This window comes from Lepisma saccharinum (genome assembly GCF_977018435.1).
Source record: "Lepisma saccharinum chromosome 12 unlocalized genomic scaffold, izLepSacc3.1 SUPER_12_unloc_1, whole genome shotgun sequence".
NCBI classification, from domain to species: Eukaryota; Metazoa; Arthropoda; class Insecta; order Zygentoma; family Lepismatidae; genus Lepisma; species Lepisma saccharinum.
Window position 1 is genome coordinate 15,442,267 of NW_028142891.1, and position 266,808 is coordinate 15,709,074.

The 266,808-nt window shown below is 39.9% G+C and overlaps 1 protein-coding gene across 1 annotated transcript; it reads right to left on the reverse strand.

The window, feature by feature from the left end:
- Positions 1-325: 325 nt before the first annotated feature.
- On the reverse strand, positions 326-122,508 carry egr (TNF superfamily member 12 eiger). Its single transcript, XM_083115785.1, has 4 exons — positions 121,676-122,508; positions 16,432-17,155; positions 5,801-5,937; positions 326-1,027 (listed from the first exon to the last, which is right to left on the reverse strand). The coding sequence occupies exons 1-4, from the start codon at positions 122,003-122,005 to the stop codon at positions 773-775; spliced, it is 1,446 nt and encodes a 481-aa protein (XP_082971911.1). The 5' UTR covers positions 122,006-122,508; the 3' UTR covers positions 326-772.
- Positions 122,509-266,808: the final 144,300 nt, after the last annotated feature.

The following is a 266,808-nucleotide window of genomic DNA, read 5'->3' on the forward strand; positions in this document are numbered from 1 at the left end:
AGTACGCCTTCAATTTTTTAGCATTGTGAGAACAAAAAAGTTTTTTGGTGTTTTCCAAACGACCACTCTCTTAATAATTCTATAAATAAAAAACTTGTGGTGCAATCATGATGGAATTTTAATGTGTAACAAGCAGAAAGATTTTAAACAGAATTCTTAATTTTCAGTTGTTGTTTTTTTAATCGGTCAAAAAGATTATTGTCAATTTTACAAAGCAACTTTTTCTTAGTATTGGATAGTCCTACAAATATGATCTTAGTCTTGTTTTGAATCTCTTCCAAAACCCCTTTTTGTTTTGTTTTCATGCCGATAAGAAATTGAAGGCAAACTAAAAAAAATTGTTACCATAGATGAACACGGAATTGAATAAGCTAAATTTTGATGAAATTTTGTTAATTTTTAATTAAAGTCCAAACTCGAGTAAATTTTTAATCTGACAGTAAGTTGCTGGTCACTTCCAGTGCACATCAGATATACAAATTTCCATAAGTGTAATTGTTTTTCATTCCTTGCATAGTAGTTTTTTCTCGATGTCTCCTTGTAAATGCCAAATACCCAATGTTAAAAGCGCATCTCTTTGGCTCAAAAAAAAAAATTAAAACGATGCAGGGACATAAATATACCAAAACATTGTCCACCCAAAAATATGTACACCCTGTTGAAAAAGTATTTGAAGCAAATCTGTGCCCAATAAAAAAGCCTGCACATATTTTTTTTCCTAAAAAAAACAACTTATTTACAATCCACTTCATTCGGCTGTAGGTTTTGTCCTTCATGGCTTATAGTCATGCAATTTTATGAGACCAAAGAAACTCTTTTCAGGTCGGAAGATGGAATATCTGGAATCTTCTAGGTCCTTCAAATAAACTGTATCACCCTGTTTCAGCAGAAGAGCAGATCCCGTGTAGCAGGAGTTCTCCTTGTCAATAGAATGCGATGTGTGGGTCATCGTTGTGCATTGCAAAACTGGCATGTCGTTCACATTGACAACATAGCCATTGATGTCATGTGCATCAACGTAGAAAATCTGGAGAAGAATGAAAACAGATGTTGTAGTGCCATAACAAATGTTAAAGTAATTTATGTAACTTCACAGTAATATTCATAAAAAAGTACTTTTAACATTAAAAATTAAAATTACTAATTTTGCCTGTAGTATTATATGGATGTGAAACTTGGTCCCTTACATTAAAAAAGGAACATGAGTTAAGAGTATTTGAAAATAAAATCCTTAGGAAAATATTTGGACCTAAAAGGGATGAGGAGACAGGTGAGTGCAGAAGGTTACATAATTTAGAACTGCATAATTTGTATTCATTTCTAGATTATTATTAGAATAATTAAATGAAGAGACTTAGACAATGTGGCACAAATGGGAGAGGAAAGAAGAGTTTACAGAATTCTTGTTGGGAAACCTGATGGTAAGAGACCTGTAGGAAGGCCAAGACAAAGATGAATGAACCTAAAATTATACATATTTCACATATATTATTTCAGTTAAAGTAATTTATGTTAATTATTAAAAGGACTTTGCAGGAACACCATCATTTCAAACTGAATGAGTGTTTCTTAAGAGGGAAACATTATTATGGTAGAAAGCATGCCTCACTTGCCCGTACCTGGAAAAAATACTAGTGGACATCCATTACTACTACTACTACTACTAAGATAAACCACCCAAAGTTCACCAGTGCTCCCAAGTTCACCACCTGTGATTTTCGGAAAGATACCAGATTTAGCCAAAAGATAGCAGCATGAACTTGTGCTTCATATAACGTAGAAGAAGCATCACCAATATTGCTTGGCTCAAGATGTTCACCAATTGTTGATGATACTACAGTTACTCCGTAAGTATCTGTTTCATATAACCGAATCAGTTATGTATGCAGACAGTGTGATATAATAATTTTAAAGTGCATTTTGTGTACTTTCTGAGAATATTATTGATATTAATTTCCTTTAGCCCTGTCCAACTGTTTGATGATGTTGTTAAATGCTGCCCCTGTTCCTGATTTCATCACTACAGCTTGCGCCAAGATGATAACTTAATTGTAATTGAAAAACTAGTATTCATTTTGAACGCCATGGATGAAAGTGCTCCACGAAAAAAGTACTCTAACTGGGTGAAAGAAAATCTGGAGAAGTCTTAGTCTTGATTAAAAGGAAGAAAGATTTTTTCATTGGGTGTTGATTACAGCTATCGTATCTAATATAGTTATTTCTTGTAACAAATTTGCATATTTTAACCAAGTCTTTTTCAGCACAGAAATATATTACATTAATGAACTACTTTTAACGTACATATTTTTTTCAGTAAACAACATGAACATAAGTGGCGAACTTAGGAAACACATGTACCCTAACTTCACCAATTACAGCCCTTCATTTTTTTATTTTTGTACGAGAAAGGGAAGCATGTTTCTTGCAATCTTTTTTTAGATCCTAAGACATTATCATTGTTATGCTATTTTTTTATTCCCATAAGATGTTTATGTGTCTCTTGAAAAGTATTATTTTAGAGTGGTGAACTTTGGGTGACCTACCTTAATTCTTTTAAGGTAGGTCGCCCAAATTTCACCACTCTAAAATAATACTTTTCAAGAGACACTTGATGGCTTTAAACGTGGGAACATTGTCAGTTGATCATAATTGATACGCTGAAAACGACGTTGTACAAGTGTTACAGACTTCAGCTCGGCGAAAGCAAGCACACAGAAAACCTTCTTTTGTCGAGTTCACATTGCTTGCTACTGGCGCTTTTGGGCTCGCCGCAAATAATGCATTGCCGTGCTTTGCGAAACAATGTGGTTATGCGCATGCCTATGTGTGGAGTAACCACACAGAAGAAAACCTTTTGAGTTACTCTATTTGTAGAACTAAACTCTGAAGAAATATCTCAAATACATCTCAAGTTATGAATTTTTCTCTTATTGGACGTTTCAGCGGGACACACTGTATAATGATTCTTAAACATCTTTAGCCCTACATTATGTAGAAGTAAAATAAAATAAGGTGAAAATTAAAACATGTTAGCAAAACCATACTTGCATCTCACAGATACAGGGCGATCGATTGCGTTAATTTTCCAGGTGCTACCACACTGGCTTATGCAGGATTTTTATTTTGGGAGGGGTTGGAAATACAAAATAAAATATTTCATAGTTATTACTGAGTCGATACAATATCATTTTGAGCCAATATCTACACCGTTAGCTGTTTGAAAATTGTTATAACACTGATTAACTGATTAACAAAAAAATAATTTCGGTGGATATCTTGGTATCCAACACGCGTTCTAAGACAATTGAAACATGCTGATTCAAAATATGCAAACCATTTGTCTGTAACACCCACCATTCTTGAGATATACAACATCAACCATTTATATATGTTTAACATTGTATCAACGCAAACAACTCACAGACATAGGTTTCACTAGAGCACTTTTTGTTACATAGAGTACTATTGAACATGGCTTTAGCTAAGAAAATAATGCAAATGCATCACATAACACATATACTATATAGTAACATCTAGTTGAAGGTATAATACACATATAAAATACATACATATAGAAAATACTTCCTTAATTTAAGGTGTTTGGTTTGAATTTCTTGGCTGTAGAGTTGCGTTTGTGCTGAGCATTTGACATCTCACGCTGAAGCGTCCAACAGTAGTCAGCCTACATTGCTCCACTTCAACGACACTGATAGCGTGATTCCATCACCGAAAATGTTCACCATGTTCGTCGCTGACGGAACCTAGGTCCTCGGGGAAGAAGTCAAGATGTGAGTCGAAGAGATGAATTTTGAAGGACATGTTGCAACCCAACTGTCTTCTGTACGCACTAATGCACTTCTGCACAACATTCACATAGTCAGCAGATTTATAATTTCCAAGGAAATTGGCTAGGACTGACTTGAATGCCACCCATGCATCTCTTTCAGTGCCACCCACTAAGTCTTGGAAGTGGCTGTCAGCAATGATCTTCCTTATTTGTGGACCTATGAACACACCTTCTTTCACTTTCGCATAACTCAACTCCGGAAACTTCTTGCACAGGTACCGAAAAGCCTCTGAGTCGTGGTCTAGTGCCTTCACGAAATTCTTCGAGTCCCAGCTTCAAATGAAGCGGTGGCATGGTAAATTTTTCACTCTCAACCAACGGCACACGAAGGACGTTTTTACTTCATGGCTGGATTCTATCTCTGATCAGCCAATTCTTCTTTATGTAGTGGGGTGTAAGGGGTTCTCCTTTCATGTAGTGCACCCAATAGTCAACCTCACTTCCGCGTAGTACACCCTGGACTGCAGACTAACGTGGCTCTGGCAACTGGCCCCATGGCCAGTATCATTTTGTTTGTGTTGTCCTGTGTTTTGTCCTTATTTGTGCTGAGTGCTCCTTTACAGCCTCAGCTTTTAACGAAAGTCATAAGATTTTAATATTTTATATTTTATGCTTTTAGTTATGCAACGTTAGAGTTGTTATTTGTAACGATAAGGGGTTGGACCCCGAATAATGTGACGGGTGCAAAATAGCCTTATTGCTGATGCCCCCAAAATTTTAAATTCAAATTCAAATTCAATTCTTTATGTAGTGGTGCTTCCTATCTCTGCTATCCCACTCGCAGATGAAGCAGCAGTACTTCTTCGCCTTCCTTATTCAACCGTGCAAGTTGCGTGCACATGTCAAACATATGAACTGTGGTGTCCACGACTTACCACTATCTACCTTCGAATCAAAGTATAGTTCATATGCTTTCTTCAGAAACTTTGTAAAAGTCTTCCGATGGGATTTCTGTTAGATAGCCGCACACATAGTAAAACAGATCTGGTGAAATTATGCAACCTCTGGATGCCATAATCTACTGTCACTCAAAATAAAAAAGAAACAAATGAAAGTATAGTAATGGGATCTCGAAAATATTTCGACGTATTACATTAAGTATAACCGTGTACACAAACGACGAAAAAAATTTCGGTGTTGCACGAAAAATTACTAAAAACGACGAAATTTTTTTTGAGGAACGGTATTCCATGAAAAATAAAATTTTGTCGATATCTTCAAAACCTGACGTGATAATGCAAAATGGTTTTTAGATTTGAAATCAGCATGAAAAACTGCATTAGAAAATGTCAACATCATGACAGATATCTACGGCTTGTTTATCAGTGTAATTAAAAGTTTTTCAAAATATTAACTATTGCCAATTATATGCATTAATTCATTAGAGTTTTGTTTTAGAACATGCAAGATTTTACATCAGAATATTAAAATGTCTTATGTAATCAGAAAGTACAGTTTTTCCACACAATAATGGTGCAAAATTAATGCAAACTTGCCTCCTCGATGGCATGGTCTTAACGTCATCACCTTGGCATCAAGGGGTCCGAGATTCGATCCCACTTTAAACTGTAGGTCCAGTCCCAATTAACCTTCTGTGCATAAAGTAGACTTAAAACACAAAATCAAACAAATCAATTAACAGAATTCCTCATAATTTCCAAGAAGAGTATTGGCTGGTATCTGTAAATAAGATCTAACCGATACTTTCCGATACCGATACCACTGGTTAAATTTAAATATGGTGATCGGGGCTTATTTAAAGAGGGTTTTCAGTTAGCACTTTGGTTCTTCCTGAGTTCTTTACTGCGTTCATTTAAAAATTGTGATTTTCTCAAGATTTCGAGAATGGCTGCAGCCCCATCAGCTCCCACCCTGCATATGCCAGTGGCGACCGATGAAGGGCTAAACAAGCAAGGGCATTCTGTGTTGTACAGACAGACTGAAAAATATTACCTGTGCATAGAAGAAATACACTCCACCTTCCCTGATAGTAAGGATGCCACGGTGAAGATGGAATTTGCTTACAGAGCTCCAACTGGTGGGCGACCAGTCCCTGAAGATCATGTCAGGATGCCTCAGCCTTCCGTTTCCTGAAGAGAACAAACATAAGAATTGATGATGGTATCTCCCAGCAACATTAATTTCTGCCTAAAATGAAATACCTATTACACATTTTACCTTAGTGGTTTCCAACAACTTGTCATTCTTCTAGTAAAGCCCTTATCACACGGAACTGGATTTCTAGTTGGAATGCTCTAGTTGACGCTGGACTGGCTACCCATTTGCTAGTTTTCGCCTCACACGGTACTTGTTATACCGTACTTGTCGATAGTCTTTCGTTCCCATAATGGCGGCCGCGCGAGATGTAAGCAACGTATCACTTCACACTTTTAAAATACGATAACTATCCAACCGAGAGGAATATCGCATCGCATTAAATGGTTTTAGGTAGAGTAGAACGGCGCTGATAAAATACGTACTTTACAACGTTTACTATACACGTATGGAAGAATATTTTAGCTTTTTCAATTGTAAACATGCCTTTCGTGTTGTATGCACTCGGAAGCCACAGACAAAAAAAGGCTACTTTACAAACTCTCAGAATATCTTCACATGGCCAAACTTTGCTCTGATTGGCTGTTCCACAGAATCTAGTCGAAGAAGTTAGTAGAAATTAGAACATGTCCTATTCCTCAAAACCAGTCAAGCAGTCAGCCAGGCGGCCATGATTACTACCCAGAAAGTCAGTTCATCGCCAACTAGGGCATTCCAACTAGAAATCCAGTTCCGTGTGATAGGGGCTTTACTGCATCTAACTTGCTTCCTGTCCTTTCTGGAGTTACACTGGCCTGTGTTCTAGAACCTCCCTTATTCATATTATTCATTGGCGACCTTGCTGATCTTGTCACAGCTCCCTCTAGTAATTATCTTCTTTTTGCAGATGACTACCATTTTCAGAGAAATTCTCCACTTCCAAGGATACTCATTTACTATAGAATGATAAAACATTTACTTCCTGGTGCCTGACATGGGAGCTTACATTACATCCTGAAAAATATACAAGTCTCACCATCTCTCTCAAGAAGAACAAGTCATCTTACTCCATCTCTGGTGGTAATAACATCAAATCAGTATCCTCTCACAAAAATCTTGGCATTGTCAAAAGAAGCCCCTAGTATGATAGTTGTACTTACTGGAAAATAGATCATTATTTATTATACGAGCGTAATTCGTTAGATGTTTGCTCTAACTTTGCGGATAGCCGAGGGATGCTTTTCTGGTATAGCTAAATGAGCAACAGATGCTTTACGTAAGTTTCCTGTTGGGAATGCTTCCCTGAAGAAACAGTGGAAATTTTGTCACCTTGTATTCAAAGGGGCCCCAGGTTCGACACCTGGCGGTGACACTAGTGGTTCGGACCATACATACATACGTTTTACAATATTATACGTAAACTAGTGCGTAAACTCGAGTGATCTGAACGTATTGCAATTTTAAAATTTCTGAACGAATATTGTGACGAAAATAATTGTAATTCCAGAAAGTGTATGTGTATCATTCTTGTAACTATAATTTCTTGCTGGTGAGATCCTACAGGTATATACTGACAATGATCAATGCTGAACTACTGATTGCTGGTGGCACTTTTGCTTTGTCATTGTAGTGGAGAATGGATCGCTCGTTTTTGCACTGCAAGATGCATGACATTTACCTCTCTCTTACACCTGGGGTGGCGCAAATGAGGCTTTTTTTTTTTTCAGGGTGGCCTCAAACGACGTATTTTCTCCCCAAAATAGCGATGCAGCTCAATAAACGTAGCTGTTAGCCAGAATATGTTCATATATGTCAGATCAGTTTAGTTATATGGATATTAGATTTATTCTATAGTAATGAAATAAATTACGCAGATATCTATAATCTGTGATAACAAGAGCGTTTTTGCCGATTTTTTTTGACGCTGTGTTCACATTCAAAAATTTCCTCAAAATGAAGAGATGAAATGTAGCTGTAGCGAAGTTACAGCTACAGCTACAATCTTCAAAATGTAGCGCCGCTACAGCTACCGCTATAATTTTTGTAGCTAGCTACAGTAGCGACGCTACATGTAGCGCGCTACTTCCGACCACTGGGTTTACTGTATCGTTTCACCGAAATTAGTGACTCTCAGGCCCCACATTATACTTCAAGTCATTCATTTACCCAATAATAGAATATTTCTCTCCTGTCTGGTCCATGGCGTGTCCCACTCAGCTCTCTAGAATTGATTCAGTCTTGCACTTTTTCCTAGCTATAGTTCGTTACAGGGTTCCCTCATTACGCAATTTTTCAACACCACATCTCCTGTCCCATCTACACTTACAGCCTCCCTATCAGCGCCGTTTGCAGAATGACTTCAATTTTCTACACAAAATTGTCAATGGCAAAATCCGTTACAACACACTCCTCCAGTAATTCCACTTTCAAGTATCTATCCTCACAACACATAAATACAAACCTATTTTACACAAAAAATATAGACTGAACTAACTAACTCTCTAGCCTTCTTAAGAGCCCGTATCAGCGTCACTCGAAAAACGCACCGGACAGATGTCAAATTTTCTTCCTAGTCTTGCCAATATTGATTCCATTTCCCCCTTCGAACGCAAATCCATTGCATGGTAGACTTTACTGGTGGGAGGGTTGCTGTGTCGAAAGAAACAGAAGACAAGGTTCCCTGTCCGCTACTCCCCCCCCCCCCCCCGCGGGGAAGGTCAGGCTCTGACCATAATAGACCTTTCTTTTGAGCCCGAACGTTTATAACTCCGAGCCGAGAGGGTTTCTGTGACAGGACAACACATGTTCCGAGTGTCTGAAAGAAGAAAAACACACATTGACGAACATCGCAATACAACTTACATGTAATAGAGCCAAGGACTATTTAGGGGAGGCGGGGTGTCCAGGGAGTCCGAATCTTCCACGAGAGACTTACTAAAATTAAATTATGTAAATATGCTTGTTTTGTTTAGCATCTGTCGTATAATCGAGATAGGTGTATTTCCGTCAAACTTATTGTAAGGGAAGGATTACATTGGGGTCATACAACTTTGGATGACTGTATCAAAGAAGATTTATACACACCACTACCTAAGTAATATGCTTAAATATTAAATTAAGAGCTTTACTTTTCGTCAAATGGATCTAGCATCCTTTTTCGTTATTCAATAAATATTCAATTCCTTATCTGTTTCACAATCACCTTGCCAGGTCAGTTGTTTTTATACAAATTGAAGCGATCTTAACTATTCATGAGCTAGATAATGAATACGTGCTGTTATATTCCTATTCTTATGCCATCTTTTCCCATTCATGTGATAACAATATTAATTAATATTTTAATATTATTAATTTAATATTACTGTTATTTTAACTTGTTTTTATTATTAGAAGAAGGTACCAACATCATAGGCGTGCGCAGATCCTCTGATAAGGATATATTTTTATTTGTATAAAATTTAAAGTCGAGGGGACAATTGTCCCTCTGTAACCCTCTGCAAGTGATCCTGACCGTCTGGAAGAAATAATGAAGATGGACGTGAAAACTAATTCCGTCTTGAGTATCCTTTTGTCCTGCTACTAGTAGATTCTGCTAGTCTTGCTTTCTTTTAATTCAATGATTTCCGTCCAAGTTTGGAAAAAGGCATAAGCAATGCCCCCTGTCCCATTGTGGTTGCGCCATTTCCTTTTAGAGTATAATATTGTTTAATAACATCGACAATATTGCTCTCCACTAAATTTCTAGGTGAAAGTATAATAATATAGGGGCATGGAACGTCTGGAAGGGGGGCAAGGATGACCACACCTTGAAAACGAAGGTCAACCTAAAAGTATATATTTCACAAGTATAATTAGATTTCAGTCATAGTAATTTACATTAATTATTATGTAATGGGGACGCAGGAATGCGATAATTTCAAATTCAAGTGGTGTTTTTTGAGAGGACAGTACTAGTATCGGGGTAATATGCCCAATGAAAAAATACCTTTCTTGTCCCTTTGTGGAAAAATCTGCGAACGTCCGTGATTAGGGGGCAATCAACCCCCCCCCCCGCCCGTGCGCACGCCTCTGACCAACATATATGGAATAGTTTATAACATCGAGTAGCAGGATATCTCTCCTGTATGGTGCTGTAAACTAGGGAAATAATGACGATGTTTTGTAGTAGTGCATAGCTATTCACCCTGTTGCGACACATGTGCAGAAAAGGCGGAAGACATTCTTTTGTGTTTTCTGCAGTTGGTGGATTATCCTAAGTGAGATGATTTTGATGTTCTTTCTTTTCTTAACGTAATAAAAACGTGTCTTCCAACCTAAGGCGTCATGCTTTGTGCTCCGCCTGAGGATGAATTGTATGATGAAACTGATGAACGGACACTCACAAAGAGCATCCATGCCGGGATTCGAACTCCCGGATGTGCTAACCACTTCACCACGGAGGCCAGTGCTAATGCACATGAATATCAATCCAAGTTAGCCATTTGGGATCATTGGGAAAGTCGTGTAGTTAGTAAAATGTGTACTTTTAGCATTTTTGATACAATTAAAACTACTTACAGCCAATGCATATTACTCATATTGAACCGGAACGACGAATTTGTGAATTTACTACAGGACTTTTTAAACATCCGCAGATAAGGCTAATACAGTTTCTTGTTCATATCTATCATAGTTATCCTGAAATACACGTTTTCACGCAGCTTACTAGTTTCCAGATATGCTTGATTCTGTTAACTGTACACTCCTCTTATTCATAGTTGCGAACTATCTCTCCGGATCCGAGCATGCATGTGAAAAAGAACTGAATCACTCCGCCACGGGGGGCAGCTTTTCTGATTGTAGTTTGTCATTCGAGTATTTGCAATGAACATAATTGTCAGCGATGTTTTCTCAATCCTTTCATCGTTACATCGTTATTGAAAACATCCGAGAGGCAAAAATACGACATTAAGGAATTAAAAGACTAAAGAAACTAACTAACTCTTAAATGTTAATAATTAGAAAGATTATAAGTGAACCTTCCCGCCTCGGTTAGCGGTAATAATGATGCTTTGTAATCGACGGGTCACGAGTTCGATCCACGGTTAGGGACATTTAATTAAGTGGCTCGGATTCCACTATAGGCTGTAGGTTTTGTCCCGATTAGCCTCTGTGCAACTAAACATTGCAATTTAGTGCAAAAATCAGCAAGCTTGGGCAGTTTTATTCCTTGTAAGCCTAGGTCTTCATGTTAATAAATTATTATTTATGACGTTGGAAAATAATTTATGCCGAGTGGCCAATTTCTATTCCATGGAGAAGAATCAGATGTGAAACATATATAAAACTATTGGTAGTTATTTTCACTACTAATCACATCTGCCCAGTGCGAGAGCTGCAACTGTATCCATTGATTTATGTCAATGATATTGATAGTCAATGCTTTTGTCTCCTAGTGTAGGTGAATTTGCACTGAAAATATGTTTGTTCTCTCAGTGTTACCTTCACAATACAATTGGTAACATCCTCCAACTTATAAAAATTAATTTTTAACACTCGCTCCAAAAATAGTGACATGCTTTACATAGGATAATAATTGTTATCTTTTAACTTCGTAGGCATCGTATTATCATCGTTTGACCCTCCAACAACCAAACAGCAATCCCACAGCCTCTGAACACATCCACCTACCAGATAGGCAGCAGAGTATCTGTAAATTTTTTTGGCAAGTTTGGAGACTTGTGATTTAACAATTACTTAGTACGTATTAAATAATCAATGTCCGTTGTTGATCCATGCAGATCTGCAGCTGCCACCTCCAACCACGATTTTACGTACAACACGTTGCAATAATCTTGCGATCTTATAAAAGCAGGAAATGTACTTGAACATAGCAATGGCCTTGCCCTAAGGTAAGTTTTATAATGGAAAATATTACGTAAGATAGCTTCTACTTCTTTAATTTTCGATCGAAAGGCGTCTACCGTACTATAAAAATCTGGGGGCTACAGGGAGCTTAGATATGTTGTTGGGGTTTCATCCCTCCTGACCTCCTTGTAGCTCCGTCCCTGGCTGTATGTATTTCGTCCAATGAGTACAAGCTAGCAAAACTGTGAATTTCAACAAGTTTGTAGGTAATTCTGCAGCTGTTCATAAAAACAGACGTATATTATTAGTTTCTTGCTGTGGTTCACTTTCCCATTTCAGCAAAAAAGTATTCACACTCTTTGCATACGGTGAGTAAATGGGGGGGGGGGGGGGAAGGGAGAAGTTGCCCCTTAATAGCCTCACTTAGAAATTTAGTGCAGAAGAATCTAATAACAGTTCTTAAACAACATTATGCTTTTATAGAAATAAAAGTAAATACTATTTTCAAACCTACGAAAGTTCCAAGTAACTACGTAAGGAAAGGGTAGTGTATTACTTCCTATGTAATTGGACTCTCCCACTAGCAAATTTCTTATTAACACCTCCACATATTTTATTCTTTAGTTGTATTATCTGTATGTGTCTGCAGAATAAATTGCCCATATATTGCACATGAATAAATTATGTGTAGTTCTTTTGAATTTGCGGTACTAAACCACGTTTATACGTACAATAGTCTTTGAACAGCAGAGATGGAAAATAAAGCGCCAGCAGAGAACGATGGTGCCACTGAAGTTGAAATTCATCTAATAAAGTGATTTTAGATGCGTCGGGACACACACGACCCTGTTTTGTTCCCATCAATGTAATAAAAACAGTGAGATGGAATGAAGGCTTTATTTCGTCAGCTGAACTCTTATCAAGGCCCTTGCTCCCCATAATCGGAGGATCTGAGCACGCCTAAAATTCCTTATACAGAAATAGTGTTATTTGTCGTATATCCAGAAAGTTGATTGATTTGCTTTATTTTACTTCGCTTTTTGTGCCACTTTTAGCCAATTTGCGAAGAAGGGAATAAGTGATGATATGATGAAATTGATGAATGGACACTCACAAACATCCGCGGCCAAGCCGGAATTCGAACCCGGGACCCCTTGGCGTCGTAGCGCGATGTGCTAACCACTCCCCCACGGTGGCCGGCCCCAGAAAGTTGAAAGTGAATGAAATTTCTATGGTGTGTTTTGTATGGTCATTATCAATAGTAAGTCTGTCATATTATTCAACTAAATAATGTCTTTGGAAAAGAAAAAACAACATATAATTAATGTATTTTATTTTACATAAGACCTATGCCTAAAAGTATTTTTGTATATGATGACACAGAACTATCTTATGTTGTGACTTCTTTGGGTCTGACTGTAATATATATATATATATATATATATATATATATATATATATATATATATGTAATTGGTGATAAAATAACGCAGTAAAGTATTAAGTAAATATATTTTATCCCCCTACTTACAAATCATGAAAGGAGCCAAATTCGAAATTAAGTTGAACGGACGTTCAAAATGTTTAAAAATAGCACTATTTCCATCAAGTATTTTTTACCATTGACCCTCAGAAATATCTCAAACTGACAATGAACGTTCATTGAACTTATTTATGATCGACAGCTAAAAAGTCATTAATTTGCGTTACTGGTTGATAATCCACCACCAGATAGAATTTACACAATATTTACCTAAAAACTTTGAGTAAAGTCACCTTCCCCCTAAAAAAATCCCTTGGTAATGGACTTTCGTGTTCTCACAAAAAAAAAGTTATAATTTGGCACAATTTTTCTTTTGCAGACAAACCTTTTGTAAAGGTGTACTTGAGTCTGTGTAACCAGCCCTTCCCATTCGTGAACAATATACTGGAGAAATCCCCCGTTCTTCACTGTTGTCATTGCACTACAACCCCATCGTGATTTAGTATTAGGATATAGCGTAGTGAAGAACTGTTTACAAGCATCGCCCAAACCATTGATTCCCCCCAAAAGCTTTCCCTGAATTCTTTTTTCTTTTCCTAGCTCTCAGCATGCGGTTTTCTTGGAAGACCGGCCGATTGTGAAAGAAAAAAGGGCCAAGGAGGGGGGGGGGGCGGGGTTGAGCGCGAGCGGTACAGAGGGGGAAACGGCTAGCGCGACCAGCTTAGAAACGTCAAAGTTAGAATTTACATACATTGCTCTGTACGTCGACGAACTACAGACATTCTAAAGAAAATTATGTAAGATCAGTTTCATTTCTTTGCTGTAGAAGAACAGTAGAAGCTTTCTTGTTCTTTAAAATGTTGATTTAAGTTATTACATATAATTGGCGATCAAGTGAATTTTACGAAATTGAGATAAGGAAAACTACGTAATAAATAATGTATTTAAAAAAGGGCTTAACGACATAACAAATTTCATATTTGATCTTTAACTCAGTAAAATTTAAATGCCACACACTTGACTGTTCGAGCACAGAAGGTCGACGCAAGAACCTATTTTTTAGGTATCGTCACCAGCGGTGATACGGGCTCTTAAACCCGAAGCTTTATGGCTGCAGCAACGCAAGCCTCCCATAAGAGCAAGATCAATCCAATCTTTTCCATCCTTACCGATTTCCTTTAGGTCCATCTCAACGTTATCCCTCCATCTTCATCCTGGCCTTCCTACAGGTCTCTTACTATCAGGTTTCAAAACAAGAATCCTGTAAACTCTTCTCCCATTCGTGCCAGATTGGGACTGGTGTTTTTTTTTAAAAAAAATCTCTCATCCACAGATTTCCCACACACTATAATGACCTCCCATCAAGTGTTGGCATATTTCCCTCGGAGTATGTCCTTCGGTCTCTTATTTTTTGTTAATTTGGTAATCATTTTTGTGTTGTTTTACTCCATTCGTTGTTGACAATTTCAATTTGAAATGGCCATATCTGTGCTGTATCTGGAATTTTCTCAATAAATAAATATCTGATATGCTTGATCTATATTTCAGTAGGGTGTCATTTGGGTAGGAGGGATGAGGATAGCATTTTTTGTTAATTTCTTCAATGAGGGTTTTAAAAATTTGTTTGGATATGAGGAATTCAAGACTGTTATTATTTTTGTACGCTTTTTGAAGGAACATGAGTTCAGATCATAGGCAGCCAGTGCTATTCCACTGTTGCCAAAACTAACTTCTAGCGGAAGGAAAAAACAGAATTCGTTGTGTCCAATATTCAACTTTTTTTTCTTACATAATGCATACACAGTATCTATGTGTACAGTGAAATAATATGGTGAATATTTGAACACAGGATTATAATACGAGCATATCATGAAGGGTCATTGTCAGGGTTGGGATGTTTTTAAACAACTTGTTTTAAACCTTTAGAACACATGGCTTTGATTTTTCACAAATGTATAAAACATTTAAACATTTTTTTTCAGACTTATTTAAAACACATTTTAATACTTGATTTTTGATAGTTGGTGTTTATTTGCGTGTTTTGTAACTATGCCTTTTCATTCAATGCGTGTCATTCTGTTTACTCTGCATAGAAATCTAATCTGTTCTGTGGCTGAAAATGTATGAATTAACAAAGAAACATATCGTGATGTCACGTTTAAAACACCTGGCTATGTTCTTTCTTACAGGTGTTTAAATATTTTAAAAATTTAATACTACATTGATGAAAAGAAAACGTTTTGTTCCTCACTTAATACATTGCAAAATGTACACATTGTTGTTGTTAATGTCAATATTTAGTTGCATTGACGATAAAATGTCGTATTAAAGAAAAAAGACAGAGTAGCTACCACGTGGACTCAGTGGGGCCTGGCAACTGTGGATTAGTTGAAACTTTTTGAACAGCCTACGTACGAAATTTTAACATAAATGTTGTGTATTTGAAGAAGTTAGTCAAGCGTTTACTTTATAACAGAAACACAGTCCATCCTTGGATGATTAACAGATTCCTTATTAATCATTATTCTTAGAAAATAAGTCTTCTTGGCATTATGTTTTAAACGTTTTATTAGTTTGAAATGTGTTTTTCCGTTCTTGTTTAAAACAAAAGAAAACTGTTTGTTTTGTTTCTTTTTTTTTAAAAAAAAATTTTTTTCCAACCCTGGCCATTGTGTATATTGAGACGAATTTAACACCCATTATTTTCGCATGCAAGGGACACAGTGATAGATACCTACATTATCCTTACTTCTACCTGTATGTTATTTGATTATCTCATATTATAATATACTTGAAGTTAAAAACTAATTGCCTCCCCGATGGCGCAGTGGTAGCGTCGTCGCCTTGTAATCAAGGGGTCCCGGGTTCGATACCCGGTGGAGGCACAAGTGGTTCGGATCCCACTTTAAACTGTAGGTCCAGTCCCGATTAGCCTTACTGTGCATAAAGTGGACTTAAAACACCAAATCAACCAATCAATCAAAACTAATTGCTTATCTTCGTTCGTATAATAAAAACTCTCCCCTCGCGGACATTTTTGGTGGGTGGATTTTTTTACTGCAAGACTTCGTGTGGGACGAAATTCCCTCTGCCCCCTCAGGATTTCGCAGTATTATAACTACTGATCTAATGTTCTCTATTACTCAATTGTTTTTACCCTAGTAGCCCTTCACCTAACTTCAGAGTCAGAACTAAGGGTTAAGAGAAGAAAAAGAATTACCTCTGTAGTTGGGATGGTTGATGGTGTAGTTGCTGGAGTCTCCATGGTAGTGGACGGCCGCGAACCTCCTCCTGGCCCCCTGTCGCCTTCTGATCCTTCTTGGGATGCTGGACCTCACCTGGACCACGTTGGACCTCGTCTCCGGCGCCTGGTAGACCCTCACCAACACCTCCTCGCTGCTGGTGGGTGGCGGTGCGGTGGTGGTCCTCGGGTAGGAAGGCCTGGCGTGGTCCTGCCCCTGGGAGGTCTTTGTCTGCTTCACCCTGGATTTCCTCTCGATCATCGGCGCCTCCGACGTGGCTGGGGGCTTCCCCTTGCTCCTCTGGTACACCACCTGGTCGGCGAACTGAGGCCCGGAGCTCTCCCTCCACTTCTTGCGCCTCTGCTTCGAGGACCAGAGGGGGCTCACCCGGTGGTACTCCTTGATGGGGTTCTCCGTGGTCTCCCAGCTGACGTCAGGACTGCGCGGGTCGTCGTTGCCTGACGACACGAGGGACTCGTACAGCCTGAGGCCTTCGCTGGAGCGGTTCTGCAGGACGCCGTAGCTGGCGTCGATGACCGGGACTCCATCCGGGGTCTCTTCGATGTGGCGCCGGGTCCTCTTGCCCTCTTCTCCGATGTAGTCGTCGTACTCTTCGTACTCTGAGTAATCGTCGTCTTCGTCATAGTTGTTATCCGAGTCCTCTTCCTCCACGTCTTCCTTCACGATCTTCTCTTCTCGAACCTGCGGAAGAAAAGAATTCATTTATTTGTTTTATTTACCTAAAGTTTCAGGCACACTAACAGCAGCAAGACTACAAAAAACAAGACAATACAAGATGATTACACGATTCTTAACAATTGTCGGAAACTCTGTTCTGGCAAGAATATATCAACATTTTGAGGCAGATGTTTATTATACGAGCTCAATTTTTTTTTTTTAAAAAAAAGGCCGATTATTTATAAAAAGTAACTGGCAACAGTGATCGGATCGCGCCTGCCCAGTAACATCAACTGCCGCAGAGGCGTCTCGTGAACGCTTGCGGGGCATGCTGCGCATGCGTCTATTGTGGGGAAAAAGGACAGCTTGCTCTGCTGCGACATTAATGAGCATTTCTACATTCTAATTTCTTCATATAGGAGAAGTATTTATTTTATACGAGAGCGCTGAACAAAGCTTATATTACATTTCTTGGATCTGAAGTGACGCATGCGTCAATTCTGGGAAAATAATTATTACTTTCTTTCACTTCAGATCCAATAAATGTAATATAAGCTTACCAGCTTAGTGATCTGTCTACTCGTATAAAATAAATACTTCTCCTATATGAAGAAATTAGAATGTAGAAACGCTCATTAATGTCGTCGCAGAGCAAGCTGTTCTTTTTCCCACAATTGACGCATGCGCAGCAAGCACCGCATGCGTTCACGAGACGCCTCCAACTGGTCCATTGGCGAACCAGCAGTCATATTTTGGTTAGTCAGCTGTTGATTATGCTGTAAGTTATTTATTTACCAAAAGTTCCATATACAGTACTTAATGACCATTTTATTCTGAAACAGTAATAGCAGCAAAACAACAACAAAACAAGATATTACAAAAAGGCACAGAAAAAAATTAAAGTTACATGATTCTTAAAAGCGAGAGGTAGGTGGCAGCACGATAGTCATGTCCTCATTTTTTTGTTCTCACATTTAAAACAATTTGATGCTTTACATGCTGCTATTGACTTAAATTACAAATTGAATCATTTCACGGCGCCCCAGGGAACCACAGGACACACTTTGGTAAGCACTGTTCAATGGTGATCTGCGCGACCAATGACAAGAGCTTTCTTTTTTCCCGCCCGACCACTGCAAGCTCTTGAACGCTGATTTGTCACCAGCGTCTTACTTCTAAATGATGGTCATGGATGGCTACAAGACTACTTCTCTCTCTTATTCTCGTTATCTATTTTACTCCCTCTTATTTTTCCTTTATTTGTCGCCTTCTTTCTTCCTCCATCTCTATTTCTCTCCCTACCTTTCTTTTTAATTTTCTCCCTTCTTTCATAAGTTTTGTCTACTTCTTCCTCTCTCTTCTCCTAATCTTCCTCTCTTTCCCTTTTTCTTTTCTCTTTTCTTCCGCCTCTTTTTCCTTCTCTGTCCCTTTTCCCTCTTTTTTAGTCCTCCCTTTATTTATCTTTTTTTACTTCTTTATATTATTTATTCTCTCTCTCTTCTTTTAGTTCACGTTCTTTTGTTTCCCTCTCCCCTTCTTTTATCTTCTTATTTCTTCCTCTCTTTGTTTTGTCCCTTTCTTTTCTCTCTGTTTTTAGTCCTACTTTTTCTCTCCCCTCTCTTTCTCTCTCTCTTTGTTTTCTGCCTTCCTCTACTCTTTTTATATATCTCTCTTCTTTTTCTTTCTTTTTCTGTCTACTCTTTCATCCTGTGTCTCTTTTCTCTTCCTTTCTCCCTCTCTCGTTCTTTCTTTATCCCTTTACATGTTTCATTCTTGTCCTATAAATCAGCGATTCTCAAAGTAAAAGGTGGCCCACGTAAAAGTAGCCTGGCTGGGTAATACCAGAGACGAGCTAATAATTGTATGTGTAACTCTCTGTTATGTAAGTAGACATAGAAATCTGTGCACAAGCAATACACGTACTCATTCATGTTTTAATTTAATTGTTCATAAACATTGTTAGTTGCTCATGGATCTGTCAAATGGTTAGCTGTTCTGGTAAACAAGTCGCGTCGAGAATTCCGTGCAGCAGCGAATTGTGATAGTGGAAGAATATGTGCTGACGGTATCCAGGAACAAAACCACCTACGAAATAATACTGTTATTATGCTTCCTGCCTACGAATGTGTATAATGTCGTACACAGTCATCTCTATTTTTATAATTAAAGTCTTAGTTGAGTATGATGTACTGGTCTGCTGAGAATTCACATATCCTGCACGCTGAGCACCAAGACGCCCCTTCATGACTAAAAATTGGTGTTTGGTGTGCAGTTTCAGGAACACGTATAGTGGCTCCAGTGTTCTTTCAATCAACAGTGAATAGTGCAGTTTATCGTGGCTTCTTGCAAACGTTTTACGAGGAAATGAAACCAGAAGAAAGACTATACTCCAACAAGATGGAGCCACATGCCACACTTCGAACGAATCCCTGGCACTGGTGCATGAACTGTTTACAGAAGAGTGGGATTGTGGCCCCCTCGTCTCCCGGATTTGTTCTACCGTGATTTTTATCTCTGGGGATGCTTAAAGCAGAAGGTGTATGCAAGTAACCCCCATGCCCTGGCTGAACTGCAGCAAGACGTTACCAACACCATCCGGAGCATCACCCTTGAAGACGTTGTGTCAGCCAATATGCTGCGACGTGCGCAGAAGTGTCTCGACGTTAACGGGGGCCACTTTCAGCATCTCATGTAACATGCAGGTAAGCCAGTGTTCACATTTTCCTACTCTTTCGTGCCTTTCTTTCGGACGGTATCCGGTACAACCACGCCGGTCTACTTTTATGTGGCCACTCTTATTGTACCCTTTAGTCGCGACTAAACGTCTAATGCCCCCCCCCGCCCATAGGATTTCTTCTAGTGGCGGGTTTTGGTTTGGGAAATTTTCTTGGTTGCCTCAGTGGTGCGGCGTGGTGATATGTTGGAGGCGTGTATTTGCAATAGAACAAAATGGTATTCGGGCTGTATGCGGAAAGATGGTAAGCAAATAAACATTGGAATCCTACATTTATTATTTTATTGGGTGTTCCTACGTTTACAGTCTTTATGATTAGATACAAAAATACAAACGTGAAACACACGTATGCTAAGAAGTATACAAACAACTTAATTTCACATATTTTTCCAGAGTTATTTAAAAAAGTAAAGAAGAAGAATTAGTTGCTAAAGCCGCCACGCACAATTTTGGAGTTTTTATAGTAAATCCTCAGTGTTTCTAGTGAGAAGGATCTGCCTAGGGGTACACGTACCACAGTTTGAGAATCACTGCTATAAATGATTGGACTATTTCAACCGCAGGCGCAGTGATTAGCACAGCGCCCAACGATACCACGAGTCTCGGGTTCGAATCCCGGCCTGAGCATGGCTGTTCTTCGTGAGTGTTCCTTTATCAGTTTCATCACACCACCCATCTTCATCTTCGCGATTAACGAAAAGTGGCAGAAATGCGAAGTATAATGATCCAAATGAATGAATGAATCAATGTTTTGATCTCAGCTGTTGATAAGTGCAGAGAAGTAACAGCTGTTTTCGTTACATGTTACATGAGAAACTGAGCCTGGATTACAAAAAGTAACAGTTAGATACTTTTAAGCAATTTCAACACTGTTCACATGTAGCCTGACGAGTGACGATACAGCTCACCGCTCAGGAGAAGATCCCATCCCTGCCGGAATTCAAGTGACGTAGCTTGAGTTGCTGTTTAAAGTCCACTTTATGCACAGTAAGGCTAATCGGGACTGGACCTACAGTTTAAAGTGGGATCCTCAACATCTCACACAAACCACTTACGCATGCGCGCGCACACACGCACACCAACACTACACTGTCTCTTGACAGTACGAGCGATACTATCACCGGCCCTTTGTCATGGCAAAGAAATGTCATTTTGTACCTTCTGATCCAATTATAGTACCAGTTTCAATTTTCCATATGTTTTGTGGTATAGCATGGTGGTGTATCATATATATTTTTGAGATTTTCAAAGTCAAAGGTCAAGATCACGTGACAATATTTTCTTTTTATCCAAGTGTAGGCTTGTTACATATCATTGGAAAGCTTGTTCAATTCTCTGTGCAATAAATAAACTTTATTTTAACTTCCTAGAGCAAATAGATGCATAGCTAAATGTGTCCACTTTCCGTCAAGTTTGACCTCGAATAATTTTACAATTACAAGACACGTGGGACTCATAATTGACTACGGTCGACGAAGTTTCAACTCCTTATTTCATGAAAATTTGAGATGGTCGGGTTGAAAATTCGATATACCTAACTGTGTTGTTGATTTGACAGTTGACTTTGGACATTATAAGTGAAATTGCGAGATTTGGGGATTCATAAAATTTGAGCCCCTAGGTTATCCTTTGTTTGGGCCCCTTTCGACAGTATTATTATTATTATTATTATTATTATTACCAGTTTTGTTATCATGGTATTTCACTTGCACTAATTGCATGCTCTGTACATGCTTTTCTTTTTCATTTTTCACTTTCGTTTATGAACACCACTTGTACTATACATTTCGCCACACATTAATACCCCACACGCAACAAAGGGAAAGAAACCGACACCACATTACGGTAGACACACTGGCCGCTAACTGAGAAAGAAGAGCATTGATTTCAACCGTCAACATCCCTCAACTTGACTTTCAGTTGTTTCTCTTTAAAATGTCTACATTCGTTTATTGGAGGAACAATTGTTTGTATTGTGGCCTCTGAAAATAAGGTTATGATTATGGAAATGATTTTAAGGTGCAAAATTATGGTCGGGAAAGGGAAAATAAGGTTCTGAAAATGTTTTCAAAAAGATGCAAAAAAAAAAAAGTGCTGATAAAATGCCTTTATTCAATTCTCTCTTTCTCTGCGCCTTCTGTGTATATATAATGCGCGGACCGCGTAGAGAACTGTGTTTCTGCCGAATAGGTTTTGTTAAAGTTTGTGTTTTCTCTCGCGGGTTTTGCTATATTATCTTGGGAACTATTGGAGCTGCAATGATTATATTATACCATTATATCTATAGCTCTCGTTCTCATCTACAAAATCAGATTATAGGATTTTATGTATCTGCTCAAGAAGAGTGAAAATCGTTTATTTTTCTGTCCAATTTTTTAACAAAACATGAAAGAAACGAAAGGAAAAAGGTGCTGAAGCATCAAAGAGGGAGTAAAAAGGGGATAAATGTGCTAATCTCACGAAAAGATGCAACAAAGTGTATTCATTTTATTTGATTTCATGCCCTATAATACATATCTCAAACGATCTGAATGAAAACAGTTATATATTTGGAAAGGCGCTGCACCTTAAAATCCTCTCCCTGGTTATGCTGTTATTTAAAGGCTAGAAACTACTTCCTTATTTCATGAAATAATAATTCATTCATTCCTTTATTTGGAACCTAACAGCTTTTATGCCGTTTTTTGTCCATAACCATACACATATAAAATGTACATAATTGTTTCACACTAAAATTATCAGTCCTTCTCCCTATTTTACAGATATTAGATTTTTTTTTAAAAAAAGAACACTTTGCCTTTTGCAATTGTATGTTACACTTCCTTAAAAATGATAACAAACTATAACCAATCCGCGCATCTGGATTAACAACTAAACTTAACAATTTTGTTGGAAACTGAACCTTTAGATTATTTAAAGTTTTATACAAGATATTTCTCTCTCTATTATATTTTGAGCATTCCAGTATTATATGTTGTGCATCTGCACTTTCCCAGCCACATTCACATTTCTTATTGTTCGTTATTCCAATTTTGGATAAATGTTGCCTAGTACACAAATGGCCCGTTCTCAGTCTATTAATTAATACAATTACATTTCTTGTAGCACTTACATGATGAAACCATGGTTTTTGTGTTTTGAATTCAGCAAATGGTCTGTATGATTCTCCAACTGTTGTAAGTTCATTTCAACACCAATCAAACCATTCATTCAGAATTTTCTTCTTTACTCTAGGGAGAATATCCGTATAGTATAATGATAAGTTCGTAATATTTGGAAGACGCACTGCTTTCTTTGCACATACATCCACATGAGAATTACCTGTAATATTGCTATGAGCTTTAACCCAAGAAAACTCAATGGTTCTTCCAGATTCTTGTAATGTTTGAACTAATTGTATCCAATTTATAATATAAGGGGATAATTTGTAAAGACTCTTGTAAGAAGATTTAAGAGCCTGTAATACACATTGCGAGTCAGTAAGTATTAAGAACTTTCGTAAATTTAATTTTTGGACATATATTAAAGCTTGGTAAATTGCGTAAGATTCTGCTGTAAATATTGAACCGTCTTGTGGAAGCCGAAATAATAGGTCTGTTTTATGTTGTGCACATCCAGCTCCTGACTCACTTTTAGATCCATCTGTGTATATGAAATAAAAACTTGGCCATTGAGTAAAATATTCCGATATGTGCGAATAACGAGGGAAATGAATATTATCCAGAGACTGTTGAGGATAATCTAATGAAAAAACAGGCCGTGAACGCATCTGTAGAACATCCTGGTATTCTTGACAAAACGAATTATACAATTCTATCCACATAGCAGCTTTTCTGTTTGTTATTTTTCCTGTTTCATGTGAGTGTATCATATTTGTTAGTACATTGTTGAAATAATAATAAGTAAGTGAAAGGACTTGACATGCCAAGCTATTACCATAGTATTAGAGAATTTTAATTGTCGATTGTATTTGCCAATTCTGCCCGTTCAGCGTCTCATTTTTGTGCGGCCCCTGGACTTGCAGCCTAGGAAAGCCTAGTGGCAAATCCCTCCTGGATGTAACAGAGTGTTATTTCTTCAAAGAGGATACGAGGCGTTACTCACGGATTAATATGAACCATGTCGAACTTTTTATCTTTACTGTTTACACGCAACGAATCCAGTATGTATGAGAACATATCTGACAACAGACCAAAATGACAACAGAAGGAAAACGGATGACAAACTCGCTCACCTCTGCTGCCGCGTGAAGTAAATCACGTGAAAGTTGACACCTCTGCCACCGAAAGTGCCGACGGCAGGGCAGTGTTGTCAAACCGCAAGCTCAGAAAAGAGCTAAGTTGTATGGCTAATACGACTCTCAAGGAGCCACATTTACGATTGATTGATTTGGTGTTTTAAGTCCACTTTATGCACAGTAAGGCTAATCGGGACTGGACCTACAGTTTAAAGTGGGATCCGAACCACTGTGCCATGTGCCTCCACCGGGTATCGAACCTGGGACCCCTTGATTACAAGGCGACGATGCTACCACTGCGCCATCGGGGAGGCACACCCACATTTACGAAGTCGCGTTAAACTTTACATGGTAATATTAGGTATCAAAAGGGAACGGTGCTAGGGGGAGGGGGTTGATATTAAAATTAGCTTTCAAGTCATCACAATTTATCCTTATGCTTGAATCACACGAGACGAGATTTCCTACTGGATTTTCCAGTTGGACTTGGACTTGTTGCCTGGTAATGGCTCAGCTGTTAGTTTTCGCTGCCTCCCACGCAGCGGCGGCGCCAGGATTAATCACCTAGGGGTTCTCAGGGGGTGCGGAATGAAATTTAGGGGATGCGATGTTGAAATTAAAAATGAAACACGCATGTTTCGGCCACTAAATCAAGTACTAATCAATTTTTAGTAGGCAGCTATCATAAAATGCCAATGAAACTGAGGAATACTAGGCACTCGCTTCATTTTTGCTTCATTTTAGCACAACAACGACATTATTTGGATATTTGAAAGGAACCGCTTGTTCAAGGGAGGCCATTGATATACATGGGCGACCGGATGATTTTTCCACACATCACTTCAATACCTAACATTCGGTACTCAATGTGGCGGCGTGACATAATATGACACTGTAACTGTTAGTGAATTCCGTTGAACATAGATTTTGAAGAAGCACCCCTTCAAATTAGCCAAAAAGTGGCACAAAATGCGAAGTAAAATAAAGCAAATCCATCAATTAAAGAAGAAAGGATAAGGAAAGGCATCGGAACTAGTGACTTGAAAGTGAGTCCTCGTTTTTCTGGTGTTAAACAAATATTGTGCACAAATACATTGTAGCAACACTTCTCACTATTATTATTTTCATTATTTTTTATTATCACTGTTATCATCATCATCATCAATATTATTATTATTTAATCTATTTCTAGGAATGTGTTTTAGTCTTCTTGTTTGTTGTTTAGTATTACTGTGCTTCCAAGTGTTTATTGCAATATGTCATAAATTATATCTTTGTATAAAAATTTAAATAAATCCATCTCGCATCAAGTCTGTGGACCCAAAGTGTCAATTTTTCCTTACACTTGCTAATCTTACACATTTGTATTGATTTAGGGATCAAAAAGCGAGCTCCAAATTTTTGCAGTTCTTTTCGGCATACTGGATCACTGTGCATTGTTTCCAAGGGGGAAATTTGATTTACGTTGCAAAATCATGTAGCAATTTAAGCCAAGAGATTACTGTTGTTTTGATATCGTTATATAGATGCACACCTACAATAAACGAATTTTATTTTGAGCCGCACCTGCAGATCTGGTTGCAAAAGAACTGAGTTGGCAACAGTGCGCATGAAGTAAATCACGTGAAAGTTGACAAGAACATGCACCTCTGCCACCAAAAGCACCACCTTGCCATTGGAAGGAAACGAATCGTCCACCACTAGGTCAATGCTAGCAAGATCTCCTCCGCCCGATGACGTGAAGAATGTGGGTCACTGGCATCTCGATGGCTCTCCCGCGCTTTTTACGGTCACTTCTCGCACCGTACGTGACGTAATTGTTATTTACGCCTTTTTGCGGTTTCCATCCATAGTTCTATCTTTGGCGAAGTTGCTCTCGTCACCTTCACCTCTAACCACTCGAAGGAAGGAGGCGCCACGAGTTGGCTCAAGGTCAAGCATGATCTGGTATCACTGAGAAGATTATTAACTCCCTGACAAGGTGGTCCCGTTATTCACTTTGTTTCGCTCTATTCGCGATTAAAATTACCACCTGAGCATAGGCGCCGACTCCATGGGGCTTGGGGGGCTCGAGCCCCCCCTCCCCAATGTTAACGATGTGGGGGCAGAGCCCCCCAAATAATTTTGCTTAAGAGGATCTAATGTATTATTTTGCTTCTCTTGTAAAGTTTACTCTGAATTGTGCCACATGAACTTAACTTTAAATACACATTTGAAATGTTATAGACCATCAACTTTGAAGGGGGAGGGGCTGAGACCGCTAAACCATCAACTTTGGGGAGGGGCTATGACCAGAGACAGCAAAACACATGACTTATTACTACATACTAAGTATATAATTATGAGTATTGTTAACATTTTTACTAAAAAGAGTTTCAAAAGAAGATGGGCATGAACTAGGAGAGTGGATGGGACGTTTGGGTTACAAATGGCTCTCACATGACATTCAGAACGAGATAATTGATATATTAGAGAGATCTGTTTTGCGCTCCGTGGTAGCAGATATTAAAAGTCGGGAATATTTGCTATTATGGTTGACGAAACTTGTGACATATCCATCCGTGAACAATTGACATTTTGCATTCGAACTGCAAATAAAAATTTTAATATTTTTGAGGAATTCATGGGCTTTTACGAGATTCCGAACACTGAGGCCAAAACTTAAAAAAAGGGGAGGGAGTGAGTCATTCATTAATTTTTTTCAGTGATCAGAGCCCCCCCAATAATTCTGACAAGTCGGCGCCCCTGCATCTGAGCGTTAGTACAGTGCCTTGAATCGCCTCCAATATGGCCGCTCTATGTAGGATACATCTTTGTTTACATTCAGTAGTAGTACGTAATAGCAGCGTGATGTCATTGCTGGGATGGAAGAAACGTTTAAATTATGCGATATATTTAAATATTGCGAATGCTATGTGAACTGCAGGAACTATAACAAAGGTGAAGCTGTGCTGAGAGCGAAGTATTTAATTATGATAGGCAAAAATAAGACGGAAAACGCAAACGAAACTAATGCATACGCACTGGTTCTTCAAAGCAGCGCTGTTTCATCTGCACCTCGGTTGTAACGGTCTCTCAGAAATGATTTGAAAATAAAGCAATTCACCTGTATTGCAAAGCTTGGGTAGGAGAAAAATGTAAACATGCCGTTGTAATTCTTTTCCCAAAGAGGCAGGCTGGTTTAATAGCAACACAGGATAATAATAACAACAATTTCATTGAGGCTATCTTCAGTCTTCACTGAAAATTAACTTACTGCATGAAACAGCAACATTAGAATGTCAATTTCCTTTTTCTGACTTACCTTTACGATTACAGACATTAATTAATTCTCAAACTATTTTCATCTTCGCACTTAATCGACTTGCATCTGTTCCAAATTACATACATACTACATCGTTTTTGAAGAAAAATGTATTCATAAAGAACAATTTAAAACTTACTTTAATTGTAATAAAATCATCTTTCGGAAAATAAAGTGGACAGACTCGTGCGTTCCTCGTAATTTCCTTGCCGCGTTTCAGTTATGCCAATCAGTTCTGTTTTCCCTGGTTTATTTACAAATTTCATTTTTTTGATTCTACGGGATGGAAAACACATGTAAGCTTTTCACTTGTCCTGACCACAAAATGATTTAGAGCAAAAATCTGAACAGTAGACGTTACTTTTTCGCATGCTCCCCATGCTTTGAACGGCTTCAACACAGCGAAGCGCAGCGAAGTGTCCTACGTGGAGTGGTTCCCGAAAATCTCACCAGATGGCATATCGGATAATTTTAATCGCGAATACTCTAAGGTTTCGCTGCACTGGCTGGACGTTTCCCTCGCTTTTTGGCCCGCTTGACGAAAGCATTTATCCGTGTAAAGTGAAAGAGGATAGAATCGGTTCCATTTCCGTAGCATAACCAATCAGAAGCTAGCTCCAGGTCACGAGTGCAGATGTAATTGGGGGGGTCTTCCTCTCCGCACAACAGTTTTGCTACCTTGTGTTCTGACGTCAGACGAGGAATGCCTACGAGGTTAGGTTAGGCCTGTTAGGTTAGGTTCCATTAGCATAAATACAATGAAAAATTATTAAGAGAACTAAACATAGCTAGCCTAACCTAACATCGTAGGCATTTAGCCTAAAATTAAAATGCTTTCTCCCGCAACGTCAGAACACAAGGTTGATAAGTGAGACCCATGTAATGCCGGCCAGGTTTGGCAAAATTTGTGTTTTTTTTTAAAAAAAGAAACAAATACTTTTTGTTTTAAACATGCTTTAAATATTTTAAACAAGAACAGAGAAAAACATGCTTTAAACAAATAAAACGTTTAAAACAATGCCATGAAAACTTATTTTCTAAGAATAATGATTAATAAGGAATAGACTGTGTTCCTATTATAAAGTAAATGCTTGACTAACTTCTCAAAATAACTATCTTTTGTTAATGTTAAATCTCGCATGTAGGCTCTTCAAGAAGCTTCAACTAATCCACAGTTGCCAAGCTCCACTGAGTCCACGTTTTTTTAATAAGACACTTTATCGTCAATGCAACTAAATATTGACATTAACAACAATGTGCACATTTTGCAGTGTGTTAAGTGAGGAACAAAACGGTTTCATCCATGTAGTATTCAATTTCAAAAATATTTTAAACACCTGTAAAAAAACATAGGCAGGTGTTTTAAACGTGATCCACGGGTATTTATCATCATATGTTTCTTTGTTAATTCAATACACATTTTCAGCAACTGAACAGATTTCTATGTTTCTCTGCACAGTGACACGCATTGAATGCAAAAGTATAGTTACAAAACAAGTAAATAAACCCAAACTATCAAACATCAAGTATCAAAATGTTTTAAACAAGCCAAAAAAATGTTTAAAATTCTTTGTTTTAAACGTTTTAAAGTTTTGTGAAAAAACAAAGCCATGTGTTTTAAACATGCCAACACTGATGGCGGCCGAGTGAGATGTAAAGAGTGTATCACTTCACATTTTCAAAAGCCTATAACTACTCAACCGAGAGTTGATTGATTTGGTGCTTTAAGTCCACTTTATACACAGTAAGGCTAATCGGGACTGGACCTACAGTTTAAAGTGGGATCCGAGCCATGTGCCTCCACGGGTATCGAACCCGGGACCCCTTGATTACAAGTCGATGACGATACCACTGCGCCATCGGGGAGGCCCCTATTCAACCGAGAGGAATAACGTTTCCTATGAAAATATGTTAGGTACAAATCAATGGCACTGCTTAAATACATACTCTCTAGCGTACACAGTACTCGCATGGAAGAATAAATTAGTTGTTTCAATTGCAAATATCGGGCACTGGACCATGGACAGAAATATCTCAATATGCAGGTGAGATTGATGGTTACTTAACGTCACAAAAAAATGTGTACAACAGTCAGGCGCGGCTCGTGCATTATTTTCCTGGGGGTTCACCGAAGTCATATGACACATATTCAGTTTCCGCAAATAGACTTTCTTCGGGAAACAAAGGGATGGGGCGGGGGGGCTTAAAAGATTGGTACATAATTTTTTCATAGAATGAGGTTTCATAGTGGAGGTGTGCGTATAAATTTAGCACTAAAACTAAGTACAATAAATTGTGCATCTATGAAAGAAATTTGGGGTTTTATGGACATCATGGACGTCCTCAGGATTTGTTCCAGGGATGGGAAGCAAGATCATTTTTTTCTAGGGGGGAAAAACGAGGCACATTTTTCCTTGTAATAGTACTGTTCTCTCAAAAAACACTCCTTCAGTCCCTGCAACGTCTTTATAATAATCATCAAAAATTACTGTGACCGAAATGAAATTATATGTGTGTAATAAATAGTTTTAGGTTGACATTAATTTTCCAGGCGGGTGTGGCCCCTTTTCCCCTTCCGGACGTCCATGCCTGCAATTATAAAACGACTAATCACAATGGTCCTACAATTATTAAAGGGAAATGGCAACCAATGGCATGTGCGTACTAGAAACCTGAGACCCTTTCATTGGAATGCTACAGCTTTTTTTTTCTTTCTTCAAATTTGGAGTTGGTCGACCAGCACACGCTTTATCTCTAATTTTCTTTCAACAGACGAGAACGTATGTTTCCGTTAATTGAATGCATTTTAGCGGTCATTTCTTACCTGCGCAGACAGCAACACCTACACTGCATCAAATGACGTAACATCCTTTGGAGCATCTTCTCATCCTTCTCTGCCACAATTTTGCAATTATGCCAAGAAGTTCGGCACAAAAATGAATCAACAGAGAAGATTGAATATGTAACGAATGCGCTTCAAACTTGAACCTCACAGGGCAACACTGGAAGGGAGGAACCAGCTGGGTCTCACTCGCAGCGAGGACGGTGCCTTCTGGCTTCTGCTGCTGCTTCTGAGAGAGCACGAACTGCGCATGACCGTTGGTTGGAGATCGAGGTTTCTCAGTATCCTTTGCCATATATTTTGTCCATATAGCTACCCCCAGCTTCTGCCTGCCGCCCGAACCTTCCCTATGGCAAGAGCTCTCCTGTGGGGGTTCAGCTGAGGGTCTGCACGAGGGCGGCCGACTCGCGGTTTCTCTTTCTCAGCAAAAGAATTTGCCGTGTTACGGACACAAATACATGACTTCTTGTGTAGAAATTTTAGCGAAAAATTGTCAAAAGGTAAAGACATGTTTATTGTCCATTCTCGAGGTAAATGCCGTATATTACTGGGGGTTCACTGATCCTGTGCGCTATAAGGCCAACCGCGCCTGGTACAACTTTAATTTGATTACACGATAATGAAAACCGCGCAACTCGTATGCCTTTCGTGCTGTATACATTATCCAGCGTTCATTACAAATGTTTACCGCTTTATAGTTAGGGTGACCATAATATTTTGACCCAAAAACGGGACATCCCAAGGAGATGTTTACCCCCTCACCTCCCAAAAGATCGGATAGGCCTAATTATAAAATTAATGTTATTATTAACGTATTGTTATGGATCACATAAATGATAAATGAATATGATCTCTTGTTGTCAAAATGTATTAATTGTTATAATCTAGGGGTGATTTAATAGTGTTTCTGCTCCTTTGTGATTAACCTTTGATGGTAGTCCTACGCAGAAGTTAAGGAATGCCAGAAGTATTTATCAAAAGCTTCATTCTTCACCAATTGTTCATAAAACTCCCCGAAAACCTTACCCCACATATCAGACACACAACTCGAGATTTATCTTTTCGGTTTGTGTCAAGACGTAGGAACTTTAAATTCTTGTTGCAATTCCGTAAAGAAACTGCATGCTTATTCACTGCTCTACAAATAACGGAACACGTATTGTTCTGTGTATACAAAACAATACATCTTTTTTAGCACGACATGCCTCTCAAATTTAGACTTGGTTTTCAAGATAATTCCTAGACTTTTACAAAACGGGACAAATAGTGGCTTTTTAATAATTTTGACGGGACGACCGGGACGCGCCTCTGAAACGGGACTGTCCCGGTCAAAATGGGACGTATGGTCACCCTATTTATGGTGCTTCCGTGTAAAGTACTGTCTCCTATAGAAAAAGCTCTAAGATGTTTGGAAGCATTTATGTTAAAGGAAAGGCTTGCGTCTAAAGAGGGCCTAGCCCCCTACCCCTCCTCTCAACCCGGACACACTGCAATTGTTTTTCCTGCGTACATCGCAAAGGCGTCCTTGACCAGTGTTGCCAATAGCACGAGAGAAAAACGGGCTAAATCGCACCCAAAATGGAGCTAAAATTCACATCCAAGGGGCTAGATTTACAAAGGTGCGGCTGCGTACTGAAAAAAGTCTGGTTCTTAATTATTGGGTGTTTTGGTGCAAAATTTCTGAAACTCAAGAACCACAACTAATCAACTGTCAAGATGAGGGGCATAAGCTCAACTAAATTAAATTTTCTTACCTTAAATAACCTTAAAAAAATTATTTCCCCCGTAAATTGTGGTGCAGTAGATTACACAAAAGCATTACACATTTTCGGCATATTCCTCCTTCATATATATATATATATATATATATATATATATATATATATATATATATATATATATATGCACATGCACACTCACACACACACACGGCCGCACGCACGAACTAGTCTCTGGTCGAGCCTCACTGTTACGAACGATTCGTCGATTCCGCACCGCATTTCTGTGAACTTTCAAGGACCAGATGGAATACAACTGAACAAAGATACGCATTTTCTGGAATCGACGCTATCCGTAATTCGGCTCGGGCTACACAGCATACCAAAACCAGAAACAAGGGGATAAAGTGACAATGTGCACTTGCTACCAGGGTTTCGGAGCGGAGCGGATCAACGCTCCGACTGTTGCCCACGCTCCGGAGCGAGGAGCGAGATTCTAAGAAATGGTTCGCTCCGCTCCGGAGCGGAGCGATGTCTTAGCCTGCTCCGCTCCGGAGCGGAGCAGCGGCAATTGGAAAATTTCTCGCTCCGCTCCGGAGCGAGGAGCGAAATTTTAGAAAATGGTTCACTCCGCTCCGGAGCGGAGCGCTACCTTGACACGCTCCGCTCCGGATCGGAGCAGAGGAAGTTGAAAAGTTTCTCGCTCCGATCCGGAGCGAGGAGCGAAATTTTAGGAAACGGTTCACTCCGCTCCGGAGCGGAGCGATACCTTGTGACGCTCCGCTCCGGAGCGAGGAGCGATATTCTAAGAACTTGTACACTCCGCTCCGGAGCGACTCCGGAGCGCTCCGAGGTTGGATAATACGAGTGTATACAGAAAACTAACGATCAAAGGTTCCGAGTACATTAGTAATTTTGTTTATGGAATTTGTACGGCATTTGAAAATCGCCCGTTATTGTTGTTATAAAACTGATTATTACTAAAGCTAACGCCACGGAAACAGTCAAGAAAAGATTACGTCACTCACCTACAGTGTTGCCAATAAGCAAGGAATAATCCTTACACAATACACCAGGGAAGGCACAATCACCGCATACGTACAGTCATGAATACATTGACTTTCAATGGAATCGTTACAAGCCGGCAGTGTCCGTGACTGTAGAACGCGCAATGTGTCAACTGTGATGCATAGAAGAAGTGTGGCAAACCTGGAGGGCCAGGGGTGTGGAGGAGGCGAGGGGAAGCTTCGATCTTCACTGGACTGTTTTCGTGAAGAGAGCGATATTATTATTATTATTATTATTATTATTATTATTATTATTATTATTATTATTATTATTATTATTATTACATTTTCATTATCACTTTTACTACTCTACTACTACTTCTGGGGACAATATATTTCAATAGCAGGTGTGCCACCTGTGGTTTTATAAGTTGAGAGAATGGAACCACTCTCTCATTTCCTGCCACCAGGGATCGCGACTGAAATTCATTTCGGTTCAACTTCTGGTTCCGGCTAAGCACTTCGGCATATCGGCCCGACGTTACAGTCCACGGCGCGGGAGAAGTGAGTTATTCCGGAATATTGGTTCGAGTAACACTGGCGAAACTACTGCAGAAAATCCATTCGACCTTCTAAAAGGCTAGGAGCATGCAGAGGAAAGGCGAAGCAACTTGTACGGAGGAAGATAAAAGGCAGACACGTGTTCATGCAAACACTCGCTGGTGCATGATTGCCATATCTAACTTTCTTTTACGCTGGTTATGTATGATACTTTGAATGTAGCGAAAGGGAAAAGTTTAAAGTAATTGGAAATTCAGGTTGCTAATTTTAACTTTTCGATTTTTGAATGTATGAAGTTGAAAATCGGAATCATGCTTATTAATGTTACCGTCGGTCAATAAGGAAACGTTTTAATTTGAAATACAGAGTTTTCATATCTAACTTTTTAAAAGTCCTGACACTAGAAAGTTGAAAACCGGCTTAACCAAAAATGTAAGTTGGCACATTTGGTTTACTTTTATGAAGGTATAAAGTCGAAAATCGGAATGCTGTTCGTATACAGCCGAACAGGGGAATTTAAATAGTATGAAATGCAGGGTTGTCATATCGATTCTTTTTCCCAATTTTAAAGGCAGGAAGTTGAAATAGGTATTTAATGGTTACATACGTATACTACTGCAAAAATTACAAAATGTCTGGTTGCCATATCTAACATTTCAAGTTTGTAAGCAGTAACCTGGAAATAGGCATGGTGGTTATAAGAAAATTACAAAAATTTTGGAAAAACGACGAATGGAATGTTGCTATATTTAACTTTCTGAGTCTAGAAAGCCAGAAAACGTATACGTATAAGATTAATATTTTTTGTATTGAGTACGTTGTACACAGCAAACTGAAAGCAAGTTTTCAGTAATGAACAATGTGTAGTCAGCAGATAAGTCGAAACAAGATGTATAAACCTTAATAACCGTGATAAACACAAAATGTAATATTATCTACTTGGATAGGATCATGTCCTGAATTTTATGGTTTCATTTTGAAAAACAGGGCTGCGAGAAATACGTACGTGCCTTCCTCACTGATGGCATTTGATTTGATTTTTGTTACTTAGCTTTGTATTTTAAGCTAATCGCGACGATGATAATGAGAGAATTGATAAATGTGTACTGAAAAAAATGTAGCGCGCTGTACCCCGATAACATAGTGGTAACAACGTCGCCTTGTAATGAAGGGCCACTGGGATCGATACCCGGTGGAGGGACATAGTGGCTCGAATCCCACTTTAGGTAGGATTTAAACTGTAGGTCTATTCTCGATAGCGCATTGTGGAGTCTTAAATCCACCAAAAGTCCATAACAAAAGGCATTGTTTCAACGTATGTTGAATGTATAATTGCAATGTATATTGTGATAAATTAATCCTTAACCAAATATACATTTGTAATTCTGTTTAACAATAAGAGACTTCACTTTCCTTTACATCTATTCACAAGAGCATAAAAATACAGTTTGGAAATTCATTTCCAAATGGACAATCTCTTATGCATATCTTTTACGTATGTGTGTGTGTGTGTGTTTTGTGTGTGTATTGCATTTCTTTTCCATAGTTTCCATAGTTTCGGTGTCCTATTTTTGTGCCGACTTATCTAGGATTTTTTTAAAATTACGGAACATGAGAAATATATGATTAAAGGCAAGGCAAAGGTAATAGTCCGGAAAAGACAAATTGAAACTTATACTTAGTTGAAAGGACAATTGGTCATTGTTGATTACAATTATAGAAATAACTTGATCGAAATACTTGGTTTTCTTTTACATACATTTTTGTAATTCTTTTTGTGCACCTTTCCATTCCTACTTGAACAGGTAAACTATAAATAATAACTCGGCATGGTTTCCTTCAATTCATTATTACAGTATAGATCTTCCATGATTCTCGTGGCTTATGATGCATAGAATTAACAATAACGGATTTTTCTTTGTTGTTCTTGTATATTGATTTAACAAATCTAGTCACCTTATAATTCCATTAACTGAGACTGGTTGGAATGATTTCTCCATTCGCATGGACGTCCGGAAGGGAGGGGGCCACGCCACCCGGAAATGAAAGTCAATCAAAAATTATATATTTCACGCATATAATTTCATTTCAGTCACAGTAATATATGTTAATTATTGCAAGGGCGTTGCAGGAACATGATAACTTCAAAGTGTAGAATTTTTTTAAGGGGAGTAATACTATTTTTGGGAAATTCTGCCTCATTCTGCCCCCCTCCCTTGGAAAAATACCTTGCTCGTCCCTTCCTGGAAAAAATCCTGAAGACGTCCATGTATCAGCGGCGTTAAAAATTTCATTAAATGTCCATACATCACCGTTGACAAGCACAAATAATATGCATGTAATGATACAAGAGAACACAGCTTTTAAAGGCTTATTTTTATGACAGAGAAGAGAATAACAACACGCGCAAGTAATACTTTTAAAAGAGAACAATCTAGCCAGAAGTGGTTTAGCATAATTCTAATACAACTGGCAACACTGGATCTGTCTGGCAAAGGCGATTGTATCGACGGATACGTCGAACGCAACGTACAGCGCAGCGAACGAAGTTCTCAACCCCGACAGCACACACAAACAAGCTATGTACCAGTTTCAACCTCCTTCCCTCTTGAAACGGGCACAAGACCAATGCGCTAGCCGACTGCACTGAGTCACCTGCAAGGAACACGGAATACGGCACAAAACGAAGCTGTCTGTTGTATGGGGGAGGTGGGTCGGACAAATCCGCAAAGCAGAAAAACAGATTGCTTGAAATTATTCGTAACCCATTCAACACATAACATTCAAACTCTTATATCTAAGAGTCACAATACAAAATAGTACATCTCAATACAGAAATACTATTTACGTAATTCATATTTCAACTTACATCAAATGAACAATTTACGTACTATAGCTCTCTCTCTCTCTCTCTCTCTCTCTCTCTCTCTATTCTGCCAAAACAACATTCTTGTATTGTTTTACCAATGTTTAATGTGCATGATTGATTGATTTAGTTCATTTTACTTATCTTTTTTGTTGCTTTTGGCTAATCGCGAAGATGGGGATGATCGATGTTATGATTAATTGATGAACGATACACACAAAGATTGTACACTCGCCTCACTTAGTACTCCGGCAGTTTGTTTCTTTATACAGCATATTTGCAGAAGATACAATTCAACATACAAGTGTATAAAACAAACTTATTACTAACTTCGTTGACCCTGTACAAGCCCATGCCGGGATCTGAACCACCCCACGGATCCCTGACGTCATAGGGTGATGTACTGTAGAGCGACCACAAACAAAAAAGCTTCGGCCAAAAGTCCCCGCGCACCTCCCCCTTCACCCGTTCGACTAGGGCCATAAGGAAGCATGATCCACTCTGTCCCTCCCTTCCAAGCTGGGGCGATCATACAGACAAACAACTAGAGTACGTGGAAATAGGACTGCAGGCTCTTTTCCATGTGGTTCCACTATAACCACTCCGTCACGGAAGTCGGCTTTAATGTGCATATTCCCATTATTCATAGTTGCATTACAGCATTCGTGTAAAAACAAACCCCTAACCGGATCGGAGCGAGCTGTCAAAAGCACCACGCTCCGGAGCGGAGTGCTGTTGTCTCACGCTCCGCTCCGGAGCGGAGTAATGCTGTATCACGCTCCGCTCCGGATCGGAGCGTGTGGCCCAGAAAGCCGAACCACTCCGCTCCGGAGCGGAGTGCTGTTGTATCACGCTCCGCTCCGGATCGGAGCGTGCGACTCAAAAAGTCGAACCACTCCGCTCCGGATCGGAGTGTTGTCGTACCACGCTCCGCTCCGGAGCGAGGAGCGGAGTAGAAATGACGCTTCGAAGTCGCTCCGGAGCGCTCCTTTAGTACGCTCCGCACTCCGCTCCGAAACCCTGCTTGCTACCTGCTCCCCAAGAGGGGTCGCAGGACGCGCTTGCGGTTAAGTGAATTTTTCTTTGCACTTTACTTTACTGAAAATACCAAAAAAACATTTCATTACTGAAAGGGCTAGATTTGTAGCAAGATTTCTCTCTGTAGGGCTAAAAAGCCCCTTGGGGCTTTTGCTGAATTTTGGGGCTGAGTACGGACTCAAAAGGGCCAGTTCTGGCCCCAAAAGGGCCAACTTGGCAACACTGTCCTTGACGTAATAAGATTTCAGTTTATTCCAAGTTTAATTTGAGCCTCATGACAGCGGCGTGATTAATATCCTTCCGCTACGTTTTGTTTATCCTGAGCATCCTTTTGGGCTTCCTGCACCGTCTCGAAGATTGCGGAGTAATCTCTGATTGGAACAAAGAAGTAGAGCGTCCAGCGATCGGCAGATGTTTCCTCGCTGGCCGCTGACGGCATTCAAGATGATTCACTTCCGTCGCGCGCTAAATGGCGCGTCTAAATGCGGCAACAGATTATCTTCTTGATTTAGCCGAGTTCCGCGCAAAGGTCACCGACAAATGCCAGCTGCCAGCGAATCCATTTGACGGAGAAAGGAGAAAGGCCCGGTTAAAAAATGTGACTGCAGAACTCCCTGTTTCATCCGCCAAACATATCCGTCATAGGAAACTCATAAAACAGGACCTCCAATTCTGCTCATCCCGAAACATTCAGGGGTGTGCTCACCTGCCCGGGGCGCGGCCCAACCAGGGCGTCCCCTTGATTAGCGCCAAAAACCTGTTGAAAACATCGGATTGGCTGAACTCAGAGATTTGTTTTATAATTTTTATGCAATAATATATGTCATAAGACCTTCATATGCACTAAAAGCTGCCAAAAGATGGATGCAAATATGACAAGAAAACCTTTAAAATATAAAAATAACAAAAAGTTCTGAAACTTGTAAGCTCGAATAAAAGCATGCATTTGCATACAAATCCTCAATCTACAAATAATTGATTACACGCTTTAACATGTTGAATGATGAATACCACTTTTGTTTTCCTCTTCATCTATTTTCTAATTTCGGTGCATTGCTTTTATCTTCTTTACATTTTCTGTGTTATCTTTACTTTCACTAAATCGATGCTTATTCTCCAACAATTTATTTATATTCTTTCACCTTGTGCTCCCATCTATGTATCTTTTCTGAAACTTCCATCTCTCGCTATTGTTTCTAGTATTATGAAATGTCCGGTTTGTAACAATTATTTTTAAAACAACTATGATTATACCAGTGGCGCAACAACAGGAGGCAGGGGGCATTGCCCCCCCCAACCTCGAACAAAAATGAGTTCTAGGGGGCAAGGGGGGCAAACATTGACGGACAAGTGTACTTGCGGGGGGGAATTACCGCCCACAACTTCAAATTTTATGCAAATAAAAATACTTTTCGTAAAATGTTCTTGCTCGCTTCGCTTGCAATGCCTGCTTTTCTTAGTCTGGGGCGGCGGGAGTCGGCCTTGGGCGCCGAACGAATGAAAAATGGTGTAAAATTCATTGATAGATTTGATTGAATTGTGGTTTAAAGTCCACTTCATGCACAGAAAGGCTAATCGGGACTCGACCTACAGTTTAAAGTGGGATCCGAATCACTGTGTCATGTGCCTCCACCGGGTATCGAGCCCGGGACCCCATCACAAGGCTGCAACGTTACCACTACACCATCGGGGAGGGCCGAAAATTGTAAAAGAGAGAATGCATTGGCGTCCCGTGAAATTATTTGCGCCCTATTAAATCAATATTGATTTTAGTCTTCAAAAAAATCGGGTCTAAAAATTTTCTTGCTCGCTTCGCTCGCAGTTTCTTTCCTGTAATGCATTGTAAATTACCAGAGACAGAAGTAACATGGCCGTAGGCAGGAAAAAATTTCGGGGGGGGTTCATTCATAATTATTCCCATGGGCGTCGCCAGAAATTTGAATAATAGAAATAATAACAATAATTGTACAATAATAATTAAAATTTCATAATAATAAAACAATTTTATTCCATACTAATAATAATTATTATTATATTATTGTTATATCCTTGAGGGGGCTTACTCAATCCAGCAGTTGAGTGAATATCCAGCACAAGTTTATTTATTTTTTTTATTTTTTTTTACGTTTCATATAGTGTGTACTGAAATCCACAGTTATTATACTTCGTCATTAAACTTTAGATACCTTCAAGAGAAAAGCTTTAAAAGTTAGATGGAAATTTTAGTCATAAAGCTTTTGTTGTTTGACTTTAAAATTAAATTTTTGGAATTTTGAAAAGTGTGGAACCAGTTATTCTTTTTAAACACTTAGCCTGGTGCATGGATTGTAACCTCAATCGCGAACGTAATGCGCTAGAAAACTGGAGATCCTAGGTTTGAACTCCTATCAAAGGGGATTTTCGACTTTATCGAACGTGGAATTTAAAAGCTGGAAAGGGAATTTTGGGACAATCTTAAGGGAATCATCAGTCTATATTCCTTGTGACGCGGGAGCAACACTCGAAAGATGACAGCAGAAGTGATAATGGAGGGGTCGCTGGTGGGCTACGATTCTGATAATAAATCCTGTTTCACTCAAGTTTCAGAATTCCAAATGTATGAAAATTCTAGCTCGATCGTTTCAACATTGTCTCCATGTATTTTTGTGATGCTTCGAAAAAAAAATGAAAATTTGTTTCAGATTTTGGTTTCTGAACTTCCATTAATCCAACATGTCAGAAGTTTCGGGGGGGGTTTGAACCCTAGAAACCCCCCCTCTAAATACGGCCATGAGAAGTAACACTTGTATTAATTGATTCTGTTTTAAATGTATGAACAATTGTTTTGAGGAAAGGGAGCGTGCACAATTTATGTAATTTTTGTTGTTGATTTATTGTGAGATGGATGAATTGATTGTGTAATGTATTTAAATAATATATATTGTATATAATATGTATCAAAGAAACTTTGAATACGTACACAATTTAGTGTCCACATCGCTCCATGTTGCATATGTGCGAAACATATATAGTGCATGTAAGTTATACATGTTAATGTAAAAAATAATTATATTTGGAATGCATTTATCAAGCATTTTCTATCTTTCAAAAATAGTTTGTGTGCTTGTTTTCCATTATTAATGTGAAATTGAATGTGTTGAAAAAATAATTCAATAAATCAATAATTACAGAGCATTCCCTGACATTCGCTACGATACTCGGCGGAAAGCGGCCCGGCATCAGCGCTTGTCTTTCCCGGTGAACGGGTCCGCGACAGTCGCTTATGTTAAACCTCGTAAAAAAGTTTAGAGTAACAGGGTCAGTTCTGAATAAAAGTGGAAGGAAAAATGGTGAAATATAGTATACAAAGACAATCCGCACACCATCCGTGATTTAAAATAGAGTATTGTACGAAAAATCGGGAGAATTACAGTAGACGAACTTGCACGTGTAAATGCCAATTTCCTTCGGAGATGCCAGGAATGTGTTGCAGCAGAGGGACATCATTTTCAACACCTTCTGTAGTCAAGGTTAGTACACAATATGAAAACTGTAATTTTAATAGCCGACTCTAGCGACTGTCGCTGACCCGTTCACCGGGAAAGACAAGCGCTGATGCCGGGCAGTGGTGTTGCCCACGGGACGAGACGGGACAGGCTTTTAAAAATTCGAGACGAGACGAGATGTCCCGAGACAAACGAATATTTTCGAGATGAGACAGCATTTCACAGCATTTCCACGAGACGAGACAGGCCAAAGTTTCGTCTCGTGGGCAACACTACCGGGCAGCTTGCCACCGAGTCTCATAGCGAATGTCAGGGAATGCTCTGTATAATAATAATGTTATAATAATAACATTATTATTATTATTATCAAAATTATTATTATTATTATTATTATTATTGGTACGTTTATCCTTCTACTTGCCCCCCAGACAAAAATTCGTGGTTGCGCCTCTGGATTATACAATTAAAATTAAGGTTTTGGCGCTACTCAAGGAGGACGCCCGGGGCAGTCGCTCGGACCCTGGCCCTTAGGGAGTGGGGGATGCAAGATGCAAATAAACGGTATTTGTGTAGTCACTATGTTCCTTTTTACATGAGGGGCAGACTCTGGGAGAAGCATATGATGTACCTGAGGGTTGTTGAATATCCCCCTAGCTTATAGGGGTCCGGAGATCTTCACCCGAAAATTAAAAAAAAAAGAGACAACTTAAAAACACTGAGTTTTAGGCCTTTTAGATGTGAAAATGTTAAATTTCCTCGCTTAAGTTCACAAATATTAATTAGTATATTGGTTGTCAGTTTTAAAAGAAGCAAAACAGTACGATTATTGCATTTTGCATTTCATTAATTTTTTATTGATACAATACTTGTATTACTTTTAAAAAGTTACAGTACAATAGTAAGTTTCAGAAATTTTAGAAAAAATAAATTGAAAAGTTATTTTGATGCCTCAACAGGAACTGTTGGCTAAACACAAACTCATTTTACTTTTCTCTTTCTTCAAACTGTACACATCAATCAAATAGTCGACCCGCTATTGCGGCGCAATTACCGCATATGACATTATGCCAAACGTCAAAATTTGCGATATGGCTTCATAAAAAAATGTAGTAACTGAACTTAATCATGTGTTATTTTTTTAGTCTTTTTTAAGTTGGGGGGCCAGGCCTCCCCGGCCCCTCCAGAATTCCGCCTATGTTTGGAGGAACAGGACGTGTTCTAATTGCTACTAGCTTTCCTCGACTGGATTCTGTGGAACAGCCAATCGGAGCAAAGTTTGACCATGTGAAGGTAATCTGTTAAGATAATCAGTGAGTTTGCAAAGGGGAGTTTTTTGTCTGTGGTTTCCGAGTGTTGGCTGTTTTTGTTAGTTTCTCGATTAAAAAAAGAAGGAAACAGATGACGTGCAGTGTATTCTTGTTCAGACCGTGACAATTAAGATTAGCCGAAAATGAAAACCCTTATTATTACAAGCGTATTAAATTAAATCTTTGATTTTTTTTAAATTTGTGAATTAATCCTGCGAATCTCATGTATGAATATGCATACCTGAGTTAATTAAAAAGCTTGTTCGGTAATCGGTACACATTGATTACTACATTTTTTTCGAGCCAATCTCTAGTCCATACTTTTTTCTATTTTTTTAATAAAAGCACAAAGCAGTAATTCTCTTACAACATTCTTCAAATTGCTCGTTCATCTTTATAGATTGTCTGCTATACGCAATGTCTTATGGGAACGAAGTCTATCAACAAGTGTTCAGGCTTTAGCTATGACAGGTTTTCAAGTTTCATTCCACTTTCAGGTTGTTCTATGCAGTAAAAATATTGGAAAAGGCAGAAAACAACTATGGACGAGACAAAGTCAGCAACAGTGGTGACAAGCGTCAACGTTGAACCCAATGGGATTAGGATAAAACCAGTTCATAAACAGTGAAGTCTCCATAACGGAAACAGCCATTTCCTAACTCTTGAAGATCTTTAGAATTTCGCTACAGATCCAACAGTCGTTGGAAAGAGCGGTGCTAGTTTTTGTCCCTTCGCGACAAGTTCTCGCTGCCAATGTCGTAAGGCAAGTTTCTCGCTCGAGCAGTTAACACGTTCGACGAAAGCTGTGATAATGCGATCACAGGAATACCCTGCTCAACAGGCTGTCAGCGCGTACAGGAAAGTACAAGTCTGGTTCGCCAACCACAGGACCAAAAATGGTGATGAACTAACCTGTGAACATTCATGTTGTTTTCAATAAGGCAAAAACTGTTCGTGAGATTCATGCGGCGTGAAATGCTTCCTGCGGCTTGTCGTCAGGCATTTGTTCAATCCCAATCATGCATCCTTCATTTCAAGTTACAGAGAAGCAGAAAGTTGTTATTTTTTATTGTTAATAAAGGAAATAAAGTTCACTTAGTAAAAAAGCGTTGTAAAAAAATAACATGTGAAACCAGTTTTTTTTTTTCATATCACACCATTTAATCCAAAGAATTACAGTTTACAAAATTCCAAAAATTAGATTTTTTTGCGAGAGGTCACACGTCATCTTACTTTTACTAAAACTTTCCCGAGCTTTTAAAGCTTTTTTTCAGCGGAATGTTCAATTGTTAATAATACCATAATAATTATGCATTTTCATGCAGTAACTGTATGAATTTTTTAAAAAATAATTTTAAAAACTCATCTGGCAGATTTGCTAGAGAAGTCTCTCCAAAGGATATAATAATAAAAACAATAAATTTGGAATAAAATTACTTTATTTTTATTACTTTATAATACTTAATATTGTATAATAACAATCCCCCCCTAGTACTCAAGTTTTATCAATGCCCTAACCCCCTACATGACTAAAGAGGCCCGGATTTATGCGGGAGCTATAGGCAGGGCCTGCCCAAAGTGTCAAAATTAAACAATTTCCTCCCCGGATTGAGAAACACGTCACTGCATGACGTCATGTGACACAGTGGCTTGTCATGTTCTTCTAAGAGACTGAGAAACATTTGAGTCTGCATGTTTCTGCTTTTTCTTAGACATGTACGGATATATCACCTGAAATAGTTGGGCACCACCTGAGTCGAAAAAAACGATTTTAACCAAAAGTGTGGCTTTCATGTTGTTGCAAGAAATCCTTCAATTGTTGGGAGCGGGCCATTAACTTTTTAATAAATAGGGCCGCGGTCTTGCGGAGGTTGAGAACAACTGTTCTAGAGGTCCATATGGGGGGGGGGGCGTGGCCCCCTCCGCTGACACATTGCTAGTACTAGCACATCCATCCATGCGATATATTCACGCGGAAGGACCACTCTTTGCTTTTTAACTTGTGCACGTCAACGAACCTTCCAGATCGCGGCGTAGGTGTTAACTGCAAGGGATATTTACATAACACGTTGCAAGTGCTAAGTACGTAACGTTGCGTTGGAAAATCCCGTTTTTTGCCTCCGTCCGGCCTTTGACATCTCCAGCCGAGACAACAGGATATGGTGGGAGGAGAAATTCCGATGATGTTCGTGACAAAGAATGATTTGGAAGACAAGCAACATCCAACACACTTATATGGACCCATGGGGACAGAGCCCACCCAATGACTTGTATTATTATTATTATTACTATGTAGTGCTTACAAGATTGTTATTGGGAAACCTGATGGTAAGATACCTGTAGGAAGGCCAAGACGAAGATGGAGGGACAACGTCGAGATGGACCTAAAGGAAATCGGTAGGGATGGAAAAGAGTATATAAATCTTGCTCAGGATAGGAACAGATGGAAGGCCTGTCTTGCTGCAGCCATGAACCTTAGGGTTTATGAAGGCTAGAGCGTTAGTTAGTTATAAGGTAAGTGAGGCAAAGGTAGCCATAGTTAAGCTTCTAGGGCAATTTACAAATCTCCAATGAGAGATAAATTTATGAAATTTTAAGAAATAACTCTTATAACTAATTAACAACATGTACCATATAAATATTTTGTAAAATTGGTTGTAACTTTAAAAAAAAAAAGAATTACAAAACTGTTACATCTGTTCCCAAGGTGGCCCACTTCTTATAGTTGCAAAGAAAATGTTGCTTGTGCTCTAGAAAACATATTTATTCATGTTCATATATTTTTTATAATTTATTAGAGAAATGCATTATGTACAGTAACGACGCATAACCGAACTCCGTGGCGGAGTGGTTAGCACAGTTCATGTAATGCCAGTGGTCCCAGGTTCGAATCCTGTATGGGTAATCAATTGCATCATATCACCCATTTTCATCTTCGCGATTACCCAAATTCTCCTCAAAATAAATAAAAGAAACACTTGCGCAAAAAATTTGATCACTGAAGTATTTAACGTAAGTAGTGTAATTGAGGATAATATCAAATCGCGAAATGATGAGGTGTTTTGACTGAACAGAAATACTTAAAACTAAGGCAAAATGTGTATAAAATTTTATTGCTACTGTGTAAAACCTACGATTTTTGTAAAAAAAACTTCCGAGAAAAGATGACCCCCTCAAATTGATGTGGCTAAACCTGAATTTGCTAAAATTGCTGTTTATAAATTTGTTAAAAATAAGCTTTTCTCGATATTATTTTGACTACACTTAAAACTAATCCAAGATGCTCTTAAGAATTTTTTGATTATACAGTAGTACACTGTAATATAATTTTAAATATTTATTCAAAATATTTTTGTACTGTTATGCTAATATGTTAACCTGGAATATTTTAATTCAAGACCAGGCACAACTTGTTTATCTAATACTAAGACAATGTAATATGCAAAACTCATCTAGAATTGCTCTGTGACTCTCTCATTTCTTACATCATAAATATATGATTTTTCACCTATAAGAATAACACTACATATGGTGTCATCAGGGAGTGTTTCATGGAATTCACAGATAATTTTAATGTTTGTCCTGTCATTAACCACAACCTGTTTTCTTTTTGAGGTATTGATAACAAACATGGGTCTCTGTGTTTTGAATTCATCTGGTGAGTAATACATGTCAGTATTCCCAATTGTAACTCTTTTGTATGCTGTAAATGTATGACCCCCCTCAGATTGATGTGGCTACACCTGAATTTGCTAAATTGTTGTTTATAAGTTTGTTAAAAAATATGCCTCTCTTGATATTTCTCATACTGCCGTATTTTGTTAGGTATAAGTTGTATTCATACTTTTACTTATCACCAAGTAAATATTAGAAAACGGTAAACAAAATTTGCCTGTTTTAGAGATATTCCAAATATATTTGATAAGCGACAACAACAGAGCCATCTATGTGCAAATGTCTGAACTCGGTGAATACTTGGGAACAAGTCAACTTTTTTCAATACTACATCATTTTATACTCTTTTTGCTAGCAATAGGGAATGGTAGTAAGCGTTAGACAAAGTACTTTGGAGCCGAATATACCTTTCTTAAGACGTCGTATATTGCTAAAATATCTTGAAATTTGCATATTTCTCATACCGCCGTATCTTGTTCTATTAGACCTCTTCAAGAAAATTGCCAATTAGTGAAAACTAATTGATTGGCTAATAATTTATACCTGATTGGTTTAAGTAAGCAAGATTTCTATTGGATCTATAAATCTATATAAGTCAGAGTACAGTGCTGATTTCTCAGAGGAACATATATTGCGAGAGATATTTATAGGAGACTAGAAACAGAAAAACCCAAGTAAGGTCATAGAATTTTTCATAGGTTGAATTTACATATCAGTTAGTGGGACATGTTGTTGCAGTATTTCTCATACAGGTCTGTAAAGGACATCCAACTTATTTATTGTAATTTATTCATATTTAGAGTTGGTTAGATATCTGTCCTAGCTTGCTATACATAATCGATACCGGCATTAGGTCATTGCTTTTCTATGCACATTACAACATGCCTGAGCAGACATGCAATTGTGGTAGGTCAGTGCTTCTGAAGATCAATATTTATTCTACCTTCGTGTATGTAAGCTATTGGCATTACAATTTGTCATAGTTTTATTAAGTATAGAATTTTGATTTAAACCCCAAGAAATCTGATATTTGTATGAATTTGTATTTGTATTGAATTTTGAATTTTTTCCCGAGAAAATTTATATATAAATACCAGAGCTGAAAAAAAATATTATAATTATAACTATTGTTTTTAAGTTACATTTTATCAATTATTATAAGTTTAAAAGTGTTTTTTTCTTAATAAATAGAATCTTATTAAATTTTGAGTTGATTGTGAGTTTTGTGTTTTTCCCCGAGAAAATTTATATATAAATACCGAGAAACTTTTATTTAAATAACATCTTGTAAAAATGACAACTTGTATAACTAACTTACCACTTGAACTGCTGTACAAGATTTTTGAGTTCACAGGTGAGGATGTTGCGAGGCTAGTTGAGTTAAGCAAAATAGTGCCTGAATTTCGTCCACCGTGCGAGATGATTTTTATGGACAATCTTCGCAAAATAAGTGGTATTAAAAAGTTACAGAATTCTGAGTCTCTTTTTCGGGCTGCAGGCAAAAAATTGGCCGATAGGATGGACGAGCTTTATGAGGCGAGGGAAGGAAGGAGACGATATACGGATGATTGGTATAAGTCAAATGCTGAAACATATAACATTATTACACAACTTATCGCTTTGACTGAGGCACAAACTTTTCTTCTAACCTGACATGATATATAAATAAAATACTATTACTAAAAAGGAGATAAACGGATTAACTTTTGCAGGCAACCAAATCTCATGAAACATCAATAAAGGATGCGCTTTCTATGGAAAATATAATTACTTATAAACGTGCAATGCGTGATATTCTCGAAAAACTCAACCCCCTCCGTCTCTTCAAAAATTCGAATCCAAGCGATATTTTAAACAGATAGAAGAACTACTTAAATGTTCATGTATGAGATAAATCGGAAGTAAATGAAGTACATACAGCAGAACCTAATTTGATTGAAGTTAAAGATGTTATTAAAAGACTAAAAAAAAATAAGAAAGCGCATGCCAGCTGAGTTAATTAAATATGTTGAGAATTCATTAATATGTCAAATTTATAAATTAATTTGTTTAATATGGAATAAAAAAGAAATCCCTTAACAGTGGAAAGAATTCATAATTGTTCTTGTGATAAAATGAACTGTAGTAATTACCGTGGAATTTCTCTACTCTCAACAACATATAAAATATTATATAATATTCTTTTAACAAGACTAACCCTATATACTAATGAAATAATATATGTGATTATTGATGCGGATTTAAACGTATCAGATTAATTTTTTCACATCGAACAGACACTTGAGAAAAGTGGGAATATAATCAAAATATCCCATCAGCTATTCACTTATTTTTTTTAAAAAATGCATATGATTCGATCAAAAGAGATTTAACATACTTATAAATCTTGTTAATATGTCTGACAAAATGTACAATTCATGATATATTATAAAACAAAGATGCATCATATCTACTGCTCTTTAATTTTGCTTTAGAATATGCTATTAGGAAGGTAAAAGAAACTAACGAAGTACTGTGACTTAACTGTTAGTATATGCAGATGATGTAAATACAATTAAGAATAATGCTAAAATATTTTTCAAAGCATCTAAGGAAGTTAGCACAGGCTGAAACCAAGTGATAATTACTCGATTTTTGAACTAGTTTCTAAATTCAAGTACTTAGGAGTAATACTAACAAATGAAAAGTAGGATTAATTCGGAAAAATGCATATTATTTTTCTCTTCATAAATTTTTGTCTTCTTGTTTAATATCTAAGATACTAAATGTTAAAATATACAATAACAATATATTGTGCTTGTGGATGTGAAAACTTGATCTCTTGAAGATAAATTGAGGTGTATTTGAAAATAAGATCTTTAGGAAAAGTGAATGGTGAAGGTTACATAATTTAGAAGTATATAATTTCACCATTCACTTGTTTCTTCATCCTTTTTAAGCTAAAATATTTTCCTAAAGATCTTATTTTCAAATACACCTCAATTTATCTTCAAGAGATCAAGTTTTCACATCCACAAGCACAATTATTGTTATTGTATATTTTAACATTTAGTATCTTAGATATTAAACAAGAAGACAAAAATTTATGAAGAGAAAAATAATATGCATTTTTCCGAATTAATCCTACTTTTCATTTGTTAGTATTACTCCTAAGTACTTGAATTTAGAAACTAGTTCAAAAATCGAGTAATTATCACTTGGTTTCAGCCTGTGCTAACTTCCTTAGATGCTTTGAAAAATATTTTAGCATTATTCTTAATTGTATTTACATCATCTGCATATACTAACAGTTAAGTCACAGTACTTCGTTAGTTTCTTTTACCTTCCTAATAGCATATTCTAAAGCAAAATTAAAGAGCAGTAGATATGATGCATCTTTGTTTTATAATATATCATGAATTGTACATTTTGTCAGACATATTAACAAGATTTATAAGTATGTTAAATCGCTTTTGATCGAATCATATGCATTTTTTTAAAAAAAATAAGTGAATAGCTGATGGGACATTTTGATTATATTCCCACTTTTCTCAAGTGTCTGTTCGATGTGAAAAAAATAATCTGTTACGTTTAAATCCGCATCAATAATCACATATATTATTTCATTAGTGTATAGGGTTAGTCTTGTTAAAAGAATATTATATAATATTTTATATGTTGTTGAGAGTAGAGAAATTCCACGGTAATTACTACAGTTCATTTTATCACAAGAACAATTATGAATTCTTTCCACTGTTAAGGGATTTCTTTTTTATTCCATATTAAACAAATTAATTTATAAATTTGACATATTAATGAATTCTCAACATATTTAATTAACTCAGCTGGCATGCGCTTTCTTATTTTTTTTTAGTCTTTTAATAACATCTTTAACTTCAATCAAATTAGGTTCTGCTGTATGTACTTCATTTACTTCCGATTTATCTCATACATGAACATTTAAGTAGTTCTTCTATCTGTTTAAAATATCGCTTGGATTCGAATTTTTGAAGAGACGGAGGGGGTTGAGTTTTTCGAGAATATCACGCATTGCACGTTTATAAGTAATTATATTTTCCATAGAAAGCGCATCCTTTATTGATGTTTCATGAGATTTGGTTGCCTGCAAAAGTTAATCCGTTTATCTCCTTTTTAGTAATAGTATTTTATTTATATATCATGTCAGGTTAGAAGAAAAGTTTGTGCCTCAGTCAAAGCGATAAGTTGTGTAATAATGTTATATGTTTCAGCATTTGACTTATACCAATCATCCGTATATCGTCTCCTTCCTTCCCTCGCCTCATAAAGCTCGTCCATCCTATCGGCCAATTTTTTGCCTGCAGCCCGAAAAAGAGACTCAGAATTCTGTAACTTTTTAATACCACTTATTTTGCGAAGATTGTCCATAAAAATCATCTCGCACGGTGGACGAAATTCAGGCACTATTTTGCTTAACTCAACTAGCCTCGCAACATCCTCACCTGTGAACTCAAAAATCTTGTACAGCAGTTCAAGTGGTAAGTTAGTTATACAAGTTGTCATTTTTACAAGATGTTATTTAAATAAAAGTTTCTCGGTATTTATATATAAATTTTCTCGGGGAAAAACACAAAACTCACAATCAACTCAAAATTTAATAAGATTCTATTTATTAAGAAAAAAACACTTTTAAACTTATAATAATTGATAAAATGTAACTTAAAAACAATAGTTATAATTATAATATTTTTTTTCAGCTCTGGTATTTATATATAAATTTTCTCGGGAAAAAATTCAAAATTCAATACAAATACAAATTCATACAAATATCAGATTTCTTGGGGTTTAAATCAAAATTCTATACTTAATAAAACTATGACAAATTGTAATGCCAATAGCTTACATACACGAAGGTAGAATAAATATTGATCTTCAGAAGCACTGACCTACCACAATTGCATGTCTGCTCAGGCATGTTGTAATGTGCATAGAAAAGCAATGACCTAATGCCGGTATCGATTATGTATAGCAAGCTAGGACAGATATCTAACCAACTCTAAATATGAATAAATTACAATAAATAAGTTGGATGTCCTTTACAGACCTGTATGAGAAATACTGCAACAACATGTCCCACTAACTGATATGTAAATTCAACCTATGAAAAATTCTATGACCTTACTTGGGTTTTTCTGTTTCTAGTCTCCTATAAATATCTCTCGCAATATATGTTCCTCTGAGAAATCAGCACTGTACTCTGACTTATATAGATTTATAGATCCAATAGAAATCTTGCTTACTTAAACCAATCAGGTATAAATTATTAGCCAATCAATTAGTTTTCACTAATTGGCAATTTTCTTGAAGAGGTCTAATAGAACAAGATACGGCGGTATGAGAAATATGCAAATTTCAAGATATTTTAGCAATATACGACGTCTTAAGAAAGGTATATTCGGCTCCAAAGTACTTTGTCTAACGCTTACTACCATTCCCTATTGCTAGCAAAAAGAGTATAAAATGATGTAGTATTGAAAAAAGTTGACTTGTTCCCAAGTATTCACCGAGTTCAGACATTTGCACATAGATGGCTCTGTTGTTGTCGCTTATCAAATATATTTGGAATATCTCTAAAACAGGCAAATTTTGTTTACCGTTTTCTAATATTTACTTGGTGATAAGTAAAAGTATGAATACAACTTATACCTAACAAAATACGGCAGTATGAGAAATATCAAGAGAGGCATATTTTTTAACAAACTTATAAACAACAATTTAGCAAATTCAGGTGTAGCCACATCAATCTGAGGGGGGTCATACATTTACAGCATACAAAAGAGTTACAATTGGGAATACTGACATGTATTACTCACCAGATGAATTCAAAACACAGAGACCCATGTTTGTTATCAATACCTCAAAAAGAAAACAGGTTGTGGTTAATGACAGGACAAACATTAAAATTATCTGTGAATTCCATGAAACACTCCCTGATGACACCATATGTAGTGTTATTCTTATAGGTGAAAAATCATATATTTATGATGTAAGAAATGAGAGAGTCACAGAGCAATTCTAGATGAGTTTTGCATATTACATTGTCTTAGTATTAGATAAACAAGTTGTGCCTGGTCTTGAATTAAAATATTCCAGGTTAACATATTAGCATAACAGTACAAAAATATTTTGAATAAATATTTAAAATTATATTACAGTGTACTACTGTATAATCAAAAAATTCTTAAGAGCATCTTGGATTAGTTTTAAGTGTAGTCAAAATAATATCGAGAAAAGCTTATTTTTAACAAATTTATAAACAGCAATTTTAGCAAATTCAGGTTTAGCCACATCAATTTGAGGGGGTCATCTTTTCTCGGAAGTTTTTTTTACAAAAATCGTAGGTTTTACACAGTAGCAATAAAATTTTATACACATTTTGCCTTAGTTTTAAGTATTTCTATTCAGTCAAAACACCTCATCATTTCGCGATTTGATATTATCCTCAATTACACTACTAACGTATAAACGCAACATATTAATATTTTAGTGAATCACGAAAGTCTGTGCAAATTTAACATTAGTCGGTATATTGCCCAAAGAAGGTGCTTACATGTGACAGCGACAATCACGATATAGAAGAACAGCAGAATGTGGACTGATTTGATTACAGGTAAGTTTGGCAACAGTGCATCGATCGTAAAATTGCAGGATACGAAAATGGCGTCTTCGATGATGAACGTTTGCCGTTAAAGTGCTACGAAAATAAGATTTTTTATCAGTTCGTAATCACAATTAGCGCAAAACCATTCACGGATAGCCCCGCTGACCATTATCGGTAAGGTTAGGTAAAGTTAGGTTAGGCAAGGCAAACATAGTTAAAATTTGGGGTCAAAAAACCATGCACGGGTAGCCTCACAAACCATTGACGGATAGCCCCACAAACCATTCAGGTAAGGTTAGGTTAGGTTAGGTTAGGATAGACAAACATAGTTAAAATTTGGGGTCGTAGCAATATCAGGAATGTATATTTCGTTCTTTAAGTATTGGAAACACAAAATCTTCCAGTAAATAATGAGCAATCGTCCCGATCGCGGTCCACTCAATTTCACTTATCTTGCAATTTCTACACGTGACCCTCAAATTTTAACTTCAAATTCGTGATTAGGAGGCCTCAATTAGTGAGTATGCGAAATATTACAAAAAACGGGGAGGGGTCCTGTATTGTAAATTCGCTCCTTCATTAATTGTGGAAGCACCGAGCAGAAGGATTTGGTAAGTAAATGTGTATATTTTCTCTCCTGTTTTGTACGCTCATGAGGTGTTGTTTTTTTTAGTCGCTTTGCTTGGCGTAGGGACATTTGGTCAGTTGTAGGGACATTGCCGAAAAATGGTTAACAACACTGTCGGCTACCAGACGTAGTGAGTGTACCGTACCCTCATGCTCACTTCTGTGTGCGTTTATCAGTACGCGTGTTTTTTATACTGTTATTGATTTTCTGTGCTATTCAGTGTTAGTGCTTTATTGTGTGTTAATTGTTATTCACTCATTAGTTATGCCGCTAAACAAATATAGTCTTGAACAAAGAGTTTTTATGTACGATAATTACGTGAAAACGAATTCTTGCAAAAGAAGTGGTCAGGCAATTACGAGAGACAGGATCTCTTGAACCTAAGAAACGTGTTGTATTGCTGTTGAAGGAGGTCATTTTCAACATCTCTTATAACACAGGAGTTTAGTGATCATCATTATTATTACTTTTAAATATCATTTTACGCTTTCGGTTTGCTTTATGCGCCGGGATGATGTCTTCCATTTCTGTCAACTGAGGATAAAGTAGCGATGTCTAATCTAAGATTAGATGTCAGAAATAAGGTGCCAGAAATATTTGTATTTGGGAGGACACCTTTTCCAGCATCCTTGCGGCAAGGTACGTGCTTATTTCAATTGTAATTGTAACTGTAATTGTGAAAAGTGGAAACATTACAAAACAAACGGTTTCTGTTACGGACTTCCTGTAACCCCTTTGCATGAAGGGGCCGCTCGGCGGCCGACACTCTGACGGTAAAGGACTGAAATAACCTCCCTGTATATATACCGCGTGAGGCACCTAAAAGTACCACCTGAAATAGCGAAGAAACCAGAAACAGTAGCGATGTGAGGTTTGCGGGAAACAATAATATCAAATGGGGCTCGTAAATCGGAGGTATGGGGTGGGTCGAAAAATATCGACAAATGGGGCATCTGGAGCAAAGTCATATATTTTTAAATGGAACGATATACAATAACATGCATAATATAAAAGAGCACACGCAGAGAAACACAACGCCGTTGGTCTCATGCATCTACTACACATAGGAACGAAGATATGGCCATGTGAAAATATGTAAACAAACTAACAAGTGGCCCACTTGACCGTCAGTACCACGGCATGTAAGACTTCTCAGGTGCCTGACAGAACTGCCTTTACGCAGAGCAAATTTTGATAGCAGGTCCACGAGATCGTGTTAGTTCATAGCAAGCAGTCGTAGTGGTAAGAGCGAAGATTATGGTGTTCACAAACATAGAAAAAGCGGACATGATCCTGATTTATGGGGAATGCCGAAAGAATGTCTCAGAAGCCTACCGTGTGTACGCAGAGAGATATCCGGACAGACGACAGCCATCTCGACGTCTCTTTGTTAAGTTATTTATTAAATTAAGAGACACCGGAAGTGTAACACCACGAGCACGTGTGCGGACAAGCCAATTACAGGTGAGGCAGGTGCAACAAATGTTCTCGCCGCTGTTGCTGTGAATCCGCACATTAGCTCCCGTGAAATTGCCAGGGATGCTGGGATGAGTCAGCGAAGTGTATTGCGCATTGGTAATGTATTGGTAATGGTTGGTCGGTGACAAATCCATATTGGCTTCGCCAAGTGGAACGCCAGCGCCCATGGAGTGTGAACGTGTGGTGTGGTATAGTGGGTGAACATCTCATTGGCCCATTTTTTTATACAAGGGACACTGAATGCTGACCGATACATACAGTTTTTACAACATGAACTGCCTGTACTATTGGAGGACATACCACTTCAGACAAGGAGGGACATGTGGTACCAACATGACGGGTGCCCAGCTCACAGTGCAAGACGCGCTACAGCATGTGTGGAAAATACATTTCCAAATCGTTGGATTGGACGTGGAGGGCCTGTCAAATTGCCGGCTCGTTCCCCAGATTTGACACCGTTAGACTTTTTCCTGTGGGGAAAGCTGAAGGACATTGTCTACCGGGATGTGCCAACAACTCCAGAGGATATGCAACACCGCATTACTGCGGCCTGTAGGGACATTCCCTACGAGATGCTACATTCTGTGCAACGATCTTTGCGTGGGCGCCTCGTTGCCTGTATCGCAGCTGACGGCCACCACTTTGAACACACACTTTGACAGATTTTCGCTTCTTACGCAGTGGTTCTTCGACATACTGTCATGGTCATTTTCATTTTGCTGTAACACTGTCAAATACATGGTGCTGACGATGTCTACTGTATTTTTTCTTCCTTTAACACGTTCTGTCTTCATCTTGTCCAATGGCTTCCGACATCTCATACTTGTACATGCCGTGGTACTGACGGTCAAGTGGGCCACTTGTTAGTTTGTTTACATATTTTCACATGGCCATATCTTCGTTCCTATGTGCAGTAGATGCATGAGACCAACGGCGTTGTGTTTCTCTGCGTGTGCTCTTTTATATTATGCATGTTATTGTATATCGTTCCATTTAAAAAAAATATGACTTTGCTCCAGATGCCCCATTTGTCGATATTTTTCGACCCACCCCATACCTCCGATTTACGAGCCCCATTTGATATTATTGTTTCCCGCAAACCTCACATCGCTACTGTTTCTGGTTTCTTCGCTATTTCAGGTGGTACTTTTAGGTGCCTCACGCGGTGTGTGTGTGTGTGTGTGTATATATATATATATATATATATATATATATATATATATATATATATAATATTGGTCTATAATTACAAGTAACTTAAATATTACCTACTGGAAATGCATGATTTAGTAATTAAGTCAACTAGATGGGCTGGTTATGTGGTCCGAGGTAATCTAGATTTAACTCGTTCTTCAACAACCATTTACAGGTATACATTTTCTTTTACTTTTGTATTCGTCCTACACATCCAAGAAAACCGATATAACCAATACTTAATCAACAAGAACGAAGTCCTCTGTATATAAACGGATGTAAAGCAAGCATTTATCAATTTCAAGCGTCGTTAAATACTACTACTTAAGATCTTAGGACCAACCTCTCAATAATTGTTCTTTAACTGGTGCTTCCATCTATGGGTAGCGAGAGAGTGGCACATCCCACAATGCTGTGTAAGTGTCGACAATAAAACATGGCCTTAGATAGAGAAGTTAATTCAACCCCCCCTCCTCCCTCATAAGATTGATACGCGGGGTAACAGAAAAAACAGGGGGTGGGACAGCGACACTCGTTAACACGGGGCATTAAATGGAGTATTTCTCGGTGGACAGAACAGGTTGCTCTGGAGTTGAACAACCTCATCCCAGGGTGGAGCTCTCGTTCGAGCGTCTTTTGGAAAATATTCTCAAGCAAGTCAGGGGTCGAGACGCGAAAAACCTGAACTTAAGCCAATAAAAATAAAATGGCTCAAAATGAAGCCATTTCCTCCTCTGCAACATGTCCAGTGTTGCCACATCAAGAAAAAAATTCCCTTTCGAGGGAAATTTGGAGCGAATTTTCAACCAAAAGGAAGATTCGATTAAAAATAACAAAATTTCAGGCAAATTTGACGTCATCAGACTCAATTGTATTGTATTAAAGATTACATTAGTTTCTCTTTCATAACCATAGGCGTAACGTGGGGGAGGCAAGGGGGCACTTTCTCGCCAAAATTGTCCCTTTTAAAAGGTCAACGACGTTAGTAGTAAGGTGTGTTTTATACATTTGTAGATTGAATTGTATCTTCTGCAAATATGCTGTATAAAGAAACAAACTGCCGGAGTACTAATTGAGGTGAGTGTACAAGTTAATGATACTTTTGTGAATGAGTATTTTTTATGATTTCGTAAATGTGACAGTTATTAAGCAAAATAGTCCTGGAGGATACTTTTACGGGATTGAAAACCTTTTTGATTCTGCCCCTCCAAAGATAAGCCCAAGCTTCTACCACTCTACGGCGCCGTGGAGTTATGCAACACACATAACGCCTCGCAGGGAATCGAGCATATCAGGATATAGGTGTGCCATTCTTAATGCTGGTGACTGTACATTTTATGTTCTTTCCCTAGAAATATGTGTTTTCTGTTGCTGAATGTAAAATTACGCATTTTATGTGAACTAAAACTTCGCAGGTTAGCTCAACCATATGGTTCTACGCAGGGTCGTAACTTAGGACCTAACTTTGGGGAGGGGGTGCAAAATCGAACTTGGGGGCAGAATCAAACTTGGGGCTTAACTTTGGGGGGGAATCAAACTTGGGACAACTTGGGGGGGGGGCAAAATCAAACTAGAGACTTGATTTTGAGGTGGGGGCACAATCAAACTTGGCACTTAACTTGGGGAGGGGCAGAATTAATAAGTTCTCCATCGCATAAAAATAGCCTCCAGAACTATTTTTCTGAATAGCTAATATTTGCACAATCATGAACAAAAAATACTTCGCTAAGTAAGTCCCAAGAGTGACACGCACCTTCTGCCTTTAGGGCTTTATGTTAGTCCGGTTACAACCCTTTTATCGGACTTCTCAAAGGCTTCTTAGGGGTTAGTAGGACCAAGCCCTTGCGTGGTCTGTTGTGTAGGATTTATTTTCAAATTATTAACTATGTAGGTTTGAAATGAAAGATCCTTAAGATCTTTTACTCGAAGATTTATTTATACTTTCGATGTTATACAAACACTTTTTCAAACAGACAGTTCACCCGGTATAACTTGTAGGCCTAAACCTATTAGTTGTACCGAAGTTTATAACCCTGGTCTTTTGATGATGCAGGAGAACGCCTTATTCAGAGTTGGGTTTGTGGTATATCTGCCAAATGGAGCACAAGTACACCAGCCAATCCGAAGATTGAAGCAAGATATTCCCCAACGTCCCCTGAACCATCAACCTTTCGGCAACCAGGAGAATGTCCCGTAGACTTACAAAAGTCTAGCTCTTTTATATCATAATTTTGTTTACAATTTACCATGGTTACTACATAGTTGTTTAATATTTCTATAGTTTCAACATTTTTTTCCTGATTTAAGTTAAACAATTCATTACCTATTGTAACATTAACAATAACACATTTTTAAAGAAAAGATTCCAACATAGATTAATATAATACAGATTGAATAGTATTTTGCTTGAAAAAGCATGTGTTGACAGGGGCGACACAAGAGTATCATTAACTTTTAAATTTAGTAGCCTGAAAATTTTGGGAAGGCAGCCCCCTTCCCCTTCCTTGCCCCGCCAAGTTCCTACGGACTATGGACGACTTACGAAGCAACAATTAAATAAGTTTTTACCTAAAAATCCGCTCCCTAGCTAAAATTATTAAATGATTTATTTATATGAAGAATAAAATTGGACGAAAATGGGAAATTTTGCCGATTACAAAGTGAAATTGTGCTGTCAGATTGTGGCAACACTGAACGTGTTCCATAATGGCCCCGCCCAGTTGTTTGCTGTCGCATCCGTAAGAGAAATACCCCTGTCCCGGTTGATGGTCAACTCTCGGCGCGTTGATGGCAGAACGCCTGGTGGTATTTCATTCAGACATGCGTAAGATGCCGTCGCAATGAAATGTCTTCCCTTTTATGACTGTCCGTATCCTCGTCTCACGTAGCGCACCATGCGAAAGGGTACTCAGCCATGACGCTCACTTGCTGTGTATTGCTTCATGAATACTGTCTGCAGCCCCAGAAAAAAAACAAAAAAACAAGGTTTTTCTTCCTTCAAAACAATCTCTAATTAGTGCCTCTTTGAAGGTGCCTTTGAAAACTCATTAGTCATTTCTTGATTAAAAGAAATCCTTTGCTTTCAATGTTTGCGAAAGTTATTTTTCAGTCGATCACCTTCATGCATAATAGTTTTAGTCTTCTGTCAAATACTAAAGTTTTGTGTACCTACTGTGCTCCAAAGCTTTTAATTATATTTTTTAAGCAATGCTTCGCTGATCTGCTTCAACGCTGGTAATGACATCATCAGATACAAAAACATCCTGTACGTAGATATTTAACCGTAAAGTTTGCAACACTACGGTATATACAGCAACTTCATGTCAACCCCTGCCGATTGAGGGGTAAAGGCATCGTCTATAGAATCTGGCTGTTGTAGGATTGTTCAAGGTCACCTAGTCCCATTTTCATGTTCTGCTTCCTCAGAATCCGGGGTATTGGGCGAAATACACAGATGTTTTGTCAAATTGCCACCAGATGGTGCTACGGGTTTCTATCTCGAAAACAAACGGATTGTGAGGACTACAAGTTCATTATTTTGAGATGATGGAAAATGATTTCATAAAAATATCCACGTGTATGCAAAAAAGTATTTTGTAACTGTAATACTGTGAACCAGCAGTGCTGGCCTTGCTGTACTGGTTTGCACGTGCATGAGGACAACCCACCCTCGAGTATATACAGGGTGTTGCAAAATACCTGTTACAACGCTTGGGAGGTGATTCTACAAGTAAAAACAAGGAAAAAATGTCATGTGAAAAAATGTCGAAATCGGCACCGTTTTCGAGTGACAGGCGTGCGAAAATCGCCTAACACCATGTGTAAAGTACAATAACTCAAGAAGGAAGAAATATATCAATGTCGGAATAAAATAATACAAACAAAATCGTACCTGGTGAATACAATGGTGCATCAATTGAGGCCCAGTGTAAATTGCGCAAGGGGACTCTCAAAGAAAGTGGGGAATCCCCTGATGGAAAATACAAGAAATTTACTACTATCTTCTACATAATGTTGAGATCGGAATGTAGCCAGTAAAAAATGGCGACGTATGTCCACATGTCCCACTACTGCTGGGACACCGTCCCACACCCGGGAAATAGGAAAATAACTGCAAATCTCCTGTTGTACACGGTTCACATTGCGGTTCGAAGAAAAGAAACCAATTTGTCGCATGTCTCACTACTGCTGGGACACCATCCCAAATGGAAAAAAATACTGGAAAATCATAAAAAAAAGTTTTCAATCCCTTAATGTTGACACACTACTTTGCAGTACGAAAAACAAAAGTTAAACAATGGCCACATGTCGTTAGGCTGTACATATACTACAAGAGAGCTCCCCAAAGAAAGTGGGTAATCCTCGAAGGAATGAAGACGGAGAATGGCGAGAAAACGCACACAATGGCATGTAACATTTCCAGGCACAGCACATCTGGAAGGGATTCCACTGAGAAGCGCACAACCTCCGCACATGCAGATCGACGGTATGAAGTACAGCGATATCCAGCATCTTCACTCGTACCTTTCACTAAAGGACACTATGTGGTGCTGATAGGGGCTCACACAAACACCGGTATACTCAGAGACGTTGTTGAAAATGTCCGCCATTGACTTCAAGACAAAGATGGCATCGGCGAAGCACTGATTGTCTGGTACGTGCAAATACCTCTGGCATGTCACCAATTGTCCCAGCAGCGGCACTAACACGAGCAACGAGATCCTCAGCACTTTCCACAGGGGTTTCATACACGAGCCTTTTCATTTCTCCCCACACAAAGAAATCCAGTGGTGTGAGGTCGGGGGAACGAGGTGGCCACGGTAAAGGTCCACCCCTGCCAATCCAACGATCGCCGAAAATATCGTTGAGTAAGGCTCTGGCTCCCCGGTCGAAATGTGCGGGGGCGCCGTCGTGTTGAAACCAGATACGTTGTCTACCTGCCAGTGGCACGTTTTCCAAAAGTTCAGGTAATACGTCATGTAGAAACACCCGATAATTCCCACCACACAAAGTAGATGGCAAAATGCACGGGCCTATCAAGTGGTCACCTACTACGCCACACCACACATTCACTGCGAACCTATGTTGATGATGGCGCACAATGATTGCATGCGGATTGTCCATATCCCAGACGTGGCTGTTGTGGCTATTGAACATGCCGTCCCTGGTGAACATTGCCTCATCGGTCCACAAAACTATTGTTGGGAACTCTGGAATGGAAAGAGTTTGTTGCACGTACCATTGGCAGAAATCCATGCGTAGGGGAAAGTCCGTGGGCAGTATGTGGTGCACCTTATGCAATTTGTATGGGTGCAATCCCTCCTCTCGAAGAACGCGGAACACATTGCTATGGTGGGTTTGTTGAGTACGAGCAATGACACGTGTGCTGGTGTCAGGACGGTCTCGTATCGCGTCCAACACGTCCTCTTCAAATTGCACAGTGCGCACAGTGCGGGGTCTTCCACAATCCCACCTACGGGGTAGTAGAGATCCAGTTTCACGCAGTCGAGCATCAAGTCTTTGAAAGAGTGCATGTGCTGGTAATCGCCTATTGGGAAAACGTTCGTGATACAAACGACGTGCTTCACGGCTGTTTCGGTTTGCCTTTCCATAAACGAGATGCATATCAGCAAGCTCGTGGGTAGAGTACTCCACCATTGTCTTGTTCGAGAACTGCCCAGAAACAGGGGCACTTTCCCTCTGAGTGACGGATCACAACTACCGTGATTAGCACCCACGTAATGTCACACAGGTGTCCACGCAGTTGTTGCAAACCGAGAAAGAACACGGGAATACGTACTCTACGTACAGTATTCCTTAGCGCAATTCAACCATACACACACGCCAGACTAAACTCCACGCTGCGAGACGCAGAACAAGACAGGAAAAACAACGGTCGACTACAGTCTCTACGTAGTATCCACCAACACTAATACGTAACAGGTGACCTACACTCACAGCGCCTCTAGTGGAGCTTTCTGTACCAATTAGCTGAAATCAATCTGAGCGTAATTTGACGGCATAGCGTCATTTTCGAGTGAATTTCCTATTTCCCGAGTGTGGGACGGTGTCCCAGCAGTAGTGGGACATGTGGACATACGTCGTCATTTTTTACTGCCTACATTCCGATCTCAACATTATGTAGAAAATAGTAGTAAATTTCCTATATTTTCCATCGGGATTCCCCACTTTCTTTGAGAGTCACCTTGCGCAATTTACACTGGGCCTCAATTGCTGCACCATTGTATTCGTCAGGCACGATTTTGTTTGTATTCTTTTATTCCGACATTGATATCTTTCTTCCTTCTTGAGTTATTGTACTTTACGCATGGTGTGAGGCGATTTTCGCACGCCTGTCACTCGCAAACGGTGCCGATTTCGACATTTTTTCACATGACATTTTTTCCTCGTTTTTACTTGTCGAACCACCTCCCAAGCGTTGTAACAGGTATTTTGCAACACCCTGTATAATGGAATATCATTTTCATATGACAAATCATAGAAACACGTACATTTCCGTCGGTAGTTTCAACCAGTGATGTGCCGTAGACTATAAGTTTACCTCTACATGTAATTTACATAGACTACGTAGAAAATATAAACTACACTATAAATTAATTTCCAAGGCTCTTGTGAAAGGGAAGTGGAATTTATAATCATATTTGTTCCCATCGAGCTGACAAGAATCTTATTTACAACAAAAATTATTTTCATTCTCTATCATCAACTGTAGCGAAAAGCTAAATTGTATTCAAACAACAGATGGCAGTCGTAAGGCAAAATTAAGGTTTTCACCAGAAAACACTATAATACGTATGTTCCATGTTGTCTTTTTTCCTCATCCATAAATTGTTCGTAATTGTAACGAAGAGTACACAAGTTACTTTTCACACTTCAATAATTGGTACGTTGTATAATTGCTATACTGCTATAGCACCCTTGGTTACGCTAGCGCCTTCTGCCATGCTGTTTACATAGATTACGTTATAAAATAGTCTACACGTAGAATGTAGGTTATCGTTGTTTACACGTAGACGCACATCACTGGTTTCAGCCCGCAATCATATATTTCATTTTCATATATCACTGTGTATTGCTAAGATAGACTAAACTGCATTTTAACATGGAGATGATGACTGCTCACTTAAGCAGACTTAAGTTTTCATTTCACTGTTTCTTCCAATTCATGATCTATATTTGGGAACCCACTACCACACACAAATTACGGTTATACACGAACTACTAGGTTTCGAGCGTATTTATACCGATCGGCCTGTTCGAGCGTTATTTGCTTTAGAGAAGAAGCTCTCAATTCCGTACGCTATCTAGCGTCGTCCATGCAAACTATTTGGCGTTTGAGCGAAATCCTCACGCTGCAGAACTCTATTAAAAAAAAAAAAAATCAAATTCAAATTCAAATTCAAATCACCAACCCTGAGACCTTCTGTAAACAAAACCACGTGCATGCAGAAAGCATTGCAAACTCATAAGTAAAATAATCCACACGAAAATCCAGCGTTGTTACAGGATTCATTACGTAAGGTAAACCAACGGCTAATTTGTAGTATGGGATACGCTGCCGCCAATGACGTCTCACTTTAAACCCAATGCTCTTTCTTTTGTACTTATTGCTTCACCTTTATGGTTAACTCTTTGCACCAGTAATCATTTCCCATACATTTGGCTTCTTTCTTGCATGCAAATTGAATATATGGAAGGGCTTAGACACAGAAAGCAGATCTTATACGTAAGTCAATCTGCTAACAGAAAACGTGAAGTAAATCAGAGATTCATTCAACTGTCAACAGACGACAGTTTAAGGTCTAGTGATAAAGGAAACAGCTATTGTGTTGATCAGCAAAGTGCTGTGAGTCAGACTTATTCTTCTTTTTAAGAAAGTGACTTACACCACTGTAAGTTTAACCCTTCCATATTTTACTTGCATTTTTTAGACAAAATGATATAACATGGTAATGTATATTTCTAAGGTTTGATATAGATAGGAGTGTATTTGAAATTTGTTTGTAGATTTTATGTAAATTGTATCTTATGCAAATAAAATATATAATGGGCATAAACAGCCATATGCAATGCTGTAAGTCCAATAAATATATTGATGATGATGATCAAAACAAGACAAAGAAAGTTCGAAAATTTATTGCGGTTGGAAACTTTGACAAGCATCCTAATAACGATTTTTGTTCCGCCAAATATAGTGTACTTCGTAAAATAACTTTGTGACATGGCAAGGCAAGATAGGTGTGAACATTTTGTAGGAATATGCATTGTAACTTTCAATGAGCTTAGAGATTTGTGTACATAATGATATTTTATAACATTGGTTATTTTCTAAAAATAATCATGTGAAAGTAGTGCCACTTTTAACATGGCGAGTTCTATGCGTGCGGGAAGGTCTGGCGCGGAGTGATACACCGAATCGGTGAGGCGGTTTGTTTACAGAAGGTCTCAGGGTTGGTGATTTAGTGTATTCGTAACCTTTTTTTTACCTAAAAGTCGCCATGTACCTTTTGTCTGCACACCAATTACATTGGGTTGAAATGCTGAGCATTACAGATGTTAAACAGTGTAACGCTACTTCAGAAGAAGAATGAAGTGAAGGAATGCATAAGTGTTAAAGTAAATAAAATTCTGTGCAAACTTCATCTATGGAAAAGGAAAAGATAAAAGTACATTATACCATAACAAATTATAAATCTTTTGTTTTGAGAAAGATCTTGATTCTAAATAATTCATACATATGCTTTAGTGAAAAGAAATTCAATTATTTGGTATTGTTACTGTTGATAGCTGAAATAATAGAAGAAACTGTGAACTTTTATCTGTAATATATATCTAATATTGTATTGTCCAGTGGCGTGACCCAGGAGAAGGGGTAGGTGGGGTGTCATAACCCACCCTTTTGGTCCAGTATTTCTTAAGAAAAAGGACGTTAAAGGCACGAAAATATGGCAAGCATTAACATCTATAATGCTTAGCATTTCAACCAAATGTAATTAATGAGGACTGACTACTTAAAAAAGTATATATAACCCCACCCCCTTTCAAAAATTCTGGGCACGCTACTGGTATTGTGAAATACAAAGTAGAAAACAAAGACTATTGTTCAGGATATATTGAAATCATAACACACATAAGTACTGTAGTTTGGTAAAAGTTGAATATTTTTTCCATTGTTTATCAAATATTGAATGTGTAACTGGATAATGTAACATCCAGAGTTTCATTTCTTGTAAATTTGGATTCCAAATAATTAGAGATATTGTCATAAATTGCTAAAACTACTGGCTTTCTTTCTAATTTACAGAACTTCATGTGAAATGCGAAACTTGAAATTGTATTCTAAGAATACAACTTTCAGCTTCAATTTCAGACACCAGTATAATCAATGAAAGAATGTAAACTCGTGTAATTATTGCATAATAATTTATAAAATCTATAAATCGAACCCTTTGCGCACCTTCTCCCATTTCAAACGTGATTTTTGCCAACAGAATAAGGGCCTCCCCGATGGCATAGTGATGGCGTCGCCGCACTGTAATCAACTGCTTCGATACCCGGTCGAGGCACATTGCACATTGGCTCGGATCCCATTTTAAACTGTAGGTCCAGTCCCGGATAGCCCATATGCGCATAAAGTGGACATAAACAAACTTTAAAAAACCTCAAACTGCATAATTGAAAAGGAATGTATTATTTAAGGTCATTAAGATTTAAAATGCAATTTCTTCGTGTAATAAACAAGGATTTTTAAGAAAATGTGTTCCGCACTGTAGCCCTGCGATCCGAGGCATCAGGTTCGAGTCTCCAGGGGGAAGCGTAGCAACTTTTCTCCTGAGATTTCGGCCAGTGTATGGGACAGGTTGCCACCCACCATCGCGAAGAAATAAGGCAGCTGCGAATGTGTAGCATAACCTACAACATCGTGGGGCTTCGTCGTACTGACCACACGTCACCACACTGATCTCCCACCTCGGTAGTAGGTAGACACAAGCCGTCAAGGGCTGTTATTATTAACAAAATAATTGATTGAAAATGTGTTTTGCACGTATGTTACGTTTTCAAATGTCAATATTTCGGAATGGCGCTTACTTCGTTCTTGCACTCAAGTCTTCAAGTATTAAATTGAAAGCGAGATGTCCAGGTAAATGGAACAGTTTCGTGGGATGAAGCAGATCTCTCTTTGCATTGTCTCCTCTTGAGAAGGCAGCGTAGTGGTCGTTTGGAGTCTTCCTCGCATTAATCAAAGTCCTCGTCTCATTTCGCCGCATACTCCAGAATATGATTAATTAATTTCTTGTATGCCATCTCAGATGAATCCCTTTCGCCCGTGTGCAGAAAGTCACCCAAGGTCGCCTGGTGCTCCAGTGCTCTGGCAAACAAACAACTCTCCCCTCCCCCCCCCGAGTGAGTAAACATCTACATGTGGAAAACGGAGCCCGCGCTCTATGCCAGTGTTGCCAAACCCGATCCGCAAAAGAAAGCTAAGTTGCACCTTAAATGGAGCTAAAATTGACTTTCAAGAACCTAGATTTTTGAAGGCGTGATAAAGGCATGGGCGTTGGTAAAGGGGAGGAGGTCCGTCGAACCCCCCCCCCGGGAATTAGCATCGTTCATTTCAAGTTGCAAAAATTGTTAATAATAGAAATAAAATCAGTTAGTTATTGCAACAGAATGACGAAAGTAAAACCTTGATTGATTGATTTGCTTTATTTTACTTCGCTTCTGGATACAAGCACGGTTTTTAAAACAAATTCTGGGAACCAGCACGAGTGCAAGCACGAGTGGCGTCCTGAGGGATATGGGAAAACATAGGCATGTTGCAAATCATAAGGGAGAGATTGGTGGACAGTAGCAGGCAAGACATCATGGCAGAATGTAGGGAGAAGGTAACGCTCGTCGCCGCACAACCGCCAGGGGTGTGGGTGGAATGGGGGAGTAAACGATACATTGATACGTGTACGTACCAGCAAAGACGTGGATTCGCCTGGTTCCTGCTAGGGGGGTGGAAGCAACACAAACTAAAAGGGCCGGACGGTCGTGCCATCTGCACGTTATGCGGCGAAGAGGAGACGAGGGCTCACATCCTACACGAGTGTGTTTGGTCGGCACCCCTCAGACAACGCAAATGGGGGGACAGTGCATGGGACAGCATTGAGCAGACCATCCAGGCTATATGTAGGGAGGAGAGAAGTGGTATAACGAATGTAAATATCAAAGCCCTGGGCTCCTATTTGCATGCAGTTTGGTGGGAGCGCAGGAAACTGCTGCAAGGAGTCAGTGAAAGTGAAGGGTACGGAACAGCAGGGGCTCAAGCATAGGTGAAGAGTGTAATGTAGTGTTGTGAAAATGAACAATCTCAAATGTAAGAAGAGGACCACATTGCTATTTATATATGTACGTAGTATGTAATTATTTTCCAAATGTTTCTGTTTATCAATGTTTCTCAATGTATGATAAATGGGGTGCATGTTTACGGTCGGGGTGTTTATGTAACAATATTGTAAGATACGCACAGCCGAAGGGCTCGTACCAATATCAATAAATAAATATCATATCATATCATACTTCGCTTCTTGTGCCGCTTTTGGCTAATTTGCGAAGATGGGAATTAGCGATGATATGATTAAATTGATGAATGGACACTCACAAACTGAGCTGGCCAGGATTCGAACCCGGGACCCTGGCGTCGTGCTAACCACTCCGAAAGTAAAAACTGCGTTAGATCGAAAAAAAAATAGGTAAACTACGTTTTCATATTCAACCTATTAATTCAAAGAATAAGTGGTTCCACAGTTTAATAATTACAAAATTACAGAAATTTTCCACTGGCTTCTGTGCGTAAAAGTTTGTAATAAAATTGATCAATTATGCATTTGAGTACACTAACTTTATAAAATGCTTAAAAAAATAATGAAAAACATTTGTGATCTAGTGCAAGTTTCCTGAAGGATATAATAATAATAATAATGATGATGATGATGATAACGAGATTCATGAAACTTGGTTTATTTCTTTAGTTTTATACTTATTTATAATAAAAGTAATAACCATGATAATAATAATTATTATTATTATTCTACAATACTATTCAAGTTTTATCAATGGTCTGACTCTCGTACAAAAATTTCAGGAGACGCCCATGCTTCTAGGGTAACTTTACGTAACATCACTTTAAGAATGCTAGTCTCTAGTCAAGTACAGAAGACTGACTGCATTCTCAAGTCCTGCGCGCTGCTGACTGGAATGCTCGTTTAATTGGAAGTTTCGAACTGACGTCACTTCCGACAGGACCATACTTGAAGCCTGCCTGTTTTTTGCATTTTTCGGACAGAACCTCTGGCCTGCTCGTCAGTTAAGTCTGTGAATTGAAACCAAGGCATTGTTGTCCTTTTAATGGTATTGTTCTTTACTCATGTGCGTGTGTGTGTGTGGCGCGTACGCTTATTATTGCTATGGATACAACCTCAGTTTTGCAGCAACGACTCGTGCTTGCCGACCCATTCTGTAGATAAACTGGAGTGATTGTTGTGCGGAGGGGATCGAAAAAAAAACAACTTTTTAATGACAATTTAATACCTAAAGGGCTAGATCTGGAGCTAAAAAGCTCGAAATTTTAGGTGCTAACCAAGTGTACGAAAGAGCCAGATCTGGCTTCAAAAGAGCTCAGTTGGCAACAATGCTCTCTGCGCCTAATAAACAGACTTTCCCTTTCTTTGTTGTTTTGCCGGCGGTGGCCTTCGAGGTCACTGCCAATTAGCCCATCCTTCCCTTTGATTCTGGTGAAGAATTTTAATTAACGAGGAAATCGCCACAAATCCAATGGTCTCCGCGCAAAAGCCTCTCATCAGATGGACCACCAGTGGCGTACCCATGATTTTCGAAGGGAGCAGGGGCTAGGTGAATTTTTAAGTAGTCAGTCCTCATTTTGCCATCTTTTACTGTCTTTGTCGTTTTTTTTAAGGAATATTGGGCCAAAACAGTCCCCAAGAATCACCCCCCCTTAGGCGCGCCACTGTCAATTCTATTAGTGGTGACGTCACCAGCAGACAACTGAGCAAAATTGAGTCCAAACAAACTTGTCACGTGTTTTTCTCCTATTCAAAGCCATTGAATTTTCCATCGGAAGGGGTAGCTGTAAGTGTTGTGACAGCAGTTATGAAACAAAATTATGACGTGTATCGTACATCCATGTAAAGATGAGATTTCGGAGAATACATTGATATATTACGCTTACCTTACCGAGAATAAGTTAAAGAATAACTGGAGTTACGATTTCCAGAAAATTCAGCCATTTCCGTTCCGATGCCGAACTGAAACTATTCTCCCGCGACAGCTCATGGGAGTCCAGCAGACCCACGTGACCGTAGCGGCGCCGCCTATTGGATGAGGTTCTGGATCAGACGCCGGCTAGGAACATTCGCTTTATTTGATTTCTTAAAGGAGCATGACATTTACTATACGTAATGGCATCATCATCATCATATACAATATTGATCGATATAAACTTTGGAACTGTTCTCCTCTCTCCCCTTCTTTCTAAATATTTCTGGATTCGCTATGGATGATATTAGTGGTGACGTCACAGCAGACGACAAACCAGGATTTGAGTCTAAGCAACGGGCAAACGTGTTTTCTTCCTATTCAAATCAATGGGATTTTCCTTCGGAAGGGGTAGCTTTAATTATTGCGACAGCAGTTATGAAACAAAATTATGATGCGTATCGTACATCAGTGTAAAGATAAGATTTCGGAGAATACGACTATATATCACACATACCATACAGAGAATAAGGTAAAGAATTACCGGAGTAAGAAAATTATGCATTTTTATAGAAAAGTTGGACATTCCAGTTCCGAGCACAGCCGAAGCCGACCCGAAGCTCACCCGATCTCAAGTCGGCCAAGCTACCGCTATGGATGATGGGAAACCAGCAGCCTCAGGCGATTGAACCGACGACGGCGCCTATTGACTGAGATTTCTTTTGGAGCATTCGCATTACTTGATTTCCTACTCCATTTATTCGTTAAATTCTCATCTGTAAGATATGTTACATATAGACGTATTCTCCGAGGGGTAGGCTAGAGTGGGCTGAAGTCATTCAAAGTTTTTTTTTTAAAAAAAAAAGAAAAATAGACCAAAATGATCAATTTTGATAAGATAATTGTATATTTCGCTTCATTGAAAGCAAGAAAAATTAAATTCTTACAATGTTCTTTATTTATAATAACGTATAATCAGCGGGGGGGGGGGGGTAGCAAGGCAATTTACTTTCACTTAGTAGACAATGCTTAGAATTAAGAGACCATAGTGCAGGGGAAAATGTGGTGTTTGTGTGTGACGAAGGGGGGGCATATGCCCCCCTAATCGTCATCAACACTGTGTCTAATACATAGTTTATAACGACGTCTTTTTTAAAGAAGATTTCAATTGATTTAAATTACATTTTTTACTAAGAACAAAGTATTATTTATTTTAATGATTATTATTAATTTTTTCTTGTAGGCTTACATTCTCGTAACACAACGCTGGAATTTTCTGTTTCCCAAAGTAATAGTGCGTTTTTTAAACATGTTCTTCAGACACTATGACGTAACTGAAATATACTTAAATATGCAAAACATTCTCTTAATCAGTAATGCAAAGCAGGAATCTTTAAATATAACCTATATTTTCTTATGAGTTTTCTTTGTTTCCCCATTTCAAAATTTGTAGAATGTAAATATCACAAGCCCGGGGCGGCTCAAAATAAAATTTTCGTCCGGGCGAGATGAACTTTTGACGCCCCACCTATTTTCCACTCCCACAAAAACCTTGATCATGTTACATATTTACTGCTTTAAATAAGAAAAATAAGTCTTATTTTTAAATACTTTATGCTTTACTGTTTATTGTAGGCATGCATTTGTTTCATACCAAAATAATGATAAATCTCTCAGCATAAATTGCTATTTGTTTTTGATTAAACTGTGCCTCTGAATACCTAAATTTTAACATCTTTCATTACTTCTTTATGCGTACCTAATAACTAGCTACAGGTACTGAACGTGTTGAATGATGAAAACCACTTTTATTTTGTATTTAATCTATTATGTATTATCCTTTTTACATGTATTTCGTAATTTTTACGTTTTTCTATCATATTTCTACTTTGACCAAATCGATATTTACACTCCAACAATCTATTTGCATTCTTTCACCGTGTGCTGCCATCTATGTTTCTTTTCCGCAACTGCTTTCTCTCCATCTCGTGTTACTGTTTCCAATATGAAATATCTGGTTTGGGACAACTTTTTTCAAAACACAAATATCCACTCTTATGCACTCAAAATTATAGTTTTGGCGTTACTCAAGGAGGACATGCCGCTTTGGCGCCCCAGTGAGAGTATTCAATCCCACGTGTCCGTTGTCTCCTCTGCTTCACCCTCTGTATATCACCATGTTGAGGAAACAGATGACACCCTTTCGTATCGACCAAGCGTAGCTACCGAGGAAAATAACTTTGGACCAGTGCTGCCACATGAAGAGAAATTGGTTGCTGGGGACAACACATTGGGGGCTAAAGGCAGCCGGAGCGTGGTGCTGATCCCACCTTTAAAATGGTGGAGATCGAGAATGTGTGGGACCTTACCCCCACATCCCATAAATGCGCCTTCATGGCACGGTGCTATGTGCACGGGGAACTTTACCTTTACCTATTATTATTAAGTTGTAGTATTTACGTTGGCCCACGTTCGTATGTATGAAAAATGTGAAACACATCTTGTATCATCACTATAGAGCAGGGGTGGCCAACGCGTCGACCGGCAAGCCGCGAGAGGTAGCCCACGGTGCTCTGTCATGTTATACGGATTTTATTATGCATAGTCACAAAACATTGTATTACTTACCTCTCTCTATTTTCAACTGTTGTATCAGGAAAAGAGATTTGTTGTAACAGTTAATTTCTTTCTTTCTTGAATCACATAATAATTAAACATAAAAAAATGTAAATATTCTTTGGATTTGCAACATGATAAACTCATTGGTGGAATGCAGTGTCAAAAGTGTCTGGAAACAAGTGAACTGACTGCTGAAAAGTACAAAATAGTTGTGTGTGTGTAATTTTTTTTACTGATGCCCTGCAACAAGTGAAATACTTTTGTTAAAATGAGTGTTTATGAAAGAATAAAATTGTAGTAATTATGTTTATGTAAAAAAAAATACTTTTTTCTACCTTCTCATTAAAAGGATGAAAAGATGCTAATGGTGAACTGGGAAGATACGGCCAAAAACAAGTGCCAGGACCACAGTACTGAAGCCAAAACTTATTTAATAAATAAATAAGTAAATAAATAAATAAATACATACATAAAATAAAATAATCAATGTCAATTTTATGGTATTGGCCTTTTGTTTCCTCTTTTAGGCTCTCGTTGTTAGGTCTAATAAGATAAGTAGACCGCCAGTGATTCTTGAAATGTAAATTAGCTCTCAAACCAGAAAAGTTTGGCCACCGCTGCTATAGAGCCACAAGATGCAGATTCAAACTCATCGTCAATATTAAGTGAAAATGTAGAATATCGATGTAAATGATTGGTTGATGGAATTAGGTTACTTTACGACGCTTTTCGGCCACTTTTGTCTAATCGTGACGGTGAGGATGAGTGATAAAATTGATAAAGGGAGACACAAAGAACACCCATGCCCGTGCCTGGATTCGAATCCCTGTCGTAGCGCTCTGTGCTAACCACTCTATTACGGTAGTCCACAAAAGAGGCGTAAAATAAACAAAATATCAACTTTCTGGATATGAAACTGGAACCTAAGTTAATAATATCGAGTCTGAAGTCTTCAAATTAACCTTAAATTTTGGTATTTTTCATAAATTTTCCCTTTTTGCTTAATATTTGGTCCGAATTTCCATCAAAGGGATATTTCCCTCCATGTGGCAACACTGGCTGTGCTGTCGGCACTGGGAGAGATAATTAAATGCCATTTCGGATCCAATTCTTACGGTTTCTGTTCCCGCTTGTATCTGTAACGGCGAGAGACAGCATCATTAATCCCGCTCTGTTCAGTGTTGCCACAATCTGAGGGCACAATTTCCCACTTCAGTGGAAGAATTCCCTTTTCAGTGGAAAAAATTCCCTTTTCCGTCCAATTTTTCCCTTCATCTAAACCATATAATAAATAATAATGATAATAATTATTATTATATTAGTAGTATAGTGGTAATAGTAGTAGTAGTGGAAGTATCTTCGTTCACCCATGCGTATATGAAAATCTTAAATGAATTAATCACATTCACAAATATGTTAACTCTAACCTTATTAATACCAAGACAGATGTCCCAGGTTCTAATCCTAGTCAAGCATGAATGTTCAATTATACATTTCGTAAGATCATCATTCATCCTCATCGTCGCTATTAACCGAAGTAGTGGAAAAGCGACGTAAAATATACAGAATAGAAATACAGATACACATGGGTGGGGTGGCAGAATTGAACTTGAAACTTAACTTTGTGGTGGGGGGGGTAAAAATCTATCCCATAAAGTCTCGTTATATTGCTAAATAACTGTTGAAATTGCGAAATCATAAAAATTCCTCATTACTTCGCTTCTCAGCTTCTCGGAGCAGATTGACAATAATACCTTTAACTTGTAAATTTTAATATACCTACAAATTTTTTAGGGGTGATCCCACTGCCCCTTGCCAAGTTATGCTTAAATAACGTACTCAGAGGGGTAACAGTAAGAAGTAACAAGAAAAATGTGAAAGAGAAATATTACCATAAATCTGTACTGATATTTGGCCCGACGTTTTCAAATTCACCTGAATTTTTTGTATTTTTCATACATTAATTCGTGTCGGTATTTCCCTGCAAAGAGGGAAATTTCGCTTCATGTGGCAACACTGGCTCTGTTGTGGGGAAGGGTAATCCCACGAAACCTGTCCTCCTTCCCGTTAGGTCTTTATTAAATCCCGCTAAGATCTGAATCCACTTTTTCTTATTAGGTCCTTCTGCTTTCAAAACAATGAAAGATGTCTTGTTTCTAAGTTGATCCTAACTGACACTTAAGCTCATGTTAGTTTTTTTCAAGATTACCACCTGAATCTGTTCTGTCGTGGTTGTGAGAACCACACAAGAAGTGAAACGAAAAGAAGACATAGAAAGGGGCCGAGTTTTTTTACGAATCCACAATGAAACGTCAACTCACTCTTCTAACGTCTTCATGGTTTGATGGACAAGTTGCGTTAAAATTGTTTGGGTGCTTCCACACGTGTGGTCATTTTGCACCTATCTAAGTGCACGAGGAAAATTTCTATTACATAAAACCATTACCTTAAAATTAAAAAAGAGGTGAAGAGGCCCTTGAGAAAGGTTAAGAGTGCAAGGTTGTGAAAGGACTTGAACAGGACGAACACAGCACATTAAAAAAGGTAGGGATGGTCTAGAAAAACTTCTCAGAAACAGTACTCTTCTCAAAAACCTAAAACATTTGATAAAAACGTTGAAACTCTGTCTGAGGAAATTAAATGAATGAATGAGTTTTAAGTCCACTTTTATGGACTGGACCTACAGTTTAATGTCGGATCCGAACCACTGTCTGCTTACACCGGGTATCTAAACCCCGTACCAGCTAACTGTAGACCAGGCAAACGAGAAGAAGTCTCTGCGCAAGTAGTGACGCGAGACGGCTCCACCAATGAACAGTGAGAGAAACAGGATTGTGTAATGGACGACTGGAGTTACCCGCTTTCCTTCGTTCTGCAAACTTTTGAAAACGATAATACCGTACGCACATGGCAAACGGACCGTATTCTTGTCTCCAGCTCCGTTCGCTTGGTTTAAAGATTTCTTAGGGAAATATTAAAGACAGAGGAGTCTCCTGAACGCATGGGGTGCATGCTGCGCATGCGTCAATTGTGGGAAAATGAACAGCTTGCTCTGCGACAACATTAATGAGCATCTCTACATTCTAATTTCTTCATATAGGAGAAGTATTTATTTTACACGAGAGCGCTCAGCTACGCTTATATCACATTTCTTGGATCTGAAGTGATGCATGCGTCAATTGTGGGAAAATAATTATAACTTTCTTTCACTTCAGATCCAAGAAATGTAATATAAGCTTAGTTGAGCGCTGTCGTGTAAAATAAATACTTCTCCTATATGAAGAAATTAGAATGTAGAAATGCTCATTAATGTCGTAGCAGAGCAAGCTGTCCTTTCTCCCACAATTGACGCATGCGTTGAGGAGACGCCTCTGATTAAAGATAAAACAGCAAGTAGAAATTTTAACAAGTCGTACATTTAACGTATGGACAAAGGTCTGGACCGTACATCCGTACATGTACGATCGGGGCCCTACGGTTGGCAACGCTGCGCTCTCACCACTCGATTTCCTTCCTCCTCCTCTGCCGCTATGCGCGCCCCTGCTCCACAGTTAGCTGGAACAGGGTATAACCTGAAACTCCTTGATTTGATTGATTGATTGATTTGGTGCTCTAAGTCCACTTTATGCACAGTAAGACTAATCTGGACTGGACCTACAGTTTAAAGTGGGATTCGAACCACTTGTGCCTCCACCGGGTAACGAACCCAAGACCCCATGATTACAAGGCGACGACGCAACCAATGCGCCATTGGGGGGGGGGGCAGTTGCTCCTGTATATTTTGCCCTCGCAGAATGGCGTCTTACTGCTGAGCCTTGTCTACCAAGAGAAAATATACTGTCCTTGTCCCCTCCCTTCCTCCAAGATTTGGCACGCTACTGGAGGCCAGTGTAGACTTGCGAACAAGGGGAGGGGTCATTTATTCGAGTAGGAGTTAATACTTCAAGAACATTTCTGATCTGCTGTTCATCTAAGCCCACCATAGGTGCTTGGCGTTCCTCGTCCCGTCCCTCTCGTCGAGAAGAAGTTCTCCTAACCCGACTGCGTATTGGACACAGCCGTCTAACGCATGGTCACTTGCTGCAAGACTGGACCCTGTAACGTGTCGTGTTTGTAATGTTGTTCTAAGTGTTCGGCATATTCTTAATGAATGTCTTGATTTTCCTATCTTGAAGGGGCCGTTTCATGTTCCCAATTGTTTGTCATCCCTGTTGGCAGATGACAATGTTTTAACATTTTCTATTTCTTTAAAAAAATTGAGAAGAGCTGGTCTCTTCCACTGTCTGTGAGGAAGTTCTTAGTAAATTCTTACTTTTTAATGTGTTGCGCTTGCCCTCTGCAAGTGCCTTTACATGCATTAACTTTTAATCTTTCTCAAGAGGCTTCTTAAAACCCGCCGCACCCAAAATTTTTAATTCATTCATTCATGCATTACGTATGGCACCAGGCCTCCCCGGTAGTATGAAAGTTAATAACAAAATAGAATAACTTTTATTAATTTATATTAGTTGTTATTTTATAATAATAATAATAATAATTATTATTATTATTATTATTATAATTATGATAATAATGATAATTATTATTCTTATTATTTCTACTATAAGTTTTAAAACGGTCTCATCCCCCCATACAAAATTTTCTTGCGACGCCTGTCCTCGTATACTGAGAAGGGTGCATCAAAATATTTTAACTCAACCAATCGTAGATTAACTTTGCGAATATTTAATACTATACTCTATCTGGAGTAAGGGAAAGATAACAAGTGTCTGCGCAAAGGACTCAAAAGAGATCGACCAAAGAATGCGTGACAGGGCAAGTGAGTGCATGAAGAGGAAAGTGCGACTGTAGCTACCAGCTCTTAGCAGCAGCGTGTACTGATTTTCTCCACCCACTCCCTTTCCCCCCTTCTCTACCGTTATGCACGGCCTTGGTTCAGAGATGACCGGAACAGAGTATATATGCGTCACAAATTAATATAAAAGTGTGCGAGTAATTTAGGCAGATCAATTTGGGAGTAGGAGGAAAGTTGTTCGGGAAAATGACAGGTCTGCTGTTTAGCTACACGCAGAGCCAGCAGCCCCAGGGAGGGGCAACTGAGGCTTTCGCCCTAGAACCCACGTCAGATACAAAATATGTTTGCGTAAGATTCATTACGAGTTTGTAGGACGCATTAATCTAAATTTTCCTGAATATAGTTAAAGATATCCAAAATTACTGAAATTATATTCTAAACAAACGGCTACATAAAAGTGGTGTTTAAAAATAGTTAATATTGTTTGATTATGGAATGCAATATTGAAGTGAATTTATTATTTTTTTTAGCAATGTAAATTCACTATGGGGTCAAAATTCAATGAAACGTTAACAAAAGAGAATTATGAAAGAGAATGCTATTAGATATGATATAATTAAACAATGTCACTTTGGCACGTATGATAATAGTTCGATATTGATCATATCCAGTTTTGTAATTAAATGCAATCAACGTCACACCGGTGCTAAATCAGATTTGGTTTTTAACTTTCAACATATTCTGCTTTAATACGAAATATATAAAATAATTATTTATTAATTGTAAATATATAGGACACCTGTACTTTAGATTCTGTACTCTGATTCTTTCACACCTCTCAAAAATGTTGGTTGTAGGCCCCGAGTATATGGTATACCCCAGGCTACATGTTGGAATTTAAATAAATATGATAAAGTGTTATATAAATATAACAAAGCATAATGTCATTAATAGAGAATAATTAATTCTTTCCCCATTAATCTATCAGAAATAAAAGAACAACAGAATACTTCTCATAATTTATGAAACTGCTTCTTTCTTCAACAGAGCTCACCTTTATAGAGGTGCGTCCCACTCAGCAATTTTTCACGAATGATGAAGTATGACGTCATACACGAGAGATTTAGGAGCGTCGAGAATTTACCACACGCATTCGGCCGCCACGGAAGCCATTTCTGGAGAATATGGTTAGGTTAAAGGTCGAACAATTGCCCAAGAACACGCAGTTCGAAAGTTTCCAGACCACAGCAGGATATAGGGCGATTACACGCTTCGCCTGAACTCCACACGGCCGTCTCACAGAAATGTACGGCCAACGGCAAAGATATTGGTAGGCAAATTGTCCATGGCTGTTTTCGTTCTTATATGATTCTACTTCTTGTGTTGTTTTAAGGAATAAAATTCGCCGCAACCAAATTGCGCACACTTTAGATCCAGAATTGCGCACAAATCTCACTGACCTGTTTTGCGCACAGATTTTGATCCAACGTTGCCACTTTGACAGCTTTAAAGTCTGTGCGCAAAACTGTTTTTTTCTTTAGACAAGAAGAGAGAGAGAAATTAGAAATAAAATAGTAAATCTCTTAAGGATTAAATAAAAAAATATAATTTGACCAGTAAATGTAGCAAGTCAATATACAATTTTCATACCAAGTTACATAATACAGTAAGTCACTATTGATGTTTTCAAGATACAATATTCATACCAATTTACTCAAACTCAAAAGTTAGGTTAGGTTAGGTTAGGGTAATGACTGCACAACAAACACTTCGGTATAAATACAGAGATACACCGACCATTACATTCTAGTCCACCAATCAGGTTCAACCTCTATTCCTATCTAATGCTACCCTTCCAGCAAAAACACGTGGAAGTCCACACACACACACACACACAAACAAACACAAGAGAAGTGAGAACGGTGAGAATATTTTACATCTGACAACATCGCCTTATTTTTTTGTGCGCAATCCTGTACATTGTGACAGCTTGTCAACGTCTTATCAGATACCACTGATAAAACCTGAAAAGTGTACGCAATCCGGCTGTAGCCATAAAATTGTGTTTATGCAAAGCAAATTTCAATTCTTGATTATCCCGTTGTGAAAAATAAATTGGATGAGAACAGTGAAGGAAAATTTGTCTACTATTACTTTAGCCGTTGTACCAGTGGCGTATTCTCCATGTTATCGCGTTTACAGCTGGTGAACCAACCTTTTTCATACAGTTTTGTACATTGAGGAAAGCAAAATAAAGTGTTTAAAATGTATTTGGGTAGGTTAAGGAGGCACGTTTTTGGTGTTTTGGAATCACGAAATAACGTGAATTACGTCATTTTTCAGAATAACACCGAATTTGCACTTTAACGCGAAGAACGCCGCGAAATATGCACTATAAACTGGGCACAACATTTCTGTTAAAAAAGATCTAGCAGAAGCGCTGAGATTTGTCCATTTCTTCTCGGAGGGGAAGTTTTGTAGGAACGGGAAAGTTTTCAGGGAGAAACACCTGTTGTGTGGGGAGGGGGACAGGGGTGTGGGTGCATGTTTGTACAACAAACGATATTTTGAGGTCTGGGAGGGATTTTTTGGCATTGTTAGGGAAATTTCAGTCAGTCAGAATCACTGAAGCTGCATGGTTTGTGCAGAGTTTTTCATTTCCTTTTCCTTCTGTGGTGTACTTCGCAGCATCCCGAAGCCAGCAGTGAATGCATTAGTTTGCTTATGCTTCAGATAGAACTACATTATTTTGTAATCACTAAATTGCAAAATAACATGGGAGCGGAAGGATTCCTTGATTAAGCTCAATGGAAGTGAGAGACTGTTTCACGACCACTTAATGCACATAAAGGCTAATCGGGACTGGACCTACAGTTTGTTGAATCCGAACCACTGTGGGGCCTCCACCGGGTATCGATCCCGGGATCGCTTGATTACAAGGCGCCGACTTTACCACTACGCCGTCGGGGAGGCCCAAGCGAGTGTAACAAACCGGCAACTTTCTGTCGTCGAAGGGTTCGAGAAGCTTAAGAGAAGGAAAGACAAGGAGTACATCGCACTTCGAACTGTGGAAACCTTTGTTAAAGCAATCATTCCATTAGAGTGAATTAAAAAAAAACTGCTATCTTTCTGTCAAGGGTCCCAGGTTCGAATTCCGCTCGGGCTTGGTTGTTTGTGAATGTCCATTCATCAATTTCATCATGTCATCACTCATCCCCATCTTCGCAAATTAGCCAAGAGGCACAAAACGCGAAGTAAAATAAACTAAATCAAATCAAATCAAATCTATTTAGAAGTAGTTTCCTTTTTATATGTAGGAAGTGTGGTGAGTGAATACTGTGAACATTTAATACACACCATCTGTGCGTGGAAAATCATCAATGTTATTGTAAACTGAAAAGTGAATTTGTGAAAGGTTTGAAACATGATTGTGTTCAACGATTTGATTGATATCCTTCAATAAACATTTCATATTTAGTGACCGATGAGATGAAACAGTTTTCAAAAAGCAAGAAATTTGGTCATTTCTCACAAAGGTCAGCCTTCGATTTATTTATTTTTGTCATTAAAAATAAAATTTGCCTTAATTTTCCATAACTAAAGCAATCTTATGTATAGGAGAAACCGTAAAAAACACATGTAAAAATAACACCGATTTTCAATTAATAACACAGAATTTTGCTTCAAACCGCGAAAAATAACACCAAATTGCAGTAAAAAATAACCCCGAAATTTAGGGAAAAATAAAACGAAAACTTTACGTTCCTAGGCATTACATAATATGCACACTGCTTGCTGAAATAATCTTCTAAACCAGAATTTAAGTAAATTATGTAAAGAACTTAAGACTAGTTTACGTACGCCACTGGTTGTTCTCCCTCGCACTCTTCTGACGACACGGTTTCCTCCCTGATTGTACGAGGGAAGGGCGAGGGAGACGAAGCGAGGGGCTGTTTAAAAACACGCGGCCCAGAGGGGTCATTCCACCACTGCGAACAGCGTTGGCAGGAGAAAACTGCTTGTTCTTTCCTGCTTTCTGTGCTGCGCTTGGCAGAGGCAGTGTTGCTACATGAAGATAAATTTCCCTTCGTGAAGGGAAATACAGGTCCAATTTTCGGTGAAAAGGAACATTTTATGCAAAATATAGAAATGATCGGAAAATTTAAAGTTGCCTGACTTCTGCTCTTGTTTTACCTGCATGCTTACATTGGTGTTATATTTCAATTCCATCCAATTAATCAAGATTGGGTGTATAATAAACATATATAATAAATTCACAATAAATTCGTCTCAAGAAAACCCTGTTAAAGGATGGAAACGTTATGTTTTTAGTGTATATTTTTATACTATAAATTTTGCCTTGCTCAACATTTTAATGTTTTATTATAATATTTTATTTAGTTCATTCAGCGTGATTTAGATGAAAGTTACAGAAAATCGCAGTCTTAGCCATTCATATTGAAAAAGGCACGTAACGTGCCACCACTCGTAACTCCATGGTATGGAGATCCGAATTGGCAACACACCGCTCCTTGCTCCGGCTGGTCAGTTGGAAGCACCAGTTCTCACCCAGGGATCGGGATTAAGACGATCCACCCTACCTTCAGGAAGAAAACCGCCGAATTGCGACACGTGACAGTAAATAAAATTCAAATACTTTGTAATTAAAATGTCCAAAATCTTTAACCACGAATCGCGGGCGTACATATTGATTCGCACAAGTTAAAATTATATTTTGTTGGGTCATGCACGCTCGCAGGCAGTGATAAGCAATTTATTTAACACGAGAGTCCGCGCACCGCCTTCACAGTTAATAGCAAGACCTCAACTCCCTACCTCAAGCGCGAGGCGCAGCATAACAGATTGTTCTATCTTACAATAATACAAACTCATAACATAAAATAACACAAGGGAAACTGATAATTTATATAACCCATCAATGTTAATTAGCGATAGTAAGCTAAAGTTCAGGTTGGCAACAATTAAAAATGCCAACGTGGAAGTTTTTACATCGCCAAAAACATCCCCACTCCTAACATAAACAGCCAATAGGAAAACGAGGGAGAAATACTTTGCTATAATATTACAATATTAAACTATATAGAAATAACTAAACTGATTTTATCAAATAATTCATATTTGCCCTTGCACATAAAAATGATTAAATAAAGATTTAGTTTGTAACGAAGACAAATTACTTCAATCTTGTACATTGTTGAACAAAAATCGATATTTAGAAGAAATGTATTTAACTTGTGCTTAAACAACAAAATCTGCGTGAAAGATAGAAACAATCCTAGTCATTTTGGATTTGAAAAACAATGAAAACGTTGCATATACTATTTGGGATAATTATTAGCCTATAAATTCTGAATAAATGTTGCAAAAATACGTGAATAATATAATAACATAAGATAAAGCGTAAATATATACATGAATTATGAAAACAATTAAGTATAAATAATTTAATCCAAGTTCTTAACTTGAAAGTATACGAATAAGATAAATGCCAATGTACGACTGAAATCTGCCTAACATGGCGGTCGTTACAACGTGCACCCGTACTCCTCCAGCTAATCCGCCAGTCCTAAATAATAAACAATTATTCAAAGATCTCCTCTCTCGACGAAAAACTCTACGGAAATAGATATTTTTCGATGAAAGAATAATTTGCCTACATGTTTACGAGTGTCGTCATTGCAGAGAGACTTGGCTATTTGACTCTAAATTGACACACAATTAGGCCTAATTGGACTCGATTGAATTGTGCCACTGACACAACTTTGAGGCCATATTTTTCTGTTTTTATAGGTTACCTCTTGCGCAATGAAACACACACACCGGGAAGATATATTGACCCCTCGGCTTCATTCGCGTGTCACATGCGTACGCATATGCACACATGTGTTGGAGCGTAGGCAGTTTTATTGAGAATAACAGTTGACTTTTGGCTATATCTTTCATCGCATAACTGCATCAGAACTCCACGCACGAGAAGCAGAAGAACAAATTAATTAATGTGTCCCTAATAGATATTAACAACGCCAAACTTCCAATTTTGAGACATGAACTTTCTGACCAGGTCCTTACACAGGATTTTTTTTTGAGGAGGAGGAAGGGGGGGGGCTAGATCCCAAAATGTTGAACAAAGATTTTTTTTTTACTTTTGGATAATCGCGAAGATAATGAGGAGGATGGGATGATGAAAAAGATGAAGCGACACTCACAAAGGCGGCACCTTTGATGTCGTAACGCGCTGTAATAACTAGACCTCGAGTTTTAGGTTTATTATATTTTTTTTACAATATATTTATTTGGTCTGTTCGGTGACGAAAAAATTCCATGACTAACGTGTTTGAAACATACTCTCTATCGATTACTCCCCACCCCCAAGTCCATGATGCTTTTTCAAAGCTCTAAACAACGCAAAATGTCTCGTGCCACTTTTAGTCTGTTATCTCCACATTCCAAAATACTTCTTGCCTGTGAGGATCATCTTACATGCTGAAAATGATCTTTCAATAGAAAAGAAACATAGTATTGAATGCTGAAACATTACTTCGCAAGGTGTGGTCGCTGTAGTCCTGCTCACTTACTTTTTTGATATGAACAATTAAATTTTGCTAACAACACAAGAAAAACACAATTACACATATTTGTTGTAATTAGTATTCTGCTCGTTCCGCCATCTGAACGCAGCAGCTAGGGCTCAAAGGGCAGTGCAGTTACACCGGAAGAAGGCTCGGAAATGGCAGGCTTCAGAAGTTAACTCATCCAAATTAAATTAAACAGGTATATGCTCTCTAAATTTAAATCATAGTTCACAAATAATTTGATTAAAAGTTTTAAAAGTATATGTTTTATTTGATAGCGTATTAATTGTTGCATTCTTCTCCAGCATAGCAATAGGCAGTGACCACACTACAGGGGATGGGGCAGGAACGCCCCCCTCTTCTCGTTTGACAATTTCTCTCTCTCTCTCTTATCTGCCCTCAGTAAAACAACATAAAAATGAATGAATGCTCTTTTAGCCAAAATATGCATTTTTGTGTCGTATGTAACGGAATAATAAACATGATTGCCCTGGGAAAATATGATTTACCCCTCCATCTTTACTATTGCGCCGTCACTAGCTACAACATATTTTGATTTCTATTGGCCGCGGTGGCTCAGTCGGTAACGCGTCTGACTACCCCGATCCCCGGCCGGTTCAAATCCGGGAACTTTTCTAACGGTGGAAGCGGTCCCGGCGCCCACCCAGCGTCGAATAACATGGGTACCTGGGGGAAACCCTGGGGGGTAAAGTCGGTCAGGGGCGTGATGCTGATCACATCACCCCCACTCATGACCGGATCAAGAAAGTGTAGGGCGTTAACCCCACACCCCCTATACGCCTTCATGGCGTGGTGCTAAGCACAGGGGAGCACTTTACCTTTTTTACCTGTATTGTTCCCACATATTTATTTTAATTTTAGTATTGTGGATCATACACCCCCCACCCAAGCACACACACACACGTACGATTTCAGTTGTAAGTTTTAGACTTAGCTTGTCAAATGTCCACTTATATCTTTGTATTCTTGAGCCATTTTTAAAAAAAAAAACATTTCGCCCCTTCTTCTGGACTACTTCATAGCAATGTTTTCCCACTGGAAGCCCCTTTGCAGATCGAGATCCGGGCTATAGCCTTCCCAAGCCACCGTCCCCTCCAAATACTCTCTTGGCCTCATGGAAGAAAATATATGTATTTATAAGAAACATTAATTTGACTTGGCAGTTTCTTTTTTCGAACAGGAATAAGTTTTAAATTTTAATAGCTTAAAAATTTACACTAGCAATTTTGAGTAAAGGTTTTGCGTAACCCTAAAAGTACATTTAGAGACTGCAAGGTCAACTCTCGATATTTCAGATATATTAATAATTTTCATCACAACGTCTTGTAATTATTATTTGTTACTTCAATAATCTCCTCGCAAATGTTACTCGCATATTAAAACATAGATGCCATTTTCTGTTTATTTCCTTGTAATGCTGACCTCCGTAGCGAAGTGGTTAGCACAACGCTTTACGATGCCAAGGTTCGAATCCCCGCCCGGGCATGGGTCTAATTTCCTTTCTTCAATTTCATCATATCATCACGCATCCTCATCTTTGCGATTAGCCATATGTGACAGATAAGCGAAGTAAAATAAACTAATTCTATTAATCAATTATTTTTTAAGCTCTTTAATTCTTCTTTAGCATGTCACGTTTTTGTTAAAATTATATTACGATTTGTAAAATGACGAAATTCTAAAGGAGAACACGCAACTTTCTTTGTAGCGCATCGGTCAGAAAGTTTCAGGAATATGGATTTTCAAAATACATTTTTTCACATGTACTTTGTCCCCTTTTAAAAGTAGCGCGTTTTCAATTATGTTACTAATCATTAAAAGGATGCCTCAATATCATCTTGGAGGATGACAATTATTATTTTCCTCCTCCTAAAAGTAATAATATACTTTCGCTCTCTGAATCCCCCATATAAATGCTAGGGGCCGTCCGCTTCAGCCGAGCTCACTGCTTCTCCGGTGACGTCACGCGTTCGTGCAAGATCGGCAATCTTCGGATGGCTTTACCTAATCTCTATATATCTTGCTTAGTGCTTATCGTTTACATTCAAATCTCAGAAGTATTCTCAAAGGGAGGTCTTATTCAAGAATTTAATAAAAAAAGGAAAACATCTACCAACATCTTTATCCCCTTTAATATCGTCACCAGATTTAACAATTGAGTTTATCATTTTTTAGATTTTTCATGATATTAATATTGACATATGAAAATTGTAAATATTTAAAATATGTAACTTGATATAGTCACCAGATATAACAATTGTATTTATTATCAATTTTAGATTTTGCATGATATTGATGTAGATATATAATGTATATTATTCAAAATTTGTAATTTGATGTAACAGTATCATGTTACATGCATGACGTATGTTTAGGACACTTGGTGTAGAGCTGGTATACGGCTAAAACCAATAAAGTATGAATGAATGAATGCATCAAATAGTGCTGTATTACACAAATTAACAAGGTTTTCAAATTTCATTTCATATTCTTATACTAACCTTATTGATTATTCTATGTTGAGATGTATTTATAAATTAAATAATACATTTTAGCAGATTCTTGTAAAGAACAAGTCTGAATTTCAGTTAACACATAAAAAGAGGATATTTTCGCATCACGACTGCAGTTTGAAAAATGGGACAGGGATTAAGAAGAACGGATTGTTCCGATTTAATCGGGAGGTCTGGTAGCCTTGGATCAATGGTTCAAAAACTAAAATTACCAAATATTACCGACTTTTTGAGCCTGCCTGTTTCCAGAAACAACTCATTCATTTATGCAAGGACAATATCGAAATTCTTGCAAAATCTATAAAATCGTCCTTGTTATTACCGTAGGTTTTAACCCTTCAGTACTACATCTAAAAAAAATACTTAAATGGTATTTAGGGGTCCTGAAGACCCAAAATATAAAATACTGCTATAATGTATATGGCCACTGCTTTAATGAAAAACATTTCAAATATATATGTTTATAAAACCGAATAAATTTGCAAGAAAATTAATCCTGTTCATTTTCAAGATACTTTGAACAAACATTTTGAGCACAACTTGCACACTGGACACTTCCACAAAAAAGTTACATAAACAGTACTTTGGGTCTACAGGATCCCACTTACTCAACAGTGTGAACACGACTGGCTTCTCTAAACTCCTCATCAGATGTCAGGAAACTACAGAGATGGGCAGTCTGCAGAGCAAAACCATCTGGTGGCAGTCACAGAAAACATATCAGCCGGGGTCCTCAGGCTCCCAATATGTCCCCTTAAAACATTTCATAGTTCGATGGGAGGGTCATGGCTACGGGCCTGAATCTGACGTTTACATTTTGGAACGCTGTTGGGTTGTTTTTCATTTTTACCAATATAGGTGAACTCTAGGTTAACCGCTCAAAATGTGATGGAACAGAGGTAACTAATGCCAGGATTTCTATGATTTAAAGATTGAAAACATAACGTAAAAATGTTTCTTATTAATAATTTTATGAAATCATTATTTTCTCTCGCAGTACAGCTTATGTAAAAAACTTACATATGTTCTCATTATCATGTATTACGTCTTTACAGACGTGTAAAGTTTTGTTGATATTAGTTCAATACTTGATCGAAAAATAATTAACTGAATTATTAACCCCAAAAAATCATGATAAGTGCCGATAAGTCTCAATCTGGTAGCAAGCTGGACGCCGTCAGGATTATTTTCTCAAATGGGCAGTAGTGCTCAAAGCAGGGATGGGGGTGGAATCCCCAGTTAAGAAAATCCTCACAAAAGCTTTCCCCATTAGGATAATTTTCATACATATCCCCCACCCACTACATTCTCTTCATTCCATTCAAGCCTCAAACTCGGCAAAGCAACCCCCTTCCCTTCCCAGCTAGGAATTTCCACTTAGAACACTAGAGGGCGGATTAAGATTTATTTTCTTGTTTTTCAGTCATGAAAACTCACATTTACAAATCATAGAATTGAAAATACTTTGCCTTGGTGTCAAGTTCAGTCTTGAGTGCACTATTTAAATAGAAACTAGATTCGACTTTATTCCTTTCCCTACACATGTAAAATTTGAGTATGAATAGTTCCTTGTCTATTTGTACTTTTTCACGATGCACAGACATCAAACAGACACCACTAAATCTACTATCTTTCATGGCTAAATTACATCATTCGAATTATATGAGTTTTCAACTGATATCTCAAGGGGCAAGTGGTCCCCTTGGCCTCCTCTGCGGACGCTGTGCGAAATTGGAAACCAAACTAGGTGATTGGAGCTTTGAGGTGGCATGACTCGCTATGAAGCTGCTACTGCAGAACAGTTAATGAGTACATATTCAGTGGCTTGAAGATCAATCGTCAATATAGGGCTGGACGTTTCAAAGAGGGCCTTCCTGATTGGATCAGGATATTTTTTTAAAAATAAAAAGTAATGAATTATAGGGTAATTTGTAGATGAATCTCAAACAAAAAAAAATGTAGAAACGTTGTTTCGTTAATTTGATTACGTCATTTTGTTATCTAAAATCTGATTGCAGATTTCGTCCATGAACGAGGGTCACTCTGAAAGTTTTGAGAATGGAAGCCTTAAAATGAAAAAAAAAAAAAAAAATCATTACATCTTCTCAAAGTACTCTCCATCACACTCTATACAACGTGTCATCCGTTCAAACCACTTTTTGAATGCTGAACGCCATGCGTCATGCGGCATGCTACAAAGACACTGTTCATATGCAGCCACCGCAGCTTCAGGTGAGTCAAATCGACGACCACGAATGTTTTCTTTCATTTTAGGAAAAATAAAAAAAAATACATGGGGCCAGATCTGGGTTTTAAGGGGGATGGTGTAATGTTTTGACTCGTGACTCGTTCGGAAAATCTGTTGTCTCCCTTGCGGTGTGAGCAGAGGCATTGTCATGATGCAGCATGATTCCGCGCAGGAATGTCTTTGGACGGTTCCTCCTCACGCATCGAACACTTTGGGCAGACATTTTGTGTAACATCTGGCAGTGACTGTTTTTTGTTCTTCAAGTGGAACTGTCACAATGTGCCCCCTAGCACAGAAAAAAGAACAGATCATCTTTTGTCAAAACTTCTTGATGTCTTTAATTTTGTTGGAGGATCCTCCCCAGGGAAGACCCAGACTGATGACTGCTGCTTCGTTTCAGGATCATATTGGTATATCCAGCTTTTTTCACCTGTTATGATGTTAAAAATGTTTTCTGATCTTCCTCCACTGAATTTGTCCAACATTTCCTGGCACCAATCCACTCGTGTTCTTTTCTGCTCATTTGTTAGGTTGTAGGGGGATCCAGCGAGCATCAATTTATGTACATACTACTGCTACTGTCCTTGCACACTCACCTCAATTAGTACTTCGGCAGTTTGTTTCTTTATACAGCATTGGCAGAAGATGCAATTCAACTTAGATGCATTCTCAATTATGCAATTACTTGGACCATAATAACTTAATTTGCAAATCACAGTTTTGGTTTCAGGAAGGGTAAGTCAACAGTTGATGCCATAGACTCTTTAGTCAAAAATGTACTTAAGACTTTCGAAACTAAGGACTTTGCTCGGGCCTCTTTCTGTGACCTGAGCAGGGCTTTTGATTGTGTAGAACACGCTACACTTTTAAAAAAGATGACATACTATGGCATTGGTTGTACAGATCTTAAACTGTTTCATTCATACCGTAAAAAAAATGTCTGCATAGGAATGGAGAGGTCAAATGCGGTGTACCTCAATGTTCGGTTCTTGGACCTTTATTGTTTGCTCTCATGATGAATGATTTACCAATTTGCATCTCTGCTCACACAATACTGTATGCAGATGATACTACCTTCTTTAATGCCAGCTCTGACTTTAACACTCTTAAAGCCATAACTGATAATTCCCTGTATCAATCTTCTTTATGGTTCAGAGCTAATGGTTTTTTGCTGAATGAAAGTAAAACCCAGCATATGTTGTTCAGTCTTCGAGACATCCCGATCGATAATAGCTCAGACAATGTAAAATTTCTAGATATTGTCATTGATGATAAATTATCATTGGAGCCACATATTAAATACATAACTGCCAAGCTCTCCAGGGTTATATATTTGTTAAGGAATCTAAACAGTTATGTACCTGAAGATTACGTAAGATCAGCTTACTTTGTTTTCTTTCCAAGCATTATTTCATATGGAATTTTACTTTCGGGAACTGCAGTTATGTACAGGAAATTTTAATACTGCAGAAAAACAGTGAGAATAATTACCAACTCACACAAATTAGTTCATTGTAAGTCACTGTTCATTAAGTTAAAATTTGTGACTGTGATAAATCTATATATTTACATCGTGCTGTTGTACGTAAAGAAAAATTTGGCACAACTACAAAGTAGACAAGATGTGCATTCCTATACTACAAGAAACAGCAGGCGTATAAATATACCCTATCATAGACTCTCAAAATCCCTGAATAGTTATGAAGCTCTAGGATAAAGACTATTTAATAAGCTACCTCTTGATGTGACAAATATGCCTATGAATGTATTTAAACATAAACTGGATGCCTGGTTAGTTGCTACACCATTGTACTCAACTCAAGAATTTCTTGAAATTAAAAATATTGTTTCAGTGCAACTTAAACATAAAAGGGGTTATAATTTTATATTATTTTATAATATATTTCACATGTATTTTGTTCTTGGCGTTGTCTATTGCTGTACAAGCTTAATGACAATAAAACATTATTATTATTATCAAGTGTATCAAAATTCGCTGTATAAAACACAACTTACTACTAACTTCGTTGACCCTGTACTGCGGCGATGTTTATTGCGGGGTTCACAGGGGCTATTCAAAAAGGATTTTTTTGGCCCCGTTTCCGGTTTTTGATTAGATGTCTGTGGCTGAAGTATTAGAATTAGAATTAGAATTTCTTTATTCATGGGCGAAGTGCAGCCTGTGGCTGCTCTACCACTTAACCCGCAAAATCTACTACAATAAAACAGACAAAATACAATTACTACTATAACATACGAATTCCATTACATTTTCACTTCTAAATATTTCAGTAATTAACACACTAAAAAGATAAAAAACAATTTTTCTCATTCACACACATCAAAATGTTCATCTTGGGTTCGAATCTGCTCATTTTTTTGTTTTGATTTCAACGTAAGCATGCTGAATCTAGTCATGTGTACTGAGGATTTGTCCTTGCTCACGTAGAAGTACTTTTGTTACTGCCCTTTTAAAGCTGTTGTATGTCGCACACGAGGTAACATCTAGTGGCAGCGCATTCCAACAATATGCAGAAGCAGCTTTGAAGGATGACAGGAATATGGATTTTGAGAATCTGTCCAGATTAAGTTTCTTAGAGTGTCGAGTCGTGTAGTTGTGTATGTCGTGTCTAAATTGTAGTTTGTCGTATAAGTATGTGGGTGTTTTTGTTTGCACAATTTTGAATATTGTGCAGGCCAGATGTAGTTTTCTGCGTCGTGTCATATTCAGCCAATTAACGTCATTTAAGTAAGGCAGTATGTGATCCCTTCGTTTCAAGCTAAATGCAAAACGTATACAAGAATTCTCTACAATTTGTGCAATTTTAGCATTATTTTTTGTTAAATTAACACCGTAAACAACGTCACAGTAATCGAAAATTGGAAGAACTAGAGCTTGCATAAGGCGCAATTTAACATCAGTCGAAAGTAAATGCGATGATTTATAGAGTGATTTAAGTATACCATAAGCTTTTGAACTCTGAGACGTTACGTGGTTTTGCCAGTCAAGTTTCTCATTAAATATCACACCTAAGTTCTTAACAGTTGTGCAGTGAGGGTCCCTCTTATCATTAATATTAATTGATAACCCATTTATTTGAATTTTATTTAAGGCAGCGCTAGAACCAATTAATGTAAAGCAGCATTTAGAGGGGTTGATTACAAGACCATTACGTGTACACCATTTATAAATAGCATGAAGGTCACGGTTCAGGAGACCAATTGCTGGTTTTGCATTTTTGGGGTCTACTGGCATCATCAGCTGCGTGTCATCTCCATAACAATGAGGTACAATGTGTCGTACATTTAGGGGTAGGTCGGCGGTGAAGAGGGAATATAGAAAAGGGCCTAGAATACTTCCTTGCGCAACCCCTGAGTGAATGGATTGGCGCATGCGCAGATCGTTTTGTTGCAAGCTGCTCTCAAATTCCACGCCACGGGCCTTCGTTGTTTTGTCGCAAACCGTCGCAAGGTAAATAGTCAAATGTTTCGACCGCCCATAAGAGACTAATGTTAAACCTTCCCTGGGACGGTTTTGCGACAAAAATGACTCTTCACGTCGTGTCGCGTCGGATCCGGTGTGCATCTGGTCTAACAGTTCATTATCAACAGGTATAGGAACGGGAAATTGTTGTGATTCATGAAACTTTTTTTTTTTTTTTTTTTGCAGAATCCAAAACAGGTTTGAGGAGGAGAAAATAACATTTATAAGCGATTCTCAGCAACTGCCGTCAAATGAATAATGCATTATGCGCCTACACTGAAACTGGAGCATATTAATATTGAGAGAACAGCGTTATACTCTTCCTGGTATCCTCCTGTCATTTTTTTGTGTCCTGACTGCAGCCTACAAGGGCGAGTATGAATGATGAAGGCCGACGTATCCTGAAAATTTCATCTGATTTACCCCAACAATTCTCATTTATTGTATACTTATTATACACTCCTTATGTACAGGGTGTAACAGAAGTGATAGCGGAAACTGAAACTGTGGAAAGTACGCCATTGTAGAAGCAAAAAAGTCACAGTAAACATGGAGTCGCAAACGAACTTTTTGCGAGATATTTGCGAATGTATTGTCACGATCCTCCACTGACTTGATTGTTTGTACACATCGTACGCTTGCGCACTCTGGAGTTTTCGTTTGCAACCCCATGCTTACTGAGACATATTTGCTACTGAGACATTTTTGCCTTTCCTATCGCTTACTTTTCACCGTTTCAGTTTGCGCTATCATTTCTGGTACACCCTGTATATGAAGTAGATATAATATAAACAAAACACCAACGCAGGAATGCAAGTAAAACAAAACTAGAAGTCCAACAACTTCAAATTTCCGGTAATTTCAATATTTTTCATATAATCTCCGTTTTTATCTAAAATTGGACCTGGATTTCCCCTAGCTAAGGGTAATTTCTCTCCGTGTAGCAACACTGACTCTGCGAAGCGTGGCACAGAAACAGAAAGGAACAAGCAATTTTCTCCCGTGGGTGATCTAAGGTAGGAATATTTTCGGCCTTGTCTCCGCATAAAGCGGCTCTAGGGCTCACCCAACCTCAAATCAATGAGTACCTGTGGGCAACCCTGAAGGATAAAGATGGCCGCTGCGTGGTGCTGGTCACATCTCCTCCGAAATGGCCGAGATCGAGAATGTGTGGGGCCCTACCCCGAGATCCCTTCATGGCACGGCGAACTTTCCAACGCTGATTGGAACTGACCACTTCTCCCCCAGAAATGAGCCAGACCCCCTGCAAGGGAGCACGCTTTGGTGTTCACCCTTACCTAAACAAGTTCTTTGAAATTATGCTTTGGAGCTAAGTAATGTAATTCCTCTAGCTTCTATCTCCTGTACCCCTATTGGCCGTCTGCTGCAAAGCTACGGTTGCTTCGGAAGCAGAAAAAACGACTCCTTATATGGAAACGAAATCACAAGCCAAGCACAAGGTAATGGCTCGACCCGTTTATCTCCACAACAGATTACGTTCAAGTCAGTCTCTCTTGGTGTCAATCAAAGTTGCCACAATTCTGGGTCCTTTCCGTGCTCAGCCTCGACAAGGATTTAGACAGCATGGCAGCTTCTCGTTAAAGCAATTTGTAAGACTCACCCAGTAAAAAAGATAAAATAATTTAAATGTTAGACTTCTTATTAGCATTTCAATGTCTTTCATATCAAAAAAATATCCAAACTGGTCGGGAAGTGGAGAATTTTTGTCCCGAACGTCAGAATTATTAATATTTCCTTCCAAATTTTCCGCCCCGCACACCCCTAGTCACGGCAGTCAACATAATTCTAATGTCTCTTGTGAAAACGTTGTCTCGTTATTTGTTGAACATGGCAGTCAACTCCTGTAACTGACAGCCTGTAAATTGCAGAAAACAATATTCTTTGTAATAAAATATGGCTACAATTTCACTATTCGAATTACATGAACTTTTCTCCAGACCCCGGCCTTGCTGCTGCTACTTTTACAACCTAATATATGACACGGTCGTGCTAGATTCAACAATAGGACATTAATAGTCATAAGAATATATTTATCTCAATACAAATTAGAATGAGCAACATGAGACTGTATATTGGTATACACGTGATACCTCCCAGGGCACGGGAAAACATTAAGATTTGCAGTAAATAAAAACAAAAACACAGAACTTACGTTTTAACATATGAATTCAGAATCTATTTATCTTGATTATGCAATTTAAAAAGAACCAAAGTTGTACATCATAACGAAACTCAAAAAAGAAATCACAGTAACAGCACAGTCTTTCTCTCATGAACTTCCATTAATCTCCTAACTTCCAGCTACAAGATTCATATATACCAGGCGGGATGGTGTACTTCAACAGTATGTTCATACGTCCGGGAAGGACATGTCATATATTTATTTCTAATGAGCTGTGAAGCAAACAAAAAATGGAGATGCTTTAATCTGCATCACGACGAGTGGTTAGGCATGTTATTTCAGGTTCGTAAGTTCCCAGTGCGCCGGGGGGAGGGGTCCAATGGCTTGGAATGTGTGAGTTCCGCCCAAAAGCCAGCAGAGCACATGCATGCCTAATGAAGCAGACGCTCGGAAAGTGGATTAGCGGATGGTAACGAGAGTGAGTGCTTGGGTTACGGTACACTCGGCCTTCGTTGGACCCCAGCGGTTGCCTCACCAAGCGGTCGCTCTGGAATACCTCTGCACCGAGTGGTGCCGTTGCTGCCACCACGCCCTCGGCAACCCACTTTATGGGAATGCCTAGGAAATCTCCAAAGACGCAGAGAACCTGTCGGTTAGAAGTCAACCTTCTGTTGTTCTCATGTTGCCAGATTGAATTTCATTGCAGGAAAATTCTTAGTGATTATAGAGAACAGAGGATTTCGCTCGAGTGCCAAATAGTTCGCACGGACGACGCTAGATAGCGTACCGAATTGAGAGCGAAAAGAATAACGCTCGAACAGGTAAAACGAGTGGTATATAATAGTACCTGTATTGTCTGTGGTAGTGGACCCTCAGATATGGATCGTGAAGGCAAAGACTCGATGAAATTGAAGTTTATGTGAGCATAGTCATCATATCCGTGGAGAAATGTAGTTTATCTTACCAATACAGTGATACATGAATATGAAATAAGTGATTATAGGCTGAAACTACCAGGACGGATATTTTGTATATACGAGGTGTGGCTAGAAAAAAACCGGACTGTTGCTACAAAATCTTTTATTGGTTATTTTGTACAATACGAACATCATCCCCTTCAAAGTACTCCCCTGTACTATCGATACACCGCTCCATCGAATCTTCCATTGCTGGAAGCAGTGCTGGAAATCATTTTCTGAAACCATATTTAAGGATTTTTAACTAAAAATGCATATTTCATATGCAGGTGCATATTTGTATGAAAATAAGTTGATGTTGTGCATATTTTTGTACCCACAACGAACACCGAGCATATACTGTATTTATTTTTCATCTCCTCGCTTGTCTTCTCTTTTCTGTCTTTCTTCTTTCCTTTTTCCTGGATTGTATGAAATGTGGCAAGTACGTCATTCTCACCTTAACAATCGACTAAGCTGGCAACGCCGCGTGTAAGTTTCTTATCGCAAATGGACAACGTGTGGATGATCTGGAACTTGATGTGTCTGACTTTGTTGCCCTAAAATACAGTCCACTTGTATCTTGCGAAGTGGAGCTTGTGTTTCTCAATATAAGACTATTCTAGCTGAAAACAGAAGGAGTTTCAAGTTCGAAATTTCAGACATGTTGTTATCAAATCAAATGCAATCATGGCCGTATTTAGAGGGGGGGTTTCTAGGGTTCAAACCCCCCCGAAACTTCTGACATGTTGGATTAATGGATGTTCAGAAACCAAAATCTGTAACAAATTTTCAATTTTTTTTCGAAGCATCACAAGAATACAAGGAGACAATTTTGAAACGATCGAGCTAGAATTTTCATACATTTGGAATTCTGAAACTTGAGTGAAACAGGATTTATTCTCAAAATCGTAGCCCACCCGCGACCCCTCCATTATCACTTCTGCTGTCATCTTTCCAGTGTTGTTCCTCCGTCACAAGGAATATAGACTGAATATTCCCTTATGATTGTCCCAAAATTCCCTTTCCAGCTTTTAAATTCCCTGTCCGATAAAGTCGAAAATAAATCCCCCTTGATAGGAGTTCAAACCTAGTACCTCCAGTTTCGTAGCACATTACGTTCGCGATTGAGGTTACAATCCATTCACCAGGCTAAGCTTTTAAAGAGAATAACTGGTTCTATACTTTTCAAAATTCCAAAAATTTAATTTTAAAGTCAAACAACAAAAACTTTATGACTAAAATTTCCATCTAACTTTTAAAGTTTTTTCTTGAAGGTATCTAAAGTTTAATGACGAAGTAAAATAATTGTGCATTTCAGTACACACTGTATGAAACGTAAAAAAAACAAAAAGGAACTTATGCTGGATATTCACTCATCCGCTGGATTGAGTAAGCCCCTCAAAAATATAACAATAATATAATAATAATTATTATTAGTATTATTATTATGGAATAAAATTGTTTTATTATTATGAAATTTTAATTATTATTATACAATTATTATTATTATTATTTCTATTATTCAAATTTCTGGCGACGGCCTGGGAACAATTATGAATGAACCCCCCCCGAAACTTTTTCCTGCCTACGGCCATGAATGCAATCATGATCTTGATCTGTAGTATATTGTGTTTCATTTAATGCAGAACAAATATTAGTTGAAAAAAATCTGTCTAGCGAATGAGCATTCAGAATAATGCATATTCATTGCCTGGCATGTAATCTTTCATAGTTTTTAATATATAGCATTTATAAATTAAACAGGTTTTGAAAGTTGCTACGTCTCATTCGTGGGTAAGTTAGGGTAAAGCTCCATGTTATGGGCGCCACTATGCTAGGTCCCTGGGGGTACGTACTTAAATGTTATTTATACCACGGCTATAGAAATATCTTAATCTCAGGGGATAGGTTCTTTGTTTGAGAATTCCAAATAAGAAAGCTTTTTATGGCCAAGAGGATATAGTTAAATGCGGATCTATATTCTGAAAAGTGTACACAATACAGAGAAAATATATAGCGAAGCTTGTATATATATTGAAATATATATATATGCTGATTCCAAATATACGTCGGTTATATTCTTCTTATAAATATATGTATAATTGAAAGGAAATCTTCTTCTTCTTTTCTTCTCACAATTTTGGGATAAATGCTTCTTCTTTTCTTCCTTCTATTTTGGTAAAAGGCTTCTTCTTCCTTCCTATCTTTAATTTGGGAAAATGCTTCTTCTTCTTTTCTATCGTTGATTAGTGAAAAGGCTTCTTCTTCTTTTCTTCCTTCTATTTTGGTAAAAGGCTTCCTCTTCTTTTCTTCCTTCTATTTTGGTAAAAGGCTTCTTCTTCTTTCTATTTTTGGAAAAGGCTTATTCTTCTTTTCTTTCTTCTAATTTATTGTCTTTTCTTTTAAAGCGTAATCTTATTTATTACATATATGCGCTCGCTTTCCCCGCTTCTTTGGCATTATACAAACGACACAAGCTTATACTTATAGAAAGATTAGGGGCGTCTAAACTGACAGTAGCGCCGCCACCTCCTATGTAACGACCAAAAGGGAATAGCCCAGGATCGCTAACAGCAAGCGCTGCCTATGGCCCAGTGCGTCTAATAAGGAGCGCAACCGTAAGTGCTTCGGGGCGTCTAATTGAACACAGCGCTACTGAGGGACGAACAAACACAAAAGCTGACGATGTTCTCCTCGTCAGAGGTATTAAATCAAATTTTGATCACTAGGATCAAAAAGGAGATAAATTTCTGAATTAATTTGCTCACTTATTAACTTTCATAATTGTTTCATATACGAGCATATTCTTATTTATCTTAATTGGCTATATACAACATTTTATTCACTCCTCCTATAATTTTTATACTCTTCCTTTATATATTTTGCATTGACTATAATATATATAATCGCTCTTCTCCGCTCCTAGTTTCTACAATGAACTCTGCTCTTCTTTATATGGCGTGCTGCCATCTATCGTCGCTCTCGGGAAACAGTTCTTCCTTGCATTTTTCATTGTGTCGTCGGAACTGGCACGCGACAAAGTGCATATTTAAGTGCATATTTTACACTTTTTTAGTACATATTTTGCGTTTTTTAGTGCATATCTATCCGAGCCCTACTGATCAGGTATCCTATGGAATAAGGAACGTTGTCTTGTATGAGTGAGAGTCTGGGAGTTGCAGTGTGGAAAGTTTCCTTGCTCCGTGTTTTATGTCCAGGCACACTGAGGGAGGGTTCGTGAAGTGGGATGCTACAGAGTGTTTCACTCGCTGTCGGCCCCTGATTTACGCTTTTAAAAATCAAACTATTGGTCATAATGAATGAAATTTGCTACGGACATACCTTGGTGTACGAGAAGCATGGTGACGTCATTGGATATGGCGCCACAGTCTCTCTAGTGGGCATGCATCTGGGCGATTCTGACGTTAAATGTCAATCGTAAGGCCGCGTGCTTTCAGTCTGAGTTCTTGAGCCTGCTCTTGTGACGTAATGGTTATATTCATCAGGATGGCGCCAGTTGCCACACTTTCAACGCCAGCATGCAAGAAATTGTGTCTTTGAAGATCGTATCAAAGGACCACCCAGATCGCCTGACCTTACTCCATCGGATTTTTTCCTATGGGGCACGCTGAAAGGAAAGATCTATCGTAACAAACCACGGACTATCATGGAACTGAAACACAGCATTTGGCGGGAAATTGACGCTGTGGCTTCTGATATGTTTGTGGCTACCTGTGCCATGGAGAGGCATGAGCAGGCATGCATTGATGCTAAATACGACCACTGCTATGACGTCACCGTGCTTCTCATACACCAAGGTATGTCCGCAGTACATTATGACCAATAGTTTGATTTTTATAAGCGAAAATCAGGGGCCGAAAGCGAGTGAAACACTCTGTACATCTCAAGTGTCTAGTTATGACTTTATGTAGAAATTTGGACGACTAGGTGTTCTAGTTACGTCTACGCAAGGCTTTGTGGGTAACATGAACCGTGTGAGGCGAAAGCTAAAAAGATAGAGGAGCGACTTGGGAAAGAATATTGTAGGCCTCTCCGATGGCGTAGTGGTAACGTAATCAAGGAGTCCCGGGTTCGATACTCAGTAGGCACTTGCATAGTAGTTCGGATCCCACTTTAAACTGTAGGGCCGGTCCCGATTAGGCTATCTGCATAAAGTGGACTTAAATCGTCAATTCAATTTTCCATTTTCAGTTTTTCCACGGTTATGTTTACTATTCAAGTTACTAACAGTTTTGGGCCCTAGCTTAGACAATCGCAACAACAAACATTACAGACATAATATACACGTTGGATCATCACTGTCTAGAATATTTACTCATGACCAGTATCATTGGCGTAGCAAGGGGTGGGCGACCGCCCGCGGCCGCGCGCCCCATGTGGTTGGAAAAAAATGTAAAAAATAGAAGCGAGAAAAAGATGGAAAAGGTTAATTTCTGTGGGTAAAAATTAAAACATTTTGTTTTTATCTGGCTTTAAATTCTAGTTAAACGTTATTATTTGAATAAATACGTCAAATCAGGAACGTCTAAAGGGCCCAAGAAAGGTAAAAATTATTGTCGTATTTCTCATGTAAAACATTTACGTAAAAATTAATGATCAATAACGTGCTTGGACATTTTTACTCATTTCTTATTTTCTTCAATAGAAAGAGCACTCCCGATTTTAATTTGTTAACAATAATGTACTTCCAACTGCCACGAAGCAAATGTGTGGGATTTAAATGCTTGGAAATGAGCAATTTTACATATTATTATACTTTCAAAATTGTAAAAATGAAGTAAATTGGAATGTAATAAAAGTAATTTATGACATATTAATACTTAGGGAAAAAACTTGCATGTATATCATGTTTGAATTGTATAGGAAATCTCTGGGGTGATGAATAACCCCCCCCCCCTTATCATCGAAATGTGCCAGATGTATGTTAAGTTATCAAGCGACGGTTGAAGAACGGATGGCCTCGCATTCTAATCTCGCCCAGGGCCTCGCGATATGTTGCTACGTCACTGCCTAATATAAAATAGTACTGATAATATTTTCTTTAATTGATTCATTGAGTTTGTGCCTTTTCCCGACAGCCTAGATATTAAGAATGTCCAATATAGGACTAAGCAATGTCACTTGAAAAGCCAGAAACGCAATTTATAATGTCAAGGCGACGGTCGGTCTCCTAAGTTGCTTCCAGATAATTGTTTTTCCTCATTCTGCGTTCCAAAGGCCAATATTATGAGCCAATTAATTAAAATGTGCCGATTTGTAAACTCTTCATGTAACAGTGTCCAGATAACCTCGTCTCCTTAGCCCTTGCACGCTTGAGCAGCAGTTCGAAAACTCCAAACGGATAACAATGGCCACGCAGCCGGGAACGTGATCCGAATTGCTCGTTTTGTGGAAACCGGTTCTTGTGCTATCGCTGCAGATAGCGCCACATTTTGCCTTAATGTGACAATGAAAGATTTACCCCAACAATGATGTGGTTTTCCTCTCGTTAATTTAATGAACGATATTAGAATTCAGACCAGCATTGGCTGAACTGATTGCTACGAGACATGCGGAAAGTCGAAAAGGTTGGTGGTTCCTGCACGTTTGCTTCATGATGCAGGTTAGCACAGCATGCTACGACGCCAGAGGTGCCGGGTTCGAATCCCCATATGGGAATTGGTATTAACCCCTTCCCTGTGAAATTTTCTGACAAAATGGTTTCCCGTTCTGTGCATTTTCTTTTCTGAGTTTGAGTAGTAATATTTTTAAGTAGCTACTGCTTCAGCACAATTCATCCGAGTATCATGGTTCATACGTCTTTGTCTTCAGAATAGAACAGGCTTTCAAACGGTATCACGCACATGTGTACATCAAGTATGAGGAAAGGGAAAGCGGGGATAATTCGGGAAATATCCCTCCGAAAAATCCCTTTTGGTAACTTTGGGGCCCTACGGACCGGCCCTGGATATAGGTACCCAATTATAATCTACCTTGAAAAATACTATGGTCTATACGTAATGCATCCGCCAAGTTTCATTGCAATATATTCAATAGGGACGAGGGAAAAATATTTCGCAATCCTGTTTGACAATACTATTACATACTATTAGAAACTCACAAACTCAAAAACCAAAAATAAATCACCAACAGTTCAAATAACGCAATACCAAAAAATGTACATAAAGCAACTGACTAAACGCGGCACACAAACGAACTCACATTTGCACTTTGTCAGCATAACACAAAATAGTGGCCGCGGTGGCTCAGTCGGTAACGCGTCTGACTACCATGCTCAAGGTCACGGGTTCGATCCCCGGCCGGTTCAAATCCGGGAACTTTTCTAACGGTGAAAGCGGCCCCGGCGCCCACCCAGCGTCGAATAACATGGGTACCTGGGGGAAACCCTGGGGGGTAAAGGCGGTTAGGGGCGTGATGCTGATCACATCACCCCCCACTCACGACCGGATCAAGAAAGTGTGGGGCGTTACCCCCACACCCCCTATATGCCTTCATGGCGTGGTGCTATGCACAGGGGAACACTTTACCTTTTTTTTTTTTAACACAAAAACAGTTCACTTTCCTCTGAACTTCTTCTTCTTCTTTTTCTTCTTCTTCGTCAGCACTGAAAATCGTGACTTAATAAAAGGTCGTTGTTTCCTCAATAGCAAAACATATGTTTCACCAACAAAAAACGTATTATTCCGTTTAACACAGGCTACTTCAGTCAGAGATGTTCGCGAGCGTAATATTATGCTCAACACAGAATAAGCTATAGTGACCAAGGGCGTAATATTACGCCCAACACAGGGAAGGCCAGCCGTTCGTTTCTTTCAGAGGACGTAGCGGATGTCCTTGGCGCAGTAGTTAGCACAGCGGGCTGCGGCGTTAAGAGTCCCGGGTTCGAATCCGACCTGGGCGTTCTTTGTGAATGTCCCTTCATCAATGCCATCACATCGTCACAAATTCTCATCTTCGCGATTAACCAGAAGTGGCAGAAAACGGAAGTAAAATAAACCAAATCAACCAGTCAATCGCTGCTACACGATGTCCGAAAAGTCGCCAACCGATACTTTGAATGTAGTAACTTTTGTACAAAAAGCGATTGAGACATGAATCTTGCATTGGCTATTAACATTGTCTGTGTGGATATTTTTTAAACATTAAACAAGAAAATCATACTATACGTGAACGTTCAATATGCGGAAAAATTTACTAAGGTGTAAAAAAGTTTTGTATGAAATAAAAACGAACGTGGATAAAGGACAGCTGTGGAATCGCTTGAAAAATTTTTGATGTGTATTTACGTTTATGTAAAGAATCATTTTCTTGTTTAATGTGCACATAGACGAAGTTAATACCCATTGTAAGATTCATGCCTCTATCACTTTTTGTACCAAAGTTACGTACGTTCAAAATATCGGTTGGTGACTTTTCGGACACCCTGTATAACGTCTGTCATGTAATTTTCACCATTCATTTGGAGACGGTGAAAATCGTTTGAATATTTCGTCGCTCTCTACCATACCACGTGCTAGTGAAAAAGTTGAAAATGGTGTATCTCATTGGAGTGGCGAGCGAAAATTGAAAAGCTGCCTGGCCGTGGCCTTTGCCTTGCAAGGTCCTGCATGCAATTAGGCGAGCCGTGGCATTGCACTTGATGCGGAGGCTGCGTGACTGCACATGCCGATGGCTGGTGGTGGGTGGCGCCACCGTCGTCTTCCTCTCTCGCTCTGTCTCTCTCTCTATAGGAGAGAATGGAAGAGTGTGACAGAAAGAAAGAAAGAGAGAGACAATCAAAGAGAAAGAGTGAATGAAATAAAGAGGGCGAGAGAGAGAATGAGAAAGTAAAACAAAGAAGGATGAGAGAAAGAAACAGACAGAGGGAGAAGATTAGAAAAATAGGGAAAGAGTGAAAGAGAGGAGCATATGCAAGAAAGAGAGAGAGGGAAAGAGACAGAGAGAAAGAGAGGAATAGAAAAAGCAAGAGAGAGGGAGAGAGATAAAGAATAAAGACACACAGAGAAGAGAGTGTGAGAGAAGAAGAGAAAGAAAGAGAGTGAAATAAAGATAGAGAGAGAGAAAGAAAAAAGACTGAAAGTAAAAGGAAGAGAAAAAGCGAGTGAGTGAGAGAGAGAGAGAGAGAGAGAGAGGGAGCAGAAGAAAAATACAGAGAGATAGAAAAATAAAAATATACAGCGTGTAACAAAAGTCCGGGAACACTTTAAAAGAATTATTGTAGCCAAACGAGTAGCATTACAAAGTGACAAGGTACATCATTTCAAAGAGTAAAATTGTAAGTTTTTTTCTCATTGCAGGTGTTACGTGTAGTTCCATATATCGTCGCTAGGTGGTGTCATAATCAAGATGGCGCTTTCTGGAGCTGAGAAGGCTTTCTGCGTGCTAGAATTTGACAAAACAAAGAGTGCAACGGATGATTTTTTTATGGGGTTATGTAAAGGACCATGTATATGTCCCTCCTCTTCCACGTGATGTTGTGGAACTCAAAAGGAGACTGGAACAAGTAACAGCCACAGTCTCGGAAGACATGTTGGACCATGTGTGGCAAGAGTTTGATTATCGCGTCGACATTTGTCTGGTCACACATGGTTCCCACATAGAGTGTTTGTAAATTGAATGTTGTTGAAAAAAACTTACAACTTCATGTTACTTTGTAATGCTACTCGCTTGGCTACAATAATTTCTTTAAAGTGTTCCTGAACTTTTGTTACACGCTGTATACAAAGAGAGAAATGATAGAAAAATAGGGAAAAGGTGAGATAGGAAGAGGGAGAAGGAGTGTGGAAGAAAGATAAAAGAGAGAGAGAAAGAGACAGAATCAGAGAAGAAGATAAGGATAAAAGAGAGAGAAAGATTGGGAGACGAAGATGGAGAAGAATAGACAGTAAAACAAAAAAGGGGGAGACATATGAGGGAACAGAGAGGGGAAGACAGAAAAAGAAAAAGAGAGAGAGAGAGAGAGAGAGAGAGAGAGAGAGAGAGAATTAATGGGTGCGCATCATTCCATTCCTTATCCCACAGACATTTTCCAAGTTTGAACCCGATTCCTAAACCGGTCCAAGGGCAACGAATGTGTTTCCAGCTTTTTCGGTGATTGAGATGCGTTCTCCGTGCGTAGGAAGGGACATTAAAACCTCGATGCTTGTAGCGACTTGTGGCTTCTTCTGATGCTCTGAAATTTACAGGTTCTTACCTGGCTACACATTCGGTTGCCATGCCCACATATTTGCTGCAGTAACGTGCCTAAGCCGCTTCGTTTGCCATCTTCACTTATGAAGTTAGTGTAACGGTATAACTGAAGAAAATTAAATACAATTAAATTAAATTAAATCAAACTCAAATTTTTTAAGAAAAAAGTTGAGGGATGTAAGGGGGGTGATCCTTTCTTACGAGGCCAAGTACACCCTGGACTGCATTTTGCAGACTAACGAGGCTCTGGCGTCTGAACCCACAGGCAGTATATTGATTGATTGAATCTGTAATTATGGGTGCGTCAGCACTTAGGATATTTTTCACACGTCACATTATACGGGGTACAGCCCCTTACAATAAGTAAAATACTCTTACTTTGGTTAAATCTGAGGCTGTAAAGAGGCACTCAGCACACATAAGGACAAAAGACAGGCCCCACAGCCACTATAATCCTCTGTCAGCCTCATGTTGTGTGATCCCTATATGTTTGTGATTGTCCTTTAACCTCATCTTCGCGATTACCAAAAGTGCAAAGAAACGACAGAATTAATCAAAGAGAAAAACATTTTTGTGTGCTCCAAATAAAAAGCAAATATTCAAAACTGCAGAGTGCATAGTGATGCATATTTCGCATGCTGTGCCTACATAAAAATCCGATTCAAAAGAAAATGCCACTTATTTAACCGTGCTTCCAAGAAGCAAGCTTTGCGATTCACTTCCATTTATTCCACGCATCGCTCTGCACATTCCGGACGATGCACGTACATGTGCGATTCATGCTTCCCCAACTCAAAGGTTGCCCCTTTCAAAGGCTTGTAGAGCTCGCATCGCACACCTACTATTATGCAAAGGAGCTGGCGTTTTTTTTTTTCCATAATACTTGACCTTGTTCCACCGATTTCGGCGTTTAAGAAGTCGCCAGTCCTCGCTTCCCTCGTCCCAGAGACAGCTCCTTCCGTCTTATCTCGTTTCTTTGCAGAGAGGATGTTGCAGTGTTGCCACGAGACAAAATGTCCCTTTGCACGGGATGTAAATTCCCCATTTTTGGCCTTCATCTACGAAATAGTGTCCTCCTCCGTGGCCGTGCTGTGGTCTAAGGCGCTGGCTTTGGACTCCGACTGCGGGACGGCATGGGTTCGAGTCCGCCTGGGTTCTCGGCCTGTCTATAGGACCGGTGGTAACCCACGAGAAAATTGGGGAGCTACGAGTGAGTAGCGTAACCCAGTCATAAAAATCTCTTACAACGGCTGAGGGATCGACGTGCTGACCCCACGTCACCCCATTACCGGTTGAAGAACTTCACACCTCTAGGTAGGATTGTGCAAGGGAGACTGGCAGTCGGGAGATAGGCCAAGGCCCTTACGGGCTGTAGAGCCACGGATTAAAAAAATCTACGAAATAGTATTACTTTTATTATACGTTTTTAATTAATTAATTATAATTAGTTTAATAATTAGTAGATTTAGATTTATTTTCTTTTTGTGTGAGCCATAGGCTGTGCACACTACATAGTTTTGATTTTTCTACAATATTTTGTTACATGTAGTTTTCTTTTAAGCTGTCTCTTACTTTGTCCCCTATACACACATTCTTCCCCTCCCTCGACAGTTCTTCTTCCAGTCTTTCTTCCTCCTTCCTCGCCCCGCGTCTCTTTTCCTGCACTCTCACCATAACATTTTCCTTTACACACACTTACACTGTAAAGATGGCTCGTCTGGAGCATGGTCACTAATAGCTTTCCCCCGCCGTTCTCTTACTTCTTCCAGGTATTTCCCCACTTGCTGCCCCGCTTCCTTTATCTTTATTCTGTCGTCTACCACTTCTATCACCTCCCTCCGTTTTAAGTTTTTCATCCATTTGTCCCTTAGGTCACGTGTAGAAGGGCAGTTCAGTAGGATATGCTTATCCGTCTCCTCCCCCTCGCACAAAGGACATATCCTTTCCCCTGCTTCGTTTCTCTTTCGTAGTTGTTTCCATCCCCCTATTCTGAACCATGCCAGTGCGCCTCTTTCATTTTTTCCCACCACCTGGATATATTTCGCTTTCCCCCATTCTCTTACTCTTAGCTGTTCCCTGATTGAGGTCTTTGTTTGGCAGTCTGCTATTATTTCTTGGCTGTCTATGTCCAGTAACCTGTCTCTGATTTGATTTTCTGTTGGGATGCCCCCCCTATGCAAAGTGATGAGACGTTCGAGAAAAACATAGTTTGTTGTTTCCAATCATTTTATTAATTTTCAAAAGGTGGTGTTGTGTTCAAGTATTGAGGATTCTACGACTAATTATTGATTCAGCACTATTATTTGGTGAACACATAAGAAATTTGAAAAAAGCTTAAAAGTTACTTGTTTGTATATTTTATAACTTGACTTATATTAATAGATTCGAAACTTTCAAGTTTTATCACATATCAAAAATGTAATAGGCGTACATTACTAGAATACGGTAGTGAATTATGGAGCTAAGCAGCTAAATGACATACAGAAAAATAGAATCAGTTCGTTCATCAGCGAAGTAAAATAAACTAAACCAATCAATGAATAATAGATATTACTCAAACAAGTAGAACGACGGTTAATCTAATTTCCCTTTTCGTTCAAAATTCTGTTCGAATTTCCCTCCAAAAAGGAAAATTTCCCTTCATGTGGCAACACTGCGGTCGGTGGGCGGGCAATTGGCCATTTACACAGAAACTGGTCAAGTACTCGCTAAAAATGCACCCCGTGTGCAGGAAATAAGGTAAGGCCTGACCTTGACAACGAATCTTCCTTTTATGAAAACGGCGATCAAGAATTATACACGAGTCTCTTGTTTTTCGTGCTAACAACAAACCTGATCGAAGATTGTAAAAGACAAGATGACCTAAAAGGAACAACGCCCGAGGAACAAAAAAGGAAGATACTTTGCTTCTATACTCTGTCCCATGAATCTGAGGAGCCAGTGTTTAATTTAGCCGGGGGGCGGGGGTGTAATAGGATCAAATTATAATACTAATAGGAACATTAGAGAATATTGTTTCTATTGGTATTATGTATCTCTAATGTTTCTATTTCTGTAATACTAATAGAAATAGAAACATTAGAGAATGAACGTAATTATATTATTTTTCTGTAACCTATTCATCCCGTAAACATAAGGGAACTAGGGGGGAAATGGCCACATGGCCACAGCATATTCTGTGTGCGATAAAAAAACCAATGGATGATATTCAATGTGACGTCAGCGGCGCAGAGCATCATGGGAAATCATGTGGTCTGGCAAGCCACAGCAAGCTCGAAGCTAAACAAATGCTACGTGCATGAAAATGACCCGATGTTTATTTTTAATTGTATATTTTTAAATGTAGTTTTCTTTTGGTAAATTAATGCGTTGTGTATGTATATGCCATTGTTTATGTATTAATTGTGAGAGAACATCATACCGTCATACAGTTTCCTCGGTGGTTAAGATGGCGTAATTCTTCCAGTCCGGGGTGAAATATGAATCGTATTTGAAAGGCAAGTACCGTGTTTCTGGCTAGCGTTATACACAACTTTTGTGTTACTCTTTGCCGCATGCTTTGCAACGCGTGTGGCTGCTGTAATACGATCTCTAATAATGTTCACAGGAAATTTGAAGTACTGCTTATCAATCAGCGGATGCGTTCGCAGTATGCGTATATTTGTATACACTTTTCAGCATATCTTCTATGCTTGTCTCAATACACATACGAAAAGTGACAATGATATGTTACGGCCTTAAAAAAAATTGTACACAATTTTGTACTTCAGAACATTTCTATAAATTATCATTTTCACGAGACAAAGCTTATTATAATTCACTTTTAAAAATATAGTATATATATATATATATATATACTGTATATATATTTAAATTCCCTCCACCGAGAATCGAATTTTGGATCCTTCGATTACGAGGTGATATCATTAGCCACTGCACTATCGGATAGGCCCGATTAATTCCATAAGAAACAGGCTCCATAGTCCTGTACTTTTCGTATGTTACGTAGCTTCATACAACGTTGTTTCGTGGCAAATAGCCTCTTTTGAAATACTCTGGTAATTGTTACGAGTCTTAGCAAATTGTGAAAGACTACATTAGGCATGTAATCGTTATATTTGTTCCTTGAATCACTGCCGCAAAACCTGTGAGCGCAATGCTTATCAATCGTGTTCTCAACACTCTCCGAAACGTTTGCCGGAATCATGGCGGCGGGCGTGTTTTCGCACAATGAATTGTGGGGAAAGTTGTTCGCTGAATATCATCCATTGTAGGTTTACAACATTGCATGCGTACTCATCTGAGCTGGCGAAAATGAGCGTTCAGGGCCTGTTGTAGGGAAGTACTTCTCGAAATTGTGCTAAAAAATACAGCTGATGTTATTTTTTACTACTAGAAGTTAAGATCTGATCTGAGCAGAATGTTACATGAGATAATGATCTGTGTATATAGTAACAACAAAGCTAGAACAATGGTTCACACACTGCGAATTGCATCATGGTGTTGTGCCTCATCATGACACAGTAGTACCAACTTACATAAAAGTTTGCAGTTCGGGGGGAAAATGAGCACAGCAATTTGGTGTAATTTGGGCACTTCAGAAATATAAGCTTCTATTACGTGTAATCGTCTTCAAACCTCATAAATTGCAAGAAAAGAAGTGTATTACTCATCATGACCCTTCACGATCCACAACAAATTCACATCGTATTTCATTAACAAATGCATCTAACGACACAGTCAGGGATCCCCTGTATGCAAACGTTGGTGTCGTGGTGAAGAGTGAATTTGTTGTCACCTTTGTTCCTTCCGGTATCATAATGATTGTGTTGGTATACAGGAAGAAATACATTTCATCTGCCCTACTTGTAAGGTGGATGAGGAAATTTGAGGACTGCAGGACATGTTCATGATCTTGGGCGTGCGCAGACGCTCTAATTAAGGGGGCAAGAGCTTTGATGAAACCCGTGGTAGTTGCTGGGAACTTTCGTCGTCTTGAAAATAACGGGTGAGTCTTTTAAAAGAGGCCCCGTGGAAAATGTGCTCCTTGCTTGTAGGCAACCCTGGTACACCGAAGAGAAGAGCGGGGCAGAGAACAGTCCAGGATATGTCATGTCATGTCATGTTGTCGAATATGCTTGGCACCGATATCCTGGACTGTTCTCTAACCCGCTCTTTTCTTCGGTGTACCAAGGTTGCCTACATGCAAGGAGCGCATTTTCCACGGGGCCTCTTTTAAAAGACTCACCCAGTACTTTCTTTTAAAGGAAATAATATTGTTTAATAACGGTAATAAGATTTCTCTACACTAAATTTCTAAGTGGTAGTATTATGGATGGGACAACTGCCCCCTCTTGCCCCTCACGCCATTGTTTATGATACGCATTCATTCTGTGCTGACCTGTGACTAATTTTACGTGTATATGTCCTTAAATGTATCAATTGAACATAACTACCCATATTCCCCACCAGTGTGCTCATGTTACCCCTATCAGTGGGGTAATATGGGTTTTACAGACTTTTGTTTGTGCATTTCTTGTTCCTTTACAGAAAGAGATTTTTACTCACGTGTACTGCCAGATACAGTGCAAACACAACATATCATTTAACAGACTACACGCTACCCTGAAGACGGAGGCAAATTCAGCCTCCGAAACGTTGGTAATTTTTTTAAAAATAACACAGTGGTTAAAAGTCCAAAACCAAAAATGTCATTATTTTAGCCTTGTGACATAGTACATGCACACAAAATATTTATTTTACACTCTGACTGTAGTTTATCGCATCTACAGGTACTTTTAAAACTTTAAAGCCAGTGTGTTTTAATTAAAAACTAAATCATATTTAGTTACTAAAGAGTTTCGAATGTCATTCAGAAATGCTAGCAAATAAAATAAGGCCAAACTAAAAATAAAAAACGGTTGCGGGACGGCATAGGTTCGATCCCGGGTGGCATAGGTTCGATCCCGGGTGGCATAGGTTCGATCCCGGGTTGAGTCTCCGGGAATTTTCGACCTGTGTATAGGGCCGGTGGCAACCCACCATCGTGAGGAAATTGGGGAGCTCCGAGTGAGTGAGTGAGTGAGTGAGCGTAATCCGGTCGCGAAGTCCTACAACGGCTGGGGGTCTGTCGGGCCGACCACCCGTGCCCCTAGTCTGGCTGCAGATCTCCACGCCCCCTTGGTGCCCCGCGTGAGAGGGAGGCCAGCAGTCGGTACGTAAGCCTTGGCCCAATATTGGGCTGTAGCGCTATAGGGTAGGGTTACACATTAAAAGAAAGTTCCATACTGCGTATGATATGCAAAGTTGGTTTTGCATTTTCTGCTTATTTCCAGTTATTTAACGGCAAATTTGTAATTCTATTGTTACTAAATGTTTCCCACTTACCTTCTAACGTCAATCTTCTGTTCGGATTTGGAAAAACAAAAACATTTTACGCAGATTCTCCCTCTTTTTTTTTATCAACATCATTTTTCCTATTCCTGTCGTGCTTCGTTGCTCGAATTTTAAGCCGGCGTTACAGCGTTGCCAATTTTGAGGATTCCAGCCTCCCTTCGAATAAAGATGTCCGTACCTAGTTAAAACCTATATTGTAAGGTAGTACTTAGAACCGGAAGGCAATACTGACAGGTAACGAGCGCACACACAAATTTGCATACCCCCCAAAAAAAAACAATTCCTCGAAATGAAATCACAAATCCCCTTCCAAGTGGACATCCTCTCCTCCAAAAGCAAAAAGCTTAATTCGCACAGTGTTGCCAAGCCACAGAGATTACTGTAAAGTTTCTGTCGAAAGTTCAATCAAACGTTGAATGGTTCACCACATTTCAAATGACAGAATTCTATCATTCCTTTCACCGGGGTGGAAGAACGTGTTCTCAAACGGTTCAAGAGCCTACGAGTATTGATATCAAGGACATTTTGCACCACACCACATCTCTCACGGTGGCATATCATTTTCCATTTATGATTTACGGCGTTGATTTCTAATTTACGATCTCAACTCGTCTCTCGTTGATCAAACAGGTTGCAACATTACACCAGTTATGTTATCACATGATCAGGCTTTCCATCGGCATCTGACACGTGATCAGAAAACTCGCCACGCGACACAAGCACTGAATGCGTGGCTAGAGGACCTACTATCGGATTAAAAGTTATGTATACTAGAGTTTGGACTCCAGTTAAAAATTAACCGGTAGACCTACGTAAAAACGAGTTACATCAAAATTTAGTTTATTTAATTCTGCGTTAAGCTATGGTTACAAATTTTATTTGCGAGTTTCCTTCGATTTTTATCGTCGTGAGAACAAAAAAAAAATGACGGTTTTTCGGTGTGTGCAGTGAGAACCCATATTTATTTCATTGTAGTTGTTTCATCTAGTTAATTTAATCATTACTCATCTTCGTCGCCGCGATTAATCAGTTAACTGTCCGTTAAATAAACAAAACGTAAAATACAATGTATCCAAACCTTCTTGTAAATCACACATATCAAGAACAATGCGATTCAAATAGCCTTTCCTAACAGAGTGATGTTGTCTTAACGTAAGTCAAAGTCCACTCAGATCAAGTGGCGAAGGTCACTGGTTAACAAAGGCGATAATAGTGTTTACATATTCTACAAGTCAAAAGTGATATTATTCGCTTAGTACATTTGTTTCCTAACTGTAGCGAGAAGAATATGCTCCAATATTGTTTCTCACAAGTTCTAGTAACAATAATACCCAGGGAAATTATAAATTATTGAGCGCATTGGATATATGAATAAAAAACAACGCGGTATTGAAACAATATTTCTTGAGTTTGTTGGACAGCTATCGAACGTACGTGGTGCCCTTCTCAATAACTATTCACTTTTGGCGCCATGACGCGCACAACACCCAGCCACCTACAAGCTGCGATAACAACAGGTGCACCCGGCTAGCTCAATTCCACAGACTGCAGTAGCGTTGCTCGGATATATCCCGAACACCCTTCTGTATTTCGGCTATCCTACTACTTTAGACCTACAAGAGCCCCACGGAAGATGAATTCACCTCTATCAAAGGCGGGCAGCGTACAAATCCTGGCAACTAATTTCCAAACCGCCCTGCTAGCAATCAATCATTGTTAGCAAAGGCCCTGTAAATCATTCCTTCTCAGGATGACGGGGTATGCAAATGAGAGTTCTGCCTGTCTGCAAGAGTACGACATGCGTGGAAAGTGCTTTGGAGGTGAATCTATGGGCAACCAGAAACATGATATCTTCACATTTTAAATTCGCACAAATTCGTTCTTGGTTTCCTATTCGAAAAATGTTTTCCATTAGGTTGTTGCACATCCAATCGGATTTGGTAGCGAAACTTCAAAGAACAGTAACTCGGTGGAAAGAAACTTTTAATAATCAAAGTAGGCACCATTCGATGCTCTACACTTCTCCCAACGAGACACCAGTGCATTAATGCCAACTTTCTGCACCGAAGAAACTCCTGACAAGCGTTTTTGACCGCTTCTTCATCGGTGAACCATTTCCCCGCCAAATGATGGTCCAAATGCTTAAAAAAGTGGTAGTCGGTTGGCGAGAGATCTGGCAAACATGGTGGGTGCGGAAGAGCCTTATAGTTCGGTCTGCGTAGTTTTTGCACTGTTGTTCTTGGCCTCGCGTTGTCGTGATGGTTTGCTCTGATTATTTTACTTCGCTTTCACTTTTGGCTAATCGCGAAGATGAGAATGAGTGATGGTATGATGAAATTGATGAAGGGATATACAAAAAAGACCCATGTCCAGGCCAGGATTCGAACCAAAGCGGTGACAATTATTATATAATATCCATCTTTGGAAGAACAAAATGTTCCGGTTCCGGGAGAGCAGAGAAAGACACACTTCCAGGCGACGCGTCACGTGCTGTTCAGTGCGCTCTTGGGGAAGCCACTTATATAGCTCCTTGACTTTTCCAAGTTCTTGCAAGCGCACGGAAACTGTGGATACACCCAATGTCACTGTCATGTCCCTTACAGATTGGCGTGTGTCAGACACAGTGATGTGCCGTAGACTATAAGTTTACGTCTACACGTAATCTACGCGTAGATTACATTGGGTTGTAGTTTACATAGACTACGTAGACAATCTAAAGTGCATTAAAATTAATATTCAAGGGTTTCATGAAAGAAAAGTGACATTTTCAACTGTATTGGTTCCTAACGAAATGAAAAGAACCCCATTTACAACAAAATTTATCTTCTCTTCTATTATCAACTATGGAAGAAGATAAATAGTATGCAAAAAACAACAACAACAGATGGCAGTCGTGAGGCAAGAGTGGTCTTTTCCCCATAAAACACTAGAATATTTCCTATATTAGGTTTCTTCCTAGGTGAGAAATTGTTCGAATTTGGAAGAAAGAGTATGAAAAGTTCTCTTCACACATCAGCAACTAATACGAAGTATAATTCCACGGCGCTCTTTGAAAAGTTATCACCTTTCGCCATGTTGTTTACATGGATTACGTAATCTACGTGTATAAAATAGTCTAAGTGTAGAATGTAGACTATCGTTGTTTACGCGTACATCACTGGTCAGACACCACTAAACGCACGGCCACGAAAATAAGCGGCTGGCAGAACTGCGCTGTTGCCACATATGGGAAAAGCAAAGCGAGAGCGGGACAAAAGTCTTTGGTACCCGCGCACTGTGTGGCAACGTCAACCGGGCTGCGTTGCCTAGTTCGAGCGTCAGACAGACCTCTCTCCGGGACACTTTTGTGTCATCCCTAACCTTTCGAGCAAATATTGTCAGTTTGTATCACATGGATTACAAAGACCAACTCTACAATGAGATTATTTTTTATTCTCTTAAACCTCCGAACACACGGGGTTGTGCGCCGACGTGGCAAGAGGCCGAAATTCTGCCACCCACCTAATTTCATGGTCGTGCGTTTAGTGCTCGCAGTTTGTCATCCCGAAATTCGACCTTTCACGTGGAACGACCTAATACATGTTTTCAGAAATTAGGAAACGTATCCAGCCATAAGTGTCTTCACTCCTTTCACATTCACAACTCTTGCGGTTGGACCTCCCCGATGGCGTAGTGGTATCGTCGTCGCCTTGTAATTAAGGGGTCCCGTAGGTCCAGTACCGATGAACCTTACTGTGCATAAAGTGATCTTAAAATCACCATCTCAATCAATCAATTATTTGTAGCACTTCCCCTAGCAAGGGACCACATAACGTTCAAAATACCACATTTCAAACCGTTTTAGGAAATTGCCGTTGACATGTTCTACAATTTATTATCAATTTGAACACTAATATGCTACGGCGTTACACCCTGTATGTGCATGTGTGTGTTTGTGGAACGTTGGCTGTATCAGATAATAAATAAAAGTGGGGAACCCCCGAAGCAGCTCACCTCCACCTGTATACATTCGAGGGTATGCGCTTAGGCCCTGGTGCCTTAAGATAAACCAGGACGACTTATGCTCCGGATACTGCCCCATTTTACTTTGCAAGTGTATTTATTATTTTCAAAGAAAGAAAAGATTTTTACATGGATCCCCTGATTGTTCCGGTACTCCGGTACAATTTTGGTTTACATTTTGTCTCGCGCTTTACATTTAATGCGTGTGTTATTGCAATTACATCATGCGATTTGTAAACATGACATGTACAATACAGAACTGAATAATATATAATATTAATAATAGTGTAGAATATGTATATAATACAGTAATATATTAGAATAGTTATTCGTAATGAGGATAAAATACATTAGAGTAAGCACTGGTAACTATGACACTTGAGCCGGCCCCTGTGCTACGACGCCAGGAGTCCCGGGTTCCAATCCTGGCTTGGGCATGGATATTTGTGAGTGTCCATTCATGAATTTCATCATATCATCACTCATCCCCATCTTTTCAAATTAGCCAAAAGTGGCACAAAAAGCGAAGTAAAATAAAGCAAATCAACACCCTATGACACTTGACAGTGGGTGATACTTTTCTTAGATTAGTTAATCCATTAACTGAACATTAACATGTTTTTTTAATATACATATATGCACTGTGTATACATTCGAACACTTTTGTTGATATCGTGATTGTTCCGGTTCTCCGGGACACAATTGTGGTTGGTCTGTATCCACGTTTGAGAGCAACGTATCGGCGCTTCAGATAACCCCTGCTTGTAGCCGTTTTTGAGCCACAAAACACCCAATTTCTAAACAGACAAAAAAAAAGAAAGGCAAAGGTTTCCTGAGAATGACGCAACTGCACCCGTCTGCCCCACCGCGAGGACCTATTAGTCACTTCCGGCACGGCTGTAAGAAATCGCGGTTGTTAACCTTCAAATGGACGAATTAAAATATACAATGAGTCGTTTCCTGCTTTGCTTATCTCCTTCTGCCAACACCAGGTCGACTGGGGCTGCGCTTGCAACGGGACATTTTGGGGGGACTGCTTTTAAACGACTCATGTTCATTGTGGAAATTCCTAGCCGACAAGAATAATTTTAATTTTCCAAATACGAATTACCTAATTTTGAAAATTCAAAATACAGAACCGTGCCGTAGTTACAGTAATATTAACGGGATCTTTTGTGGGAACACTGGAATGGGTCTCACCGTGATGAGTTCCTCCCCGCTCTTCGCCTGTCTGACGTTAGGATGCCGGGTCGAAATGGGAATTTTCACGAAACGGAAGCCTTTCCTTTCGGTAACATGCTGTTGTCCGTTTTACGTCCATTTCGACCTTTGATTTTATTTATTTATTTTACATAACTTTTCTGCCGCTCATTGCTAATCGCTAAAAGTGGTATGATGAAATTTGTGAAGGTACACCCAGGCTAGAATTCGAACCCGGGATCCTTAGCGTCGTAGTGCGATATCCTAACCAATCCGCCACGGAGGTGGGCTACGTGCAGACTCATACTTTTGACAAACAGAAGTTTACAAATGGACACAATATCAACTAATTTGTAATGCAAAATTAACAAATATCTCAAGCCTATATCTTAAAAGTAGCTTGCGTATTTTGAATTTTCCTTTCAAGTCCATTCACAAATAGGCTAATCGGGACTGGACTGATATTTTATAAAGTGGGATCCGAAGCACAGTGCAGTGTTGCAGCGTTCGTTGTTAAGCTCTTAGCATAAATAATACATTTTTTGTCATAATCCTTAGCCCAATAACGAAAGCAATCGGTGCTGACGTCAGTAGGCAAAGGTGCTCAATACGGTGTGCGATAAGTAAGAGGCTGTGACGTCTGGAAGTGTGGCCAGATCCTTGGCCTGTTATCCTTTTCCTTTTTTATATACTGAGTGAAATCGACTTTCGTCATTGGCGTGAACAATTTCTTAATTTCAGTCATTGATTACAGTTTGCTCAAGGATTTTGATCTTGCCTCTAGAATTTTTTTTGTATACAAAATATACATTCTCACCTTTAATCAACTTCATGATAAGAATCAGTCTTGTTTTCGCACTTCCTTTATGTTTTCTACATCACCCCAATCCTTGATTGTATTTATTCCTTATTCGTGTACATATTTCTATACAGTGCTTTTCACGGTGAAGTCGCCCGTCCCGTGGAGTGGCGGCTACCAACCCGGACAGTGAGAGTGCGTCTGCCGGCAAACTGGATGCTAGATCCGCGTAAATGGAACCGCTAGCTATGTAATTGAATAACCTCGTACAATTACATTGACAGTTGCAATTAAAATGAGCACGTACCTTGTTACAAGAGGTGTTGGAAATGATGTCCTCTTGCATCCAGACATTTACGGCATATTTATATGAAATTTTCAGCAACACTTATCACTTCCTCTTCCGAAATTGCTTCAATTCTTCTAATGCATGGTTTCATGTTTAAAAGCTTGGTAGCTCGCCACGCGAACGACTTGGAAATATCTCTTTCCTGTGCGAGGCGCCAGCGAGATTTTTGAGGAGTTTGTTCCAACTGTGCTCCAACGTCGTCTAATTTATCCTCAGTAAGCACACGCCGTTTCACCCTTCGCTTCTTATCAATAACAGACCCTGTTTTCCTAAATTTGTTCACAAGTTTTCGAATACTGTCTTTGTGTGGAACACGAACATCTGCTGCAAAACGCATTGAATTCGTAATGACGTAAGTGTCGTACATAAAAATTTGTTGTTTTAAGTTGTATGTATAGCGTGGCATTATTAGACAGCAGAAAAGCACCAGTAATACGTAAACTAAAACACAATCTAAAACACTTGTTAACACCTTAACACTTCACAAACACGTGCAAACTGGACACCAGCTATCTGGATACTGAAGCACTGATGCGTAGAGAGCTGTGGATCTAAATGACGTCAGACACCGTTTTACGGGCGACTTGACAGTGAAAAGTACTGTATTAATCTTACCTAAATGACACCAAGCACAATCGTGTCTATTGACACACACGAGTATATCTTTTGAGTAAGTTTGTTACATGAGTCTTTCTCACTTTTTAGTGTTTTAAGTAAAATATGTATCCTTTGGGGTTAGATGGCAGAACGGCTCAGGTTTAAAAAACAAACAAAAACATTCAAGTGATCAGAGCTTTTGAGCAGTGCCGGATCTACAAATCTTGCCCCCCCCCCCCCAGCAAAATATTACCAACGGCTCCCTCTACCTACCTTCACACACACACATTATATATATATATATATATATATATATATATATATATATATATATATATATATATATATGTATAAAATATATATATATACAGTATATATATATATAGGATAAAAGGAAGGAGGGCCACAAGGGCTAAATAAAAAGTGAAAGAGGAGAGGAAACACTCACCGGACAAAGAAAAAATTCAAATTTTCGTGATGGTATGTCACATCTTCAGGAGTAGAGAGACGTTGTAGAACTACAATCCTTAGTGTAATTCTTGATCTCATGTTGACAAATTCACATACGATTGCCTACAGGGTGATTCAAAAGTCCGTTAACACCTCATATAAAAAGTGAAGTAGTTAGGCTGGGTACAGTTGATAGAAAAAGGTTAGGCTTAGGAGGAACCACGTTGGTGTGTTCCAAGCGGATGTCCACCATATTAGTGGCCGCCAAATTGAATTCAACTCAATTTTTTTTTAAATGGGAAGGGGGTGATGTGCATAGGCGCCGATTTGTTAAGAGATTTGGGGGGGAGGGTAAAGCTAAGTAAAGCATAAATACTGATTTCTTTCTGTTTGCGGGAAGAGGGGTATTTTTTTTCCTTAAGGTGGAACCTAATAAACTTAAATTAACCTTTGAAAAATAGTAATTGCAATAACTGTATTTGACAACAAAACATATATATCAGGGTACATCGAACTTTCTTAGCTGGACAAAAAATTCACTGCACTACTGTAATTATGTAATTATACAACATAATACTTTACATGGAACTTTTGACTGAGAATTTTTTATCATATTCTGTTTATGATACTTATTCTTACAATCCTTTATAGTAGTTTAATATCTTCACACATACATACGTATTTACATAAAAAAGGAAGGACCAAGATAAAATTTTCATCTGGGCGAGCGATTTTTGACATTTCCGAAGGGAAACAAAGGAGCCTATTTTGCAATGGACTGGCTCATTCAAGAGCATGAAGACTGCAGTATTCCCACGCTTCTTCCTCTATTCTCGCACATATTCATTCATAATATGTCATGCGTTTTCCTTAATTCAGTGTCAGTTTGAAAAAGGAAATACTGAAATAACAAATGCACAAGCACAAGAAACACCCTCAAACTGAGTGATTGTCCCACATTATTGATTCTGCCCATTTCAGAGCAGAATCCTGCGTAATTTCCCACCTATTGTGTGTGTGCAAAAGTTATGTAATATGTTGGAAGATATGCATTGGGCCCCTTATAAGGGGGTCAAACGAGAACTGGAAGGGCCCTGGCCCGACCCCCTCTGCCCCTCCCTCCCGGTTTCGACACCGGTGATGATGTGATATACATATATGACACTATTTTCTCATGAAATTGTAGCCTGATTTGATGTAAGGTCGGAATTCTTCCAACATTGTCCCCGCAAAAAGCTGAACCAGGGTCCAACCAGCATCAAATCAAATCAAATGGTACCCTTGGAAGACGTTCGGCATCGAAAATGTGTGGGGGCCTGCCCCCACATATCCTAAATGTGCCTTCATGGCACGGTGCTACATGCACAGGGAACTTTAACTTTACCTCTTATATTGTATTCGTTTCTGTACCTCTGAGTAACTACGTTTATTTTTTATATGCGCATATACGAACCCTCTACTATGTCAATGGCTGAGGGGCCCCCTAAAGCCTTACTTGTCTCCGGTCCCCCCGCACTGCGGGGTTTTGCGGGTTGTAGATCCGGTACTGCTTTTGAGGGTCATAGAGGAGGTTCGGTGGGGATTCTAGGCATGTTATCCTTATGGGAAAAATGATAATGTACGTGACACGACCAGATCACAAACTTTGTGTGGGGTGTGACTTGATAAATTCTCACATTTTGGGAATTTTGGACCAGGCCATTCCGCACTCATAACAGGCAATGGAAGTCAGCGGGTGCAAGTAAGCAGATGACGTAAATGCTGACGTCTGCTTCTGGTGCAGGCATTGCAGTAAATGTTTTCAATTCTTCCCCAAAGGTAAGTCAACGAGTGAGCTCAAAATACTGTAATGCCAGAGCACGTAGTCTGTCCATAACGGAACTGGAGGAGAAGACGAAAGCTCAAGGGAGATGGGGGGTTAAGGTCTCCCGCGTAGGAACACCATCTCTTGCATAATTCCCAACCTTTACACGCTCGCACACAGAGACATTCTTTGTTCTGGCGGGAGATTATTGTGATAAAAGAAAGCCAGTATATCTTGGTATTATAAAGAGTAAAGGTCGCCATCAACAATGGAATACGTTTTATGCTTCGATGGGATAATCCTGCAGATCTCTGTGGCAGAGTACGCTACGACGATAGGGGTCTCGGATTCGAATCCGGGCCTATCCCTTCATCAATTTCATCATCCTCATCTTCGCGAAGCGAAAGAAAAGGGAAGTAAAATAAGCCAAACCAAACTGGGTTGGAGAGTAACAATTCAATCCGATTTGGAACATTGCACTGGTCCCCCACGAGAATCGAACAGGAGGTCTCTTCATCCAATGTGCTGAAACTTTGTAAAGAAGAAGACAACGTCTATGAAACACGGCCATAAAAACTATTCTCATTCTCCCTTTTAGAATTTTGATCAGTTTAAAAGGATCAGCGTTCCTCAACCGCCGGGCAGTATCAATTATACGAGGCTGCGAGAGGTTCTGCTAAAAGTGGTCGATAAACAACATAATTCTAATCCCATATTTGAGTTGTGAATTTTTCTTTTTAAGTCCACTTAATGCACAAATAGACAAATCAACTGGACCTACAGTTTAAAGTGTTATTCGCACCACTATGTGCCTCCACCGGGTATCGAACCGAGGATCCATTGATTACAATGCGACGACGTCACCGTTACCCCATCCATATTTTTTATACAGAGCATTCCCTGACATTCGCTACGAGACTCGGCGGCAAGCGGCCCGGCATCAGCGCTTGTCTTTCCCGGTGAACGGGTTATATTAAATCTACTTAAAAGGTTTAGAGTAACAGGGTCAGTTCTGAATAAGAGTGGAAAGAAAAATAGGGAAATAAAGTATACAAAGACAATCCGCACACCGCACACCATCCGTGAGTTAAAAGAGAGTATTGTACGAGAAATCGGGAGAATTACAGTAGACGAACTTGCACGTGTAAATGCCAATTTCCTTCGGAGCTGTCAGGAATGTGTTGCAGCAGAGGGACATCATTTTCAACACCTTCTGTAGTCAAGGTTAGTACACAATATGAAAACTGTAATTTTAATAGCCGACCGTAGCGACTGTTCACCGGGGAAAACAAGCGCTGATGCCGGGCCGCTTGCCGCTGAGTCTCGTAGCGAATGTCAGGGAATGCTCTGTATTTGTTAACAAGCCTAGACGCAATAGGAATATTATTCTTTATGATTATGCCAGAATTTATTTATAAGTATGTAATTTCAAGGGTACATGTTAATTCATGTAAACAATTTTGAATGCTGGAAAGCAATTTACGAGGAAAATTCTTAGAATCTGGTAATCAACTTTTAAAAAAAATAATGTACCGGGCTACGGTCTCAGGAAGCTTGAGAACCGCTGGCATACATGATGTCACTTTCCATTAAGCAACCAAATTCCCCTCCATAGTGCCCGAAGTGGAGTGAGCGGAGAGGGATGCTAGAACATAGGATAATTTGCATGGGTAACTCCCCCTCATTGTCTCCGATGTTGACCCATACATGCATCTTCCCAGCTAGGAGGGCCCAACGCTCCGGCCGCCTTTACCCCCCTCCCCCATCTGAGGCTGGGTGAGCCTCAGAGCAGCTTCATGCGGGAACAAGGCTGGAAAAATTACGACCTTAGGTCACCCACTCCGGGAATTGAACTCGGGTCTCCCGTGTGGCAGTCAGACGCCCTATCGACTTTTTGTTTTAAGGAATACCCTCAAGCCGTAATATCCCCGTTTTTTTCACTTTTTCCTCACCATTTCACATACATCAATTTTCTCATAGGGACACACACAAACATCCATGTCTGAACCGGGATTCGAACCCGGAACCCCTGGCATTGTAGCACGCTGTGCTAACCACTACGCAACGAAGGTCGGTCACGGCAATTACTTTAAGCTTTCCTTAAACAACGACATTGAGCAAAACACGAATGGTTCCTGTAAATTGGAAGCTAATTACTACGATAAACAACTTAATGACAGAAAATTGTCATTTGCAGTGGCGTGCCCAGGATTTTCGAAATGGGGGTTGTGTATACTTTTCTTTAGTAGTCAGTCCTCATTTTGCCACCTATTCCTGCCTTCTTTTAGGAATACAGGGCCAATGGAGGTTATGACCTACACAAACCCCCCTTGGAAACGCCACTGGAAATTTGGGCTAGTTAGAGACGAAATAAGAATGATACTCACCGCTTCTTCGAACGCCTTCAGTTCATCGAGAAAGTCATCGTTTGGTGTCCTCTGCCTTAGTTCTTGGACTTCTAGCTTCAAGATGTCAATCTCCGACCTCAAGTTCCACAGTTCTCTCGTCCTGTACACCTCGATGCACACAACGCCCCCGCCGATAAACAGGAGGAGCAAGCAGAAAGGTAGGTAGTGAATCTTCGAAGACCCCTTCTTGCAACGGTCCGCCTCTGTGTCAATCACGGCGCATCTCTCCCGCGGGAGAAATTCGGTCGCTTCACCGCCGGGCATACTGGCATCTACGGCTTTCCCCAATAGAGCGTTGGCAATAGTCATGCCAAAGTCACAGTTCAAATAGCAACGCGCACTTTGCACTCGCTATCTATAAACATCCGTTTACACTTGCCGCTGGACGATTTGGTCGATCCTTGTCGAATGCACCGAGTCCAGCGAACTGACTACCGGCATCTCAGCGCTCCGATATTAATACACCAAGTCGTCCGCATGAGGCGCTGAAGATCACAGAATCGATGCTGATGTGTTTTCTCGAAGGAACATCAGCGTGTCCAACCACAGGACTCGCTGCTTCTTGAGAGGGAGGGTCAGTGACGGACGGAAAAAAAATTGGGCTTCTGCCAAAAAACAGTTAGCTCTTGTTCTTTACTCGAAATTAAAGATAACAGTACGATCTTTAGACCTGATAGAGGTTGTTCTGTACCAATGAGTTTTGAGCTGACTTTGAAAAGTCCGCAGAAAGGCTAATCGGGACGAGGTACAGTTTAAAGTGAGAGAAAAGCGGCCGTGGCGCTGCAGTCAATTTAACATTGATCGTATCGTAATCAAGACTTGCAACATCTGAATGTATAATCTATGGAAATAATGTTCGTGCAAAATTTCTTATCTACGTTTTTAAAACTGAATTAAAATATTTGTAACATCAAAAGAGGTTGAAAAACTGTTCGGAAAAGGTACGTTATTTGAAATATTACAAATTGTATGTAAAAACTTGTAAATTGTAAGATTTACACTATGTCCCTCCACTGGGTATCGAACGTTAGCACCACGAGTCTCTCTGCACTCACGTATCTAGTTGTTGACACAGATTTGTCTATTTCGTTGATTTAGTGTCTCCACCTTTGCACTACGTTCTGGAGCGGTGTACAGCGTGGTGTGTGGTCACGTGGTGCTTGCTTGCTAACCAATCAAACAAACGTTTAAAGCAGCAGAAAGCATTTGCTGAATCTGAACTTGATTTGTTATCGTTTCCGGCAAAATTGAAGTTTGCAAAAGCTAATCGGGCAAGCGCACTTGTGGAAGGTGGAAGCACAGATTAACGTATTGTACTCAGATGTTGGTCCGTTGTGAAGTACTCTCCGCAAGAAGTTTAAAATCGCCCGCTGAGAGGCGCCACAAGCACTAGTACGTTTATGTGTGGTGAAAGTGAACTTCGCGACAATTCAGAAGTGTCTATTCAGCCCCCAAGGTGCACAGTAAAGATATCGCAGTCGGGAATCGAACACCGACACTGCTGAGTAAATCACAGAGCGCACAGCAACAATTGATTGTCTGTCGAGATGAAGTTTAACGCGGCAAGCTGAAAAAACACGCCTGGAGCGCGGTGCCCACCACTGCCTTCCAGCTACAAGTATATCAGTGCACAGCAAGATTCTTCTTATGCAACCTGAAGGCCAAGCGGACAGCTACTACACAACCTTTCACTTCGCCGCCACACGAGTGACTTATACTCCTGGTTACGCCTGCTTCCTGTCACTTGGTCAATATTTGACGTCACTTCATTTCCACGGAATGCAATTCCTCCCCCTTCCATCGCACTTGACCCATTCTAGGGCCTTTTGTGATCCAGTTTCCGATACCAAAGAACACAAGTGTTCGCCGTGAAAGCAGTGTTATCTGCAGGTGCAAATTCCGTTGCTTGCCACGTGCGTGCTTTTTTAAGTTCGAGAGGTTCCCATAATGACAACAAAAAGCGTCGGGTGAGTCACTGACCTTACTCACCAAAGCCTTATTTGTCCTTTTTGCTTCCTTTTTACTCATTTAGGTCTCTTCTCTGTCTTCCTTGCCTGCTGACTTCTTGTAGCGAGGACCTGTTTCGATGCCCATTGACCTAGGACACTCGCGACTTTCTACTCTGTGTTACAAGTTGACCTTGTGCAGGCAAGGTTCCATGTTGTCCCGCATCAGAACGTTGAAGATCTCAATTTGTTCCGTAAATGGTCAGGGGCGGACAGGATGACAGAGAGGGAAAGAGATAGAGGGAGAAATAGGAGAGGAAAATATAGAAAAAGTTAAATAGGGGCAAGAGGGAAAGAGAGAGAGAGAATGAGAGTTAAAGAAGAGATGGAAGAAGAAGTAAGAGGAGAGAGAAGAAAATAGGAAATGGAGATACGAAAAGAGAGGAAAGAAAGGAAGAATAGAGGGAAACAAAAAGGAAACTGGAGATAAGAAAGAAGAGAGAGAGAAAGGAAGACCGAGAAGAAAAGAGATAGAAAGGAAGTAAAAGAAGAGAGAATGGAAAAATGGAGCAAAAGGAAAGATATAGCGAGAGAGAGAGAGAAATAAATAAAAGGAGAAACGAAAAAGGTAAATAGAAGCAAGAGTAAGGCTGAGAGAAAAAGACAGAGAAATAAACGGAGATAGAAGGAAACAAAAAGGGAAATGGAATTAAGAAAGAAAGAGAAAGACCGAGAGAGAAAGAGGAAATGAAAAGATAAATAGGAAATGCAGCAAGAGGGGAAAGAAAGAGAGGGGAGTGAAAGGATGACCGACAGAAAAGGAGTTACAGAGAGAAATAAAAGGAGAGAGGAAACAAACCGAACTATACACAAAACTGAAAGAGGATTCAAGAGGCCACAGGAATGAATAGTTTCCTGACTTCATGCAATTTGTGAAAGTTCTGACATGGAATGATTTATATTTATTTCGTCTTATCTTGGAAAGCGATTTTAAAAAAAGTGTACGTATTATGTGAATTAAATATAAATTAAAATATAAAATTAAAACTTTCAAGCAGATAAATAGCCAGGGGCGGTTTAAGGACAGGGCCCTTGGGGGATGCCAAACAGGCTCGTCCCCTTTGTTTAGCGTCAAAACCATATTTCCAATTACATAAACGTGGTTCTTTGTTTCTTTGAGCTCCGTTTTAAGACCACTTTATCCTCAGAAAGGCTAATCGGGACTGGACCTACAGTTTAATGTTGTATCCGAACCACTATGAGACTTCACCTGGTGAGTGGCTATTTGTTTTTAAAAAAGATGGATTTATTGTGGACAAGAATTAATTGAAGTTAGTTCTGCATAAAATAATAAGTATGTTGCAAGTTAAAGTAGGAATGTAAGAGATTACTTTTATTTTGATGTCGTTATGTAGGTTGTTAACAGGAACACTTCAATTGTTTTTGAAAATAGGGATATTAGTTTACATCATAAAGACGGAAATTTTATGTAGGGCGACGAGAAACAAAAGAACCTTCGGGGAAAAGTCATCGCGCATCTTCCCCTCCATTCCTTCGACCATGAGGAAGCGTGCCCCACTCTACCCCTTCCCTCCAAGCGGGACTCAGGACACGCGATTCTGCGCAGGTCCTTTTGCCTGTGATCTCATCATAAATGGCAATTTTTTTTATTGGGGGAAGGTGGGAATTGGGGGGGGGGGGTGAGAGGCAGAGGGAGGCAGAATATGGGGGAAAGAGAGCCTAAGCGGGTTTTCTGGGGGAGGGGAATGAAGCCGTGAGGGGAAGGGGTGAGGTAAAACCGCCATCTTGGGAAGCTCAACAGTTACAGCTGATACAATGGTGGAAGTTGGGATTTGAGCGTGGAATGTTCGTTTACATTGAATAATATCTTTACATTTCAGTGACACTGCGAGTAGATGATAAATAAGAAGCTATGCCTCTGTGCACAGCTTTCGGATGCAACAACAGAAGTGGCAAGAAATGTAAGATTAGAAAAAAATGGTGGATGAAAAGGACCAAGAACATTACGTTCCCCAGATAAACATGCTTACAACATATTTACAAACACTAAGTTGCTGACCAAGGCAGTTTATTAAGATAAAAACACACTTAACAGGTAACGTTTCAACCCTGTATCAGGGTCTTCCTCAGACGAAGAACTAAACTAAAATGATGAATTAAAAATTGCAGATCGTTTACGTCTCACTAACCAAAAGGTAAGCCATTTCATTTCAATACACATTACATTTATTGTATTATTTATTGTGTTATTTGTATATTTTCCCTGCGGTGCTTAACGATTAATAGTAGCTCACTGCCTGCTAGTGTTGCTCACGAGACGGGACATGTCCAGTCTCGTCTCGTGTCTCGTCTCGAAAACGAGACGAGACACCAGACGGGACAAACCTTTTGAAATTCGAGACGGGACGAGACGGAATGCCTGTATCGTCTCGTTTTCGAGACGAGACACGAGACGGGACGGGACGGCTTTTGAAAAGTCTCGTCTCGTCTCGAATGTCTCGAAAAAATAAAAGCAAAATATTTAATCAGTTGCAAATACTTGTTTGCTTGGAATAAAGTATTTAAATTAGAAACGTTGATAAGCGTGTATTAAGTCAATAGAAGACTATTCTAGAGGGGAATTGAATACCTAAACCTATTTTCAATACTCTTTCGAAACACAGCAATACTACCCATTTTTCTAAAAATTTATTCCAGATTAATAATTTTATGTTACGATGGCACTCCAGATACTGAAACAATTCTGAATAACATCAAGTAAAAGAGCAGGTAGAGAAGGTGAAAGGAGGGGCCAAAACATCGTGGAGTATCTGAGTCCGAGATTTATCTTGTAAACATAGTCTCAGCTCTATAGGTTGGAAAGATAAACGGACCGACGGATAGGGTTTATTATTATTATTATAGTAGTGGTGGTGGGGGAGTTGTGCAACATTAAGTGAGGAGCGCCTTACTGATTTCTCTCGTAAGGCATGATCTTCACTTGATGTTGCAGTGTTGCCAACTTCTTACTCGAAAAAATTACCAAGGTTTTTGGTCTAACCTAACCTAAAGCAAGGAGTTGGCAACTTTTTTCTCGCAGTGTTGCCAACACTGCGCCCGAAAGTGGGCTCGGTGGGGCTTGCCTTAATGGTTTGCTCTTGTAAGGCATAAGCCCTATTTTCTCGCAGTGTTGCCAACATCTTACCCGAAAAAATCACCAAGGTTTTTGGTCTAACCTAACCTAAAGCATGGAGCTGGCATGGTGGTGGGGGAGTTGTGCAACATCAAGTGAGGAGCGCCTTACTGATTTCTCTCGTAAGGCATGATCTTCACTTGATGTTGCAGTGTTGCCAACTTCTTACTCGAAAAAATTACCAAGGTTTTTGGTCTAACCTAACCTAAAGCAAGGAGTTGGCAACTTTTTTCTCGCAGTGTTGCCAACACTGCGCCCGAAAGTGGGCTCGGTGGGGCTTGCCTTAATGGTTTGCTCTTGTAAGGCATAAGCCCTATTTTCTCGCAGTGTTGCCAACATCTTACTCGAAAAAATCACCAAGGTTTTTGGTCTAACCTAACCTAAAGCATGGAGCTGGCAACCTTGCTTGAGGCTTGCCTTACAGTGCATAAAGCAAGGTTGCCAACCTACTGGTACTTTTGCCATAGCCTTTTACAAAAAAAAAGAGGGGGGAGAGAGAGAGGGAAGAGTTAAACAACCGACAGCCTACCTACAGCTTTTTTTTCTTGGTCTAACCTAACCTAAAGCAAGGAGCTGGCAACTTTGCTTGAGGTTTGCTTTACAGTGCATAAAGCAATTTTTGCCAACCTACATATACTGGGCAAGGAGAGCCGGCACTGCCGTAAAAGAGAGAGAGATGGATGGATGGCAACACTGCACGGGTTCAACGTCATCAAGTAAAAATCGCCTTAATGGTTTTTTCTTGTAAGGCATGATCTCTATTTTCTCGCAGTGTTGCCAACTCCTACCTACACCTTTTTTTTACTTGGCAAGGGCTAGAGAGAGAGAAAAACCTATAGCTGGCAACAGTAATGAGCGAATGCGCCATATCGTAATTTTCCAACTCCGGCAATGTTTGTATATCGTGACTTTTGTAAACCTCTCTCTCTCGGGGGAACGATGTGCCACACACACACACACACACACACACACACACACACATACACGCGCGCGCGCGTATGTATTGTGACGCAAACAAACAAACAAAATAATAATTGTTGTTTTTTAGGATACCTGGCCCCTATAACCTCGCCAGGGTGCGTGGTGCCCAGCCAAAAAAAGTAAAGGTTTTCTAATGGCTGCGGTTATCTACAACCGCACCTCTGTAGAGTTTCACGTGTTTTTTTTTTTCTCAAACTTCCATGAAACTCTACAGAGGACCTCCGTAATGCATGCAACGTGTACTAACGACTCTAGTGTTATTTGATGTTGTGATATTTTTGGATATAGAGTTTTATTGTGAGATATAGATAAAAATAATTATGTTTATTATAATATTTTCTTGGTGAAGATGGAGAATATGTGTGTGTTACAAATAAAGTTGCATGCTTTTTTTTTCTAGTGTGTGTATGTGTTTTTGATGTTTCGACAGCATCTGAAACGATAAAAAAAAGAAAGAATTTTATTGTTAATTTTCACGTGTAAAAACAACAACAAATTTTGTGCAAATTCTGATTGTCTCGTGCTATAGTAATGAAAAAAAGATATTGTAACTGATAACTAATAAAATTGACATTTGTAACTGATCTGAACTAGTGAAATTTGTATTGTGCTATTGTAACTGATTGTGCTAGTACAAAAAATTCCTTATTGTGCAAGAAAAGATGTAAAAAAGCCTGTTAAAACTGCTCTGTGACCCTCTCGTTCTTCACGTCGTAGGCGAAGGACTTCTCTGCAATCAGGATGACGCTGCATAGGGTATCCTCGGGCAAGGCATCGTGGAACTCGCAGACGACCTTGATGTTGGTTCGATCGTTGACCACAACCTTCTTTCTCTTAGATGTGTTGATGACGGTCATGGGTCTCCGTGCTTTGAATTCGCTGGGCGTGTAGTACATGTCCACGCTTCCCTCGGTCACGCGTTTGTAAGCCGAGAACGCTTCGTAAAGTTTGAGGTAATCGTTTTTGGTCACGTCGAGGTTGTAATTCTCGCGCGGGAACACTTCGTTCCTACCGTTCTTCAGATAAACGTTCTTGATCTTGCAGTCGTCGAACTTGCTGGAATCTTTTTCCTGATTCTTGTCCCTCCCGGTCTGAAAAAGCACTACGACGAAATCTGGCATGTCGAACTGTATGTTGTTGAACTGCGTCGTCACGTCGAATTCCATGTGACTTCCCGACGCCATCTTCTGCACGCACTGGTAACCGTGAAAGTGAATCGGCACCTGCGGATTTTTCAAGATCTCCGCTCTGTACTTGAGGGCGTAGTTCGTTTCGTATTCCACCACCGGCATTCTCAATTCCATGCTCCGGATGACGCATTTCGCTGCTTCGGGTAAAGTGTTGGCTATCGGCGTGGTGCCGTCCGGACCCAAAGTAGCGTATCGCATCAGTGCGTCGTTGTCGTTGGCCGCTCTTCGAAACGTGATCCTCAGTCCTCCCTTCCACATGATCTCCTTGTAGTCCGAGAAGAAACCAGGCAGCAGACGCATGGGAAAGAGCACCGTGTGACTTCTCGTCGATATTTTGGTCCCGGCTTCGAATCCCCCGGCCTGGTAGTACGCTGCGTCCGTTTTGGATAATTTCAACGTTCCCACCGCCGTCGACGTGATGCCTGGATAATCTATTCTGTCGATGACGGTGTTGTGTTTCCTCACCTCCACCTGCGAGAACAGGTGAGGCACGAAGTTGTCCACGAGTATCAAGTTTGCAGCTGCGGGAAACGCGTCTCCGCTTTCCTTCTTCACCACGTCGAATTGAAGGTAGAGGTCCGCTCTGTGAGGATGAATGAACCCGTCGCCTACGTCCACGTCGTATTCGATCTCCCTGTTCGCTTCGTTCAGATTGGCGAACGTGCGACGGTTGGGAGGGAAAGATTGCAATTCGTAACTTTCGATTTGCTCCATTTTACATGTATGGTTATTTATTATATGTTGATCTCCACGATGGCCGTCGTAGTGGCACCTGCGAAATCCACCACCTCTCCTTTCTCGTTCGTCACCACCAACTCTATGTCGTCTATGCGGTTGCGACATACTGGAAAATAGATCGGCGAAGAGGGCGTGTAGATGATCGGTTCCATGAACTCGGAACTTGGTTTGAAAGTGGCTATGATTCCCGTCTGCTTGTGACTTCCTAACAATCCGTCCGAAGATTTCGTGATCATACCTTCGGCCACGTTACAGTGTACGTTCAGAGTCTCTATGGCCAAGAATTTAGGAATGTTGGTTGCTACGTGCTTGATGCCAGCTTCGAGTTTGGTGTCGTTCTCGAAACCTAAAAGTTCTCCCATGGTGCCCAGGTCCACGGTCTCCGTCGCGGATAGGATTTCCACTCTGTGAGTGACCGAATTTTGAGAAAGGTACGTGCCTTTGGGTAACTGAGCTTGCAAAGTGGAAAGATTGTATTGGCCTGGCGTGACGACGATGTGTTCGTTTCCGACGCTAATTTTGTTGTTGTGATGCGTAACATTAGGTATGAGGTACATGCTGTAGAATGCACGCAGAGCCACGGATTTAGGATAGACGATGTCGTCGTGCAGCGTGAGTTTCAAGATCGAAGATTCGCTCGTGAGATGAAACACGCCCATTGTTGTGATGCTGTTTCAGGTTCCACAATGCTTTCTGGAAATCCTCGATCGTAGGGTTATTTATTTTAGAGAGAAACGCGAGCACGGAGAGGCAGAGATGACCGCAGTTCACGTCTCCGAAATTTTGAATGCGTTCGTCGTTGTAGTATATAGAGGTTTTGTTCGTTTTCAGATAATGAATTAAATTTGTAGGTGGAACACCTCCGAAAGAATCGAAAACGAATGCTTTATCATCATTTTTGTGGTAACATATCCAATGCGTGCCTGGATTTTTTTGATTGTCCAAGTTGACTACTCCGCATTCTCTTCTTTTGACGCTTGAAGGTAACGAGTCGGACATGAAAACTCCTCTGAAGTGTTTGATTCGTAACGGTCCGATCAGAGATTCAATGTCTCGGTTGGTGAGTGCTGTTGTTTCTTTTTTTTAAACTTTCTCATCACGCCCTTCCCCCCTTTCTTCTCCATGGCCAGGTTGTGACGTTTCTGTTCTTCCAATTCCGCCTTGTTCTTCTTCGAGTCGATGACGGTTTTCGCGATGGCGGCACTTCCACCGGCCAAACTTCCAACGGCCCCCAATGCTGCTAGGATGGCCGGGATGCTGAATATGAAACCTCCGATTTTTTGCTGTTTCCGCGAACGCTGCAATCTTTTCAATTGAGGTGTGCTGAGAAGTAATTTCATTCCGTGTCCTTTCGACAAGCAAGAACGTTTCTTCTCGCGTTGTTTCTTGGTGAGTAACCCATCGAGGGCACCTAGATTTTTTAGATTCGAATATGGTATCTGGTACACGACACCCTTGGGCTTCATGTTGATGCTTTATGTGTTATTTTCACGGTATGTTATTTATATATATATTCTGAGATTTTTTCTTGTGTAGTTTTTTACTGGATGTTATTTATATACCCCACCCCAATTTTTGTTTTGTGTTCATGGCGATGGTGGTACCCAGTGCGGCGACCCGTTCACCCAGCGATGCGTCTCTGCTCACGAACCTTTCGAAAGCTGCGTGCTCTAACTTTCTGTCTGCTTCGTGACGTGCATCCAGATCCGTCTGCGTGGTGTTGTAAGCGATGTCGTGATCTTTGCATGCGGCGTCCAACGGATTCACACCCTTGTCTCCTCTCTCCAATCTTTTCTCGAGTTTGGTACCCGGTCCGCAGTACTGGTAGCCAGGTAGATGCATCTCGAAAGGTAACTTGTTGATGATGTCGTTCACGAGTCCCTTTCCTTCGGCCACGTTCCAAAATTTCGGAGGTAGCGTGTTGATGATTTTGATCAGGTAACCTATGCCCTTGTCGTCGTTCACGATGAAGTTGGAAAGTTTCGTGCTGATCATGTCCACGATGCCAACCTTCTCGTTGTAGAAATTACGGTTGCCTGCATTCTCTTCGCCGGCTATTACCAACAATCGGTCCACGAGCTTCCTCACGTCGTCCACCCAAACGAATTCTTTGGGTAACGTGTTGTAGCGTTTGACGCCGCTGCCTGTTTTGACCTGGTTCCAAATCGGTTTGATGAGATTCCTGTACTTCTCGCCGCTGCTCGATTTCACCCTATTCTGCGAGGCGTCGTTGTTCTGGTACAAGGCATCCGTCATGATCAGAATTTCCTTGTAACTCTGGTAATCTTCGTCGGTGTAATCTTTCGGCTGCTTTTTGGCAACGAGTTCCCACAGTCCCACCGTACCCAGATACCTGGTCCAACTATCCTTCTCGCCTAAATTAACTTTAATGTCGTTGCCTTCGAAGGTCACCTTCGATTTCCCAATCTTCCACACCACACCACCGCCTTCGTTGGTTTCCATGCTGGGATACAATCCGAACACTTCATCCTTGTCGAATTTCCCCGTGCTCAGGTAGTCTCGTGCCAAAGGTCCCAACTCGATTTTATCCGAAGACGATGACGTGCTACCTATGGCTCGACGTCGTGCCGGTGCATCCTTCAGTTCGAACGGCGTCGAAGGAATGCTCGAAATAGGCGTGGGTACAGCGTAACTTTTAGCTGCGAGCGGTACGAGTTCGTTGATCAAATTTTTATTTTGTTCCGTGACACTTTTAATTTCTTTACCTAGACCGCTGATGGCATCGATCACAGGTTGATCCTTACGTTTCTTCTCTTCGTAGAATCCGCGATTCTCGGATTTCCAACCTTTGAAGCGTTTCGCGAGGTAATCGCGAAGCTTGAGATTTTCGTCTTCGATTTTTCGTTTCGTCATAACGTTTATTTATATACGTCGTTTCTCACAACGTTGCAACGTTTAGAAAGTCGTTGATTTTGTTTCTGTACTTTCCGTCGTTGGGTTTCCTCGTCATGTCGATCGTCGCGAATCCGAAATCGTCACCGTTCCAGCAAGTAGAGCAGCAGCCTTCCGAAAATTGATTGTAGTTCATGTCTCCGCCTACGTAGTCATCGTACGCGTGCTTGAGGTTGGTGTGATCTTGACGAAACAAACATATGAAATTAGCGTTGTCGCGCACTAACTGTTTTGGAATTTTGGAAAACGTTTGAGCTAGGTAAAAACAATCCATTCCTTTGTGACGACCTTGCGTGAAAAAGTTGCGAATTTCATTTTGATTTTCCAGGATGGCGTCGTCGAACACAACAACTGAATTTTCACGACAATCGTCGAGTGGTTTTATTTCCGAGGCGAACGTTGCAATGTCCAGACCATCGTACAGTTTCATCAGTTGCTGGTATTTGGATTGCTCCAAACTTTTCGAGAACACGTACAGGTGCCTGTTCTTCCAATCTAACCAATTCGGTGCGAGGAGAAAATTGTCCACGAGCAGTGTCGTTTTCCCACACCCCGAAGGACCTACGATCAGACAGCGGATGCTGTCGGGAAGCAACTCACCGTTCTTTTTTTTCTTGTTTGACTTTCCGGATCCGGTTATCGCTTCACCACGTTCCACGTACTCACAAGATCACTTCGTCCGCGTCGATCCAACTCTTTTCCGGAAGTCCCAGCCATTTGACAAACAGTTTGTCACCTTTCCTACGCAATACTTTCTCGATGAGGTACGTGTCGGGGTGTTTTGTTTTAGAGAGTTCCTCTTCGTAAAATCTTCCTTTCAAAATCTCGCCGCTACTATCTTTTATTATATACGTGTGTCGGTTTCCGGGTAAAACTCGAACCACCGTAAAAAGTTCCGTGCTCCAATTTTTTGTGAATCCCTTCTCGAAGGTGCGTTTGAATTTGCTGATCCTCACCCGGTCTCCAATTTTGTATTTAGTTTTTTTTGTCGTGGGTGTGTACTTTGGACAGTAAACTGTAGAAATTAAACGCTGCTCGTCAGATTTCGTAACGTCAGCTGGCTTCATGCCTATCGTTCTGTGTACCGTATCATTATAGGTGTCGACGAGTTCCGGCAGGATGTCGACCCATTTGTAATTTCCCCGAAGCGTGAATCGTTTCCACATGTGTGTTTTCAAGGTTCGATTGAATCTTTCCACGATGCTGGCTTTGATGTGACTGAAGGTCGAATAATGTTGAATCTTGTGTTTTTGAATAAACTTTTGGAATACGGCGTTGTAAAATTCCTTCCCCTTGTCTGTTTGCAGAAACCGTGGTCGTCTGCCGCCGCTTTCGCGAAAAATTAATTTGAATGCTTCCGTGACGCATGTTCCCGTTTTGGCTTTCAAAGGTAGAGCCCATGCGAATTTCGAAAACGTGTCTATGACGGTGAGAAGGTACTTGTTGCCCTTGTTCAATTTATGTACGTTTTTCAAATTGCCACTGCTCATCTCCACGAGGTCACTTTGCCAGAGGTCGTCGATGCCCTTGGTTACCACAGCCAAACGTTCGTAGTTACGGCGTGCAGGTTTATGCAATTCTTCGACGATGGCTTGCCTAGACATTTTTTTAGAGATTACGTTTCAAGAGAAGCACAAGCGTGATGGGATTCAAAGAGGGTGGCACCTCGCTCGTGTTTTGAATGATCAGCTTATCGCCGGCACTCACGTCGAAAACGGTAAGATCTTCGTCTTCGTGTATTTCATATATGTTGCGCGTTTCGTTCCAACGTGCCAGAGGAATGTTTCCTGCTTTCTGGACACCACGATTCGATATCAAGGTCATGGTGGGAACGCTAGCTTTTCTACCGTGAGACCAGTACGAAAATTCGTTTATCTGAATCGTGCCATCGAGGAGAAACTTGTAGTACGGATGATAAGGATGTAACATGTACAGTTTGTTACCATCGACGAACGTGGAGATTCTCTGTTGATTGGGTACGCTGTTGATTTCGATGGCTTGCAGAGAATGCAGTTTAGCGAATTTAGTGTCGACGCCGAGCAGATTACTGTGAACTTGTCCGAGTTTATTTTCGATGGGCAGCAAATGCTCGACTATGGTATCCGTTACGGCAGAAAACGACGGTTTGATTTTCACTTCCACGTTCAACTGCTTGTAGTTTTCGTTGAGTTCTTGCAACTTGGCACCGAAAGAAGCCAGCGTCGATTCCTGCGTGGATTCCAGCACTCCGACTTGATCTCTGATGTTGACGACGATGTTCTGAAGGTTCTCGACTTGATTCAATTTCGAGCTCTTCTCGGTAAGATCGTTCACGATGCTTCGCATCTCTGTAAACTGCGTGTGAAGGTCGGCGACGCTCTGCGAAGAGGGCAGCGTCGACACCAGCGAACTGATTTCGTCTCGAATCTGTTCCACGTTCGCCGTTTCCGTTTCTAGTCGTTTCAGCATTCGAGATATGTTTCTTTTCAAAGCGTGCAATTCTTTGGAGGTGGGGAGATTGGCCACCCTACTCTCGAGATCGCTCAATGAACTTTTGATGTCGCTCGATTCGGATAGTGCCGTCACCGCCGTTTTCAATTTTTCCAAATCTTCGCTCGAAGGCACGCTCGTCCGTATCGATTCCAAGTCACCCTGTACGTTGTCGAGTACGTGATGAAAATGAGCGAGATTCGTTTCGACGTTTAAATTTTCTAAATATTCGATTTTATGCTGAACCGTGCTCAACGTGTCTTGAATGCTCGTCAACGCTCTCGCTTCAGCGTGAATATTTTTAATTTCTTCGTTGATCAATTCCAAGGACGCCTGAAGCGTAGCGATGGTGGTTTGAATGTGTTCGAAATCTTGATAGGCCTCCAATTGAATTTTTATGTTCGCGACGCTTTTACCGATGACCTGCAGTTCGTCCGACGATGGTAGGTTCGTCATGGTATCTTCCAAAGTCTGTAACTTGGATTTAATTTCTTCCAACGTGCCGGTGAATTCTTCTTGTAATTTGGAAACGACGACGTGCAAGCGTTCTACATCAATATCGTTCACAACGGTTTGAAGTTCGGAGAAATTCTTTTCGATTGCGGAAGTTCGTTTTTCGATTTCGAGTTTCAATTTTTCCAAATCTTCATTTTTCGATTGAAATTGCTGTAATTTGGCCAAATCATTTTGAAGCGAATCCACGCTCAACTGTATATTTTGAACGTTGTCGTAAGAAGGTACGTCGACATAATTTTTTATGAGCGTTTTCAGTTCGGAATCGATTTTCAGAATGGGGTCGAGACATTGCGTTTGGAGCGTAGCGATTTCCGACTCTAAACTTTTGTTTAAGGTTTCCTGCAAAGCAATCAAATCGGTCCTCAACTTCTTAACTCGAATGTCCAACATGAGAATCTCTTCTGCGTGGTCTACACGCTTGGTGTTGCCGAAAATGTCGTTAGGCATTTTTGGTTAACGGTTATTTATAATAGGATAGACGATTCGTAATTCTACGAAGAGAGGAATAAGTTTGTCGTAATCTCCGAGGAGTTCCATGTAAAGATAATCTCCCGCAGACACATCGTACGTAATGTTAGAAAGCATCTTGTCGTGCTTGATTCGAAAAATGATCTTGCCGGTAGAAATTTTGATTTCGCCTACGTTTTCCGGATTCACGGTGATCCGAAGTTTCCCGTCGATCGGAATTTCGTAAAAATGTAAATTGTTGTTGAAGATGTAAAAAATTTTGCCGACGTCTTCATCCAATTTCGTCCAAATGCTGTTGAGGTGAATGATCAACAGACCGTTGAGTTTAGGTAACACGGAAGGTAAGACTTCATGATCTGGTATGGACGGTGCAGTTTCCATGATGATCTGTTTTTTGAAACCGAACAAGTTCATAGGCATGCTGGTTATTTATTTTTTGTACGTGCAAGATTTTTTGTTATTTTCAAATTTTTTTGGTTCGATGTTAGGTATACTTTTTTTTTCAAATTTTTGGTTTGATGTTAGGTTTACTTTTTTTTTGTTATTTTCAATTTTTTTTAGTTTGATGTTAGGTTCACTTTTTTTTTATGGACATTTGTAACATTTTTTTCCATCTCTCAAACGGTTGTGTCCCCATGGGAGTGTGTGGATTCCACATTGGAGAACGCACCTCTTGTCGTCGTTGGGATCCAGGGCAATCTTCCTCACCTCGTTGGTGGTCAACACATGGTCGACGCTCTGGATGCGCTGTTCTTCTCTTAGAACCGACGACCTGGTCTTGAGGCAATCGACAACGTCCTCGAATGTGAGATGCTCCCGAACCACCTGTCTGCCGACACCCTTGGCCTTCTTGGTAACGCTGCCCTCGGCTTTGATGGCATAGGCCTTGGCGCGAAGACCTGCAAACTCGAGAATTACATCACCGTCCTTCTCGTCTTTGAGTTTGCCAGGCACCTTCTTGTTGCGGGCCAGAATACCGTGCTTGTTTTGCTGGGGATAGCCCGAGGTGTCGAAGAGGTTAACCAAAGATGGAACTGTGGCTATATCCCCGTACGCGTCGTCCGTGCGAACGTGGTACACCAAGCTGTCCGTGTCCGTGTAGAGTAGGCTAATATTGTTGTTATAGTGCTGGCGTAGTTTCCCATAATATATTTGAAACATGTGCAGCTTGCTCAGGTCTAATACTGAGGCGCCAACATAAATTGGCTTGTTGAGCTTCACCTCGCTCTTCCTCATATGCACCAGAGCAAGCTGTTCATTATAAATGGTCCTCGATTTGAATAACGGGTTTGCTACGAGCCTGCGACATTGTGCTTTGTTTGATATTAGCCTCACATCTACACGATTCCGTATATTCTCCATGGTTTTCCCGAACACCGCATTGTTCATAAGCTTGAAGAAATCCTTATCAAGCTCGGACGTGGCTGCGGTGCGGTGTTTGGTGTTGACTTCAATATATGGACGCAACCACGGAGAATGCTCGAACTTGAGGATGCAGTGAACTGCGTGGACCGCGACCCCTCGCTGCATCAACCACCGGAGATTCTGGTAGTGCAGGACGTAATTCTTCTTGGGCTCGAAATCCATGACGAGCTTCTTCTGGTTGGAATCGGGTGGAAACTTGAACTCGGGTGCAGGGGGAAGATCGCTGAACAAATCCTGCAGCTTCTCGGAGAACTCAAGGTCCACCTCGGCGAAGAACCCATGTTCTGAATCGTCGAAGCTTTCGATGTCGAAGTTGGAAGGGTCAGCCCACTCGAAGCCTCTAAAGGGGAGTGGCTGCATCATGGAGTATCCGTAGAGGTTATTGACGTCCGTGTACATGATGTAGCTGGACGGTTGTGAGGGGTCGCAGCCGGTGGTCATGTGGTGATTGTTGGCGCGCGAGTGTCGCTGCGACACCTGGACCATTCCACCCCGCACGGCACGTTCCACAAACAGCACCATGTCCACGTCCGAAAGAAGCTCCAGCTCGATCTTCGTCACCAGAAACATGGCTGACCACGCCAGTCCGGGGAGACTGTAGAAGTAGGCGGGGGTCCAGCTGGTAGATCTTCATTGCGGTCGCACGGAACGTCTGGAACACGTCGGCGAGGAGCGTCACATCAAGTTTGAGGTAGGCGTCGTGGTAGTCCCCGAGAGTTCGACAACCCAGCTCGCGCCACATGGACTGGGCATGGTGATATTCTTCGTCGGTGATGTTCGAGCCTCGTAGCTGACTGTAGAACTTCGCCTGGGGAGGTAGCGACGTCTCCGCGAACTTCGTAGCGTCTGTGACGTATTCGTAGGGATAGACCCCCTTACGCTTGAAGAGGCCGACGTCCAAGTTCGGAAAATTTCCGGAGGTGATGAGCATTTGCTCGTCGCTAAGCTTCCCTGCGAGAGCATCGAGGCTGGCCGGGAGAAACCTCAGGGAGTCGAGGAAGCGAAGCTCGACGGTAGAGTGTGATCCTGGGATTCGCACCCACTTGCTCAAGCTAATGTAACGCTCCTCGTTCTGCGCCAGGACGTTGATTCGCATGTCGTCGTACCCAAGATGCTTGACGAGGTGGTGGAAGTCGTATCCCGAGCCATTGTGAAAAAACACAGGGATGAAGTGCGGGTCCCGGGCCATGAGGTTGCATCCGTTGCACCAAGGACCAACGTACCTACCGTTAAAGTGATCGTGGTGTTGGACTTTACGGTTGTTGGCGGTGTACTCCTTGTCGCAGACAGGGCAAGCGATGGCCTCGTCGTGTCTATGTTGATCGTCGGGGGACAGTGGGAGCATAGACTTGGGGGCCAACAGTACCTTCCCTATCTCGATGGCCTCGACAACCATCCTCTCGAGGAAGTGTTTGGCTGCGTCGGGGCCACGGTACACGTAGCGCTCGGGGGCGATGTGCTGGTCACGTCGCACCACAACGTATGCGAAACTGGATGCCTCGTGGAGTTGGTAAGGGGTGGTGGAGGAAACTTCGGGATCTGGATAGCAAGTGGACAGGGGTTTGAGGAAGGCCTCGAAATCCGCGATGATAATAGCGGGGTGCTCCACCATGGCACCGTGCATGCGGAAACGCTCCACGACGCCAGATTCGGGTAAGACTGCCACCCCAGGCTCGTTGTCATTGCAATAAAATTTGTGGCGAGCGAGCTTCTCGACAGCGATGTTGGGACCTCTGATGCGCTGATAATCCTGCTGTTCTCGATTGTCAAAAGTGATCAGGCACCTTCGACAAACTTCTATGCTACCATGATGCTTGCTTTTTTGGCTCGACACCAACCGGGAGAGCGAGCGAATAAGGGTGTAGTGATGGTGGGTCTCGTCCTTGATGAGCAGAAGGTGAATTTCCTGCGCACCATCTTCCTCTACGTCGCTCACCCGGATTGGGTACACCATATTTTTGTCAGTGAGGCCATAAATGTTGATGGCCAACCGAGGGTTGTGTGTACGGGCCTCGAACTTTCGAATGTCCGGGACCTCCACGGGATAGTCGATCCCAACCATCGCATCTTCCAGCTCTGACTCGTAGGGTAGGTAGTGGTTAACTCGGTGTGGTTGGTTTTTCCGGTTGACAGGGTGCAAAGCTGCCAGAACACACCATACGAAGCACTTGGCGTCACTGTTCTGAATGTTCAGGACGGCCTTCTTTGCCGCAATAGTAGGTGGTAAGGGGACATAGCTGGAGGCGGAGAGAGGTATGAACTTGCAAAGTTTGACGCACAGTTCGTGGGGTTCACCGCACAGCGAACCCCCCGAGCCCTTAGCTTGATGTTCCTCTTGTTTGGTCACCAGCTCCTCTGCAAACTTGTTGTAGATAACCTCGAGGTTGTCGACATCCGCCAGATGCAGCGTCTTCGCCTTGGTGTTGTGGCAGAAGCTGTAAATTTCATCAGACGGCTTCTTGTACTGGCAACGTAGCGATGCGTAGAATTTGGTGGAGTGCGTTGCAAGCGCATCGCCGAGGATGGAAATAATTTTGGCTTGCACGTTCTCCAAAAAACTACGCACGTCGCATGAGCCCTCCGAAGTGATGACAAAGTCCTCTAACAAACGCTGGAAAGCAGACTGGTTCGCTTTCGCCACAGGCTTCACACGTTTGGCGGATGGTGGCGAGTCGGCTTCTGCTTTCCTCTTGGTCGAGCGGGTCGACGGTTGTGGAACAGGTGCTCCGACGACAACTTTGCATAATGTTATATGCCTCTTCAAATTATTAATGGTAATATGTTTACCGCACCTGGGACATGGTTCGGTGGCAGCCAAATGCTTGCCTGGCACGCAGGTGCGACAATGTCTTGCAAAATTTTGGCTTGATATGCTTCTTTTGCACACAGGGCAACTTTTCTCAGATTGCATCTTGTTGAAAATATTTGTGGGTATGTTTCTAATTCGCAATAGTGAAAATATTTGTGGGGTATGTTATTTTATATATATAGTGGAGGAGTGTCACAAAATAAATGCTTTACAATAAAAAAAATCTTGGAAGGCTAATTCGCTATAGTGAAAATATTTGTGGGGGTATGTTATTTTATATATATATATATAGTGGAGTGCCACAAAATAAATACTGTGCAATAATTCACAATGGTGTTGGGTTTGGTGGGAGTGTGTTATTTATGTATATGTTACTTCTTGTTTTTTAATAAATCCTGTAAATAATTGGAAAAAAAAATAATTAGGCTTGTGTATAGAAAACACAAAAATATTATGTGTACATAATTCTACCAAAAAAACTTTTTTTTCTAACCCTCAGCCCTCTTGGCGTATAAAGTATAAATTATAATTTCAGAAAAAAACATAGTTATTTTCTGGTCGCCATTTTAAAAATCAAACCATAAGCATTATTTATGTTTATAGTATTCGTCGAGCAATAGCAGATAGAGCAAGAATCGTTTTCCTACAACCCATAGTTGATGAATTACAAAACATCTTAGAAATTACATCTTGAAATTTTAATCCAAAATAACTCGAAAACAGCAGGCACTAGTCATCATCCCTCCAATAGGTTGTAGAGTACTTCTAATTTTGTATCGAATGCTGTTAAAATTTTCGAATTAGAGTAAAAACTAAGCCGGCAAATCAAGTTTCTCAAAAAAATAAAAAATTGTCTGTATTTCCGAAACTTGAGGGGGTAGAATCGATTTTATTTGCTAGTCGAATAGTTCTCGTCGAATCCTATCCAACAAACCTAAAATCATCATCCTAGCTCAATTAGGAGCCGAGAAAATCAATGTCTTGGAAAACGTCTTAAGATTTTTGTCTTAAGAAAATTTTCTTGACAGACCGGAAGTAACATCTTGAGATACCGGAAGTCGACTTTCTTAAAGATTGAGATATTTGTCTTAAGACGTTTTCCAAGATATTGATTTTCTCGGCTCCTATGGGGCCTAGAACCATGTAACTTTGGTCTATGTATATACCAACACTTGCCCGACCCTGTGGCCGAGTGGTTAGCACATCGCGCTGCGACGCCAAGAGTCCCGGGTTCGAATCCTGGTCGGGCTTGGTTGTTTGTGAATGTCTATTTCATCACTCATCCCCAATCTTTGCAAATTAGCCAAGAGGTACAAAACGTAAAGTAAAATAAACTAAATCAATCATTAAGTTCCGTGTTGCAATCATGAAATTAAATTTTAATTAACTTTTTTTTATCCATCTCTCTCTCAAATCTATATAGCCTGTTCATATTTGGCATGTCAGCCATTTTGTTTACGTGGCAAAAAAAATCTCAAGCCATTTTTTTTTTGCAAATGCTCGTTGTAGCCATAAGTATAATTGGATATAATTGCCGGATTTTATTTAATTTTAGGTTTAAAATCAATAAGCGTGCATAAAAAAAACTAAATATTTTAAATAAATAAGATTCGAATAACTATGTACTTCCACTAGCCTTTGCGATAGCGCAGCGGTAGGCTTGTATTCAAGGGTTCGAGACCCGCACAAGTGGTTCTTGAAACTGTAGGTCCAGTCCCGATTAGCCTTACTGTGCATAAAATAGACTTAAAACATCAAATCAATCAGTACTTCCACTAGCCTCTGCGTTAGCACAGCGATAGCCTTGTGATCAAGGGTTCGATACCCGGTGGGGACATAAGCGGTTCTTGAAACTGTAGGTCCAGTCCAGATTAGCCTTACTGTGCATAAAGTGGACTTAAAACATCAAATCAATCAGTACTTCCACTAGCCTCTGCGATGACGTAGCGATAACGTCGTTGTCTTGTAATCAGGGGTTCGATACCCGGTGGAGACATAAGTGGTTCTTGAAACTGTAGGTCCAGTCCAGATTAGCCTTACTGCGCATAAAATGGACTTAAAAAAACGCCAACTCAATCAATCAATCAGTACTTCCACTAGATATCAAAAACACGCAACTCTCCTCTATTTTTCCTGTCTTCCTCTAACAATTTAACACATTTATTTTTTTGAAATATGCCCCGCACACATATTTCCTACCTACCAACAACGGCACACGGAAGAAAAAAGATATTCCAGCTACCAAGATGCATGCTTCAAATATATAAAAGCAGAGAGAGACATGAAACACCTTCTATATTCTCTCTCTTTTTGCATGTTTTGTGAGTATATTTTCTTCCACAAAAGCAGTGCCATACTTATAAATCAAAGCCAACTCATGCAGGCTAAGAAACAAAATTACTTACTTTTAGAAATTCTGCGGAAATGCTCTTCACTGACGTTGAAAATAAAACAGAACTTTCTACACCAGCGCTTTAAGTTTTATACGGTTTTCTAATGACGTCAAAAATGATATGTTAGCCAACGCAACGTGGACCAATAGAATTCCAAGATCCAAATTCTCTAGAATATTCCCCCCTACATTTCAGCCACATCATTTTGCGTGTTGTGTTCGAAAATTCACAAGTTAATGCATCGCATCGCATCATTGTTACCTATGCTGTTAACTGGCGTCCACTAAAAAAAAACAGGAAGTATAACTTCCGTCGTCCCAAAACCTACGGCAGATGACAATCTGTGACGCACGCGATGACTATCAGGGCTATGAAATAAATAACCGGAAAATTCATTGTATTTTTTCTCTGCCACCAAGCATACGTATTTGTTGAATTTGTGTCATTGTGTCAACGTTGATAGCATATGCAGAGAGAGGGAACGAAATTGTCGTTTTTCTAGATATCCACAGGCAAAAGCGTAATATTTTTTTCAAATACAATATGACAGTCGCTTTTCGATACCGAAAAACTAAATACAATAAGTATATATATATTTACAATATTAATGTTTATTTAACAATATCTACCTACGAATTTGCCTCGAACGAAAACATGTCATAGAAAAACATTTTTCCAGCCGTAAATTCAAAAATTTTGGCCCCGCGCGCGCGCGTGTATGTTTGTGTGTGTGTGTGTGTGTGTGTGTGTGTGTGTGTGTGTGTGTGTGTGTGTGTGTGTGTGTGTGTGTGGCACATCGTTCCCCCGAGAGAGAGAGGTTTACAAAAGTCACGATATACAAACATTGCCGGAGTTGGAAAATTACGATATGGCGCATTCGCTCATTACTGTTGCCAGCTATAGGTTTTTCTCTCTCTCTAGCCCTTGCCAAGTAAAAAAAAGGTGTAGGTAGGAGTTGGCAACACTGCGAGAAAATAGAGATCATGCCTTACAAGAAAAAACCATTAAGGCGATTTTTACTTGATGACGTTGAACCCGTGCAGTGTTGCCATCCATCCATCTCTCTCTGTTTTACGGCAGTGCCGGCTCTCCTTGCCCAGTATATGTAGGTTGGCAAAAATTGCTTTATGCACTGTAAAGCAAACCTCAAGCAAAGTTGCCAGCTCCTTGCTTTAGGTTAGGTTAGACCAAGAAAAAAAGCTGTAGGTAGGCTGTCGGTTGTTTCTCTTCCCTCTCTCTCTCCCCTCTCTTTTTTTTTGTAAAAGGCTATGGCAAAAGTACCAGTAGGTTGGCAACCTTGCTTTATGCACTGTAAGGCAAGCCTCAAGCAAGGTTGCCAGCTCCATGCTTTAGGTTAGGTTAGACCAAAAACCTTGGTGATTTTTTCGAGTAAGATGTTGGCAACACTGCGAGAAAATAGGGCTTATGCCTTACAAAAGCAAACCATTAAGGCGAGCTCCACCAAGCTTTACTTTCGAGTGTAGTGTTGGCAACACTGCGAGAAAAAAGTTGCCAGCTCCATGCTTTAGGTTAGGTTAGACCAAAAACCTTGGTAATTTTTTCGAGTGAGGAGCTGGCAACACTGCGCCATCAAGTGAAGATCATGCCTTACGAGAGAAATCCATTAAGGCAATCCTCATTTGATGTTGGTCAACTCCCCCACTCCTACTACTTATTATTATTATTATTATTATTATTATTATTTAATTTTTACATCAAAGGTTGTACAGAAGTGAACGTTATTAGGAAGTAGGAAAAACATTGTATAAGTATTTATTGCTCATCTCGTGTGCGAGCCATAGGCTGTGCGCACAACATCTATTCTTATTACATAACTATGATTCCCTACAGACTACACTATCCGTTACATTCCGTATAGATGTTAACATAGCAGTTCTGGTAAATTAACACTTATTCCTCTTCCTTATCCCTTCTATTTACAGCACTTCTTTTTACCCTAAATGTTTGTAAATACACCCCCACTTTTTCCAATAGTTCCATGCTCCTTTGCACTACATTTGATTCGAACACTCTCTCCAAGCTTATGCTGTGTAGCTTCTGGCCTATCATTACCATTGCGTAATACGCATTTATATCTCCCTTCCTCGTTTTTTACTGTATTGTGTCTCCATCCCCCCAGCCTCATCCATGTCAACCACTTTCTTGCCACCATGCTCACCTTCCTGATGTACGCTACTTGTCCCCATTCCCGCGGTCCCCTTCTTTGGAGTTCGAGCGATCTCTTAGTTTCACATTCCGCTATTTCCTGCCTATCTATATCCTCTAATCTTTGTTTCACTAATTGCAATGTCCCCTGGTCGACGTGTTCCCCCTCCCAGATCCATCCCAGTCCAATTTCGTATAGTTTGCCTCTGATCTCTTTCACCCATGTTCCCATTTCCTCCCTTTGTACCTGTTGCATCAGCGCTTGCCCTTTTACAGAGTTCTCCCTTCTCGATATTAATGTTGCCCAGTATTTAACCCTTCTCAACATATCCCACGTATGCTCCCTGACCAGTCCAAATTCCCGTAGTACGCCGCAGTTTGCAGTGCCCATGCTGATATGCAAAACCCTCTTGTAAAATGTGCATTGGATTCTGTTTAGTACATGGCCCCCCTTTGCTCCCCATATCTCCCTCCCGTACCCTATTGACCCTATTAATAATGTATTATACAGTTTTTCCACAAAATGTATATCGTATTTCTCTAATTTCCATACTGTCGGCATTATTTCATTTGTTATTACCCCAGTCTTTCCTTGTACCGTTTGCGTATGTGTTGTCCATGTACCTGCCATAGTGAAAACTAGTCCCAAGTATTTTATTATTTTTATCCTTTCCAATTCTTGCTTTCTGAAAGTCCACCTTTCGTCTTTTCCATATACATATACGTTTTTGAACACCATAATTTTTGTTTTTGTGAGATTTACTTGCAGTTTGGATTCTCTGCTGTATTTTTCCAACCCGTCCACAGCCCTTTGTAGGCCGGCATTTGTCTCCGAGATCAGAACCATGTCATCTGCGAACAGGAGCGCCGGTACCCTTGTCGTCCCCACCTTGGGGATGTCGGCTTGTTCACTCTTTATATACGCCACTATATTATATATAGAGAGAGTGAAGATCAGGGGTGACAGAACACATCCTTGCTCTACCTCCGCTTCCGATTTTCGTTTCTCTGTCACGGTATCCGCTTGACACCGTACACAGAATTCTACCTTCGAGTATTGTAGGAAACATGGCAGTACAAATTGATGAGGAGATGTTGGGAAAGTTACTAGGGAGTCCAAGATATTGGCAAGACTAAGAGAAGGAGATAATTAGGGACAAATAACCTTGCATTATCCCACTCCGAGCAGCTGAGAGCTAAAGAGGAGGAGAAAATACGGGAAATTTGGAAAGAACTAATTTGGTGATTTTAGTGTTTCCAGGGAACCATGACAAGATTTTAACACATGATTATTTGCAAGGGTTGCAGAATTATTAGAATGTTATCGAAATTTCGGAAATGTCTTTGTTGAGAAAATTTTTGTTCTTTCCCTCAGGCATTCCACAGGTGGTTGGATTCGATTATTTCACGTTCGTTTGAAGATTATTTCCAATGATTTTATTTTCATTTAAGGAGAATACTATTCCTTGGTTTGTAATAACGAAATACTGAGGCTGAAATACAATAGAATAGATTTCAATAGAAGAAAGATAACTAAGTTCTGTATAATTGTCGTAGGAGGAAACTTTGTTCTATGAGGGGACTCCCCGATGGTACAGTGATAGCGTCGTCACCTTGTAATCAAGGGGTCCCGGGTATGATACCCGGTGAAGGCACATAGTGATTTGGATCCCACTTTAAACTGTGGGTCCAGTCCCGATTAGCCTTTCTGTAAATCAGATGAACGAATGTTGTATCTGTTCTTTTTATTCTGTGAACTTAGCCAAGTTTTTGAGCAAAATACATGTAGTATCTACTGTCTACATTTTCACTCGTTACCAAACAAATTTCACAAAGTAGTTTTCTTATCAAACTTCAGAGGGAAGCTCACAGCAATGCCACGAAGGGGGGGGGAGCTCAGCGCACCCCCTGCTTGGTTACGGCCAGGGTGTATTCCGAGACTATTTTTCGCCGCTCACCACTGACAGAGGTTTCGCTTTGAACAATGGACACCGTTGCTTCAGGGGCGAGGTTGACCTGCAGTAGCGCGTAAGTGCCGTAAATCCAGACCTAGGAGAAGGTTGATGCAAGGGAGGAGCAATAAAAATTCTGTAATTTGCTTTGCTTGCCGACAGGAAGTTTTGCAGGAACAATAATACGAGGGACACTTATATAGGATTCTTTTCAGCTGCTAGGAAAAGCTGAGAGAAATGGAAAACGGCAGACTTTGAATGAAAGAAGGACAGTGAACCCCTTGTAAGATAAACAAGTCCTTTGTATTATTCGCCGACGCGCAAGCGTCCATTTCGAAGCTGAGGCTATCAGCAGTGAAGTTATTAGAGGGTTGGAAGCAGTGCCAAAGGGGGGGGCAGGGGGCGCCCCAAGTCAGACACTTCGCCCCCCCCCCGTGCTCCCCAACTATAGATAATTAAATATCGAATAATAAGAGAGTTCATTTATAAGAGTATGACAATTTTCACCTTTTCAAAGTGGTGTATTCTGCATGATATCACTTTCCTGCTTATAATACCAACTTGACTAAATTTGTTTTAGTATATATTCGAATGAGTGTGTGCGACTTTCGTTCAAGATTCCAGCGCTGACCTGGGCATAGGTGATTTCTCATTCATTTACGTCCTGTAATCGTCGCGATTAACCTAAGTTTTAAACAGTTTTAAGAACTGGGAGAAAGCGTTGAATGTGGATGGTTTTAAAACATCACGGATATTTTGAGGACCACAAAACATCATCTGTAGTACGGGCAGGTTATTCTAATCGTGGGTCGTTAGTGACAACGCTAATTAGTAAAATACATTCAAAGTTGATTCAAGATTTGGTTGGTTGGTTGATTTTGTGTTTTAAGTCCACTTTATGCACAGTATGGCTAATCGGGACTGGACATACAGTTTAAAGTGCCTCCACTGGGTATCGAACCCGGGACCAAAGGTGATCGGAGAAAAACCGACACTACATGTCAGTTGTTGTGGATTCATCGCGGTTTCTTACTATTCAGGGACTTTAATTTTAGATGATGAGTCTGAGGCAAACCTTAACAAAAGGAATTTCTTCGATACTCTTGAAGTTAATTTCAAAATGAGGGGATATTATTCGGAAATGTATTGAAGTTGAACCTTAAAATGCAAATTACACTTAAAATTCGATTCAAAACACATGGCGGGCAGGTTCGTTCTTTCTCGTACATATCAAAGTCGAAGAACTTCTTCCCACGAACTCCGTAGGTGTCTGTAATTGCGTAGCACAGACATACGTTGGAGTGGTAGAGGAAGAGTAAGTAATGCCAGGGTCACAATATTTCTTTTTCAGATTTTTTGTCCTGTGATAACATTTCCCTGAAATGTGAAACACAAATTTTGCCCAAAACTCTTCTGCGTTACGAAGATGGCACTGAAGTACTCCACTTAATGGATTTCTTTGAAATCCTAGGAAAATATAAATTGGCATTTCACAAGGTTCACACTCTAGTTGTATTCCCTGTAACAATTCCAGTTTCCAATTCAGCGTGTGAATGTGAAAGAACCTTTTCGTCCTTAAAATCTTTGAAAAGGCTTGCTCGAAACAGTATGCTGGATGCAAACTGCCTCATTTGGCTGTCCTTGGCATTGAGAAGAAATGTCAAGTCTTGGACGTACCAAAGGTAGGCAATGTGTCCTCCAAAGCACGTTCAGCAGAATTCTCCTACAGGAGAATTGCACTTCACTAAGTGACTTTCATTGTTTCTAATACGTATGAAGATTAATTTCTTCCAACGTCACGTTCATTTTGCAAGAAATTAAACTCTTCGAAGCACATTTTTTCGTCATTTATATTATTATCTTATAACTTGAATATTTATATCAGTAGTTTCATCTCATGAAAGACGATGAATTATAAAATTATGAATGTCTTCCAATACTGAAATAGGCCACTAGAGACAACGCAACTTACGAATAAAAAAGAATTAATGCCTTTATTAAATAGAATCATATGGAGATAAACCCGTAATCAAGAAAATTTAGGCAGTAAACGTCCACTCTAAACAAGGGACAAACACAAAACATCATTCATGCATATAATAATAATTATTATTATTATAACTATTATTATATATGTATATATATGTTATATATGTAGTGTTTTCGGGTGTTTTAATATGACTGCACCTCAACAATATTTTGTTGCCCCCTTCCCCCCCCCAGACACATTTCCCTGGCGCCGTCAATTGTTGGAAGTAAATTTATTAGGACGAGTAAAGTAACATTAGCTGTTGACAGTGTTGCACCAAAGGACATGATATGTGCTACTGTTTGTATAAATGATAGGAAATTTAAGCATACATTTATAATTGTTGAGACTTGAGAGTTGTTTCCGCCATTTGATTCTAGGAAGAGGTTTTCTGAGACAGAGTGGGATTATTTTACACATACATGAGAAAGGGTGGTTGTTTAAAGAGAATGTTACGCGCTAAAAAACTAACTAAGCAACGCAACAACGCAGAATCGCTCCCGTGACACCTGTCACGCGGATTAAACATTACATGAATTATAATACGGTCAGGATAAGTGCCTACAGTCGGAGTTACCGAGAATAAACCGAGGAGGATTTGATTATAAGTACCTGAAATGACGTTACATAATACTACGGTGGTTCTGAATATACACATATATTAAAGCACAGATAAATACACAGTACATCTTGCCCTCTTTCACTCGATCTCACATTCATACACTCATTCCATGGCATATTGCGACAATATGATAATTACAAAGGTTAGATTAATTAATATTTTGACTATACTCATGCTATTTCTTGGCTACATTGCCTTTTACAATTTACCGTTTAGGATTTTAAGTATAAAGTGAATAATTGTTCCTTGTGCGAACCCCTTTTATGTTTTCAGAAGGTATAAATATATTTCAATGAACTATTGTTTGCTGTTAACATAAACTCTGATCTATAACATTGATTGTCCGCCGGAATACCGATGTCTAGTTATGCCCTAGCACTGATTTAAGTTATGCAATGATTTGATTTATGCAGATTCGCGGTAGATTGGCGTCATCTCTCTCACACACGCACATGGTTGGATCTTACCTTCGCTGCATTCCCTCTGACCTGGGTAGGGTGAAAGTGGTCCTACAGTTTTGGAAGACGTCTGCACTCCATTGTTGCACTTCGCGGTAGTAGTGTAGGTGCACGGGTTCACCAACCTCAAGTGAGGATCAAAAAAACCTCAAAAACTCACTTTCTCACGACGTTCTACGCCTTATTTATTGCGATTATGATGTTTGCAGCGAAGAAAACAGCACCAAAACATCAAAAAACTCACTTCAATTCACTGAAGTGAGCCGCAGTGTTGCAAACCCTACGAAAATTTCATCAAAACCTCAAAAAAAAAAACTCATTTTCTCTCCACGTTCCGCGCTTTTATTTGTTGTGCTGACACAGCGTGATGAGTAAATAATCAGAAAAGTATGAGCCGTTCGATTTACTATGGCGAGACTCACGATCTTACGTGATACAACTTAACCTAACAATTAATAAATGAGGCTCACTGAGGCCATACATCGAGCTCAACACCAAACATCGCACAGTCGCCACTTCTGCCTTATTTATTGCGTTGACGATGTTTTGCAGCGAAGAAAAGAGCACCAAAACATTAAAAAAAACTTATTTTACTTATTTGGTGTTCTGGAACATTATTTGGGGTTTAAAAATACCTCAAAAACTCATTTTCTCTCCATGTTCCGCGCATTTATTCGTTGTGCCGACACAGCGTGATGAGTAAATAATGCACTCTCTCTCATCCTTGAAGGATGAATGCACCTTATCGTAATTTTCCAACTCCGGGACCAAATGTTTGTATATCGTGACCTTTGTAAACCTTTTTCGGGAACGATGTGCCGCACACACACACGCGCGCGCACGCTTGTATTGTGACGCAAGCAAACAAACAAAATATTACGCTTTTGCCTGTTGGATATCCAGAAAAACGACAATTTTGTTCCCTCGCTCTCTCTGCGTGTGCTATCAACGTTAACACAATGACACAAATTCAACAATACGTAGGCCTTGGGACGACGGAAGTCATACTTCCTTGTTTGTTTTTTTTTTTTTTCAATAGTGACGTCAGTTAACAGCATTGGTAGCAGTGATGCGATGCGATGCATTAACTTGTGAATTTTCGAACTCGCAAAATGACGTGGCTGAAATGTGGGGGAAGAATATTCTAGAGAAGATTGTCTCGGATTTCTATTGGTCCACGTTGCGTTGGCTAACACTTTTGACCTCATTAGAAAACCGTAAAAACTTAAAGCGCTAGTGTAGAAAGTTCTATTTTATTTTGAACGTCAGTGAATGAGTATTTCCACAGGATTTTCCAAAAGTAAGTAACTTTGTTTCTTAGCTTGCATGAGTTGGCTTTGAGTTATAAGTATGGGATTGCTTTTGTGGAAGAAAATATACACACAAAACATGCAAAAAGAGAGAGAATATAGAAGGTGTTTCATGTCTCTCTGCTTTTATATATTTGAAGCATGCATTTTGGTAGCTGGAATATTTTTTTTTCTTCTGTGTGCCGTTGTTGGTAGGTAGGAAATATGAGTGCGGGGCATATTTCAAAAAAATAAATGTGTTAAATAGTTAGAGGAAGGCAAGAAAAAATGGAGGAGAGTTGCATGTTTTTGATATCTAGTGGAAGTACTGATTGATTTGATGTTTTAAGTTTTTTTATGCACAGTAAGGCTAATCGGGACTGGACCTACAGTTTCAAGAACCACTTATGCGGGTATCGAACTCTTGATTACAAGGCTATCGCTGCGCCATCGCAGAGGCTAGTGGAAGTACTGATTGATTTGATGTTTTAAGTCTATTTTATGCACAGTAAGGCTAATCGGGACTGGACCTACAATTTCAAGAACCACTTGTGCGGGTATCGAACCCGAGATTTCTTGATTACAAGGCTACCGCTGCGCTATCGCAAAGGCTAGTGGAAGTACGTAGTTATTCGAATCTTATTTATTTAAAATATTTAGTTTTTTTTTTATGCACGCTTATTGATTTTAAACCTAAAATTAAATAAAATCCGGCAATTATATCCAATTATACTTATGGCTACAACGAGCATTCGCAAAAAAAATATGGCTTGAGATTTTTTTGCTACGTAAACAAAATAGCCGACATGCCAAATATGAACAGGCTCGAATTCGCGACAGACGTGGAGTCGGAGGGAAGAGCAGAGAGGCGCGACAGATGCACGCTTGAACTCGCTGTGACGCTGCGCTTGGCAGCCATATTCTAACTTTCATTTTGTACAAGCAACATATACTGATTAGAGGATGTAAAACTCAGTTATACTTTAACATTTTATCAATAATACTAAATGTAGAAAAATTGTAAATGATGAAATAGCGTGTTATATTTTTAATATGAGTAGTAAATAGGTGGAAATCATTGTCATGTTTGTTTGGCGTCTGCCTTCTGCTTCCGTGCGATGCGCCTGCGCGCCAGAGCGCGGTGGGTGAAGTTCGGACTGACACCTAGCGGGAAAAGTGACAACCGTACTACAAGGGGACATGTAGATTCGGACGACTTGGACGTCACTTCGACGGCACGCGAGAGCAACGGGAGAGAACGGGAGGGAGCGCTTGCCAATCCGAACACGGCCTCACCACTCGGCCACAGGGTCGGGCAAGTACTGGCATATACATAGATCAAAGTTACATGGTTCTAGGTCCCATAGGAGCCGAGAAAATCAACGTCTTGGAAAACGTCTTAAGACAAATATCTTAATTTTTAAGAAAGTCGACTTCCGGTATCTCAAGATGTTACTTCCGGTCTGTCAAGAAAATTTTCTTAAGACGAAAATCTTAAGACGTTTTCCAAGACATTGATTTTCTCGGCTCCTAATTGAGCTAGGATGATGATTTTAGGTTTGTTGGATAGGATTCGACGAGAACTATTCGACTAGCAAATAAAATCGATTCCACCCCCTCAAGTTTCGGAAATACAGACAATTTTTTATTTTTTTGAGAAACTTGATTTGCCGGCTTAGTTTTTACTCTAATTCGAAAATTTTAACAGCATTCGATACAAAATTAGAAGTACTCTACAACCTATTGGAGGGATGATGACTAACTAGTGCCTGCTGTTTTCGAGTTATTTTGGATTAAAATTTCAAGATGTAATTTCTAAGATGTTTTGTAATTCATAAACTATGGGTTGTAGGAAAACGATTCTTGCTCTATCTGCTATTGCTCGACGAATACTATAAACATAAACAAAGCTTATGGTTTAATTTTAAAAAATGACGATCTTAAAATAACTCTGTTTTCTGAAATTATGATTTATGCTTCATACGCCAAGAGGACTGAGGGTTAGAAAAAAAAAGATTGTTTGGTAAAATCATGTACACATAATATTTTTGTGTTTTCTATACACAAGCTTAATTATTTTTTTTTCAATTATTTACAGGATTGATTAAGAAGCAAGAAGTAACATATACATAAATAGCACACTCACACCAAACCCAGCACCATCGCGAATTAGCCTTCCAAGTTTTTTTTTTATTGCACAGCATTTATTTTGTGGCACTCTACTATATATATAAAATAACATACCCCCACAAATATTTTCACTATAGCAAATTAGCCTTCGAAGGTTTTTTTATTGCACAGTATTTATTTTGTGGCACTCTACTATATATAAAATAACATACCCCACAAATATTATTTTTTTCAAACAAGATGCAATCGGTACAAATTTGTCCCACTTGTGAAACTGGTGTTTCAGCTAAAAATTTCCAAAGGCACTGTCGTACCTGCGTACCTGGTAAGCATGTGGCCGCTAAAAAATCATGTCCCAGGTGCGGTAAACATATTACCATTAATAATTTGAAAAGGCATATAACATCATGCAAAGTCGTCGGAGCACCTGTTCCACAACCGTCGACCAGCTCGACCAAGAGGAAAGCGGAAGCCGACTCGCCACCATCCGCCAAACGTGTGAAGCCTATGGCGAAAGCGAACCACTCTGCTTTCCAGCGTTTGTTAGAGGATTTTGTCCTCACTTCTGAGGGCTCATGCGACGTGCGTAGCTTTTTGGAGAACGTGCAAGCCAAAATCATTTCCATCAGTAGTGGTATTTACGGTACTATAAACCCACGAAAGTATGAACCCCCCTCCAGCAGATTTGCTTACACTTAAAACTTGCTCAACATGCCCATATGAGCTTTTTGCTCTAGTGTGGAACCCCTGTTTAATCTAAGATTTTTGTAAAAATGCCCTCGGGAATATTTCGGAAAGTATGACCCCCCTCAGATTGATTTGCCTATACTTACAAAAGGTACTTCTGTGAGATTGTTGTCCATAAATTTGTTAAAAATATGCCCCTCTTTTGGCCACACTTAAAACTAGGCCACCCATACATACATACACACATATTTATTTCTGGTTTAAGTTCAATTGGATACTAGCTTCAATTTGTTTATCTAATATTAAAACAATGTAATTCTTCTAGAATTGCTCCGTGACTCTTTCATTTCTTACATCATAAACATATGATTTTTCCCCTATGAGAATGACACTACAAATGGTGTCATCAGGTAAAGCCTCGTGGAATTCACAGATAATTTTAATGTTTGTCCTGTCATTTACCACAACTTGTTTTCTTTTTGAAGTGTTGATTACAAACATGGGTCTCTGTGTTTTGAATTCATCTGGTGTGTAATACATGTCAGTATTGCCTGTAGTGACCCTTTTGAAAGCCGAAAATGCTTCATATAATTTGAGGAAATCATCCTTGGACATGTCTAAATTGTAATTTTCTCTAGGAAATACCTCATTTCTGCCATTTTTAAGATATATGTTCTTGATGTTGCAGTTATCAAATTTACTTGAATTTTTTTCCTGATTATTGTGTCTTCCAGTCTGAAACAATACCACTACAAAATCCGGCATGTCGTATTGAATACTGGAGAATGAATTTGTAGCATCAAACTCATAATATGTACCAGATGCGGGCTTCTGTACGCATTGATATGTATAAAATTGCAGAGGAATGTGTGGATTTTTTAGGATATCTGCTTTGTATTTAAGAGCATAGCTGGCTTCATATTCAACAACCGGGATTCTTAGCTCCATAGTCTGAATAATGCATTTGCCTGCATCAGGTAGGGTATTAGGCAGAGCTTCTCCTGTAGGGTTTATTGCACTGTACCTCATCAAAGCATTATTATCATTGGCAGCTCTTCTAAATGTAATTCTTAACCCACCCTTCCACATAATTTCTTTGTAATCTGAGAAGAATCCTGGCAACAGGCGCATCGGGAACAGCACTGTGTGGTTCTTAGATAATATCTTATCACCAGCTTCAAATCCGCCTATTTTGTAGTAAGAAGCCTCGGTTTTGGATAATTTTAGTGTGGCCAAAGCTGTGGAGGTAATTCCGGGATAATCTATTCTATTTATAACAACGCCATGCTTTCTGATCTCAATTTCAGAGAATAGATGCGGCACAAAATTGTCCACCAATCTTATATTTGAATTTGCCGGATAATCTGTTCCATCGAGCTTTACAACATCAAATTTGATGTATAGATCTGCTCTGTGGGGGTGTATAAATCCATCCCCTACATCAAGATCAACCTCGATCTCTGTGTTGGGTTGATTTAAATTTGCAAATGTCCTCCTGTTTGGGGGGAATGATTGTAGCTCATAACTCTCAATATTTTCCATTGTATGTATTTTTATTTAAATATTAATCTCTATGATTGCAGTTGTTGTGGCTCCAGCAAAATCAACTAATTCTTCTTTTTCATTAGTGACCATCAATTCAATGTAATCTATTCTATTATGGCACACAGGAAAATATAATGTTGGGGATGGATTGTAGATGATGGGCTCCATAAATTCGGAATTAGGTTTGAATGTTGCAATGATGCCGGTTTGTTTGTGAGTGCCTATGCCATTTGATTTGGTGATCATACCCTCGGCCACATTACAGTGAATATTCAGAGTCTCTATGGCTAAGAATTTGGGTATATTCATAGCAGTGTGTTTGATGCCTGCTTCAAGTTTTGTGTTGTTCTCAAATCCTAACAGCTCTCCTATAGTACCCAGATTCACTGTTTCTGTGGCAGATACAATCTCTACTCTGTGAGTGACAGAATTTTGACTTAATACTATACCTCTGGGTAATTGAGCATTTAGAGTGGACAGATTATATTGCCCTGGAGTGATAACAATTTTTTGATCCCCTACTGCAATTGTGTTGTTGTGGTGCGTAATATTAGGTATCAAGTACATGCCGTAAAATGCTCTGAGAGCTATTGTTTTGGGATACACTATATCATCATGCAATTTGAGTTTCAATATTGAATTTTGGCTGGTGAGATGGAATACCCCCATGATGTTTCAGATACCACAAGGCTTTTTGAAAATCTTCAATTGATGGTTTATTTATTTGAGACATATATCTAAGAACAGATAAACACAAATGTCCGCAATTAATATCTTTGAAGTTTTGAACACGGGCATTATTGTAATAAAGATTAGGTGATTTTAAATATTTTACTAAATTTTCAGGTGGAACACCTCCAAATGAATCAAACACAAATGCCTCATTGTTTAAATATTTAAGATAACAAATCCAGTGAGTGCCCTGATTTTTATACTCATCCAAATTAACAATGCCACACTCTTTGTTGAGTGGTTGTTCTGGCAAAGAATCAGACATGTACACACCCCTAAAATTTTTGATGCCCAGTGGCTTGATTAAAGCTTCAATATCTTGGTTTGTAAGCGGCTCTTGTTTTTTTTAAACTTATTCATGGCTCTCTTAACACCTTTGCCTTTTTTCTCCATGGCCAGGTTATGGCGCCTCTGCTCATCTAATTCTGCCCTATTTTTCTTGGCATCTATTACTGTTTTTGCTATGGCAGCCGATCCCCCAGCCAAGCTCCCCACAGCCCCGAGAGCAGCTAAGATGGCAGGGATGGTAAATATGAATCCCCCTGTATGCAATTTTTTCCTTGATTGCTGTAATTTTTTTAATTGGGGGGTACTAAGCAACAATTTCATACCATGCCCCTTTGCAAGACAAGAGCTTTTTTTCTTGCGCTGCTTTTTGGTCAAAAGACTGTCAATAGTTTTAAGAGATTTGAGACCTGCATAAGGTATTTGATACATAACACCCTTGGCCTTCATTGTAGGTTTATTATATACATGTTCACAGCCCCCACCCCAGTTTTTGTTTGGTGCTCATAGCTATGGTAGTTCCGAATGCTGCTATTTTTTCACTTAAAGAAGCATCTTTGCTTACAAATCTACCAAATGCGGCTTCTTCTAATTTCTTGTCTGCAACATGTCTCTTGTCAAGATCAGAATGTGTGTTGTATGCTATGTCATGGTCTCTACAAGCAGCATCTAGGGGATTAACACCAGGATCCCCTCTGTTTAATCTATGGTCCAATTTTGTACCGGGACCACAATACTGATAGCCTGGAATATGTAGTTCAAATGGCAGCTTGTTTATAATGTCATTAACAAGCCCCCGGCCCTCAGAAATATTCCAAAATTTAGGTGGTAGAGTATTAATAATTTTTATGAGATATCCAATCCCCTTAGGGTCATTCACTATAAAATTAGACAATTTTGTGCTTATCATGTCCATAATTCCAACCTTTTCATTGTAAAAATTGTGGTTGCCAGCATTTTCCTCCCCAGCTATCACCAGCAACCTATCTACAAGTTTCCTGACATCATCAACCCACACAAATTCTTTAGGCAGGGTGTTGTATTGTTTGATTCCACTGCCAGTCTTGATCTGTGACCATATGGGCTTGATTAAGTTGTTGTATTTTGCTCCACTGCTAGACTTGACTCTTTTTTGTGTGGGATCATTGTTCTGGTATAGAGCATCTGATTTTATTAATATTTCTTTGTAGTGCTCATAATCTTGATCTGTATAGCTGCCAGGCCTTTTCCTAGTCATCAGTTCCCACAACCCAGGTGTGCCGGGGTACTTAACAAAAGCACCTTTTTCTCCGAGACGAGATTCTGAATAAACAATCAGATCATCCCCCATAAAAGTTACTCTGAAATTGCCAATTCTATGTATGATGCTGCCATCAAGCTCTGTGTCAGCATATAAGCCAAACACCTCATCTTTGTTGTCTTTAGGTGTGCTTAAATATTTTTGAGCAAGAAGACCCAATTCAATAGGATCCTGAGTAGCTTCAATTCTTCTAGGAGCAACAGGACTAGGTGTATGAATACTGGAAAGTGGGGTGAATGGATAATCTAATATGTTCCTTGCAGCTACAGGTACAAGCTCCGTGATCAAATCTTGATTTTGCTCTGTAACAGTTTTGATATTCTTACCTAAATTATTAATAGCATCAATTACAGGCTGTTCTGTTTGTTTGTGTTTTTCATAAATTCCACGGTTCTCTGATTTCCATCCCTTAAATCTTTTTACAAGATAATCTCTTAACTTAAGATCATCAATAATTGGTCGTTTCATGGTTATTTATTTATGTCTCAACGTCTAGAAAATCGTTGATTTTATTTCTGTATTTGCCACTATTGGGTGTTCTTGTCATATCAATTGTGACAAACCCATAACTGTCCTGGTTCCAGCACTTGCTGCAAAACTTGGAAAAATCATTGTAGCTCAAGTCCCCACCTACATATTCATCATGTATGTGTTTGAGGTTGGTATGATCTTGATGAAACACACATATAAAATTGCTGTTGTCTCGGATCAGTTGTTTCGGTATTTTAGAAAAAGTTTGTGCCAGGTAGAAGCAATCGATGTTTTTGTGGCGGCCCTGTGTAAAGAAATTTCTAACCTTGTTTTGATTATCCAGTATAATGTCATCAAACACAACAACAGAATTATCGAGACATTCATGGAGTGGCTTAACATCTGGTTCAAAAGTGGCAATATCCAATCCATCATATAGCTTCATCAGCTGCTGATATTTTAATTGTTCCAAGCTCTTAGAGAAGACATACAAGTGCCTGTTTTTCCAGTCTAACCAGTTGGGTGCCAATAAAAAATTATCAACCATAAGTGTAGTTTTACCACAAGGCGATGGCCCAACAATAAGACACCTAATATTATCAGGCAGCAAGTTGCCATTTCTCTTATTCTGTTGTTCAGGTTCTGGCAGCCTTTTTATAACATCCCAGGTGCTCATATTATTATTTTGTCTGCATCGATCCAGCTGTGTTCTGGGAGTCCTAGCCATTTGACAAGTAACTTTTTGCCTTTTCTGCGGATTATTTTTTCTATGAGATATGTGTGAGGCTGTTTAGTTTTGCTGAGTTCTTCTTCATAGAACCGGCCTTTGAGAATTTCTCCTCGGTGATCTTTTATTATATATGTGTTAAGGGTCCCAGGTTTAACTTGAACCACTGTAAATAATTCAGTGCTCCAGTTTCTTGTAAAGCCTCTTTTGAATAAGTGCTTATATTTGCTGATTCTTACTTGATCGCCCACTCTGTATTTGGCCTTTCTTGTTGTTGGCTGGTATCTAGGATAATAAACAGTCCTGATCAATTTTTGCTCATCAGATGAAGTTACTTCAGAGGGTTTCATGTTGATTGTGGAATGGACCGAGTTGTTATATTTATGTAGAAGTTCTGGAAGAATATTAATCCATTTATAATTACCTTGGAGGGTAAATTGTTTATACATAAGATTTTTTAAGGTTCTGTTGAATCTCTCTACAATTGAGGCTTTGAGATCACTGTAACTCGAGTAATGTTTTATTGCCTGGCTTTTAATAAATTGTTGAAACACTGAATTATAAAATTCTTTGCCATTATCTGTTTGCAAATAGCGCGGGGATCTTCCTGAATGATTGATGATTGTCCTGAAGGTTTCTGTAACACATGTTCCAGTCTTGGATTTGAGTGGCACAGCCCAGGCAAATTTTGAAAATGTGTCTATTACAGTAAGTAGATACTTGTAGCCCTTGTTGATTTTGTCTAAGTTTTTCAACTGCCCACTTGCCAACTCAATCAAGTCGCTCTGCCATAAATCATCTATGCCTTTTGTGACTACTGGGAGTCTCTTAAAATTATGTCTGGCCTGTCTGTGTAATTCATCAACAATAATTTGTCTAGACATAATATGAAAACAAGAATATTGCAACTATGGGGTGTTCAGCAGCTGAGACTGCAGGATTTTCTAAATATAATTTGTCCCCTATTTGTATTTTAAATTCCAAAGAGCCATCATCTTCAGCATAGGCTGTTTCTAATGTATTGGGGTCTGTAAAATCCTCCAACTCTACACTGGTGATTTTTGGTTTGTTGTCAGCATTTGTTATTGATAAGGTGGGGTAGTGGTCTGCCTGTGGTTGATGCCAATATTTGATCTTGATTGGTCTCAATGTGCCTCCAACAAAAAACTGGTAATAAAATTGTGCAGGGGACAGCATATATATTTTGCCACCTGGTGTAAATGGTGAATCATATTCTTTGTTTGGGATGCTGTACAATTCAAGAATTACTGTATGTTTTGGATTCTCGATTATGCCTGTTATTTCCTTTTCTGCTGTGAGCAATCTGCTTGTTACAGATTCAAGGTGCTCATTGATGGTCCTAACAACATCATCGTGGCCTGGCTTGATTTTTATGTCTACAATAAGTTTCTTGTATTGTTGCACAATCTCTTGAAGCTGGGTGGCAAAAACAGACAGAGCATTTGCTTGATTGGATTCCATGGTCCCTAGCTGTTGCTTGATATTAGCTACAATGTGTTGCAAATTTTCAACAACTGCCAATTTTGAATTTTGAGCAGTAAGATCATGGACCTGTCTTCTGATATCCTCAAACAAGGCATGCAGTTCATTAATATGTTGATTGGTTGGTAGAGTGGCCACTGTCTGAGTGAGTTGTTTGATCTCTGTTTGGATATTCTTGATATCTTCTGATTTCAATATGCGATTCACTGCTCTCTTAATATTTTTAAGTTCCTGTGATGTAGGAAGATTTGATACTGTATTTTGCAAAGATTCAAGTGCCAATTTCACATTGTTTAATTCAGAAGCATCAGCCACATTTTGCATAGCATTTTGGAGCAGGGCTATATCTGCCTGAGAGGGTGTTGATTGTTGTAAAATTTCAAGCTTTGTTTGAATATCATCGATCAAGTGATGAAAATGAGATAGCTCAGATTCAGTGTTGAGGTTTTCAAGCTTTGTGATCTGTTGCTGGACACTGACAAGTGTATCTACAATCCCAGGCAATCTGGATTCTAGTACATTTGCCAAATCATTTTGCACTGCTGCTATTGTACCTTCAAGATGGGTTATGGAACTTTGAATTTTTCCAAAATCTTCATATGTTTCAAGTTGCAGCTTAATATTTGCAACACTCCGAGTTATTGCATTCAAAGCATCAGAAGATGGCAAGTTGTTCATAAAATTTTTAAGTGTCTCAATTTTTTCTTTAACCTCGGCTATGGCATTGTTCAGGGGGTCCAGATTAGGTATTTGGAGTGATTGAATCTGTTCCTTTAGAGTGGAAATCACTAGATCAAAATCTTCTTGTGATTTTATGCTTTTGACAATTGTTTGGAGCTGTGTCTGGACATTATTTATCTGCTCTTCCAATTGCTGTTTCAATAGCTCAGAGTTGGTGGCCTGGGTCTTAAATTTGGCTTGAAGAGCTGCTACAGCTTCTTCTAAACTTTGAAAATTATCTAATGTTGCCAGGTCAGTATATTTCTGAAGCAGCACTTTGAGTTCAGAATCAATTTTAAGAAGAGGGTCCATGCATTGTGATTGTAAATTTGTAATTTCTAATTGAAGACTGGCATTGAGTGTGGTTTGTAAAGCTTGTAAATCACTTCTTAATTTCTTGACTCTGACATCAAGCATCAGAATCTCATCACTGTGATCTTCATGTCTTGTATGGCCAAATATATCATTAGGCATTTTTGTTTTACTGGTTATTTATTATAGAGTATCTGATTCTTAATTCTATAAAAAAGGGTATAAGCTTGTCATAGGATCCAGGGACCTCAATATATAAGCAGTCACCAGCAGAAACAGTATATACAGTGCCAGAAACCATGTTTGAGTGCTTAATTCTATAAATATTTCTCCCTACTGAAATCTTGACATCACCCTCAGGGGTTGTAATAAATTGGAATTGCCCACCTACAGGTAATTGGTAATGATTTAAATTATTGTTAAATATGTACAATATTTTGCCTGTTTCATCATCAACATCTGTAAGTATGCTGTTCAGATGAATAATTAACAAGCCACTCAGTTTAGATATCATATCAGAAGAGGGTTGTGGTGTCGGCAGCTCCATAATAGCCTGTTTTTTGAACCCAAATAAGTTCATAGGCATGTTTATTTATTTCAAATCATGCTCTGTAATTGGGCATTGTTTCCCATTTTTCAAATCACAATGCCCCCAAGGTAAAGTATGTATGTCACATGATAAAATGCATCTCTTATCATCATGTGGGTCCAGGGCCACTTTTCTTACAATATTGCTAGTCAACAAGTGATCCTCACTCTGAATTCTATTTTCTGATGTTCTAATTGAACTCTGTGATTTGATGCAATTTTTATAATCTTCAAATACAAGCTCTTTTTCCACAGTTACTTTGCCAATGCCCTTGGCCTTTTTGACAACAGCACTACATGTTTTAAAACTGTACACCTTGGCACTTAACCCAGCAAATTCCACAATAACATCACCAAGTGTCTCATCTTTTAACTTGCCAGGCACCTTTTTGTTGTGGTGTTTAATTATTGTATGTTCACTGGTATCAAAGTATGGAAACAATTCAGGCTGTGACATATCTTGATAAACATCTTCTGTTTGAATATCAAGAATAAAACTATCCGTATCCATGTACAATAATTTTACACGATCACCATAAAAAGGTTTCCACACATCATAATATAATATTAACATATGTAATTTGGACAATTCCAATATCACAGCCCCTACATAAATAGGTTTATCAAACTTAATCTTTGTTTTCATCATGTTGAATAGTGCCATGTGCTCATCATAAATTCTTCTGTAATTGAAATTAGGCTTTGCAACCAATGTTTTGCTCAGGCTGGGGTCAGTAATTATTTTAACATCGGTATGTTTTCTGACATTTTCAATTGTTTTGCCATACACTGAATTCACCATCAATTTAAACAAGCCCTTATCAAATTGGCTCTTTGCAGATGTTCGAAGCTTTGTATTTGTATCAATGTATGGTTTCAACCATCTTGAGTGCCTGAACCTCAAAACTTTTCTAACTTTGGTCACTTGAACACCATGTTTCATCAGGAACTGGAGGTTTTTGTAATATATGACATAACCCTGTTTCGGCTCTAGAGTCATCATGAGTTTCTTCTGTTTAGAGCCAGGTGAGCACTGAACCTCGGGAATTGGGGGCAGATCAGAAAATTTATTGTGTAAATCATCAGGAAATATCAGATCAACCTCTAAGAAGAGACCATAGTTACTGTCATCAAAATCCTTAAGATTCTCAATATTGTAATTTTCAACCCACTCAAGCCCTGCATATGGCAGTTTTTGCATCATGGCATGACCATAGAGGCTGTTTGCATCTACATACAGTATATAATTTGATGGCCGTGCTGGATCATAATCAGGCAGCATAATATGCTTGTTATTTGCTCTGGCATATCTCTGAGAACATTGCACCATCCCCCCTCTTATACATTTCTCCATAAACAAATACATATCTTGATCGTGGATCAGATCCAATTGCATTTTAGTGTTCAAAAACGTTGCAGCCCATGCTAGGCCCGGGGCACTGTAAAAATATACTGGATCCAGTCTATAATTTTGCATGGAAGATTTTCTGAATGCCTGCAATATATCAGCTAAGAGGGTCACATCAAGTTTTAAATATGCCATGTGATAATCACCAAATGTCTGGCAATTTAAATTGTCCCACATCAACTGGGCATGGTGATAATCTTCATCAGTGATTCCAGATCCTCTGATTCTGCTGTAAAACTCTTCTTGTGGTGGCAGGGAACACTCATCAAATTTAGAAAAATCTGTAACATAGTCATATGGATATACACCCTTCTGCCTAATTAATTTCAGGTCCTGATTTGGAAACAATGCACGTGTGATTTTTAATTGATTATCAGATAATTGAGTGGCCAGTGTAGCCAGGCTAGCAGATAAAAATCTGTAAGAATCAAGAAATCTTATGTGAATAGGAACACCATCAACTTTAATTATCTTGCTAATAGATATATATTTCTCATCATTTTCAGCTAAAATATTTAAATTCTGCTTGTCAAACGCCTCGTATCTGATCATATGATGGAAATCATAATTGGATGCTCCGTGGCAAAATATGGGGATAAATTTTGGTCTCTTGATCTGAATATTGCAGCTATTACACAGGGCCATTTTGAATTTACCATCTGTATGAGAATGGTGTTTCACCTTGATATTTGTATCTGAAAATTCAGAATCACATACCGGGCATTTTTCTGCTTTGTTGAAATCTTCAATCTGTTCCTCTGTTAAAGGCAACATGGGTTTTGATTTTAATAAGATGTTATATGCTATGTCACGGCACTCATTTTCTATTCTATGTGCAAATATTTTGATGGCATCTGGTCCCATGTATGAAAATTCTTTACTAACAACACCATCCTGTACAACCACATAACAAAAGCTGGAAGGTTCATGCAGCTGGTATGGTGTAATTGAAGATTCTTCGGGATCTGGATTGCAGAATGCAAGAGATTTGAGATTTGATTCAGAATCCCAGACAATATATGCTGGGTGTTCCAACAAGGCTTCAGACTTTTTGAATTTGCAATTTTCACTTGGATTGGGCATCACCATATGAACAGGTTTATGGTTCCCACAGTATTTCAGATGCTCAATTAACTTGTTTTTAGCAATTTCTGCATTCTCTTCCCGAACCCCCTTCACCATTTTTTGACCATCAAATACAGTTAAACATCTTCTACACAACTTAAATATTTTATGAGTTTTGTCTAGTTGTGTTCTCACCAAAGCTTGAAGATTATGTATCAGAGTATAATGGTGTGTATCATCCCCTTCAATTAAGAGCAGATCAATCGGAATAGCAGATTCATCATCAAGTGTACTGATTCTGAGAGGTGCTATCAAGCAATTGCCAGTGGAACAAGTAAATACATTAATAGATAATTGTTTGCCATTGATGTGCCTGGCCCTTTTTTCAAATTTATCAATATTCTGAACAGACATTGGATATTCTAAACCCTCCATTGCATCGTCAAAATCATGTTCATGCTGTTTGTAATAGCTTATTCTCTCAGGATGCCTTGAAACTGGAAACAAAGCAGCTAATATACACCACAGAAAACATTTCTGGTCGGTATTTTCTATATTAACCACGGCTCTTCTGTTTTTAATATTGGCAGGTAATGGCAGATATGTAGATCCTTGTAATGGGCTGAATTCAGAAATATTAACATATAACTTGTGTGGAGAGCCACATAGGGTCCATCCAGACTCTTTTGCTGCAAATTCAGAGTGTTTAATATTCAATTGATCCATCAATCTGCTTATTATTTTGTCTGAATTTGAATTTGAATATACAGGTACAGTTTCTGTTACGTGGGGGTGTATAAATTTTGTAGCGTTTGGCTTCTTATATTGTGTATACAATTTGAGGGATAGCTTATAAGAGCCATTTTGTGCATTTAGAATTGCCTGGAGATCAGAATTTATACTGTTCAAGAAATTCTCAATGCCGCATCTTGGCTCTGATACAAACCGGTGATCCCTTAATTGGCCATTAAAACTGCTACGGATAGGTTCATAGCGTGGCTGCTTTGCTGCTCTGGCATTAAGAGGTGCTTCGTGCTTTCTTTTCAGACCAGATGTGGATGGTTGTGCAGAGCAAGTATCTTTATGTGTATATGTGAAGTATTGCATGCTGTATTTTCTATTGCATTTGGGGCAAATTTTTGTGGGAGTTCTGGATTTGTCTGGGTTACAAATCTTTTGATGCTTAGCCCAATTGGGGCTGGATATATTCTTATTGCATTGATTACAATATTTTTGATTAGGCATTTTTGCTGTTGTTTATTATATACAATTTCCTGGGATTCAAATCAAAATTCTATGCTGGATAAAAATATCAGTTGGGTTCAGCACTGTGCTTTGTGTGTGTGTGTATGTATGTATGTGTGTATACACTTAATATTTTTGGCTTTGGTATTTATATACAATTTCTTGGGATTCAATTCAAAACTTTATGCTGGATAAAAAAAACAGAAATAGGCCACAACTTGGCCACAAGTAGACCGGAAGTAGGCAAACCGGAAGTGAACCGGAAGTAGGCAAACCGGAAGTGAACCGGAAGTGGACCGGAAGTGAACCGGAAGTGGACCGGAAGTGAACCGGAAGTGGACCGGAAGTAAACCGGAAGTGAATATGTGTGGGTGGGTGTGGGTGGGTGTGGGTGGGTGTGGGTGTGTGTTAATACGTTTGGCATAGTTTCAGGTGTGGTCAAAAAAAATATGAGGAGGGGCATATTTTTGACAGGATTATGAACAACAATCTCACAGAAGTACCTTCTGTAAGTGTAGACAAATCAATCTGAGGGGGGTCATACTTTCTCATGGAATCCATGAGGGCTTTTTTACAAAAATCTTGGATTAGGCAAGGGTTCCACACTTGAGCAAAAAGCTCATATGGGCATGTTGAGCCTGTTTTAAGTGTAAGCAAATCTGCTTGAGGGGGGTTCATACTTTCGTGGGTTTATAGTACCGTAAATACCACTACTTCCATCCTCAACGATGCGCTTGCAACGCACTCCACTAAATTCTACGCATCGCTACGTTGCCAGTACAAGAAGCCGTCTGATGAAATTTACAGCTTCTGCCACAACACCAAGGCGAAGACGCTGCATCTGGCGGATGTCGACAACCTCGAGGTCATCTACAACAAGTTTGCCGAGGAGCTGGTGGCAAAGCAAGAGGAACATCAAGCTAAGGGCTCGGGGGGTTCGCTGTGTGGGGAGCCTCACGAACTGTGCATCAAACTTTGCAAGTTTGAGCCTCTCTCCGCCTCCAGCTACGTCCCCTTACCACCTACTATTGCGGCAAAGAAGGCCGTCCTGAACATTCAGAACAGTGACGCCAAGTGCTTCGTATGGTGTGTGCTTGCAGCTTTGCACCCTGTCCACTGGAAAAACCAACCACACCGGGTTAACCACTACCTACCCTACGAGCCAGAGCTGGAAGATGCGATGGCTGGGATCGACTACCCGGTGGCGCTTTCGGACATTCGCAAGTTCGAGGCCCGTACACACAACCCTCGGTTGGCCATCAACGTTTATGGCCTCACTGACAAAAATGTGGTGTACCCTATCCGGGTGAGCGACGTAGACGACGATGATGCTCGAGAAATTCATCTTCTGCTCATCAAGGACGAGATCCATCACCACTACGCCCTTATCCGTTCCCTCTCTCGGCTTGTTTCGAGCCAACGAAGCAAAGACAAAACCCACATAGAAGTTTGTCGTAGGTGTTTGTCTACATTTCATAATCAAGAACAGCAGGATTACCAGCGCATCAGAGACTCCAACATCGCTGCCGAGAAGCTCGCTCGCCACAAACTTTATTGCAATGCCAACGAGCCGGCTGTGGCAGTCTTGCCCAAACCTGACACCGTGGAGCGTTTCCACATGCACGGTGCCATGGTAGAGCACCCCGCTATCATCATCGCGGATTTCGAGGCCTTCCTCAAACCCCTGTCCACTTGCGATCCCGATCCCGAAGTTTCCTCCACCACCCCTTACCAACTCCACGAGGCATCCAGTTTCGCATACGTTGTGGTGCGACGAGACCAGCACATCGCCCCCAAGCCCTACGTGTATCGCGGTCCCGACGCAGCCAAACACTTCCTCGAGAGGATGGTTGTCGAGGCCATCGAGATAGGGAAGGTACTGTTGGCCCCCAAGTTTATGCTCCCACTGTCCCCCGACGATCAACGTAGACACGACGAGGCCATCGCTTGCCCTGTCTGCGTCAAGGAGTACACCGCCAACAACCGTAAAGTCCAACACCACGATCACTTTAACGGTAGGTACGTTGGTCCTTGGTGCAACGGATGCAACCTCATGGCCCGGGACCCGCGATTTATTCCGATCTTCTTCCACAACGGCTCGGGGTACGACTTTCACCACCTGATCAAGCATCTTGGATACGTCAACGAGGGAATCAACGTTCTCGCCCAGAACGAGGAGCGTTACATCAGTGTGAGCAAACGAGTGTCGATCCCAGGATCACGCTCTACCGTCGAGCTTCGCTTCCTCGACTCCCTGAGGTTCCTCCCGGCAAGCCTCGATGCTCTCGCGGGGAAGCTTAGCGACGAGCAAATACTCATCACCTCTGCAAACTTTCCGAACTTGGACGCCGGTCTCTTCAGGCGTAAGGGGGTCTACCCCTATGAATACGTCACAGACCCTGCCAAGTTTGCGGAGACGTCGCTACCTCCCCAGGCGAAGTTCTACAGTCAGCTACGAGGCTCGAACATCACCGACGAAGAATATCACCATGCCCAGTCCATGTGGCGCGAGCTGGGTTGTCGAACTCTCGGGGGCTACCACGACGCCTACCTCAAACTTGATGTGACGCTCCTCGCCGACGTGTTCCAGACGTTCCGTGCGACCGCAATGAAGATCTACCAGCTGGACCCCGCATACTTCTATAGTCTCCCCGGACTGGCGTGGTCAGCCATGTTTCTGGTGACGAAAATCGAGCTGGAGCTTCTTTCCGATTATGACATGGTGCTGTTTGTGGAACGTGCCATCCGGGGTGGCATGGTCCAGGTGTCGCAACGGCACGCGCTCGCCAACAACCATCACATGGCTACTGGCTACGACTCCACCCAACCGTCGAGCTACATCATGCACACGGACGTGAATAACTTGTACGGGCACTCCATGATGCAACCACTCCCCTTTAGAGGGTTCGAGTGGGCTGACCCTTCCAACTTCAACATTGAAAGCTTCGACGATGTGGAATGTGGATTTTTTGCCGAGGTGGATCTTGAGTTCTCCGAGAAGCTGCAGGATTTGTTCTGCGATCTTCCCCCTGCACCTGAGTTCAAGTGCCCACCCGATTCGAACCAGACGAAGCTCGTCATGGATTTCGAACCCAAGACGAATTACGTCCTGCACTACCAGAATCTCCGGTGGTTGATGCAGCGAGGGGTCACGGTCCACGCAGTTCACCGCATCCTCAAGTTCGAGCATTCTCCGTGGTTGCGTCCATATATTGAAGTCAACACCAAACACCGCACCGCAGCCACGTCCGACTTGATAAGGATTTCTTCAAGCTCATGATTAATGCGGTGTTTGGCAAGACCATGGAGAATGTACGGAATCGTGTGGACATAAAATTAGTGACGAGGAAAGAGCGATGTCGTCAGCTTGTCGCGAGTCCATTGTTCAAGTCTCGAACAATATACAATGAGCAGCTGGCTCTGATTCACATGAGGCAAGGTGAGGTGAGGCTCACCAAGCCCATCTACGTTGGAGCCGCGGTTCTGGATCTGAGCAAGCTACACATGTTCGAGACGTACTACGACATATTACGTCCACACTACGGCCACAACATCTCGCTTCTCTACACGGACACGGACAGCTTGGTGTACCACGTTCGCACAGCCGACGCATACGAGGATATAGCCACAGTTCCATCTTTGGTTAACCTCTTCGACACCTCGGGCTATCCCCAGCAAAACAAGTACGGCATCCTGGCTCGCAACAAGAAGGTGCCTGGAAAACTCAAAGACGAGAAGGACGGTGATGTAATTCTCGAGTTTGCCGGTCTTCGCCCCAAAGCCTATGCTATTCGGGCAGAATGATCCATCACGAAAAAGGCTAAGGGTGTGGGCAGGCAGGTCGTCCAAGAGTACCTCAAGTTCGAGGATTACGTCAAAACCCTTCAAACTAGGACGTCAATTCCAGGAGTGGAGCAGCGCATCCAGAGCGTCGACCATGTGTTGACAACCAACCAGGTGAGAAAGGTTGCCCTGGACGCACGCGACGACAAGAGGTGCGTTCTGAAATGTGGGATTCACACGCTCCCATGGGGCCACCATCGTCTAGAAACTAGTATGATGTGCCTCAAATGTAGTAAATAGTATGTATGTATGTATGTATGAAAAAAAAAAAAACAGGTGGAGGTTTGGGATTTTTAGCGGGACTAACTCCCTGCCGCGCCCTACGGAGTGAATATGGGGCACACGCAGGGCCAAAGGGGAAGTTCCTTTGTGCGTTCAAGTGTGATTTATTTCTAAAATGCATTAAAATTATTTTTTTTTATTATTTTTTTATTCCAGATTATTCTCACAAATGTAAGAAGGTGTTCCTCACAGTACATCCTAAACATTGCGTTGCAGGTTAATCTAATATTTGAACCTACGGTCAGTATAATTTTTTGAGAATTATGTGATTTTTTTTTCTTGTACTTAAAACTGTTCGGTCACTCTTTCATTCTTGACATCATACACAAAAGACTTCTCTGCAATCAGGATGACACTGCATAGGGTATCCTCGGGCAAGGCATCGTGGAACTCGCATACGATCTTGATGTTGGTTCGATCGTTGACCACCACCTGCTTTCTCTTAGATGTGTTGATGACGGTCATGGGTCTCCGTGTTTTGAATTCGCTGGGCGCGTAGTACACGTCCACGCTTCCCTCGGTCACGCGTTTGTAAGCCGTGTAAGCTTCGTAAAGTTTGAGGTAATCGTCTTTGGTCATGTCGAGGTTGTAATTCTCGCGCGGGAACACTTCGTTCCTACCGTTCTTCAGATAAACGTTCTTGATCTTGCAGTCGTCGAACTTGCTGGAATCTTTTTCCTGATCGTTATTGCGTCCGGTCTGAAAGAGCACAACAACGAAATCTGGCATGTCGAACTGTATGTTGTTGAACTGCGTCGTCACGTCGAATTCCATGTGACTTCCCGACGCCATCTTCTGCACGCACTGGTAACCGTGAAAGTGAATCGACACCTGCGGACTTTTCAAGATCTCCGCTTTGTACTTGAGGGCGTAGTTCGTTTCGTATTCCACCACCGGCATTCTCAATTCCATGCTCCGGATGACGCATTTCGCTGCTTCGGGTAAAGTGTTGGCTATCGGCGTGGTGCCGTCCGGACCCAAAGTAGCGTATCGCATCAGTGCGTCGTTGTCGTTGGCCGCTCTTCGAAACGTGATCCTCAGTCCTCCCTTCCACATGATCTCCTTGTAGTCCGAGAAGAAACCAGGCAGCAGACGCATGGGAAAGAGCACCGTGTGACTTCTCGTCGATATTTTGGTCCCGGCTTCGAATCCCCCGGCCTGGTAGTACGCTGCGTCCGTTTTGGATAATTTCAACGTTACCACTGCCGTCGACGTGATGCCTGGATAATCTATTCTGTCGATGACGGTGTTGTGTTTCCTCACCTCCACCTGCGAGAACAGGTGAGGCACGAAGTTGTCCACGAGTATCAAGTTTGCTGCTGCGGGAAACGCGTCTCCGCTTTCCTTCTTCACCACGTCGAATTGAAGGTAGAGGTCCGCTCTGTGAGGATGAATGAACCCGTCGCCTACGTCCACGTTGTATTCGATCTCCCTGTTCGCTTCGTTGAGATTGGCGAACGTGCGACGGTTGGGAGGGAAAGATTGCAATTCATAACTTTCGATTTGCTCCATTTTACATGTATGGTTATTTATTATACGTTGATCTCCACGATGGCCGTCGTAGTGGCACCTGCGAAATCCACCACGTCTCCTTTCTCGTTCGTCACCACCAACTCTATGTCGTCTATGCGGTTGCAACATACTGGAAAATAGATCGGCGAAGAGGGCGTGTAGATGATCGGTTCCATGAACTCGGAACTTGGTTTGAAAGTGGCTATGATTCCCGTCTGCTTGTGACTTCCTAATAATCTGTCCGAAGATTTCGTGATCATGCCTTCCGCCACGTTGCAGTGAACGTTCAAAGTCTCTATGGCCAAGAATTTAGGAATGTTTGCTGCCGTGTGCTTGATGCCAGCTTCGAGTTTTGGGTGGTTGTTCTCGAAACCTAAAAGTTCTCCCATGGTGCCCAGGTCCACGGTCTCCGTCGCCGATACGATTTCCACTCTGTGCGTGACCGAATTTTGAGAAAAGTACGTGCCTTTGGGTAATTGAGCTTGCAAAGTGGAAAGATTGTATTGGCCTGGCGTGACGACGATGTGTTCGCTTCCGACGCTAATTTTGTTGTTGTGCTGCGTGACGTTAGGTATGAGGTACATGCTGTAGAATGCACGCAGAGCCACGGATTTAGGATATACGATGTCGTCGTGCAGCGTGAGTTTCAAGATTGAAGATTCGCTCGTGAGATGGAACACGCCCATCCTAGTGATGCTGTTTGAGGTTCCACAATGCTTTCTGGAAATCCTCGATCGTAGGGTTATTTATTTTAGAGAGAAACGCGAGCACGGAGAGGCAGTGATGACCGCAGTTCACGTCTCCGAAATTTTGAATGCGTTCGTCGTTGTAGTATATAGAGGTTTTGTTCGTTTTCAGATAATGAATTAAATTTGTAGGTGGAACACCTCCGAAAGAATCGAAAACGAATGCTTTATCATTATTTTTGTGGTAACATATCCAATGCGTGCCTGGATTTTCTTGACCGTCCAAGTTGACTACTCCGCATTCTCTTCTTTTAACGCTTGAAGGTAACGAGTCGGACATGAAAACTCCTCTGAAGTGTTTGATTTGTAACGGTTCGATCAGAGATTCAATGTCTCGGTTGGTGAGTGCTGTTGTTTCTTTTTTTTAAACTTTTTCATCACGCCCTTGCCCCCTTTCTTCTCCATGGCCAGGTTGTGACGTTTCTGTTCTTCCAATTCCGCTTTGTTCTTCTTCGAGTCGATGACGGTTTTCGCGATGGCGGCACTTCCGCCAGCCAAACTTCCAACGGCCCCCAATGCTGCCAGGATGGCCGGGATGCTGAATATGAAACCTCCGATCTTTTGCTGTTTCCGCGAATGCTGCAAGCGTCTCAATTGAGGTGTGCTGAGAAGTAATTTCATTCCGTGTCCTTTGCTCAAGCAAGAACGTTTCTTCTCGCGTTGTTTCTTGGTGAGTAACCCATCGAGGGCACCTAGATTTTTAAGATTGGAGTATGGTATCTGGTACACGACACCCTTGGGCTTCATGCTGATGCTCTATGTGTTATTTTCACGGTATGTTATTTATATATATATTCTGAGATTTTTTCTCGTGTAGTTTTTTTTACGGTATGTTATTTATATATAAATGTTCTGAGATTTTTTTTCACGGCCTCGCAGTCGTTACACAAATTCTATTACGTGCTTCGTTTTCTTGCCAAGAAGTTCCTTTGTCCCCTTGTACACGATTCGAGTTTTGTTCTCGATTAAAATAGATAGCTTCTCGTCGGATAACATGTTAGCGTATCGATCTGGTAAAAATAGACTGTATTGTGCGTTGAGCAACAGGCGTACCTTGGGACCATACTGGGTAGAAACGATTGAACCGGAAGTTATCGTGTAAGGTTTGTCGACTTCCAATTCCTGAATTTTTACATACTCGACTGACAAATTTAGCATTTGTTTTAATGCTTGGAGATCACTCATTTTTTCACGATGTGTGTTATTTATATATACCGAAGATTATTTTGTTTTTCACGATGTGTGTTATTTATATATCAAGTTTTTTTTGACACGTATATATATTATTATTTTTTAACAGAGGAAGAAAGTGCGTGCTTCGGAAAACGCGATGATGTGCGTAATGATATCTTCCGTCTCCTGCTTACACTTGCGCCAATCTACTGTGTACCGTCTTCTTCCCTGCCTTGCCTCGTGCAATTCATCTAACCTATCGTTTAATTTTTCCCCTGCAGCCGAAAGCAGAATGTTGAGATCACCGCGCCTCAGGCCGCTGATCTCCGGAAGATGGTCCTTGAGAACCATTTCACAAGGGATGCGAAATTCCGGCATCGTTCTTGCTATGATTACAAGTTTCCCTACATCGTCACAATCGCCGTTTACTGCATGTTTAAATATTTTACATAGTAGTTCTGGCGGCAAATCAGTTATACGAGACATGTTGTTATTATTATTATTTTTTACTCTATGTTATTTATATACCCCACCCCAATTTTTGTTTCGTGTTCATGGCGATGGTGGTACCCAGTGCGGCGACCCGTTCACCCAGCGATGCGTCTCTGCTCACGAACCTTTCGAAAGCTGCGTGCTCTAACTTTCTGTCTGCTTCGTGACGTGCATCCAGATCCGTCTGCGTGGTGTTGTAAGCGATGTCGTGATCTTTGCATGCGGCGTCCAACGGATTCACACCCTTGTCTCCTCTCTCCAATCTTTTCTCGAGTTTGGTACCCGGTCCGCAGTACTGGTAGCCAGGTAAATGCATCTCGAAAGGTAACTTGTTGATGATGTCGTTCACGAGTCCTTTTCCTTCGGCCACGTTCCAGAATCTCGGAGGCAGCGTGTTGATGATTTTGATCAGGTAACCTATGCCCTTGTCGTCGTTCACGATGAAGTTGGAAAGTTTCGTGCTGATCATGTCCACGATGCCAACCTTCTCGTTGTAGAAATTACGGTTGCCTGCATTCTCTTCGCCGGCTATCACCAACAATCGGTCCACGAGCTTCCTCACGTCGTCCACCCAAACGAATTCTTTGGGTAACGTGTTGTAGCGTTTGACGCCGCTGCCTGTTTTGACCTGGTTCCAAATCGGTTTGATGAGATTCCTGTACTTCTCGCCGCTGCTCGATTTCACCCTATTCTGCGAGGCATCGTTGTTTTGGTACAAGGCATCCGTCATGATCAAAATTTCCTTGTAACTCTGGTAATCTTCGTCGGTGTAATCTTTCGGCTGCTTTTTGGCAACGAGTTCCCACAGTCCCACCGTACCCGGATACCTGGTCCAACTATCCTTCTCGCCTAAATTAACTTTAATGTCGTTGCCTTCGAAGGTCACCTTCGATTTCCCAATCTTCCACACCACACCACCGCCTTCGTTGGTTTCCATGCTGGGATACAATCCGAACACTTCATCCTTGTCGAATTTCCCCGTGCTCAGGTAGTCTCGTGCCAAAGGTCCCAACTCGATTTTATCCGAAGACGATGACGTGCTACCTATGGCTCGACGTCGTGCCGGTGCATCCTTCAGTTCGAACGGTGTCGAAGGAATGCTCGAAATGGGCGTGGGTACAGCGTAACTTTTAGCTGCGAGCGGTACGAGTTCGTTGATCAAATTTTTATTTTGTTCCGTGACACTTTTAATTTCTTTACCTAGACCGCTGATGGCATCGATCACAGGTTGATCCTGACGTTTCTTCTCTTCGTAGAATCCGCGATTCTCGGATTTCCAACCTTTGAAGCGTTTCGCGAGGTAATCGCGAAGCTTGAGATTTTCGTCTTCGATTTTTCGTTTCGTCATAACGTTTATTTATATACGTCGTTTCTCACAACGTTGCAACGTTTAGAAAGTCGTTGATTTTGTTTCTGTATTTTCCGTCGTTGGGTTTCCTCGTCATGTCGATCGTCGCGAATCCGAAATCGTCACCGTTCCAGCAAGTAGAGCAGCAGCCTTCCGAAAATTGATTGTAGTTCATGTCTCCGCCTACGTAGTCATCGTACGCGTGCTTGAGGTTGGTGTGATCTTGATGAAACAAACATATAAAATTAGCGTTGTCGCGTACTAACTGTTTTGGAATTTTGGAAAACGTTTGAGCTAGGTAGAAGCAATCCATTCCTTTGTGACGACCTTGCGTGAAAAAGTTGCGAATTTCATTTTGATTTTCCAGGATGACGTCGTCGAACACAACGACTGAATTTTCACGACAATCGTCGAGTGGTTTTATTTCCGAGGCGAACGTTGCAATGTCCAGACCATCGTACAGTTTCATCAGTTGCTGGTATTTGGATTGCTCCAAACTTTTCGAGAACACGTACAGGTGCCAGTTCTTCCAATCTAACCAATTCGGTGCGAGGAGAAAATTGTCCACGAGCAGTGTCGTTTTCCCACACCCCGAAGGACCTACGATCAGACAGCGGATGCTGTCGGGAAGCAACTCACCGTTCTTTTTTTTTCTCGTTTGACTTTCCGGATCCGGTAGACGCTTCACCACGTTCCACGTACTCACAAGATCACTTCGTTCGCGTCGATCCAACTCTTTTCCGGAAGTCCCAGCCATTTGACAAACAGTTTGTCACCTTTCCTACGCAATACTTTCTCGATGAGGTACGTGTCGGGGTGTTTTGTTTTAGAGAGTTCCTCTTCGTAAAATCTTCCTTTCAAAATCTCACCGCTACTATCTTTTATTATATACGTGTGTCGGTTTCCGGGTAAAACTCGAACCACCGTAAAAAGTTCCGTGCTCCAATTTTTTGTGAATCCCTTCTCGAAGGTGCGTTTGAATTTGCTGATTCTCACCTGGTCTCCAATTTTGTATTTAGATTTTTTTGTCGCGGGTGCGTACTTTGGACAGTAAACGGTAGAAATTAAACGCTGCTCGTCAGACTTGGTAACGTCAACTGGCTTCATGCCTATCGTTCTGTGTACCGTATCATTATAGGTGTCGACGAGTTCCGGCAGGATGTCGACCCATTTGTAATTTCCCCGAAGCGTGAATCGTTTCCACATGTGTGTTTTCAAGGTTCGATTAAATCTTTCCACGATGCTGGCTTTGATGTGACTGAAGGTCGAATAATGTCGAATATCATGTTTTTGAATAAACTTTTGGAATACAGCGTTGTAAAATTCTTTACCGTTGTCCGTGTGCAGAAACCGAGGTCGTCTACCGCCGCTTTCGCGAAAAATTAATTTGAATGCTTCCGCGACGCACGATCCCGTTTTCGCCTTCAAAGGTAGAGCCCATGCGAATTTCGAAAATGTGTCTATGACGGTAAGGAGGTACTTGTTGCCGTTGTTCCATTTATGTACATTTTTCAAATTGCCGCTACTCATCTCCACGAGATCGCTTTGCCAGAGGTCGTCGATGCCCTTGGTTACCACAGCCAAACGTTCGTAGTTGCGGCGTGCAGGTTTATGCAATTCTTCGACGATGGCTTGCCTAGACATTTTTTAGAGATTACGTTTGAAGAGAAGCACCAGCGTGATGGGATTCAAAGAGGGTGGCACCTCGCTCGTGTTTTGAATAATCAGCTTATCGCCGGCACTCACGTCGAAAACGGTGAGATCTTCGTCTTCGTGTATTTCATATATGTTGCGCGTTTCGTTCCAACGTGCCAGAGGAATATTTCCCGCTTTCTGAACACCACGATTCGATATTAAGGTCATGGTGGGAACGCTAGCTTTTCTGCCGTGAGACCAGTACGAAAATTCGTTTATCTGAATCGTGCCATCGAGGAGAAACTTGTAGTACGGATGATAAGGATGCAACATGTACAGTTTGTTACCTTCGACGAACGTGGAGATTCTCTGTTGATTGGGAACGCTGTTGATTTCGATGGCTTGCAAGGTGAACAATTTGGCGAATTTAGTGTCGAAGGTGACGAGATTACTGTGAACTTGTTTGAGTTTATTTTCGATGGGCAGCAAATGCTCGATTATGGTATCCGTTACGGTAGAAAACGACGGTTTGATTTTCACTTCCACGTTCAACTGCTTGTAGTTTTCGTTGAGTTCTTGCAACTTGGCACCGAAAGAGGCCAGCGTCGATTCCTGCGTGGATTCCAGCACTCCAACTTGATCTCTGACGTTGACGACAATGTTCTGAAGGTTCTCGACTTGATTCAATTTCGAGCTCTTCTCGATAAGATCGTTCACGATGCTTCGCATCTCTGTAAACTGCGCGTGAAGGTCGGCGACGCTCTGCGAAGTGGGCAGCGTCGACACCAGCGAACTAATTTCGTCTCGAATCTGTTCCACGTTCGCCGTTTCCGTTTCTAGTCGTTTCAGCATTCGAGATATGTTTCTTTTCAAAGCGTGCAATTCTTTGGAGGTGGGGAGATTGGCCACCCTACTCTCGAGATCGCTCAACGAACTTTTGACGTCGCTCGAATCGGATAGTGCCGTCACCGCCGTTTTCAATTTTTCCAAATCTTCGCTCGAAGGCACGCTCGTCCGTAACGATTCCAAGTCACCCTGTATGTTGTCGAGTACGTGATGAAAATGAGCGAGATTGGATTCGACGTTCAAATTTTCTAAATATTCAATCTTCTGCTGAACCGTGCTTAACGTGTCTTGAATGCTCGTCAACGCTCTTGCTTCAGCGTGAATATTTTTAATTTCCTCGTTGATCAACTCCAGAGACGCCTGAAGCGTAGCGATGGTGGTTTGAATGTGTTCGAAATCTCGATACGCCTCCAATTGAATTTTTATGTTCGCGACGCTTTTACCGATGACCTGCAGTTCGTCCGACGATGGTAGGTTCGTCATTGTATCTTCCAAAGTCTGCAACTTGGATTTAATTTCTTCCAACGTGCCGGTGAATTCTTCTTGTAATTTGGAAACGACGACATGCAAGCGTTCTGCGTCTATATCGTTCACGACGGTTTGAAGTTCAGAGAAATTCTTTTCTATTGCGGAAGTTCGTTCTTCGATTTCGAGTTTCAATTTTTCCAAATCTTCATTTTTCGATTGAAATTGCTGTAATTTGGCCAAATCATTTTGAAGCGAATCCACGCTCAACTGTATATTTTGAACGTTGTCGTAAGAAGGTACGTCGACATAATTTTTTATCAGCGTCTGCAGTTCGGAATCGATTTTCAGAATGGGGTCGAGACACTGCGTTTGGAGCGTAGCGATTTCCGACTCTAAACTTTTGTTTAAGGTCTCCTGCAAAGCAATCAAATCGGTCCTCAACTTCTTAACTCGAATGTCCAACATGAGAATCTCTTCTGCGTGGTCTACACGCTTGGTGTTGCCGAAAATGTCGTTAGGCATTTTTGGTTAACGGTTATTTATAATAGGATAGACGATTCGTAATTCTACGAAGAGAGGAATGAGTTTGTCGTAATCTCCGAGGAGTTCCATGTAAAGATAATCTCCTGCAGAAACATCGTACGTAATGTTAGAAAGCATCTTGTCGTGCTTGATTCGAAAAATATTCTTGCCGGTAGAAATTTTGATTTCGCCTGCGTTTTCCGGATTCACGGTGATTTGAAGTTTCCCGTCGATCGGAATTTCGTAGAAATGTAAATTGTTATTAAAAACATAAAACATCTTGCCCACATCGTCATTCAGTTTCGTCCAAATGCTGTTGAGATGAACGATCAGTAAACCATTGAGTTTAGATAACACAGAAGGTAAAAGGTTATTGAAATTTGGCGGTGCAGTCTCCATGTTGATCTGTTTGCGGAAGCCAAAAAGATTCATTGTCCTTGTTAGTTATTTAAGAATACGGTCAAAGTTTTTTTTTTTGTAATGACAGGCAAAGTTTTTTTTGTTTGCTTGCGTCACAATACAAGCGCGCGCGTGTGTGTGTGCGGCACATCGTTCCCGAAAGAGGTTTACAAAGGTCACGATATACAAACATTTGGTCCCGGAGTTGGAAAATTACGATAAGGTGCATTCATCCTTCAAGGATGAGAGAGAGTGCATTATTTACTCATCACGCTGTGTCGGCGCAACGAATAAATGCGCGGAACGTGGAGAGAAAATGAGTTTTTGAGGTATTTTTAAACCCCAAATGATGTTCCAGAACCCCAAATAAGTAAAATGAGTTTTTTTAATGTTTTGGTGCTCTTTTCTTCGCTGCAAAACATCGTCAACGCAATAAATGAGGCAGAAGTGGCGACTGTGCGATGTTTGGTGTTGAGCTCGATGTATGGCCTCAGTGAGCCTCATTTATTAATTGTTAGGTTAAGTTGTATCACGTAAGATCGTGAGTCTCGCCATAGTAAATCGAACGGCTCATACTTTTCTGATTATTTACTCATCACGCTGTGTCAGCACAACGAATAAAAGCGCGGAACGTGGAGAGAAAGTGAGGTTTTTTTTTTTGAGGTTTTGATGAAATTTTCGTAGGGTTTGCAACACTGCGGCTCACTTCAGTGAATTGAAGTGAGTTTTTTGATGTTTTGGTGCTGTTTTCTTCGCTGCAAACATCATAATCGCAATAAATAAGGCGTAGAACGTCGTGAGAAAGTGAGTTTTTGAGGTTTTTTTGATCCTCACTTGAGGTTGGTGAACCCGTGCACCTACACTACTCGCGGTTATCCTGGTCGGCGAAAATTGATCTCCCGGCAGTTCCGTATTGGATCATCGGATCCTGGCTTCACTCGTTCACTTCACAGGGACGTCCATGACGGTACACGTACACTGTCGACTCCATACGACAACTAGCGCAGTAATAGGTCAGTCCTTCACGGTTTCACATGGACTCACGTGGTTATTAAATGTTATTAACTTCTGCTAATTCAGGACGTTGTTTCGGACGATTGACACAGGTGGACGTGTCTGGCGTTATTCTCACATACCACACGTATGTCCACGAATGCGTTGACGGCGAGGGGGAAACGACCCCCCTGGGTCTACTCTGCTCTACTCCATGGCTCTACAACACTCACTCGAGGAAGAAACAAATCCAGACCACGGGTCTGATCGCGACTCCAAGCTAGGTGGCGCGTAGCTCACACTCCGGTGTCGATTCTAGGCAAACTGTTGTTTCGCTATTCCGAATCATCCCTTTTATTCCAGATTTGAACGAGGTGACGCTCTAGTCTCTGTGTTCAGGTGTCAATTTATTGTTTCTGGTGCTTTGATCGTTGTCCTCCTATCCTGGTCAACGCTCACTCCGGTCCTTAACCTCTGGTAGCACCAGCCCCTCGTGCAGAGATTAGGCTAAATCATCGGTTATTGTATTCGACACGTTCAGTAAGGGCCAACTCACCAGGATTCCGTCTCCCATTGAATCCAGCGATGAATCTTTAATAATTCATAACTCCCGTATTTCTGTTCTGATTAAGCCCAAATCTTGGAATCAGTACTTTCATGATGTGGTCTTCCGCTGGTTAAAATCTCATCCAATTCGGTCCATTGGTTTAGAAGTTGCTCTTTTCCTGCTATTCCCCATAAGAATGCATGTAAATCCGAATTCGGGCGAAAAACTGTGGTTGAGCAAGTTAGTGTTGGCTAAGACAGTCGCTAGACACCTTTATTCGCGACGGATTTTAATATTACTAATTGTAATTAATTCTTAATAACAGGCAATTAGATTAATTACATGTTACTCAATATTTGACCGTTATAAGAAGAGAAGTATTTTGCACGTTTTTTAAAAGTTCAGATAAAAAGAAAATTTAGCCTTACTCTTATGAAAAGAAAGAACCCAGTACAGGGAAAGAACAACTCTTCACATTTCTCGCACCTGGTGGGATGCAACATACATGCACAAGAGTATTGCAGGAAGTTTATGAACAAGGATGAAGAGGGATATGTGAAATTTGACTTACCTGCGGGTGAATTAGTGGATTCTAATATTCTTAACGTTGATATTGTATTTTTTTAAAGTCCACTTGATTTATAAATAGGCTAAATTGCGAACCGGCCTTCAGTTTAAAGTGCGATCCGGTCCACTTTGTGCCTCCATTGGGTATCGAACGCGAGGACCCTTAATTACAACACCTCGGCGTTATTATTACGCCATCGGGGAGGCATCCAATTTACACAAATAGGTTGATTCCAATAACACGTTATATGCATAGTCTGATAATTATGCACTTTTGGTGCATCTAAACATATTTTTTCAACTATAGCATGTCTAAAAAAGTCATTGAAGTTTGGATTTTTATAACTTCAGGAGACACGGATCTGAAAATGTGCGATATAAAATAAATGCAGGTTTGCCTTCCATACGTGGTGGTTTTGTCACGTTTCTTCGCTTCGTGAAACAGACACTTTTGCAGGAACGGCTTCTTGCATCCGCCTGGGGCCTTGCTCTAGCTTAACAAAAAATATATTTGTTTAGGGTAATCGAGGGTTACTTATTCCTGCCGAACGTACTACAAAACAGGGATTCTATTGGGATCATACGGCTTTGAATGACAGTATCACAAGGAAGATTTATGTACAGAAATATTAATTAGGAACTTTTTTTTTTCGTCAACTGGATTTAACATCCTTTTTTTGTTATTCAGCAAATATTCAATTCATCACCTTTCTTGACATTAATTTCCTTGCCAGGACAGCTGTTTTTATGCAAATTTTGGCGATCTTATCTACACGTAAGCTAGATATTAGCTAATATTCGTGCTGTTTGTTATATTACTATTCTTGTACCGTCTTTGTAACATTTCATGTAGTAATAATAATAATTTAGAATTTAAAGAAAAAAGGTAAATTTTCATAGTGCACGAAAGTTCGACATTCAGATAGAAAGATGGTCTAGGGGAAAACATTTCAAAAGGATAGACAGTTGTATGGAATTAAGAAAAAACACAAGGTAAATTTCATAAGATACCTTGCAATCAGTAACCAAGAAACTACATTTTTAATATTGATGTCCTCATGATTAACGAACCTTATTTATTCTCACCACGCAATGGGTAAAATATTTGGAGCATTATCCCACTTTCCGGAAAAATATTTTGTTTCTGCTACTTTTGACTTTTGTTGGCATGATATCCCGGATCACTTTTACGAGACGAGCCGAGACAAAACGAGACGGGACGAGACGGGACAGAACCCTTCGAGACGGGACACGAGACGGGGCAAACGAATATTTTCGAGACGAGACACGAGACGAGACAGCATTTTCACGAGACGGGACGAGACAGACCAAAGTCTCGTCTCGTCTCGTCTCGTCTCGTGGGCCACACTACTGCCTGCTGTGACAATAAAGAGAGATCACTACTTCATTGAAGTTGGACATGCCTGCCTGCTCTGTCCTTTCAATTTCCTTTTTTTTTTGAGGGGATAAAAACACCCCTGGCAGGAATAAAAGTAACTTTCATTTGCCGGGGATAAAATTGTTTGTGGGGGGGGGGAATTGGTTCAATAAAATTACCAGATTACCTGTTTTATCCGTTTGTTCATAAAAATTTCTTCGGACTTATTATATTTTCCTAAATTCGAAACGTACAGGAAGGGGAGGGAAGGAAAGATGGGAAGGAAATTACGTAATTTCACACACCAGATGGAGCTGCACACCAAATGTCTGCAATTTTCTGAAAGTTTTGGAATTTCTGCAGTAAGGAACTGCATTGGGAATGTCAAAGCAGTTATAATTTTTCGCCTTGAGTCTTCTTCAAGGAATTTGTTGTTCTTTTTTAAACGCAATGCAAGAAAACCATGGAAACATCGTAACATTCTCAAGTTCTTTGACACAAGATGGGCAGAAAAGTATCAATACTAAGTAGCAAGCTTTTCAGTTTCTTCAGAGTGTGCGACGCCAAGGGTCCCGGGATCGAATCCCGCTCGGGCTTGGTTGTTTATGAATGTCCATTCATCAATTTCATCATTTCATCCCCATTTTCGCAAATTAGCCAATAGGCACAAAACGCGAAGTAAAATAAACTAAATCAATCAATCAATCAATCAGTGTGTGACCTGTGGGGAGTTTGTCATATCTCCACTTGTTCTAACAAAATTGCTTTATGCAGTGTAACATTATTTTGGGCACCTCAAAAGGTGGACTGTTCAATATTGTGAACATGTCAAGATATTTAAAAAGAAAATCTAAGAGAGCGTTCTGAGATCTTAATGAAATTTATTCCAAAGCAGAGAAAATACTTAGAGACTATGATGAAGAAATGAAGAGACCTAGAACACCCAACCGTCAAATAGGAGGAACAATGCACCAGCTGAGAGCACAAAATAATATTACAAACTAAGTCATCATTGTTCATTTGATAACCATTGTTTAGTAGAATTGAATTCACATTTCTCTGAACACAGTCAACATATTGCAAAATTGCAACTTATTTAAAAAATGTGAAATGGCTATCCCTTATTCATTGGAACAGTGTGTCAAATTTTGGATGGCCTGGTTGATAGATAGGATTTTGATAGGGTGATTATATGTACCTAGGCCTGCTGTACGTCCCGGATTTTCCGGGACAATCCCGGAATGATATCATTTGTCATGGTGTCCCGAATAGTTTCTTCGGGATGCACAAATGTCCTGGAATCGGGTGGGAAAGAAGAAATGATGAAGACTATACTTTCCTGAACATTATTTATATTTAAATGCGTAATATTAAAATGCTCATTTTACTAAACAATCGAACTGTACATTGAACCGCTCACTCTCGATAATACAAGAGTTATCGAGTTACAAGAAGATGCTGCAAAGTCAAACTTCACGATAGCGCCGACGTCTGCTAGCAGCACTGAATTTCAGTTGCAAATCTCTTCAATGCATAGTAAGCTGCTTACTGTAAACAGCCAGTGCTTGGGTGCCCGCACTGTTCAGTCCGTAGTTCTCAAATAAAGTTTCAGGGCCTCCCCGATGGCGCAGTGGTAGCGTCGTCGCCTTGTAATCAAGGGGTCCCGGGTTCGGTACCTGGTGGAGGCACATAGTTGTTCGGATCGCACTTTAAACTGTAGGTCCAGTCCCGATTAGCCTTACTGTGCATAAAATGGACTTAAAACACCAAATTAATCAATCAAATAATGTTTCGACATTGTGAGATAGCAGCTATAGTTCATTACGGCACCGTAAAGGAATTGCAAGGTTAATGATATATGTACTTCGAAGTGGATTTCTGTTTTTTTTTTCTTTTTTTAAGAAGTGCAAAGAATGTGATAATGGACATGTACATACACACAACTTTGTTGGGTCCAGCACCCCCTCCCCCGCTCCCCAACAATCTTCCGGTCAGCAGTGTCCCGGATTTTCACCTATGAAATATAGAAACCCTAATCAAACCAAAAGTTGAACCCCCCACTTACGTGAACTATATATACGTTCATGGGTCTAGGCCTCTCGCGACACTACTTGCGCAGAAACTTGTTTTCGTTCGCTTCCTCCAGAGATTTCCGGGACACTGTGTAGCAGGAATGTACAGTATATACTAATCAAGGGTTATTTATTCCCACCGAAACATTGGATTAGGTTGGGATCACAAGGCCTTCAGTGAGAGTACAAAGAAGATTCATGCACTTCACTCATTATGTTAGCTTAATATAACACTTAATCAGGAACATTAGTCTTCGTCAACAGGATCTAACATTCTATTCTGTCATTCAATAAATATTCAATTCTTTATCTAGTTTGCATTAATTATCTTCCCAGGACAATTGCTTTTATGAAAAAGAAAAAAAAATCAAGCTAGATAATGGATACTATGAAAACAAATGCCGACCTCCCAGGTTTGAATGCTGGCCTGGGCATGGATGTTGTTTGTGAATATCCCTTCATCAATTTCATCATGTCATCATTCATCCTCATCTTCACGATAGTGGCAGAAAAGCAGTAAAATAAGCCCAACCAATCAATGAAATCAATAAATCAAATATGGTATCGCCTCAACCCTAGAAAATACAAAACTACAGGGTGTGCGATCTAGACTTTGAACTGCACAACTATATTTTCTTCATCCTTTTTTTTAACTTCGTACAAAAACGTTTTTACACCTTAGTAACTTTTCCTCCATACCGAACGTTCATATAAAGCATGGTTTTCTTGTTTAATATTTCAAAAAATATCCGCATAGACAATGTTAATACCCAGTACAAGATTCATGTCTCTACAGGCGCGGATCCACGGGGAGGGCGATTGGGGCGATGGCCCCTCCCAACTGCCATGCTTTGGATATATTATTATGCCTAATAATATTCAAGACTCATTAGTTATGTTATTATATCACCAGGTTTCAGGCTCAAGAAGTCCACTTTATGCTCATGATAGGCTAATCGGAACTAGACCTATAGTTTAAATTTGGATCAGAACGAGTCTACAAGGTGCCGTAAAAGGGAATCGAACCTGAGACCACTGCAGAGAATGCGTTTTTATTTCTTTGTTTATTCTTTTTACTCCTCATATCTGACCTTCAGTTTACCGTGACAATGGGAGGAATTATGATAGCAACAGAGGCGTAGCAAAGGGTGGGCGAAGGGGCCTCGCGTCCCATGGCATTATTATTATTATTTTTAAAAGTAATAAATAGAGGTGAGAAAGAAAGATGGAAAGGGATAATTTTTGTGGCCGATTAAACTACAACATTTCAACCGGTTATAAATTCTATTGAAACATTACACTTTGATTGACAGACCCGCGAGTCCTGTGCACCTTACTCCCGCGACTAGGGGAGGGGGAGAGTTGACCATGCTTCCTTATGGCCCGAGGTGGAGGGAAGAAGGGAGAGCTGCGCGGGGACTTGTCGTCCCAAGGTTTTTTTCCTTGTGGTCGATCTATACTTAGAATTTTAAATAAACCGGGTGGTAGCCGTCTGATTTTAGAATATTCAGGAAGCCAAGCAACAACGTTCTCTTACAAAGGTTGATAAACACAATTTTTAACTTCTTATAGGATTGAGTTGGTGTTTTAAGTTCACTTTGCGTACAGTAAGGCCAATCGGGACTGAACCTACAGTTTAAAGTGGGATCCGAACCACTATGTGCCTCCACCGAACCCGGGTCTCCTTGATTACAAGGCAAGGACGCTATCACTGCGCCATCGGGGAAGGAATTTATCTTCTTATAATTTAGCGGTCCAAGAACATCGAGAAATTATACACAGCAGAAAGAATAGAAAATTAAGAAACTTCACGTATTTGGTGAAATTTCTTTCGAAATATGACCAACTACCACAATAAAATGAGATTCACAACTATTCACATTCTGAAATTCAAAATGAACTGATATGGGTAAAGAGCAACGATGTAAAAATGGCTATATTAAAAAAAAAGCTAATTCCAGTGATTTACTAACTTCATGTTCAGTTTCAATATTTTATTTCTTTAAGTTCGAAACTTCTTCTTTTACATTCTAGATTATTTTGTAAGTGAACGTGACCTAACACAAAACAGCAAAACAATGATTAACATGCAACCTTTATTGTTCATTGTTGAAGTTCCTTACAGTAGCTATGAAACTACCTACATCCAAAAACTGATGACCAGACACCCATAACAATTATATTGTACTAAATCTTCAACATTGGATTTCCATTCGAAAGTGGAGAGATGCTGGCAGCTGTAGGATAGTATGTAAGTTTTTGAATTGTATTATTTTCAGTCGCTTTTCCGTAATTTCTGGGTAATTGCGACGATGCCAATTTAGTGATGATGTGATTAAATTAAAGAAAGGATACTTACAAGGTCACCCATTCCCAGATCGACATTCGAACACAGGACCCTTATTGATGCTATATATGTTCAAAGGTGTTTGTAAAATAGATAAACCTTGTGGCCAACAGGTCTTGAAGAGCGCCAAAGCCTGCCAACCAGATTTCAGTTAGTGAACTCATAGAGTCCCATCACCGCTGCTGTATACAGCTCGATAGATTAGATTGCAGAATGAATGCCAGTTATTCTCTTTATCTGCTATTTGATCTACTAGTTACATCCTGTGTGTTAGATTTTGTGCTAACAAAATATAACACACAGGATTTTCCTGAAGTAACTTGGATTCTTGCTGTAACACGATTATGCCTTGTTTCCATATTAAACACACTATAGTTGCTAACCAAGGCAGCTTTTTTTTTAAAAAAAATAAAAAAATAAAAGCACTTTAGACGTTACGTTTCCACCCTATATCTCATGGATTCCTGTTATTCGGATGGCAAGAAAAACTGTAGGACCTCTCCCGATTTTCCCTACCGTTTGGTAGGAGACGTCGTGGAAGTTCCACCTAGGACAATGGGCCTGCCTCTGCGTTGGTGCCCCTATACTACGTGTGATAGTACATGACGTTTTCCGAGCTGTACGAGTTCGTTTGCTCTGGAATGTTGCTGGGTCGGGAAGGTCCTATGTTTGCTCAGCATCCACTGTTGTTATGCTGGGTGAACTTGGCAGCTTACCACGGTACAATTACAGTAATAGCAGTAATCCCTGAGATTTTCCATGTTACTTCAGGAAAATGTAGCTATGTAATGAAGTAAGTCTTGATAGCCAGTATGTAGGTATTCAAATAGTAGGTATGTAATATAAGACCACTAACGGTTTTTCCTTTTGGGTTTGTACGTTAGTTGACTGATAGGTATTTCAAGTGCTTTGTGCAATTGAGTATTGCAGACTCAAAAGGAAGAATGGTGTATTACAAGAGATCGTGTGGACATGAAAGCGAGATCTTGTCATACACAGATGCAATCGACATTTATATCGAGTGTATTTGCATGAGTTATATCAAGTCGATTGCAGTTGGTTCTCCGGCGCAAGGCTGTAAGGTACAAATGGCCTTGCGTCCCTCTTCCAACTGAGAAAAAGAGTCCCTCACAGATGGTAGAGACGTTGACGGCGTTGTGAGGCTTCGAACTGACATCTACCTGTACCAACCAAGCCGCATCTTTTCAGGATCTTAAGACACATATTAGGTATTGCCCAGGAACCCTCGACAGAATTATTGCACCGACAGGAAAGCATATCGGATGTTCTAACTTCACGGCCTCAAAATCAACAACACAAGAATGTTCACAGAGACAAATTCTAAGTCCAGAATTGAGGAATCTAAACCTGGAACCATCTCTAGAAAAATTAGGAAATATTTCGGGATCAAAAGCACAAATAGACTATGCAGACGACGTAATAATTGTAATATATAATTCAAGAACAGGGTTGGAAAGGAAGTCCAGCATTACGATAAACTCTTTCGAGGACTTGTGTGATACGGCGAAATTGATGATTGTCACCCAGGAGACCCACTTTATAATCCTAAAAGGTAAGCTGAATGCTAATGAACACCCACAGATGAAACTCAGAAAATCTTAAGACTAAAGGAAGCTAACGATGACATGGATTATGTAACTTCAAAAGCTGAGTCTCTAATATATTGGTAGCACTCGTACTGTACATTCAAACTCCCTATGTCGCTTATAGAGGTATACATATTCATAATCTACAACGCGATTGTTTCTTTCGACGGACCAATCTGAGAAGACTACCTAAAATATACTAAAATAACCATCTACTTCACTCTGCACCCCTTAAAAAAGCTAATCCATAGAGCATAGTTGTCTCCTGCTAAAAGAACCATATATTGTTCACATAAAACAGTGCAATTGTAGGTTCGGTTCTGTACCCGACTCTGAAATTCGCCCCTCCCAATAGTAATTTCTGGATCCGCCACTGTGTCTCTATTACTTTTGTGCAAAGTCTCGATTGCGTGACTTTTCGGACACCCTATAGAAAGCAGTCCAAGACAATATATAACCAAAAATTATATCCCTAAAGCAACTTAGAGACAACGAGGCGCTCTTTATAACCATTGACGGAACGTATCATTTTGTCAGTGTGCCGATCGGAAACAAGTGTCTGATGGGCACCTGCGAAATATATCTCGAATGTAGATCGAAAACCGACTTGTTTATTTTTCGGTGATTATCGAGGGAAAAGTACAAGAGGAAACGCCAACCTAGCCATCATGCAAATTTCAAGGTCACCCCAGCCACTCATTTGCCAATCTTCGCCTTCTGTCCTACTTCCATTCCGCACCAACAACAATTGGCGCAAAAGGAAGTGAGACGACACAAGAATTTCCTCCTACTGAACAAAGAATCTTGTTCGAAATATTCTAAACGGTAATGGAAGAAAGATATATATACAGGATAATTCAAAATTAACTCCCCGATTTCGTGGTTCGATTGCAGGAAAATTGCGGAAGATATCCTCAATGTGTGGATGTGATGTCCACAAGTTTTTATTGGAGTAGTTCCGCACACTGCTGGTTCCACACTTCGCCGCTAGGAGCGTGCAATACAACATGGCGGCATCTGGTGGAAGCACATACGGAGTGTAAAATATAGAAATTAGGTTTTATTTTCATATTACCATTTAATCCAAAGAACAAATAGTTCCACAACTTCCAAAATTCCGAAAATTATAGTTTTTATGTAAGAGGGCCTACAATATGAACTTTGCGAGTAAAACTTTCCCCTAACTTTCAAAATTTTTTCTTGATCGAGGTGTGTAAAACTTACATTAAACTACAATAACTATACAAACTTTTCCGGAATGTGTGGAGTAGCGACGTGCAGAGTAGAAAGCTTGTGGGCGGGGTCAGACTAGGTGGAGAAGCAACGAGGTGCTGGGCGGTGCAACTACTGGACATCCCCTCCCCGTGCGTTCATTGGACGAGGCACACACCCGCAACTTGCGCCCAGAACGCGTTCGCGTTCTTTTACTCCAGACATTGCTGAAAAGGAGTGTAGCACTAATTGCACGAAATGTAAAAAAATAATAAACAAAAGTTGTGTTGGATATTCAGTCATAGGGTGCATCGAGTAGCAAAGTTTCTTCATTTATGCAGTAATAATAATAATAGGAACAATAAATTTGGAATATAATTTGTTTATTTTTATTAACTTATAATAGTTATTATTGTAAATAGCACTTACAACCTTGGTAATGGTAATTATTATTGTTATTACTTATAGTAACCAAGTTTTATCAATGGCTTGAACCCTCCTCTCCCGCAAAAATGTCTGGCGACGCCAGTGTAGAGTCACCGACAATAAAAATAGGACACGTAGGTCATGAAATGCTCAATTCTCTTCAAGGCCCTATGCGTGTTGCCTAACTCGAAGGTGGTGTTAGAAGCTGCCATTGGCCTCCCCGATGGCGCAGTGGTAGCGTCGTCGCCTTATAATCAAGGGGTCCCGAGTTCGATACCCGGTGAAGGTACATAGAGGTACAGTCGGAGAAAGAATTACCTGGGCCACGGGACCTAGAATTTCGTAACGTCTTAAAGCCTGTTGTTTGTGCAACCCAAATATCAAAATATTCGCTTAAGTTTGTCTGGTGGATCTGTGTTCTCGGGAAGGATTGAGCATTGATAGCATGAGTCACATGACTCATGCCCCAGCCACAACAAACAGCTGGGTGCTACGAGTGCTCCAGAAGAAAAATTCAGGAACTGGTTTCTTGACAAGAGCTAGTGTTGCCCACGAGACGAGACTTTGGCCTGTCTCGTCTCGTGGAAATGCTGTGAAATGCTGTCTCGTCTCGAAAATATTAGTTTGTCTCGGGAAACATGATCAATCTCGTCTCGTCTCGAATTTTTAAAAGCCTGTCCCGTCTTGTCCCGTGGGCAACACTAACAAGAGCTACTCGTAAGGAAATATTCTTTCGAGTGATATTAGAGTCATTGTCAAGAAGGTTCACTGAAATGATGGTTTATATCGAGTTCTCATCACAGACCACATGTCACACGTTAATTGTTTAAGTCCAGTTTATGAACTGGACCTACAGATTAAAGTGGGATCCGAACCAAATGTTCCTCTATCTGGTATTAAATTCGGAAGCCTTTGATTACATGTCGAAGACGTTACCACTACGCCATCGGAAAGGCAATGGAACGCCTTGAGAAAGAGACGAGTGAAACCATATTTGGCGTAAATTTTAAAAATAAGACAATATTTTGTGGTCACAGTTTGGTTTGGTTTGAGTTGGTGTTTTAAGTCCACTTTATGCACAGTAAGGCTAATCGGGACTGGACCTACAGTTTAAAGTGGGATCCGAACCACTTGTGCCTCCACCGGGTATCGAACCCGGGACCCCTCGATTACAAGGCAAAGACGTGGTGGTCACAGTTTCGAACCGTGCGAGAGGCATATATATTTTTTGTCCCATCGTCCATTTCACGAGTTTATAATTCTTCCTCACCGACACGATTAACGCCAGTGCGAGAAGAAAAGCGAAGTAAAATAACTGAAACAGAAATAAAAGGAAAAAGCGAAACAAATTTTATCCATAATATTCTGCAGTCACTTCAGTCGTGTTCAAGGAATGCTACCTTTAAAGAGAGCCGTGGTATCTAACTTGTCTGTTTCCCTTCCTTTGTGCTCTCGATTCGCTCTGTCACGATTGGTCTAAAACTAATTATTGCGACGTTAATTAAACAATCCAAACAACGAAACAATGCACAATCAACTGCTCAACATTCCAATTACTTTCGAATCGGAAAACAATTGAGATGCAGTAAAATGAAGCAAGAAGCAGTAATAAACTGGGAATTTGGTACGGTATAGAATTAAATCGGTGAATATGTTCCATTTGATTGGATTTTTGTTATTTAGTGTCGCTATTCTTTCACTTTTGGCAAATAGCGACGATGAAGATGAGTAATGAGTGATGATATGATGACATTGATTAACGGACGCTCACCAAGAACACCCATGGCCAAGCCGAGATTCGAACCAGGGGCCCATGCTGTCGTAGCGCGCTTTGATAACCACTCCGCCACGGAGGTTGGTTAGGAGCGGACATTATACCATATTTTGTGTGCGCAATTGGGATCAATCAATGGAATGACTAGGCATATTATATTATTAATATATTCATATCATAATATCACGTCATATTATTCGGCACGAAGTAACATCATAGACATTCAATCTTGCATTATTGCCTTTCAACTATTTCTTCGACTTCAGGTTAATAACATCAATAAGATAAATTATGAAACAAATGATAATGAATGTGGGATATTGACAGTTATTTCGAATTACCTGACACAAGCAACATTAAGCAGACTCGGTGGGCAAACTCATTAAGTGGTCAACCTTCGATCTCGTCACCAAAGTTCCCGGATTTGAGTATCGTCCTTGTCACAGGTGTTTGAGTATTTCGTCATTAATTTCATGTAATGGTCACTCGTCCGCGACTAGGAAGAAAAGTGATGTTCCGTAACAAAACTAATAAAAATAAACATGATCGAAGAGTATCTCTCACGAAATCTCCTATAAAACCGGGATATATGAAATATATGTATCTTCACATACTTTTTCGATTTCTATATTTAACTAGCCGAGACCGAGAACGGGAGAGCAATTTTCAATTCGAGAAACCGAGAGACGGAGACACTGTAAAGTCTTGTTTCTTTCTTGACATCTGCCTAATTGAGTTGTTGTTCTGTTCGTTATTGGCTTTGTATTGGCAATTATTGTCATTATTCCTCGCCTGTAGGTAAACCATAAGGACGATTTATGATGAAATACAGTAGAGCAGATAAAAGGGCAAGAACAAGAGAGTCATGCGTGCCCGGGACTTCAACCCAGAACCTTACGTAACGAGATTTGAAATTCTAGAGAAGGCATCCGTGTTTCGCTTGGCTTTCTCTTTCCTCAACTTCTGTTATTTTATCATGCACGTATAATTAAAATGGATCTGAGAAAATACGTTGCGATCCATAATTGTGTTGGTTAGATGCTATAAATGTGAACTCCAACATGGAATAAATTATTTCCTTTTGTATGTGGTTGAACATGAAATTTTCTTACACTGTGACAATTTCTTTTTTAGTTTTTCTGCACAGATAAGCTAATCTGAACTGGACCTTCAGTTTAAAATGAGATACGAACTACTACGTGCATCCACCGTGTATCGAACTCGGGATCCCTTGATTACAAGGTGACGACGTTATCATTACGCCATCGAGGAGGCCCCGTGAGAAAATATTATTCACTCGATCTATACAATAATTTATTTAAACATTTACATTTTCGTTTTGTTCTTTCTTTCTTGTTAACTACTCTTCTACGACTCTTTTTTTGTCTTGGAATTTCTTCTTGTTTCAGGAAGAAAATAATACATGGAGGCTGTATACCCCCCCCCCCCCTCCGTGCAAATAGATAGAAAACTCACTCTCGAGAACTAATTTATAAATAACGTAACCATTAGGAAACAATTTGAATGTTAACTGATATAACTGCAAATGAAACAATACTTACAGACGCTAACAAAATATTTATTCTTGTATAAGCTCACAGGCAACAGGTATCTGGTGAGTCATTCACTCTTGCTAACTTCGAGCGAAGGTCACGGAACCAAAGGGTGGCAAACAGGCCTTTGCTCTACGAAATTAGGGTTAGCAGACGAGGCCCGTGTTTCTGTTATGAATGACGTACGAAATAAGAAGGAATACAGCTTTCATATCAAACTAGACCTGTGTTTTGGTCCCGTCATTGCATGTAAAACACTTTCTCATCGTGACCTTGAAGGCCTACGTAAAGGCTTCTCTGCAAGAAAGATATCTTACCATTGAGGGGAGGAAAAGTGTGTGTGTATCGAGGTACTTCAACTTTCGTAATCTTCTTCATTTTAGAACGCGTGCTGTATCGTCGATTTAATCTAATCTAGCCGTTCTAGGTTTTAGGTTGTGTTTCTGTTCGGTAATTTCACATTGTCTTCCTGCTTATGTTATTCGCGACGAAGCTTCTGGTTTCGATAATCTGGACTATAACGGGATTGTGTTGGTTGGTATATTTGGTGTCTTAAGTCCACTTTATGCACAGTAAGACTAATCGGGAATGCACCTACAGTTTAAAGTGGTATCCGAACCACTATGTGCCTACACATTACTTTGCTGCTAGATATTTGCATGCTAAGATGTAGGAAATGCTACATTTTCAGTGTGTGGAATTAAGATTTATTTCTGATACGAAGAATCGGAGAATGGAGTAGTGAGAAAAGTATCACCTCACATGTTTGAAATATAGCCCCCCCCCCACCCCCCCACCCCCACACACACACAGGATATCGGCCGTGGTTTTTATAACGAAATATAACATGGACGAATTGTGTCAAGAAAAACTGGAACCTATTCACATCCCTACGGAACTTGGAAGAAAGTCCACATAGAAATTAGAAAGTTTTGTTCCGACAAAATCGGGACGTATAGTAAATGAAAAAGCAAAGTGCTACCTTGTGCTTTGCACCAAGCCATGAAGGCGTGTAGGGGGTGCGGAGTTAGGGTCCCACACTTTCTTGTTACGGCCGAAGGTGGGGATAATGTGATCAGCACCACGCCCCTGGCCGCCTTTACCCCCTCCCCCCCCAAGTTTCCTAGAGGTACCCACTTTATACGACGCTGGGTGGGCGCCGGAGCCACTTGAACAGGTGGACAAAATTCCAATTCTCTCCAGTAGGAGATCGAACTCAGATCTCTCGCATGCTAATCAAACTCCCTAACGACCGAGCTACCGCGGCACATATAGTATAGTAGCCTTTGTAATTAAGGCAAGAATTATTTTAGTGTTTCGTTCAACGGTTTCAGGGGAATCATTTTCGGACATAGGCTATAACTCTTGTCGGTTCTGCGACCTGGCTTGAGAAAAGGCGAATTTTTGACGAACAACATTCCACCTGATGTCACGTGACTTTCCTACATTTCCTGTGTGTGTTGGCTATTGCATGAAAGACGAGTTGCTCCTTGAGACAGACCGAATCACCCGATCACCTGAAGGTGCAATGTGTGTTGCCTACCTTTCCGGTATTATTTACTGCCATTAAAGTCTTATGGGGAAGAACTTTTTTCCACCACTGTACATAAACTGTAGGCCCAGTCCCAATTAGCCTTTCTGTGCATATAGTTGACTTAAGACAAGAATTCAAGAAGCTGGCATTGAAAATTTGATATTAAAAACCACTTATCCCGTAGGGATAGGCAACACACATAGCGCTTTGCAGGGTAGCCAGTATTTCAGGATATAGGTGTCTCGTTTTTATTGCAGCTGACTGTACATATTTAGCTACCGTTGGTTTATTACACTTCGTTTTTCTGCCACGTTTGGCTAATTGCTAAGACGGGGATGAGTGATGATGTGATGAAATTCATGAAGGGACATTTACAAAAACATCCTTGACGGGATTCAAACCCGAGACCCCTTTCGTCGTAACGCGCTGTCCTAACCACTCCGTCACGGGGGTTGGCGTCGCACTCTTTGAAGAGGGATCATCGCTCAATGGGCTCTAACCCAGAAAGTCAGCCACGATGGCGCCTAATTCCTCGTACGTGAGAGGGTGATTTGCATTTTACAACACCGCGATGCAGTAGCCCTACCAGAGAGCATGGAAATAGAAAGCGAATCTCTTCTTGGCGATTTTATGGCAGGCGCCTCCTCTGCAACCCTTCCAGAACTTCAGCGTTGGCGGGAAACCTTGCGCAACTCCCGCGGAGAAACATCCAGTGTTGCCAATTCAGCTGTTCTGCAGCCAGATCTGGCTCTTTTGGTCACTCGCTTGGTTCCTTAAATTTCGAACTGCTCCAAGGATAAGGTGACCCATTTCACATTTCAATGTCAACATTGAACAATGGCAACATCGTACGAACTGACTCGCAGTTCCACGGTTCAACGGACAACTCAAGTTTTTGTGTCACCCATTTCTGTATTTTCTCTTTATAACGTTTGCTGATGACTAGGGAGCGGAAGTTGATGAAATGTCATCTTTTTTCTGACACGATGCCCATTAAATATACACAATATTACACTTCGTCTAGAACATAAAAAAGGTAATTTTAAAGTGCATTTTTTGCATTGTTTGCCAATTTTCAGGTTTTAGGTCATTTTCCCCGATTTTCGTCATTTTTCGCTATATTCGGTGTATTGTTTCGTCATATTTTGTCAGTTTTTTTAATTTTGGTAATATTCTTGAGTTTTTTCACCAAGGTGAATTAATGCATTTTACGCCAATTCATTCCGTGTATACGACTTTTCCATTAAATTGTGTTAAAATTATTCGGTTGATTCCATTGGAAATCCTCGTTGCATATTTTAATTGAATGTGCATGTGGTATCATTTGGTGCCTTTTCTTTAAAGCAAGGTTTCATTTTGTTTAATTTCATTTTCATTTCAATTCTTAACCTGAAACTAACAAATTTAATGGTCATTTTTACGTCATTTTTCCCCATTTTTTAGGACACTCTATAGGTCATATCCCTATATTTTTAGGTCACCAACGTCAGCTCCCTACTGATAACTGTGCAAAGAAAATATTGTATGGATGCATATTCAGTAGCAGGGTGGATAAAAGTCACGATTTTTATCTAAAAAATCATTTTTGATAATTTTTTTATTTAAATCCATTTTTTACATTAAAAAACACGTTCAAAATTACTTGTATGGTTTTTGGTACCATACATATAAATATGTTTTTTATAGAAAGGTTTTTTCTAGTAAACGGACCAATAAAATATTAGAACACTTTGATTAAAGCAAATAAAAAATATATGTAAATATACATTTTTCGGTTTCTTACACTGTACATATGAACCTATTATGGAAATGTTTGTTGAGTGTGTTAATGAAACTATAATACATAATTTGAGTAACTTTTCTTCCAGTGAAAATAAAACATTTTGGATGTACTCTATAATTGTAACTTAGAATATTTTTGAAAGCTAATTATAATTTGCAAGGTATCAGCTGCCATGTTCATTTACAGTTTAATGATAATGACGGTATTTTACGGTTTAGCATGATTAGTATTTTGTATATTTGTCTACACAAAATGTTTCCTATTTTTGCCTATACAAAGTATTGCATTTTTAATCAAGAGAAATTTAAATGCGTTTACAGTTTAAATATTACACTTCCTTTCGAATGAGCTTCACCCCATCAGTACATAGGGGAGAGTTGCCGAAATTGGACCACTTGATACTATTTTGCTTCTGCATCAAAAACAAGACACAGAAAAAGAACGAAATTGTAGGTATGAGAAGCACAAACTATTAGCTTTCACTTCATATATGTATTTCAACAAAAAATGCAGAAACCAATATAATAGGGTACATAAACGAAAGTAGTGACATCGGTCCATTATAGGTAACAGCTTTCCTAACTTGGACCACAGGTTGCTTAGGTTGGACCGCTCACAAAAGATATGTACGTATGTATGTCTACGGTATGTAGACACCTGCAGCACTCACTGCACACACCACTGTGATATTTACTCCAAGTTCGCCGCTTGTAACAGCACCTACCTGAGATTTCCCTTTCTTTGCTACAACTTTTTGTGGACGTTTCTGGACTGTGGTGAAACCTGACTCATCCACGCTGAATATTCGGTCAGCTGTAAAACCAAACAAACCATGCCTTCTACTACACTCGTTCAAACCTTAGTCCCCATCATTGTATGCTGCTATAGCCATTTGCAATTCCATCTCTGTCCACAGCCCATACTTTCCCCGGTCCAATTTAAGAAACACGTGGTGGTCCAACTTAGGCAATTATACCCCGTTAATGAAAATATGACGCTACACGAACATACGTAACTAAACCATAGTTTTACCATATGTAGTTAGTGGTTAATGAATGGCACTTTCATAATATACTACAGCACATTTGATTACTTACTCCTAGTCTACACAAGAGCTTAAGATCCGAAACACAATAATTGCAACACGAACAATGGAAACACAATAACAGCACTCGTACTTCGTCGAACGTCTCTAGTTGACTGACCATCCAGCCATTTGTACAAGGCACTGACGCCAACCAATTTTGCCAAATCACCTGTTTCAAATACTCGTCTATAGGCAAAAACAATGGCGGTCCAATTTCGGAAACTGTCCCCTATATTTTGTTTCATTTCTTAGAGCCTAATAAACTCCATTAAATGATTACGAGAATAATGTACTTTCACCAAAAGTAATTCTGATATTACAAAATCTTTATGTACATTATTCTATAAATTATTTCTTTAGAGTGATTTAAATCAGTGATTTTTTTTAAAAAAAAATCACCTGATTTAAATCTTGACTTAATTTAATCCACCTTGTTCAGTAGTGACCGAAATTTTCCTGGGGTTAAATTGGACTCCATGGTACCACCTATGTAACTATGCATTTTTTTAAAATCGTAATTTGTTTGTTTCTTGCTCATTGCACCTAATTCTTTGTTCCAATAACAAAAGTGTAATACAACTTGAAAATCAACCTGATGAAGCCCAAAGACAGAGAGACAAGAAAGTGGGAACATTTTTTCCAACGTTTGCAGCCATTTTGTTTGTGCAGAACATGCAGACGAAGTGGTGGGATGTAAGAGTTGTTTGGAAAATGATAGATTAGACTTCTTCTAATCCTGTATTTCACTAGTAATAGGTTTTAGAGTTCGTTGAATCAGGCAGATGAACATTGTGTGTGAATCTACTTCGTTGTCTTTAGATTCCGGAAACTGGAAGGACTATTACTACCAAGAGTAAATAAATATATGACTTTATTCACTTTACAAAACTTGACATTTTGAAATGTTATTGCAATATTTTTCTTGTCTCTCTTAGCAAACTTGAAAGATCATTAGAGACATTCCACGAAAAGTTGTGCTACTCCATGTCAATAACAGAGTGAATTAATATGAAAATTATCACTGTTTTTAATCGCATTAAAGTTTAAATGTTTGTGTAATTTGCACATTCACCAATAAAAGTTACTGTCATCTGCAGCCTATATGCTTCAAAGACAAATTAAGTCAACATTTGTTATAATTTTAAAGCGTAAGTCACGTAACGCACTTTTGTTAATGCTTTTCATGCACTCAGCCTTTGCAATCATACTCAAGTCTTTTTTCATTTCTTAGCGTACATCACAAAGCACTTCAAAATTCTATGAAATCAGTTCGTTAGGAATATTTTAATCCAATCTCATGTCTAGAACCTTACATTTTCTGTGTGAAATGTCACACACGTAACGCTGGAATGCCACATTATTATTCTTAAAAAAAATGTGCGAGGGGAAGTCAGTAAGTAGGTGACAAATTAATGCGGGATAGTTGAAAATAGTAGTGAGTAGTTTCTAAAGGTGTCATTAGGTGGCAGCCCAATCCAGCTTGATGATATTCAGTTAGTAGTCGCTAGATAGCAGAAGCACGCACGGGCAGCTCAGTTAAAAAATGGCAACCTTGTTCGAGGAGCGTGCTGTTGTGAGTATTTTTGTGGGCCAAAGAACTTTCTGTAAAGGATATTCATAAGGAAATGTTTCCTGTTTACGGTGAGAAGTGTTTAACATGGAGTACAACTTGGCTTCTCGCAAGGACGTTGACGAAGACCTACCTGTTGTCCTGTTCAGAATGCAACAAGACCAACAGTGCGGTGGATGGTGGAGATGATTCCAGCTGACGGGACAGAATTGATGAATTAAGTGGCTACTTCTTGAACATCCACCTTAGAGCCCCGACTTAGCCCCAAGAGACTTTTACGGCTTTGAGCCGCTAAAAAATCATCTTTTCGTCAAACGTTTGGCGAATGATGATGTTGAACGTGAGGTGCGACTTTTTGAGACCCGTAGCGCAAAGACTTTTATGCAGATTTGGGGATCTGAAAAGGCGATAAATGTTGGTGGAGATTAAGTTGAAAATTATAAATGGTTCTCAAGTCAGAATCTCACTTCCAAGGGAGGTTATCTAAGTGTCCCCCTCCGATTTCCATGAAACTTGGCAGGTGTATAGAGGGGCCCAAAGGAAGAAATACGTGTTTCTTTGTTTCGGCTAAGAAACTGTTTTAGGGGGCACACCCCCCCCCCCTAAATATCAAGATGAGGACAATTTGAAGTGGGGATCTGACCCCTGTGTCCCACTCCGATTTCCATGAAACTTGGCAGGTGTATAGAGGGGCCCAAGGGAAGAAATACGTGTTATTGTGTTTCAGCTAAAAAAAAAAAAAACTGTTTTAGGTGGCAACACCCCCCACTCTCAAATGTCAAGATGAGGAGAAATTGAAGTGAGGATCGGACCCCGAAAACAACGTAATTATGGCATAGGAAGAAACAGGGCGCATAGGATCCCTCTATACACCTGCCAAATTTCATGGAAATGGGGGGGGACACAGGGGTCAAATACCCACTTCAATTTGTCTTCATTTTGACATTTGAGGGGGGTTTGCCCCCTAAAGCCGCTTTTTAGCCGAAACAAAAATATACGTCTTTCTTTCTTTGGGCCCCTTTATACGCCTACCAAGTTTCATGGAAATCGGAGGGGGACACTTAGATAACCTCCCTTGTTAGTAGATTTTTAATGAGCGTTGGTAACATACCTACTGACATTGTACACTAACATTGTAACATACCTACTGACTTATACGGTAGTATATTTTAAAATATTTACAGCAATTTTATTCTCACTTATTGCAATTTTTTAAATATTTTAGACCACATAACGTTTAAATATGATAGCACGATTAATATATAGTTGTTTTCCACAAATTATGTTCTTTTCATTAATTGACTCTGTCCATATACACGGCACCTAACTTTTCTTCATGGTACCACGCAAGGATTAAGGTGTAACTTACAGGGTCGCGAAACCGCGGGCCCTGCTTGAATAGCGTAGGAACCTTAATTTTGATTACAAGCGTGAATTTTTGTTTCGAAAAGAGTTGTTACAAACAAACCATTTTATATTGAAAACAATAACACGAAATGGAAAGAAAGTAATTTTGGAAAAGAAACATAGATGGTAGCACAAGATAAAAGAATATAAATAAATTGTTGTAGAATAAATATCAATTTGGTGAAAGTAGAAATATGACAAAAAGATGTAGAAATGATGAAGACAATGAAAAAGAAATAGATAGTAGATGGAAAGGAAAATAGAAGTGGTTTTTATAATTTAACAACTTAAAGCTTATAGTCAATACTTAGGCACGCATCAAGAAGTACTCAAAGAAGTAAAAAAAAAAAAAGAGAGAACACGCATAGTTCAATATAACGCGCACAAATCTTTGAATTGTGGCGTTATTGTTATTGTTATTGGCTTTGAATTATTGTGGCCGCGGTGGCTCAGTCGGTAACGCGTCTGACTACCATGCTAAAAGGTCCCGGGTTCGATCCCCGGCCGGTTAAAATCCGGGAACTTTTCTAACGATGGAAGCGGCCCCGGCGCCCACCCAGCGTCGAATAACATGGGTACCTGGGGGGTAAAGGCGGTCAGGGGCGTGATGCTGATCATATCACCCCACTCACGACCGGATCAAGAAAGTGTGGGGCGTTACCCCCACACCCCCTATACGTCTTCATGGCGTGGTGCTATGCACAGGGGAACACTTTACCTTCACAAATCTTTGAATTTTCTGCTGCATAACATAATAAATACATTGCAAAATCATGTAGCAATTTAAGATAAGAGATTACTGTTATTCTGATATCATTGTGTAGGTATTGAATAAATGCATACCTATAATAAAGGAATTCTTTAACAGTGATACTTAAAGTATTTAAAAATAAGGATATTATTTTTCTCATTTGTATCATGGTCAAGATTTTATTGGGAGTGAAAAGTAGGAATCCACCTCGCCCGGGTGAGACTATTATCTTGAGCCTCCCCTGGTAACTTGACTCTTTTATGAGGACCGGGTTTGGCAACACTGTAAACATTCAATGGAGCCGTTACCCAACGCTTGACCCTGCGCGCTCTCTCTCCCGCGTAATGACAGATTTGCCCTGATATTTCTTGCTACCGAACGAGCCGGTCCGTCGGCCGGTGATGGATAGCTCCTTGTCCTAGATGCTATCGGGGCTCAACTAACTTTTTCATCGTGTTCGGTTGTCATCGTGGCATCAGGCGTTTAATGGGTTACACCTCTACACAGCGCCGCTTGGGAATCTGGGACGGCGCCACTGCAGTCTCTCTCGGCTCATTGTTATCTGGATTTCTCTTCGATACAAAACCCTTCGCCTCGGGGAGCCATCGTTATCGAACTCTGCCACGTGCCTCTGCCTTCGTAGAACGTCGTCAGTCAAAAGCTTCGGGAAAATCTAATTGTGACGTCAGCATTTGTAAAAACCAAACAAGTAGCACGTTATGTAGATGACCTTGAGCAATTATATAGTGCGTGTGCAACTAAAAATGAAAGTTCTACCTACGAGGAAGAAATGATTGATATCAACTAGATCATTTAAGCCGTGCCAGAAAGAAATACAGAGGATCATCAGAATAAGTCGCAGTATGTATTTATGTGTTTCTTCACAGCAACGTTAAAAAAGTATTGTACACGTACATTGTGTAATGTATTAACACAAACTGAAAATAATTATCTAAACGCAGGGCCATGAAATTAGGCGGGTGGCTGAGGTTCGCGCTGTTGCCACGTCGGAGCACAACCCATGTGTTCAGAGGTTTAAGAGAATGCAAGATCTCGTTGTAGAGTTGACCTTTGTAATTCATGTGATACAAATTGACAGTATTTGCTCAAAAAGTCAGGGATGACCAGAGGCGCAACCAGGAATTTTGGTCTGGGGGGCTAGTACCAGGATAAACGTACCAATAATAGTAATAATAACAACATTATATTATTATTATTATTAGTAGTAGTAGTAGTACTACTACTACTACTAGTAGTAGTAGTGTTATCAAAGACGTTATTATCCTCGTAAATTACGCGAAAGAGGGTAGGGTAAAAGAAGGCATGCTGGGAATATCGCCGTACTTGTGGTTTTTGTAATCGTAGATAAAAACTATCTCTTGGAAACACTCAGAGATGCCTATAAAAAATCAAGTAACATGTGCCTTGTTTCCACTGACATCTGCAGTATGGTGAGCGAACTAGCAAGCAAGCAGTACAGTTTGGAACGCAAAGTTGCGTCTACACAGAAGACAAAGAAAGATGCCGAATTTCAATACTACGTTGGAAATTGTCATGTGGCGGGCATTTCGCCACTTTTTCTCATTTTAGTATTTTTAATATTACGTCATAAGTATAAGTAACACAGTGTTTATGTTATATTCCTCACAATCCACAATGCCTACTTTTTGTATTGTATAAATTTTGTCCTTTTCTCGCAATTCGTTTAGAAGGAAAAAAATGAAAAGCATTTTGGTGGCGAACTTCCCCTCCTTTACCCTAGAAGTCGGTGCTAGAGAATTTGTGTTCGGACAAACGATTTGAAATATATTTCGAAAATATTCAATTTCACATTAATAATGAAAAACAAGCACATAGACTGTATTTTTGAAAGACAGAAAATGCTTGACAAATTCATTCCGAATATAATTACGGATCCGTAACATGTATAACTTTCATGCACATATGCAACATGTAGCGACATAAAATAAGAAAATACATATGCAACAAGTTAACACCAAATTGTGTACGTGCTCAAAATTTCTTTACTAATACATATATGTACAATATATATTACTTAAATACATTACACAATCAATTCATCCATCCCATAATAAACCAACAGCAAAAATTACATAAATTGTTTCTCAAATACTCTCGCCCCTTTTCTTCCAAACAATTGTTCATGCATTGAAGAGAAAATCAGTTAGGAGAAGTCTTACTTCTCTCTCTGGTAATTTATAATGCATTATAGAAAACAAACAGAAACTGCGAGCGAAGCGAGCAAGAACATTTTTAGATCCAATTTGTTTTGCAAACTGGAATCAATATTGATTTAATAGAGCGCACTTTCGTCCAAGGTTACAAGGACCCGCCCCTGTGGTTGCGCACCGGAGAGAGGTCGTTCTGACGCTCGAACTAGGCAACGCAGCCCGGTCGACGTTGCCACACACTGCGCGGGAAGCAGCTACTTTTGTCCCGCTCTCGCTTTGCTTTGCCATATGTAGCAACAGCGCAATTCTGCCCAGCCGCCTATTTTCATTGACGTGAGTTTAGTTCCTACTTGAAATGCGATCATTCATATTTTGAGACTGTGGTGTTTTGGATCTAAAATGTACGCTTTCAGAGGAAATTCATATTATCGCTTCTGCATTAGGTTTGAGAAAACATGTTGAATAATAGTCAGAGGGAGCCAGAGGGGCATCCCCCCGTTATCAGGAAAATCTTGATACAAGTCAAATGGTGAAATTGTAGCGTGAAGACATGTACGAGGTGTGTCAAAGACAGCAGAACAAGTCGTCTCTGTTTGATATCCGTGCATAAAGGTACAAAAAGGCATAGAACAAAGTGATACAGTAGGTGTTTATGGAAGGGAAGAAAGCTACTATTTAAATAGTGGACTCAAGCCCGAACTTGTCAAGAACGCCAAGGAATTCTCAATTCTATTTTTGCATAATTTCTAAAGTAACATAAAAGACATGTTAAAATATGAGTTTTGATAACTGAAGGGCAAGATATCATATGGTAATATTCCCCCTAGTTTGGAGAAAGGTGGAGCGACCCTTGCATAGGTCAAAGTAGAGAAAATGCCGTAGGTTGGGAATGCTTTATGACAATTTTCCTAAGGCCACGAGGAACAGTTTCACAGTCAAGTCTTTCTGGAAAAACCAAAAACGCTTCTCTCCAGCGACCTATCGCCGTGGCGAGCTGAAGAAAGAGAGGTCTGTTATAAGAAGGGGAGAAAATTTAGCATTGCGCTTATGGGAGTGTTATTTTACTTTTTATTCTTGGAAATATCAAGCTTCCGATAGCGTAGAAAAAAATCTTAACGGAAAGAGGACATTTTGACGATTTTGTGGTGGGAGAAATCGAAACTTTTATTTGATTAGGCATAACTTGAAGGTAAAGTTGCTTGTCCATACGGAATACTGAAAATTCTCGTCATATTTTTACACATTGTATCTAGCTTAATAATCTACTTAAAAATACGATGACACTTGCTTACTCTCTTATACAATGTTTCTTTCTTTGAGTAGCATTGCCCATTCCGAAGATAATGCATATGTGATTCTAAACTGATATTTTCTGATGCACAGAAAGGATAATCGGGCTGGACCTACAGCTTAAAGTGCAATTCCAACCACACTATGTGCCTCCGCCGGATGTTTTTGTTGTTGACATTAATGCTGTATAACATAATATGTATATTGCAAAAAACATGTAGGAATGTAAACTGTTATTTTGATGTCATTATGTAAGTATTGAATAAACACTAACCACAACAAACGTGCTATTTAACACTAACACTTAAAGCATTCTAAAAATCGCTCAGGTCTGGTCGGTAGGGCGTTTAACTTCCACGCGGAAGACCTGGGTTCCATTACAGGGGTGGGTGAGCAGCCGGAGCGTGGTGTTGATCACATCAACTCCAAAATGTCCTAGATTGAGAATGTGTGCGGCCCTACCTCCACATCTCCTAAAATGTGCCTTCATGGCAAGGTGCTTAAAACCGTAAATATATAACATGGTCCTGTTTTTCATTGGAGAAAAGTGGAAAGTAGGAGAGGATCAGGGTAGAATGACGGGGGGGGGGGGTGGAGGAGGGTGGATAGTAGGAGGGGGCAAAAATCCACCTCGCCTGGGTGAAAAATTTGTCTTGAGCCGCCCCTGTTGGTGGCCTTGGCATCAGTAAGAGTTGTTCCAGATGAGAGGCTGAAGGCTGAGCACAAGACTTCATCTGGAGAAAGTTGTTGTCACAACAAATCGCCTGTCACGTGCCACATGATGAATTGTTTCGAAGGGAATTCACAACCAACGCTAAGCACTGCTTAAGGGCTATGTGGAACAACGTTATGGACACACACACGCATGCGTTTGCAAAAACAAATGTGAAGCAGAAAGTGATTGATTATTCATTTGAGTTGGTGTTTTAAGTCCACTTTATGCACAGATAGGCTAATCGGGACTGGACCTACAGTTTAAGTGAGATCCGACCCTCTGTGTGCCTCCACCGGGTATCGAAGCTGGGACACCTTGATTACAAGGCGACGACGTTACCACTATGCCATCGGGAGGCCCATTGGTTCATTGCCTGGTACTCATTGAATTTCTGTAAAAGAACTACACTTTTGATACGATGCGCATTAAAAATAATGACCGATTAATGAAACAAACAAACAAAGTGTAGCAACACTGTATTGCTGGCTACAACCACGTCCATATCCACTTTATTTTTCAACATAGTCACCTTTATATTCCAGGCACTTTTGGTACCATGGAAGAAGTTTCTTTACACTCTCAGCATAGAGGTTCGCCGCACGAGGGTTCATCCAATCTAACACTGCCGTTCTCAACACCCCCCCCCCCCTTTGAGCTATTGAAATGCGGTGGAATTTTATTTAAAAGGCCAATGCAACAACAATAATATTATTATTAGTTAATCAGTGGCGGCGATTGGGTTTCAAAACAGCAGCAGTATTAGTAGTAATAATACACTATAATAAAACACAGGTAACGTGAATTTGGATGAACAGTTTTAGAAAGAAAAAGAAACCTCGCTCTTGATTAAATCCTGCCTATACGCGAGCCACCTTTTGAGTTTCAGGAAGACTTGGTGGTCACTACTAGTAGGTGCAAGCTCCGGACTATAAGAGGATGATCAAAAAGTTCCCATCTGAACCTCAGCATCGTCTGGAGAAAGAGGGCAACAGTGTGTGGTCTAGCATTGTCATGGATAAGACCAATGCCTGAGCGATGCATTCCACGTCGTTCCTTTTGTATGGCACGTCCTAGTTTTGGTCCCAGAAAACAGTTGCCATGACTTATCGTGCAGAAGGAGTTTGCTTTTCAGCCAATTCTTGAAGGGAAAAAAAGGAATTTGTTTGTATTCGTAAATACAAAAGCACAAGATGTGCTTTTGGTGGATTTCATGGAGCCAGGAAAGCTTCAAGAATTATCTAATTTAAATGTTAGTTTTATTGTTAATAACAGAAATAAAGTTATAACTACAGTATGAATATGAATTTAAAATTTTGGGTGCGTCAGCACTTAGGCTATTTTGCACCCGTCACGTTATACGGGGTTCAGCCCCTTATCATAACAAATAACTCTAACGTTGCATAATTAAAATCTTAAAATATTCTAACTTCTGTTAAAAGCTGAGGCTGCAGAGGGGCACTCAGCACACATAAGGACAAAAACAGGACAACACAGAATTATATTGGCCAAACGTCCAGTCACCAGAGCCTCGTTTCTCTGCAAAATGCAGTCCAGGGTGTATATAACCACAGTAAACACTGCATTACATCGAAAAAAGTTTAGTGCATAATAGAGGAACTAGGTTATGTTTTTATATTCTACCACTTAATCCAAATAATAAATGGATCCACAGCTTCCAAACCTTAGTTTTCTTTGTAAGAGGTCACAGAATATAAACTTCATGACTAAAATGTATCACTAACTGTTAAAGCCTTTCTTTGAACGATTGTGTAAAAGTTAATAACACAATACAATAACTATGAATTTCAGAACACTAACTGTACAAAATGTAAGAAAAATAATGCACAACAGTTGTGTTGGATATTTACTGATATGGTGGACCGAGTAGCAATTCTCTCCATTTTTGTAATAACAACAGATTTGGATTGAAATTGGTATATTTTTAATAACTTATAATAGTTCTTATTGTGTAATAACAATAATTATGATTGCCATTATTATTTGCACTAATGAAGTTTTATCTTTGGCCTGACTCCCTCTACAAATATAATATTTCTGGCGACGCCCGTGTTGATAAGGGATGGACCCCCCCCCCCGAAATTAAATTCTCGCTAGGGGCATGCACAACACCATCAAAACCTTTGTCATTCACTGTTCTTTTGCAACCATGGTGTCAGACGCACCCATGTGACGAAAGTTTGTGGGGTGTACAGTCGGAGAGAGAATTACCTGGGCCACGGGACCTAGAATTTCGTAACGTCTTAAAGCCTGTTGTTTGTGCAACCCAAATATCAAAATATTCGCTTAAGTTTGTCTGGTGGATCTGTGTTCTCGGGAAGGATTGAGCATTGATAGCATGAGTCACATGACTCATGCCCCAGCCACAACAAACAGCTGGGTGCTACGAGTGCTCCAGAAGAAAAATTCAGGAACTGGTTTCTTGACAAGAGCTAGTGTTGCCCACGAGACGAGACTTTGGCCTGTCTCGTCTCGTGGAAATGCTGTGAAATGCTGTCTCGTCTCGAAAATATTAGTTTGTCTCGGGAAACATGATCAATCTCGTCTCGTCTCGAATTTTTAAAAGCCTGTCCCGTCTTGTCCCGTGGGCAACACTAACAAGAGCTACTCGTAAGGAAATATTATTTCGAGTGATATTAGAGTCATTGTCAAGAAGGTTCACTGAAATGATGGTTTATATCGAGTTCTCATCACAGACCACATGTCACACGTTAATTGTTTAAGTCCAGTTTATGAACTGGACCTACAGATTAAAGTGGGATCCGAACCAAATGTTCCTCTATCTGGTATTAAATTCGGAAGCCTTTGATTACATGTCGAAGACGTTACCACTACGCCATCGGAAAGGCAATGGAACGCCTTGAGAAAGAGACGAGTGAAACCATATTTGGCGTAAATTTTAAAAATAAGACAATATTTTGTGGTCACAGTTTCGAACCGTGCGAGAGGCATATATATTTTTTGTCCCATCGTCCATTTCACGAGTTTATAATTCTTCCTCACCGACACGATTAACGCCAGTGCGAGAAGAAAAGCGAAGTAAAATAACTGAAACAGAAATAAAAGGAAAAAGCGAAACAAATTTTATCCATAATATTCTGCAGTCACTTCAGTCGTGTTCAAGGAATGCTACCTTTAAAGAGAGCCGTGGTATCTAACTTGTCTGTTTCCCTTCCTTTGTGCTCTCGATTCGCTCTGTCACGATTGGTCTAAAACTAATTATTGCGACGTTAATTAAACAATCCAAACAACGAAACAATGCACAATCAACTGCTCAACATTCCAATTTCTTTCGAATCGGAAAACAATTGAGATGCAGTAAAATGAAGCAAGAAACAGTAATAAACTGGGAATTTGGTACGGTATAGAATTAAATCGGTGAATATGTTCCATTTGATTGGATTTTTGTTATTTAGTGTCGCTATTCTTTCACTTTTGGCAAATAGCGACGATGAAGATGAGTAATGAGTGATGATATCATGACATTGATTAACGGACGCTCACCAAGAACACCCATGGCCAAGCCGAGATTCGAACCAGGGGCCCACGCTGTCGTAGCGCGCTTTCCTAACCACTCCGCCACGAAGGTTGGTTAGGAGCGGACATTATACCATATTTTGTGTGCGCAATTGGGATCAATCAATGGAATGACTAGGCATATTATATTATTAATATATTCATATCATAATATCACGTCATATTATTCGGCACGAAGTAACATCATAGACATTCAATCTTGCATTATTGCCTTTCAACTATTTCTTCGACTTCAGGTTAATAACATCAATAAGATAAATTATGAAACAAATGATAATGAATGTGGGATATTGACAGTTATTTCGAATTACCTGACACAAGCAACATTAAGCAGACTCGGTGGGCAAACTCATTAAGTGGTCAACCTTCGATCTCGTCACCAAAGTTCCCGGATTTGAGTATCGTCCTTGTCACAGGTGTTTGAGTATTTCGTCATTAATTTCATGTAATGGTCACTCGTCCGCGACTAGGAAGAAAAGTGATGTTCCGTAACAAAACTAATAAAAATAAACATGATTGAAGAGTACTTATTTCATCTCTCACGAAATCTCCTATAAAACCGGGATATATGAAATATATGTATCTTCACATACTTTTTCGATTTCTATATTTAACTAGCCGAGACCGAGAACGGGAGAGCAATTTTCAATTCGAGAAACCGAGAGACGGAGACACTGTAAAGTCTTGTTTCTTTCTTGACATCTGCCTAATTGAGTTGTTGTTCTGTTCGTTATTGGCTTTGTATTGGCAATTATTGTCATTATTCCTCGCCTGTAGGTAAACCATAAGGACGATTTATGATGAAATACAGTAGAGCAGATAAAAGGGCAAGAACAAGAGAGTCATGCGTGCCCGGGACTTCAACCCAGAACCTTACGTAACGAGATTTGAAATTCTAGAGAAGGCATCCGTGTTTCGCTTGGCTTTCTCTTTCCTCAACTTCTGTTATTTTATCATGCACGTATAATTAAAATGGATCTGAGAAAATACGTTGCGATCCATAATTGTGTTGGTTAGATGCTATAAATGTGAACTCCAACATGGAATAAATTATTTCCTTTTGTATGTGGTTGAACATGAAATTTTCTTACACTGTGACAATTTCTTTTTTAGTTTTTCTGCACAGATAAGCTAATCTGAACTGGACCTTCAGTTTAAAATGAGATACGAACTACTACGTGCATCCACCGTGTATCGAACTCGGGATCCCTTGATTACAAGGTGACGACGTTATCATTACGCCATCGAGGAGGCCCCGTGAGAAAATATTATTCACTCGATCTATACAATAATTTATTTAAACATTTACATTTTCGTTTTCTTCTTTCTTTCTTGTTAACTACTCTTCTACGACTCTTTTTTTGTCTTGGAATTTCTTCTTGTTTCAGGAAGAAAATAATACATGGGCTGTATACCCCCCCCCCCCTCCGTGCAAATAGATAGAAAGCTCACTCTCGAGAACTAATTTATAAATAACGTAACCATTAGGAAACAATTCGAACGTTAACTGATATAACTGCAAATGAAACAATACTTACAGACGCTAACGAAACATCTATTCTTGTATAAGCTCACAGGCAACAGGTATCTGCTGAGTCATTCACTCTTGCTAACTACGAGCGAAGGTCACTGAACCAAAGGGTGGCAAACAAGCGTCTGCTCTACGAAACTAGGGTTAGCAGACGAGGCCCGTGTTTCTGTTATGAATGACGTACGAAATAAGGAGGAATACAGCTTTCATATCAAACTAGACCTGTGTTTTGGTCCCGTCATTGCATGTAAAACACTTTCTCATCGTGGCCTTGAAGGCCTACGTAAAGGCTTCTCTGCAAGAAAGATATCTTACCATTGAGGGGAGGAAAAGTGTGTGTGTGTATCGAGGTACTTCAACTTTCGTAATCTTCTTCATTTTAGAACGCGTGCTGTATCGTCGATTTAATCTAATCTAGCCGTTCTAGGTTTTAGATTGTGTTTCTGTTCGGTAATTTCACATTGTCTTCCTGCTTATGTTATTCGCGACGAAGCTTCTGGTTTCGATAATCTGGACTATAACGGGATTGTGTTGGTTGGTATATTTGGTGTCTTAAGTCCACTTTATGCACAGTAAGACTAATCGGGAATGCACCTACAGTTTAAAGTGGTATCCGAACCACTATGTGCCTACACATTACTTTGCTGCTAGATATTTGCATGCTAAGTTGTAGGAAATGCTACATTTTCAGTGTGTGGAATTAAGATTTATTTCTGATACGAAGAATCGGAGAATGGAGTAGTGAGAAAAGTATCACCTCACATGTTTGAAATATAGCCCCCCCACCCCCCACCCCCCACCCCCCACCCCCCCACCCCCTCCCACACACAGGATATCGGCCGTGGTTTTTATAACGACATATAACATGGACGAATTGTGTCAAGAAAAACTGGAACCTATTCACATCCCTACGGAACTTGGAAGAAAGTCCACATAGAAATTAGAAAGTTTTGTTCCGACAAAATCGGGACGTATAGTAAATGAAAAAGCAAAGTGCTACCTTGTGCTTTGCACCAAGCCATGAAGGCGAGTAGGTCACAAATGTGACTCCCACGACAACTTTGATTTCTTGACCAAACGACCACAAAAACCTGAAAAACTCACTTTCTCTCCCTGTTCCACGCCTCATTTAGTGCGCTGACGATGTTTCACGGGCGCAAAAGGCAGTGATGAGTGAAAGATGAGCTCTCATCCTCTCATCCCTCTCATCCCTCTCATCCTCCTTTCATCCTCCTCTCATCCTCTCATCTTCCTCTCATCCTCTCATCCTCTTATTCTCTCATCCTCTCATCTTTTGAAAGATGAGTGCACCTTATCGTAATTTTCCAAGTCTGGGACCAAATGTTTATATATCGTGACCTTCGTAAACCTCTCCTCTCATTCTCTCATCCTCTCATCCTCTCATCTTCTCATCCTCTCATCCTCTCATTTTTTGAAGGATGAGTGCACCTTATCGTAATTTTCCAAGTCTGGGACCAAATGTTTATATATCGTGACCTTCGTAAACCTCTCCTCTCATTCTCTCATCCTCTCATCCTCTCATCCTCTCATCTTTTGAAGGATGAGTGCACCTTATCGTAATTTTCCAAGTCCGGGACCAAATGTTTATATATCGTGACCTTCGTAAACCTCTCTTCTCATTTTCTCATCCTCTCATCCTCTCATCTTTTGAAGGATGAGTGCACCTTATCGTAATTTTCCAAGTCCAGGACCAAATGTTTATATATCGTGACCTTCGTAAACCTCTCCTCTCATCCTCTCATCCTCTTATTCTCTCATTCTCTCATCCTCTCATCCTCTCATCCTCTCATCCTCTCATCCTCTTATTTTCTCATCCTCTCATTTTCTCATCCTCTCTACTTTTAGAATATTGTCGTCAACATTAGAGATGAAGTTGGAGTGCTGGAATCAACGGGGCCAAATGTTTATATATCGTGACCTTCGTAAACCTCTCTCTTGGGGGAACGATGTGGCATATACACACGCGCGCGCTCTCATCCTCTTATTCTCTTATTCTCTCATCCTCTCATCTTTTGAAAGATGAGTGCACCTTATCGTAATTTTCCAAGTCCGGGACCAAATGTTTATATATCGTGACCTACGTAAACCTCTCCTCTCATCCTCTCATCCTCTCATCCTCTCATTTTTGAAAGATGAGTGCATCTTATCGTAATTTTCCAAGTCCGGGACCAAATGTTTATATATCGTGACCTACGTAAACCTCTCCTCTCATCCTCTCATCCTCTCATCCTCTCATTTTTGAAAGATGAGTGCATCTTATCGTAATTTTCCAAGTCCGGGACCAAATGTTTATATATCGTGATCTTCGTAAACCTCTCTCTCGGGGAGGGAACGATGTGCCATACGCGCGCGCGCGCGTATGTATTGTGACGCAAACAAACAAACAAAATAATAATTGTTGTTTTTTAGGATACCTGGCCCCTATAACCTCGCCAAGGGTACGTGGTGGCGGCGAAATCATCACGAGTTTAGATTTGTACTGCGAATGTTGTCAAAAATTTAATCAATGTTGTTTATTCTCGATGCTAGAATCTTACATAGATTATTCTTTAAAAACAAAAATCGATAATCCTATGCCAAGCCCCCCCCCCAAGGCATTCAGGCAATTTCTAATGTTCGCGTGGATAGCGACGCTCGTTAGAATTTTTCCTGTCCCTGTGGAGAAATTGTGTTTCGTCGCTCAATGTAACATTTTCATCACGGACCAAACTATCCACAGCAACCCCTCCCCGAACCCATTCACCTTGCATCCTCTTCCGCCCGAAAAGATTCTATTTTTTTTTTTTTTAGCTTTCCCACGGTCCTGAATAAAAAATCCATCACATCCCCGATAACAATAGAATCAGAAGCGGATGCGGCGGAAGCAAACACAGCAGCATCTTCCGCTTTTTGAGTTTTGTGCTGGGGATCGTCCGTTTCACACACCACACCCTGACGGGGCGTGGAATAGAGGCCGAGGGGAAATGATCGACAATACATGCATGGGTGGAACTGTCAACGTCCCGTTCATTGTTATTTGTCCCCCACAGGATATTGTGCGTATCACAAAAGTTTTTTGTTGAAAAAAAATATAGCATGAATGAATGAATCAGTCAACAAGGGTTTTATTTGCTAGGACATTGACTATAGCTCTCATTGTGTTTTCACCAAAGAGAGTCGCGTGGAGTAGGAAGGAGAGAAGGAGAAAAAAGGAGAGGAGTTCCTATATAACGTACCAGTTTCTTCTTTTGTACATTATTATCATAGTGAACGTCAATCGTGGCAGTTCAGTATTTTTTAATTTGTTTATCTGGCAGTATACATATATATCATCGTGGAAGTTTTAGTGAGCTACAAGTTTTTATTTTGAAGTTTTTCTATCTCTCTTGAAAGGTGAACGTCAATCGTGACAGTTCAGTATTCTTAATTGTTTGTCTGGCAGTATACATATATATCATCGTGGAAGTTTTAGTGAGCTACAAGTTTTTATTTTGAAGTTTCTCTCTATCTCTCTTGAAAGGTAAGTTTTTATTTTTTCATGATATATTAATATTTTTTGTTTTGCGTCTGACACACACATATTCAGAGGAGTCATAAAAAATTGACACACACTTACATGTCGCATATTTTTTACCTCCTACAACAGTACACACACACATACATACATACATACTGTTCGCGTCTAATATATATATGTGGAAGGAAAAAATGTCTAGCATTTTTTCAATTTTTTTTTCTTCTGTTTCAGTGCGCTTTCCACTACCACCACCACAACCCCCCCAAAAAAATTTCTCTGTATATATATAAATAACAGAGAGAGAATAAAAATGGAACCGCAACCAGGTCCCTCCGGTTTTTGCGGGAAAGTGGCATGTCGCAACTGTGGGAAGTTGATTTCTAAAGCTAACATTGCTAGGCATTTGAAAAAATGTCGTCTACCGGATCATGATGTCGTAGCCCCGCCGGCAAAAAAATCTCGCATGAATGATGCACATGAAGGGGGTGCTTTGAATAAAAGTGCACGTATCATGACGTATAAATCTGGAAGCGATGAAAAGTGTGACTCGAGCATCTTCCTCAACAATGTGAAATCTCTGGTAGTCGATAAATTACGTGATTGCCTCGTCAATGTTGCAATTAAAATTCATCTCGTCTTGACCCTGCTGTATGAGAAAGTTGTCTCGTCCGAGTCAAGCACTTTTAGTTTTTACGTAGGGTGTGAAGCCTTACACGATGACAATAACGAGGATCTTGACGAGATAGTGACACGGCTATTTGAGCACTTGACACAAAAACAAGAAGAGTTTGAAGGTAGAGGAAGTGGATGGAGTCTTTGCGGTCGCAACCACATGTTAGAACTTAGAGTCTGCAATTTCAAACCATTACGCAGCGCTCAAAAAAAACAAAAAACAAAAAAAAAAGCAAAATGCAGTGTTGAACATACAAAGTAATGATCAGAAGAGTTTCCTATGGTCTGTCATCGCCGCATTACACCCAGCTAATAATGTTCACCCCGAACGCCTGTCCAATTACAGAGGATACGAGGGAAGATACGAGAATATGATGAGAGGAATTTCCTATCCTGTGCCCCTGAATAAGATCAATCAAATTTTAAAAAACTATAGAGAGGAAAAAGGAGAAGATATCGATATTTCTGTCTTTGGGGTTGACGATTCCGCCAATATTCGTGTCTTAAGACCTGCTAGAAGCCAGAATAATGTAATTCGACTTTTGTTTGTAGATGGCCGTTACAGTTTGATACGGAATTTCTCACGATTAGTAGGAAGACAGATGAGCAAGAATCGCGATAAGATCGAAATTTGCGATCGATGCTTGAGAATTTTTCGCGGGGGTAAGAAGATGAAAGAACAGCACAAGTGTTTTGGCTCCGTGAATGCAGAACCCGAAGATGTCATGCCGGAACCCGGAACCAAGATGAAATTTCAGAAACACCAGGCTCTTCTCCACCATCCCGTCGTCCTTTATGCCGACTTTGAAAGCTTCCAAGTTCCTACGACGTCTTGCAACCCTGATCCCTCTACCTCAAGCACGATCCAAATTTTTCACCACGAGCCTTGCAGTTTCTCCATCTACGGAGAAAAATTGAATGATGTCATCTTGTATTGCGGACCTGATGCGGCAAAACATTTTGTTAAGAAGATAGCGGAATGCGCGAGAGAACTTGCACCCAGCCTGAAAGGCTCTTACGTTTCTCCACCTGCTCTCACGACGGAACAACAACAGAGACATGACGCGGCAACAAGATGCGCGGAGTGTAACCAGGTTTTCACCGCCGAAAATTACAAGGTTGTCCACCATGACCACCAGAATGGATTATTCCTGAGCACCATCTGTAATTCGTGCAATCTCAAGATTAAGGAGTCGCATTTCGTTGCCGTGTTTCTGCACTACACGGAGAAGTACGACACGCATCTCTTCGTCAAAGAGCTCTACAACATAACTTCTCGAATCAGGATTATTCCGAGAACGAGTGAGAAGTATATTGCGGTGAGAATTTGGATCCCTCTCCAAGAAGGAGGAAGTGTGGAAGTGCGAATCCTGGACTCTTACAATTTCCTGTCCTCCAGCCTCGCAAGCCTTGCATCTCAACTTGGCGACGAAGATCTTGTGGCCACCAAGCAAAAATGTTTTTCGGGGAGAGATGAGAATTTGAATCTGTTGCGTCGTAAGGGGGTCTACCCCTACGAGTACGTCAACGATTTCGAGAAATTTGACGAGACGGAACTTCCACCCCGGGAGGTATTTTATTCTTATCTCACGGAGGACGTCTGTTCCGAAGAGGACTACGAACACGCTCGTAGTGTGTGGACGGCATTCAATTGCCAAACTTTTCGCGATTATCACGATCTCTATCTGAAATTGGACGTGACTCTCCTCATGGACATTTTCGAATCGTTTCGTAAGAGATGCATCGCGATATACAAGTTGGATCCTGCGTATTTCTTCACGACGCCGGGGTTGACTTGGGAATCGATGATGAAATACACCAAGGTGGAACTGGGACTCATCGCAGAGAAGGAACAGTATGCTTTTATGGAGAGTGCGATACGCGGTGGCATCGTCCAATGTCCCCGACGCCATGCTCAGGCAAACAATCCTCATACGCCTGGTTACGATGCATCGAAGCCCAACACCTACATCGTCTACTGGGATGTTAACAACCTGTACGGCCACTCCATGTCCCAGTGTCTTCCCATCAGCGACTACGCGTGGATGACCGAAGAGGAACTCTCCTGCGAAGATTTTCTCAACTGGAGCGAAGATAATGAATGGGGCTGTTTCTTGGAAGTGGATCTCGATTATCCCGAAACGCTTCACGAGAAACATCACGGATTGGCCCTGGCCCCCACCAAAAAGAAGCCACCTGGAGGATCATCGGAGCCAAAACTCATACTAAGCATGGAGAACAAGCGGAATTACATTCTGCACTACCGACTCCTCCAATTTTACATAAGTCACGGCTTGCAGTTGAAGAAAGTTTATAGAGGATTGAAGTTCCGACAGAGCAAGTGGCTGGAACCCTACATAACCGAGAACACGCGCCGCAGAGCGCAATCGACATCGCCTGCAGACAAGGATCTGTACAAACTGTTCAATAACGCCATCTACGGCAAGACGATGGAGAACGTGCGTAATTACATCGACGCACCGTTGGTCACGGAGGAAAAGAAATTTGAGAAGATCGTCGCGTCCCCCTACTTCAAAAACTTCACCATTTTCGACGAGAATCTAGTATTCGTCGAGAGGAACAAGAAGCAAGTGATGCTCAACAAGCCGATTGCCATAGGTGCCACCGTCCTTGAACTATCAAAATTGCACATGTACCAATCGTACTACGATCAGTTTCAACTTTTTTATGGAGATAACATCCAAATATGTTACATTGACACGGATAGCTTCATTTTTCTAATCCAAACACCAAACCTCGAACATGATCTGACTAAGATGAAGCATCTGTTTGATTTTAGCAACTTACCATCAGACCATCACTTGCATTCGACAGAAAATAAAATGATCATAGGAAAGTTCAAAGATGAAGTTGGCGGGGAGTACAGCAGGGAATTTGCGGGGCTTCGTGCCAAAATGTACTGTGTAAAGATTGCAGAAGAAAAAGAGATCAAGAAAGCGAAGGGGGTGGGAAAAATAAGTACCAGCAAATTTAGCATGCAAGACTACAAGGAATGCCTTTTTCATGGTAAAAGGCAACTCAGCACAGATCATCGCATTGCAAGTAAATTGCATGATTTGTACACGACGCGCGTAACCAAGGTCGCATTGGATGGCAGAGACAACAAGTTACGTGTTCTCGATTGTCAAATCCACACGAGAAAGTGGGGCCACTACAATAAAAGCGATAAATGTGACGTGTGTTAACCGTAACCCCATAGCCATGAAGTCCGTTGTGTCTTTTGCCATTCTTCTTCAAAAACATACGGAGGAAAAGAAGAGCCCTCGGGCGATGAAAAATAAGAGTTGAATTTAATGAGCCTCGGTTTGGAGCGGGCTTAACAACATAATAACAGCTTGCAACTTTTCATCGCCCGAGGGCTCCTCTTTTCCTCCGTATGTTTTGAAGAATGGCAAAAAAAGCACAACGTGTTAAATAACTAACAAGGACAATGAATCTTTTTGGTTTCCGCAAACAAAGCAACATGGACACTCCATCACCAAATTCCAATAACCTCTTACCTTCCATGTTATCTAAACTCAATGGTCTACTAATTGTACATCTTAATAGTATATGGACAAAAATAAATGACGATGTGGGCAAGATGTTTTACGTCTTCAATAACAATTTACATTTCTATGAAATTCCGATCGATGGGAAACTTCAAATCACCGTGAATCCGGAGAACACCGGCGAAATCAAAATTTCTACCGGCAAAAACATTTTTCGAATGAAGCACGACAAGGTACTTTCTAACATGTCGTACGATGTGTCTGCAGGAGATTATCTTTACGTGGAACTCCTAGGAGATTACGACAAACTCGTTCCTCTCTTCGTAGAATTACGAATCGTCTATTCTATTATAAATAACCATTAACCAAAAATGCCTAACGACATTTTCGGCAACACCAAGCGTGTAGACCATGCAGAAGAGATTCTCATGCTGGACGTTCGAGTTAAGAAGTTGAGGACCGATTTGATCGCTTTGCAGGAGACCTTAAACAAAAGTTTAGAGTCTGAGATCGCTACGCTCCAAACGCAATGTCTCGATCCCATTCTGAAAATCGATTCCGAACTGAAAACACTGATAAAAAATTATGTTGACGTACCTTCTTACGACAACATTCAAAATATACAGTTGAGCATGGATTCGCTTCAAAATGATTTGGCCAAATTACAGCAATTTCAATCGAAAAATGAAGATTTGGAAAAATTGAAACTCGAAATCGAAGAGCGAACTTCCGCAATAGAAAAGAATTTCTCTGAACTTCAAACCGTCGTGAATGATATTGATGTAGAACGCTTGCAGGTCGTTGTTTCCAAATTACAAGAAGAATTCACCGGCACGTTGGAAGAAATCAAATCCAAGTTGCAGACTTTGGAAGATACAATGACGAACCTACCATCGTCGGACGAACTGCAGGTCATTGGTAAAAGCGTCGCGAACATAAAAATTCAACTGGAGGCTTATCAAGATTTTGAACACATTCAAACCACCATCGCTACGCTTCAGGCGTCTCTGGAGTTGATCAACGAAGAAATTAAAAATATTCACGCTGAAGCAAGTGTGTTGACGAGTATTCAGGACACGTTAAGCACGGTTCAGCAGAAGATCCAATATTTGGAAAACTTGAACGTCGAATCCAATCTTACTCATTTTCATCACGTACTGGACAACATACAGGGTGACTTGGAATCGTTACGAACGAGCGTGCCTTCGAGCGAAGATTTGGAAAAATTGAAAACTGCGGTGACGGCACTATCCGATTCGAGTGACATCAAAAGTTCGTTGAGCGATCTCGAGAGTAGGGTGGGCAATCTCCCCACCTCCAAAGAATTACACGCTTTGAAAAGGAACATATCACGTATGCTGAAACGACTGGAAACGGAAACGGCGAACGTGGAACAGATTCGAGACGAACTTGCTTCGCTGGTGTCGACGCTGCCCACTTCGCAGAGCGTCGCCGACCTTCACACGCAGTTTACAGAGATGCGAATCATCGTGAATGATCTTACCGAGAAGAGCTTGAAATTGAATCAAATCGAGAACCTTCAGAACATTGTGGTCAACATCAGAGATCAAGTTGGAGTGCTGGAATCAACGCAGGAATCGACGCTGGCCTCTTTCGGTGCCAAGTTGCAAGAACTCAACGAAAGCTACAAGCAGTTGAACGTGGAAGTGAAAATCAAACCGTCATTTTCTACCGTAACGGATACCATAGTCGAGCATTTGGTGCCCGTACAAAACACACTGGGTCAGCTTCACAGCAACCTCGTTAGCATCGATACTAAATTCGCTAAACTCCATTCTCTGCAAGCCATCGAAATTAACAGCGTACCCAATCAACAGAGAATCTCCACGTTCGTCGAAGGTAACAAACTGTACATGCTGCATCCTTATCATCCGTACTACAAGTTTCTCCTCGATGGCACGATTCAGGTAAACGAATTTTCGTACTGGTCTCACGGCAGAAAAGCTAGTGTTCCCACCATGACTTTGATATCGAATCGTGGTGTCCAGAAAGCAGGAAACATTCCTCTGGCGCGTTGGAACGAAACGCGCAACATATATGAAATACAGGAAGACGAAGACCTTACCGTTTTCGACGTGAGTGCCGGCGATAAGCTGATCGTTCAAAACACGAGCGAGGTGCCACCCTCTTTGAATCCCATCACGCTGGTGCTTCTCTTCAAACGTAATCTCTAAAAAAGAATGTCAAGGCAAGCCATCGTCCAAGAATTGCATAAACCTGCACGCCGCAACTACAAACGTTTGGCTGTGGTAACCAAGGGAATCGACGACCTCTGGGAAAGCGACCTCGTCGAAATGAGTAGCGGCAAGTTAAAAAACCTACATAAATTGAACAAGGGCAACAAGTACCTCCTCACCGTCATAGACACATTTTCGAAATTCGCATGGGCTCTACCTTTGAAGGCGAAAACGGGAACGTGCGTCACGGAAGCATTCAAGACAATTTTTCGCGAAAGCGGCGGCAGACGACCTCGGTTTCTGCACACGGACAAAGGGAAGGAATTTTACAATGCCGTATTCCAAAAGTTTATTCGGAAACACAACGTTCAACATTACTCGACCTTCAGTGACGTCAAGGCCAGCATCGTGGAAAGATTCAATCGCACTCTGAAATCGCGCATGTGGTCACGCTTCACGCTTCACGCTTCAGGGAAGCTACAAGTGGGTCACCATTCTTCCGGAACTTGTTAACAACTATAATCACACACGGCACGGAACGATAGGCATGAAGCCAGCTGACGTTACCAAGTCTGACGAGCAACGTTTAATTTCTAGCGTTTACTGTCCAAAGTACACGCCCACGACAAAAAAAGCTAAATACAAAATTGGAGAACAGGTGAGGGTCAGTAAATTGAAGCGAACGTTCGACAGGGGTTTCACACGAAACTGGAGCACTGAACTTTTTACCGTGGTTCGAGTTCTACCCGGAAACCGTCACACGTATATAATAAAAGACAGTGGCGGTGAAATTTTATTGGGGCGCTTCTACGAGGATGAACTCTCTAAAACTAAATACCCCGACACGTACCTTATCGAAAAAGTTTTGCGCAAGAGAGGCAACAAACTTTTGGTGAAATGGCTGGGACTTCCGGAAACAAGTTGGATCGATTCAAACGAAGTGATTCTATGAGTACGTGGAATGTTGTGAAACGTTTACCTAATTCGGAAAGTGGAACGAAGAAAAAAAACGGTGAATTGCTCCCCGACAGCATCCTCTGTCTGATCGTAGGACCTTCGGGGTGTGGAAAACCGACACTGCTCGTGGACAATTTTCTCCTCGCACCGAATTGGTTAGATTGGAAGAAGAGGCACCTGTACGTGTTCTCGAAAAGTTTAGAGCAATCCAAATACCAGCAACTGATGAAACTGTACGATGGTCTGGACATTGCAACGTTCGCCTCGGAAATAAAACCACTCGACGATTGTCGTGAAAATTCAGTCGTTGTGTTCGACGACGCCATCCTGGAAAATCAAAATGAAATTCGCAACTTTTTCACGCAAGGTCGTCACAAAGGAATGGATTGCTTCTACCTAGCTCAAACGTTTTCCAAAATTCCAAAACAGTTAGTACGCGACAACGCTAATTTCATATGTTTGTTTCGTCAAGATCACACCAACCTCAAGCACGCGTACGATGACTACGTAGGCGGAGACATGAACTACAATCAATTTTCGGAACGCTGCTGCTCTACTTGCTGGAACGGTGACGATTTCGGATTCGCGACGATCGACATGACGAGGAAACCCAACGACGGAAAATACAGAAACAAAATCAACGACTTTCTAAACGTTGCAAGGTTGTGAGAAACGACGTGTATAAATAACGTCATGACGAAACGAAAAATCGAAGACGAAAATCTCAAGCTTCGCGATTACCTCGCGAAACGCTTCAAAGGTTGGAAATCCGAGAATCGCGGATTCTACGAAGAGAAGAAACGTCAGGATCAACCTGTGATCGATGCCATCAGCGGTCTAGGTAAAGAAATTAAAAGTGTCACGGAACAAAATAAAAATTTGATCAACGAACTCGTGCCGCTCGCAGCTAAAAGTTACGCCGTACCCACGCCCATTTCGAGCATTCCTTCGACGCCGTTCGAACTGAAGGATGCACCGGCACGACGTCGAGCTATTGGTAGCACGTCGTCGTCTTCGGATAAAATCGAGTTGGGACCTTTGGCACGAGACTACCTGAGCACGGGGAAATTCGACAAGGATGAAGTGTTCGGATTGTATCCCAGCATGGAAACCAACGAAGGCGGCGGTGTGGTGTGGAAGATTGGGAAATCGAAGGTGACCTTCGAAGGCAACGACATTAAAGTCAATTTAGGCGACAAGGATAGTTGGAACAGGTATCCGGGTACGGTGGGACTGTGGGAACTCGTCGCCAAAAAGCAGCCGAAAGATTACACCGACGAAGATTACCAGAGTTACAAGGAAATTCTGATCATGACGGATGCCTTGTACCAGAACAACGACGCCTCGCAGAATAGGGTGAAATCGAGCAGCGGCGAGAAGTACAGGAATCTCATCAAACCGATTTGGAACCAGGTCAAAACAGGCAGCGGCGTCAAACGCTACAACACGTTACCCAAAGAATTCGTTTGGGTGGACGACGTGAGGAAGCTCGTGGACCGATTGTTGGTGATAGCCGGCGAAGAGAATGCAGGCAACCGTAATTTCTACAACGAGAAGGTTGGCATCGTGGACATGATCAGCACGAAACTTTCCAACTTCATCGTGAACGACGACAAGGGCATAGGTTACCTGATCAAAATCATCAACAAGCTGCCTCCGAAATTTTGGAACGTGGCCGAAGGAAAGGGGCTTGTGAACGACATCATCAACAAGTTACCTTTTGAGATGCATCTACCTGGCTACCAGTACTGCGGACCGGGTACCAAACTCGAGAAAAGATTGGAGAGAGGAGACAAGGGTGTGAATCTGTTGGACGCGGCATGCAAAGATCACGACATCGCTTACAACACCACGCAGACGGATCTGGATGCACGTCACGAAGCAGACAGAAAGTTAGAGCACGCAGCTTTCGAAAGATTCGTGAGCAGAGACGCATCGTTGGGTGAACGGGTCGCCGCACTGGGTACCACCATCGCCATGAACACAAAACAAAAATTGGGGTGGGGTATATAAATAACATCCAGTAAAAAAAAAACAACATGGCTTGCATAACTGATTTGCCGCATGAACTACTATCTAAAATATTCAAAAAGGTAGTTAACGGAGATGTTAATAAACTTGTGATCCTAGCTAAAACGACGCCGGCATTTCACATGGGATGCGAAATAGTTCTCAAGGACCGTCTTCGGGAGATCAGTGGAATGAGGTGCGGTGATCTCGACACTCTTCTGTCGGCCGCGGGGGAGAAATTGAACGAGAGGTTGGATGAACTGCACGAGGCGAGGCAGGGAAGAAGACGGTATACTGATGATTGGCGTAAGTCCAAACAGGAAACTGAAGAAATCATCACGCACATCATCGCATTCTCCGAAGCACGAACTTTCTTCCTTTGTTAAAAAAATCTTCGATACAAATCGTGAAAAGAAAATATATATATATATAAATAACACGCATCGTGAAAAAAAATAATCTTCGGTATATATAAATAACACACATCGTGAAAATAAAAAATTAAATTTCTCTAACACACACACTGAAAATTTCTCTTCTTCGATATGACAACTGAAAAAATGAGTGACCTCCAAGCATTAAAACAAATGCTAAATTTGTCAGTCGAGTATGTAAAAATTCGGGAATTGGAAGTCGACAAACCTTACACGATAACTTCCGGTTCAATCGTTTCTACCCAGTATGGTCCCAAGGTACGCCTGTTGCTCAACGCACAATACAGTCTATTTTTACCAGATCGATACGCTAACATGTTATCGGACGAGAAGCTATCTATTTTAATCGAGAACAAAACTCGAATCGTGTACAAGGGGACAAAGGAACTTCTTGGCAAGAAAACGAAGCACGTAATAGAATTTGTGTAGCGACTGCGGGGCCGTGAAAAAAAAATCTCAGAATATTTATATATAAAGAACATACCGTAAAAAAAACTACACAAGAAAAAATATCAGAATATATATATAAATAACATACCGCGAAAATAACACATAGAGCATCAAGATGAAGCCCAAGGGTGTCGTGTACCAGATACCATACTCCAATCTGAAAAATCTAGGTGCCCTCGATGGGTTACTCACCAAGAAACAACGCGAGAAGAAACGTTCTTGCTTGTCGAAAGGACATGGAATGAAATTGCTGCTCAGCACACCTCAATTGAGACGGTTGCAGCGTTCGCGGAAACAGCAAAAGATCGGAGGTTTCATATTCAGCATCCCGGCCATCCTAGCAGCATTGGGGGCCGTTGGAAGTTTGGCTGGCGGAAGTGCCGCCATCGCGAAAACCGTCATCGATTCGAAGAAGAACAAAGCGGAATTGGAAGAACAGAAACGTCACAACCTGGCCATGGAGAAGAAAGGGGGGAAGGGCGTGATGAGAAAGTTTAAAAAAAAGAAACAACGGCACTCACCAACCGAGACATTGAATCTCTGATCGGACCGTTACAAATCAAACACTTCAGAGGAGTTTTTATGTCCGACTCGTTACCTTCAAGCGTGAAAAGAAGAGAATGCGGAGTAGTCAACTTGGACGGTCAAGAAAATCCAGGCACGCATTGGATATGTTACCTCAAAAATGATGATAAAGCATTTGTTTTCGATTCTTTCGGAGGTGTTCCACCTACAAATTTAATTCATTATCTGAAAACGAACAAAACCTCTATATACTACAACGACGAACGGATTCAAAATTTCGGAGACGTGAACTGCGGTCATCTCTGCCTCTCCGTGCTCGCGTTTCTCTCTAAAATAAATAACCCTACGATCGAGGATTTCCAGAAAGCACTGTGGAACCTGAAACAGCATCACTAGGATGGGCGTGTTCCATCTCACGAGCGAATCTTCAATCTTGAAACTCACGCTGCACGACGACATCGTCTATCCTAAATCCGTGGCTCTGCGTGCATTCTACAGCATGTACCTCATACCTAACGTCACGCAGCACAACAACAAAATTAGCCTCGGAAGCGAACACATCGTCGTCACGCCAGGACAATACAATCTTTCCACTTTGCAAGCTCAGTTACCCAAAGGCACATACCTTTCTCAAAATTCGGTCACGCACAGAGTGGAAATCCTATCCGCGACGGAGACCGTGGACCTGGGCACCATGGGAGAACTTTTAGGTTTCGAGAACGACACCAAACTCGAAGCTGGCATCAAGCACACGGCAACCAACATTCCTAAATTCTTGGCCATAGAGACTCTGAACGTACACTGCAACGTGGCGGAAGGCATGATCACAAAATCTTCGGACGGATTATTAGGAAGTCACAAGCAGACGGGAATCATAGCCACTTTCAAACCAAGTTCCGAGTTCATGGAACCGATCATCTACACGCCCTCTTCGCCGATCTATTTTCCAGTATGTCGCAACCGCATAGACGACATAGAGTTGGTGGTGACGAACGAGAAAGGAGACGTGGTGGATTTCGCAGGTGCCACTACGACGGCCATCGTGGAGATCAACGTATAATAAATAACACACATAGTGAAATGGAGCAAATCGAAAGTTACGAATTGCAATCTTTCCCTCCCAACCGTCGCACGTTCGCCAATCTGAACGAAGCGAACAGGGAGATTGAATACGACGTGGACGTAGGCGACGGGTTCATTCATCCTCACAGAGCGGACCTCTACCTTCAATTCGACGTGGTGAAGAAAGAAAGCGGAGACGCGTTTCCCGCAGCAGTAAATTTGATACTCGTGGACAACTTCGTGCCTCACCTGTTCTCGCAGGTTTAGGTGAGGAAACATAACACCGTCATCGACAGAATAGATTATCCAGGCATCACGTCGACGGCAGTGGGAACTTTGAAATTATCCAAAACAGACGCAGCATACTATCAGGCGGGAGGATTCGAAGCGGGGACCAAAATATCGACGAGGAGTCACACGGTGCTCTTTCCCATGCGTCTGCTTCCGGGATTCTTCTCCGATTACAAGGAGATCATGTGGAAGGGAGGACTGAGAGTCACGTTTCGAAGAGCGGCCAACGACAACGACGCACTGATGCGATACGCTACTTTGGGTCCGGACGGCACCACGCCGATAGCCAACACTTTACCCGAAGCAGCGAAATGCGTCATCCGGAGCATGGAATTGAGAATGCCAGTGGTGGAATACGAAACAAACTACGCCCTCAAGTACAAAGCGGAGATCTTGAAAAATCCGCAGGTGCCGATTCACTTTCACGGTTACCAGTGCGTGCAGAAGATGGCGTCGGGAAGTCACATGGAATTCGACGTGACGACGCAGTTCAACAACATACAGTTCGACATGCCAGATTTCGTCGTAGTGTTTTTTTCAGACCGTGCGCGATAACAACCAGGAGAAAGATTCCAGCAAGTTCGACGACTGCAAGATCAAGAACGTTTATCTGAAGAACGGTAGGAACGAAGTGTTCCCGCGCGAGAATTACAACCTCGACATGACCAAAAACGATTATCTCAAACTTTACGAAGCGTTTTCGGCTTACAAGCGCGTGACCGAGGGAAGCGTGGACATGTACTACACGCCCAGCGAATTCAAAGCCCGGAGACCCATGACCGTCATCAATACCACAAAAAGAAAGCAGGTGGTGGTCAACGATCGAACCAACATCAAGATCGTCTGCGAGTTCCACGATGCCTTGCCCGAGGACACCCTGTGTAGTGTCATCCTGATTGCAGAGAAGTCCTTCGCCTACGACGTGAAGAATGAGAGGGTCACAGAGCAGTTTTAACAAGTTTTTAACATCTATTTTCTTGCACAATAAGAAATTTTTAGTACTAGCACAATCAGTTACAATGGCACAATACGAATTTCACTAGTTCAGATCAGTTACAATGTCAATTTCATCAGTTATCAGTTACAATATCTTTTTTTGCACTATAGCACGAGAGACAATCAGAAAATTTGCACAAAAAAATTTGTTGTTGTTTTTACACGTGAAAATTAACAATAAAATTCTTTCTTTTTATCGTTTCAGATGCTGTCGAAACATCAAAAACACATACACACACTAGAAAAAAAAAGCATGCAACTTTATTTGTAACACTCACATATTCTCCATCTTCATCAAGAAAATATTATAATAAACATAATTATTTTTATCTATATCTCACAATAAAACTCTATATCCAAAAATATCACAACATCAAATAACACTAGAGTCGTTAGTACACGTTGCATGCATTACGGAGGTCCTCTGTAGAGTTTCATGGAAGTTTGAGAGAAAAAAAAAACAAACACGTGAAACTCTACAGAGGTGCGGTAATCTATAACCGCAGCCGTTAGAAAACCTTTACTTTTTTGGCTGGGCACCACGCACCCTGGCGAGGTTATAGGGGCCAGGTATCCTAAAAAACAACAATTATTATTTTGTTTGTTTTGCGTCACAATACGGAAAATAATGAGAGGCATACGCGCGCGCGCGTGTGTGTGCGTGTGTGTGTGTGTGTGGGTGGTACATCGTTCCCTCCCCGAGAGAGAGGTTTACGAAGATCACGATATATAAACATTTGGTCCCGGACTTGGAAAATTACGATAAGATGCACTCATCTTTCAAAAATGAGAGGATGAGAGGATGAGAGGATGAGAGGAGAGGTTTACGAAGGTCACGATATATAAACATTTGGTCCCAGACTTGGAAAATTACGATAAGGTGCACTCATCCTTCAAAAGATGAGAGGATGAGAGAATAAGAGGATGAGAGGATGAGAGGAAGATGAGAGGATGAGAGGATGAGAGGAGAGGTTTACGAAGATCACGATATATAAACATTTGGTCCCGGACTTGGAAAATTACGATAAGGTGCACTCATCCTTCAAAAGATGAGAGGATGAGAAGATGAGAGGATGAGAAGATGAGAGGATGAGAGGATGAGAGAATGAGAGGAGAGGTTTACGAAGGTCACGATATATAAACATTTGGTCCCAGACTTGGAAAATTACGATAAGGTGCACTCATCCTTCAAAAGATGAGAGGATGAGAGAATAAGAGGATGAGAGGATGAGAGGAAGATGAGAGGATGAGAGGAGGATGAAAGGAGGATGAGAGGAGGATGAGAGGGATGAGAGGGATGAGAGGATGAGAGCTCATCTTTCACTCATCACTGCCTTTTGCGCCCGTGAAACATCGTCAGCGCACTAAATGAGGCGTGGAACAGGGAGAAAAAGTGAGTTTTTCAGGTTTTTGTGGTCGTTTGGTCAAGAAATCAAAGTTGTCGTGGGAGTCACATTTGTGACCTACTAAGGCGTGTAGGGGGTGCGGAGTTAGGGTCCCACACTTTCTTGTTACGGCCGAAGGTGGGGATAATGTGATCAGCACCACGCCCCTGGCCGCCTTTACCCCCTCCCCCCCAAGTTTCCTAGAGGTACCCACTTTATACGACGCTGCGTGGGCGCCGGAGCCACTTGAACAGGAGGACAAAATTCCAATTCTCTCCAGTAGGAGATCGAACTCAGATCTCTCGCATGGTAATCAAACTCCATAACGACCGAGCTACCGCGGCACATATAGTATAGTAGCCTTTGTAATTAAGGCAAGAATTATTTTAGCGTTTCGTTCAACGGTTTCAGGGGAATCATTTTCGGACATAGGCTATAACTCTTGTCGGTTCTGCGACCTGGCTTGAGAAAAGGCGAATTTTTGACGAACAACATTCCACCTGATGTCACGTGACTTTCCTACATTTCCTGTGTGTGTTGGTTATTGCATGAAAGACGAGTTGCTCCTTGAGACAGACAGAATCACCCGATCACCTGAAGGTGCAATGTGTGTTGCTTACCTTTCCGGTATTATTTACTGCCATTAAAGTCTTATGGGGAAGAACTTTTTTCCACCACTGTACAACCCCGGAACTCCAAGAATCACCAAAAGGGTCAAGTCCCTCACTCTACACAAACACACGCACTGTTATATGTATTATTATGTTACGCAACTTATTTTGATCACACGTGGCAGGATGCAATTTTTAATGAACTATTTACAATAGCGTTGCTTTTATTTGTGTGGTTTCCAGTGTGGTATTTAAGAAACTTCCAGTGGGGGGGAAATTCTACTGACTGGCTAGGGAAAGCATGAGATAATGACTTTATGCCATATAACATCCCCCCGATGGATAAAATTTATCAAGCAGAGGAGGGACACAAGTATCCCGAAGGGGGGAATCCCCCTACAAATACCACCCTGATGGTAACTGATCTCCATGATGACTTTAATTGGAACTCTAAGGGGGCACGAAAAACGTTGAATTAACAAAAACCACAGGGATCCCAGGTTAGAATCCCGGACTGAGCATTGGTGTTTGTTAGTACCCCTTCGTCAATTTCATCATATCATCACTTGTCCCCATCTTCGCGATTCGCTAAAAGTGTCAGAAAAGCGAAGTAAAATAAACTAAGCCAATCAATCGAATTAAGAGCCATTATTTTGAAATTCGAACAAAGTGAGATAGTTGTATTTCTTGTCTGGCTTAATTTTGGGTATATAATCAGAATACCGGAAGTATTTCCGATTACTTTCGTAATCACGAATCTGCTGTTAGAAATTGGCGGTCACGTCTAGAAATTGCGAAATAAGCTTGTCAATTACCGCTATGCAATAACATGGAAACCATGTTTCTCGCATGTGATAAAATGGCGTCTTGCGTAAAGTTGAAAAATATGTTTACCCCACGAACCATTCACGTAAGGTTAGGTTAGGCAAGCATAGTAAAAATTAAGGGTGATCGTAAACATAGTTTTGAAACGCTAATCATTGCAAAAAATAGTTGTTTTCTTCATAAATCAATGGTGTTTCGTACTTCTTTCGACAAATTTCGCAATTTCTAGACGTGATCTCCAAATTTTAACCTGCAGATTCGTGATTACGAGGTCAAAATTAGTCACTATGCCGAATTTGAAAGCAATTGAAGATACTTCCGTTATTCTTTATTTGCTCCTAATTTTTTATATGATGAAGTAAGGTAATGAGAAATGAATATTGTATAATTATGAGAACCTAAAAGAAATTTCCCTCCCCTGTAGAAAATGTTGAAATTCAAGGTCGTACCCTCCATTTTTCATGAAAAGTGAGATATGAGTATGTTTGGAGTGCTGTATCTTTGGAAAGCAACAACATCCCTAACTTTGGTTTCGATATACTGTTAATATAAGACTGTTTGCTGATATACATTTAATTGTTTTGATTGGGCATTGCATAGAGCACTGCTTCAATGTTCACTTCAAGACGGTTGCACGCTTTTCTGAAATGTTTGTTGTAAGTTTCATCATCTAGTTCTGTCAGACGGGATAACTGATCTCTTTTTGAAGGCTTATCCGCCCCACAATTCAAAGAAAACCAAGCACATTTGAAGTACCCCATTCATTATGCTTGCAAGGTGAAGTACTCGAAAATATAAAGTTGTGTCTCATGTTTTAAAATTGCTTTAAAACAACTGCCAAGATGATAAGAAAAGCACGTTGGTTATTTGCAGTAACAATGTTAAAGGCAATGGAAATACCCTAAGTCTGCTTTCCCCTATAGGCCTATTTGAGATTCCTTGCTAGATATTAGGTTATTTTACGTCGCTTTTCTGCTTTTTTGGATAATCGCGACAATGAGGATGAGTGATGATGATATGAAATTGATGAAGCGACACTCACAAAGCACAATCATCCCCAGACCGGGATTCGAACCCGGGACCCCTGGCGTTGTCGCGAGCTGTGCTAACCACTCCCCCACGCAGGTCTGCTCCTAGGCCTACCTGAATTGAAAGGGATTTAGTTTATTTGGGAATCTCGCACACACAGCATAGTGATATAAGTACAGACTTTCACAAGTAAGTTATGTTTCCTTTGGTAAAATAATACAGAATCTTTTCCGAACATACTCTTATCGCAATCGTGCCCGACGGCGAGGTGATCACCACCATTCTTTGGCCTAGTAAAAAGAGTGTCAAAGGCAGGAAAAGATGGCTGGCTATAGGCCCTTTCGAAAGTCCTTGGTACGCCACTGTATATAGAGCTTGATACAGCTTTGTTTTTAAGCCTACTAATCGGGACTGGGGATTTGCAGTTTAAAGTGGGATCCGAACAACTTTTACCTCAACCTTGCATCAAACCCGGGACCCATTGATTACAAGCAGGCGACGTTACCACTACGCTATCCATCAAAGACAGAAAAACAAAAGCTGTCGCACAACTTGCCAAGACATGGATTGTTCCATTTGGAACAAAGAAAGGGAGGAGAAAGCCTATACTTAACATTTAAATTATTTTTTTTCTCGAAAATGGGACGAGGCCCGAAAGTATTTTCATTTCCGTGTGTTAGTATACAGTGTGTCCGTAAAGTCATGGTGCACTTTTGACCGGTCACAGGAAAGCAACAAAACAAGATAGAAATGTGAAATCTTCACCAAATAAAAGGAAAACTCTCCAAGTTTCCGTACTATGATGCGCAAAAGTGTGCGCACACAGATGATGACGCAACACCACGAACTGCGCAGCAGCGGATCAGCCCTCGCCCACGCCAGTCGAGATGTGGACGGTACAGAGGCAAGTCCAGTGTGTTTTGTGGCTTGCGAAGTTCGAATCCGTGAGCAAAGTGCAACGTGAATATCGTCGCGTGTACAACGAAGCGCTTCTGTACAGTCCTCATCTAGACTGCGTGGGCGAGGGCTGATCCGCTGTTGCGCAGTTCGTGGTGTTGCGTCATCATCTGTGTGCGCACACGCTTGCGCATCATAGTACGGAAACTTGGAGAGTTTTCCTTTTATTTGGTGAAGATTTCACATTTTTATCTTGTTTTGTTGCTTTCCTGTGACCGGTCAAAAGTGCACCATGACTTTACGGACACACTGTATATATTCAGCTACAAGATGGCATACTTAATTTATTTTTTTGCTTGATGCTGTTTTGAGATAAGCCTAATTGTAAAGTTGCGGATTTCGCAATTTTTGAGTATTCAAGGGTTATATCTGCTAATAGCATCAATATGCAAGTAATGTGCTATATCAGGTAGCTTGTCCTAATAGTGAGCTTCATTGCCCAGTAAACACATATTTGGGGTACTGTTGCTTAGCCAATATATTAAGGGCCGAAAACAGGAAAAAACCTCTTTGTTGCAGCATAACAATGGAAAGCAACAATTCCCCATCAAACAATTGAATGTATATGAGCAAATAGTCTTATTAACAGTATATCAAAACCAAAGTTAGGGATGTTGTTCATTTCCAAAGATAATTCACTTTTCATGAAAAATGGAGGGCACGACTTTGAATTTCAACATTTTCTACAGGGGAGAGAAATTTATTTCAGGGTCTCAAAATTGTACAATATTCATTTCTCATTACCTACTTCGACATATAAAAAAATTAAGCCAAACAAAATCTACAAGAATCCAAATATCCCTTCTTGCTCGAATTTTAAAGTAAAGGTGACTCTTAACAAAACATGACTTCAAAGAAGATGGTCTCAAGGGGAATAAAATAGTAATTCGAATTATAGTCTCTCCACTGTGTATGTACGAGGGGTGTACAATAAGTTCGTGCCCTGACCCACTTTCAGTAGTGGTATCCGTGAAATTTTTTCATCACTTTTCGACATAGTTCCACCTGAGTGCCTTCGTTTCTCTAACGTTGGAAATACAGTAGAATAAAACATTCTACCTTGCTCCTGTAACCACCCCTCCACAGTGTCCATGACATCAGAATCATTGTGAAATTTCTTACCACGCAGCTGTTCCTTTAGTTTAGGAAACAGGGTCCATATCTGAAAAATAAAGTGGATGTCGAAAGCTTTTGAAGCCACAGGATTGGATAGCCCCTGTCCTGCTTTTGAGCATCTGTCAAAATTCGAGGCATTCAACGACAACTTACTCTTTTTAATCCCAAGTGGTCAGTTAAAATGGTATGAATGCTACCGTTTGATGTGCCAACAATGTCAGCAAGTGTCCTAGTGGTGAATCTCCCTATCAGTGTTGATTCATTGTTGCACACAATCGATAGTTTCCTGGGTTATGGCTGTTGATGGTCTTCCGGTACGTTATTCATCTTCGCATGACTCACGAACGCACCTGAATTCCCTATGCCAGTTCCTTACCGTGAAATATGAAGGTACTTTATCCCCCTATGTCTGCACCACATCATTGTGGACTCCTTGAGGTGATTGACCTTTCAACCTTAGATACTTGATCACAGCTCGCAACTCTGAAGGTTCCATATACAATACAGCCTCACCTGTTATGTTTACACCGCTAACCCGAAAAGTGTATTAGATGCATGCCTGATACTTCCAACACATACAACGAAAGGATACATGAGTAATATTACAGAATTTGGCTGTTAGAACTAGGATTTGTATGTAATCACATATTCTATTCCTCTCTAGATACATACCTTGAACACGAAAATGTCAACGAATTATTTAACTGACATCATTTTGCATAAGTATATTTACCACGATATTACATATTTTACATATTTGGTAATTTACTTTACATAAAACAACATATTTCGGTATTTTTTTTTCTATCTTGATCCTTGTTCCTATATTTTCGATCTCTGAAACATGATGAAGTAAATTTGTATCTCATGCGATGTCATATTTTCTAATCAACGAGATGCATAGTGCTTACGATCACCTAAAAATTGACTGCCAAGTCGAAAGACAGGCTGAAGACCAAAAATAAATAAATTACTGGAACTCTTGTTTATCGAAAGATGCTGGAGTTCCTCTCCCCTCCCCCTTCTGGTTACATATTTTCGTTTCGCTTTAAGGTTTAGGCAAAGCACCTTGAAACTTGGCAGTGGTGGACAAGAAAGCTACTTTCCTGAACGTAGCGAGTTACACAATATGTTCCCTTGTAAACAAAAGTACAAAAGTAGCTATGTATTTTCATTCGATTGTTGTTTCTGTAGACGCATTTTTTTTTTCAATTTATTTCCAAAGTTACGAAGAGCTCTCGTACGTATTTACATATTCTACAATAGTTTGCGATGTGAAAAGTAATTAATAGTTGACAAAAATTGTTTTCTTAAATATGTGCACGTTGCTGTGCTTTTTTGAGTTTATAAATTTGATACAAATTTTAATTTGAACAGCTTATATCTTTAAAATTACGTTGAAAATGTTCAAATAAAGAAAATATCTAGCAGAATTCTTGAAATTGTTTGGAAACTCGATTATTATTAATATTACATAAGCACTATGATACTACATATTTATGTACATATCCTTTTGTAATACATACTTTATTAATTATTGTTACATATTTATGTACATATTTTGTACTTTGATATTACATAAAAATCCGGGCTCTAATTATCAGTAATGATTGAATTTTTTAGTTTCTTTGATTGAATTGTATAGTTTTAACTCCACATTATGAACAGTAAGGCTAATCGGAACTGGACCTACAGTTTAAAGTGGGATCCAAACTACTATGTGCCTCCACCGGGCATCGAACCCCGAACCCCTTGATTACAAGGTGATGACGCCAGCACTGCGTCATCTGGGAGGCCCCTGTTATGCTGCTTCAATGTTGCTGCATTTACACACACACACACACACACAAACATACATACATATATATATATATATATATATATATATATACACACATATAGCTACTATATATAATATACATAAAAACATACACACACACACACAAACACATACATAATATACGTAATATTAACGTTATGTCTAAAATTACACTAAGGAGATTTTCGGTGGGTCCGGACACACTATATACGCACCTGTTTCGTACACATCAATACAATAAAATAGTAAGATGAAATGAGGTTTTTCTTTCCCGACTGAATTTTCATTACGCCCTTTGCCCCCTAATCAGAGGGTCTGCGCACGCCTTTAAGTTTTTCAACACAATATTGCTGCAAAATTCAAGGAACTTGGGATTTTTCATAATTTCCAAGATAATTAAGTATCGTGCTGCATTCTTGCGGACCCGCAAAGGACTAATGCTGGAAAAGTATCAGTAAATAAAACGGATACCACTGGTAAAAAAAATATTCAAAGACAAAGATGGTAGTCGGGGGTCATTTTAAGTCTTTTCAGTTACCACTAAATGGTTTTTCCCGAGTTCATTACTGCTTTTGTTTGAAAATTTTGAGTTCCTCAAAATTTCGGGAGGAGCTGTAGCCCCATCAGCTCTCCCGTTACGTACGCCAGTGTTTTCTGCACTTGGACTTGACGTGAATTATGACTGCCTCTCCAATTTTTTTGCGTTGTCACTGATTCGAATGACCAGGTAATTCGAAGGAGTGTTAATTGACTGCCCTTTCACACATCAGACTTACTTTTTGTTGGTGAGAGAAAATAGGTGATATAATCATGATTATTACGACTATTAATAATATCTATCCTCATAGTAGCGATTAGATTAAAGAGAAAGAAAATGACACAAAATAGGAAAAACACGAAACCTATATCATTAAAATGGAAAGTGACTCTTTCGGTACTTGGACTGTAGTTAAGAAGTTGCTCAAGAGATGGCAAAACTACGTTACCACTCCATTTTGCTTTGTATTGCAAAGTTATGTAACACTAAAAAGTAAATACAACATAAACTTAATAATGTATTTAAGATATATATATAATATGCTGTACTATGTAGAAAATGCTGACCATTAGAGCCACATGTAAGAAATATTTGTCTGATGCTCCAAGCTCTCACATCGTTTCATTTTGTTCAGAGTTCTAGAGGGACCTGTTCTCTGCAGGAAAAGGTTTTTTTTAATGAAACTGATCAGTGATCGTTTAGTTCATGTGAACTTTCCAGCCTGATCATTACCAGTGCGTAGTTAGAGATCGGTTAGTTATCCAACCTAATTATTGCCTATTTTTGTGGGAGCAGGAAAAGGTTTATTATCCATTTTGCCTTGACTCATCTCACTCAACAGGTCGCTAGGTGCCGTGGCGTGCCGCGACTTGATATCTTCCGGGAGATGGGGCCTTGCTCGAAAAGGTTTATTATCCATAGTTTTACGCTAAGGGGTTATTATAACCAGATATTGATACGTGATGATATGAGTTATGATTTTCTGTGATTTAACGCATGCCATTAAGGTGAACTTGGTATTAATCTGATATCAATTAAATTGAGCGCATTTAAATAATATTAATCTCGAGCATACTAAAACCCAAATACCGGGAACAAGCGGCAGTATGGATGGAGACGGGATGCTAAATCTGAACATTTGAACAACGTCGTGTTATGCAATTGTACATGTTATGGAGCGCTTTAATGTTATTTATTGTTACATAACAGAGTTGGAAAGTTAACGCGATACAGTTACCAATTACATTTGTCATACAAGAAAATTTAACTGTTTAACACACGTCTGTTTTCTGTAGTGCGTGTGTTCCTAGCAGTGGCGTAAATAACAACCCCGCGGAGCGGGGGGGGGGGGCACAATTAGAATGATAAATTAAGAAAGACTAATTAATAGTTCACAAAAGGTTTCGTTTAGGCGTTAAAATATATTTTCAATCAGACATATTATATTTGTATGCAAACAGAAAATGTTAATGACTATAAAAGTAGAAAGCAGATTTGAAGAAAACCTTCTTTACCTGAATAGTTCAAGTCATTGTTTACATCGCCAAAGGGTAGACAATAGGCAAGAAAATTATCTGGCAACGCTGATTTTACCCTGCCCACCCGTGTTTCAGCGAGATTTCGTGAAACTATGCTGTTCCGGCATGCTAAGTTCCTTATGTAGTTGTTATTGTTAATGAAAATAAAGTGAGAAATGTTTAAAAGCAAACGTTAAAGTGGCGTTGAATTTCCAAAAAGGACGAAAGAACAGGAAATGATTGTTATACACTTGTTTATACTACGTAGGACTATATTCACATACAAATTTGGAAGGAAAGTTTTTAAAGCCTTTTTTTGTTTTCTGCCTCTGCCGTACATAACAATAAACATCGCGAAAAACATGTTTCGTTTCAGTGTTTATGCTTGATTCTAGTTTTTTACACACTTTACGTTTTATACATATTTTACGTTTTTTTACGCGTAATTGCACAACCTTGTTTGTATGTACCTAATATAAATGTAGGCGTGAATTAATATTTTTAAATGATTAGCGGCGCACAACTAAAAGTTGTGGGGGGGGGGCAGAGCGTGTTAGTTACGCTACTGCTTCTATTGATTAAATATCGTGGATTAAATCATACAGCCAAAGTTACTTTGTATAAAACCCTAATTCGCAGCATAATGATCTACGGGTGAAACATGGGCCTTTAATCAAAGAGCAGCCCAGCCGGAATATTGAGGAAAATATTTCGATCAATAAAAGTGGAACATATTTGGAGAACATGAACCAAAGATACAACTTACATAAGAGCTAAAAGATTAGAGTGGGCAGGACATGTAATAAGGATGAATGAAAGCCAAATCCCCAAGAAAGTGATGCAAGGAAGTTTTGGAGGGAAAAGATCAGTGGGGAGCAGTGGCGTCGTTAGGCCATCTGCTTTGGAGGGGCTGCAACCAGATACATGACTTACTACTATTGTAAATATTTTTAATGTTTGAAAATAGCAAAGTGATTTATAAGACAATAATATGTAACAATCATAAGGAATTAAAACTAACATAGACTTACTGCATTAATTTTTATGAAAAAAGGTAAAGTGCTCCCCTGTGCTTAGCACCACGCCATGAAGATGTATAGGGGGTGTGGGGTTAACGCCCCACACTTTCTTGATCCGGTCGTGAGTGGGGGTGATCAGCATCACGCCCCTGACCGCCTTTACCCCCTAGGGTTTCCTACAGGTACCCATGTCATTCGACGCTGGGTGGGCGCCGGGGCCGCTTCCAACGTTAGAAAAGTTCCCGGATTTGAACCGGCCGGGGATCGAACCCGGGACCTTGAGCATGAACCGATGGATGTTCTTGTCCTGTTTTTCTAATGCTGGTGAACTATGTCTTTATGTATCAGCTGTACTCTGCGGTTCGAATTTCTTGCAAAATTATCAATAACACAATCCACACACAATTCATGACACTCTTCCTTTTCAGATTTCCGATTTCAGGCGCTTACTTCGAATAATAAATTTGTCCATTGTTGTACGAACAACAGTAAATGTCACAAAAAGCTTTGATAACAAACACACAATATCACAAACTCCGTAACACAAAACGCACCACTACCGTTTCCTCGCGTAGCAACCGTTGTGAAAATAGAACAAATGACGGCGATCGTTTGCACTGTTGCCAGCTAAAGACATGACTTGTCAGATGTAAGATCGTGGTTTAAAAAAAACTATGTCACAACGAAACGAGTCTTTCCAAGAATATGTATCTAGAGGTATGTTCTTGCATTACCAATTGTTCAAATATGTTTTCTCGAAATACTGTATGTAATAATAGCTAAAAATTGGGGGGGCTTATCGAGGGATTGGGGGGCTGAAGCCCCCTCCAAAAGGGCCTAGCGACGCCACTGGTGGGGAGACCCAGAAACAGATGGGAAGAAGCTGTTGGAGCAGACGCACTACAACTGCTGAGAAGTAGAAACTGGAAGATAGCAGCCTTGGAAAGGACGGGATGGAAGAGGAGGATTTGGGAGGCCATAGAAGAAGAAATAGAGACATGGAAACGAACATACATTAATAAGTTCATCAATTGATTGGGAGGATTCGTAATGAAAACAATGTTGTGTGTAACAGTATTATAATGTTATTATAAGTGGAGGAAGGTAATGTTTTTGGTAACGATTAGATATACCAGAAACACATTTCTTGACATTTACAGGAGAAAAGACGAGAAACTACTTACGGAATTTAGTTCTTGTGGACTTTCTGAAGCTGGGAAAAGTGTTTTTTTCGAATTGTGCAAGTTATTCGGCCTGTAAATAAGGTATTTTTCGACATTCATGTATCTCCGTTGCACGATAGCTCGTGCCACCATTACCGTTGACTACGTGAATCAAATTATAACACCATTAAGCCTTGTTTCCATGATTATGAAAAACTAAATAAGCTGACCAAGGCAGTAATTTATTTTATTGAAAAATTTAAACTAAAACGTAACGTTTTACTTTAACTTTCAATAAAATAAATTACTGCCTTGGTCAGCTTATTTAGTTTTTCGTGAATCAAATGTTCGGTGCGTTCGATTACGTAACCCCCTGTCAGTGTAGCAACCACGCGGAAGTTTTACAAGATGGCGTGTGAGCGGTTTTTTTTTTCAATTTAATTTTCTGTTTGCCTAACCTAATTGAACCTAACCTAACCTTCCGGATCAATTTTCGCTTAAAAACCTTTTGTGAATAGTTTGTGCGGCATTTATCGGTTCGTAAGTTTGGAAACACTGCATATCAGCTGACGACACAGCATATCAGCTGACGATAGACAACGTGAGTCAAAATTTGGCCGCCAATTAGCAACGACCAATAAATACTTATAATGTTAAAAATAACGCTTTTTCATTGAAAAAAAGTAATCCCTTTGAAAAATGTTCCGCTATGCATATATGAGGTAAGTAGAAATGAATTTTATTTCAAAATAAACGAGTTAAATGTGTTTCCGGTATATCTAACTAGTACCATGTTTTTATTTGGGAAGATAGACAGTAGATATCTGTTCTATAATCATCATCATCATCATCACGTTCTGACACTGAATCCTTAAGAGCATGAGCAAGACTTTACGCAAGGTTCTCCCGTCTGCGGCGGCTGCAGGCACTGTTGCCAATTTAGATCTTTTTGAGCCAGATCTGGCTCTTTCGTGCACTCGTTTGGTTGTGAACAGATGAGACCGCTCCACTGCCCCACTGGCTCCGGTCCACATAGACTAACTTTTGCCGTGAGTATACATTTTGCACGTGGCTGACGTGAAGATGACATAATATTGTTATCCGGGAATCCTTTATTTTCCATTTCATACGACCATCGGTGGATTGTTGAAATGGGTGATGCCGCCAGATCAGACGGTGAAAACTAAGAAGAGGGTTGACCTTGAAACTCGCATTTTCGTGTCCCGTAAATAGTCATAATAAATCATTATTTTCTCGAGTACAATTGCAGGAAGTTCCAAGGCGCCAGTCAGAAAAGAAGCGAACATCGTTTTGTTAATGCCAGCTCACTTGTCTGCTTGTAGAAAAAGGATATGACTCATCGCACCAAACTCGAACACCTTCTTGGTCAAGTGCCGAATTTATGTTCGGAATGCTTGTTAAGTTTAGATGTTTTAGCTTATATACACTACACTAACAACGAAAACATTTAGCCTGACGTCAGACGAAATACGCGGGTTCTTCACCAGAGGTGATCACCCTCAGGAGGGCGACCCTCATGACGGCAGACCTCACCCTCACCCTCCGAAGACTTGTGAGGGTGAGGGCAAAAGGCGAGTCGTGAGGGTGAGGGAGGTTGAACGAAAATGACCACCTCTGGGCTTGACCAAGAAGGTGTTTGAGTTTGGTGCGATAAGTTAGACCAGTAGGAAAATCTGAATCAAACGTGACGCGCCGACTATTAAATTGGCTCATTGAGAGAGTGGCTTTGGCTGATTTGGCGCTTTCCCAAATATGGAATCTTGAGAGGAAATAATATCCGCCCTTTCTCCCAAGCATAATCCACATCGGAGCTTCTAAATTTGTTCAAGGCAATCGGGGTTTCCCAGGCGCCCTGACGGAGCCGTGTATGGACCACGAGACGCTGGACGAATAAGGGAGGCGCCCCACCGGCGGAACAGTGTTGCCACCTTCCAAGGAACATAATTTCCCTTTGTCGCCCATTTTTCCCTTCATCTAAAGAAATCATACAAATATAATAATAATAATAATAAGGGGTGTAATATTTGATTTGATTTGCTATATTTTACTTCGCTTCTTGTGCCACTTTTGACTAATTTGCGAAGATGGGGATAAGTGATGATAGGATGAAATTGATGAATGGACATTCACAAACATACATGCCCAGACCGGGATTCGAACCAGGGACCCATGGTATCGTAGCACGAAAGGTATGTAAAGTACAAGGGGTGACCCTTCCACGTAGTGCAGTCAATAGTCAACCTCACTTCCACGTTAGTACACCCTGGACTGCAGACTAACGAGGCTCTGGCGACTGGCACTATTGCCAGCATAATTGTGTTGTCCTTGTGTGTGCTTAGTGTCCCTTTACAGCCCCAGCTTTTAACCTAAGTAAGAATATTTTAATCCTTCGACATTACATTATATTTTAGTTATGGTAAGGGGCTGGACCACGTAGCATGTGACGGATGCAAAGTAGCCTAAGTGATGACGCACTCACAGTTTCAATTCAACTAATCATTTAATAATAATAATAATAATAATAATAATAAGTAGTAGTAGTAGTGGTAGTTTTTAGTAGTATTTCGTTAACCCATGTTCGTATACCTGAAAATGTTAAAGAAATGAATCACTACTGCTGAGCCGATAACAGATTGAACAGATACCCATACCGAGATGCGATACTCTTAAGAGATTCACACCGATAACAATACTTGAAAATTTTCAAAAAAAAAGGGGGGAGGGTTACGTACGCTTTTCTTTAGTAGTCAGCCCTCAGTTTTCCATTTTTCCTGCCTTTGACGTTCTTCTTTTTAGGAATACTTGACCAAAAAGGGGGGTTATGACCCCCACCAACCCCCCTTAAGCACGCCACTGTTAAAAAGTCTTTAAGTAAAAGTCAAATGATTAACCAGTGAGTAAGTATTATACTCAGATTACATGCATCAAATGACCAACAAATTTGCTTTAGTAAAACGTCGTTAATCCGGACAGACAGGGAAAAAAGCAGAATGCAAGGTTTTAAATGTGGCTAGAAGTGAACAAGAGAACTTCCCAATGAAAAGGCAGTCAACCACTGATTAAATTCTGTTTCCCCCAGACTTTGTACTGTACTGTATAGTGTGTTTAGGTCTATGCCCTTTAAATACACCATAATAAATGTGCTTTGTTGCTATAAACGGAGTTTTATTGAACTTTCTACTGTTCTTTTAGGTTATTTCAGTTAATCCGGACTTTCGTTAAGCCGGTCAACTTATCCCCCCATTCGTCCGGATTAACGAGGTTTTACAGTATTCAGAATATTGATTGGTTCATTTGGTTTATTTTACTTCGCTTTTCTGTCACTTTTGGCTAAACATGAAGATGAGAATAAGTGATCATATGGTGAAATTGATAAAGGAACACTCAAGGAACACTCATGCCCAAGCACAAGTGTTCAATATGTGCAACGCCTGTGACACGGTACACGCCAAGTGTGTAGTCCAGCTCCTGCCAAACACGCTGAGCATGACACATTGACTTTTAAACCCCTCCCCTCTCAGCACGATACGCATGGGCTGGCGTGGCTATCAAATTCTCAACTTCACTGGTTCTACTCTCTGTCTTGGCTTAACAGTCTTTGGTCTCCTCTACCATCAGCTCCTAGTTTTGCCATTTCGTCCTTTTGTTCTCCTGTTCCTAATGCCCATCTGTTTCCAATTCTGTTTTTGAGGTGTTTCTGCATACACTGCTAAATTTTCAGACAATTTGCATTAGAATGTGTAATGTTACTAGTACACCTCGAATTTTAGGTTTTTAACCTATTTTTTCCTTTGCAGGTAAATAAAAAATAAGGTATATCAGCGTTTCATTCAAAAACGAAACAACTGACGAAATTTTATAGTGCCTAAAATAACCTATTTTGCTTGTTAGAACCTATTTTGGGTTCATGTGTCTAAATTAAACCTTTTTTTAGGTTTTACAGGATTTTTATATCTCTCAGAGGTATTTACTAGGTTTGGTGGCGGAATAATTCAGTGACTGGCGTGTTTGAAACATGTCTTCTGTCGATTTCTCTCCCTCCAAGTATATGTTTATCAAAACTTAAACAAAATAAAAAAAATGTCTGACGTCACTCTTACCTGCAGACAGTTCTTCCTTACATTTTACCCCTGCACTATAGACTTTTAATACTAAGCCTTACCTACTAAGATAAAGTAAACTGTCCTTGTCACACACCCCTCCTCTCCATTCTCAGTATTGGCACCCAATCGTCTCTACTGACTGCACAGTCCCAAAGTGAAAACTTTTGATCTGTGCGGCCTTGCTCACTCTCGTGCCAGTTTGGTCCTTTTTGGAATTCACGCCTTGCAAAGTAATGTTTTTTGCATTCAAATTTGCTTTGATTGATTGATTGAATTGGTGTTTTAAAGTCCACTTTATGCACAGTAAGGCTAATCGGGACTGGACCTACAGTTAAAGTGGGATCCGAACCACTATGTGCCTCCACCGGGTATCGAACCCGGAACCCCTTGATTACAGTACTATGTTTCTGTTGAAAGATAATTCTCAGCACATAAAATCATCCTCACAGGCAAAAAGGTGGAGTTAGAGTGTGAATATCGCAAAAGTATTCTCGGTGGTCACCAGAACCATGATAAAATTCAAGTGTAATTCCTGGTTTCCAAGGTGAACTTTCCAAAATTCAAGGATACAAGCAGATGTTTCTCTATTCCAACCTGACTCTCACCCTCCCTTCCACACACAAAAATATTAACAATGTAAAGGGTTTGTATGATTCCAATGTACCAAAAAAATTACCTAATAAACTTCAAGATATATTATTTTGTAATAATCTTCCGTTTGTCAGATAGTTTGTTCTGGAAAAGACACTAACAATGTTATCGGATTGAGAAAATTTTGTTTTATTTTCCATGTAACTTTATTTTTCTTCCTAAAAAAATAAAATAAAATGAAAGCTAAACTGAAAGAAACTTGCCTCAGGGCATTTATAAACATGTTTAAAATTTAATTGGATTTGGTAATAAAAGTGGTGCTAAGCACAGGGGAGCACTTTATCATTTCTAAATTTTTTTCTAATCAGTATTTTTCAGAAATTTTGTACCAAATTAAGTCTTTTTTCAATCTATTTCAGGATTTTTTGAGCCTAATTTAAGGTTTTTAGAACCTATTTTAGGATTTTTAGAACCTATTTTAGGAACCAAAAAGCACATTTTTTAGAACCTAAAAATCCGACGTCTAGTTATTAGATTACGAAATGCTATCAATTTTTTTGAATCACCCGGTATTGATTGATTGATTGATTTAATTGGTGTTTTAAGTCCACTTTATGCACAGAATGCTAATTGGGACTGGACCTACAGCTTAAAGTGGGATACGAACCACTATGTGCCTCCACCCGGGACCTCTAAATCACCCGATATTTAGAGCCTTATTATTGTATAAGCGAAAATATATAAATATAATAATAGACATGTTTAAAACTCATATAATTTCTCATTTCCTCAGTGTGATCTCAAATTTCGTTACAGAGAAACTTATACTATTCAACTTTTTGACAAAATTTCTCTTTTTCTCCAGTTTTGTAACGAAGTGAAAGTTATCGAGATTTTTAGTATTTTTATGCGTAACTAAGATCTTAAAACTGTATAATCTTGTTATTTCGAAAATTGGAACCAAAATTTCATTTCTATGCAAGTACGCGTTCATCGCAAATTTTACCAAGAGCAACAATATTTCTCACTTTTCCAGTTTACAAACCAGATAAAACTTACCGAGAATTTTGTCATTTCCACACAGACCTTAAACTCAAAGATATTATGTCAGCGTGTCCATAAATATACTGTCATGCTTTAAAGTGGTATTACGTCGCTGTGGATAATCGTATTTAAATGAAATTGGTGACATTTGAAAGAAAAGTTCAAATATTTTTGTGCATGTCAACAATGGACACCAATATCAGCAATGGATAACAATGAACGAGATCAAACATAGAAACTGAAATAAATTCACTCCTGACAACAATGGACGATGCGGGTTCATTGTTGGATATTTAGCAGGCAGGCAGGTTACATGTGAATGTTTCCCTTTAAAATTGTGTTGTTATTACAGAAGATTTAAGAACGTAGTTGGTGTGTTTTAGAATATCATTACACGCGGAGTTTGGTGAACGTGCCGGAAATGTTGATAATGTCTTCCACAATTGGCTGCCGAGGTCACCTGACTTCACCTGACTTGACTTTTTTTATGGGGTTACATAAAAGATTGTGTCTATGTACCCCCATTGCCTCAAACCCTGCAAGAACTGCAAATTCGCATCACTTCTGCAATCCAGTCCATCCCTGTGGATATGTTGGAGCGTGTGTGGCATGAATGGCAACATCGCCTTGATGTCTGCAGGGCCACTCGTGGGGCCACATTCAATGTCTATGAGTTGTAAAATAAAATATTTGAGTTTTTCTTTCAAATGTCACAAATTTCATTTAAATACGATTATCCAAAGCGACGTAATACCACTTTAAAGTATGACAGTATATTTATGGACACGGTGTATATTATATAAGAGCTAGAACGTATTGTATCAGTGAAAATAAAGAAATAAAAAAATAAACATTTGTAAATTCAAGGACACAAATAAAGGTATTAATTTATAAATTTTAAACATGCCTAATTTTAAACGAAAAGCGCGTGGGCTACAGTGTGCCCCATATTACAAAAAAACGGCACAACCGCAGGAGGGTTAAAATTCTGTCCGAATTTCCCTGCAAAGAGGGAAATTTCCTTTCACGTTGCAACACTCCTCCAGAATTCCCAAGACATGGCGCTGAAGTCGCTCGTAACTCACGTTGTTTATTTTTCCCACCATGCCGCTAAATTTGGATATCCCTTTGTCGAAGGAGCCATGATATACTGTTGTATCAGTTCGCTATCCTCTTATTTACGAGGCTGTTGGCGTTCAATTGGTCGGTGTGCTTTCGTAAGGCGGTTCGTGGTTCCCTCGCGAAATGACATGTTTATGCTAAGAAGCGCTTAGAGTTTCTGCGTGAGCACAAAATCAAATGGTGGACTAAACTACCTTTTGCCACCCACCCTACAAGGTCACTATAATTTATTGACCGCACAAGAAATAAAGAACAGTGATTTATTATTATTATTATTATTATTATTATTTGGAGGAATTTTATAAATTCTAATGAACATCATTTTCAAAGCCATCTACTCATTTTTGAGAGACGCGGTGGTGTAGTCGGTGTCCCGGGTTCGAATCCCGGCTAAGACATGGATGTCTGTCCTTGTCCGTAATGAGAAAACCGAGAATACCTATAGTAAAAATTGATAGGAGTGAAAGTTGAGAAAAGGGTAAATGACGGGAGGGATACAACCGTTTAGGGATATTCCTTTTAAAAAATAAATAAAAATGAAAAAAGTCGGTAGGGCGTCTGACTGCCACGCGGGAGACCCGGGTTCAATTTCCGGGATGATTCATCTAAGGTCGGAATTTTCCTGGCCTTGTCCCTGCAGGAAGTGGCTCCGGGACTCACTCAGCCTAAAATCAACGGGCACTTTACTTTTGGACTCTGGCGTCGTAGCGCTCTGCACAGGCCAGTACCCAGGGGGGCAAGGAGGCCATCCCCCACCCCCTCGAGCCATGAAATATTTTGATGCAAACCTACAAAAATAACATGTATAACTTTTTTGAGATTTTGCAAGAATTTAGATTTTCTTCTTGTATAAATGAATGGGTTGTCTCTGGAGAGAGGCAGACTCCAGAAGTCTGCAGTCTACTATATTTAGTAATTTTAGTTTTATAACCATTTATACAAGCTACTAAATGTTCCAATTTGGTCAGGACAGTTCACCATATTTAATCCCTCGTTTGACATTTTTTGAACTGCAGTCTTGATGAGAAAATGTCCTCTTTTTGTGGTTAATTCACATTCAGACATGTTCTTCATTATAAGGATAATTCCATAGCATTGGTGGTCACATTCAGGGTACTAAATCTCATGGCGGAAGGGGGATCTCCCATCTTCCCACCAACGATCTTGTTCTATTAAAATTTTTCCCCCATTAAAATTTTCCGAGGGAAAGAGTTTGTGTTATAACAACAAAGATAAGCAATTAGTTTGAACTTGAAACAAACAAAACTTCCCATACTTTACTAAGAATAACATCATAAACACATACAAAGAAGGAATAACAAAGAATGATGTCTGCCTGTGTGTGAATGTTGAATACATCTTTTGTTTTCTCTCTCTCCCTCTCTCTCTTTCCTTTTAGGGCTGGTAACAGCATGGGGTACTTCTACAGGGTGGCTTAAAAAGTCACTTAACACCCTCGGTACAAGGCCACTGCAGCGTGCAACATGGCAATGGTGATGACCAATCATTGCCAGGCCAAGGGGGAACCACATTGACGCCACCCACACGGTCGGCGGCCATCAAGATGTCCGCCATCTTGAATTCAACTTTAGAATTTTAAATGGGAAGGGGTGATATGATATATCAAATCAGGCTAGAATTTCACGAGAAATGCAATGGTGAAGGTTTTTCGACGTATCTAACCAGTAAAAAGTTATGACTGAATTCTTGTACCAATTTACTCCTTTTCGAGGTGTTAGAAAAATGCCTTAAATTTGTTTAGCGCATCGGTAATGCATCAAGATCAAAGTGACGTCTAGGGAGAGAAGTTCGCATGCCATTGCACACGATTTTAATCGGATACATCCACGAAGAGCTGTGCATTATGAATGGTTGTCGCGAACAATTACAGTGTGATGCTTCCATTAAATGCAAAGTCCTTCACAGTGACAAGGCTAATGTTTATGTTCATAAGGAAGTTCATAAACAGAATATGATACCCTTGTCATCTGATAACCCATTCTCGACAGATCAAAGCTGAATGGTTAGTGCTAGTAAGTTAACGGTGTGGCGTGCTGTGTGGAACACGATTGGTTAGTCAATTTTCCATCAACGGAACCTTAAATGCTTAAGGCTACTTGGATTTGTTAAATAAACAGGTTTTTTCATCCTTGCTTATGGAAGAAGGTACTTTTTACAGAGTTTTTATCAATAGGGAGGAACACCAGAACACTATGGGAACGTTCTGAAGCAGTTTCTGTCCAAAGTTAGTTATCAGATGACAAGGGTCGCATATTCTGTTTATGAACTTCCATATGAATATAAACATTAGCCTTGGCCTTGACAGTGACCTTGTACCGAGGGTGTTAAGTGACTTTTTGAGCCACCCTGTACAGTCATAGATAAGATTTTAAAATTATATCAAATTGGTCTAGTAAGAAATGGAGCCGTAGCTGCGAAGGTGGTTGTCATTGTCATCCTAGGCCCCCGGAACATGGAAATTATATCGACCTGTTATTTCTCCTTCATTTCTCACCTCCTTTCGTAGGGAATAGAACATAGCATTTACACGTTAATTTAATAGGAAACTAATGTCTTCTTAAAGTTTCTCATTTTTTGTCCCTCCACCTAGTTATCTTTAATTTGCCATGGATTTTGTAGATGTGAACAATAACACACTGCTTCAATGAAGATGGTGTGGGATGCATAACCGACTGTCCTTTTATTACTCACATTTCTTGAATTTTAAGTTTTCTTTTCGTTCGATTCAGCTGAAAAGAGTAGGTACATAAAATTTGTACAATGTCTAAGTATGCCAGCTACGTCTAGGTGGAGGGGGGGGTGCAAATTTGGTGCAGGCGGTGCGAAAATCATTCTCGTCCTGGGTGCTGAAATCTCTAGCTACAACTATGATAAGGAAATATTTCCTTTCGAGAGACCATTAATAGATTTACACCGTTATAAAAACATAACACAATAAAAGTATGAAAATGTAATTATTATTTTTAATAAAAAGCAATAATTAAATAATATCTAACACTTATTAAAACATTTCACCTATCTTTTAATTTCTTCACATTTTGAACCAGTTGTTAAAGGAATTAATTTGCTGGTTTATAAATCTAGCAAATTCATTTGTCGTTTATATATGTTTATAAATATAAATTAATTATTTAATAATTGACATATATTTCATGACACACACGCACACACACACACACACACACACACACACACACACACACACACACACACATATATATATAACCGGGCCTCCCCGATGGTGCAGTGGTAGCGTGGTTCCCTTGTAAACAAGGGGTCCCGGGTTCGATACCCAGTGGAAGCACATAGTGGTTCTGATCTCACTTTAAACTGTAGGTCCAGTCCTGATTAGCCTTACTGTGCATAAAGTGGCCTTAAAACATAAAATTAATCAATTAAATAATACATATATATAACCAAGGTTTCGGGCTTGACTCCCCCCTCAAAAAAATCCTGGGTACTGACCTGGCTCTGCACTAACCACTTCGCTAACCAGGTCGGCTGCTGAATTTTGGGTACCGTAGTTTTTGCAAAAAATGAGATCAAAATGTCAGAATCCAAGAAGTTGAAAGAAAACCTGACAAAAGACGAAACGTCGAAAATTCATCTAAATAATGCATTCTCTTTGGGTTATTTTGTTAAAGTAATGATGATGCTAATAATAATAATAATAATAATAATAACAACAACAACAGCAACAACAACAATAATAAAGCACCCGTGATGCAGTAGTCTTTGAAGGCCAGCGCACCAACTATTTGCCTCAAAAGAGGTGGCAGTTACGGGGTGACGTATGGTCAGCATGACGAACCCCCAGTCGTTTTTGTAGATTTCCATGACTGGGTTACGCTACTCATTCGTAGCTCCCCAATTTCCTCTCAATGGTGGGTGGCCACCGGTCCCATACACAGGTAGAAATCTCAGGAGAAAAGTTGCTACGCTACCCCCTGGAGACTCGAACAGTGCGCGTCCCCAATTATTAAGAAGAAGAAGTGTTTTAAGGGAGATAGCAAAAAAGATAAAAGAATTTGTAGATTATGAGGTAAAGGAGTAGTGTAATTGATGCTATAACCAACACCACTTATAGGTGTAGAAAAGAAGAGCTCATATGATTAAACAGCCCGATTTGCCTACACTTAAAATTATGCCAAGATCCTCTTATTCCCCATTTCTTCAAGTGTGATATGCTCTTAATCCCCAAGAATTTTGAATCCCAGTGTAGAAAAGAAGAGTTCATATGCCCCGATTTGCCTACACTTAAAACTATGTCAAGAGGGGGCATATAGCCCAATCGGCCATGTGTGTACATATTTAAATCTAAAGAATTTTTGAATTCTAGTGTAGAAAAGAAGAATCCCCCTCAGACAGATTTGCCCATGTGTGTAAAAGCTACATCTCTCAGTTTGTTGTCCATAAACTTGTCAAAAATATGCCCTCCCTTGATATTGTTTTGGCTACACTTAAAACTAAGGCAAAAATGCTCATAAGAGCTTTTGCTTACACAATAATATAATGTAATATATGCTTAAATACTTGTTGCTGTTATGTTAATATGTTACCTGGAATATGCTCAATATTTTAATTGGACACCAGCCTCAACTCGCATTTCTAGTACTAAGACAATGCATTGTGCAAAAATCTTCTAGAATTGTTCTGTGACTCTCTCATTTCTTACATCATAAACATATGATTTTTCACCTATGAGAATAACACTACATATGGTGTCATCGGGGAGTGTATCGTGGAATTCACAGATAATTTTAATGTTTGTCCTGTCATTAACCACAACTTGTTTCCTTTTTGAAGTGTTGATTACAAACATGGGTCTCTGTGCTTTGAATTCATCTGGTGTGTAATACATGTCAGTATTGCCAGTAGTGACCCTTTTGTATGCTGTAAATGCTTCATATAATTTAAGGAAATCATCCTTGGACATGTCTAAATTATAATTTTCTCTAGGGAATACCTCATTTCTGCCATTTTTAAGATATATGTTCTTGATGTTGCAGTTATCAAATCTACTTGAATTTTTTTCCTGATTCTTGTGTCTTCCAGTCTGAAACAGTACCACCACAAAATCCAGCATGTCATATTGTATACTGGAGAATGAATTTGTAGCATCAAACTCATAATAAGTACCAGCGGCAGGCTTCTGTACACATTGATATGTATAAAATTGTAAAGGAACCTGTGGATTTTTTATTATATCTGCTTTGTATTTAAGAGCATAACTGGCTTCATATTCAACAACTGGGATTCTTAGCTCCATAGTCTGAATAATGCATTTGCCTTCATCAGGTAGGGTATTGGGCAGAGCTTCCCCTGTAGAGTTTAATGTGCTGTACCTCATCAAAGCATTATTATCATTGGCAGCTCTTCTAAATGTGATTCTTAAACCACCCTTCCACATAATATCTTTGTAATCTGAGAAGAATCTTGGCAACAGGCGCATAGGGAACAGCACTGTGTGGCTCGTAGATATAATTTTATCACCAGCCTCAAATCCACCTATTTTGTAGTAAGAAGCCTCGGTTTTGGATAATTTTAGTGTGGCCAAAACTGTGGAGGTAATGCCGGGATAATCCACTCTGTTTATAACAACACCATGCTTTCTGATCTCAATTTCAGAGAACAGATGCGGCACAAAATTATCTACCAATCTTATATTTGAATTTGCCGGATAATCTGTTCCATCGATCTTTACAACATCAAATTTGATGTATAGATCTGCTCTGTGGGGGTGTATAAAGCCATCCCCTACATCAAGATCAACCTCAATCTCTGTGTTGAGTTGATTTAAATTTGCAAATGTCCTCCTGTTTGGGGGGAATGATTGTAGCTCATAACTCTCAATATTCTCCATTTTTTTTGTATGTATTTTTATTTAAATATTAATCTCTATGATTGCAGTTGTTGTGGCTCCAGCAAAATCAACTAATTCTTCTTTTTCATTAGTGACCATCAACTCAATGTTATCTATTCTATTATGGCACACAGGAAAATATAATGTTGGGGATGGAGTATAGATGATTGGCTCCATAAATTCAGAATTAGGTTTAAATGTTGCAATGATGCCAGTTTGTTTGTGAGTGCCTATGCCATTTGATTTGGTGATCATACCCTCGGCCACATTACAGTGAATATTCAGAGTCTCTATGGCTAAGAATTTGGGTATATTAATAGCAGTGTGTTTGATGGCTGGTTCAAGTTTTGTGTTGTTCTCAAATCCTAACAGCTCTCCTATAGTACCCAGATCCACTGTTTCTGTAGCAGATACAATCTCTACTCTGTGAGTGACAGAATTTTGAGTTAATACTATACCTCTGGGTAATTGAGCATTTAGAGTGGACAGATTATATTGCCCTGGAGTGATGACAATTTTTTGATCCCCTACTGCAATTTTGTTGTTGTGGTGTGTAATATTAGGGATCAAGTACATGCCATAAAATGCTCTGAGAGCTATTGTTTTGGGATACACTATATCATCATGTAATTTGAGTTTCAATATTGAATTTTGGCTGGTGAGATGGAATACCCCCATGATGTTTTAAATACCACAAGGCTTTTTGAAAATTTTCAATTGATGGTTTATTTATTTGAGACATATATCTAAGAACAGATAAACACAAATGTCCACAATTAACATCTTTGAAATTTTGAACACGGGCATTATTGTAATAAAGATTAGCTGATTTTAGATATTTTATTAAATTTTCAGGTGGAACACCTCCAAATGAATCAAACACAAATGCCTCATCTTTTAAATATTTAAGATAACAAATCCAGTGAGTGCCCTGATTTTTGTACTTATCCAAATTAACAATGCCACACTCTTTGTTGAGTGGTTGTTCTGGTAAAGAATCAGACATGTACACACCTCTAAAATTTTTGATGCCCAGTGGTTTGATTAAAGCTTCAATATCTTGGTTTGTAAGCGGCTCTTGTTTTTTTAAACTTATTAATGGCTCTCTTAACACCTTTGCCTTGTTTCTCCATGGCCAGGTTATGGCGCTTCAATTCATCTAATTCTGCCCTATTTTTCTTGGCATCTATTACTGTTTTTGCTATGGCAGCTGATCCCCCAGCCAAGCTCCCAACAGCCCCAAGTGCTGCTAAGATGGCCGGGATAGTAAATATGAAACCCCCCACATGTGATATTTTTTTTTATTGTTGTAATATTTTTTAATTGGGGGGTACTAAGCAACAATTTCATACCATGGCCCTTGGCAATACAAGAGCTTTTTTTCTTGCGCTGCTTTTTGGTTTAAAGACTATCAATAGTTTTAAGAGATTTAAGACCTGCATAAGGTATTTGATACATAACACCCTTGGCCTTCATTGTAGGTTTATTATATACATATTCACAGCCCCCACCCCAGTTTTTGCTTGGTGTTCATAGCTATGGTGGTTCCCAATGCTGCTATTTTTTCACTCAAAGAAGCATCCTTGCTTACAAATCTACCAAATGCAGCCTCTTCTAATTTCTTGTCTGCAACATGTCTCTTGTCAAGATCAGAATGTGTGTTGTATGCTATGTCATGGTCTCCACAAGCAGCATCTAGGGGATTAACTCCAAGGTCCCCTCTGTTTAATCTATGGTCCAATTTTGTGCCTGGACCACAATACTGATAGCCTCAAATGTGTAGTTCAAATGGCAGCTTGTTTATAATGTCATTAACCAACCCCCGACCCTCAGAAATATTCCAAAATTTAGGTGGTAGAGTATTAATAATTTTTATAAGATATCCAATCCCCTTAGTGTCATTCACTATAAAATTAGACAATTTTGTGCTTATCATGTCCATAATTCCAACCTTTTCATTGTAAAAATTGTGGTTGCCAGCATTTTCCTCCCCAGCTATCACCAATAACCTATCTACAAGTTTCCTGACATTATCAACCCACACACATTCTTTAGGCAGGGTGTTGTATTGTTTGATTCCACTGCCTGTCTTAATTTGTGACCATATGGGCTTGATAAAATTGTTGTATCTTGCTCCACTGCTAGACTTGACTCTTTTTTGTGTGGGATCATTGTTCTGGTATAGAGCATCTGATTTTATTAATATTTCTTTGTAGTGCTCATAGTCTTGATCTGTATAGCTGCCAGGCCTTTTCCTAGTCATCAGTTCCCACAATCCAGGTGTGCCGGGATATTTAACAAAAGCACCTCTTTCTCCAAGATGAGATTCTGAATATACAATGAGATCATCTCCCATAAATGTTACTCTGAAATTGCCAATTCTATGTATGATGCTACCATCACGCTCTGTGTCAGCATATAAGCCAAAGACCTCATCTTTGTTGTCTTTAGGTGTGCTTAAATATTTTTGAGCAAGAAGACCCAATTCAATAGGATCCAGAATAGCTTCAATTCTTCGAGGAGCAACAGGACTAGGTGTATGAATACTGGCAAGTGGGGTGATTGGATAATCTAATATGTTCCTAGCAGCTAGAGGTACAAGCTCTGTGATCAAATTTTGATTTTGCTCTGTAACAGTTTTGATATTTTTACCTAATTCACTAATAGCATCAATAATAGGCTGTTCTGTTTGTTTGTGTTGTTCATAAATTCCTCGGTTCTCTGATTTCCATCCCTTAAATCTTTTTACAAGATAATCTCTTAATTTAAGATCATCAATGATTGGCCTTTTCATGGTTATTTATATATGTTTCAATGTCTAGAAAATTGTTAATTTTATTTCTGTATTTACCACTATTGGGTTTTCTTGTCATATCAATTGTGACAAACCCATAACTGTTTTGATTCCAGCACCTACTGCAAAACTTGGAAAAATCATTGTAGCTCAAGTCCCCACCTACATATTCATCATGTATGTGTTTGAGGTTGGTATGATCTTGATGAAACACACATATAAAATTGCTGTTGTCTCGGATCAGCTGCTTCGGTATTTTTGAAAAAGTCTGTGCCAGGTAGAAGCAATCAATGTTTTTGTGTCGGCCCTGTGTAAAGAAATTTCTAACCTTGTTTTGATTATCCAGTATAATGTCATCAAACACAACAACAGAATTATCGAGACATTCATGAAGTGGCTTAACATCTGATTCAAAAGTGGCAATATCCAATCCATCATATAGCTTCATCAGCTGCTGATATTTTAATTGTTCCAAGCTCTTAGAGAAAACATACAAGTGCCTGTTTTTCCAGTCTAACCAGTTGGGTGCCAATAAAAAAATATCAATCATTAGTGTAGTTTTACCACAAGCTGATGGCCCAACAATAAGACATCTAATATTATCAGGCAGCAACTTGCCATTTCTCTTAATCTGCTGTTCAGGTTCTGGCAGCCTCTTTATAACATCCCAGGTGCTCATATTATCACTTTGTCTGCATCGATCCAGCTGTGTTCTGGAAGTCCTAGCCATTTGACAAATAACTTGTTGCCTTTTCTGCGGATGATTTTTTCTATGAGATATGTGTCAGGCTGTTTAGTTTTGCTGAGTTCTTCTTCATAGAATCTGCCTTTGAGAATTTATCCTCGGTGATCTTTTATTATATATGTGTTAAGGGTCCCAGGTTTAACTTGAACCACTGTAAATAATTCAGTGCTCCAGTTTCTTGTAAAGCCTCTTTTGAATAAGTGCTTATATTTGCTGATTCTTACTTGATCACCCACCTTGTATTTGGCCTTTCTTGTTGTTGGCTGGTATCTAGGATAATAAACAGTTCTGATCAATTTTTGCTCATCAGATGAAGTTACTTCAGAGGGTTTCATGTTGATTGTGGAATAGACCGAGTTGTTATATTTATGTAGAAGTTCTGGAAGAATATTAAGCCATTTATAATTACCTTGAAGTGTAAATTGTTTATACATAAGATTTTTTAGGGTTTTGTTGAATCTCTCTACAATTGAGGCCTTGAGATCACTGTAACTCGAATAATGTTGTATTGACTGGCTTTTAATAAATTTTTGGAACACAGAATTATAAAATTCTTTGCCATTATCTGTTTGCAAATAGCGCGGTGAACTTCCACTCTGATTGATAATTGTCCTGAAGGCTTCTGTAACACATTTTCCAGTCTTGGATTTGAGTGGCACAGCCCAGGCAAATTTTGAAAATGTGTCTATTACAGTGAGTAGATACTTGTAGCCCTTGTTGATTTTGTCTAAGTTTTTCAGCTGTCCACTTGCCATCTCAATCAAGTCGCTCTGCCATAAATCATCTATGCCTTTTGTAACTACTGCCAGTCTCTTATAATTATGTCTGGCTTGTCTGTGTAATTCATCAACAATAATTTGTCTAGACATAATATGTAAACAGGAATATTGAAACTATGGGGTGTTCAGCAGCTGATACTACAGGATTTTCTAAATATAATTTGTCTCCTATTTGTATATGAAATTCCAGAGAGCCATCATCTTCAGCAAAAGATGTTTCTAATGTATTGGGATCTGTAAAATCCTCTAACTCTACACTGGTGATTTTTAGTTTGTTTTCAGCATTTGTTATTGATAAGGTGGGGTAGTGGTGTGCCTGTGGTTGAAGCCAATATTTGATCTTGATTGGTCTCAGTGTGCCCCCAACAAAAAACTGGTAATAAAATTGAGCAGGGGACAGCATATATATTTTGCCACCTGGTGTAAATGGTGAATCATATTCTTTGTTGGGGATGCTGTACAATTCAAGAATTACTGTATGTTTTGGATTCTCAATTATGCCGGTTATTTCTTTTTCTGCTGTAAGCAATCTGCTTGTTACAGATTCAAGGTGCTCATTGATGGTCCTAACAACATCATCATGGCCTGGCTTGATTTTTATGTCCACAATAAGTTTCTTGTATTGTTGCACAATCTCTTGAAGCTGGGTGGCAAAAACAGACAGAGCATTTGCTTGATTGGATTCCATGGTCCCTAGCTGTTGCTTGATATTAGCTACAATTTGTTGCAAATTTTCAATAACTGCCAATTTTGAATTTTGAGCAGTAAGATCATGGACCTGTCTTCTGATATCCTCAAACAGGGCATGCAGTTCATTAATATGTTGATTAGTTGGTAGAGTGGCCACTGTCTGAGTAAGTTGTTTGATCTCTGTCTGGATATTCTTGATATCTTCTGATTTCAATATGCGATTCACAGCTCTCTTAATATTTTTAAGTTCCTGTGATGTAGTCAGATTTGATACAGTATTTTGCAAAGATTCAAGTGCCAATTTCACATTATTTAATTCAGAAGCATCAGCCACATTTTGCATAGCATTTTGGAGCAGGGCTATATCTGCCTGAGTGGGTGTTGATTGTTGTAAAATTTCAAGTTTTGTTTGGATATCATCGATCAAGTGATGAAAATGAGATAGCTCAGATTCAGTGTTGAGGTTTTCAAGCTTTGTGATCTGTTGCTGGACACTGACAAGTGTGTCTACAATACCAGGCAGGCGAGATTCTAGAGATTCTTGTACATTTGTCAAATCACTTTGCACTGCTGCTATTGTACCCTCAAGATGGGTTATGGTACTTTGAATTTTTCCAAAATCTTCATATGTTTCTAGTTGCAGCTTAATGTTGGCAACACTCCGAGTTATTGCACTCAAAGCATCAGAAGATGGCAAGTTGTTCATAAAATTTTGAAGTGTCTCAATTTTTTCTTTAACCTCGGCTATGGCATTGTTCAAGGGGTCCAGATTAGGTATCTGGGGTGATTGAATCTGTTCCTTTAGAGTGGAAATCACTAGATCAAAATCTTCTTGTGATTTTATGCTTTTGACAATTGTTTGGAGCTGTGTCTGGACATTATTTATCTGCTCTTCCAATTGCTGTTTCAATTGCTCAGAGTTGGTGGCCTGGGTCTTAAATTTGGCTTGAAGAGCTGCTACAGCTTCTTCTAAATTTTGAAAATTATCCAATGTTGCCAGATCAGTATATTTCTGAAGCAGCACTTTGAGTTCAGAATCAATTTTAAGAAGAGGGTCCATGCATTGTGATTGTAAATTTGTAATTTCTAGTTGAAGACTGGCATTGAGTGTGGTTTGTAAAGATTGTAAATCACTTCTTAATTTCTTGACTCTGACATCAAGCATCAGAATCTCATCACTGTGATCTTCATGTCTTGTATGGCCAAATATATCATTAGGCATTTTTGTTTTAGTGGTTATTTATTATTGAATATCTGATTCTTAATTCTATAAAAAAAGGTATAAGCTTGTCATATGACCCAGGGACCTCAATATATAAGCAGGCACCAGCAGAAACAGTATATACAGTGCCAGAAATCATGTTTGAGTGCTTAATTCTATAAATATTTCTCCCTACTGAAATCTTGACATTACCCTCAGGGGTTGTAATAAATTGCAATTGACCACCTACAGGTAATTGGTAATGATTTAAATTATTGTTAAATATGTACAATGTTTTACCTGTTTCATCATCAACATCTGTAAATATGCTGTTCAGATGAATAATTAACAAAGCACTTAGTTTAGATATTATATCAGAAGAGGGTTGTGGTGTTGGCAGGTCCATAATAGCCTGTTTTTTGAACCCAAATAAGTTCATAGGCATGTTTATTTATTTCAAATCATGCTCTGTAATTTGGCATTGCTTGCCACTTTTCAAATCACAGTGACCCCATGGTAAAGTATGTATGCCACATGACAAAATGCATCTCTTATCATCATGTGGGTCCAGAGCCACTTTTCTTACAATATTGCTAGTCAACAAGTGATCCACACTCTGAATTCTGGATTCTGATGTTCTGATTGTGCTACATGATTTGAGGCAATTTTTGTAATCTTCAAATTCAAGCTCTTTGTCTACAGTCATTCTGCCAATGCCCTTGGCCTTTTTGGCAACAGCGCCACAACATGTTTCAAAACTGTACATCTTGGCCCTTAACCCAGCAAATGCCACAATAACATCACCAAGTGTCTCATCTTTTAACTTGCCAGCCACCTTTTTGTTGTGGGGTTTAATTTTTGAATGTTCAGTGGTATCAAAATATTTAAACAATTCAGGCTGTGCTATATCTTGATAAACATCTTCTGTTTGAATATCAAGAACAAAACTATCTGTGTCCATGTACATCAGTTCTACACGATCCTTATAAAAAGGCTTCAACACATCATAATACAATTTTAACATGTGTAATTTGGCCAATTCCAATATCACAGCCCCTACATAAATAGGCTTATCAAACTTAATCTTTGTTTTTTTCATGTTGAAAAGTGCCATATTCTCATCATAAATTCTTCTATAATTGAAATGAGGCTTTGCAATCAATTTTTTGCTCCGGCTGGGGTCAGTAATTATTTTAACATCAATATGTTTTCTGACATTTTCAATAGTTTTGCCATACACTGAATTGACCATCAATTTAAACAAGGTCTTATCAAATTGGCTTATTGCAGATGTTCGAAGCTCTGTGTTTGTATCAATATATGGTTTCAACCATCTTGAGTGCCTGAACCTCAAAACTTTTCCAACTTTGGTCACTTGAACACCATGTTTCATCAGGAACTGGAGGTTTTTGTAATATATGACATAATCCTGTTTCGGCTCTAGAGTCATCATCAATTTCTTCTGTTTAGAGCCAGGTGAACACTTAACCTCAGGAATTGGGGGCAGATCAGAAAATGTGTTGTGTAAATCTTCAGGAATTGTCAGATCAACCTCTAAGAACAGGCCATAGTCACTGTCATCAAAATCATGAAGATCCTCAATGTTGAAATCTTTGACCCACTCAAGCCCTGCATATGGCAGTTTTTTCATCATGGCATAACCATAGAGGCTGTTGGCATCTACATACAGTATATAATTTGATGGCAGTGCTGGATCATAATCAGGAATATATTTGTTATTTGCTCTGGCATATCTCTGAGAACATTGCACCATGCCTCCTCTTATACATTGTTCCATAAACAGATACATATCTTGATCCTGGATCAGATCCAACTGCATTTTAGTGTTCAAAAACATTGCAGATAATGCTAGGCCCGGAGCACTGTAAAAATACATTGGATCCAGCTTATAATTTTGCATGGAAGATTTTCTAAATGCCTGAAGTATATCAGCTAAGAGGGTCACATCAAGTTTTAAATATGCCTTGTGATAATCACCAAATGTCTGGCATTTTAAATTGTTCCACATCAACTGGGCATGGTGATAATCTTCATCAGTGATTCCAGATCCTCTGATTTTGCTGTAAAACTCTTGTTGTGGTGGCAGAGAACACTCATCAAATTTAGAAAAATCTGTAACATAATCATATGGATATACACCCTTCCGCCTAATTAATTTCAGGTCCTGATTTGGAAACAAAGCACATGTGATTTTGAATTGATCATCAGATAATTGAGTGGCCAGTGTAGCCAGGCTAGCAGACAGAATTCTGTATGAATCAAGAAATCTTAAGTGAATAGGAACACCATTAACTTTAATTATTTTGCTAATGGCAATATATTTCTCATTATTTTCAGCTAAAATATTTAAATTCTGCTTGTCAAACCCCTCGTACCTGATGAAATGATGAAAATCATAATTGGATGCACCATGGCAAAATATAGGGATAAATTTTGGTCTCTGGATCTTAATATTACAGCTATTACACAGGGCCATTAAGAATGGTGATGAACCTTGATATTTGTATCTGAAAATTCAGAATCACATACCGGGCATTTTTCTGCATTGTTGAAATCTTCAATCTGTTCCTCTGTTAAAGGCAACATGGGTTTTGATTTTAATAAGACATTAGATGCTATGTCATGGCACTCATTTTCTATTCTTTGTGCAAATTCTTTGATGGCATCTGCTCCCATGTATAAGTGTCGTTCACTAACAACACCATCCTGTACAATCACATAACAAAAACTAGAAGGTTCATGTAACTGGTATGATGTAATTGAAGGTTTATCAGGATCTGGGCTACAGAATGCAAGAGGTTTGAGGTTTGATTCAAAATCACAGACTATATATGCTGGGTGTTCCAACAAGGCTTCAAATTTTTTGAATTTGGCATTTTCATTTGGGTTAGGCATCACCATATGAACAGGTTTATGGTTGCCACAGTATTTCAGATGCTCAATTAACTTGTTTTTTGCAATTTCTGCATTCTTTTCCCGAACCCCATTCACCATTTTTTGACCATCAAATACAGTCAAACATCTTCGGCACAACTTAAATGTTCTTTCAAATTTGTCTAGTTGTGTTCTGACTAAAGCTTCAAGATTATGTATCAGAGTATAATGGCGTGTATCATCCCCTTCAATTAAGAGCAGATCAATCGGAACAGCAGAATCATCATCAAATGTACTGATTCTGAGAGGTGCTATCAAGCAATTGCCACGGCCAGTAGAACAAGTAAATACATTAATAGATAATTGTTTACCATTAATATCCCTGGCTTTTTTTTTTTCAAATTTATCAATATCCTGAACAGACATTGGATATTCTAAACCCTCCATTGCTTCATCAAAATCATTTTCATGTTGTTTATAATAAGTTATTCTATCAGGATTTCTTGAAACTGGATACAAAGCAGCTAAAATACACCACAAAAAGCATTTCTCATCATTATTTTTTATATTAACCACGGCTTGTTTGTTTCTAATATTGGCAGGTAATGGCAAATATGTAGATCCTTGTAATGGGCTGAATTCAGAAATATTAACATAGAGCTTGTGTGGAGATCCGCATAGGCTCCATCCAGACTCTTTTGCTGCAAATTCAGAGTGTTTAATATTCAATTGATCTATCAAACTGCTTATTATTTTGTCTGAATTTGCATTTGAATATACCGGTACAATTTCTGTTATGTGGGGCTGTGTAAATTTTGTGCCATTTGGCTTCTTATATTGTGTAAACAATTTGAGGGACAGCTTATAAGAGCCATTTTGTGCATTTAGAATTGCCTGCACATCTGGATTTATACTGTTCAAAAAATTCTTAATGTCACATCTTGGCTCTGATACAAAACGGTGATCCCTTAATTGGCCGTTAAAACTGCTATGGATGGGTTCATAGCGTGGCTGCTTTGCCGGTCCAGCATTAACAGGTGTTTCATGCTTCCTTTTCAGACCAGATGTAGATGGTTGTGGGGGCAATGTTGATGACTGTTCATAACAAATACACTTATGCCATTTGTAATAAGCCTTGCTTAATACTTTATGGCATCTTGGACACATTTTTGTGGCCCTTCTGCATTTCTTACGGTCACAAATAAACCGGTGCCTAGACCAATTAGAACTAGATATATTTTTATTACACTGATTGCAATATTCTTGATTTAGCATTTTTGTTGTTTGTTTATATAAAATTTATTGGTCCAAAAAAACAGAACTATGGACAATATGCCAAAACAATTATAACAGCAGCTAGTGGCTGAGCTGGTGCTTTTATACCCAAACAACAGCAATAACTAGGCTCTGGTGATCCCCAATATAAAATAGTTTTGCTCTTTTATGCTGTTGTACAACACACTTTACCAGGTTTCAAACCTCAGTTGTATATCAACTAGCAGTGAATATTCTCAAAATCTCACGTGTGGGGATATTATTCTGCCACATGTATTTCAATCTTACACATTTTATCAGGACTCAAACCCAGAGTTCTTGTTTACAAGGCAACAACATTAATACTTTGCCATCAGAGAAGACCTCACATTTTACCAGGATTCAAATCCAGAGCTCTTGTTTACAAGGCAATAATATTAACACTTTGCCATCAGGGGAGACCTCACATTTTACCAGGACTCAAACCCAGAGCTTTTGTTTACAAGACAACAATATTAACACTTTGCCATCAGGGGAGGCCTCACATTTTATCAGGCCTCAAACACAGAAGACTCTTGATTACAAAGCATATAAGCCATGGGACTATGTCCACATGCAATACACATTGAATATCAGAACCCAGGAGCTATGAGCTCTATATCAACTAAATACAATTCAAAGTTGGACTTTGAACTATGCAATGAATATCTGTAAGTCTCACTAGGGTATATATTATCTGAACAAGGCAAAACCTGAATCCAATTCAGGCTTACATGCAAGAGGCCAATGTTCTTTTTACTAAGAATTTCCCATGGAGTCAATAACATGATGGCATGTATGGGGAATTTTCCCTGAAAGAGCACAGTGTAGATTTTATCTCATGCATGCAAGCATATTAAATCTCCCAGGCGTGGATAATTTATTGCTGGCCGAGACATGAAACTGATCAAAGATTAGAAAAAAACATGAAACAATTTGCAGCCTGACCTTGTCCTATTGTATTGATCTGTAAGTTGAAGAGCATGAGAATATGAGCATTTTTGCCTTAGTTTTAAGTGTAGCCAAAACAATATCAAGGGAGGGCATATTTTTAACAAGTTTATGGACAACAAACTGAGAGATGTAGCTTTTACACACATGGGCAAATCTGTCTGAGGGGAGTTCTTCTTTTCTACACTAGAATTCAAAATTCTTTAGATTTAAATATGTACACACATGGCCGATTGGGCTATATGCCCCCTCTTGACATAATTTTAAGTGTGGGCAAATCGGGGCATATGAACTCTTCTTTTCTACACTAGGATTCAAAATTCTTGGGGATTAAGAGCATATCACACTTGAAGAAATGGGGAATAAGAGGATCTTGGCATAATTTTAAGTGTAGGCAAATCGGGCTGTTTAATCATATGAGCTCTTCTTTTCTACACCTATAAGTGGTGCTATTTATAGCATCAATTACACTTAAAGGAGGAGTATTGAAGGAGCTCCAGAGAGAGATGAAAGAAGAGATTAGAGTGTGAAAAAATTGAATGACGATATTTTACTTCACTTTGCCACTTTTGGCTAGTGGAGAAGATGGCAATGATTAGATGAAATGGATGAGAGGACAATCACAAACCGAAAGGGATGGCACAGACCACATGCCCTGCGGAGGATTATACTGACCGTGAATCCAGAGCTTCGTTAGTATGGAAAATGTAGGTTGTACCACGTTTGTATATGATATTTATTGATATTGATACGAGCCCTTCGGCTGTGCGTATCCTACAATATTGTTATATATACACCCCGCCTTAAACATACACCCCATTGATCATACATTCAGAAACATTATAAACAGAAACATTTGGAAAATAATTACATATGTACATATGAATGGCAATGTGGTCCTCTTCTAACATTTGAGATTGTTCATTATCACTACCTTCACAACACTGCACTACACGCTCCACCTATGCCTGCGCCACTGCTGTTCCGTACTCTTCACTTTCAGTGACTCCTTGCAGCATTTTCCTGCGCTCTCTCCAAACTGCATGGAAGTATGAGCCCAGGGCTTTGATGTTTGCATTCGTTATATCAATCCTCTCCTCCCTACATATAGCCTGGATCGTCTGTTCAATGCAGATGTAAGTGAGGTTGACATTTCGGCGTCTTCATAAAGAGTGTGACAGACTTACCACTCATGGTAATGGCTGATATTCAGCGATCAACTTCCCCCACAATTCATTGCGCGAAAGCACGGCCGCTGCCATGATTCGGGCAAATATTTCGGAGCGTGTTGGAAACACGTTTCATAAGCAGTGATCCAAGGCACAAATATGACGATTACATGCCAAATGTAGTCTTTCACAATTTGCTAAGACTCGTAACAATGACCAGAGTATTTAAAAAGATGCTATTTGCCACGAAAGAACGTTGAATAAAGCTACGTAACATACAAGAAAATTACAGGACTATGGAGCCTGTTTCTTATGGAATTAATCAGGTCTATCCGATAGCGCAGTGGCTAATGCTATCCCCTTGTAATCGAAGGATATACAATTCGATTCCCGGTGGAGGGGAATTACAAAATATTAAAAACAACATTTTCTTAAAAAGTGAATTAAAAACAAACTTTGTCTTGTGAAAATGAAAATTTATACAAATGTTCCGAAGTACAAAATTGTGTAATATATTTTTAAAGGCCGTAACGTATCATTATCACTCTTCGCATGTATATTGAGACAGCCATAGAAGATATGCTGAAAAGTGTGTACAAATACCATATAGCCCAGTCAATGAAGGACAAAAAAATGCCAATGTCGGGAATAATTCCGTAAAAGCTGAATTTTGGTCAGCTATAAAATCCCAAAAGTCACCGCCCCTCCTCGCGGTGCTCCCCCCCCCCCAGCGCCCTCCCAAACTTCAATTTCGCAGACTCTCAGTTATGGACCTGTATCACTGTAACGAATGGTCGTAGGCAGGTAATCTTTTTTTATTCTTAATTCTCATTAGATGGGCTACACAAAATATTGTGTTTAATTTTTCGATAATGTTGGTGGTTTTGCCGTAATTTAAAACATAATCTTCAAAAAGTGATTTTTTCTAGTACTTTCTGACGTTTTTGCCTTGTAACTTTTGAAAACATTAAATCACAAAAAATGGTTTCGAATAAAAGTTGTAGCCGAATATATAAGCTTTAAAACGATATCAGATTTAATATATTTTAATGAAACATGCGCCATAAAATGTGTCTCCAAATGGAGAACAGCACCAAAAAAGTGTCTCTTTATCACAGTCCGGCAGTTAGGTCCGGAATCATTGACTTTTCGATAAAAGCATGAGACTTGGTAGAATCAATTGTTATACCACTTAAGACATGTTCGGTCGAGTAGCCATTGACACTTTTGTTGTGAGCTGTCCTTGTGTTTGTGATTGTCCCTGCACTTATCTCATCTTTTCGTCAGTCATCCTCATCTTTGCGATCAACCAAAAGTAGCAGAAGTGCAATGTGAAAGAAACTGTCAATCAAGTCTCTAGTACGAGTTCCCAAAGAGCAGTATAACGGTCCGCCCCTGACAAGGGAGCACACCCCTTTATGTTATACGAAAATCCCAGTTATGGGGGTAAACAAAAAAAATGATCTGACAATTTGATTATCGAAAGCGGGGATGGAACTTTCGGCTTGGCCAAGTTCTCATTGTAAACAAGTGGAATACAGATTCTCTTCCAGGTTATTTTGTTATAAAGGATCAGATACAAATTGGATCACATAAATTTTTTAAGTGATATCGAGAAAAAACTGGGAAGTTCCCGGATCATTTGGATGCAGATATAAGGGACAATACCGTATTAATATTTTCCAATGCAATGTTGATCTTCGACCAACAATTTCGTTTTTGATAAGATTCCTGCAGCTTGAAATGAAGCTTACATTAATTATGAACATTGAAATACTTTGATTACAACAGTAAA

What these genes read in the sequence shown, in the direction of transcription:
- egr (XM_083115785.1), bottom strand. Translation starts at nt 122,005, where the DNA reads ATGACTATTGCCAACGCTCTATTGGGGAAAGCCGTAGATGCCAGTATG. An exon ending in TGAAGGCGTTCGAAGAAGCG is followed by an intron (nt 17,156 to 121,675) that starts GTGAGTATCATT and finishes TTTCTTCCGCAG; the next exon opens with GTTCGAGAAGAGAAGATCGT. An exon ending in CAACCATCCCAACTACAGAG is followed by an intron (nt 5,938 to 16,431) that starts GTAATTCTTTTT and finishes TGTTCTCTTCAG; the next exon opens with GAAACGGAAGGCTGAGGCAT.